Below are 236,115 nucleotides of genomic sequence, written 5' to 3'. Positions count from 1 at the left end.
CCTAAATCCTGCGCACAAGACATGAACAATAAATAAATAAATAAAGCAAAACACATACACCGTGATCACTGTGGTGTTTTCCAGTGATGTATTTACTTTTGCTTTTTTATACTTGGTATCGTGAAATTTATTCTGAATAATAATAATAATAATAATAATAATAATAATAATAATAATAATAATGTCTCTCTTGTTATTCTTAGTTTAATTTGTGTTGGGGGGGGGGGGACTCCCCGATGCGTCTCGTTTCCATGGTAATAAACGGAAAGGCTGCTCGACCTTTCTCTTTAAGGTTTTTCTTCCGGTAGTCAGCCGCTTCCTGTAGGATCACATGTTGTGAAAGCGTGGCGAGACCGTGGAGACGGGAAACACAGTCGTTTATAACTGAAAATAAACACGATTTTAAAGGTAATAGTCATTTAAGATACTTAAATAAAAAATAAAAAAGTATGAGCATGTCTCGGTGAACCATGAAGAAGTTATCTGTTAAAAAAACAATTTTGAAAAATGGGCAGCCCTGTATATGAGGGTTTTTTTTTTTTTTTTTTTTTTCTGGCGTGTCTCTGCTTGGTGTAGATTTGACACAGCAGAACCCGTGTGTGTGTGTGTGTGTGTGTGTGTGTGTGTGTGTGTGTGTGTGTGTGTGTGTGTGTGTGTGTGTGTGTGTGTGTGTGTGTGTGTGTGTGTGTGTGTGTGTGTGTGTGTGTGTGTGTGTGTGTGGTGTGTGTGTGTGTGTGTGTGTGTGTGTGTGTGTGTGTGTGTGTGTGTGTGTGTGTGTGTGTGTGTGTGGGTGTGGGGTGGGAGACACGTATTTGAAAATGAACAGTGCCTCTATGAATAATTTTTAAAATAGTACTACCACGAAACCCCGCTAGTTCACGTGAAAAACAAAGCATTCTAATTCCGTTGCCATGGGGAAATGGCACCATTATTACCTGTGTGACTTGTTGACATGCTGTGGGCTGAGGCTACCAGAAATAACTGAGTATAAACCTCTAACAGCTTATAAATGAAAACAGCCTTGGTGAAAGGCATCCTATCACAAACAGCACACGCATTATAATAGAAGTCCATTAGTTGCTGACAGATATAACCAGGACCGTGTAGGGTCCAATTCAGCATTACTTCTGAGATTAACTACAAGAGCAAGCTCCAGAATGGCCTGGTCTATCATCTAAGGTTTCCTAAGTGATTTCACTGCACGTTTATCTTGTGTACCGTCCATTGTGTTACAAAAAAAGGTTGCTTTAGCTCACAAGGTGGCACATACTCAATTCTAATTATTTCTGTCAGGTGTTCTTGAAAATGATGGGGGACATTAGCGATGCCCAGATTGCAGAGACTGTTTTGAATAGTAGAAGGCAACTTCTTTACAGTATCGTGTTAAATATAATTATAGCCGTATTAAAAGGCCCTTAGAAATCTAAGATGACAAGTAAATTGTTGTTTTTCTTCTTTTTTTCTCTCTTGTGTGCCTGTTAAGACAGGAAGAGGCTGCAGGCATGACCAGAGGTTCAGAAGGAGATGCAACTCCACGCAAGGAGAAGAAGCGTAAGCAGAGTGTCCTGGCACGGTCTTTATCGCCTCTGCTTTTTGAAGACGGTACTGGGGAGGACACGGAGTCCTCTGCAGCAGTACAGAAGAAAAAGAAAAAGAAGAAAGTGAAGGAAAAGCAAGCGGAGGATGAACAGATGAAAGAAGCGGGAGAGGGAGACGGTAGGAGCAAGAAAAAGAAAGTCAAAACCTCAGATGGAGATGAAAATCTGGAAGCAGAAACGAGTGAAGAGGTGGAAATACCCATGAAGAAGAAGAAGAAGAAGAAGAAGAAGAAGAAGAAGAAGCACAAGAGAGATGAAGTGGAGCAGGAAAGTGAGAGCAACGGGGACGTCAACCCTTCTGATCAACCGAAGGACAAAGAAAGCTGTTTGGAAGCCGTTGGGTCTAAAAGCAAGAAGGTTGAGGTAGAGGGCAGCTGCCCCATTATGCCTTTGACTGCAGAGAAAAAGAAGAGGAAGCAGAGGGAAGCAGGGCTGGAAGAGACATCTGATCAGAGCAGAGGAGATTTACCAGCGAAAAAGCAGAAAGCAACAAACAGCATCCAGGTGCCGCCGTCTGATGCAGACGAACCAGTCGAGGTGAGTTCCTCTGAAGACCCTGGATGCAAAGTGGACTCGACACGGAGCAGCACCAAAAAGAAAAAGAGGAGGTCGGACGTTGACGAGCCAGCAGAGTGGAGCGGAGTCGACCCCGGCCAGTCTCCAGGGGGCTCCTCAAAGAAAAGGAAGAGGAAGACGGTGAACGAGAGCCAGCTGCTTGAAACTAGCGTCGACGAATCAGAGGAGCCTGTCATAGTGTCTCAGGCTGATCTTATCCAGACCCCAAGCAGCTCTAGAAAGAAAACGAAGCAGGTCGTGAACCAGAGCCAGGAGCCGCGGCTGGACGTCAGAAACCCAGAAGCACCTTCGAGGTTAAGTTTCACCGAGATGCTTTGCGGATTCCAAGAGAAGAAGAAGAAGAAAAAAAAGAAGAGAGAAATAAAGAAGAAAGGCATTGCGGTCAGGACTGCCGATGACACAAATGGGTGGCAGACTGGGTAAGACGGGGTTCTGGTAAAAATAAAACTGCAGGCAGCCCACTCGTCATTGATTAAGCAGTGGAACTCTGAATAGAGGGAGTTACTGTCAGGTAGTTGCCAGTGTCGGGAAGACAATGCCAGCTACCCAGATATTGCCTGATAATCAGGGTTTAGTGTTATTAGAATCTGGTGCATACAGTGCCCTTAATGGTTACCTTGTTTTGCATTAAGTTTTGCTTTCCTTCTGTTGAATTCTTTAGATGCAAGTTCTGCGGTCATTTACAAAGTGGTAATGCCCAGCAACAGAACTTCCTGATTGGTGGGAAACCAGTTCTGAAGTTTCTAGTGCCATTTTCTAATGCCACATGATTCAGAGAAGCCCAGCAAGAAAACTGTTGCATCTTGACCAGTTCATGTTATGATACCTGTCGCCTCCTGATTTCTAGTGAGGCTAAATCGCCCCGATTAAGTGAAGAAGAGCTAGGAAGCATGATGGAGCAGCTGAAAGAGTTTGTTCCGAATGTGGAGAAGCTGTCACCAAGTGTCGTTGTCGGAATGGCTAAATCCGACCTGAAAAGGTTCTTGGAGTTTAAAAAACAAGGTAAGGGAATTGACAGCAATTCTCCGTTTCTGCCCTAGAAGAGATTGCTAATGAAGGATGCCTTTCACACATTATGAATGTGGTTATTGGGTACAGTAGGTGTTTTGGGGGAATTTCTACACCCAGCATGCACCCAGAACCCATGTTAATTTATACAAATAACTGGTACAGTCTTTAAAAACCGCAGCATTAATTGCAGAGTTTTGCAGGGGACAGGTTTCTGTTTAAAAGGTACATTTTCTTTTTTATAAACATCATTTTAACTTTTGGAAATTGTTTTAAAAAAGAAACAAAAAATTTAAAATGCTTTACAACATTGAACTAAAAATAAATAAATGAATCTTACAAAAGTAATCCAACACAAATGATACAATCAAGGAAACAAAAAAATGTGCCTTTGTTGTTTATTACTAGTGATAGTAATGGATACAAAAACGAAGGCCGTTATTGGCACAATATTGTCCGTCCCCTCAGCATATCTCTGCTTCTAAGTTCGTGTTAATTTTTCCATTCCTTAGGCATAGCTATAAGGTCCGGGAGGTTTAATGCAGAAGAAAACGAGAGGTTGCAGAAAAATGTGGAGGACTTCCTTTCGCTGACCGGAATCGACTGCCCCCAAAAGCTTTTTTACACCTCACGCTACCCTGAAGAAATGAGCACGATCAGGCAGCTCAAATTGCAACATAGATTCCTGACAAAAATCTGTAAGTTCTATAACCCATCGAAACTAAAATGATGGATTGCAAAAACCAGAAAGCCCCAAAGGAAAAAAAACAAATTAAATCAAGGCTACTTTTTGCAAGGTGTAGACAGAGTTTGATCTCATCTGCAGGACGGAATCTTCCTGCAGCACGATGACCCCCTATCATACTGGAACTTGCGTTAAGCTCTGGCTTAGAGGGAGAGTGCCCTGTATTGCAGCGCTTCCCAGCCCTGGTCCTGGGGACGCCCTGCGTCTGCTGGTTTTCATTCCAACTCAGCTCTCAATTATGTAACTAGACCCTTAATTGAATTGATCATTTTCTTAATTAGACCTCTTTGCTTGTTTTCAGCTCTTAGGCAGTTAGTTATAACATTTGATAAGTAACTTGAAATCCGCAACTGTTTAAGAGCTGGAAACAATTGAAAAGGTCTAATTAAGCAAATTATTAGTTAATTTAAGGGTCTAGTTAAGTAATTGAGAGCTCAGTTGGAATTAAAACCAGCAGACACAGGGGGTCCCCAGGACCAGGTTTGGGTGGACTGCTCTATTGGATGGACCACCAACACTTGCTGCTGGTTCCCTTGTCCAGCTACTGACCAGGTGTAACCTTGCTTGGCTTGTAGAGAGAGCTCCCTTTTAACACGTGTTTGTGTTTTCATTCTGTTCCCAGGTGAAGGAATCCCAAGGGCTACGAATCTTATTTACAAGCGAGGAAGAAAGATGTTTGACGAATTGAATTATAAAGGCAGGTTTGTACGCCAAGAGACTCCTGCAGTAGGTTTTGTTTCTGTTTTGATATTTTAGTATTTGTGTCTTACCAAATTAACTTGAAGTTGTCCTTGCAAGAAATTGTGTGTGTGTGTAACAAATGTATTAGTGCAGAAATCGTCTGCTCTGTGTGGCAGCAGACGGTCATCATTTCATTTAATTCAATTAAATTGAGTTGAGTATGGTGCAAGCTAACAGACAGCACTGTGTTGTAGTTACTGAATCCAGCGACAAGCGAGCAGGAAGCAGGCTTAAGACTCTCTTAGCCTGGCAGTCTCAATATGAAGAGCAGTTACGACAATTAAAGACTAAAGATTAATGATTTTGAGAGCAAGATCGTTGACTGGCAAGAGCTGATTATGTATAGTCTATATTTTGACCGTTGTTGGGACATTATATTTTATAAAACTGAATTTCTAATCTGTGTTTTTCACTAATTTAGGCTCAAATCGGTCCTAATGTGCACAGATTAAGCGAGGTCTACTGTGTGTGTTTATATGAATAATTCCACAGTAAATACTCACTTCTGCCTGATGCAGGGCTCTGCAGCGTTTTCTAACCCTTCTCTCGAACCCGTGCTCTGCCTTTGCCTTGCCAGTTACACAGAGGAAGAGGAGGAAGCCTTGAAGAGATTCCACACTCTGCATGGGAACAACTGGATCAAGATTGCAGGTTTGGTGGGCCGGAGCGAGCAATCTGTAGCTCTGAAGTTCTCGACGTTTGACCGTAAGTAAACAAAATAAAACTGGATCGTAACTTCAAAAATATTTAAGCCTAGATTTTAAAACATTGACAGAATCTGCATCCTGATTAATCTGAGGAATGCTGTTCCCAATGCGAGGAGCATTACAGCTAAAAGCTCAGACTACAGCTGTTGCAGGGATGGAAATAAGACTCCTATTGCATAGCAGTTTGACCCATTCCTGATTTTACTGGTATTGTGTTAGCACACACCTGAGCTTGTTACCCACAGACTGTGGATAAGTTTATCATAAAACCAGGAATGGGCAAAACTGGAGTCTTGTTTTGCATCCCTGTCTAGGGACTAGAAGAAGACCAACATCCTGAGATGACACAGGACAAGCTGGGGCACAGGGAGTGAGAAGTGATTTATGGGTACAAATGTTGTGCAGCAGGTCTTTGTTTATTTTGTAAGCTTTCCATGCTTGCTTTTTGCAGGCAAGAATAAAGGACCCTGGAACTACAATGAGAGAAGGATCCTGTTGAAGGTGATGGAAGACGAGCTGCGCAAGACTCTGGACCCGGTCGAGAGTAACAACCTGGAGCAGGGAGGGACCCCTGAGCAGAATGCCAGGTTGCTGACCATCGTCAGGGAGAAGCTCTATCAGAACATCCACTGGGTGGATGTTGCGGCCAAAGTGAAAACCCGCAACTGGGTGCAGTGCAGACAAAAGTGGTGGGTCTGGTGTTGCGTGATCGATCATGTTTCAGAGACAAGTCATTCTCTGCCCACAGGGGAAGCGAAAGTTGGGTGAATTGTCTGTTCAAAGTAGCACACGACCACGACATGTTTCTCAGTAAATCACAACAACCAAACTTGGGAATAAAATCCACCATGAACAGTCGGAACAGGCAAACTCTGCGCTCGCTTTGAAGTTGTGATTGCGGTCCCCTGATCAGGAGCCCATCTGTGTGTAGTGCTGCGTATGGTGGTGACACTTGGTGAGGATGTTCTTTTTATTAATGGCAGTAAGAGCACCTCAGTGGTTGCAGTTTGAGAGTGTCACACTCTGAATTGTCTCTCTGTCAGTGTTGCAATGAACATCTGTGATTTGGTTTTTTGTTGGTGAATTGTGTTCATTCCTTGACTGAAGAGTGTTTGCTCCCCACTCCAGTAAGAACCTCTTTTTTTTTTCTTGTCCTTACTGATTTTCGCAGGATGCATATACTAACACAAAGGATGAACCAAGGGGTGTTCATGTTTAAGGGTCGCAAATGTCTCCAGGCAAAAATCAACTTGATAAATAAGTAAGTTTTCTTCTGCCCGTTGTCCTTCCTTGCGTGAATTATTTATTAATTTATGTATTTATTTATTTTTTTAAATCTTCTTCCCTCATTAGCATTACCATTGCTTGCTGTTCTTGCTAGATATATTTTTAATTAATTTACTCATTTTGGAGAGAGAGACAGACACATAGAGTCTTAACTAATGGATAAACGGACTTCAGCTTATGCTTTATAAATTTCTACACTTTTTTTTTTTTTTTTGTAGGTTGTATTCAATGAATGTGGAGGACCAGAATGACATAGACTGGGAGGACCTCGGAGATATATTTGGGTAATGTACTATTCATTCATTTGCTAGGCAGCGGGTGTCTCTGTTTTTTCCCCCCCAACCCTGTTTGTGTCACATGTTTTAATACAGAACTCACTTCATCCTCATTCTAGGAATGTGCCCCCGTATTGCATTCAGCACATCTTCACCAGGATGAAGATTAGCTACGTCCCCATGTGGAAGACCAAGCCCTTCGGAGGTCAGTATCGGGCAGCGCGGGCGGGGCAGGGGGGGGTGGGGTGGTGCTAGTCGCTCCATACGGGCAGGGTTCTTTGCTTTCCAGAATTACAGTTTTTCCAAAAAGGAATTACAGCACACAATCGCTGTAACGCCCTGAAGTCAACTCTTTTGTCTTAATAAAAAGCGCGCGCTGTGTAAGCTGATGTCGACCACACCACCGCAGTTCCTCTGCAGCTTCTGTGCAACAACTGCACACTGTTCACGTGGTGCTGGAAAGTGCTTTGAATAGTTGCGCTGATACCAGAGCCTGTTCGTACCACTTCTTAATCACCTTGTACAGCTCCTGTGATTTCGCTTTCAATTTCCAGCTAATATTTACACTCTAACAGAGGTGGACTCTTTACCAGCACTGTAGTTTACACTGGAGAGGTGCCTGCTTTTAAATGAACCCTATTTGTTGTTTTTGTTTTTTTGTCTGAGTGATTTTACAGTAACTTTAGTGGTCTTGGAGTTTTTTTTGTTAGTTTTTTTTTCCCATACTGTGAGATGCTTGACCACTTCCGAGCATTCTCAAAGATGTGCGAGCTGAGCGGAAAATGAAGCCTGTGACCTACTTCTGCCAAGACACCCACACAAACCACTCTTTTATATTGGTACTTGTTGGTGAATCAAACCTATTGTGAAATGCAATGGGGAGAGCACTAGAGGTGCGCTGCAGCTCGTTCCTCGCACTCAGAATTGTCTTTAAGAAACAGGTGTTAAATAAATCAATTCATTGCCTATTTCAAAAACAAGAAGAGCTGTCCTCCCTCACCTTTACAATGAAGTGTAAGTCAAGGGCTGTATTCTTCCGCATGGAAAGACCTGGCTGTATTTTGGAAAAGTGACAGCTGTTATAACTGTGTGCAGTTATTGGATGTTGACAGTGCGTACAATGCCACCAAAAAAAAATCCTCCTTCATCTCATCTCTACTTTTGTTACTTGGTGCTTTTTAAAAGCCGCTGCAAGGCTAATGACGCCACAGATAAATACACAGCGAAAACTTGTGTAAATCGTTCTTTTTCTTTCCTTTAGATATCATTGACTACCTGCATGAAGTAACTGTGCCGGCTTTAAAAGAAAAGATCAAGAAATCAAAAACATACGACGAGGAAGGTGTCGGAGACTCGTACGAGCCCCACAAAACCTTCAATTTCTGCGACATATTTTACGAGAGCGACTTTGAGATTGACGTGGAGATTGAAGAAAAGGACCAGGAAACGTAAAGAAAAGGACGAAAAGAAACAAAAAAAGCTTTGGGGAAAGTTTTTCCAAGTCTGGAGTCCTGTTTCAGGGACTTGGTTTGCAAGCAAAAAGAGTGCAGCAGCTAAATGGGGCTGAACTCCAGAGCATACCGTATAGCAGTACCGTGAAGGACTGGGACAGCTGTACATAACTGTACATTTAAATCTGGTTTGGGAGGTGGTAGTATAAGAAAGCACACCCCCTTCAGTGATTATACTTCTGTTTTATAATTCTTTTTTTAAATATTTATATATAAAAATGAATGTAGGGCAACTTCTCAAACTCCCAAATGCCCTGTTAAAAAATAAAATGTGTGCCTTTTGTTTTCTGTCTTCATTGGAAGTGAGGGGCGTGGTAGATCTGCGACTGCATTTTAAAATGTTCATCTATCGTGATATTCCCCCCAGTTGCAGGATGTGTAAGAGGAGCTGGGTACATGTTTATCACAGCTCCCCAGTGGCAGGATGTGTAAGCGGAGTGACCCCCCCCGTCCCCCGTCCCCCAGTGGCAGGATGTGTAAGAGGAGCCAGGTACACGTTGGAGCTGGGTGCATGTTTATCACAGCTCCCCAGTGGCAGGATGTGTAAGAGGAGCCAGGTACACGTTGGAGCTGGGTGCATGTTTATCACAGCTCCCCAGTGGCAGGATGTGTAAGAGGAGCCAGGTACACGTTGGAGCTGGGTGCATGTTTATCACAGCTCCCCAGTGGCAGGATGTGTAAGAGGAGCCAGGTACACGTTGGAGCTGGGTGCATGTTTATCACAGCTCCCCAGTGGCAGGATGTGTAAGAGGAGCCAGGTACACGTTGGAGCTGGGTGCATGTTTATCACAGCTCCCCAGTGGCAGGATGTGTAAGAGGAGCGACCCCCCGTCCCCCACTGGCAGGATGTGTAAGCGGAGCCAGGTACGCGTTGGAGCTGGGTGCATGCCCTGTTGGAAGCTAGTGAATTATTTGTAAGAAACTTCCAAGTATTGGTTTTTTTGTGTGTGTTGCCCTTTTCTTCAAGTCTGGGTGGGGGCTGGGACAAAATTTTAATTAAGGAGATCGTACCACTTCTTAATCACCTTGTACAGCTCCTGTGATTTCGCTTTCAATTTCCAGCTAATATTTACACTCTAACAGAGGTAGACTCTTTACCAGCACTGTAGTTTACACTGGAGAGGTGCCTGCTTTTAAATGAACCCTATTTGTTGTTTTTGTTTTTTTGTCTGAGTGATTTTACAGTAACTTTAGTGGTCTTGGAGTTTTTTTTGTTAGTTTTTTTTTCCCATACTGTGAGATGCTTGACCACTTCAGAGCATTCTCAAAGATGTGCGAGCTGAGCGGAAAATGAAGCCTGTGACCTACTTCTGCCAAGACACCCACACAAACCACTCTTTTATATTGGTACTTGTTGGTGAATCAAACCTATTGTGAAATGCAATGGGGAGAGCACTAGAGGTGCGCTGCAGCTCGTTCCTCGCACTCAGAATTGTCTTTAAGAAACAGGTGTTAAATAAATCAATTCATTGCCTATTTCAAAAACAAGAAGAGCTGTCCTCCCTCACCTTTACAATGAAGTGTCAGTCAAGGGCTGTATTCTTCCGCATGGAAAGACCTGGCTGTATTTTGGAAAAATGACAGCTGTTATAACTGTGTGCAGTTATTGGATGTTGACAGTGCGTACAATGCCACCAAAAAAAAAGTCCTCCTTCATCTCATCTCTACTTTTGTTACTTGGTGCTTTTTAAAAGCCGCTGCAAGGCTAGTGACGCCACAGATAAATACACAGCGAAAACTTGTGTAAATCGTTCTTTTTCTTTCCTTTAGATATCATTGACTACCTGCATGAAGTAACTGTGCCGGCTTTAAAAGAAAAGATCAAGAAATCAAAAACATACGACGAGGAAGGTGTCGGAGACTCGTACGAGCCCCACAAAACCTTCAATTTCTGCGACATATTTTACGAGAGCGACTTTGAGATTGACGTGGAGATTGAAGAAAAGGACCAGGAAACGTAAAGAAAAGGACGAAAAGAAACAAAAAAAGCTTTGGGGAAAGTTTTTCCAAGTCTGGAGTCCTGTTTCAGGGACTTGGTTTGCAAGCAAAAGGAGTGCAGCAGCTAAATGGGGCTGAACTCCAGAGCATACCGTATAGCAGTACCGTGAAGGACTGGGACAGCTGTACATAACTGTACATTTAAATCTGGTTTGGGAGGTGGTAGTATAAGAAAGCACACCCCCTTCAGTGATTATACTTCTGTTTTATAATTCTTTTTTTAAATATTTATATATAAAAATGAATGTAGGGCAACTTCTCAAACTCCCAAATGCCCTGTTAAAAAATAAAATGTGTGCCTTTTGTTTTCTGTCTTCATTGGACGTGAGGGGCGTGGTAGATCTGCGACTGCATTTTAAAATGTTCATCTATCGTGATATTCCCCCCAGTTGCAGGATGTGTAAGAGGAGCTGGGTACATGTTTATCACAGCTCCCCAGTGGCAGGATGTGTAAGCGGAGTGACCAGGTACCCCCCGTCCCCCGTCCCCCAGTGGCAGGATGTGTAAGAGGAGCCAGGTACACGTTGGAGCTGGGTGCATGTTTATCACAGCTCCCCAGTGGCAGGATGTGTAAGAGGAGCGACCCCCCGTCCCCCAGTGGCAGGATGTGTAAGCGGAGCCAGGTACGCGTTGGAGCTGGGTGCATGCCCTGTTGGAAGCTAGTGAATTATTTGTAAGAAACTTCCAAGTATTGTTTTTTTTGTGTGTGTTGCCCTTTTCTTCAAGTCTGGGTGGGGGCTGGGACAAAATTTTAATTAAGGAGATGCTATCTGTAAAGTGTGTAAAATGGGTATATGAACGTGTCTTATATTGTTTTAATATGCTACATTAATAAATAAAACTCTCTGAAGTTCTTATGACAGAAATATCAATTCAAAACTGTTAGCTTATAACCCTACCCAAACCTTGATCCGCGCTGTGTGGCAAAACCACCAGAACAGTATGGCAAGCGGTTTTAACATGTAATCCTCATTTTGATATCAACAATTCACATTTTATATCAAGTAATATTTAAAATTGTTGAACTCGAAAATGATCATTTTGATATCAATAAAACACGAGTGATGTCACTAATAGAATGTGGCTGATATCACGAGTGGAGGTTGAAATGTTAAATGCGCTTGCCATTGACAACACACACACAGTAGTGCCGTTAGTTGCAGACTGTCCCGCTGCTGAAGTGGGGGATGTGATAAGGGGCGTGGTGCGCCCATGCCGTTCACATGTAACCCAGGCAGGACGAGGAGAGGCGAGGAGAGGGCTGTTCACTTCCACACTCACCAGACCAGACCAGACCAGACAGTAGCTTTTTTGCACCATGGACGGGCGACAGCTACAAAAGCGGGAACATCAGACAGGTGTGTGTAGTTTTATTTTTTATATATATATATATATATATATATATATATATATATATATATATATAATTTTTATAAAATATATAATTTATTTGGTGATTCTGAAAAGTGGTACGTGTTTGTGGACTATGTCGTGTACCGTATCAACGGTTATTTATTTATGTGCTGTTGTCTATGTATGCGTACACAGTGTGCAACAAAACCACGACTCGCAGAACTGAAATCCCTTCAAGCTGCGCACCTGGTCGCTTTCTCGTGTGGTATCGCGTACTTGTGCCAGGACTGTAATACACGTTTTCAACAGCTACTCAAACACTACCATGTTTTACCAGCGCGTCGTAGTGTTTGAGTAATTGTTGAATTATTTTAATATGCAGTCGTGTTTATGAACACACGTTCATTACTCTGGACTGTCGCAAATATAATGGATTTTGTCAGAGAAAATAAGGCCTAACCCAGATGCTAAAATACCACGCATTATATATTAATTTATGAATTACACAGCTACAGTCCCGAATAAAAAAATAGCAACAGCATCCTTAAAATACATTACTGGAAACAAAAATAAAACAGAACAATTACTGTGAACATCTTAAGTCATAAAACGGTGTTCGTAGCAGTCGGTCTAATTATGATAAATGTTTCGTTAAACTCTATAGCCTCGGGATATTTACCAGTCTTTTGTATTTCTAATAAATTCAGAGCTGGTTTAAGGTCGTGACCTGGTCACTCAAAATGTAACGTTTTAGCGAAAAATGATATTGTCGATATCCACAATATTCCCTATCCGAAACATTATTGTTTACATAATACCGTCGTTCCTCCTTCCTGTAAATAATAATAATAATAATAATAATAATAATAATAATAATAATAATAATATTTTTTCTACACGTTAATCCTGGATTCTGCATTAAAACATTTAGCTGTACAGTAATTCTCTTGAAGTTTTCTTTTTTTTTTTGAAAAACTGCTGTAAACGCTCCCGAACACTCTCTCTCTCTTTTTTTTTTTTTTTTTTTTTTTTTTTTTTTTTTTGTCGTAAGGCATGTTGTAGTGACTGTAAATACGCCGCAGCTGTTGCAAGGGCTTCCCAGATAGAGTGGATTGTATGTGGGTAAACATCTCGAGCATAACCTAAGCACTCACACTAACGACACACAGCCACACAACAAATAAGTACAACAGAAACGTTATGCCAGTGAGTAACTTCTTAAGCCATGATAAAATAAAGTTTTGCAGTTGATACGCGTCATTTTTATACTCGATACAGAGTTACGCGTTGTGCAGTAATCCTGTAACAGCACACCAACAGATTTATGAAGGCTGGCCTTGCTTGTGATCTGTCGGGACAGCTTCATGCTGAAAAGCACCCGCCGTGCTCCTGGCGTTTTGGGCATGTTGTTGGTGAAGCTGGGTATAGCCACTGTCCCGCCGCGTTCAGCAGATGAAGCATATTGTCAGTGTGCACCCTGCAATGCGGGCCAGTGTAGCAGTTAGTCGTGCAGTTACCAGTGCATTGAAAGATGGCTATAAACAACTTTTAACCAACTTTTAACCATAGAATAAACAACTTTTAACCAAGCTGGATGTCAGTAGCACCAGACTGCATTGCAAACAGCTATGGAATCCTGGCCTTTGTTTGGTGTAATATATAATTGCTAGCATGATCTTTTAGATAGATTCTTGTAAAAGGATCTAGGCCGAGGATATACATACAGCTCTGGTCAAAGGTTTTGCAACATCCAATATATATATATATATAATGAACTCATTTTGCTTCATGAAGTCGAATGAAACCTGTTGAATAATGTTAACATTTTGAATTGCACAGCGCTTTGTAGCTTTCCATATACTGTACTTAACGAAAAACTGACAACAATTGAAAAATGTGACATTTTGAAATCTAACGTCACTGTAGTCCTGTTACAGCTTTCGGCAGACTTTTGCAAGATCGTTTTGTAGTTTCTTTGAGCACACGATGTCATAAATAAAATATCTAAAATTATTTATATATATATATATATATATATATATATATATATATATATATATATATATATATATATATATATATATATAAAATGATGTCTTGATCCTAAAATTCTAGGTGATGCAAAACTTAGAGCTGCAGTCCATGCTTGGGTTTTACTATTGAAGAAGCATTAACTGTATTTCTTTCTAAACCTGCACATTTTGTCTGTAGGTATCCTGATGGTGAATGGTGATGAGTTTGAAACAGGTACAACAGAGTATGTAGCACAGAGGCTATGGGCAGTTGCCCTGAAAGGGATGGAGTTTTTCGATGTGGGCTTCCCCTGTTGAAGAGGGTGAAGGTGACGAAGAAGAAGAAACTAAGTCAAACAAGAAAGCTAAATAATAAACCATTGGCATGTGTTTTGTAACTAACAGTGTTTAAAGTGTAAACTCATTTTAATATACTTAGGCAAACAGGCTGCTTGTTTTTACCACTCATTTGAGATCGGAGGTTACAGGGCAGTGAAATATTTTCCACGCTCTTCTCCCTGGCTTTGACTGGCTTCATTACTGTTTAAACAAGATAAACACCTTTTTTACAAGTCTAGAAGAACCAAAGCGACCAAGTAATACAATCCATATAAACCTCAGGCTGTTCTGATTTCCATGGAGATATCTTCTTTTGATTTTTTGTGATGACGTTATTTTGAAAGTACGCTTCACTTCCCATTACAGGGATAGAAATGAGACTCCTCTTGCAGAGCAGTTTCACCCATTCCAGGTTTTACTGCAAGCTTGGTTAGCCACAGTGTATAGGTGACAAGCTCAGGTGCGTCTTATTAAACTCCTAGCGAAACCAGGAATGGATTAAACTGCTATGCAGTGGGAGTCTCTGCCATCTCTGCATTATTGTCTTCTGTTTGCGAATTCATGGAGATTTCACACTTGACAAACATGATGACGTGAGCTGTAAAGTTGGTCTCCCATGTAAACGTTTAGAGATGCATGTCATTCTCAGAAGGATATGATGCTTGAAGAACATTAACAGCTGTAGTGAAACAACTTGAGCCCTCCAAAGTCGATTTGTCTCTTATCTTATAACATTAACACGGGACTTTCCACAATCAGAAAAAAAAAAAAAAACAGATCATCAAAGCCTGGATGAAGCGCTTTGAAAGTACGCCCGCGTGTTGTTTTTTTAATGCCACGGTAACGCCCACGTGTTTTATTAAAGCCACAGTAACATTGTGCTGTAATTGGTTTCCAGCCTCGGACAATGGTATTGGTTTCTGTGGATGGATCCTGGTGTTGTTCTCCTTGCTCTTGAGCCTGCTTACCTTCCCTCTCTCCATCTGGATGTGTATCAAGGTAAATCACCTCGACCAGGCTTGGAAAGTCCCTTACAGTTTTTAAAAAGTACATGTTTAATGGTGTCCCTGATGATCTCATCTGGTGAAAGCACGGGTGAGTCATACAGTGGAGGGAGCGCAGGGGAGTGCCCTGGCTGTACAAAGGAGGCACGTGCTGGGGGTTTCACTAGGAGCTCTGGCTCTAGCGCTGCCACGGGTTAGCGAGGTGAAATCGCCAGGGACGGTTTCTCCCAGCTCAAACAGGAACCCTGCAGGGGCCGTAGCTCTCCGACCGTCTGCTGTCGTGCTCCGGGGTGCACAGAGGCAGTTGTCTTGGTCGTGGGATCGGAGGACTCCCGCTGGAGCTGTTGTGGGGCGAGGGAGCATGATTGGACATTCGAAGCTGGGGAGATAAAACAGGGTTCAAGTGAAGGGAATGTGACCCGCTCCTTTGTAATACAGCACAGTGCATTCTCAGCTGCTGCACTGACTCTCTTTCCTTCCCTGTTGCACAGATCGTGAAGGAGTACGAACGGGCAATTATTTTCAGACTTGGGCGTATCTTGCCAGGCGGTGCCAAGGGACCAGGTAGGTCAGTTAACTCTCCTGCTTTTGTGCCACGTGCGGTTTTGTTCTAAAATGCTTGGAAAGGAATAAAAATCTAAACCACGTTATGAATAACTGCTGCCACTGGGCTTAGCAAAGCAGGGGCTGCGTCAACCCTCCGTGCTTTTCAATGGCTTGATAGGAAAGCCGTTATCATTTGAAAAGAGCCCTAAATCACGTACTGTGCTTGCTTGTGCTTCTCGTTGTTTAACATGGCCTGGCTGTCGGCTCACGGATGCACTTTATTCCAATAATCTAACACTTGTGAAGCTGGGGGTGCGTGGGAATCCTCCCAATCAAGGAATGACGTGAGATAATAACAGAAAATAATACAAGATGTTGCCCAGGGGGCAGGGCACGGTATTGGGGCTCTGCTTTTGGTTATGGGACAGTGCACTTGTCCATTTCCTGGCTAGCACTGCTAGCAGATTGTTAGTGGGGATGTTTACCCACAGAGGTCCTCTGTTCTGTCTTCACGCTCATGAGGATGCAGTGATGCTGGCTGGGGTTAGAAAGTCAGCTGGAAACTCTGCAGAGCATTCGCCCCAGAGCAGTGAAACCTGGGCAACAAGTTTACAAAACGAATATAATTACAATAATATACATTCCAGTGTGTATAAACCACCTGTGTGTGTATTATAGAGGGATGCAACAATGAATTGATTGATCGCCGTGGCGTTTATTGATTGATTTGATTGGTGCCTTGTTTGGGTCCTCACTCCTCACATATATATTTCTAGCATGTTCCACTGTACAGAAAAGTATTTGAATTCCTTTCTTTTAATGGACAGTTTGATGGGGTAATAGGGAGTGAATTCTACTTGTGAAAATCCCACGCTGTGTTGAATTTCTGTCTCTGGCAGGTCTGTTCTTAATCCTGCCCTGCACTGACAGTTTCATCAAAGTGGACATGCGTACCATCACCTTCGACATCCCCCCTCAGGAGGTAGGGAGAGCCGGCAGTGTGAGGATCGGTTACTAGCAGACTTGCTTGTGTTATCCGAATAATCGTGCTGGAATATTTTTTTTTACATTGGAGGTGGAACAAACTGTGTTTGCATGAAGAAAAAAAAACAGAGCTATTTAAACTTTGTGTGAAATCAAATGTTGAGTGTGTAATTGTATAAATATTGGCGAATGGTAATGCTGATAATATATTGTCCTGGTCCTTGCTGGTTAAACTACACTGCCTCTTGTTGGCCGTGGCTCCCCCTGCAGGTTCTGACCAAGGATTCGGTGACTGTGTGCGTGGACGGCGTGGTTTACTACCGCGTGCAGAATGCCACCCTGGCCGTGGCCAACATCACCAACGCAGACGCTGCCACGCGCCTGCTGGCACAGACCACGCTGCGCAATGTCCTGGGCACCAAGAACCTGTCCGAGATCCTGTCTGACCGCGAGGAGATCGCTCACAACATGCAGGTACTGCAGGGCTGGATACGCGCCTCCACTGGGGACAACAAACACTGCAAAACCTACCCGTGTGTGACCCTGGAATCACATTCTTTAGACGTAAAAGTCAAAGGTAACTTTTTTGCTTGCATGCACGTGGAAGAGTATATCCCCGTGCTGGTAAGTGCTCTCTCCTCACTGACTCTTCCTGCTGGAAGGTGCTCTCTCCTGCACTCTCCTCACCAACTCCCCCTGCTGGTAGAGGCTCTCTCCTGCACTGTGTCTCACTGACTCCCCCTGCTGGTAGAGGCTGTCTACTGCACTCTCCGCACTGATTCGCTGCTTGTTGTTTCTGTCCCTCCTGCAGTCCACGCTTGACAGTGCCGCAGATGACTGGGGTATCAAGGTGGAGCGAGTGGAGATCAAGGACGTCAAGCTGCCCCTGCAGCTCCAGAGAGCCATGGCAGCTGAGGCAGAGGCGTCCCGAGAGGCCAGGGCGAAGGTAAAGAGTGCCAGCCCCTCGCACACGAGAATGAGCTGAGATGAAAACACAAGCAGAACTGCATTGCTGAAAGTATTGCCATTACAGCGCTTGAAACCCATGCGAGCCGGGCACCCAGTCCTGGGTTTCAGCGCCCCTCCCTTATACCTAGAAGCATGAACAACTCCTGCTGCCTGCAGAACAGTGTGATCCGTTCAGAGCAGATTTACCAGATCCTTCAGTCTCCTGGCATCTGGTCGTTTCAATAATATACCTGAAACCCAGGACTGGGTGCTGCAGCACAAGGCTCTCTGTGAAAACAGCCCCACTATTCACAGTGTCAGTACTTTGGCATGTCATGAGCTGATTTGTAAATGCACTGGGGTGTACAGGCACACTGTTCCATCATAGCTCCATATTAACAGTCCCGCATGTTTTTCAAACACACCCTACGCACACGCTGTTGACAGTGATAAGTATAGTAAAACTAGAGGCTGCCCGGATTCTGAAGTGACGTCTGGTTCTGGTAAAGTCTTGTCTATGTAGGCTCACTTTTCCAGACGTGAAGCCAAGGACAGGATCTCTGCAGGGAGCGCCACATCTCTAATTCCTCCATGCTGACTGTGTGCGTTCCGCTTGGAATGCTTTTAACGTCTGTTTTTACTTTTCTGCAGCTGGGAATCGCTTGAGGCGCTGCGTGGAGAGGATTATTCAATTTTTCAACTTGCAGCTTGTAAACAAAATAGCACCATTTAAAAAACCAAAATATATATATATATATATATATAATCTTTCACATATTACGAAAACTGGTTTACCCTATTTAAATAAATAAAACTTCGAGGGTAGAAATGAAGATAATTGGATGAAGCCCTTCGATCTTTAATGTTTGTGTTTGGCAGGCTGTGTGGCGCTTTGCAGGGCGTTCCAGAGCACTCCTCTCTCTCGGTAATGTTGCTGCAGAACAGAAATAGCCTGGGTGAAGGTCAGCACTGCATCAGCCTAGAACCAACCCCTTCTCATACTCTTCCTATACTAGAAATAAACTGAGTTACCAGCCCACACACACACCCTCCTCCACTGGCTGCTTTTTATAAGCCAGCCTGTCCCTTTGAGAGAGAGAGAGAACAAAAACAACTGTTCAGTGTTGCATGGCAACAAGGAGTGTAGATTTCAAAATCTGCATCCCCATCCTGATGCATAGATCTGTGTCTTTTCTTGAAGGCATCAATCTCTGTGCCTGTTCTGATGAGCACATCTACTCTGTGTGTGTGTGTGTGTGTGTGTGCGCATGTGCGCATGCCATGGCCTGTCTGTCCTGACCCGCTGCCCCTCTCCAGGTGATTGCAGCGGAAGGGGAGATGAACGCATCGCGGGCCCTGAAGGAGGCATCCATGGTGATCTCAGAGTCCCCCTGCGCCCTGCAGCTGCGCTACCTGCAGACCCTCAACACCATCGCTGCAGAGAAAAACTCCACCATCATCTTCCCCCTGCCCATTGACATGCTGCAGAGCTTCATGCGCCAGTGAGCGAGTGGGAGGAGGGCCAGCTAAACAGAGCACGCTTCTCACGGGTTAATCTGCAAGCTGCTTTTCCAGGGATCCTCCCTCTCGCTCTCTGGGCAGAATCAACCCACAGGTCATTCATTATAAGCGCTGTAAGATTATAATGACGTGGATTCATTCTATTAAGCCGAGTGAGTGAGTGAGACCTGCCTTATTTTCCTATCTTGTATAAATCGCATCTTCATGCAGCCGTGTGCCTTCTTTCTAACTTGATTATTTTTGTATGTTAGTTTCTCAGATTTATAATGCAATACTAAATATATAGCTTCATATCAAGTGCAAATACGATGAATCCAGGGAAACATTAAGGAGTGTTGTTACACAGGTTGAATGCTGGTGCAGTGAATGTTTAAATTGCCATGGAGAACAGGCAGCCAAGTCCTTCTCTCTCAAATCCAGATTGTATCCCAGAGATTTGAACCATGTCCCTAGAGTGTCTGCACAGAATGCCAAGTATTTGGAATGTGAGAACTAGTTCTTTTGAACTGGAGTTCCAAATGTATTTATAAATATCCTGAAGGTCATTCTTTGAATAAATGTTTTTAGCTACATTAATATGCAATTGCCTTCCCATGATTTTTTTTCCTTGCTGTTTTAATAGTGTTCACTTGAACAGGACGGCCCTGTATAGGGTTCACAGCCCTGCCCAGGATGTAGGGTCCTTCTGTTATACAGGCAGTCTGTTGGCGTGTGGCCTGATCTGTATTTAGACTCAAGGACACGGATCGTGGACAGGTGGAAGTTCATCACTGTGCCAGTGTTCCCCTCACTCTGGGGGGAAGGAATGCCTGTTCTTCTAGGTACAGCATTATAAACTAGGGATCACAGACCAGAATTAGCATGGTAGCAGTCTAAGACTAGCGCTAACCTGCTGTTGATAGAACACCTTACTACTGTGCCTTTTGAAAAATTGGTTTATCAGCAAAATGTTTGGTTTCTTTGTCGTTACTGTTATAAGGGTAGTTCATGAAGGTAGTGGACAAAACGTTTGTCCCGATTTCTTTTTTCCTCTGTTGTATAAATAAAAACACACACAAGATGTCTCAGTTTTACAAAGTTTATTTATTATTGGTTTATAAAGCTCATTGGAGTGCCCATGCAAAAGGTTGCTTATAAACAAACAAACAAACAAAATATATTGCACGACTGCATGGGTATTTGTATTAGAAAAAACAGCTACTGTGACCGGTTAGACACTGAAGGAAAAAGGGGAGGGGCAACATCCAGCTGTTTTCTCAGTCCCTCCCAAGAACTAGTTTTCCCCAACTAGTGTTCCAGAACTATATGGACTGCCATCTAGTGGCCTAGGGAAAGTACTGCAGTCTACATTCTTATTTGAAAGGATCTGGAACATACACCCACCCTATGAGGGCTGTGACTCTAGCAATGTTTCTCAAAAGAGCAGACCGTTCAAGGCCAGGATTTGGGATCACACTGAAATGTGCACAGGATACCACTGTGCAGGCAGGCACAGTGTCGAGTGAATGCACCCGATTCAATCCTCTAAACTGAATCCACCTCTTCAGTGCAGTTTTAAATAGAAAAAAGGAAAACTAACTAATGGTACAAAGCGTGCAACAGCACTGGTAAGCTCGCTACAACTGTGCTTAACTGTTCAGTAACAAACAACAAATGGAGAAACCTTGAACTACAGTCAGAGAACCGGAGCTGGGTGGGACGGCAGTGCGTGTGTCTTGACAGGTCCGGCACTCCCTGGCAAGGGACTGCAGACAGAAGCTCGTTGGGGAGGCGGTAGGGGGGCGGCAGGTCCTAGCGTGTCCCGTCTCAGACGTCCATGCTCGCCATGGCCCTCTCCAGAGGGTCGACAGTCCAGTAGTCGTGGTCCCAGCCCAGGAACCAGCCGGTGAAGGTAGGCGGCTCGAAACCCTGCTTGATCAGGACGATGGGAGTGCGCTGGTCACGGCTGGCAGGGTCGCTCTTGATGTATTGGGCAGCTAGCAGGAGGGAAGAAATGAAACAAGCAAAAAGGGTTAGAATGATAATAATGGCAGTTACATAAAATTGAAAAAAAATAAATTCTGTTCAAAATGCATTGTGGCTACAGGCCTTCATCAGAAGATCATATGATTGCGATTGAAGGATGAACCAGCCATAACGTTGCATTGTGAATTCAAATCAGAAATGGTGTGTTAGTTCATCCGTAAACGCGAGGATGGAGCAGAAATAACAAGAAATATTTAAAATTCCCAAATTAAGCAATCTACATATATACGTATTAATCATTAGGTCAACTCGAGAGCAGCGAGCTCTCCCCCCGATCTCGTGAACAGCGAGCAGCAAGCCCTCCCCCCACACCCATTATCCAGGGTTACCTGAAGCCATGGCCTCTGTCTTCTCTTCCTCCTGGGCTTCGTTTCCAATCCAAACAAACACCTGAAAAAAAAGGTTAATAAAAGCCTTTTAAAAGCACTGATAAACCAGACTAAAATCACAGGGCTCTCAGTCCGTATAGATTTTTTTTTTTTTTCTGGCGGGGGTACAGAATCTTGGAGGTAACGAAAATGTAATCAAAAGAGGAGCCACTTTACAAACTTTCTAACAATCCAGTAATATTACCTCCATGCATGGCTGTGGAAGGACCAAAACTACAGCGATAAAGAGTGTGTGAACACTGAATATTTTATGCTGAATCTCCTTCAGATATTTTTAAATTGAAAAACAGTGATGTGAACCACAGATTGAATGGAAAAGAGGCAGGTCTCAGACTCTCAGCATTTTATCGCTACTAGAATGCCTACTGTATGGATTAACCAATGTTTTACCCCCCCCCCCCCCCCACACACACACACACAGGTGCGAAGGATTTTTTAGTTGGCATCTCTGCTTTACCTGCTCCCAGGTGTCGAGAATCATGACATCATCCTGTGCAAGGTCCTCCTGGATCATCTCCCCAGGCACCTCCTCAATCTGGAGCAGACACAAACAGTTACAACACAGACTGATCATTTGATTATATTACAGGATGCACAGCGAGATCCACACATGCACCGACTTCAATGCACACGGTGCACCCTCGTGAAATCAACCACTGAAGTAATTCGAGTCAGGACATCACTCACAATGAAGCGGCCGGTCTTGTTGGAGCAGGCGAACAGTCTGGGTGGGTGAGAGTCCATCTTGTCCTTCAGCCTAGTGGAGGTGCGGTACTGTTGCTTCCCTCCCAGAGCGGACCAGAAATCATCTGGACAAGACAGGGAACACGTGTCACATCACGCTGTAGCATTCTGTAACAGGGCGCCGGCTGGGCACGCACGTTGCCGACCTCCTGCACCACAAGTGAGAGTCTTAACCGCAATGCAAGAGAGCTGGGCTCGTCTGCATTAGAGCTTTAAACATAATCTTGCCCACAGGGAACAGAATCCACAACGGCAGCGTATCACACAACACTGCTGAGGAGACAGCAAACCCACGCACACACACACACCTCTAATACGAGGAATCCTCTAAACACCAGGGCTGCAGCTGCGACATCCCGCACGGCTAGTTAACTGGACTATTCCAGTTTGTCATGTCAAATCCACAGCTGCCAATAAGCCCTTATCAGAAAATAATCATTTGATGATTAGCTACAGTTCTGTTTGGAAAAGTGAAGATGTCCTCAATGAAGAACACAGAACAGGACAAACAAATAATCTTCCACAAGATAAATACCCAACTGCACAAGTGACAGGTCACCACTAAATCCAGACTTGTGTCTGAATGATTTGCTTCCCCAACGCCTCCCCTACCTGTCTCTCCCCCCTCCTGCAGCTCCGAGGCAGACACCCCCAGGATCTGCAGCAGCTTCTCGGCCCCGTCCTTCTCCGTGTCGCAGGCGCCCTGTCCCATCCAGACGAAGGAGGCGCTGGGGGTGACCAGCACAAAGGCATCATTGGAGTTCAGGTTGGAGGCGCAGACATCAACCTAAACGAGACAAAAAGAACCACGAAGTGAGAAAACGTTTCAACACGAGAAAGACTTCCAGCAAGCGTTTTCATGGACGTCGCTACGTTGCTTTTAGTATTTGTAAATGTAGGTATTACAGATGCGACAAACCATCAAAAAAAGAGCACCTGCACTCACCTCCACGGCGCGGGTGAACCCTGCAGAGTTGGCCCGAACCTGGAAGAGGCGGGTCTCTGCGGGGGCGGACTGCCCCCCGTCGCGGGAGGTACCCCCCTTGTACACCACCATGGGCTGCCCGCCGAAGATGCTCATCAGGTGGGCTGGCTCCTTGCCCTGGATTACCCGCACCTGGGACCAAGGAGAGCAGGGTTAGCAAGGACACTGCAGTCTCTTAATCTGATAAGCGTGTGCTTAATTCCAACATGCCTGTGAGACACACACACAGAACATCGGACAATATAATAAACCAGAAATTAGTCATCACTACTGGTGGCAGTCCAATAATCAGCTTGCACAGACTTTCAAACAGCCCTCTGGTGCCCAACAATCAATACTTGTCTGAATAGGTGCCACTGTTTGCTGAAGCAAAAAAGTTAGAAAAGGGAGTCTTAAAATCGGGCAGGTTAGTTTAGGATCCATCCATACAGCCACACAACTTCTACTGCTGTTTCTTTGCCGACACTAGGTGGCAGCAGAGGTTCCGGCCGAGAGAAAGCGTGTGGGCTTGAACTGCACAGGAAGTCAGCGCTCTTATAGTTGCAATGAAACTCCTCTGTTGGAATCATGCAGGACATTCAATTCATTACATTTACAAATCAAAGAGATTAGTGAGTGCAGGTAACGTGTAAAACAAAAAATGAGAAAGGGCTAGTGCATGACAAATCAAATAATAAAGCTGACAGAATTTTATTTTGGATATCAAGAATTCTGTCACATTGATATAATTTTTTTTTTAAATTTATAGCAAAAATCGGATTAAACTGTAACCCTGTGTTTGTTTTGCCCCCGCTGGAGTGTGGAGTGGAATACCTGAGTGGTAATACGAGACCCCCGGATCTGAAAGGATAGAAAAAGCATGGAGTGAACAGGGCGAGGAAAGAAAAGCCTGGGGAAACAAGATCGCAAGGAGCAGACGGCAGTGCTCTTGGAGAGCAGAGGAGGTCAGCATTCTGGTTTACCACTGTCTGGCACACCTGCTGGGTGAAGACTGGAACCAGTTCATTACCGAACCAGTACACCCACTCAGAGACATACTCTGCAGAGTCTAAACAGGGTAAGTCATGCAAAGACCTGTAAAGTGACCATTTCTGATTGTCTAATTCCCCCTTGATGGTATAATTGAGTTAGATTTTTAAATTCACTAAATGAAAGAGATCTGTTCATTTCACATGAAGGGTTAGATCCTTTCTTGACTAAGAGGATCATTTAGAATAATAATGCATTCAATATTTCAGAAGATTTTGAATGGACGAAGACCCAAGTCACTGCAATAGAAAACTAGAAAGTTTCAGAGTTGAGATGCTGCGTTTTAAATGGCACACACACACGTGGTTTGCAGCCAGCACTGTAAAGTGTGTGTCAAAGCCTGGCTTGCTGTAGGATTACCTGCACTGGTCCCCCTCCCAGCTCCTCGTCCAGCTGGGCGCTGAGGATGGCTGAAGCCCCAATCTCATCCTGGGAGGAGTCGGATCCTTGCCTGCAGAAGGGTTAAAAACCTATAGATCACATTTATCTTTTAAGAGCATACCCCCCCCCCCCTAATCACAGACACAATTATCTGAATCTCTCTCTCCTCCAGGACCTGTACACAGAAGACCAGGAATGTCTGAGTTTGAACCCCAGGGATTTAGTTTGTCTAGCATAGATTCACAAAGCTATTCCTCACATGATATACAAATGTCAATGTTTAATAAAGGATAAACTATAAATAAATAAGGGAATGACTAATGCACCGCGTAATGGATTTATCTTATCTGTTTCTTGTGGTCGTTTCTTGCAGTGCCCTGTGGTGTTTTTCTAGTTGGTTTCTGAAAGTCTCTCTGCTGCTCCACTCACCACGTGTAGATGAGGTGCCCCTGTCTGCCCCCGTGACTGTAGCTGTACTGGATGATGTAGCTGTCGCCCCCATAGAACTGCCCATATGTGGAGGGGTCCACAGGCACCTTATCAGAGTTCTCAATCCTCCAGATCTGTCCACAGAGGCACAGAGTTACCAATCGCTTCACCCCACACCACTCACCCCAGGGAATAAAGCATGCATTCGCACACATCTCTTCGCATGGACACTGGTTTGGAAACGCATGCTGTTCCCAGCGTGTGCCAAGGAAGCATGTTAACATGCAACAATGAAGGCTGCCCATGAAAAGACTTTTCTAATGCTGAATGATTCAAGGTCGTTTGAAAGGAATAGTAGATTGTTACATCATTATCTATGTGGTAAATGTACTATTTTAAATATATAAAAATGTGTTTGTGATGTAGTTACCATGGCATCAAAAGCCCTCAAGTACCTCTACTGTTTGTTTTCAAAACACACTTTCCCTTCATAAAGGTGTGTTAAACATACCGAAATGTTAACAATTTGGCTCAGAGACACTTCATCATTCAGATACTACACTGCAAAACTTAAAGGGGTTGATTTGATCAGCCTACACACTGCTGGGGTAAATCCCTATAGTTTGTATTTGGATAATTCTGCTAAAAGGATCCAGGAGAGACGACCCACCTTTTTCTCCCCCTGCCCTCCGTCCACCATCCCGTGCTGCGCGGCCATGGCGGGAGAGTCGTGCAGCGAGGACGCGTCGAAGGGCACCTTCTCGATCTTGGCGATGTGGTTGGACACGTAGGCCACGCCCATGCCCTCCGTCTGGTCCCGATCACGCCAGTTCTTGAAAAACTGCTTGAACAGAGGAGTCTCTCCCATCTCCGGCAGGATCTGGATCTGGAATACAGTCAGGAGCACACAAATCCAACGAGTCACGTCACTTAGAAAGTGCCTTGACTGACCGCTGGCTTGGATTGGTCAATAAAGAGGTCCACAGTGGATATCAAACACTGTGGTGCACCAACGAACGACGACAGCTATCTTAAACTACGCTACTTCTAGTTTAGAAAGCTTCAAAACTCCTTTCATAGACTCAAAACAGCTCAAACATGGCTTCTCTCCAAGCTCAGTTGGTACACCAGAGTGTAACCATTAACCTGTCCCCCGTGCAACACTAGAGAAAAGTCTTAAAAAAATGGTTCCCAGAACATGGTGGCCAAGACTGTAGACTACATACAAAATCGAATGAAGAACACATTAAGAGAAGTGATATTCCATACCCATTCTTTAAACTCTTTTCTGAAGTTCTGTACTGCGACTCGGCTTTGACTGCGGACCCAACGTCCGAGCCCAAGCATTCCAATGACACCGCCTGCTGGCTAGCTCAGCTCTCATGAGGACCGACGTCAGCTCAGATATCTATACAGGCAGCCTGGACTGGGCTAGCTCACACATGCAAATCTGAGCTTTTCAATTCCCCACCACTTCCAACCCTCGCAGAGCGCAGTCCTCGATTTTCATTACTTCTCTACATTCTGAGCCAGCGTGTTCCTCTCGAAGAACCACAATTAAAATCATAGCTTGCGACTCTCCCAGTCCCCCATCTCCCTCTCTCCAGCTGTACTGGCCTCTGCTTGTAACTCACTGCGATGCCACCAATGCCTTGCAGACTAACCTGGGTGTGTTTGGGGTATCCCATTTTCTTAATAAACTCCTCTGCTGCTTTCATGGCTGCCTTTCTCTCCTCGGTGTTGGCGTCCTTCCCTTTGAGAAACGCAGAGAGCCCAGTCAGCTACAGAGCAGAGCGCACACGCCCAAGAGCAAACGACACGACAGATCGGAATGGCAGGCGAATTCCGAGGCACGAGACCCCCCGGCTCACCTTTCCAGACGAAGATCTTCTGGTCAGAGCCGTGGTCCAGGATGAAGCAGTCTCCCGACTCCAGGGAGCTCTGCGAGAAGGGGTTCTCTGCAGCCACCAGAGCGATGGCCATGTCCCCACTCGCGTCTGACACCTGCAGGGAGCAAGGGGACAGCTCAGGACCTGGGTGAACCACCACAAAGGACTGACACAGTATATACACAGCAGGGGAGACATCAGCAGATCCCGATTTCCTTAAAACCTGCTGTGATGTTCCATCAGGTCTCACCTTGTACAGTTTGGCCAGTTTCCGGTTGGATGCATCAGCCTTGGTATCATCAGAGCTCCCTTCAGGCAGATCAGGCTTTCCTCCCAGAACCTGAATTTAACAAACCAAAAAACACACACGTTATTACACTGTTTAACAGAGATTAAAAAAAAAACAGCTTTAGCTTACGGGAAAGGAAGGATCATCAAAACCAGCTGTGCCAGACGAAAGCTTCAGCAGAAGCCCCTTCCCATGGGAGCAGTTACCTCCAGCATCTTCTCCCGCTCCCTGCCCTCGTCGCACACGTAGACCTTGGCCCGCCCGCTGCGCTCGTTGTCGCGGATGTCCTTGGCCACCTGGGTGGCCTTCATCTTCTCGAAGCGGTTGGCCTGGGAGCCACACCACTGGAAGATCTCCTGCGAGGGAGAGAGGGGGCGCACCCAGACACAATTCGTTAGCAAACGCCTTCGTCAGCAAACCAGACCCTGCTTGCAGCAGTCAGATAACGAGAGAGTACGGAGCGCTTCCTCACATTTCCCAGGTCCAGAATGAAGCAGTCTCCTTGGTTGAAGCTATCCCAGCTGACCGGAACCTCCGTTGCCCTGACAACACGCCGGCCCTTGACCTGGAGCACACGCTGAACAGTGACCTCGTTGGTTACCACGTGCCTGAACCCGGAAGCCACGCCCCCTTCCTGCAAAGACAATGGAGAGACACGCCCCTTTTACTCAACAAAACCCGACAGCGCTGGAAACAAATCTGGGATTATTTCAAAAGCTACAATGATAGATAGCAGTGTCATAATTAAAAGGGCAGAAGGTTATAAAACCATGCATGTAACCTCACATGGTAACGGATACAAAAAATATTCATCTTTATATGGGGACACATGGAATGACCTCATGGTAATGAAAAATATTAGAAATTGTCCATTTAATACTTCCTTCATGAAAGCTCTGAATCAAGTAGGAGTGAAAGCCTATTTTTTTCCTTGCAGAATAAAGCATGCTCTCTCACCTTGTACTTGAGGCCCGATTTGAAGTACCCGAGGAAGGTGTGGGACTCGTGCCCTTGCACCTCCCTGTACTGGATGGGTTTGCCCTGGAGGTAATCATCCAGCTGGACCGTGAAGATGGCAGCCGCCCCGCTCTCATCCTGGGAGCAGAAATCACCTGGGGAGAGGACAGGGGGGCAGCATCACTGAAACAGCCTTTACCTGTCTGCATCAGAACAGACATGCTCATCCCCGTCGCTCAGGACTCAGTCCATTGTTATCTGTACAGTTACACATGCAGAGAAAGAGGAGGATATTCTCTGTCGAGTTCCTGCTCTTTTTGTAACAATTTTAGCTTAAATCAACAATTAAAATTCCAGGTCAGCAAAAGAAAGCAAGATATTGGAGGATTGTAATATATGCTATATAACAGAACAGTTGTATGCTTCTAGAAATATGACCAAATGTATTCGCTGAACTGCAGATTGCTTAAATTTGGTGTTAAAAGTTCCAGTCAATGAGATTCAGTTTGACATGTTCCAATAGTGAAACAAGACTATAAACAGCAATGGCACTGGTTTGTGGTAAAGTCCAGCACTGTTAACACCCCTATTAAAGATTCTACCAGCTCACGCTGAACATACTGTAAATGTTTCATCCAGAACTAGAACACAACTCTGAGCTAAATTTTGAAATACTGGATGAAACAAATGGCACATGTTTTATGATGCAGTAAACGAATCGTTGAATTCACTGCTTTTGTTGTAAAACGTGGAGAGACAGAGATATCGCGGTCTCGTCCTACCGAGCCAGAAGTGCAGGTCGTACTGCAGTTGTCCGGATCTCTGCTTGACGGTGTTCAGGAGCACATAGGCGTCTCCAGTGAAGAAATCCCCGTAGAGTTTCTGTGGCACCGGGACCAGGTCCATCTTCTCGATCCTCCACACCTGGAGCCCCGCTTGCTGCCCCGCCTTCTCGAACTCGGGGTGGTACACCATCCTGCCTGTGGGAGAGACGGCTGGGGTCAGAACGAGAAGGAAGGATCGGGACAGACCGGGAGTGCAGTACAGAGCGGCGGTCAAGAAAACACTCAGAGAAGGACGACAAGCCAAAGAGAAACAGGGGATATAGGAATCTGGGGGTGCACCACCTTCGATGGTCCTGTACTATTAACAAGGGCACTGGATAGGAATAATTATCACAGTAAGCTGTAGAAACCAAATTCAATTCTCAATGCCTTTACTGCAAAATTGTCATTTGCATGATTTTTTTTTTTAAAAGTGACCCACACCCCTCAAGTCTTGTTAATTGTCCTAATCTTATGTCTTACTGGTTTTAGAATTCATTCTGGTTTTTCCTTCGACAAATATGTCAAAACCCGAATTTGGGGCAGTATAAAAGCTTTGCGAATACAGCATGTGATCTGCTGTCTCGACTAAAGCTTCTTTAGATATGTTCATTATTGCCAGATTTCATTACCACAGCCTGTACTCTGTGTGCGCGAGCGGTTTCAATTCCACAGGGCCGGCCCCCTGATTGGACGAGGAGCAGCTGTGTGATTCACAAGGCTGTCTTGGAAGGAGGCGAGGCTGAAAGCAGAGACTAACCAGGGTGGGGCTGACTCAGCAGCACAGCGCACTAACGGAGCGACCCAGCCCCCAGCCTGGGACTTGTCACTGCAAGCCAGGCCTGCTGATCTCAGTAATGAGCCTTCGTTCCTATCTGATGACGCAAAGCTTGAAAACAGGGCTGTGACTTATTTTCCTGCAAAACAGACTAGAGGCCTACCAAAGAGGTAGTTTGCCCAGAGCTACTGCAGAGAGCTTTGTTTAAAATCACTGGCTGCAAGCAACAGAGTGTGAGTCAGCATAGCAGCAATACCTTTGAATGTAATGTAAATAAACTGCAACATGACTGCCTGCCTAGACACACACAAACCAGGCTGCAGGCACCCACTTGGATTTAGAAAGACACATATATATCTATATATTTATATATATATATATATATATATATATATATATATATATATATATATATAGTTTTCCCATGTTCCCTGGAAACTTCCTTTCTTTCCCATTTATCTGTTAGAAGGCCAAGTTCACCACTTCAATTCTTCACAATTTGCTTACACTACCACCATGGTACACAAGGGGCGCTATAGTCAACACCTATAAAAGGTGTTCCTGAATTACCTGCACATTCAGAGAAGACTCCATTTGATGTTCAAACCTGTAAGGAATGGTCTTTCCACCTTGTAGATCCATCCATGTAGATCCACGCATTGCCCAGCTTAAGGCAGGGGGCACTGATCTCTTTACTACATTGTCATGCACCTCCCCACCCCCACCCTCACCCTCAGAGTAGGGGAGATGGGCGTTGTCATTTGAAACAATACCAGCCTGCGGCAGAGAATAAGAATGGGTGTGCATTACTAAACCAACACCCCCACGGAATCCGAGCCTCTGTGAAACGCGAGATTTCCTGGGGGGGGGGTGACGAAGCCTGTCCACATCTGTATTCTTCAGTCTCTGCTTTCTGTTGCGTTGGTGACATCACATAGACGCCCAGTGGGGACCTCCAATGAAAACAACCCCAGCCGCCCTCCAGCTGAATCAAACCTTTGCTGGAGAGCTAGCCCGAATTTTCAAGGTGTTTATTCCGTGTTTAATTAACCCCCAAGTTATAGATTTCAAGTTCCCCCAAGCACTCTCAAAGCGTTTTGCAACACTGACGCGATTTGTTTTTCAACCTTTCAATAACAGGAGTTAAAGGGTGGAGGGAACGTTTTAAAAACAGGCTCCAAGGTTTCTAAACAGCGCTGCCGTTTCATGCTCTTATAGACAATGATCAGTAGCAGCGCGCTACAGGGATCACTTTTAATGATTTGTGACTCTGCTACAGACTGTTCCTCCACATGCTAAAATCTCTTCACTGAAGTGTTACCAGTTTCAGGTTCGTTTAATAAGATTAAAGCCTATTCAATTGCATTTATTGAATTGCTACATCACGTGTACTAAAGTTATTTACTAGTTTTGTAACATTTTATATTGAAAGAAAGAAGTTGAAACTTTGTAAATCTGTCCCAATCGCCTGCCATGTTTTCTTCAAAACCCAACCTGGCTTCCTCATCTCAAATCACAACAGCGTCTGGTACAGGATGTCCAGTCTTGTTCTAATCTGTGTGTCCACAGCAAGGCAGGTGGCACGGCACAGGCACGCACTGTGCCAGCAAGACTGCAGTGCCATTCCAGGACTGCACTGCCTTCCTCTCCTCACCACAGTCCTGCTCCGAATCCCACTCAGTGTTAGCCAAAACGTTTGCCAGCTAGCCCACTTATCCTGCCACTGCACCCCAAGTTCACTCCCAGCGTTAAAGGTAAAAGAACCCCGCCTGAGCCCTGCGTTCAGTACAGAAGGAATGTTGGACGGAGCTCGGATGCAGATTGCGAGACTAAACATCAGGCAACATTCATTACATACCGACTGGAATTAACGATCAAACACATTGCAGTAATAAAATTGGAAATATAAACACACACCCTGGGACTGTCGCAGCCTTCTCACTATAGAACTGACTGTTACAAAGTGGCGATTATATATATATATATATATATATATATATGCATGCATGATTTTCTAATTCAGTCATCACATCCCAATGTCTCCGAGCTCCACTGTGGCCTCAATAAAGCTCTCAAACATGTCTCTTCTCAAAGTACAGCTGTTACATCAGAGTGTAACAATTAACCAGTTACCCCAGCAACACTATGGACGTGGTTGATGCAAGAAACAAGTCTAAGAAAATACAGCAGGAACAGCGGTACTTATCACATCCGCTGGAGTCAGTGTTGCAGTGGGGGGCAGGATAATGGTTACACTCTGGTGTACCAGCTGTGCTTTGAGAGAGGACCTTAGGGGTGCCCTAAACATCTGAGTTTACCAGGATGCGACAACACACAAGCAGGAAAGATAAATCTACACAACAACAAGAATGGCAGAGTTAAGATAACTGTGGAAGTTCAAACCCAACACTTTATGAAAAGTTTGGAGGGACTGTCCCTCTCTGACACCTAACCACATTGCTGGGGGCGGTCACAATAAAAACACTCCCGGGCTGTAGAGAAAGGCTGTATTGTAAAAGCAGCTTGAGGCAGCTGACTGCGTTTCAGCTGACGAGCGGCGACTGGCTCAGCTAACATGGGACTGCAAAATCTTTCAAAACAATGAATCACTCGCTCCAGCATCCAAGACACAACCAGGCTTCCCTTTCTGATTTATAGAACATGTGAAGGTTCAGTTCAGTACTTCTCCATTTCAATCTTCAGTGGCAAACATAAAAAAAAGGAAGTTAGCGGATTATATAAAATCGCATGCCGTTTCTTGGTAACCACAGATGCATGTTGCCATGCTGCTTGCCTCAGTGCAAGCTCTGTTGGTGCCACGTTTCCTAGCAGTGCCAGCCCTAGATTATACACCAGGCACCCCGTCTCTGCTGGGATGGCATCTGGTACAGACAACTCCTAGTGCTACCTTGAAGGACATTTTCTAAAAAAAAAAAAAAAAAAAAAAAAAAAAAAAAGTAAAATAACTGGATTCTCCAAAGACAATGTATACCCCGACAGTTTTGGTGCATTACGAATGCTTACATTATTTACCAGATTTTATTAATGTCATTGATAAAATGGCATTTATTAAAAGGTATCTAAAACCAAGGTACAGATAAGCAAGCTCTCATATTGTGCTAGATAGAGAGAGTGCAGATATAGAGAGCGATCAATGGATACACGCAGGTTCCTCGCGGTGCCACACAGCAGATAAAATGACATGTGGGGCGGTTCTCTGTGGATTACAGCAATGGCTTACTATACAGTATATCATTTTATATCATTGGATCTTTACACAAAGAGGCATCTAGACAGCCTCAAAAACATTGCAGGTTAATGAACCATTAGAAGAAAAAGAAAGAAAAAACCTATTACAAAAAGTTAACCTGTCCTTCTGACAAACAATTCCAAGTTATTTTCCCCACCTAGTAATATAACACTCTTCTTAATGTCCCGCATTAACATGCATAGCACAGCCTGGCCTCTACACTGGCCTGGGCTTGGTAATGCCACATGCATGCGAGTGTGTGTGGAGAACAGCAGAAGGAACTCAACGGTTCGGTCTCTCCGCAGTGAGATTGAAATCTGAGCAGGCACAGCTGCCCTGGGGTCCAGCCTCAAACCCAACCTGCAGAGACTTTCAGCTGCAGCGTCCCCATTTCAGGGAGAAGCTTTTTAATGAGAGTCCCGCCGCCCTGCTGTCCACTCCTGCCCCCTAATGCACTGCTCCACTCAGGAGAAGCTACGGAAATGCACTTTGGTCCAACACCGTGACTCAAGGTTAGTGTTATAAAGCTGCTCACTGACTAGCCATTAATATGTCATTGTTCTGTACCAAGGTTTAAAGTCTCCCAGACGACGCCTATATCCTGTTCACACTAACCCTTTCATTCGTGAAAGCAAGGACTTGGACACGCTTTTTATTGACATTTTATTCATTGCTCACATGAGGCGATCTTGCATTTGCATCAAAGTCAAAGTGTTATTTACACAAAGCACCAAAGAACCACACCCGTTCCAGTCAGTGTCGTACCCAGAGCCGACTCTACCAGGTCGGACTGAGGTTTCAAGCTATAGCTGGCAGTACTTCTAAGACTGCTTAGTAGTGACTATCTAACTTCCAAATCTGGGTTACACAGCAAATCAACACACAACGAAGGAGTCAGAATTTTTACATGAGCAGCAGCATGGACGATGCAAAACAACAACTCTTAGCTAGTTACGTTCATGGTTTCAGTGCAATAAATATTTACATGGGAGGAGGAACTTGGCACGCCCGCCTGACCCAGCAGCACGGGACACACAATCAGGGGCTGGCACAGGCTGGCAGGAAATGAAATGCAAACCTCTCAATGGACTACATATGTATATACTACCTGCTTGGGTTTTGAGGTGGATCTGGTTACTGTACTGTTTGTATTTCAGTGTCCTTTAAAAGAGCAGGAGCAATGCATCAGCAGTGTTGCTGCTACACTAACAAGATTGCAACAGGTATCCAGGTATTTGCAAGAAACATATATTCTAGTGTGAACCAGCAGAGAGAAGCAGCCCTCCTACACATTATCGCAGGCTGACAATCAAAGCGAAAGAGATTCAGCGAAGGCATTCCAGCGCGACATCAGCTGTTGTCTGCAACAGCTGCCCCTGAAGCAAGGCTAGAGAATCGGTTTGTTTTTGAAAGCCAGGCTCCAGGATTGATCCAAACCACAAACTGCTAGTCAGCCTTGCAGCAATCGCTGTAACCCACCCCAGCAATAAAGAACAGCCATCCATGCAAGACAGTGACCAACACACGTCCTGGTGCTGGACTTGAGTTATAGTTTGTCCTGAGATTTCTCACTGAGTGTGGTGCATGATTATTATTTTTTTCTCAGGTTTAGATACAAGAGGACATTTGTCACTCCTCCCTTTTTTTGTCAGTCAATATACAGCTGTACTGCAGGCTCAATGGCACCTGGCTGTTTTAGTGCAATGTAGTATTTTACTGCACAAGTAGATACTGATGAGTGGCTGCATTGGGAGTCATTGTTCACCCTTTAAAATGAGCAGTTCATAAAAGTGGGTTAATATCCTGTTTTCAGTTTGCTTTTTTATGCAAAGTTATTTTGTGCTGCTAGACCCTTTCAAATATTCATATATTGCCACTAATTGAAAGCTGATCTGTTTGAATGCACTATCCCTGAAAGAAGCGAATCAGAGAATCACTCTGCTGTACTCAGAGAGATCTGTTTACTGGGTCTATGTTAGTTTCCAAGGCAACTCTGTGATAGATTGCAGGAAACGGTTCCCATGATGATTCAGAATTGTTCCGTGGTTATTCATTTTTGAATGGCACCCCTTGTATTTTGGGATGTTTTGAATCAAACGCTACCATAGTTACCAGTTCAGCACATTGTCCTGCTCTTGTCTGTCCCGTGTGGCGATGGCTAGTTCCAGAACAGGATAGCACCTAGACTTGCCACGGCTGCAAAACAATTGTCTTTTTTTTTTTTTACCGATCTGCCCCATTGCGCAGATGTGCTCGACTCAGAGTTGAGTTCCCTAAAGCAGAGCGGTCAGGTTTACCTTAAACAAACAATCACATGACAAACAGCTCCTTTCTTCTGAAGGGGAACGAGACAAAACCCACCCAGGCCCCAATAAATCACACAACATGCGTATACACAAAGGAAGGATCTGAATTTGGTTCTGTAGTTCCTTGTGAAAGACTCCCATACAATGAGATGCACAAACAATACATCTGCATACAGTATAGAAACACAAACAGCTGCCTTTGCAGAGAGGCCTGGGAGACCTGAAACACTGGAGTGACACACCTTTTACAAAAACAGCTCCCCCACACTGCACTGTGCAATTACCACCGTCTAAAAAACACTGTGCCGGGCACTTTATCATCACGGATTACATATCCGTACAGTGGCAGGGCTGCAATATGAATTAAGCACGCACAGAGTCGCAGGAACGTGTGTACTGAAATCATTACACGACCTTGCCTATAGTCACGTTTTCTTATGGTTTAGGACGATTAACACCTGTTAATTTTACAAAACTAAAAGTTCTCTATTTAAAGTTCTGTTCAGCGCTCTCAGTGTGAATTGCATCTCGTTTTGTAACTTTTTTTTTTAAAGGAGAACAAAAATTAAAAAAAAAGTTAAACAAAGATGTCAATGCTTTTAAAATATGTTAACGTTAAGGTTTAATTTTTTTTTTTTTTTTTTTTTTTTTAACAAGATGGCAACCCACGTCAAAGGGCCATCTATAAATATATAATGCGTGTACCTCGCTATATAGACAGAATATCATATTGTTCTTCAGTTAATAGTCAATTGTAAAGCCTTTCCCCCGAAGCACAAACGGGAAAGCGCCTTATATGGAGCTACCATTACTTTCCTGGCTTCACCGCTGTGCAAGTGCCCATCTTTCTTTATCGGGCGCTTAAAAGCTTTCGGATGGCGAGCTTGGTACTCGGTCTACAAGACACTGTATAGAAGTTAAGCATTTAAAAAAGACGCAGTCAAAGCTACACAACACAATATAGGTGCCAGTACAGCCTTACACAATATACAAACTGCGTGTTAAACTGCTTACGCGTCGCAGAACACGAAGCAGCAGCTAATTGCTTCAATTGCTCGATGCAAATGTACCTACACATCGAATAATGTTTAGAAACGATACATAGTTCATTAATAACAATAATAATAATAACAGTGTAGTTGAACTTGAACTTCATTGCAAAGCGTGTGTGTTGGTTTTAATTGCGATAAAAGTAACTCTGTTCAATTCGTACAATGACCCTGGAAATAATAACTATAGTTTTAATATCAAATTAATGTCAACACTCGAACCCAACATCAATAAATTGTTGCTTTAAGTGTTAAAACAGAAAAAAAAACGTGTTACCTTTAAAACAAAGTGCAAGTCTTTCAACAAAGCAAACTTTAAGAGAAGCAGCTCCAGTGTAATGAACACACCCAGTCCCCGCACCTAGCAAACTGCGACTACAAACGAGAGGCACGGCACTGCTGATACTAGAGAGCAGAGAAAGACATCTTACCAGAAACACAGAGCGTTATTACCTGCAGCTGTGTCGATGCGATGTATGTATGAGTGTATGACCTCCTTTGTGCAAGCGATTTATACTTTGCAGGGTTTTTTTTTTTTTTTTTTTTTTCAAAGTGTGATTGATGGGTTACTCCCTTTTTTGCGTCAGCAGCGCAGGCCAGTCAACCAGTCAGGCTTCCCGAGAGCGCACAGAGAAACATACAGGCTGTGCGCCTCGACCCCTCCCGCGGCCACGACGACAGGGGGGTTAAAATAGATTACGAATCAGAGGGTGTAACTGGAACAGAGTGCCGATCCGATCATCTGTTTGCTAGTGCTGAACACTGGAAGTGCTGGACCCCTGTAATGGGATGCTAAAGATACATCCAGAGAAGTACACCAAAATAAATACATACATAAATAAATCACTGAGTCACCCAAGGGTAAATACGATAAGTAATATTTATCAGCGTTGTAAAGCTTGGCAGAGCGCTAAACCAGCCTGGTACTCAGGCCGTTATACCACTGCGGCGTGTAAATAGCGAGTAATGGAGATGTGTTGCCTGCAGCGCTGCCGTGTAAATAGCAACACAACGGTCCCTATTCACACCCTAATGTTACTTCATTGTATCATTGAATGTATCACTCCGGGGAGATGTGGAAGAAGGGCGTTTCCGCTTCATGCAGTCGCAGTAAGCACAGCCCCCTCTGCCAACAGACAGTGCCAGTTCAAAGCAATATTGAGCATGGTCCTCTGGAGCCCAGCGCTGTTCCTTTAGCATCTACCGCGGTGTACAGTACAGGAAACAATGTACCGCACCGAACTGCTGCATTGCTTTGTCACTCTACTGCCCCGAGGAAACAGACTTCTGCTGGGGGTGTTTCTGAATTTCAGACACCCCCCACCGCAAACAGTTATCACCATGATAACAATTTACAGGGAGGACAAATTACCGGGAGCTCCCAACACCTGGAGCTGTGCAATCCCCAATACACTTCAATGAAATATCAACCGCGGCAGAGAATGCGCATGCCCAAGGCAGAATAGGGATGCTAAGAGACAGAACTGTAATACGACTACGACTACTACTACTACTACTACTAATAATAATAATAATAATAATAATAATAATAATAACGTAATTAAGCTTAACATTGATAACAGATACATCAGGTGATGGTCACGAAAAGCCTAATTAATAAGTCAATAAAAACTTGCTAGTGTTGTAAGCTGTTCAATAAAAAAAAAGGAAGAACAGCTCAGAAGTAATAGCTCAGGTCCATCGAGTGTATCTTTACTCGTGCCCACAGCTTAAGAAAGATGAAGGAGCACGCGTGTGCGTGTGCGTGTGCGTGTGCGTGTACAGTATGCGTGTGCGTGTGCGTGTACAGTATGCGTGTACAGTATGCTGCATCACAGCTGAGAGGAATTCCAGATGCCTTTCCTAGTTTATAGCGTGTGTTAGGGCGTCCTCTAGCGGATATTTTCTGAATAAATCATACCAGGCATCTCTTTCCATTCTCTACTGATTTCCACTGCTGTGATTGCTGTACACGCAGCGGGCCTTACAGTACCACACCAGTAGAGCAAATGCATCCCCACTATGAAAGCCTGTTGCTGATATTTCTTGGCTCCTGTAAGTTTTCACGTACTCCCAAATTTATTCTCCAAAATTCATATGCCTGTGAGGCTTACTGTACTAAAAACATATCTAATTCTGCACATGCATCCAGCACGTAACGCATCAGACATTTTTTTTTTTAAACCATTCCCCAAAATAATTCAGGGAACGTTTGCAAACTCGAACCGAGCCTGTGAATTCAGTTATTTAGTGCTGGAAAAAGCGACACCCCGGCGTGTTCGTGACTTGGCCTAAAAAAGGGATTGTATTGGCGTGTTTTTTTTTTTTTTTTTTTTTATATTTCTATTTCGCGTATGTCTCATAAATAACGGATTGGAGTTTGATAACAGTCGTTGCTGTCCTGGGTGAGTATTTGGGGGTGAATGAGCGGCCCCTCCGAGCGGGTCGCCCCTTTGTATGTGACGGAGGAAACCCTGTGCAGCGCAGTCCGCCATCTTGGAGAGGCAGACACTTCCAGTACCAGGATAGCCCGCAGATCCCCTGAAAGAGCCGAAATAAAGCTGAAATACCCGCACAATAACGGTAAGAAAACCCCCAACAACCGCCTATAACGACGTCTTACACCTCCGACTGCGGCACCGGCCCGGTGCAAAGGCTCACGGACCCGGAGAAAATGTAAATATTAAGCTAAACGTGGGAGAAAATTGTCCATTGTCGAGGGGAGAGGAAAGCTGGAAGGAGGAGGGCTGACAACACCCATGTATGCAAACAGAGCCGAGGCCGAAATAATCATATTGCTGACAGGTATTAGTGGCATTGCTGTGGTGCCCGGTGCATTGCAAAGGCGATTTATTAAATCGTGTGTGTTTTTTTTTTCGGAGCTGTAATTGCTCGGCGCTTTGCTCGGATCCTTGTTATCCGGAAGAGGTTTTGTTTTGTCGTGTAAATTTAAAACCCGGTCGGGATGCCTTTGGTATTTAACAAGGAAATCGGGGTTCAGTTCAAACAGCGTAACCTTATGTTTGGGGGACGAGTTACATTGAAACGATATGCAGAGTCTGGTTTTATTTACAATGTTTTGTCCGTTGGTATTAACGACTGGGATACCGTGTAGCAAGGGACTAGGCCTTGCCCTACCAGACAACAGCAAAAACCACTGCTAGCGCGTTTTAAACCGCAGTCTTATTGCTGTATCGTTTCAGCAGTGTAAACAGGGCAGTATATTGCATTCAGATTCGTACTGCTAAGTGTTGCTTTTGCTAACGGAAGAATGTAATCGCTCGGTTTTGTTTTTGACCTCTCATTCGTGCACGGTGGATCCTTTTTTTGTACTCGTATATACTCTATACTAGGTGGTAATAAATCAAATAAAAATCTATGTGTTTTTTAGGGTTGTATTTGAAGATCACTGCCCTTATTTCTAGCCTTCGTACCAGTAACACACAGTGAAGCTTTAGATTATCCGTGCCTGGCTATTTGGGATGCATACCGGTTATTTGACAAAGGGGTTTAGAAAAAGTGCGACCAATTAAGAATAAAATATACACATCAAAGTTTAAAAAGGCTGACCAAAGTCATACCCGGGGTGTGGGTCAGTTTTTAACGTGTCAGCAAGGTTCGTGTCACGATGACATGCCTGGTATTGTTGCTCCGGTACTAGGCCTGGCTGTGTGTCATTCTCTGCTGAATGGTGTCAGCACGACAAAAAGACAACAGCGTCCTTTGAAACGTGACTTGTAATATACTGGTTATATTATCTGTTAGTTCAAACGTTTTAAAATGTTTTCAGATGGATTGTACAGTACATATTTTTCACATTTAATGTAGGGGATTTTTCAAGTTGTCCGTGTAGGGCAAAGTGCATCTGACGTTTCAGCTGTGCAGCCCTCTAAAATATCTGTAAATTAAATAGCTTGGTAATTTTTTATATTTTTTGTGTCTTGTGTCAGTTTTTTAGTTTGCTTTTGTGTCTGTCAGTTTGCACACACACGATGTCTTTTGCAAAGGCAGTGTGAAATACCACTTGTGAAATGTGACAATAATTTAGGTCGAGATTTTCAGCAAGTATTGCAATGATACAGTAGTACAGAATATTAAGACAAATGGTCACAGCATAATTAAGGTAAATCCAGTGTGAAGTGTTTTAGATAACTAAGAAGGGCTGGTATTGATTCATTTTTATCAGCGACTTTTTTTCTGGGTAATTGAGATAGTGTAGGAGGATGAACTGTAATTAATCAAATTAAGGTTCCCCCTTTCCACTGTGTGGCTTCCTGTCCGTACAGGCTGTGTGTCTGTCAAAGTGACCTATTTACATTTATCTGATGGGTATACTCACTGGAACCAAGGCAGCCTTTGATGGATCAGCTGTCTTGTCATGAATGGTGTTATGCATGCCAATATTTGTCTTGCTAATCAAAAATGCCTTTCGTATTGGTATTGCAGCTGCTGATACTCACTGCATCTGTGTCAGTCACTTTTTGGTCGTTTCTTGCTTAACAATGGCTGTGGTGGACGAGAAGTTGATCTAGAATTAGAGAGAGTTTCTTTTGATAGTCTTGCAAGTGTTAGACAAAGACTGAGGGAACAAGCCCATAGTTACAAGCCAAGAAATGCAATTAAACATCCAGTAAACGCTGGAAGCATCAAAGTGTATTACAGTTGCACTGCAAAACACGATGAATTAATATTTCTTGCACGTTCAGTTTTAAAAAAAAAATCTTATGTGCGTATGTGTATCAATCCTATGATGCTTGATTTCTGACTCGCCCAGTAAACTGTTAGTTGATTGAAATTAAAACGACGGTGTACTGTGCATCTTTGAGGTGAAGAGGTACAACACAGAAACAGAATCATGAACTAATCCCTTAACTTAGAGGAAACACGCCTGCATCTGGGAAGTTACATATCACATGACTCGTGTGCAGCCAGGATATGAGATCATCTGTACACATGAAAAAGGATAATAGGATCTTTCACTCGCTCATAGATCACCATAAAGGGATACTGAAAGCAATTCGACCGTAGATTGACTGCAGTTAATGTACTTATTGGGGTAAGGCAATATAATCAACTTGGAACTGGGAATGTATCAATTTCACAACTTGTGTTGGATTGTCCTTGTTTGAGTTGGTATTTTGTAAAGTAAATGCCTCTGATGTCTTAAGAAAGATGAGATTACAGGTAAGAAAGCGATCTCTTGGTTTTCTCTAATTCTATTTCCTAGTGTAACGCTTAGTGGCAATCGCGTGCCGGCTGTATCACACTTGACTGTGGGCCATAGCCATAACCTTAAAAACCTCAAGTTCTTAGTCTTGAATTTTAATTGTGTATAAATGTCTTTGTTTAATTTTGTTGTTTGCCGCTTTACTTAGCATTTACCATTTCTGCCTCAACAGACAGCTTCTTTTTTCCTGCTGCTGACCTTCAGCTTCTATTCTGCATGCCAGATTAGAATCTGTAGCTGCTGTTTAAGATGCTGACCTATTGGCTTTATGGAAAATGCAAGTTATTGAAAGTGGACTGTAGGTTTCTTTGTATGTGAGATTAGAGAGGTTTAGCCCCTCTACTGGTTTTGCTCATGAGTAATCCAAGAGTAAAAACCAATGTGCTTGCTTGTCAATCTCTGAAGGGTAATTCCTGTCTATGTGGTGATACTTCAGTTGAAGTTGTTTATTTATTTATTGTTTATTTGCAACAGACACAATTGTCTAATTGTAAAACAAGTATTGCACTACAGAATGTGCTAGCCCCTCTCAGGAACTTGGCACTGTGAAAAGTGCCCTCAGTTTTTGGCTAAGAGATCCTTTTGATATCTAGACAGATCCCTATAAAACACTTTAATTCTCACTGCCAGGATAGAATTTTATACATTCTGCAAACATACTGACAAGTTCCATTTGAAATCCTTGCCTACAGCCATTATTTGTTTAGCCTCCACCTGCCAAATTAAACATGCGCATCTTAGCTCTTGCTGTTCTTGGAGAGTGTGTGCTTTGCGTTTCTAGCCTTCAGGCTGTGCTCAAAGACCAATAAACAGTAAAGTCTGTACGCCGCATTTAGCATTACTGTTGCATGAAAGGTAAAGTAATGTACCTGTCTGGTACATATTAACAATCGTGTGTACAGCAACATCTAAAGTATTATCACTTGATGGGTTAATTTCAATGCTGGCTCCTTACCCCTTTCTAAATAATCTTTCATTTTTCTCCACGGTTTCTTAAAGATCCTCGTTTGAAGCTTTACACGCTTATCAGTTTTCCATCTTGTATTTCTTGTGTGTGTGTGCTCGCAAACACACACACACACACACACACACACACACACACAAACGCTTGCCCCATAAACTAAAGCATGCTCTTTTTAAGCACTTGGGGCTGGAACAGAGGCAATGTGGCTGATTTCCTTTGCATTGGTTTCTGACAGTAAAACTCTGATCCAAATTACAGATAACAATACTGCTAAACAGTTTCTTTTTTTTATTCTCTCTCTTCATGCTTTGCCCTGAATCCATGTCTTCCTCCCCCGGCTGGATGAATTCCGACAGCTGTAAGGATTGAAATCAGGGTGCTTTCACTTGACAATATGGTGATTCATACGTTGTTGGCAGGGAGAGAATGGGAGTCGGTGAACAGTGAACATGTAAGCCTGAACTGAACGCCCGCACCAAACCATCTAGCTGAAACTGGTTTGATTATCTGCAGGCGTGCATTGTCGTATCAGTGGACCTTCCAATATCCTGTTAAAAGAGCAGTTCTCATAGAATATATATATATATATATATATATATATAATATATATATATATATATATATATATATACACATACACACACACTAGATCAGCAATGCCTGCCTCCACTGCTGGCCAAGTGTAGAAGTTCAGACATTCAGGGGTGTTCTGTTAAAAACATTTAATATTCCGACCGCCTGGCAAATTGTAATATATTCACTGTCGTAGCATTCCATGTTCTCAGGGATGTTAGACGTGTTCTGTATTTAGGGTTTAGGCTAAAGGGTCAATGACAAAGAGCCTTCAACAAGACTCTGTTTCTTTAGTGCTTCTGTCCTTCACTGCAAGAAGTCAGTCACTGGGTAATTTCACTGAATGCTTTGTCTGCAGCTTTATGTAACGCGGTAACATTAATAAAGAAAGGGTTCCTTAAGATCGATACACATATGCACGGCAGACGCTGCAGTACCTGTTCTATACGCATGACCACAGTCTCTCAGATACAGCTGTAAAGGTAGATCAGTTCAGAATACTTTGTGATAAGAGGTATTGTGTTCTGGGTGGAGTGTGTTTTTCCTCCTGGTGTTTCCCGTTTGGGCACTTATTGTTTGTGAACAGTGCAGATTGTTGACTCCTTTATGAGCCAGTTGCAGACAGGTATTTTGAATAGTGTGTCCCAGCTTTTGGCTTGCATTCAGGGAGTTGTGGAGTCAGGGTTTGCATTCAGGGGGTCGTAGAGTCAGTCAGGTTTGCATTCGCTCAGCTGTCGTGTTTGTTTTGTGTTTTTTTTCAAATTATAAACCCAGGGCTGGCTTTTCTGTCCAGTGCTTTGCAATCAAAACGAAGACATAGAAACACGATCGCATTGAAACGTTTTCACCGTATGGATCGTCCATCCATCAGTAACGAATGCTTTTCTCAAAATCTGAACCAAATGGCAACTTGGCATGCTGTTGAAACGTTTGGTCTCCTTTTATTCGGGTTTATTCAAGTTGAAGTGCTCCGTTTTTGTTCTGCTATTTTAACAGTAATGATTTAACAAAAGCTTTTGTATTGTAATAGAATATGAAAGTAAGCTGTGACGAGCTCTCACATCTCTTCTTTTGATGTCTGTTGTTCACCCCCAAGGTGTAATACTCGGCATGGAAGTTTTTTTCAGTGCCTGGTTCCTCAAAGCGAGCCTTTCTTGAGCATAATTCGCACGGGACTAAAACTCAGCTGTCCTCAGAGTTCGTCAAGGAAGACGTCTAGTTCAGCTCCCAGACGTGGGTTCATTTTTCTTTAAGAAAAGGTGCTTTTGTGCATGGTTTGTAAACGGTGAACCAGGTGTAAATAACTAATTTCGTTGTACTGTCTTTTCCTCAGGCTGGAATAACCATTTCATACTCTTGAGTTATGTGTATTTCCACACATGCCTTCAAATGCATGTTCAAAGCATCCAACTCGCCAATTACAGTTTGTGTTTTCCCCCCATCCCCAGTTTGGTTTTTCCGAATCGTTGCGTTTTACTGAACTGTAGAATCTCGGGACAGATCGTACCAGTTTTAAGATTAATGTTGTGATGTGTTGTAAAGCGTGGTGTTGCTTTGAGGCGAATACCCCGGAAATGCTGCCTCAGTTGTGACAGTCCTGCAAGCACCTGTTTGTGCGGATTTTCAGTCCTGTGTGAATCGGGCTTCGGTCTGCTTTCCTTTGTGAAACACACTTGTATAGTATTCTGTGCTTGGTTTCTTTCAGCGCCAGAATGGCCACCGCCCCTTACAACTACTCCTATATCTTCAAATACATCATTATTGGTAAGTGTGGGACGTGGCTCCTCGCCAGTTACATTTCTCTCTCTTTATTTCTTTTAAAAGCTACTGTATTGGGATTATGTTAATATACATTTGCAAAGCGTTTGACATTTTAAAATCTGTGTAAAAAACAGGTCTCTGTAGATATATAGTATCTTTTTTAAACATAATACTTTTAGGAACAGCTGTAGACCAAAATTTGGAAAACCGATACAAAAATGAGTACAAGGTCTTTCTTTTTCGTATATACATTTGCTCCTAAAACCACTTCTGTAATTTATTTTTTGCAGGGGACATGGGAGTAGGGAAATCATGTTTGCTTCATCAGTTCACAGAAAAGAAATGTAAGTATGTGGACCCTACACCTATCGGTATGGTTTTTCAAGTGTGTAAAGACATCCACACGAGTCAGAAGAATGCCTCCCTGTTTTAGTTATCGCGACCGGAATTCAACAGAAAATATGTGCAGCCCTCATTTCAGTGTTAGGAGAAGGGATATGAATGAAGGGAACATTTAGTGCACCTCCGGCTGAAATGAAACGCCCACAAAGCCGTTCCCGATTTAAAAGTGGGACTCTGGAGTTGAATTTTATGCGGCAATGTGGAGCCCAGTACTACCTCGTGTTTTTCATGTGGTGTCGCAGTTATGGCTGACTGCCCTCACACAATCGGTGTGGAGTTCGGGACGAGGATAATCGAAGTCAGTGGTCAGAAGATCAAGCTGCAGATCTGGGACACGGCAGGACAGGAGCGATTCAGAGCCGTCACACGGAGCTACTACAGGGGAGCTGCCGGCGCGCTAATGGTTTACGACATCACCAGGTGAGACGCGGGCCACCTCTGGAAAACGTGAAACCTTTTAAACCTGCGTTTTAAAACCATGCTACCTTTTAGATCCTGTTCAGAGAGGCGAAGTTGACATGTTAATACAGAACAGCTGGACGATCACGAGTTCAATTAGAAATTATTTAGATTGATTTTGTATGTTTTTTAAATGCTTCCAGTGACAGTGCAGTGACACCCTTATAGCTGTATATGACTGTTTGCTCCTGTCTAGAGGACCGTGTTGTCTGCACCAGTGACTGCTACCTCTTTACAGAGCTTTAAACCCTGAGTACAGCATGTGGTAGGAGGCTGTGTTTACACACTGTCAGAAATGCAAAGCATCTTCATGAGCGGAAACCTGTCACACCAGTCTCTGTTATAACTGGAGCAGAGTGATCTTGGTACTGGGGTGTGATGGTGGCAGGTATTTGTATTCAACAATGCTTTTAACTTTTTAAAAATTTTATTTTAGGAGAAGCACGTACAACCATCTCAGTAGCTGGCTGACAGACGCAAGAAACCTCACCAACCCCAATACTGTAAGTGAACAGACTGGTTGGATAGTGTGTGTCTAACGCCTTTGTCGTTGTGCTCAATCCCTATCAGATGATGCACTGCAGTCTTTTGTATCCTCCACCTGTAATTGCCATTGCTACCACCTAGGGTCTGAGTGTTACACCACTGGGATGCTTCTAGTTTCATAGCTAGGTGTTGCTGGCAGTGTCTGTTTTAACTTCTTGCAGTGACTGCCTGTTGCAATGTTCTAACCACTGCGATCTTTTCCTCAGTCCTGAGCTGCAACCTCGATGCTGCTCCAGCCACAAAGCTGCTTTACCTAACAGACTCCCTATTCTTGGGAGTAACCAGTCGCTGGGCTGCACTGCCTCCTGAGTGGCTTTTCTGCTTCTTAAGTACTGGTTTACCTCCCATTTTTTTTAATTCGACCTTTTGGCAACACTATCTTCAAGTCCTCAGCTCTGTGACAGATCCTCTGATCTTCTGTAAAGAGGAAATATCAGTGAACTCTGTGCCTACTTTTTCTAGGGAGCATTCCAGGGACCAGTGTTGGAAAGGTAACAGACGTGCATAATTTCCCCCCATAGAAACACAACTTTAAACACACACATCCCTGTTTGCTGCTATCCACTGCTGGTCTCTTGACCGATAAAAAAGTCTTAGCGGTTGCTTCGGAGCAACCCTTTCTGTTAACTGTGATGCCAATACAGCAGAGCTGCACCTTTCTGTGATGCTGTAGTCCCACTACTAAAGCACAACCAGGTGCTGTGTGCAAGAGTGTGAGCACTGCTAAATATTAGCCTGCGTTTTTCCTTTTCAGCTCTTCAGGGACCACAAAACTCAGCATAACTCGATATCCCATTGAAATGAATTGTGCAGTGTATTGGTGTGTTAGGAAACCACAGACTGGCTGAGTGGGAAGTGAAACACACTGCAGTTGATTTTTTCTTTTATAAAGAGGGGGGTTATTCAGACAGTTTGGCATGGAGGTTATTGTGCAAGGGTGCTTGCGCTGTACATCACAATCCATTAATGTGGCCGAAGTCTTAACTCGGGTCTTTATTTCGACAGGTGATAATTCTTATAGGAAATAAGGCAGATCTGGAGGCTCAGAGAGACGTCACGTACGAGGAAGCCAAGCAGTTTGCAGAAGAGAATGGTGGGACTAGGGTTTCATCATTTTTAGATTAATGGTTTTGTAACCAAATTTGTTTTGACCTAATTTACTCATTTGTACCCCATGTCCATGTTGGTATTTGTTTTTAACCCGTCCTGTTAGAATAGTTTGTATTGTACCCCCAGAGATACTTTGTTTTTGTTCACATAAACACAAGTCTAGTCTCTCCTATTTTAATATTTCATAGGCTGCAAGCATGGCTAATGTGACATTAACACATGCGTCTTACTTCACAGGTCTGTTATTCCTCGAAGCAAGTGCGAAAACGTGAGTAATGCTTTACCTGCTTGTTTAAATAAACTGCAGAGGAAAGTTATTTTATTTAAATATCAAACACCAAATGTTTTTTGGTGACTACCATTGAATTACACACAGAGGTGGTAAGGTGAGATTCATTCACACGCTCCGATCGTTTTTTTTTTTTTTCCAAGGAAACGTCAAGATAGCATTTAACCGTTGCTTAGCCGTGTCTTTGCTCTCTGTCTCTAGAGGCGAGAACGTTGAAGATGCATTCCTGGAGGCAGCGAAGAAGATCTTCCAAAACATTCAGGACGGCAGCCTGGACCTAAACGCAGCCGAGTCTGGGGTACAGCACAAGCCCTCTGCTCCCCAGGGAGGCCGGCTAACAAGCGAACCACAGCCCCAAAGGGAAGGGTGTGGCTGCTAGTGACATCCGCAGTGGGGAAGACCCAGCCACGTTCACCTCACTTCTCCACAAGTGTGTGTGTGTGTGTGTGTGTGGGAGGATGGAGGGGGGAGGCTGTTAACTCCTCCTACTTGCCTCCCTCTTTCGCTCTCCCTCTCCTACCTTACCTTGTCGTCGTCGTCGTCGTCCCCCCCCTCGCCACCATACCAACCCCATTTGATAGTCTGTTATGTCTGGGATTTAAAATTTAAATAAAAAAATGATGTATGGAAAAAAAATATTCAAGGTTAAAACTCACCACCGAGACGCCGGTACCATGAAACCAAAAGAATTAAGCATCTCTTTCCATGTATTTATTTTTTAAGTCATTGGGTTACTCCATAAAGTATAAATGACATCAAACAGCAATGTAGGTCCAGTGCAGCAGCAGCAGCCTCTCCTGCATGGTATTTACTTTTGTGTAGTAGTCCGAAATGTCCTGATCAAATGGGTTTTTTTTTTATGAATGATTCACGTTATTGTGCACCTCCGTGACCTTTTTCTTTTTGATTTTGCACCTTAATGTCCTCGTGGTGGTTCCAGTTCAGTGATTAATGCAGTGGTTTGCCTAAACAATGGTGGATCCCTTCACCTCTTCTCTTGCCTAAGAGGTGGGGGCCAGGTTTTGTACCAAGTTTACTGTGTTACTGTACACAGTCTAACCAAGAGTACAAAGCAGGGAATTGGCTCCAGCCTTTAGCCAGCTGCCCTGCTTATTGTTTTGTTTTATTCGTGTGTGTGACACGCGGCACACACGCAGGAGGAGTCCCGGGGGTATTTAATTCAGGGAAAGGAAGGGGACCCCAATATCGGGATTCCAGGCAGACCCTACATATACAGAGTTACGTTCTGTAATGCATTATTTATCAGACAAAACAAAAAAATCCAAAACTATAGAGGGAGTAAAAATAATTAAATAGGACAGTCAGAGCGGTTCTTGAAAGGGGAAGTGGAGAGTAGCCCGGGGTCTGCAGCGACCTGTCCAGACACGCACACAATTTCAAGTTTGCATCTTCATTTAAAGCCCAGTGATATATCTGATTTTCTGTTTTTGTTGCTTTTATTATATTTTTTTCCTCCCCTGCTAATCCATGCATGTCCTTTGTTTAAAAAAATAAATATATATATATATATATATATATATATATATATATATATATATATATATATATATATATATATATATATATTACCCTGCATCTTAGTCCTAGAAATAGCCCTGCAGGATGCCAGATTGAAAAGCTGGAATATGTGGTGTTGTGTTTGCTGTGGGGTTTAGAGGCAACGGGTTGATGCAAACCAAGGGTTAGGGTTCAAACCACAATCCCCCCCAGTCAGATGAACAACCCCATAGACAGACAACACCTTGGACAGGTTCGAGTGCACATGCTGGAAGCACTTTCGATTCACACGTGGAGTTGTTTTTGATGCCTGTGTTTATGCAGCACTGTTTGGGCTAGCCACCAAGATGGATCGCTGCTTGTCCTGTATTTCCAGCTTGTATTGCACTTATTAGCGACCTCTGGTGGCTAGATTTAGAAATTACAGTTCAGTGATGATAAAGTCAAGAAAATGAGGACAAGTAGTATTCATGTGCTCTCCATTCCTGTATACAGATACAGCTATTGGTTATCTGTATTCTGTTACCGATCAGCTGTAACTAAAATCACAGTTGTGTTGATACTTTAGAAAATACCCGTTAAATTAATGATTTTTTTTTTTGTCCCAGTCTTAACCTGAAAAAGCAAAAAGGAAAAAAAACCAAACTTGTGTTTTTGTGTTTTTTTTCTTCTGCACTTTTCTTTCAACTGCAGCCCCATTCCTGGCCTGTTTTATGTATTTCCACATGTTTAGAAAATGTGTATACATTATGAAGGAGCTGTGCTGTAACATATAAATGCATAATGTGTGTGTATGATTTTAACGAAGACAAATTGATTTTAAAAGAAAAACACATGATGCCACTTTCTTTGTACAGTATGACCTCTCTTTAAAACTGTCATGTTACCCCTTGTAGCACAGAAATAGATGTGATCACAAATAATAAAAAGAAACGACAAACGAAACCCAACTTTTTACAACTGAATTGAGATTTACTTTGAACACTAGTTGCATTTTCCTGTATAATGTGGCTGTTTCTGCTGTGTTCTATCATTGCACTGTGGTCTGAGCAGCTCTGCTGTGTGTATTAATCCCTGCTCTCGTGCAGTCGCTCGTGAGAACTTTGTTTTGGGTTTTGTGGCGGGCTGTATTTTCTCACTTCACTGTTGTATAAACGCCAAAGAGGCTTGACTAAAATACTGGCCTGGAATACCTTTGCACAGAAAACCTGCTTTTACTATACGCTAGAAATATGTTAGGGTGAATTAGATTATTTTAAAACTGATTTAGTGAATGAATAAATTAACACATGTATTCTAGTGGGTTGGGAGAGGAAGATGGTGGTGGTGGTGGGAGACTGTACTATGTTAACTGTGTAGAATATAACACTGCAATGGTTTATTAAGATTTTTAAAGCGAGAGTGATCATGCTCAACATGGGGCTTCTGAAGTTTTCAGGAGTTATGAACCCTGCCTGGTCTTTTGGAGAAGGGGGTTGTGTTGTATATATGGTACATTCATCCAGAGGCTGAGATGGAACCAATACTGAAAGGTTTAAGAAAGGAAGGTGGCTACATTTCACCGCTGCTTTAAACTATTGCAAGGTGCAACGTCAGGCTTTTTATTAAACATGCAGTTTAACCTACAAGGACTGGCATTTTCAGAAAGCGTGTGCTGCAAAGATTGAACCCGAAGGCTTGTTTGCTTTGAGGCAGCTTTGTTTGGTAGCAGCAGCATTTCAAAGATGTCGATGGTTAGCAAATTACAGATTTTAAAAGGATGTCGTGAATTTCAAGATGGTCTCAAAGGATCGTAGGCTCATGTGTTTAGTTGTTTGGTTACATGCTTTGCACTCCTTGCTTTTAAGCCAGGGCACTTTTGGGCCTGCATTTAGTGCACAAGTACAATCTGCAAAGTGACCTCTCCAAATGACATAATTAACTGTATTCCTACCCAAGCGACCATAACTAACTGTATGTGCTTAGTGCTGCTGGAGGTTGGTTTCTGAGTCGCTTGGAGACAATTACTGGGCGGGTCTGTTTTGGATAATTTTTATTTTCTTGATGGGTGCCCTTTTGTTCGTGGTAGCTGCTTTCTGTGCTGCCAGTCACAGACTGTGCTCTGCAAATGGTTCTATTTTTTTATTTTATTTGGGGTGGGCAGTTTGTGCTGTCCTTGACAGGCTGAATGGAGATAGTCACTCTCTCAAGCGCTGTGTTAAATCTGTGCCATTTCTCATGATGCACCAGCTTTTAATGTGCAGCCTGCTCTGTACGTGTATAGATTAACTTCCCAGCTACTGAATCTGACGAGACCGCCATAATACCAAACAGGGAGGATGCTGGGTTGTGCTTCGAAGAAAATAATATGACAGCGTTTTAAATTTAAAAAAAGAAGTCCCCCCCCCACTGGAGCTAGACAGATTAAATAAAAATAGTATGTATGTATGCTTGAATGGCTGTTTAATTAATTCATTAATCAGTCATTCATTTTTTTGTGTGCCCTCTCCTCCCCTCCTCTATGTAGTTAGTTAAGAAATTTGGTGTCTGCGTTGAGGGTGGAAAGATCACATCACAACATGCGAGGAGGAGTAAGAGGTTAATGTGACATAGCAGAGGTCTTGGAGGGTGCTGTCCTTTTTTTCAGATTTATTTTTTAATGAGTGCAATTATTAATAAGCATTAAGTCTTGGTACTAATTTTTTCTCAGCTGTGTAGAATGTGTATTTGCTTCTCTGAATTGGAATCCGTTTTCACATACTGTGTTTTCAAATGAAGTGTCACCTTTTTCTTTATCATGGCTTTAGTAAACGCAGTGCTTGGTTTAAAAGGGGAGCCTTGCTTTTGCTCTTAAATCTGGGCACACTGCTGCTTGGCCCTGTAGAAATTAGTAAAAGCATGGGAGCTTGCGCTTAAAATAACAAAAGGCCTAAAAAGAACCACACAGATCATTTTGACACTAAGCTAAGCGAAAGCATTTTTGTTTAGTGTGGTACCAGGACACAGCATGTTATGTAAAGGCCAGAACTGGACTCTGTAGTTCATTAGGAACTTTCCCTCCCCTCTGTTTTGTTCTTAGTATTGTCTAGTCAAAGAATGTGCCCTTTTATTTAAGTAGATCTAAGTACGGTTAAACCAAACTTAATTACAGCTCTTGTATTGGGAGCATATATAAAATATATATTAAAGTATCACTTTTTAGTGATTTATTAAACAACCCCAACTTAGGGACCACAGCCTGCTAACACAAATATATAATATTTATATGAAATAGTCAGTTATAAGGCCAACTCAGAAGATGTTTGAAATTGGCTGAAGTCATTCAATGTTTGCTTGGTTTTCTGTTTATATCTTTTTTTCTATTTCTCATGTTTTTTTTTTTTTTTAAACTCTTAAACCGCTTACAATAGGTCTTGTTATTTATATCGGTGACAAACCATCTTTCTTCGGACTGCTGTACTTTTCATTTGGTGGAACAAAAATGCTATTAATCTGAATATTTGTAAATAAAGTACCTGTATCTAGATATATCTGTTGGTCTTTCATTTTCCAAGACCTGTTTTATACAGGGCTGTTCAAAAGCAGCTGCAGCCAGTGTCCTTATTGGGTATATCGGCCAGGTAATAAAATCAGCAACCGATGCATTCAGAAGAAAGTGTAGACTCCTGAAGGACTAGGCATGCGCATGTTACTGCACATGGTAACATATGCATTTAGAAAACTTCATAAAATATAAGGTGCAATGTAGTGGGACCTACCCTATGCAAAAAAGAAAGAAAAGGTAAGGTTTAATGTAATCCGTATTCAGCTTCAAAATGACCATTAACATTCAACTTAGCTCTGCCTCACTGCATCAGTACCTGGTGTGCCTCCTTGTTTATATGTCACTCACCCCACTTACCAAGAAGTTTACAGCTTTTCAGCGTGGTTGTTTTGTTTTCAACTTTTTGATATGATTTTTAACTCTTAATGGATGGGTCCATTAACCATTGGGTTCAGTAAAGATTAACTTGCAGAAATGGATGTTAAGCCTGAGTTGATGGTGATGTAGATCTATCATTTGTGACTTCTTTGTTACAAACTGCCCTTCAGAGTACCACATACTAACGTCAAGTATTACAATCAAAAAGCAACCTCTGCCAAAGTTAAAATGTTTTATTTAAGAGATGGCTGGCACATACATATATAAAAATAAAGATATCTTTGTACTGCAATAAAGTGCACCAGCAGTACAAACAGTTCAAATCATTTAAAAATATTTATTAATATATAAACCTGCATTAAAAACAATTTACAAATATAATTTGTACAACAACTACTTGAAGAAAAACCGCAGTGGTTGGTTGCATAGTGCAGCCTTTATGTAGCCCAATGACTGCAGAGAAATCATGCTTTGAATTCCAATACTTATTTTCTGAGCAGAGTCAGATGGCATAACAACAATGGGCCACTGACTAACTTCTCAGTGTGCAACATAAACTTGGAATCAACAGCATTTTTCTTTCTGCGTTTTCAAATTCAGGTCTTTGAATGTTTCTTTAATAAATGATCTGTATAGTTCGCAAGAGGCAACCCTCACAGGTAACCCCTGCACCACTGTGTGAGACGTTGGTGCGTCTGTTCAGCTATCCCTGGCACATCGAAGAACCTCAGGCCAGCTGCAGGTAAGGCTGCTGTGTTTGTAAGGAAGACGTGAAAGATTGAGGTAGCAGGGGGGTCTCTTCAGTTCACAGCTGGTCTGCCATGTAGGGAATTGTGTTTGGCAACACCAAAGGCTTTACTGGTTTTGAGTGACTATCACACCAGCTGTCTCCTAATTAAAAATGAGAAATTTGCATGTCAAGATACAACCAACATAAACAGTACACTTGTGTTGAATTTGAATTTAAATCTGAACCATATTTAATTTTAAATCGACGGCTCCCAAACCGCTCCGAAAAACCTTGAGCCAACAGATACAAAAACAATGGCCGTGTTTTACAGATAGGGATTTTTGGTTTGTGACACACACTCCCTTGAGAAAAGCAATCGGAGCTGATTTGACCAGTGCATTAAAAGGGGTTAGGGAATCCATGTCATTCTCGGGTATATTACCTGCATCCCTCTCTGGGATCACTGTTGTGGACTAGAGACCCAGTATGCTGTGTGATCGGGGGTAGTACCTGGCGCTCTCCTGCTGGGGGAGCCAAGACTCCCACGCTGGGGCGACTGACAAAACAACAGTACATTTCAGTTCCAGGACAGCAGAAAGAACCTCTTAATTCCTGCAGTCTTGCCATTCATGTAATGGCAGCCCTGACTCTTACCGCACAATGCAAAACATCACTGTGTTGGTTAGAACTAATGATTGTATTATTTATAGGAACACTTTGCCAGCTCTCAGCCAGCCCAGAGCCTCCTGAAAAAAGCTTGCTAAGTGAGGGACCTTGGTTATAAAACGAATGGGAAAGGCTGCTTGGTTACCCGGCTGCTTCTGAGCTGGTGGTCTCCAGGGCGGGGCTCGACGGCAGTGTTGCTGACCAGCTCGTCCAGAGCGTCCACTCGTCTCTTGAGGCTGTGCAGGCTGCCCTCAGTCTGCTTCCTGCGCCGGCTCAGAGCCTCCGCCTGCGACCACATGCGCTTGCGCAGTTGAGCCTGGGAGCAGAAAAGCACAGCCTTCAGTGAAACCGTGCAGCAAAAACACTGCAAAAAAATAGCTGCTTGCACAGAAATGTATAAATGTTTTTAATTAAGACATAAAAGCACAACCATCCATCCAAGCTTATCAGTAAATGCAAAAAATGTTTTCTTTTCCCTCCTCCCAAACACTGACTCGCTCAGTACAAACTAGAAGCTGTTCGGAAGCACACCCAAAACACACCTTCAGATGGTCCTCGTGCTGCCGCAGTTTTTCTCTCTGTGCTTCTGCACGCCACTGTTCATCCTGCAGAGAGCGAAAGGACGGCAGAGAATTAGTCCAGGACAAGCTGCTGAATAGAAAGAATGTTTTTCGAACAATACTGCACAGAGAGAAATGCGCCACCTTGAGGTTGAAGCGGGGCTGGCCTCTGCTGTCCTCGTGCAGCAGCTGGCTCCCCCTATTGGCAGAGTTTGGGTAATTCTCCTTGAGGCTGTCTGTCTGAGCGCAGCCCGGCTCCAGCTCTCTGATCTCTGCCTTGATCTCACAGCGCAGAGACCGCATGGCCTCCCTGATCTCCCGCTGCCGCTCCTCCACCTCCTCCTGGCTCCGCAGCTGAACACAGAACAGGTTACACCTCCCAAAGCTGTTTCACATGCGACACAGCCTTCAATTCCCCTCTACAGGTCTGAAGATGCATTGACTTGTGCTATCTAAAATCACACACGTGTATATATACACAGGTATAAACAAAAGGCACACAAAAACGTGCATGTATTGTCAATTCAATTCCTGTTTTGTACTTTAAACGCTTATTACACTGTGTAACAAAATTTTTTTTTTTTTTTTTTTGTTCCTGGGTAGTAAGTGTTATTTCCTAATTGCTTATGCCTCAATAGTATAGAAAATGGCTATTATTCCCCACAAACTTTGCTCTTGGGACCGGGACAGTGATATTTCAAAATATCACTATTTCCAATGGGCAAATGGGCAAATGTGTGTCTTTTCGTTCACATAAAGTCAGAAAAAAACAACATATGAATCCAAATTAACATATATTTATACTAAAGTAATACAAAGATGACTACAAAAGATTTAGAAGTGAGTAGTTTTTTGAGATTTACAATTATACTGTATTTATTTTATTTTAAATATCACTGTCCTGGTCACAAAAGCAAAGTTTGTGGGGAATAGCCATTTTCTATACTTTTGAGGCATAAGCAATTAGGAAATAACACTTACTACCCAGGAACAAAAATTGTGTTACATAGTGTTATCATCACATAAGTGCAGTTTCTGTTAGCTGCCATGCTCTTGCTCTTAGCCAGCAGTGTGTACTTGACACAATCTCAGATGAGGCTGCCTGGTACCTTCTCCTTGAGCTGCAGCAGCTCCTGCCTGGAGGCGCTGAGCTCTTTCTGCAGGCTCCGTACTCTCTCGTGGTTATCGTGGGCTGCCTGCTCCACCGCAGCCAGCTCTCGCTGCAGACGCCCCGTCTCCTGCTGCTGCTCCTGCCCGGGGGGAGAAACAGCGCAAATCAGCACCAGCAGCCTCTGTGCATCAAGGACATTTGTTTTCAGTGCAGTTGAACACACTCACTTGCAGCGCCTTCTCAGCCTGGCCTTTCTCAGAGTCGCTCTCCGCTCGCAGGGCTGCCCCCTTCTCTGCCCTCCTCCTCTCCGAGCCCAGCTGCTCCTGCAGCCGCCCCACCTCCTCGCGCAGCAGCAGGGTCTCCTGAGCGCTCCGCTGGGCCTCGGCTTCTCTTTCACACAGCTGCTGTCCTAACAAAATGAACGAATCACTTCCTTAGAAACGGAAAGATTGGCAAGATCGCAGACTGACGGCTGGCATGGTTTACACTGCCACCCATTTTAAACTGTTGCCAAGCAGAAGGTTCTATGGATAGATCAGCCTGTATATAAACCTCCTATATGGTAATTCTACTACCAGTGATCCCGAATTCTACAACCCAGGAGCGAGAGAAAAAAAAAGCAGTAGCCTGTTTCTTAAAAATCTAGATCTGCAATGATACGATTTATAAAACCCTGCACAGACAATTCAGGTTAAAATAACACAAGTTAAGAGTCAGCTGCTTACTCATATCTGCCATCCTGTCTTGGAGGAGTGCACTCTGCTCCTGGTCTCTCTGCAGTGCCCTGCCTTGCTCCTCCAGCTCAGACACCCTGGCAGTGACCTGCTCCAGCTGGCTGCTCCTCTCAGTCAGAGCGCCATCTACAGCTCCCAGCTGGCTGCGCAGGGACTCAATTCTCCGCTGCAGGGATGCTTCCTCTTCCGCCATCTCCTTACGCAGAGCCTGCAAACACTGAGCAGGATCTTGAGTCAATGACAGTTCAGATCCATCAGTACAGAGCAGTGCAAGCCCCAACCCCAACCCTCTCTCACTCATTCCAGCTGTTACTACAAGCTTGATCAGACTGGAACACAACAGACTGGCTGGCAATCATTAGCTCAATAGCCCTGCATTTCCATAAAAGACCTACCTTTTGTTGCTGGGACACCCTGGCACTCCGGTCGTCGATCTCCCTGTGGAGGTGCTGCAGTTCCTGGCTCAGCTTCTCCTCCCTCCGCTGACTCTCCTGGCATTTCTGAGCACTGCGGCTCAGGGACTCCTTCAGCGCTGCCTGCTCGGACAGCAGCTCGTCACGCCTCCTAGTGGCAGCTCTTAGATCCTGCACACAAACCACATCGTGTGCAAGCTTCATTTTTTCTGATTGATAAGATTGATAGGATGTCTCTTATTATAACAGAAAGCATTTCACATATGATCAGCCAGAGCCCATACTGCACAAAGTGGCATCTCTTATAACAGTATGAGACACCCAGCACACGACATATAAAGATACAGAGCACACTACTACTGCCCCCTCTCCCATGTATTACCTCCTCCACCCCTCTCCCCTGTGTTACCTCCTCCACCAAATTGAGCTGTTCTCTTGTGTCATGAAGGTCATCTTTCAACAAGGTCAGCTCTTCAGTTTTCTCTGAAAGAAAATAAAAAAGGTTGCATCCTCCTTCAGCTTCAATCCTTTATTCTGGGACGACGAAGTTTGTCTGGTGAACGTCAGGAATATTTTGAGACAGCGCTCTCTTTCCCTGAAAGTCATGCTGTACCTTGCAGCTGTTGTTGGATGGCTGTGGTTTCCCGACACAGCTCCTGTCTCAGACTCGTCCCCTGGCTCAAATCCTGTCTCACCTGGGACACCTCAGACTCCAGACCCTCCAGTGTAGACAGAGCTGCCCTGCAGCTTTCCTCAGTGTCCGTCAGAGCCCTGAAAACAGCGAAAAAACGACCGCTGTGTAAAATGAGTCTCCATGTGGTACGAGCACAGTGAGGAGGAGGCTTCTTACAAGCTTCCCGTTGAGTCAGACAGGCGCATGTCAGGCTTAAACAACAGAGAGTGTTGAGGGTCACTGGTGTTTAGCAGAACTAATGAAAAACTGAACACAGCTTTGCAATTTTACTAGGAAACTTCCAATAGGCAGAGCGGGCTGTTGTAGATTTAAATCCACACATTTCGGTTGAATCACAGAATTTCCAGTACTCTTATCCCTGCTCATAACCCACCCAAACAGGGTACGAGAAAGCTATCCAGTACCATGAGAGGCAGGGTGGGCTGTACCACTCAGCTTCAAGTTACCCCCCGACTGTCTCACCTCTTGGACTGGGCGAGCTTGCCCGCCGTGCTGTGGCACTTCTCCTCCAGCTGGCTCTTGTCTTTTCTCAGCGAGTCGATGCTGTCCTGCAGGCTGTGAGCTTCCTGCCTCAGCCCCTCCAGCTCCTGCCTCTCCTTCTCCAGCCTCTGCGCATGCCTCTCCCCCTCGGCCCTCTGCCGCTGGGCTGCCTGCTCCAGGGCTTGCAGCTCCACCTTCCCCTGCAGAGCACACAACACAACGAGCTCCACGTTACTGATCTCAACAGTGGTGGATCTGAACACTGTCGCTCTTTACATTAGCTCTACATTAATCCAGCTGCGGATTTCCAGTAGCAGACCCACCTCTTAACAGCATTATTACATACACTAATAAAAAGATCTACACCTATAAAACACCCATTAGTGCTCAATTTGGAAATACTAAAAGAAACTCAAGACACTGAAGAGAACTAATCAAAACATTTGTCACCGAGTGTACTCGGCTTATTTTAGTATTTCAACACCCAATAAAAATACAGTAAAATGAGGGCCAGGTTAATACGTCTTGGGGTGGCGCTACTAAGGTGCGCTATCGTTTAGCTCGTTAAAACAGACCCCTGTGTGTACGGTTTCAAATGCAGTTAGTGATATGCAATCCCAGTTTCCCTGAATCCTTTGACCCAGGCTGTGGGTATACCAAGGGAGAGCCTCACTTGCAGCAGTGCCACTTGTGTTTTCTCCAGCTCGTTCATCTTCTGGTCATGCTGGATTCTGACACCCTGCAGCTCATTGTCCTCCAGCTGTAGCATCTCCAACACGTGCTTTAGCTCTGTGAGCGTGGAAACGAGGAAGAGATGTAGTTACAACAGCAACAGGAACTGCACTCACTCCCGCAACACTGAGAGGACCAGCATGGAAAAACAGCTGCGTTTAACGGAGGACTAAAAACGTACTGGACCCCCAGCTTTCACCTTGTATTCAAAAGGCAGTGTATTTCTAAAGGCACTAACGCCACCTCTACAAGAACAGCGTGTCCACAAGTTATTATTGTACTTAGCTGGTTACGAGATGGCAGCAATGCCACTAGCTTGATGAAGCGCTTGTTCCCAGTGCAGTGCATTCAGGTGTTTTGGATGGGAGACCCCCCCCCTCACTCACCCGCTTTGTGTTTGTTGATCTGAGAAAGAGCGCTCTGCAGGCTCTCCTCCTCTCTCAGCACCTCCTGCTTGAGCAGGCAGAGCTGAGACCTTTTCTCACTCAGTTGAGCGCTCAGCTCTCCTTTCTGTGCGCTCAGGTCTTCCAGGTCCACGGTCAGCTCCTTGAACAGAAACACAAGACGCTTCTGTGACTTCCAAACGACTGCAGTTTTAATCTAAAAGAGCTGACATTCGTTGCCCCTGTTCTAACACCATCAAAAGGACCGCAAAAACAAAAAGGTCCTAACACAGGTGGGTGCAGCTAGTCCGATTTTTGCTTTCGGTTCACATGCAGTGTATCAGGATGGGACTACAACTACTGTACTATGGCTCCAACAACAGTGTTATGCGCTAAATCTTTGGTTTACCCCTTAGAAATGTTCCCCATAGTAAAAGCACAACAAACTGTAATAAAGCATAGTGAAATCATGGTAAAGCATAGGTAAGCGTTGTCAGGACCAGCAAGATATGGTAAAGCACATTAATAAAACATAGCAAACTGTATTAAGTACAAAGTATAACCAAGGGAAAAGCTTGGAAAAAACTAACATACAGGGACAGCACCTTGTTAACAATTGTGGTCCAAGACTTTGTTCCAACCAGGCCCTTCATTATTATAAGGACTTAGTTGGAGCAAGGTTCTGGACTGGAACAGCCACAGTCCAGTAAACTCTCCCCCCACCCAAGCCTTGACTCAGCATACAGAAACATCCAGCTTCTCCTCCGAAGGTCTGGTCCCTTGCTAGAACGCAGAGTCAGCGTGCGTGTCGCAGTGTTCTGTGGCAGCTGAGCTGTGAAGTCGGCCTTCCCTGCTTCTCCCCTCACCTTTATCTGCCGCTGCTTCTCCAGCACCTCCCCCTCCCCCTCTCGCAGCACCCCTGCCAGACTGGCTCTCCTGTGCTCCACACTCTCCTGCAGGAGGCGCTCTTCCTCCTTCTTCTTGCCCAGCCTCCGGTCCAGCAGCATCACCTCCTCCTGCTGCAAGTGCACCTGCAATGGTGGGAAACACAGGTAGGCGGTCCATGACTTTAAAAGCAATCCCAGGTACAGCCATAGGACACCAAGTCAATTGGACAAGTGCCTTTATGAGTGAACGAATTAGCACACTGCAGAAGGCACTAGCTGAAAGTTTTGTCTAATTTCTTATATAGTTTTATCTTGGAAACAAATGGGGCAGAGGGGAGTAAAGAATCCAGAATGATAAAACCCAAACACAGACTTAACCGTTTTTGAAGTGGGGAAGTGTTAGGAGACGCAGCAATGGGAATTCGAGTTCCCCTGCAGAAGCTCGCCTGGTTTACCTCGTTGTTGAGCTTTTCCAGCTCACTCCTTCTGCTGGAGAGAAGTCTCTCTGCCTCCCTCAGCGCCTCCACATGTTTCTCCTCCTTGCTCTCAGCCAGCTGTAGTTCTGCATGCAGTTTCTCCAGGCTAGACAGAGAAACACAACAGCTTTCATTACCTCTTGCACCTCAATCTGGCACTGATTCTCTGCCTTCGTTTTCGATCTTCATTCAAAACCCCTGTAAGACCAGCGGTGCACTGATGCAGAAACTAGAAACTGGAGAGGACATTGCTTTATTTATACTCTGAGAATGTCATTTGTTTCACATGTCAAGATCTTCGGGTTATTAAGTCAAATGCGCGGTTTCTATATTTTTTTTTTCTTCTTTCGTTTATTTTGCATGTAAAGATCACAGCCTGCAAACAGGTGCCCACATCTCAGTGGTGTTGTGTAACGAACAGAGCCTGCAAACAGGTGCCCACCTCTCAGTGATGTTGTGTATTTTGTGATTGAGAGCCTGGAAGTCAGAGTCTCTGGATGACACCACTGCATTGATCTCCTGAAGAATGCCCTGCTGCTCAATCTTGTGCTGCTCCAGCTCCTGAAGATCAGCCTGTACAATCCTACAGGAAACACAAAGCTGGTTATGTATGTATATACACACACACACACACAGAAAACCTCTATAAATTATATTTATGCATATTGGAACATATTCAACACTGTTGCTTCCTATCAAACTTATGTAACATGACCTGTTTGCAAAACAAGCGGGCGTGTTCCTAGGAGATCTCCGTAGAAATGTCTTCTACGGATGCTCAGAGGCCTACCCTCAAGTGATGTCACCACAGCATGCTTTCCAGGACTGCCCCAATACCTCAGCTGCTGGTTGGCCTTCACCAGCTCAGTGGCGGTCTCCTGGGCACGGTTCTCCAGTTCCTCTGCGTCCTTCTCTGTATTTGCCAGGTGCCGCTTCGCATCGCTGTACTGCTGGATAGTGTCCTCAGTCTGAAACACGGAAGGAGCCCAGTTTACGAAAAGTCGGACAGGAGTAGTATAGAAAACCCTACTGCTCCAAACCACAAAGACTACAAAAGATCATGACTTTGAAGGACACAAATATAACACAGAGAAAGATTTCACTCAAGTGTGCCGGCATCATTGTGCATTCCCTTGCTTTACTGGTGTATTTTATTTGACTTTTGCAACAATAGCATTTTGATAAACAGAGGCTCGGTGTGTGTCATGCAAAGTCGTGCTGGTTGCTGGGCTGGCACAGTCCTTGCTTACCCTTACTTGGGTGCTCTTCAGTTCGCTCTCGGCCTCCATGAGGAGCCGGTCTGCCTCTCGGAGCTCCGCCCTCCGTTTCAGCAGAGTCTTCTCAACACACTCGATTTCATCCACAATATCACCATGCTGCCTCAGAGACGTCTCCATCTCCAGCTCGGTGACCAGAGAGCCGAGGGTGCCGTCCAGGAGGTCCCTGAGGAATACAGATACACATATCAACACACACACAAATAAACATACACTGCTGTAGAGGTTTTATGAGTGATGCTCATTTTAGAAATTAAGTATTACAGTTGGAAATAATAGGTCTAGTTTATCATCAATTATCATTTGTTGAACCAGAAACGATTAATTAAATCAAAACTTTCTGTTAGGGGTAACAAGCTGTTATGAAGGTAGGCTTGGTTTTCACATTACTGACCTGCTTGAAATCAACCAGCTCAGTACATTTTCCTCAGGTCTGTCTCTTACTTGTGCTTGTGGTGCCTGGGGCCGGCCCTGCGCAGCACCTCTGCCTCGTGCTCCAGCATGTCTCGCTCTCGCTGCAGGGTCTGGATCTCGCAGTGCAGCCGCTCCACCTCCAGCAGCTGCTGGCGCTGAGCCGAGCCCCCCTGCCTCTCCTCCTCCCTCCGTTGCCTCCGCAGCTCAGCCACCAGGCTCTCCAGCCTCGAGACCTCATTCTCCTGCAGCAGCAAGTTCAAGCGAGGTGCGAAAGCGCACTTAATTATTGAATTCCATTTTATGAAAAGCTTTCAAAACTGTACAAATCAAAATGTTTACCAGCTCGTGGTGATCAGGCACGTTGCAGTGCAGGACTCCAGCTGGGATGAGGGGGACTGAGAAGTTGGTAGGAGGGGGTCCGTACACCAGCTGGGCCCCCATTGGAGGTGGCCCATAGATCACAGCCCCAGGACTCACTGCAGTGCCACTGCCTTGGGGAGGAGGAGGCCCGTAGATCACAGTGCCTTGAGGCAGGGGTGCCCCGTCCGGGAGCACAGTGTATATCACAGAGCCAGGAGGGGGGATGAAAGGACGCGCAGATACACTACTGACACTACAGTCACTCTCGCCTCCACTGTCAACATCTCCGCCTGCTGGAACATCACATACACGATGCTCACTTTAAACAGGGCTTCAGCACGTTCCAGACAGTTTTACTGGCGTTCTCATTTAAAAGGTAAAGCCACGGTGAGATGCAGCCTATGTGATGTGCTTCTATAATTTCAGCCTGACTAGGTACCTGTAAATTCAGCTTGAAAAGGGTTTGACACCTTGACTATTAGACTGACTACCAAAGTAACCTGAGTGGACATGCCCTTCCACTAATGGCTTTTTAGAAGAGTTCTGACAAATTTCAAGACATAATGATAGGGACTGAAATCAAGCAAGCAATCTATAGTAGATTGTACAATCATAGTTACCTCTGCGACTATGTGTTCTCCAAGGCCCGTTCCTGACTGGGGAGTAAATCCAATAGCCTCCAGTAGGAGGTGCTGCAGGCTCCTCTCTTTCTCTCTTTCTTTCACGCCTGGATTGGCTCTGCCCCCTGCTGGGAGAGGCTGGGTACTGCGAGCCAAGCCCAGAGTCTCTGGTTCCCTGTGATCCAGTACTCGGGGCCTATGCAAGCAAGAACAAAAATAAGAGAATGAATTTGTCTATTCATGTTAATAATGTTTAGAAAGAGACACTTGGAATTGAAGCCCTATTGTACACAGCTTTGTTTTTGCATTGGATGCATAATAAGTGTAATAGTTGTAAATATCACCCAAAAGACCATTTCAAAGTGGCACTTCTATATAGCTAGTCATGAACATAGTTTTGACTGCACTTTTTTTTTTACGACGACTGCAAGTAAAAAAAAAGAAGATCTCCCTGTTCAAACCCAACGTCCCTAAAAGAGTCCAAGGGTTTAAAACAAACAAAATAAACCTGGACTTTCAGGCACAGCTCTTGTTTGTTTTTTTTAATTGATGCATATCAATATGCAGCAATGCACAGGGTACATGAGCAACTAGAAGAAGAAAAATGATACTATACTGTTTCTTACATTTGGTGGCGATGACACATAGTACCAGTGTCCTCTCCTCCTGACGGAGTCAGTGAGGCTGGAGACGTATGCGTTCTGCTGGGCCAGGGAGTCCCTCAGTGCCCTGATCTCGTCCATCAGACTCTCCATCTCACCAGCGTTATCTAGAACAACAACAGGGCAAACGCATCGGTCAGACTCTCTCACTCTGGAGACTTTGCGTGAAAGCAATTCCAACCAGTGCAAAGATAAACAGGTTATCATCAAGTACTGCATTTCTATTTCTTTTGCAATAGAGCCTCCCTCACCCTCCTTGGCTTGACTGAGCAGCCCTCGAAGGCGCTTGGTCTCTGCCCGCTGTCTGCCCAGTGTCCGACTCTGCCTGTCCAGCTCCTGCTGCTGCGTGTTGTGTGCCCCTGCCTCTGTGCGATCCACCTCCTCCAGCATCTGCAGAGAAAAACAGACTGTGCTTTAGGAAAAAGCAGAGCCAGGCCATGCAAATAAGGGGATACTATAAAAATGGGACAAATTACAACAAAAACCAAACAAACAAACAAAAAAGCACTGCAACCAACACACTAACAAGACTGCTTTTGCAAGAATCCCCCCCCCCCCCCCCCCCCAAAAAAAAAAGAGGGTGTGTTAAGCAACTGAGCAGTTCAGAGCGAGAATTTTTCCACTCAGATCATCGACAAAATACGCTCTGCAGCGCTCCAACCTGCTCAGGGGGAATGGAACTGAGCATTAAGTGGGCTCTTTCACTGAGCTTCTCTGAGAGGCTCTCTTACTTAACCCACCCTATGGGTGTGAATGGAACAAAGTATTCATCCTTTTTCTTTTTTTTTTTTTTTTTTTTTTTTTACCTGCTTCTCTTTGTCTTTAAGCAGCTTCTGGAGCAGATCGATCTCAGCTTCTGCCCTGTTGAGGTCCTGGGCTGCCCGGGCTGCCCGGGCTGCCTGTGCGCGGAACCCCTCCAGCTCATTCAGCTCCTGAGGCAGGAGAACAGAGTCACACATTCAAAGAGTCTCACAGCACCTACAGGCTGTAAGTTATAGAGATTATACACATACAAAAAAAAGTACTACTACAGCCTGCGCGAAACTGTTTGAATACACTCCAACTGTTTCTCACATTCGGTGGAGATGGCACACTGTACCAGTATCCTCTCCTCCTTAAACATGAATTATTATGAGACATGTTTATTTTAGTTAGCTGGGTCTCATATTGGAGTGTTACTTGCTAAATAATGGAAAAAGAATCAGAGAAAATGAAAGGAAGAAGGATTTAAGGTAATAAAAAAAAAAGAACCCAGTCCACCTCTGCCCTCTCTTGGTTGAGTTTGCAGACGGTCCCATGAAGAGATCTGAGCTGGTCCTTGGCCTCACAGAGCTGCCTGGCTGCCATCTTGTCAGCAGCAGCCATGGCTCCCTTCAGATCACGAAGTTCCTTGTCGAGCCCCTGCAGCTGCATCTGGGTCCTCGAGTCCTCCAGATTTATCTACATAGAGAGAATTATTTTTTATTCTTTTATAAAGCAGTAACATTCATATCTCTCCCGCTGTCACTATAACCACAGTGTACTTTACTACACTTTAATTTGCTTTTTACCTTGCTGTTTTAAACAAATACTCCCCAGCTGTTACCTTGCTGTCCCGCTCCTCCAGCTCAGCCAGGAGTTTGTGCCTCTCGTCCTTGGCCTCCTGCAGCTGCTGCTCAGCCAGTGCCTGCACGTCCTCCATGCTCTGCAGCTTCCCCTGCACACGCCGCAGCTCCTTCTCCACCTGCCGCACCCGAGCCGCACACTCGCGCTTCTCCGAGTCAATCTGCAAATGAAAAGAAAGATCAGGGACACATTTATTTTTTTTAGCAGGGATCTCATTCTTTTTAGTGTCTTCATTTCAAATGTTCTGTCCGTCCGACTCCACATACAGCTTTTGGATTAAATTTGGTTATAACCTGAGACATTTTATAGGAAGAAACAGGACCAAGAGGAGACCATGTAGCTTGTTGCTCTTGTGATATAGGAAGATCCCAGCCTGACAGCCTCAGATAGCGAGAAATCTGAAAACCACTGGCTCATTTCACCTGTGACCCAAGCAAAGTTTGAATCCTACAGGAATCAAAGACAAACAGACTTGGACGGAGATAAGACTGTTACTCAAGGCAACTGTTCTTACCCTGGCCTCGGCTGCTTCATCGCAGGCTGCCTTGTAATCATCCTGGGCCTTCCGCAGCTTCTCTCTGAGCGCAGCCATCTCGTGAGTCAGCTTGTCCTGCCGCTGCACAGCCTCCTCCTTTTCCCTCTCCGTGCGGGACAGGATCTGCCTGATCTCCTGCTGCAGCTCCGCCAGGCTCCGTCCCACACTGTCCTCTGCATTATAGGGCCTGCAGGAACAGAGGGGCTGGCTGTTACAAGGGCTGTATCACTATTCAGTCTCGCGTAAGCGCTAGCAGTGGGAAACATGCAAGCAAGCCAAGCAGGCCATCACTGTTGATTCACCAGAACTGCTGTGTAATAACCTGTAACTGACTTTTCTGATCTCGTTGACATGGCAGCAGGACCGTGCCAGGCTAACCTGTGCGTCTGGAAGCTATTTTTGGGAAAGTCGGAATACTAGTACGAGATGTTTATTTGAGTGTTTTTACAGTGCTTCCTTTCCAATTCATCCTGGCAAACTTACAGTTTATAGCAGCAGTATTTCGAGCCATCAACTACAGCCACATTTTCCATGGGTAAAACCTCAGCATTTAAACTGCCATCCATCAGCATCTGCCTCTACTGAGCTCTGGGTCTTGCCTGATTTCACCGACCCCTGACTTCAGTTTTCTCTGGAGCTCCCCGATGCGGGAGGTCACCTCTTTGGGCCGGAGCATCGTCTCCCTTTCCTGGTCCAGCTGGTTCTGAAGGTTCTGGAGCTTCTCCTTCAATGAGTGATTGTCCCCCTGAGTGCGAGACGGGAATGCAAAACCTTTCAGAATGTGTAAAACAGCAAAACGTCAGAACCAGTGCACAAGCAAAGTTGTACAGAGAACTTATTCCCCCAGTTTCACATTAACAAACACCATGTTCTACATTACTAATAACCTGCTCACACTTGACATTTTTAATTCCCCAAACCGGTGTGTAGATCCCCCTGGTTTAGGATACAGTATAGATCACACCTGCTCAGTCTTTCTCTTCGTTAAAACTGCATGCCTGCACTGATCAGTTCCCCCTTCACCGCCTCATACTTTCATTAGCACTTAACACCATCTTCAACCAAAGCCTACAGCGCATTACCCTCTCTGACTGTGTGAGCGCCCAGCTCCTAACACCCTCTCCCATGTCCCTCTAACCCTCGCCCATCACCTGCAGCCTCTCGAGCTGTGACAGCATCTCCTTGTTCTCCTGCTCCCTCTCCGATGCCAGCTGTGCCTGAGCCATCGCGTTCTCCAGAGCTTGTCTCTCCTTCTCCAGCTCCGACTTCAGGGCAGATTGCTCCATCTGAAACATTGACGGATTTCATTTTGCATTTGGCTTTCCGACTAAAAACACCACAGATCCTAAATGATTTCAGCCTGCCGCTGATCAATGGTTGTTAGAGAAGGAGCCGAAGGAAATTCTGATAACCTACGATGGTTACTGGACCATAGAGAATATCAAAATCCTTGCCATCTTTCTGAAATTCTCTTCCCACAGTACACTTCAAGACAGAGGTAGCTTTATTTTCTATTACAATAGCCATCTCATAACTGCAATCCCGTTTTGATTATTTCATTTTGCTGGTGTCCTCTGTGTGCTGGGAAAAAAATCACTGAGCATTTTATCCAGTGCAAAGTTCATTAGTTTTATATGTCATTTGACTGTATGTAAAGTTGAAAGTTCCTGTTACATTACATGCGTTTATAACAAATTTAGCCGGACCAAATGCACAAAAAACTGTAATTTGACTCTATCCTGGCAAACAGAGAGCTCTTTGTAAGGCATTCTGCTAAGCTGCTGTCTTTCAATGCCCCATTTCAGAGTTTGAATTAAATAGTACCAACTAGGCAACTGTAACAGTTGTACGATACATTTTTTATAACACAGAAATGAGAGATGGAGAGAGGAGAGGGTTCAAATTAAACCAAAACTAAAAAAACAGTTGCTATAGTTGTTTCTAAACCATATCAAAATGTTTTCTAGCTGGTCCTGTATAAATCAATGATAACATGGAATATTGGCTGATCTATACCAATTTTCAATGCAAAGCATGGTGTAAATGTTACAAAACTAATGTACAAAAATGTTCTTTTAAAATTAAGCATTGCTACAAATATATTTCCTTATAGATGTGCATTACAGGGATTGAAATAAAACTCTTGCAAGGTTTATTTATTCTCAGAGGCAAACCAGAGGAATCTCCGGCTCGCAGCCAACCTGGAATGCCTCAAAAACAATCATGCAACAGGAGTCCCGTTTCCCTCCCTGTGGTGCAAACCTGAGTAAAAGACCCTCAGGCCTCTAGTCCTCACGCCTCACCTGGCTGAGGCGCCGCAGCCTGCCCAGCTCTTCTTTGAGCTGGTTAGCCTCTGTGTCCCTGTCCTGCAGCTGAGCCTCCAGCTCTGCCTCATAGGCACTCAGATCCCCCTGGGCCTGCCTCAGCGTCTCATTCTCCCTCTGCAGCTCCTGCATGGAGCACTGCAGCTCAGACAGCTCCTGTGGCACAGAAACAACACGCTCAGCCCGCAACATACATATAGGTCTCAGAATACACTTCTACATACAAACCACACCACACTCTATGCATAAGGACTATATATTTTTTTCTCTTTGCCTTGTTTGTTTGTTTGTTTAGTTTAAAATGATATAAAAAAAAGAAAAGTAAATGGCAAAGTGTTTTAAAATGGTGCTGTTGAATTTATTCGAAGTGCATTGGGATTGCTTTGCCGATTTTCCTTCCATCCATTTCCATCTACAAAATGTACTGTAGCTCAGGGCCTCGTGCACAATACGGAAAAACAACTTTACAGCAAATCCCGAGGGTCTCTCTTCCCCTCACCTGTGTCACATTCTCTGCGTCCATGGCAACAATCTCCAGCTGGTTCCTCTCTTCCTCCAGCTCAGCCAGCCTGTGGTGCAGCGCCTCCCGCTCCCTCTGCAGCTCCATGCACTTCTCCTGCGCGTGCCGGGCCTGGCCCTTCACACTGTTCAGGTACTCCTGCAGCCCGGAGATAATGCCTTCCAGGTCCCGCTTCAGAGCCTCGTTCGCTGCGATCTGACCTGGGCACAAACACAACCTCACGTACCGAGTGCCCTGGACCACTGGCCTTCATCACTGAATGCAACACGGAGCTACTGGAAGCTGTGCAGTACCTACTCTCTACGCAACCACAAACACTACAGAAGTTCACAAGGAGGGGAACTCTGCTCTCATGAGACAAAAAAAGAACTTTACATTACTGTTAAAATTACTTTTTTTCATTCGTCTTACGTATGCCAAACTGAGAAGACAAAAAAACCAACAGAAGAGCTGTTACTGTGTTCTGTCCCCTCCCATCTGCAGCTCTTGCTGGCTGCACCACAGCCTGGCACCATAAGGGATTTAGAGATGTAAAAAACAGAGGTGTTTTTTTATTTTATTTATCGCTACCAGTCGTCACTGATTTATCAGGCAGCCTGTACATGCAGGGAGGGCTGGGGCTGCCTTACCCTCAGTGAGCTGCTGTTCCAGGTCCTTGATCTCCTCGGTTTCCTTGGCGATTCTGGACAGCATCTCATCCAGCCGGTTCTCCAGGTCCCTGTACTGGTTACTCATCATGTCCAGTTGCTGGCTTTTACTAGCCACCTGAGCCTTCACGTGAGCCTGGGAGACAAGGGGTTCATTCTCAGGGTTACCCACAGGAGCACACACACACACACACACACACACACACACGCTCACAGCTTAGAAGCACATTATTAGGCCATCATTAAAAAAAGTGGGGTTTGCAGTGACTCAAGGGGCTTGTTTCACAAAGCAGTTGTAGGTAGCAGCCTGCCAAATCCAATTCACTTCCATTTAAAAAAAAAACAACACATTTATCCTTTAATCATATAGATGATTTCCGCCAAACTTTCTTGCTCTGCCTTAACATATTGTTTTTTTGAAACAGGTGAAAATAATACAGCTTGCTAGCCACCGCTAAGTGCTGGCAGTGCTTTGTGAAACTGGCCCCCAGGTTTCTATTCTGAACTAGTGAAAGTGTCAGTGTAAAACTGCAAGCACCCCTCTACACGACACAGCAGTAGATCTTGTAACTGGCATTAATTAACACATCAAAATAACTCCTTGGTCTGGCAAGCCTGTACATGCCAAACTCCCCAAGCAGAACCTGGCTCGGCATGATCAAGGAAGAAACTGCTGTCGTATAACCTTAGCAACACGCCCAGGCTGCACAGTACAGGTGACAATGAACCCACAGAACACCTACCATTTACACACAATGCATGCGTACACACATGAACACATGCAGTATTCACTTATCAGCTAGTTCATCTGCTCTAGCTCCAAAGAGAGCCCAGCCAGCACGAATGCTTATCTGATGCAACAGTATAGCGACTGAAACGAGACAGTGAAGGCAGAATCTAGCATTATCACGGAGTCCAGCTCGCTGGGACGCTAGCTCTTAATAATATGGCAAGAGTCCAGCTCCCGATCATGAGTGTAGGGATAGGATGGGGCGTTGTTCTGGGCTTGCATAGCTTCTTTATCACCCTCCACTCAGCTGACTGCTGATCTAGAGCAGACACAGTCTGAAACTCTTAAACACGATAGCACAGTGTAGCGATATTAAAATACACTAACACTACAAACACTGTCATTAAAATACACTGAACATTGCAAAACACTGGCAAACAAACTCGTCTCCTTGAGTTACCTTGGGATATAAAATAAAGAATAAGAAGTGAAACTGATCATTGAATCTTGTTCCTAAAGAAACAAATGCACCATCACACTGTTAAAGAACTGTAATGTATCGTTTGCACATACTAAATAAAATTGATTACTGAACCTTTTGTTGTTGCATTAAAAGAGAAACTGAGTATCACCAGCTCTCGCTCTTTGAACTACACCAGTATTACTGAAGACAGCACCTACTTGCACACTTGCAGATTTGGTCCCACAAGACAGGGCTGCATAGTTTCCTTTCTGCCTTCCAGCTTCCTCTTTCAAAGCACTTTGCCGTTTCTCAGCAGCTCTGTAAAGTTCTCCTAACTCAAGCCCACATGCTTCTCTGTCTGCCGATTTCAGCACAGCCTCTGCTCAGCGTTTCTTCTGCTTTAAATCACAACACAGGAAGTGCTCCCCCAGCCAATCAGAGGCAGAGCTCTTAACTGAAACAATAACCTCTGCAAAGGCTGGGCCTCTTGAGGAAACCCTGGCTTCTCTGAGTCATGCTGTCAGATTCCTGGGGGGGGGGGGGCAAGCCTAAGTTCTTAAAGGAGCCACGCCCTATTTTTTAATGGCTTATGAGTTTTTTTTTCAAACCATATCTCCAAATCCAAAAAGTGCTGCTGATGCATGCTGGTTAGATAACAGGGTAATGCAAAAGCTGCAAATACAAAATGTAATGTACATTCATCATACCTGTCAGCTTCTGGGAAGTGGGGGGGGGGGGGGCTTGTGCAGGTGCGTGGCTAAGTATGTGACCTTGCCTCGCGCATGCATGCCTGCCTCGGGACTCCCCTGGGACCTAAACCCTGCTATTTACAGACTGGGATTGCAATAATCACACATCAGCCATGAATTCTGTAGACATTAAAGGTTTGCTGACATAAGGGGGTTTAACAGTAGAATAGGGGAGAAAATCTGTCCGGGGAGATGTCCAGGAGAAGGGTCCAAAATACAGGAGATTCCCGGTGAATACGGGGGAGCTGACAGGTCTGCAGTCATTCTGGCAAATTGTTATTTATAAAGCCACTGCTTTAGTGGGTTGGTATTATTATTCTTCTACCAGCAACAATAAATCGTGGAATACATAAAATCTCGATACCTATTTCCTTCCCTTTTGCAAACTCCACTTGTCTTATAACTTGGATATTACTATGCAAACACTGACAGTGGATTTTACCAGTCCTCTAACACACTTTCTGTATTTTAACCCAGGAAAGAACATGATGGAAAGAGTTTAAAAAAGCAGACCAAGGTACTGTTCTCTGCAAAACCATCTTATCAAAGCATTCACTGATTGGGCTATTATAAGTAGGTTATCTGCAGAGGGCAAGTCATTCTGAAAAGAAACAGTCTGCATTCTTACTGTGTGATATCAGCCCCCTCCCCCCTCCCCTCCCCTCCCCAAAGCAGTTCAGGGACTGGGAAGGTCTGCAGTCCAGTCTGATTTCATTTTTCTTTTAACGCTGCATATTCCCTGATTCTGTGCTGTGATATCCACTGCTTAAGAAAAGTCTAGATAGTTTGACAACAATACAATTAGGGACACTGCCATCAACACCCCTGTATTCTACTTGTTAAACATGACAAATGCAACACCCCTGCTGGCAGGACTGTTAAGGTAGCTATGCAGTACAATGCACTGTCAGCATGGCTCAACTGTTTGCAAATGAATCAAACCAGGAAACAAAACCACCTGTTAAACTGTTTTATCATTCCAATGGCTGGATACTTATGAACGGGTATCGTACATTATAGATACACTCTGCTTTGCTAAACCAGCCCATCTCCACAGGTTCCTGGAACCCTACACCTTGATCTTGGCCACCCCTGCTCCAGCTCAATGCTCCCATGCAAGAGCACTCACATGTTTGGGGTTGTTAGGGTCCATGGAGTCCAGCGCCCTCTGCAACTCATCCAGTTCCCCCTGCTTCCTGCTCATCTCTGCCCTCTGCCGCTCCATCTGGCGCTCCAGCTCCTGGGCCTCCTGCTTCAGCTGGTTCAGCAGCTGGATCTTCCTGTGCAGCTGCTGTCGGAGCTGCTCCTTCTCCGCCTCCGAGATCTAGGCGCAAGGAAAAACGAAGCAAAACAGGGTTTCGAGGCAGGCTTTAATAAAACCGCTCTGTGTAGACGAAATGCAATAGCACTGGGCCCCGTCTTACCCGTTTTTGGGACACCGCCTCTTCCAGCTGCTTCAGCTCGGACGTTGCTCTGAGGATCTGCTGCTCTGCGCTGCCGATCTCTTTCTGGAGCTGCTTCAACCGCTCTTCAGCTGTCGAAACGCGAGTTATTACTTCCAACAAAAACATACAGATAAACAAATAATCTCTTATGGATGGATGCTATACTAAAATCCAGCACTGAAAGGACCACAAGTGCACTGTTATTGCACTGACCATGAACAAAAAGTTGATAAGTTAACTAGTCAATATGCTACACAGGAAGATTTTTTTTCTTTTTCCTTTACGTATTCAAGACACCTGCTAACTGAGCTACTACAATAATATTTTCCATCCAAGCTGAGCTTCTGAGTTTCCAATACCGGATTCAAGCAGGGTTTCCTGAAGCCGGGACTGGGCTTCCCCTGCCAGGTCCATCTCCATGCGGCCGCCTCTCGCCTGCTGCCTGCCCTCGGGAAGGAAGCTCTCCGCAGCGTACGCGTTCCTCTTGTACTTTGCCTTCCCAATGTAGGGGCTCTCACCTGGGGAGTTCTCCAACTCCAAGTCCTGCAACAAGGCAAGGTGTAAAACAGCTTAATTAAAAAAAACATGTGGCAATACACACTGTACCTCAATATACTGTAAAGCATACTGGGGTAGGATCTATTCCGATCTAAATACTGCCACTGTTCAAATAATGAGGCCATGGTTATTAAAATAGTCATTAGTACATGTTAGTCTCTTTAGTTTATGTGTAAATATATGAATGAATCATAACGTAATGAATGAATGACAGCAGTTTTTAGATCGACTGCTGTTTTGATCACTTGAACAGACCTTGTTATGTTATAACATTTGAATAAGCCATGGCTTCAGGCCTGTGTAAGTATTCATACTGCACACCTCTGCTGTTAGTCATGCAAACGCAAAGAGAGTCCTTATTAATAACGGACTACTGCAGAGAGTACGATGCTTGCACGTTACCTCATCTGGGTAAAAAGCCAGCGGCTCGAACTTAGCATCAATTTTATAAAAAGCCAGCTCTTGCTCCAGTTCGTACTGCTTTTGGCAGGCTCGGGTCAGCTCAGCGGTCTTCTGTTTCAGCTGTCGGTAAAGACAACAATGCAATAAAATCAGACAATTCAGCATGCTTACAGAACTGAAAACAAAACACAACAATTTCAAGAATGATCTGAACTCCTCGGCACACTGATAACAGAACACAATGCAAACCTTTACACCACAAGGATTTAGCGTTTTTAGTAAATGTAGTTTTTAGCATACATTGCAAAAAAATAATAATCACTAACAATATTTGAACACTAGGTGGTGTTATGCATGTCATAAACCAAGCCAAAACATCTTCAAAAGGAAAATAATTAACGAAAAACGTAAATTGAGAAGTCCTGCAGACAACTGTTGTGGCAGGAAACTACTTAAATATCCATCCCTGTTGTAACCCCCATCTACCCCCATCCCATCCCCTCATCATCACTGCAACCAAAATTAAGAAACTCTCAGCCCATCTGAGTTTGCATCCAAACTCATTTACTGCACTGGAATATTCAAACACACAGGCACAGCAACATGCTTCCACACTGAAAGACCTTCCACACTACACATAGTGATCCTACCCTGAAACAAACCTCTCTTTAACAGTTCCATCCTAAAAAGGCATCAAATCATTAAACACAAAATTACAAACCCGGCTAAAATCAGACAACAGAGGACACAAGTTCAGCGAGTTGGGACTAGATGGAAATCAAAGTACCTGACAGAGAGCATGCAGCACGCTTCCTGACAATGAACACAAAAACTGGAGACGAGAGGCAAGAGAAAAAGGGATAAAGAAAAGATGAAGAAGGAAAATTAAATATAGCAAAAATCCCAAACCAAGCCATGCAGGGGCTACTTACCAAAGTAAAGCCAATGACAGAAATAAAGAGCATTTGAATAACAGAAACACATACTGTCTATATAAAAAAAGGGATTTCAAATTGTAAGAAAAGGAGAAGTTGCAAATGTGGTGTATTAACATGCGATCTCAAAGTTTAAGGTATCAAAACGAGGAGGTTGAAGACTATAAAACAAGCACACAATACAGCGTCATGTGCTATAAATCAGCCTTACCAAATAAAGAGAGAGAAGATCCTTTACAGGTAACTGACATTTTATCAGCTGCGAAATGACATACATTACAAACCCTTTCTTTTAGATTTTACAGTAAAATACTGCACATGGCTCTTTCAAACACAAACCCTGTATTCACATTACTGTATTCACATTATTGTCATGCGGGTTGGGATTGCAGCCTGTCACAGAAACTAACAAATAAAGCTGAAAATGCACTGCAATCAAAAACATATAGGCTACTACCTGCATTGAGAAACAAAGGGTTTGGCAGGTAGGGAGCAACACATAACCAAGATAGCAGCTAAAAGGAGGGAGAGATAGGGAGAGACAGGGGAGAGATCGGGGTGGGAGAGGAGAGGGAGGCAGGGGGAGAGAAAAGCAAATACAGGTTGTCAGCACAACAGAAATTAGAAGCACTGTGTCAGCATGTGTAGGTTAAACAAGACGATACAAAACCGCAAAAAAAAAAAAAAAAAAACCAACACAACTTAAATGCAAAACTTCTCTTTGATTAACTTCTCATATCCACAGTATGCAAAATAATGGTTAATACCAGGACAATTTTCCAGAACATTTCAAATCAAAAGCCCAAGACATTCCTGCGGTGTAGGTCAAACTGAATCTCAAAAACTGAGAATAATCTGGTTACAACAACTTGACATTTCATTTAATTTTGTATGAAAAAAATAAAAATATAAAAACAGGTAGAGTGGTTGATTCCCCACTTAGTCACAAATACGTGTTTACAGCAGGCGCCTGCATGCCAGATGAACTTTGCGCAGTATTAGAAGTGCAGCCTAGCAGTCACAAGTTACTTTACAAGCCAGGGTTTCTGTAAGAATGAAGTGCAGTGTAATAAGAAGTGACGCCCCCACCAGCTGGTTCTTGGTGTCCAGCTCTCTCCCCAGCTCCTGGTGGCTGTGTTTCCGCTCCTGAGTCTCCTGCTGCAGGGACTTGTTGAGTTCCTCTTGCTGGCCTAGCTCCTCTAGGGCCATGGCCTGCTCTTCCTTCAGGTCCTCAATCTCCCGGAGCCTCTTCTCCAGCTCCTGCTCCAACCGCTCCACCTCCTCTGCAAGCAGAAATAACCACATCCGTCCATTAACCACAGCGCTCTCCCTCCAGGACTGCATGCACAGCAAGGGGAGATCTCTGCCTGCTTTTTAGTAACCAGATCATAACTACAGTTAATGCGCCACCAGCTTAAGAACATAGCAAGTGGAGTCCTGTTTGGGAGATTCAGGTTCAGGTTTGATATACTGTTCAATCACCTAAATGGAAGCGCTCGTGAGCCTGCTGCCTCTCCTGGTCTGTAATCGGCTGCCCGTCCAGGCGCTCCACCGAACGGAGGTGGAAGACGATGAAGGGTCTGTAATGAGGCAGGCTGGCGATCGGGTTCTCAGCCAGAGCCAGCGTGGTGAGATCCTTCAGCGGTTTCAGCCTGGCGATATCCTGGAGCTGGGGCAACACATAATATCGTTTGCACTGTATTTAAATGGAATTAACTAGGATAGGACATCTCAAGTTAGAGTTACCAAGATGGTTTGACTCTGTGTTCAGTTTGCCCCCCCCCCCCCCCCCTTTTAAAAAAAATAAAATAAAAAACATCATTTAACATTGAAAACTGGAAATAAACAACTAGTAATGTATCTAACAAAAGACATAGTCTTAGACCAAAAGCTTAGTAAATCTAGTCCGGTATTTCAAAAAGAATCAACACCCAAGGATGAATATTTTATACACACATACACACACGCACACACGTCTCTATTAAGCCTAGCATGCAGTTTTACTGCACACACACGTCTCTATTAAGCCTAGCATGCAGTTTTACTGCACACACACGTCTCTATTAAGCCTAGCATGCAGTTTTACTGCACACACACGTCTCTATTAAGCCTAGCATGCAGTTTTACTGCACACACACGTTGACTCGTAGGGCTCCTTACTTACTGAAGATATTCTGTTCTGTTTGAGGTTTAAGTTGCGTATTGCCTGCAGCTTCTTCCCAACCCATGCTGGCACATGTTCAATGTCGTTTCCTGCTAGATTCAGGTAGGTAAGGCTTGCCATGTGCTCCAGGTTTTCAATTTTACTGAAACGCAGGGAAACCGGTCACTGCATGTACTGCAGCGCAGCAGTTGCTTTGAATTATTACTAGTATTTATTTTTATTGACTCCAGTTCGGTACCTGATTTTGTTGTGGGCCAGGTGCAGCTCCTGCAGCCTGTGCTGTTTATCCAGCTTCTCAATCTTCTCAATCAGGTTGTTACTCAGGTGCAGGACCTGCAGCCTCTCGCACTTTTCAAAGTTTTCAATATACTAAAAAAGTTTTTGCTTTTTTAATTAGATAAGGAAAATCTAAAGAACAGGAACAAACTACGTATGTAAAAAAAAATGAAAATCTCTCCCGGCAGTACAGCAGCTTACCTTGAATTTCTTGCCTCCACCTTTGGCTAGAGAAAGATTTACGGACTGCACCAAAGCTAAGTTGTCCTGCTTGGTTAATTTCTTAATCAGGTCCTCCGTGATGTATCGGACACCAGGACCTGCTCCTGTAACAAAACAAAACAAAAAAACCCTCAGTCATGCTATTAATATATCTGATATTTAAAGGCTTGCATGAAGTCTACATCTTTCTTTTTATAAACGTTTTCTCAATGCATATATTGTAATAATATATAAGCATACATATAAGCGTACATATTTTTTGCATTTTAATAACAAGTGTTTTCAATGCATTCATTCTTGTCTGATGTTCCATAATATAAATGGTTACAGCTTTAGAAATGACTGAGACTCAAACATGTGAGCATCCAAGTCACCATCACCATGCACAAGCAAAAAAAAATAAAAAATCCATTGCTTTCTGATGACCAGAAAAAGCAGACAGTTAGCTCAGCTGCAGAGGGTCTTATCTATCTTAATGACATTACCTTTGCTCCTCTGCTGCTCGGTGACTGCTCCATGCTCACTGTCCTCTGTCACGTCCAGCTGCTGGCTGCTGCTCTGCCCCAGGACCCTGGGAAAGGTGCCTGGGGTTTGGGGGCGGCTGGAAGGGGAGGGGGACCTGCTCCTCGGGTCAGACAGAGGGGACCCCGGGCTCAGATTGCGAGGCGGGGTGAACAGCCCCCTGCCCGGTGTGGTTTTCGGCTGTACTCCCTTTTTCATATTGCCTGCAGCAACTTCTTCAGTGAAGCATTTGGTAAAATGAATGCTGCATGACAAAACCAGCAACACGGTTAAAACGACTTCGCATCAAGGTTCCTGTTTTATTCTCTAGCTGTGCCATCGATATGGAGCAAACTGAACTGTTATCGGTAACTAGCTAACACAACAAACCTCAGACAAAATGTAAACAACGCTACCTAACGAGTGAAAGAAACGGACAGCCGTTGTAACGTTGCCTTCGATGATATACTCAGGGATCCCAGAAGCTCGACGGAGCGCCTTATTTACAATATCTCCATCACATCAACACTGATCTGTTTTTATCAGTTTACAACACAGCACTGTTCTCACTGTAAATGCAATCTGGACTGTGGCGATTCGTTACCCTTTTCCTAGTGTTTGTCAATAGAGCACAGAAACATACTAATATACTGAATATCGCTCAAACCAAAAACATCATTCAAGTTCAACTTTCAACTTAACTCGTGTATACTTACCCCTGAGAATTAACAGAACTTAATTAAACTTGAAACCGATAGCTACCGTATAAACCCACAAGTAATTAAACATGCTTTTAAATCTTAGTTAACTCGTTTAATTAGCACGGCTTTGCAAAACCAGTGGTTACCGTAACACTTTCAAATCAGAGAGTGAAACAGGAATTAATTAATTCCATTAAAATCATGCTATGCAGTAAAATAAATTGCACGATAACTAACGATCAACACTGTACACTTACAGAAGATTTGATAATAACTAAAAACCCCAGACGCGTCCACCTGCAAAGGAATTTGGGTATGTTAGTTACCATAGCAACCCAAGACCGCCAACCAGTCAATATTAACTAACTGAAGGCAATTAAGACTAAACCGTAACACACAGACTTTTGAGCTGTTCGTTGCAGGGGTTTCTAAATTCTCTACAAACTGATTTTGTTCGTAATAATTTTGAATCGCCGCTACAAAAAAAAAAAAAAAATAAAGGAAGTTCACAGAACTGCAACAGCGAGCGCAGCCATCTTCACTTCAAAGCGCGTCCCCGCCACTTACCCCCCCCCCCCGACGTGCGCGCGTCTGAAACGGAACCTCCCGCCGTCAGAGGGCAGGTTTGGCGCTCGAAGCCTGAGTTAAGTTTTATAAAAGTTTGTTTAGTAAAAGTATGTTAAAGCAAGCTTATTAAAATAAATAAATAAATAGCCAACCAAGTTAAAAGTATGGTAATCGCATTGTACTTACAGTGCAAATGACAGGCAAACTTGAATTACTTTATAATTATAACCCTAATGCAAGATGTATTCTGATATTTTGGCCCTATTTTAAAGCAACTGGTTGCTTGCTCTGATTCGCTTTTAAACCCTGATAGTTTACTGAGGTCAAAGCATAGTAAAGCAAACCAAAATAATGTAAATAAAAACCTTGGTAAAGCATAACTAAGCAATTTGAGACCCGCCTAACAGCGCTACACGGTACTATATATCTTGAGTCCCATTACTGTGCCTTTGTCAACTTTTATTTAAAAAATAAGAAAACGCTCTTTTAAAAGAAAACAAAAGGTAGTAACTCAAGAGGTTCATTACAGGCCTCTGTGTGTGTGTGTGTGCGCACCTCTGTTTATTCTTGCCAGTTCTGTAACAGTTTTGTTTCATTTAACAAATGAATGCTGGGGAACGCTTTATAAAGCCAGCCCATTTCTTTAAACGTTTTGCCATGTAACTCTTTCACCCAGCCCCTCTAAGCTAGCCAGTTTTTGTCGACCTTGTCCCTGTTGACTGACCCAATCGAAGAAGCCTTCCCGCAAATCCACTGTGTACTCGATTGACCTCGTCTTTTATTTCCTTACGCCACAGGACTCTGACTGGAAGGCATTAACGTCAGGTAGTTGAACGCGCTGCAGAGGCAAGGCCATATTACCCAATTCCATCTACGGTGCCTTTATTGCAACTTTAATAGTGTTTAAAAATCAGCTTAATTTACTGTTCCTTTAAAGCTGCTTCTGAAAAGACTCCTTCTAGGTGGCCTGTTGGGAAGTGAGGTGGGGAGGAGTGGGCACTGGAGCCCATGCAACGCTGACGAGGAGTCTTACCAGTAGTTTTCATTCGTACAGTTATCAAGGACGGTAGATAATGATTTTGACAAGGTGTTCACCTGAAGCTGAGCACATAATTAAATAGTGTTTTTTGTTTGTTTGTTTTTAAATCCAGAGTTGCCTGTATTTATGTGCATTTGAAGGTTGTGTGGGGGTCAGTGGTGATAATAATTAACTGGAAGTACACAATGAAAGCCATGTCAACAAACACGCCAGGTTTCAAACTCTAGATTCTGGAGAGCCTGTGCAGTTCAGATAAATGTTTCTGCCCCATACAGCCTGCGTCTGCCCGGCAATGAAGCTTTTGGGGATTCTTAGTCTTATACTGTACTGGAGGGGGACCGATGCCCAAGAAAAATCGTAAGTATGCCTATTGGCTAATGTATTAGTATTAGTGCCAGCTGCCCTCGGAATAGGGCTCTTGGCGCTCCGATAGAATGGGTGCTGCAACTGAAGCGAATGGAAACCGCACTGATATAGCTAGCACGTGGACTGAAACCCACAATGGGCCACAGTCTACTAATCAAACTTCAGTTCCCTCTCCGTGATTTACACCTTGTATGCTCTCGTAGTAAAAGCACAGCAAAGTATAATGAAGCACAGTGGAATCATGGTAAAGCCCAGAGAGGTATGGTAAAGCATATTAAAAAACATATGATCAATCCATATAGCATAAGTCCATGGGAAGAGTGTGGGAAAACTGCTAAATTACTATGCAAAAATAGCATGGCAAACTTTTTTGTAAGGGTATAAATACCAATACATTTTGACATGAATTTAAGAGAAGTTATTGAATGCGTAAAATAAACCCCAAACCTTTGTACATAGTTTATTTTGTGTTGGTGCACTGTTACCTCCGTGCACGGAACCCTGTCATTTAATGAACGTTTGTAAATGGAATATTCACCCACCCACGTGGCAGGTACCTCATCACGGCCCCCAGAATCCTGCGCGTGGATGCCTCGGAGCGGGTGGTGGTCCAGCTGTTCGGGTACGAGAGCGAGTCCAAGTTAACACTGTCTATCAAGAGCTACCCGGACAAGAAGAAGACTTTTGCCACCGACACGGTGACGCTTAACGAAGCCAACCGCTACCAGGACTCCGCCACACTCAAGGTACCTGTGCAGGGTCACCTGGCGCTCTGTGCGGGCAGCAGGAACCCAGATTGTATATTTTAATTACAGAGAAACACCTCCATTACAAATATATGGCTCATATATATTTGTAAGTCATTTAAAATGGTCTGTGTGTATGATTTTAATGTATGATAATTATAGATCACATATGGTAAAACATTTATAGCTATCTATCTGTTAGATAGCTACTGTATATATTTTATAGGTCTGGGTTTGCTGTTAATTTGCATTGTGCAATTAATGCTTTTAGCAGTGGCTTTTGGGGCTGTGCCATGGGACAAGTCTGCCAGCACCATGGCGTCTGTCCAACTGAATTAAAGACCCCTGCTCTTTCCTGCTCTTCCAGGCTAAAAGCCTGCATTGGAGTGACAAAGCAGACTCTACCACACCCCCAGGAGAGGCTTATATATATATATATATATATATATATTATATATATATATATATATATATATATAGATATAGATATATAGATATATATATATATATATATGCATTACGCTTGTAGACATGTATGGAAGGGACACTCTCATACGAGTTAAACGAAGCTGAATGTATGGTATACGATGTGCAATGTGTATGCATGCCACTGCATGTTTTTTTTTCAGCAGTGTTGTGGCTGGCAGCCTCACTGTACTCTCTGTCTGTTTGTGTCATTGCTTCTCAATAGCTGCTGCCCCAAGACTTTCCCAAAGACAACACCCTGAGCTCCTTCGTGTACCTGGAGGCACTTTCAAGTGACCTCAACAAGCTGGAGATGCTGACTGTGTCCCACCAGAATGGATTCCTCTTCATTCAGACAGACAAGCCCTTTTACACCCCTGAGCAGTCTGGTATTCACATACACGTCATCAATCAATCAATCTATATAGCTATCTGTCTATCTATCAGTCAAACTGTCTATGTACTTATCAATCTACCCATCTATCAATCTACCCAATACCCATCTATCAATCTACCCATCCATCAATCTACCAATCTATCCATCTATCAATCTATCTACTTATCAATCTACCCATCTATCAATCTACCCATCCATCAATCTACCAATCTATCCATCTATCAATCTATCTACTTATCAATCTACTCATCAATCAATCTACCCATCTATCAATCTCCATCTGTCTATCAATCTATCTACTTATCAATCTACCCATCTGTCAGTCTACCTATCTATCTATCTGTCTGTCTGTCTATATCTATCTGTGTATCTAGCTATATATATCCTTCTAGCTATCTACCTGTCTGTCTGTATGTATAATATATATCAAAATGTATTGCTATGGCCAGAAGTTTTACATCACCCTATAGGATTAACTCATTTTACTTCATAAAGCCAAATTAAACCTGCTGAATAATGTTTCTTTAAAATATTGAATTACATACCGCTTTGTAGTTTTCCATAATACTCAACGAAAAACTGACAAAAATGGGAAAATGTGGCATTTTGAAATACTGTACTACTGTTATGGCTTCCAGCAGACGTTTGCAACATCATTTAGAAGTTTCTTTGATTGCATGATGTTAAATAAATAAAAAAATAAATAAAAATTATAAGTCTCAATCCTAAAATTCTAGGTGATGCTAAACTTTTGTCGTTCGCTGTACAATGGCCGTGTCCTGTATTGATTTATTTAGTTGTATTTGCTTGCCTTCTGTTTCCAGTGAAGGTTCGAATCTTCTCTCTGAATGAAGAACTGAGGCCGGCACACAGACCTGTTACTGTCACGTTCACGGTGGGTGTGCACGAGCGGCGCCTTTTATCTGTTGGTACTGTGAGCTCAAATGAGGAAGAGAGGGCTGGCTGTGTTCTTTAAGCTGACCTGGGTTCTGTAGCCCAGCTCAGGCAGGGTTTCAGGAGAGCTGGGGGAGATTAGATTTATTATTTTTGGTCTGTTCATTATCAGTTTTATATTTATGATTTAACAGTAGCACTACTTAGGGCTTTACAATTAAATAAATCCCAACGTTTTTTTTTTTTTTTTGTCCAGGATCCAGATGCAGTGAAAGTGGACATAGTGGAAGAAAAAGATGTTACTGGGATCATATCCCTGCCAGATTTTAAGATCCCTCTCAAGCCTAGGTAAGGTGGAAAAAAAAAATCTCCAAATAAGATCCATTTCCCAAGCTGTTTGTCAGCACCTTTCCCAGCAGCTCTGCCTAACATTGTTATGCTGATATGTGAAATTATTCAAGTGCTGTGCCACTCAGCTTTACTGATGCAAAGAGTGCTGGGGGAATCTTAATATCTGCGCGCCAACACGGAGGAGAAGGGCCGCTTTATAGCGTTGCACTATCAGAGACCTGGAAGCGGAATTAATATTTTTTGACGCAGCTTTTCGTCGGATGAGAATCTCACCTCTCCTGTTTTCTCTTCTAGGTATGGGGTCTGGAAAATAGATGCCACCTATACCAGTGACTTCACCACCTCTGCCACTGCGGAATTCGAAGTGAAAGAATATGGTACCTTTACAATAAGAACTGTAACACTAACCACGAAAAACAGAATTGTTTGTATTTATTTGTTTTAACTGGATCCCCAATTAACCCTTTCATGCATGGCGACTTCATATAGGGACAGATAAGCAATTGTGTATATTTCGTGTATGAAATAGTTCCATACTTTTCCCAATACCTAATAAAGTGTTTACGGTACATAACCTTTCAATATCTAAGGTTGACTGTGGCAAATGTGGGTTTATCATACTGTTCCCATGCTTTACAGTACTCCTTTGTAAACCTTATCAAGAAGTATGAAATGTAAGGGCAGTGTACCATAGTGTCTGGTTTTGAATCAAGTGCGAAGGCACATCTTCGCTCTATAAAACGACTGCAGTTAGAAAGTTCAGAACAGCATCCTCTATCAGCAGCTGTAAGCGTCGCCCCGCTCTCAGCCCTAACCAGCGTGTCTCCATTCTCTGCAGTTCTGCCCAGCTTCTCTGTCACAATCCAGCCGCAGACCAGCTTTATCTGCTATGAGCAGTTTGAAAACTTCAAATTCATAGTCCAGTCCAGGTGAGTGGGCACACAGGCACGCCAACAAAACAGACAGACAGACAGGTGGTGATTCTATGGGATAAAGCTGAGCTGTCCAGTTTGTGGGATTGGAGGACGGCCACTGACTCTCAACGTATTTATAATATAAATCCCGGCATCGATGAAGACTCACCCTTGTGTACCGTTGTCACTCTGGCAGCTACTTCCATGGAGAGCCGGTGTCCAGTGCAGACGTGTTTATCCGGTTTGGGATTATTGAAGGGAAAACTACCACCATGATACCACAGGCAGTGCAGCATGTACTGGTAAGAAGACACTCGTGCAGCATGCATCCCTTAGGTCTGATGCATTGCCGCGTAGCAGGGATGGAAATAAGACTCCTTTTGCATAACTGAGTTTGGCATGAAAAAATATTTTAAAATCGAACACAAAGGTAGTAAGTGTATCTCTTCCCGTGCTTCTCTAGATGCAGCAGGGGAAGGTGGAGGTGGTCTTCAACACAAAGACAGCCCTGGGTACTCTGCCCGCTCTGGGGATCAGCAGTCTGGAGCAGCTGGATGGGAGGTTCCTTTACATAGCAGTCGCTGTGCTCGAATCTACCGGTAAAAACACACCGTCCCGAATCCATGCAGAGATTAGGCAAACTGAAAACAGCAAATATATTCAATTAGGAGATTGAAACAGACATCGACTTTAGCAAGTTGACTTTGGAACTTTTTAGTAAAGGGGTTTTTAATGGATCTCTTTTCCCATGGGTCAGTTTTGTCAGCAGTTCTTCAACGAGCACAGTTTCCTGAACCAGCAGGGGTTATCATGGACCAGAACCTGGCAGAGGGCTTGGTTCCAATTAGGAACAGTGGCTTTGCACATGGCTGTGTTGTGACAATTCTAGCACTGCGCCGCACTCCCTGCGTGCAGTATATTGAAGAGCAAGCCCATAGCTCCCCTTGCTGTGTGTTCCTAGGTGGGATCTCCGAGGAGAGCGAGCTGGACAGCGTGAAGTTCGTCATCTCTCCGTACTCGTTCAACCTGGTGGCCACCCCCTTGTTTGTGAAGCCCGGGCTGCCCTACTATGTGAGGGTAAGTGAGCTGTCTGCCTTCTGAAACACTGGTACAGCAGGCTGAAATATCCAGCGGGTAATTAATTATTAGACAAATGTTTGGACAATCAGTGTTTGTCAGTGAAACTCCAAGCCAAGCACTCTGAACATAGTACAAAGCACTTGTACACTGTATGTGGATTCCGGGTTTGTTTGCATGCTCTGTGGCTGTAAGAGTTGGAAGACCCCTTCTTTTATGTTTTGCACGGCTGTGTATTTTCATGACCTCACCCACCCACCTGATCGTTCCCGTTGACGGCACCCCTTGTCACATGTGTCCCCGGCAGGCTCAGGTGAAGGATCCTCAGGGTAACTATATGGGGAAGGTCCCGGTCAGATTGCGGGTGTCTGCATTCAGCGACGGGCACGAGGAAACGCAGCTCATCTCGGCCGGCTCCATGGAGGGATTCCGCTTCACCAGCGAGCAGGACGGCACCGCGCTCTTCGTTATCAACATCCCCTTCACCACCAGCAAGATCCAGTTCACGGTCAGGACCGCCGCCACTGCCAGGGAACACGAAGCTCGGTCTGCGTGCATAGTGGCTTGAAACTTGGTTCCAGGAGACCGGGAGATCGGGTTTGAGGCAGCTTTGCTGTATCCCCTGGTGTGCTGTGCAGGGACCTGAAACCTAGTGTCCTGAAGCCAAGTTCCACTCCACAAAGTGCCCTTGTCGAAGTTTCCTCACAACTGGTTACAAGGTTCATTAGATGCATGTCAAGGGAGTGACATACTCCTCTATAGTATATCCTACATTTCCAAGGATATGCTTCTAGGGATATCCCCATTAAAACTTTCTAACTGACAGGGTCAGAAAAATAGAGTCCTTTCTTTACATACGGGCAAATCTGACCGGCTGCTGTTTTAAGATCTGCCGGATTATTAAAAAAAGAGAGAGCCCCTTTAAAAAAAAGTCACGATTTAATTCAGGTGTATGTAACATTCATTTGTCTCATTTATACAGTAGATGTTTAAGAAACGTTGACAATTGGGGTGTGGATTTCGGGGTGTGATGGGGCCCAGTAAGAGGGTTCTAACAGGGGCGCTCATGATTTCTAACTCAGCTGGAGACCGAAGACAGCAGCCTCCCTGAAGAGAACCAGGCTTTGCGTACGTACGAGGCCGTGGCTTACAAATCACCCAGCAGCAGCTACCTCTACCTCGACTGGGCCTCCAAGCACAAGCAGCTGCACGTCGGGGAGTACGTCAGCATCAACATCTACTTCCCCAGCCCCTACAAAAACAAGGTCCATTTCTACAGCTACCAGGTAGGAGTACACATTGCATTGTCACCCGCTGGCGTTTTAGAAATGCTAACCTCAATTAATGCAGTGACATGTGCAGTCGCTTGCAGTCTTTCTGACTGAGCGTTTTTTACGAGGTTTTATACAGTAGTTATGAAGCCGAAAACCTCTGCAGAACAGTTAGCAGCAATTTCAAGCCTACGGCTGGCTTTGTAACCGCTATTGCACTGCGGTCCTGATGCGTCACTGCCATGTGGCATTGCCGTGACATTGCAGCTGCTCTTGTGCCACGGTAACGGGGCAGAGGCTGGGTGCGGACCGGCGACCCAGCACGCCACGAGCGAGCATCTCAACCCCCATGCAAAAGAACCGGGGCTCCTCTGCCTCCATGCTTTTAGAGCTTTTAATGCTCTTTTCCAATGTATATATTTTGGTACCTGTTTATTGTAGCAATGCTCGTCATTCATTGCTATTTCTGCACTCGGTTTAACAAAGGCACCAGCCTGGGGAAGGGACTCAGGGGTGTGCAGGGGAAGTCACACAAGCAGAGGAGTGTGGGTTTCAGTTTCAATGTATTTTATATATGTAGCACCTTTCATCTCCAAGCGCTTTACATATCGGTCAAAACAGCAAGAAGTCTGCATTTCTTTTAAATTACAAAGTAACAGATAAGTAATGACAATAATAAACTGGATTCCGTTTACTATGTAATACTTTGTAATACTAACCCCTCAATTAGGGGAGTCCAGCAATCTAAACCTGGGGATGGGTAGGGGCTCTCCCAGGTGTGGAGCAGCATGGCGGGGCCTCTGGCAGTCCGGTATTCCTGATGGGACCCATTTCTTTGTTTCCAGGTGATCTCCAAGGGCAAGATAGTGAAATTTGACACTATACGTCGCATCAGAGATTCAGATGTTCAGAACCTGAACTTCAGGGTGACCGGTGACATGGTGCCCTCGGCCCGCCTCCTCGTGTATTACATCATCACTGTGGAGGGCAGGGCGGACCTGGTCGCTGACTCCATCTGGCTGGACGTCGTGGAGAAGTGTGTCAACAGCCAGCAGGTGTGCGGTTTTCAGTTCTACTTCTACAACTACAATGTGTTTTGCCAACTTTATAGAAGACACGTATAAATGTCAGATTAACAGTGTACAGCTCCAATAGCCTTGGTCGTGGGATCACAGGACGCCCGCTGAGTCTTCTGTTCTCCTGAGCTGTGTGGGGAATTGCTGCAGTGAAGGGGGAAAAGAAAAAAAAACATTGTAAATTGGGGGGGACAAAAAAAATCAGGGGTAAAATAATTCGGCACTGTAAAATAAGTCTCAGCATTGCTAAACTTTTAATATCTACTAAAAGGTAGTTTTTAAAGTTAGGAATGCACTGTACATCTTGTTCCAAGGGGAACTGGCACAGCAGGCAAAAAGCATGAAAACAAAAAAAAAACCTCTTGCCCATATTGTCTTTGCAGCCGCTGTCTGAAATGCGATCGTCGATTTGTTTTCCCAGGTGAAACTGTCAAGTGCAGAATCACAGTACCAGCCAGGGAGTCGGATGAGGCTGAAGGTCCAGGCAGAGCAGAACTCCTACGTGGCTCTGTCCGCCGCTGACACTGCCCTCCACGGGATCCGCACCAAGAGCAAAGATTCCATGGCCAAGGCGAGTCCCATCCGGCAGGGGGTGCTTCCAGGGCTGTGCATGACTTTCTGCAGCAGCGCAGCAACTAGATGATAGCCTGCCGACACAAGTCATTTCAAACGATTACACAGCAGCTGTCCCTCACTGTAATACAGTGGTTTACTGCGCAGACTAGAGGATATATAAAGGAGAGCTGTATTGTACTTGTAGACAGTTTGTGATAAAATAGGGGTGTAGGCGAATAGTGCAGAGATTTTTATGCTGATCTTGTCTGGAAGCTAATGTATCTGGACCAGAACTAGGCTTGTGTTCAGCTCACATTGTATCCTATAGTACAGGGGGCCCAAACCTGGTCCTGGAGAACCACAATCCTGCAGGTTTTTCTGGGTAAGTAATTATGAAGTCAGGTGGAACGAAGACCAGAAGACCCATCAAGGCTCTTCAGGACCAGGGCTCGCCACCCCTGGTATGGTAGCTGGTGCTCCAGCCCCAGGTGTTCCAGTTCTGTCCTGTTGATCGGTGTCTGTGTGTGTGTTGATCTCAGGTGATGAGTATTCTGGAGCAAAGTGACCAGGGCTGTGGTGGAGGCGGGGGGGTTGACAACGAGGACGTGTTCCGCCTCGCCGGCCTCACCTTCATAACGAACGCCAACGCCAAGGCCCGGGACCCCAAAGGTACTCAACCAAGCCGATCACAAGTGAAAGGGTGCCACCCTCTCCCTTATACCATCGTAAAGTGTATTTAAACAGAATTCAAGCGTGGTGAAGCATGAAAAAAATTACTGCAAACTTTGATACAGGCTCTCTTTTATAAAAGCAGCAGTATTCGTTCAAGTGAACCTGTGAGAACAGAAATGAACATGTACGTATGTAAGGCAACACTGTTTTGATTGCAGGGGAATTCTGCACGGACATCAACAGACCGAAGCGATCAGTGAATCTCAACAAAGCAACCAAGACAGGCAAGTGAGGAGAAATCAGCCCCTGGAGTTTAGTGAAATCGGAGAGTTAGTGAATGCATGCCATTTAAAAACAGCAAATATATTGAAGGAAAGAACCAACTCCACAACTGTGTTGTGGGAGAGATAGAGGTTCAGAAATGCACTGGGAATGCTAGTTTCGGGGGCTCTGACAAATAAAATAACAGCAGATTTTCCCTACAGGTGACACGAGCGCAAACAGCACCAGGACAGCACGATCCGTGGATCTGCAAACAGAAATCCGGAAGAAAGGCAAGAGAATAGAAACCACAAACCCTAAGTAGTGTAACACTATTGAAGACAAGCTGTTAATAAAGAATACTCCATAGCCTGCTGGGGAGAAAGAGAGAAACTCTTACAAGTTGTACTAAGAATAGCTACAGTAAAGTTTAACAAAGCATGCTGAAAGCATGGTAAGGCATACTGTACGCAAGCACTGTAAAGCCCAGAGAGGTATGACAAGCTATGCATTTACCAACCATTGGGAAAGCATGGGAAAACGACAACGTTTGCCTTCTTATGTTGTTTTTTAATTTTTAAATCCATTGCATTGCATGTGCAATCTGACAGAGGTGTGGGAACAAGACTCCCATTGCATAGCTGTTTGATCCATTCCTGGTTTTACGATGGGTTTAATTAGACACGCCCGAGCCTGTTTTACCTATGCACTGTGGCTAATCAAGCTCGCAGTAAAACCTGGAATGGGCAGAACCGCTGTGAAATAGGAGTCCCATCCCTGTGAGCCCTCTTTTTCTGCCCAGTCTCCTCCTACAGGGACCCCCGAGTGCAGCGCTGTTGCATGGACGGAGCCCGCAGTTATCCCATCGGGGAGTCCTGCAACAGCCGGGCTATGAGAATCAAGACAGTGATGCAGTGCAAGAACGCCTTTAAAGAGTGCTGCGAGTTGGCCAACAAGCTGCGGGAAGAGTCCCACAGAGTGTACGTCCTGGCGCGAATGGGTAAGCCCTCCCCTCTATCTTATTGACGGGAAAAAGTACCCAGAACCTAAAGAAGATCTTACGTGTTCTGGTAGCACTAACGAAGCAGAAAGAAGGAACTCTTAATGCCTAATTTGTTAAGTTTGTGTTCTGAATCATCTATAACGCTTGAATCAATCAACGGTTCTAAATTTATCAACACTAAAATAAAATGAACCAATTCAGTTGATTGTTTTTTTTTTCGACTAGAAGAGATGATTCTGGGTATATATAAAAATAAATTCTTAAAAGAGCCTGTTCTGTATGCTAAAAAGCTGAAAGCCTTGGAGCTGGCACTGATAAACTGTACAAGACAGTACTGGGGGTAGCAAGGAGCGACTGTCACCAGCATCCCTACTGGGTTGTGTTTCTGAATTCAGAGCTGGTCGCTGTGTTTGGGCTGGACAACGTGCAGGTCCGAAGTTACTTTCCTGAAACCTGGCTCTGGGAGGTGCATCAAATCAGGTCATAATCACATTATTATTATTATTATTATTATTATTATTATTATTATTATTATTATTATTATTAATAGCAGTAGCAGTACAGCTGTGGCCGAAAGTTTTGCATTGTCCTATAGAATTCACTAATGTTGCTTCATAAAGTCTATAGAAGCCTGCCGAATAATGTTAACATATTGAATTAAAAACATTTTTAAATTGTCTCAATCCTAAAATTCTTTGGCTATAGCTGCAGTAGTAGTAGTTGTAGTGGTGGTGGTGGTTCTAAGCATTTACAGCTGTACAAACCGAGTCTACAGCCTTGTATCTGCCTCCTCACACCTCTTCTCTAACCCCCTAACAGTTCAAGCTCAGGAACGAAGACGCTCCTGATGGTCTTGCCAGACTCTTTGACAACCTGGGAAATGAAGGCTGTTGCAGTTTCAAACAACGGTAAAAACTCATTTGTGGCGTAATTTAAACTGTAAAAACCAGTGTACAAGTTGCACCGGTGTATAAGTCACCCCCCTTTTTTGAGACAACAATTTCAGGAAAAATCCTATAGGTCACACCTGTGTACAAGTGGACTTCTCTGCCATCTCTAGCACTCAGGCAGAGGCTCTCTGATGCAAAACGGCACACCTCACCTGCCCTGTATTCTGGAAAATGTAAAAGCGGCACGCCTGCAGCCCTTGTTGCAAGCCAGTTTCTGTTATGATGGGCCAGGAAGCGTTTGATAGGCTTTGATAGAGGGCTGATCTGGGATAGTGTCTACAACACATATTCCACCCCGAGCCACTCTGTTCTCTCTCTCTCTCCCTTGCCCAGGTATCTGCCAAGCTGACCCTCTGAAGGTGCGAGTCTTCAAGCAGACCAGCATCAATGTGCCCGTGCCATACTCTGTGGTGCGTGGCGAGCAGCTAGTGCTGCGAGGCTCTGTCTACAACTACAGGGATGAGAGCGCCAAGGTGAGCCAGGGATCTAGGATGCTGGGCTGGGCTGGGCAGGAGGGCAGAAGGTGTGCTATTTCTTTACCCTGTTCAAACTCTTTTACCTGCTTTCATGCAACACTTATCAAACAATCTCACTAGCGCTAGTTCCAGAGTGACCTTTAGGATTGCTACAGTAGAACTGGATATGATTCTGTATACATCTCACCTGCAATGCAGAACAGTTTGCTGTGTGGGTCTCATTTGTGCATTGGAATTGTGTGCTTTGAGTGCGTGTTGAATTGATATGTAAAGGAAGCTTGCAAACATGTTTCCCTGCTTGTGATTCCTGGGGTTAACTCTCTCCAGTGTGGCTCGGGTTCGGACTATGGGTACAGGAAGTGGTCCTAGCGGCTGGCTTCTAACCCTGCCAGTCACAAGGAGAAGCAGCTGGCTGAGAGTCAGCCCGAGTGTATCTTGAACTGGTGTTCCCCCGGCAGTACTGCGTGACTCTGACGGTCGAGGAGGGCGTCTGCCTCTTCCAAGGCTCAAAGACGGAGGCCGGGACCACCCAGATCACCCCCTGTGAGCTCAGTGTCATCGAGGGCTCGTCAGTGAACTCCTTCACCCACACCATCCTGCCCCTGGAGACGGGGCTGCACCGTCTGAGATTCACACTGCGCTCCCAGCTGGGCTCCGAGATCCTTGTGAAGACGCTCAACGTTGTGGTAAGACAAGCCGACACACAGAGGTGTACAGGCAGGGATAGTCAGTGTATACAGACTTAACCAGCTTCCCATTAAGACAGTCTTTCATTGTTTAATGTGGATGCAAGATCTTCCTGTGTTAGGATCAGGCTGTGATTTTGCGTCATACAATTGAAGGCAGTTTTTAACTTTTCACTTGCAGCCCGAAGGCATCAAAACTGAAATCTCTGACGCCGGGACCTTGGACCCCCAGGGTATCTACGGTGAGGCGATGAGTAATTATGGGTGATCCTTATCAGAGAGGAGAAATCAGAGCCTGGTAGTAAATAACTGTTTCTAGAAGTATTTTCTTTCTTTTCATTGTGAAATATTTCTATCGTGATACTGTTTCTGATGCCCATGGTTTCAACACTATAAAAAAATATTTTCTATTTGAATAAACAAACGTTTATTTTATGTATTTTTGTTTCATCACGATTTGCCCCAGCTACAGAAACTGCCCCCCCACCCCACCCCACCCCACCCCACCCCACCCCATGGTTTTGAAGACCAAAAGTTTACCTCATTGATATCAGCTCCCCATTAACACTCTGTGTCAGTCCCATGCACTGTGGATATAAATCAGGGAGGCACAGCATGTGACAGCATGGCCACTCTGTGCTCTCTCTGCGTCCAACCCCCTCGCTTTGTGTTTCAGGTCCCCTGAAGAGGAGGGTGGAGTTCAGGAACCGGAGCCCCAAGGGCCAGGTGCCCAGGTCCAAGGTGGAGCGCACACTCAGTGTGAACGGTAAGGTCTCTATTCACTGTTTACGGTACATAAAGACAGTGGCTTTAAAGGAGCCGTATTTGAAACACTTTATTCCTGGAGGAACGGGGCACACTAGAGCAGGATCTGTCCTGCTCCCATGTTTAAGCGGTTTGTTAGGTTCGATAGAGTCGTGTAGGCATGGTGAAGGTGGAGTGACCTTCACAATCACCCTGCTGATGCACTGGTTTATGAAATCCCTGTGTCCTCCCCTCTCCAGGGGAGCTGCTGGGAGAGGTGATCGCCACCGTGTTGAAACCCAGCGGCCTGCAGCAGCTCACCACCCTGCCGCGCGGCTCCGGGGAGGCGGAGCTCATGGGCATCGCCCCCATCTACTACGTCTTCCACTTCCTGGAGAAGAGCGAGAAATGGGACATGCTGGGCCCGGACTCCTTCACCAACCGACTGGAGCTCCGCAGGAAGCTGAAGCAAGGTGGGCCAGCCTGACTCCCTCGTCTGTCTCTGTGTCAGGGTGTGGGCGCCGCTCGCGCAGCCAGAGAGCCTCCCAGCCGCCACGCAATAGAGCCGGGCTCGCCATCTGCATTACAGAGCATCTAACCTCTCCTCACAGGCAGAAACTACAGTGCGTCACGCAACGCTGCCGGACACATCTCCTGTCTCGTAGATGAGAAGTTTAGCTTTGATTGTAACCGCTTAACTTCCTTACAACGACAAACCCGATCAGGTTTTTTTTCTGTGCATGTGTACAGGAGTACATCTCTATGTGTGCAGCAGCTTGTTAATTGACTGAATCTAGTGTGTGAAAGCCTGCTAGACTCCTGCTAGGCAGGATCACTGAAATCCTCCCTTGTTTCTTGCAGCCATTACCAGCATTCTGTCGTTCCAGAATAAGGGGGACTTTTCTTACAGCATGTGGCAAGACGGGGAGCCCAGCACATGGTGAGCTGTTTAATAAAGGAATACATACAATTAGGGGCATTCAGTGTGGGCCACATTTGTGCAGATGTACAAGGTGCTTTCATTTTGTGCCCTAGAGTTTGCATGAGATTTATGATCAGCTAGTGGAGGGTTTGTATTAAAACTTGCCAAAATGTAAACCTCAGCGAGGCATTGTATTAAGAAGTGGGGACTAAGCAAAGCCTGCAGGTGGATACATGTGGATTTTAACACACCCACAGCACCATCCCATGAGACAGATCTTAAAGGGGAAGTCTTCCCTTCTGTTCCAGGTTGACTGCGTTCGTTGTGAAGATTCTGGGGCAAGTGAGTCAGTACCTGCAGGTGGATCACATGACGGTGTGCAACACCATCTTCTGGCTCACAGACAAATGTCAGAACCAAGACGGGTCCTTCAGGGAGCTGTCCACATACAAGCCTGTCAAAATAAAGGTAACCAAGGCAACAAAGAAATGTGTTCTCATTTAATGCTGCATTCCCATAGAATTTAAAATGTACCTTTTTGAAAATCATCGAATGCTGTTAATAATTCAAATGTACCTAACTGAAGTGCTTTAGCTATTTTGTCTCTAAAGAATTCCCTACCACAGATATTTACCTGGAAATTATTATTATTTTTTTTAAACTTCATGGCAGGGCGCTGGACCAAACTCAGATGAACAAACCATATACCTGACTGCCTTCACTGCTATTGGAATTGAACGGGCTAGGAAAGCATGCCCCCTGCAGGTAAGGGAGGGAACTGCTAGAGTGCTGGTGTTCCAGAAAGACAACAGTGTTGATTTGGGCAGGGTTTGTAGAAAAGGATTTGTTAGATTATCACTGAGGGGGTGAGGTGGGGTGTTTCCTTCAAGTCATTATATAGCAATGACATTTGACAGTCGCCACTTGATGTGCGTCGCAATGTTACAATTCACCACCAGGGGGTGCCACGGTGCATCCCTGATGCACATCAGTTTGCAATAACTAGCATCAGCGCTGTGTAAAAGTCAGCTCTTTAATTCACTAATAGTTTAGGAGTGAGCTCACAATGAAGAAAGATGTTAAACCGGGGTCCCTTAGCATTACACTAAAAGCTGTGTAAGCGCAGCACAGTTGTTATTGTAACGTGCTCTTGGCTGATCTTTACTGTGAACCGCGGAGGGCCTGCTTCACTGCACTGCGTGGGTGGGTTGGTGGCTTGACCGGCTTGTCTCACTCGTTGTCAGGAGTTTCGAGATGCCGTCTACAAGGCTACAGACTATCTGTCCAAGAACGTGAAGAAGGTGAAGAGTGTTTACACGCGGGCCATCACTGCGTACGCACTGGTCCTGCGGGATAAAGGGGACCGGACTGCCCACTCCGTCTTCGAAGAGCTGAAGAGAGACGCCCAAGTCAAAGGTAAGGAGGGAGTGAGGCTCCCAGTGCCGAGTGATGAGCCAACACTGCTGCCACGCCCACTGGCACATTGAATATACTAAACTAAAACCATGGTATAGAAAAGGGTTTGCTTGGGTGCACTTTTCTTTTACATCCTCGTCACTGCTGAAACACAAAGGCAGTTATACCATCAGGCTTTTGCAAGGGTGGGGCGTCAATGCATTTCACCGTTAGCAGGGAACGACGCAAGGGCTAAGCTGAGGAGTAGGTATGGTCCAAGGGGTTTGACTGGGTTTGCCTGAATCAGACCAGCCTGTGCTGTGTTGCCCAGGCAACCCCCCGGTGCTCCGGATGTGGAAGGAGAAGGATGACCCGCTGGACTCCTTCCTGCCCAACCAGGCCACGGCTCGCATGGTGGAGACCACCGCCTACGCCCTGCTGATCAGCCTGCAGTACGGGAGTGTGTCCTACTGCAGCCCCATTGTGTCCTGGCTGTCCGATGAGCAGCGATACGGGGGCGGCTTCTACTCCACGCAGGTATGCCTGGGCCCTGGCGCCGTTTCACTGCACTTCTCTGCACGCTTTGACTTATTTGATTGTGCAGCGCTTGGAGATGGCTCTTTGTGAAAGGTGCTATATAAACATGATTTTTAAATGATTGCCCAGCAAGCTGCCCTCCACTGAACCCGTGCGATTGTAACCCCCGAGCTACTCAAACCCAACAGCCTTCCACACTGGAGGCTAGTAGTCTTCAAGCTAACTGACAGCACCCCAATCTCTGTACTCGCTGCTCTTCTCCCTTCTGGGTCTCCCCAGGACACAGTCATCAGTCTGGAGGCTCTGACAGAGTACACCTTGCTGGCTAAGCGCTCCAGTCTGGACATGGTTGTCAACGCTGCCTACAGGAGACAGGGGGACCTGCAACGATTCGAGCTCACCCAAGCCAAGCCACTGGCGAAACCGGTTGAGGTGTGTAAATGGAGTGTATACTGCATTAGCCCACAAGTGCTTCCTGTAGCAAGTTATCACCCGAGATCTGGCTTCTTGTCTTTCCAGGTCACTGAGGCAGACGACGTCATGGTGAGCACAGGCAGCAGCAAAGGGGTGTCTATAGTCAATGTAAGTGCAGTCAGCTCCTCTCTCTCTCTCTTGCACAAAATGACAGTCCACTTTGGGGTTCCTACATGCATTAACTGTCTGTGATGTAAAGCTGAACATTATGATCTGTACTTCAAATGGGATTTGGCATAGCAGACAGCACCACCTGGTGGCCAGATACTGTACCTTGCTGTCGAAATTATTATTTTATTTGACTTATTATTTTTGAGCTCAATTTCAATTTTGTTACATGTTGCATATATCATTTCTCAAAAAAAAAAAAATTTGATCACAAAAAAAATAATATTCTGTTTCAAAACAGCGTTGGCAACACTGCAACTGGTCCCCTTAGCGATGGATCTTTTTGCTTGCTGTCACGACGCTACAGGTCAAGCAGACCCTTCAAAGCAACCGAGATCCTTCTTGCTTCTCATGCCAACCTTTCCCTCCTGTAGCTCAGGACGGTCTATTACAAAACCAGTGACCCCGACGGCTCCTGTGTCTTCGATCTCAAGATTCAGGTTTTACAGGATGACCGTGCCCGGAGAATGGGGCCCACACGTCGAATCGAAGCATGTGCAAAGTGAGTTCTCTGTCTGTCACAAAGCAGTGCGTTCACACGTCTCTGCATGCATTCATCTGCAGTACATGCATGGTCGTTCTAGAAGACGGGAGCATAGCGTTAAATGCAAGTAGTTTCCTTTTCTAAACTTGGTCATACAGTACAGTGGATTGCTGCCATTCTGAGTCCCCCTGCTGGAAAAGGGAGACCACTGCAAGAAATACATGTAATGCAGTTACACATATTGATGGAGCACACTGTACAGCACATGCTACTATAATATAATTAAATATAGTGATCCACGCACAAACACACACAATGCGTTTGTAACGTACAGTCCAAGAACACTTCTAGACAGTTGCATTAGGAGGTTTCTTGTGCAACATAGAGGATCCAGCCGTGCCGGGGTCACTATCTTTAAAGCATTGTGTCTGTCCCAGGTACCTGCCTGGCGAGAATGATGCCCTCTCTGAATCCGACCTCAGCGTCATGGAAATCTACCTCCTGACTGGTCTGGAGCCAGTGCAAGAAGACCTAGCCACAGTAAGGAAAAAATATCACAATTAAGACATTGGATTCGTGCATGCAGGCCGTTCTTTGAAAGCCTGCTTTAGACAAACCGACGCGGGACGAGACCCGCTTTCAGAGCTGCCTGCTGCAGCGGCTCCTTTGACACAGAGTGTAATACGTGTCAAATAATATGAGTGGGGATCTCAGGGGGTTCTTTGTTTTGCAGCTGGCGAGCGGCGTGGATCGACTGATTGCTGACTACACTATTGAAGACGGGCGCGTTGTCATTCAGTTGGAATACGTGAGTATGTTTTCTGCTGGTCTGATTTAGAGAGACTGGCAGGCATGGCAAGCTGGTTGAAGAAGGCACTGTGTCTGATTGCTGCAGTGTCACTCAGCAAGAATTCCTGGGTGAGGGTTTGCTATATTCTTCCATTCCTTCTGCTCGCTTCGCTTCATCAGCGGCCAGAACTAAACAGCCACCCTCCAGCTACCACCTGCAGTACAAGCAACCTTCTTAGCCCTACTGAGAATTAGATAAGGGTCAATGGCTCAGCTCAGCTGCATCGGCAAGCAACGGTTTCCTGCAGATACGTGTTGGAAAAACAACGAAACTGAAAATCACACGCTTTTGAGGATAATGAATTGCATGGACAGTATGGACAGGATTTTATACACTTTTTACAGGGTCGTGAATAATAATTAAAGCATTTGAGTCATTCATGTAAAAAAAAAAAAAAAAAAAAAACATATTTAAGCTGGGATCTTTTAACACGAATCCTTTTTTCGCTTTACTAAAGAGCTCTTCCAGCCTCCGCCACTAGGTGTCACTGTTTCCCCGTTTCCTCCAGATCCCAGCCAATCAATACCTGTGCGTGGGGTTCCGGGTTCAGGAACTCTTCAAGACTGGCATGGCAAGCCCCGCCCTTTTCAAGGTCTATGAGTACCATGCGCCGGGTGAGTTTCACTCCCTCCCTAATCAGCGTGTAGCTGAAGCTGCTTATGAACCCTTTAAGGCAGAGCCCCTCCGCTGGTTTTGGGATCTTCAGGTATCACAGATTAAGTCATTTTGAGGGCGTGCACATTCAAACACCTACAGTACCACGTTTTATTGTCCAACCTCTTTTTATAATGGAAAAGAACCAGAATAGAGAGCGCTTTGCTTCCGACAGCGACATTAGTTCCGTTCTGCGCACAGTTACACAGTATCTGTGCAATTCAATAATACTGAGCTCAGCATGCCTTCATTGTGCAGTAAACCCTGCTGTGTCTGTTCTCTTGGGCTGCCAGATCGCCAGTGCTCCAAGCTGTACAAGGTAGAAGAGGAGAAGCTGGTGAAGCTGTGCCAGGGGAAGGAGTGCCAGTGCATGGAGGGTGAGTGAGGGAGCAAGCGTTGCTTCTGCTGCAGCGGGGGTCAGCGCGCTCAGTAAACACAGTTTCACTCACACTGCATTAGTTTAAGCTGTACTCTTCATTGTCGATGTATTCATTTACATGGCAGCTGGCATGACAATGCCACATGTCTTAGTTGCTTGGAAAGTATCAGAAGCTTCCATTGCAAGTCGAAGTTTGAAGGGACGCCACCAGTGCATCTTCGTTACATGGGGCCGTTCGTGGGCTGCCCTGGTGTTCCCACACGCGGCAGACCTCCCCGTGCTGCTGCGAGTACTCCTGATATCACGCCTTGCTGCCCTCAGTGTGGAGGCCTGTCTGGTTGACCCCCCTCTCCCCCCCTGTCCCCCCCCCAGTGCAATGCGGTCACATGCAGCCTCACCTGAGCCTGACCTCCACAGCGAGCGACAGACGAGACGTGGCCTGCAAAGCCTCCATTGAGTACGGTACGGTCAGCCCTCTACCGGAGCTGTGAAATCACACTCTTTCATTGCCTTTCAATGATTGTTATCAAGAGAACTAACCCTGGATAATTTGTCTACAAGGGATGATAGAAATCCAAAGACATTAGCTGTGTGTTTTTGGCGTTTAACATCCAATCAGTATTATTCCTGATGGCGTATGACGTTGTCTACCTTGGTCTGCTGTTACTGTCTTGTCTGTCACCAGGGCTGTTGTTTCCTATGCTTTAATTAATATTCAGTATTTAACATTCCTAGAACAGGTTGTTTTTTTTTTAAACAGTTAATATTTCAGTGAAAGGAGCCTGCCATGACGTTTAATTGTGTTTTTGTTCTTGTCTTTTGTTTCAGCGTACAAAGTGAAGATTCTGTCCTACAGTGAAGAAGGACATTTTATTAGTTACAAAGCCGAAATGGAAGACATATTTAAAAAGGGTACGAGAGATTGGAAGGCCGTTGAAAAAGGTTAAAAACGATTCCGAGAACCGAGAATTGACAATCCTTCTCCTTTTCCAACAGGCTTGGACATCGTACGAAAGGGAACGGTCGTGACATTCATCAAAAAGGCAACGTGCAGCGACATGAACTTACAAGCGGGCAAGCACTACTTGATCATGGGAAAGGAAGGCATGCTCTCTGTGGAAAATATGCAATTCAAGTAAGCGTCACTTCAGAGATCCTGCTGGATCTGTTTGCGTTACATACCATGGAGAGCTATAAACCACTAGTCCACCACATTAAGATTGAATGCCCACAGCCTTTAAATCGACATTGAAAGTGCATGGCTGTAGCTCCTATTTAGAGTTCACAGAGTCCTGATCAGCACTAATCTTGGTGCCACAGGGAACCTTTGTGATAATAATATACAATAGTGTTATTCAATAGGGCTAGTCGAACCGAATTAAAATAAAGGAAGGGGCATGTAGCTGCATACACATCTGATCTCATTCCAATCCAGAGAGGTTGCAAAAAAAGTGCTGCAGTGTAGACAAGACAGCGGAAGAGGAGCCGAGACAGTGCGAGTGTGACGGGCGTTCCTCTGTCCTCTCACAGGTACACCTACCCCTTGGACCCCCTGTCCTGGGTCGAGTTTTGGCCATCCGAGGAAGACTGCGGCAGCCAAGCCTGCAGCAACTTCCTGAAGATTATGAAGACGTTCTCGGAAGACTACCTGATCTTCGGCTGCACGGACGTCTAGCTGCGCAATTGGGAGTGTGTTTACTGCTACACAGAGCTGGGGGGGCACGCGAGACTGTGTGAAAACCTTGTGCAAATGCTACCGTGTCTATTACTGGAGGAATCGGATATTTAAAACATGAACAGTCTGCTCGCAATACAGAATGTAACGTGTATTAAAGATAAGAGAATGTTTGCATGGCTGGAGTTCAGCGCATACTCATTTGAAAGGATGCCCAATTGCAATAGGGCAGCCTGCTTGTGGGAGCTTGAAAGTTCAATACTCAGCGGGTCAACCCCCTGCTCAGAACGCACAGGAATTGCAGTACAGTCTAATGTAACAGTTCATTTAGCCCCCCCCAAAATCATCTCTTAAATAAGTTGATTATCAGCTTCAGAAAGATAATGACTATATTGTTGTATTATGCTTCACACTGATTGGCTGTTATTTATTTTTTTAGTTTTTAAACCGCAGGTTAGCTCAGATTTCCTTTTTTTCTCCTCTGCTTGTGAAATGAGTGCTGCCGATTGGAATTGAGAGAGAGGCAGCACTGCCTAACGCAGGCAGGCGCCACGATGGCTTCCCCGGACATCCTGCAAACGAGCGCGCCTCAGTGCCCCACGGCTGCCTCTCTCAAGCAGACGCTGCCTGTTGAATTGGGGGTTGATGTGGAGAGCTCCAACACCATCGCACTTGTGACCCAGTAAGCCTTACTCAGCACACCCAGGCCTCCAGACATGAAACACATTCACCACTGGTGTCTGCTGGTCAGAGCTGCTAGTTTTCAACTGGTCGTGATGATTCAGGAGACTCTGCGCTGGTTAAACTGGTCCAGTAAAATCCCTTTGTAAAGTCCTAAAGTCAACTGTAGTCTTCACTTATAAACTGCTCCTTTTGCTGTAAACCCCATCTGGGATTGGGTATACTGTGCCTGCTGGGTGCCCAATAAAAGGCCAGTAAATATTTGTACCAATTCCCAATACTAAACTGGTCAAACCGCTCACTGCCATCACATCCCATTTTCTGCAAGGTAGTGATGGGAACTCATCACAGGCTTATTCAGTAAACAACGCAGCACATGCAGTAACATTCAAAAGCAATTGTTTCCGCCTAGAGCTAGAGACAGACTGGTAATGAATTAGAAACCTGTGCCCAGAACAATCAAATGCAAGGTGATGCAAGTCGCCCTTCGACCCAGCAGCCAGAACGGACCGATCCCCGTTCCCTGCTGGGCTCACTCTCCCCTCGTCCTCCTCCAAGCAGACGCTCCGGCATGCCATCCTTTGAAATAAAAGTAATCCAATCCCAGTCGACATTCAATGACAGTACCTAGAGCATGGGTCCAAGCCTGGTCCTGCTGAGCTGCTGGTTTTCATTTCAACCAATCTCTGTTACTTCATTGAACCAGTTACTGGCTCAATCAGTCAAGATTAACAGGAGTTCCACATGCTGGATAGCGGCCCCGAGGACCAGGGCTGGAGACCCCTGACCTAGAGTATACCTTTACAGGGGGTGGGATAATCAGGGTTATCTTTCTGCTAGAGAACATACAGTGAATTATGTTGAAACGACATTAAGAGATGGGTGATATTTGCTGGAGCAGTTGCACAACAGACAACTAACCAATCATGTCTTCTGTAGGAATACATCATTTTTAAAGTTCTGTAAATCTGCACATGTCACAAACATCTCTCCTTATAAACAATACGTAATAAAAAAAGAATCCAAGGTAACCAGTCGCAGACAACAGGCTTCCCAGGTCATCCACGGGGTGCACTGGCAATGCAGACTAATTTACCTGAGCTGGGATGAAAAGAACCGGCTTCATTGGCACAGGATCGCTCCATTCACTCTTCCAGGCACCCGGGATACCGACACACGGGTCTGCATTGTAATGGCACAGTAATTGCTACAGGCTGATCGCTTCTGGTATTTAAGTGCTTTGTTATCTATTCTCTTCATTCGTTACTCTGGTCGTCCGTTTAAAAGGGATCACAGGCACTGGAATGCCCATTATATCCAAACAATCCGTCTGACACACGGAAAGCCCTCCACCATCACAGGCGTTTGGTCACCGCTTTGATTAACATCGGGTTATATAAACTTCGCGCTGCAGGGACCCTGCACCATGAAACAAACTGTACGGAGAAGCAACTGAGAAAAAGCTGCCAAGCCGATTACTTGACGATCTTTCTCCAACACTCAAGAACTTGCGCAGGGTAAGTATCAATTACACCGACCACTGGAACATTTGTATTAGCGCCTTTTTAATTTTAAATACTGCAGGCGTGTATGAGTTTAATCGATTTTGGGTTTTTTTGAACGAGTTGGGTGGTATTTGAGTGTACTGATTTTTATTAAAAGAAAAAAAGTTTAAATAGCTGCATTGACAAAGAGAAATATAATACATAGACTAAATTTAAGCATTTAAAAAAAAAAAAAAAAACTTTTACAATATTTAACACGCGGTGTTGTAAATATGTTAGAGTAACACAGTGTTGTGTTTTAAATGAGGTTAGGTTTCCTGTAGCATTGGCTTTTCCGTCCTTTATTTCTGTTACGATTTGGTTGGAAGCAGCAGTTCCAGCGGTATGCAGTCCTAAATAAGTCTCTACAAAAGAAACAGCAAAGCGGTTCAAAATGACGCCATTCGAACTCAAACATGCAAAACTGATTTGCACTCAATTCTATTTGCTAAATTGAATCGCTGAAGAAAAGGCGTGGAACGGCTACCAACACCAAGTTAGTGCGCGTTAAATATACCGTCGTGGTTCGTGCGTGACATTTGAGTCGCCCCCGTCGCTTTATATATACGGGGTGTACATTGTATCCTCATATGAGGCTAGCATGCATTTGCCTCTTCCATAGGGTTAGGGTTAGCGTGCATAAAAGGGTTACATTACCGCATTAAAAAAATAGTTTAAACAAACCCGTTTTGACCACATAATCTTTTGTCAAATTGCTGTAAACGAGATGTGATCCTTGCATGGAGGTGTCTGGAAATGTACAATTTTACTTTTGCCCACTGGGTGGCACAATATACCATGCAACCCTATTTACATTTTTCTTATATCTCAAGGTTGGCTTATTTTTTCTTTATACAAATCTATATTTAAAATGGCTAAAACAAATGTAGTTGTATCCATTATTGGCTCATCTGATTTGTTCTAAACACGCGCGTTCTCTGTGCAGATGAAGGGTGCTTGCCCCCTGTCTATCCTGCTGCTCCTGGAGCTGGGCAGCTGTTTGCTTGACCGTACAAGTCTCAAGGATGGAGTGGTTTTGGAAGACCTGCAGCGCCTGAACGCACAGCCCAAGGGCGCCCCCTTCTGGCTGAAAGCAGAAGTGGTCCGGGAGAAGAAATCGGATGATCTGAATTCGCTGGTGAGCGTCGCGAAGGAGCTCCAGGGCTACGGCAAGGAGCGGGCCGGATTCCACTTTCGGTTCGGGAGGGGAGACGACGAGGAGGAGGAGGAGGAGGATATGCAGTGGAGGGAAGAAGATGAGCTACCGGGAAGTGTCAGGAAGCGGGAAGCACCCGAGCTACTCCGGTTGATTCTGAACCCTGTCCAAAGACGAGCTGGCGAGCTGGAGTCTCTATCCGACGAACTGAGCGGGTATCGCTTTCGATTCTGGAGGAAATGACCCAGACTGCGTCTCCTATCGCAGCAGAAAATAACATTAGCAGCTAAAAATTAGAATACAAATGTTTTATTTAAAATTGCACTTTTTGTTTTGTTTAAATGTGTTTTGTTTGAAACTCGTATTGATCAAAGTTTTGTCAAAAAGCTTGCAGCATTGCATATTTTTTTTTACACAATGCGAGTTAAATTGTACCATAAACATTGCAGGTCATTTGACTAGTTGATGGATCTACCAGCCTGGGAAGAGTATGTGGGCTGTTGATAAATTAAAGTTGGCAGGTAGCCGCTGTACACCCCGGGCTGTAGTTGCTCATTAAAGTTTTTTGGCCATGTTCTGCAAAAGCTACGCTAACAGATTAAACATTTCACTCGCTTTGAGAAGCTGCCCTGTTACTTTCTGGCTTGCATTGTACTGTTGCAACATCAACTAGCAACGAATGGCACACTGAACAGCAGTGATTTGTTTTGCTCGATTCTGCAGGCAGTTATGTTTCGTCATTTTCAAATGTGACTTCATTGACCAATACACAGAACTCGAGTTCCCCATTCCCCACCAGGTTTCTGGCAGTGTGGTATCCACAGCGGTAAACGCGCTACCAAATAATTCCATAAATCTCACGGAACCCCGTCCCTCTGATCCTGTAGGTAATCAGATGTGCAGTTTTGAAAGAAACACACGCTTTTTTATTGTAAAACATTGCTGTTACTAGAGGAGATAAAAGAAGCGTCTGTTTGCAAGCGGTGCTTTTACACACTGCTGCTCGATTCAGAAGGCAGCCCAAGGATCGTCCAGCAACCACGGTGCAGTTTTGCAGGTTAGTGCGTTACACCGCCAGGGAGTTTCAGGGTGTTAGTAAATGTCCTTCTATTTAGAGGCGCTGCTGTTTTCTGCCGCTCAGCTGTTTCGCAACACCTATTAGCAAATGTGTAGCTTTTGGACTGCAACATTCACATCGCTATGCAAAGAGGAACTGTTTCCAGCGCGTTATACAGCAACTCGTGTTTCATCACTTTAATAAAACAGCACGAAGCTCGGTTTCCCTTCTCTCTTTCTAACACTAGTATGGCAAATTAGTACGTGTGTGTGTGTGTGTAACTAATTTGTAATTGAGAAAACACACACTCACAAACTACAAATTCAAATACAGTGTACAAACCTCTGGAGGTATAGGAAATACAGAATTCCAGAGCAAAAAAAAAACTAAAACAGTCAGGGTTGCACAACCAACAACCAAACAAAGCAACAAACTTCAATTCATTTCAAGTAACATAAACACTTTGTATTTTATCAAACAAAAAAAAGAAATAATGCACCAATAAGTATTACAGAAACAAGAGAGACAGCACAGATATTTACAAAGGAAAAAAAAAAAAAGACTAGTGTAACGGGGTGATACAAACGAAACAGGTAGTGGCACGTAATGTTTCATTGATAAAAAATAAAACAAAAACCAAAATACTAAAAACAAAAACCCAAAACACAGTACCATGATTTAAACATAAAGGCAGCTTGCGGTATTTTGTGTTCCAAGTTACGGCCGTCAGCGAGGGCAGAGGTGACGCAAAGAGTATTAACTAATACTGAAAACGAACGACACAATTACAAAGTTTAAAAAAAAAAAAAAAAAAAAAAAAAAAGGGATAGTCCTGGGAAGAGAACCTCTGAATGCAAAAGTAACTTCTGACATTGTTTTAGAAAATATACAGTTCCTCTCAACAGTCGCCCCCCCAGTGCACAGCGACTCTAGCACTGATCTCACAGACCAGGCCAGTGCAGTGTTCACAAAAATACAACAGTCCTCAGTTCTTCTCCAATGTGCAGGGGACAGTAGTGTGTTCTTATTATGGTAGATGTCAGCTTTAGGGTCACTCAGTATAGTGGATGGCTAGATATGTCATTTGTGGTTCAGTTGGAGGTGTTGTAAGGCACTGGGGAGGAGCGTGCACAGAAATTAAAGACCATCTTCTGGTTACTTTTTCCCCACCTACCTACCCAGAAGCAGCACTGTTCCACCTCCCTTTCTTCAATCACTGCCCAAGCAAACAGGTATTATTTCCACCCCACACTGCAGAAGGAAAGCTACTAGAGAGAGACATGAGGCAGGAGAAAGGCAACAATAACAAATCGCACAGAAACTGATTCTTGCAAGACTTCTGTCTTGCTGGTTTGAAGGCACACCGCTTGCAAACCAGCAGCAAATCTTGCATTCTGCAACTCTCCTTGCAAATGGAATACATTTTTTTTTTTTAAAAAGACACACACAACAGACCTGTGGCGCAGTTCTCAGGACATTTCAAGTGATGCTCAGCCGGGCCCAAGCCAGTCTTTGAAATGGCTGAGCAAGAAATATTAAACCTTCTGTAATAAAATTAACAACAAAGTGAAACAAATGAAGCAGCAGGCGCCTGTTTCTGTGCACAGACCCTCCCCTTGTTTTCCCTCTGCAGAGCTCAGCCGGTCCAATCGCGAATCTCATTCCTGCACCAGAGACCGCATTCCCATGCTTTCTTTTTGTTGTTATTACTACTGCTACTGCTATTATTATTAAAACATTTTTATTTTTAAAGATTTTTTACAATTTTTAAACTAAATCGTTCCTTTGCTACCTCTGGACGATATCGCCGATTTCCTTGACGGATGAGAGCAGTTTGGAGAAGTCTTGTGCCGAGGAAGGGCCCCCTGAGCTGGCAGGGCAGATCTGCAGCTCCCTCAGGCTGACCTCCAGCTTGTTGATGGCCTCCCGGAAGGAAAACTTGTTCCTCATCTGCTGGATGGAGTCCACGTAGCCGACGCAGTAGCCAAGCAGGTTCTTGCCGGCCTCCAGCACCGCCCCGTGGCTGCCCGTCTGCTCCGAGTTGCGTCCGATGGCGGCCCGCAGCTGCTCCGTCCCCTCCAGGACTGTCTCCCGGGTGATGGCCGAGCTGGAGAGCTTCTCGGGGGGCTGCCGGGTTTTCCGCAGGGAGACGCGGGTGCAGATGAGTGGGGTGAAGGCTGTAGGGGATGGCTGTTCACTGCCGGAGCCCGGCGATGGCTGCTGCTGCTGCTGCTGCTGCTGCTGGTTGGAAACGGACCCCCCTGCGGTCGAAGACTTGCCTTGCTTGGGAGCGATGGGGAGCATCAGCTTCTTGGTGCTCTCGGGGGGCTGCAGTGCTTTCCCAGATTCTGGGTAGGAATCCGTGGCCTGAGACTGAGCTTTGCCTTTGGCCTCTGCTGGAGGAAGAAGGGGTGTGTCCTGGGGTGGGCTCCGGGACAGCTTTCCTGACTTGGAGGAGGAAGGTGGAGGGGGAGGGGGTCCCGGTTTCGGTTTCTGCAGCTTCCCCTTGTCCTTTGGGGCCGGGTAATCAGGGGGCTGTTTGACCCTCCTCATCCTGGAGTCCTCGGACAAGCCGAGACCCGAAAAGGCGTTGGGTTTGAGCATCAGTTCCGCCTGCAAGGCGCTGGTTTTGGTTCCCTCTGCGTGCCTGCGGATGAGTTTGGGCGTCAGGTTAGGAGGGCTGGAGCCGGGACTGGATTCTGTGTCCTTTAAAACCTCGTCCCCCGGCTCCTCTGTCTTTTTGGGCAGCCGCGGGGGCGGGGTGAGGGTCCCCCCACAGGGGGCAGGCTCCGCTTTATACTCGGTGGCTCTTTTGCGGGGCAGAGCGGGCTTGCTATTCCTGCCTCCGAGCGTGCCAGAGTCGAAGTGCCGAGCCGAGGACTGCAGGTCACGGGGGAGGGTGACAGACCGCCACTCGCTTTTGTCGGAGCTGGGAGGCATGGCGGAGGCGGAGCAGGAACGCAGAAATCGCTTGGAGTTTGAAACAGGGTCCTCCTCGCTTGGGGTGGGAGCGGCTCTGCCCCCCATGTTGGACACCAAGGTGCTGGATTTCTTCCGAGTGCGTGGCGTAAAGAAGAGCCCCGCGGGTCCCGGCACGGCCGCCACGCCGTTCGGGATGCTCGCCCCATTGTTGTTGAACTTGCCGGGGTCGACGCCTGCCGGGGTGTCGTTGAAGGTGGTCCCGTTGTTGAATTCGTCGCCAGTCTCCAGCCCCCCTCGCCGCTCATCCATCTCACGGAAGGAGCTGCTGCGCTTGGGGGGTGCCGGGGCCGTCTTCTTTTTCTTCTTGATCAGGGTGCTGAACAGGCTGGTCTTCTTGTCCTTGGGCAGCAGCCGGTCATCCTCGTTCAGATTGCTGTCCAGGAAAGGCCTCTCCTTCCTGGGCAGCATTGGAGACACGGCCACCTCGGGCTCTGCGGCATCTGAAACGGAACAGACGCTTCCTTTAATCAGCGTAAACAGTTCCACTGTCCTTGTAACCAATCTAATCCTGCCGCCAGTCTAGCTGTCTGCTTCTGACAATCAGGGTTGGGCTCAACTCCCTTTTTTCAATTCCCACTTTCAAAGAAGGAAATGGACTTGGGTACTGATTTTAATGACGGAATTAGAGTTGAAAAGGGAATTGACCCATTGCAACTGGGTTGAACGCATAAATTTCTTTCGTGAAGGAAACTACAAATCCTTTCTGTATTTGAAAGACCTTTTTTTGAAACACATATTAGGGTTTGCAATGCTGCATGCACTGAAGCTGTAAAAATGAGGCCCTGTAAGCTCTTGGAGGTATGAGAGGAGCAGTAAGCGTTAGAGTTATATATTCGTATATTGTGCATACCTGGGCTGTCGCCATCCTTGTCCATGTTCCTGCGCATCGTTCTGGTTTTGGTGGGTAGGACCGGGGCTTGAAGCACAGAACCGACATGCCCTTTCTTACCCTTCTTTCCCAGCTCCTTCTCCACCTCTGCATGGCAGAAACCAGAACTTGTTACACATTCAGTACATCAATCTCTCAGCACCCACCAGCAGCCCTCATCCTTTATTAGTGACTGTCTAGGGGGAAAGTGTTTACAGCGATTTATGGTCCACACCATCAAAGCCGGCCGGTAAATCTGTTTCAGAGGATTTAAAACCTTCTGTGTAAAATCACTCCCTCGAGTGAAGGCAGGTTTACAAAGCCTATTTTCCTCCCAGTACAGAATAATAAAAAAAGACCCGCTCACCGTCGGAAATGCTGGATTCCTGAAACATCGTTTCAAAATCCTGGTGGATTTCGGCGAAAGACGGACGCTCTGCAGGGTTCCACCGCCAACCTTAAAAAGGATGCAAAATGTTTCCCCGCGTCAAATTACAATCGTGCACAAAACTGAGAAAAGTAGAGAAGATACCCAGTCGCTCCAGTAAGTGAACACTCACATCCCCGCATGAGTTCATAGACCTTCTCTGGGCAGCCCTCGGGCCGATCCATGCGGTAATCCTTCTCCAGGAGCTCGTACACCTGAGACAGGTCGATGCCTGGATAGGGGGACATGCCGTAGGTGGCGATCTCCCAAAGCAGGACCCCGAAAGCTGCATAAAAAAGGTAGGTTATAATAAATAATAATAATAATTTTTCTATATCGCCTTTCATAGTGGACCACCATCACAAAGCGCTTTACACGATACGAGACTAGGGTGTGCATCAGCTGCAGAGTCACTTACAACAACGTCTCACCCGAAAGATGGAGCACAAGGAGGTTCAGTGACTTGCTCAGGGTCACACAGTCAGTGTCTGAGCTGGGATTTGAACCAGAGACTATGCATCACAACTGCTGCTGCAGAGTCACTTGCAATAGGACCTTGGTTTCTCTCGCTATAAAATGCGATTGCTCACCCCATACGTCTGATTTAATAGAGAACTTGTTGTAGGCCAGGCTCTCTGGAGCAGTCCACTTGATGGGGAACTTGGCTCCTGCGTGCGCTGTGTAGGTGTCCCCCGTCATAAGCCGGCTCAGCCCGAAGTCTGCCACCTTCACCAAGTGGTTTTCCCCTACGAGGCAGTTCCTGGCAGCAAGGTCCCTGCAGACCAGAAAGAATAGAGTTCAGTTTGCAAGCCGCTGCCAACAACAATACCTGGGGGTGGTGCAGCCAGAGAAGGGCTTGGATTTGTATTTATATAACCTTTACCTAACCAGGAGATCAAAAACCCTTTACAGGGGTGAACTGGCCAATGCAGGAAACGTTATGCATAAAAACAATAATACGATGCAGCTGTTACAACACACCAGTCAGTCAGCTATTACGTTCGTTTATTATTTAAAAAACAGGCATTAAAAATGAAACGGTTTGAGAAAATAAAAAGCAACAATATTGGTATGTTTCTCATAATAGATATATATATATATTAGACTATAATTCGCCTTTGCACTATCTTCTCATGCTTTGTTGGAGATCATAACACGTCATAATATTGTTTTTCATTTAGCTGAAAAGATTACAGATTCAGATTCATCGCCCCTTCCCCATTGGTGAGATCAAGTTAAAGCTCCTAGGAATATAACCACGAATCCAGACGAGCCTGGCTCTTCTGCACAGTGATTAAGACGCCCACTTGCTCACCATCAAGTCCTGGGAGCAGACAGTTTATTTCCCTTTAGCATTAAATCACCCAACACGCTGGAATCGGACAGGACCAGCTGTCCACTGTGAGGTGCAGCCCGGCCGGCCGGTCTCTCGGAGCGCACCTGTGAATGAAGTTCTTCTTCTCCAGGTCCTCCATGGCAGAGGAGATCTGTGTGGCCATGTGGAGCAGCACCACCGCGTTGACCTCCTCGCGGTTACACTCCCGCAGGTAATCCAGCAGGTTCCCGTGGGTCATGAACTCTGTGATGATGTAGAAGGGAGGCTCCCGTGTACAAACGCCTGCGGAGCGAGACAGCAACAACTTGAAAGAACTTCAAAAACCTCTGCAAGAAACTAACTGTGCATGGAAGCGGACGCTTGGAGTATAAAAGAGAAAATGCCTGGCCATGCACAGCATGTCCTATTCAATACAGTTCTTAACTGCTGCTGAAATAAAATGGTGCCTAGAAGGTTACAGACAGCAGGGTCTACTGAATTGATCTAAAGGGTAGCAGATCTTAAATACAGACTTTGTGAAAAACAACATTTACGAGAGAGAGAGAGAAATCTGCAAGCACGTATAGCCTTGAACACTCAAAACACACTAATCTGGGATTGGTTTCCTCCCTTACAATGTCCTAGACCCACGTTATGGTTTCAGATTCCACTGCTATCACTCACCCAGCAGCTGCACCAGATTGGGGTGCTTGATCTCCTTCATGACGGCGGCTTCTTTCAAGAACTCCTCCACTTCCATTGTGTCCTCCTGCAGAGAGACACAAACAACTCATTCTGCTTCACCCAGGAAATCCTGCACCGCCTGCAGATTGCAGATGTCTAACCAGAGCCCACGTGACATGAACAGACAGGGCTCCTTCTCCCCAACATGCCCCATCTCTAAGTGAGCAGGGCCAATGCATGACACTAGGAGGCAATCCTACACTTCAACTGTTTATTAAAAAAAAAAAAAAAAAAGGTATATAATATAATAAAAACAAAAGGTTGAGGGGTAGATATAATAAAAGCCCCCATAAGCAATGCTCCCAGTCTACGCTGGGGCTCTGCCGCTTGAAGGGAGAGTACCTTGAGAGTCTTGACGGCCACAGTGAGGTTGTACTTCTTCCAGACGCCCTCGTACACCTCCCCATACTGCCCGCCTCCCAGCTTGTGCTTCATGGTGATGTCCGTGCGCTCCATCTCCCACTTGTCATAGTTGGGGGAGACCCCGTAGACGGTGGGCTTGTTGCGCTTGGGCGCCGGGTAGTGCAGGGTGGTGATCAGCCCGTCGGCCACTGTGGAGTGGTGGTGCACCAGCTCTGCCAGCGCGTTGAAGCGGCTCTCTGAAGACACGTACAGCTGCAGGGGAGAGGAGGGGCCGTTACTCGCAGTCTGTGCGCATGGCACTGCAGTCCAGCCTCCTTAATTAACTGAGCACTTATGCTCAATTAAACCTGGTAGCAACAAGGCTCTGGACGGCTCGATTCAAGAATTAAGAACATGGTGGGAAAAAGACCATGGACTGGAATGGACTGAAAGAGCCACACTTGAGGAATGCTGCTCTAGTGCAAGATCCACCAGTAGGGGACGGAAAGCTGCATGGGACAGCGGGGATCACTGGCACGGCTAGCATACAACGAAGGCAGTCCTAGAACAGGTTGACGTTTCTGGAATTCACTGACGTTGTTTAAGACGCAACCTGTTATTTTAAAGGTATGCAGCCCATGCTAAGCATGAAGCTGTGTAACCGCTGGTAGAACGACGATAACCCCCTGCTGCTCACTACACTTCATCAACCCAACATAATCTGGGGAGGAATTTCATTACGGTCCCACGGGAGAAGGATAATAAAATAAATTGCTCTCAGCGCTTCTGGACAACTACAGGGGGTGAATCTGGAGTCTCTGTGGGTAGAGCTAAAGATCTAATTCCGCCCCCTGAAAGTTAAGAGTGTTAACAGAACCCAGATCAGGGCAATCTTAGCCAGAAAATGATGAAAAACCAAATCACTCTGAAAACTACTTTACAGGGCAATGCTAGAATATAATCTAACAGGGCACACTGCGCCTCCTACTCCCTGTGCTACATCTAAACCACACATCCTACACTTTTTAAGACTGGGCCACTGTGGTGCCTAGTCTTTGCATTAGCTGCTATCCTTAAATCCCTATCCCTCCGTCTTCTATTGCTCACCCCTCTAACCACCTGGTTGTGCGTCAGCTTCCAGACATTCCTTAGAAAACAAATCAACTATTTACAGTCATTTAAAAAAATAACACAGCACTTCAGGACAACAGCAGTTTAATAACAAAAGAATGTGGACCGTTTTGAATAGAAAAAAAAAAACCCAAAACAACCCTAATAAAATTCTTCCTTCAGCGATGACTCCTCTGCGGCTATAACAGCAGCAACAGACATTAAACCTGAAGGGGGGTAGGCATGCTATGAGAGGAATGCCTTTCCCCGCAGCCTCCCCCCCTCCCCCCCAAATGGCAGATGATAAATTGCAGGGATGAGTAATGGCTGAGTGGCTAGCCAATGCAGTGGGGTCCAGGAGACCAGCCGTCTGCAATGTGGTGTTGCCCTACTACCACGCTCCGCTCCCAGCTTGTTGCTTGTTCATTTTCACCTGACGAGGGGGGACATGCACCCAGTCCTGGATTTCAGAACCACCCTGTTTTAGGAATATAATGAAAACGACCAGGTTCCAACAAATCAGCCACCTGCGAAATCTACTAAGTCAGCCGGAGAATGAGCAAGTCAGTTCGGTTACCACTGGGAGTGACTCGTGCAGGTCATCAGGAACTGATTTAACAGACACCTGATTGCACAAACTCCTGCCATCCCACTCTCACCTTGCTGTCGGAGGCGGTGTTGATGCGGTAGTGGTAAACCCGGCCCTCGTAGCGCAGCGAGATGGACCTCTGCCCTGGGCTGCTCTCGCTCTCCCGCACCAGGAAGCTGCCGTTGATGCCACTGCTGAGCAGGTACTCGGCCGCGTTGCGGGAGACGGGCCCGTGGTACCAGGAGTGCTTCTCCAGGCTGTTGACGGGAGTGATGTAGTTGCTGGGAACCCAGCCCTGCCCGTTCTTCGTCTGTGCCTCGCACCACTCCCCATTGTGGTTATAACCCAGAACACGGAGCTTTTCACCTGCACAAAACCAGAAGGGTGGTTACGTCCCTGAGACAAGCCAATCCAGCCAGTGGGGAGTACAGTACAGTACATTTGAATAGATCTGCTGGATAGATCCACTGAGATTTCATTTACAGAGATGTACTTGAGGATAAAAAAGCACCCTTATTCTTCTAAAGTGTACCACGATGTTTAACAAGAGAGCTAGACAAGTAGAGATAAGGAAATACAGCTTCAGGCCAGTTCTTTGGAGGGGTCTCATCTCATTACGTGTTCTTACCTTTGGTTATGCTGAGAGTGTTATCCCCGCTAGCTACAAAGTCATACAGTGCAACAAAGAGGTTGGGGTCATTTTCACTGGGACCCGCTAGCAGATTCTCTTTGGAGTTCCACCGAGCAGCTTCGGTCAAACCCTGGGGCTCGAAATCTGGTCGCTGGAGAGCTTCTGAGAAAGAAGAAGAATATAGCTTTTAATAAAAACATTTTTATTCCAGGTCATCAAGTTCTTATGCCCAATCATCACAGAGCCCTGAGTTAGAAGTACAGGGTATGTAAAAGCAGTTATACAGCTCAGGTCGCTGAAATTGATGACTTCAGTTTTGTGGGAGTTTCATGCCGTCGCAGAAGGTCAAACTATTAAAATTAGCCTCTGCCCAGCACCTGTGAGACCATTTTCATGCATGCTTCTCGAATGCCCAGTGACTAACTATGCCTCAGCGTTGACTGAGATGCCAGAGCCTTTACAAGGCTTGCGATGCCCAGGTTGGAGTAGGAGAAATCAATGCCTCAACTCAGTTAAATTAATTCTGCGGCTCCTATCTGCTTAGTTGTGTTTGTTGATAAGGCAACACAGAATGTAATTGCATTACAGTAAACATGCCAAGATTTAACACAGAACAAATGTGTCTAAATCCCAGATGTGGTTCAGTTTACTCTCCTGTAACAGCACTGTAACTTTTTAATTTCAGCACCAGTGGGACACGTCTGACACATCAAACCCATTCCTTACACCACAGACTCAGTGGAGCGTATTTGCCAAGCTTTTGCTTGGACCATGTAATGTGTTGAATTAGGCGATTCAACACATGCCCAAGTGGTTTCTTACTAGTTTTGTGCCAGACACATCCTGTTATTGGAAAGGTAAAGCAAAAAGGAATGATTACTTTACAGAACAGTGGAATGTACATCTCAAAAGCACAGCACGTGAAGACTGCGATCAGGAGTCAGCCACAGTAATGTGCCCCATGCTGTTTTCACAAATGTGTCAGTGTGGATTTAGTTCTGAGTGACTTATTTTTCTCTTTTGAGCTGGGGCTGAGATAACCAGATCTCAAATTCTTCTAGAAGCGCAAATGCCTGGATGTGAACCTGGTCTAAGAGAACGTGTGTGACTGCAGAGTAGTCTCTGCGATGTGCTGTTCACACCCAGCACTCAGCACAATGTAACGAGGCTCATGGCAGACTGGAAGATTATAACCCTAACAACCAGATCCCTAGTTCCTGTTACTCCCGCTCAGTTCTGTTATTGGACAGCATGTATTAGCACATGTCTGTCATCTTGAAAGCTTGGTTTGTGCCATCAGGGACTTGCAACCACAAGCGGAGACCATCAGCCAGAGGAGTTGTATCGTGCGGCGCCGTGTCTGTGAAGAGAAGAGTCCCTGCTCCTCTATTCCATTTCTGGATTTGTGATCTGAATTACTCGATTCAGGGGCTGGTGAAGGTAAAGGAGAAACAGACCAACACAGGACTAAACCAGAGCTGTTCGGATGTTTTGTTAAAAGGCCAGGTACACACAAAACCGCAATTTCGTTTCTGCTGTGCTCCCCCGCAGCAACGTACGGCGTGCACAAATGTTTACATTAGCAGAGCAGGGGGTGGAAAGCTGCACAGGGGTAACAGCTTAATAATTGACAGACTGTAAACAGGGAATTCCAAGTTCCTTATTACCGTTCAGATCCCTTTCTTGCAAAGATAAATGGTTAATCTAATCACATACCCCCTGGATAAATATTCAACGAAAGTGAACTGCTACCTTCCTCTCTTTAAATGGTTCGCAGAAGACAAAATATTTTTTTGCCAAAAACACGGTTGGTACCATATTACTGTCGTACTGCAGTACGCTAAGCGTTACAGTTGAGCGTTTACATTTCCTAGGGCTCCACCACCGTGCTGGAAATACTGCAGAGTACAGTAAATGTGTCAACTCTGTATTTGGATTGCTAATCAGTTAAGTCTTACAAAAAGAAAAAACGATATGTTAATCTTCCGGTTTGCTTTCGATTATTTATTTCCCTCCCCCCATAAAAGGAAGTCCGCTGCTTCAGTAATGAAAACGAGAATTTCCACACTCCGGCTGCAAAGCTGAAGCTGATAACGTTCATCTTCTCCCCCATTCAGCAGAGAGAAGCACAACACAATCACAGATAAGAGGAGACAGGAGCCTTCCCCGGGACTGGCAGACTAACAGGATTCGAGAGAGAAGGACACAGGCTGGAGCCGACTCTCTGGAAGCAAACTGATACTCAAAACACACCCCGTTCAAACAGTCACTGCAGATTACTCCAGTCTTATTAAAACCAGTGCTGGGCATCTTTTAAAATAATACAATAGTAAATTGTTAGTGATTCTCCATGCAAGTCTGGCTCTGATCTACACAGCTGACTTTGTAAAGAAACAAACAGATGAGGGGCACAATTCTTTTTTTTTTTTTTTTAATGACTGTGAACAGTCAGGAAAACCTATAAGCAGTAACTGTTTAAAATCCCCAGTACTAACAACACGTTGTGTGATATTAATTACTGCTATAAAAGGGCCACCTGTCTGTATTGACCAGACCACCTTTTTCCAGTCTCTGGCAGTAGAGGCCACCTGTCTGGGTGCGTGTGTGTTTAACCCCAGTTGTCCCTAGATGGTATGAACAGGGATCCTTAAACTGTGTTTCCTGCCACAGGCACCCTACCAGCCCCTGTAAGTGAAACTGTTCAAGCAGAACTGGCTCATTCCAGGAACACCATGCATTAAAAAACACAGAACACCCTTCCTCACTTGACACAAGCATCAGTCACTGCTAAAAGATAAAACACGAAAAACTAGGGCAAACCCCCTTAATGATGAGATTTCAAAGGAACGTCCGTAATTAAAAAAAAAAAGGCTCCTTCCTTTTGTTCAATGCCGACGTCTGCGAATACCTCAGACATTAGCAACCCCTTACGCTAGCTTGAGCCAGCGGTGATCACAAGGGCGCAAAACCAAGGGCTGACCACGATGAGTGAGGAATGAGCACATATCCTGCACTGCTGCTGCTGCTGCTGCAAGAGGGAAGGTTTTAGGAATGTCGTAATGGTATAACAGGCTGAGAAAGGAATGTCCTGCACTTTGCACATTTTTTTTCCCCCCATATGAAAAACAGGAAGAGGTATACAAATGGAAAAATAACAAAACAAGAGGAATAAAAGGGACTCAGGATTCACTCCCAGTCTGTAGCTCTAACTGCTAAGCCACACTATCTCCCAGTCCTGTAAAGACAAATCCATACTTAGATCTGCTCAACTTTAACCAGGAGGAGGGTGGCGGGGGGGTGTGTGTGCAAAAACAGCAGTGCGGTGTGTGTGTGTGTGTGTTGAAACACACATTATAGCCCAGATGGGCTACCTTGTGAAACATCAGATGCTTCTGCAATGGAAATAAGATTCCTGGTTTTACTGAGTTTATTAAGACACACCTGAGCTTGTTACCATTATATTCTGTGGCTAATCAAGCTCATAGTAAAACCTGGAATGGGTGAAACTGCTATGCAATAGGAGTCTCTGACAAGAGAGCCACACTGCTTCCCAGCTCTACTAACTACGCCATATTGCCGAGCAGTCTTTGGTAGTAGTTTCAGCAAGCCGCTCTGTTACCCAGTCCTCACGTTTCACCACCAGATCACACCTCCTTATCTGTAACCACAGGACCACCTCAAACATAAACTAGAGAAGATAACAGGTGAAGCATCTCCAAACAGAGATAACAAGAGAGTCAGCAAACACCCAACTGCTGTGTATGGTAGCTCTAGATTTACACAAAAACACAGACATCTCATTTTCTTTTGTTTTAAATTTACAGATCTCTTTGTTACTGAACGCTGTTGCAAGCACAGTAATCTACTGTCTTTGAAAAACTACAGGGATCTAAGAAATAAATTAATTAATTTATAATTAAGCAGAGACTGTGCTGTTCTACTTGAACAAATCCAGTAAGTGCTTGCGTTAAGAAAAGTGTGCGTGTAGCTCACTGCTGTTCTGAGACCCCCCACCCAGAGGGCCTGTGCGTCTGGCTCCTCTCCCCCTTTCTTTCTTTCTTTCTTTCTCTCTCTCTCTCTCTCTCTCTCAACCATGTGTGATCCAGCTGAGGTCTCGGCAGAGGGATTAGTAAGAAGTAAAAACTTGAGGAATTTTCCTGCCCAGGCCTCCAAGCAGCAGGCCCAGCGTCTTTCTGCCTGCCTGCCCTCGTCCCCTCCCCCTCTCTTACCTTCAAAATAACAGCTGGACGACGACGAGAGGCCCTTTTTAGATTTACACCCCACCAGTTTCAGGCAAATCTCCAACATTTTCATTTGTTTTTTTCACTTCCACTTTTAAAAACTATTTTTGATTTACTTGTTCGGTATATAATTTATATATAAATATATATAAAAAAAAAAAAAAAATCAGATATTAAAATCTTGAGCCCAGGTTGCGTTCAGCCCTAGCCTGGCACAGCCCCAGTGTCTCGGGGAAAATCAGACTGCTGCTGCCGCAAAGTCTACAGCTCTAGTCGAAGCGCGTCCATCGTTTCTGCTGTTCATCAGATACTTTCTTTCTTTCGTACCCTCACGAACTCTCTTCCTCTCCCCAACCCACACCCCGGTTCTTCTCCGATCGATCGGTTGGTTTGTTTAGCCGCACGCCGCAGGAGATCCTGCCATTCCTCTCTCCCGCTCTGTCCGTTTGCTGGAGAATGCACAGGGACTTGCTTGCACTCCACTCTGCCAACAAAGGGCCCCTTTCAAGCTCTGGCTGCCTTGCTGAATGACATCAGCTGGCTGGATCCACCCACACAAGGCAAGTTAACCCTGGACTTCCAACAGATGCACTGCACCGCCTCCTCTCTCTCTCTGCCCCCATCTCAACACATCGAAACAAGGCAGGGTTTTCACACTGCCTTGGTTGGTCTGCACGACAACAAAGCTGGTGTAACACTGTGACAGCATGTGGGGGGGGGAGTGTACACTTAACAGTGTATGGTAAAGGAGGAATGTGGGGGGGGGGGGGGTGAGCATAAAACTACAAGCACAACGTCTTGTGTTTATACTGCTGCACCAGCCACTTTTACAGCTCAGGCACAGACGCATTTAAAAACAATGCTTCTAGATAAGGAGCATGTTTGCCAAAAACCAGCATGTTGACCGGTACAGTATATTTTATACCAGCTTCAAATTTGACACAGTGTACAATAAACTACTTTAAGAAATGAACAGCCTTAACCAAACTGAAAGATGAATTTTAGTTTAAGGCGACTGGTGAATGACTAACTTCCACTAACATCGAGTACAGCGGAAAGGCAAAATGCCTTCCCACTACTAAGGTCAGACCAGTAACTCGCAGCGAAACACAATTCTACTTACTTTACAGCAGCTGTTCTGGAGCCAAAATGAATCAGCGTAACCACACAAATACACCACAACATTTCTTTCTTCCGTTTTACATCCCAGACTTCATGACGCAGCCTAAATTGTGCATTTCATAACCTGCTGAGGAGGTGAACAGAGAGCAGCAGCTTTCACCAGACTGACTCACTCTGGACCCGGTACATCACAACTCCATATACCTGCTGTACATGCAGCTGGGGTTAGAGAGTAGCATACGACACGAGCAAAACCAACAGACCAAAAACACACAAAAAAAAAACATTTCAACTGCATCCAGAAGCAAATGGCTTGAATCGTGGCATGAAAAAAACGTGCCTGGAATTCACTGCTATTCTATTTTCACACAGTAGTGCCACGGGACCCTGGCTTGCACACGAACACCACGCTATGCATTAAGCTGAAGTATCGCTGCATTACTTCACAGCAAACGCTGTACCGCACAGCCTAGTGCTACCACAGCAAAACTACTACCCGGAGCTGATAAATCTGCTGTACAGATGTGGACAAAGGGTTAGCATCACCTACCATTTTAGGATTGAGAATCTTAATACAAAATAAAAAAAAAACTACCTGAACACACCGATAATTTAGATCTTTTATTCAACACCATGCAATCAAACAAACTAGAAGATAGCATCGCAAGTCTAGCGGAAGCCACAGCAGCAGTACAGTAATATTTCATGTCAGATTTTCGAGAAGTCACATTTCTCTGTTAAGTATATGGGGAAAACTACAAAGCGGTGTGTAATTCAATATGCTGAGATAACATTATTTCAGCCGGTTTCATTCGACTTTATGAAGCAAAATGAGCTAATTCTACAGGGGGAGGCAAAATGTTTAGCTGTAGCTTTAGATAAAAAAAAAAAAAAAAGGCTGCAGATGGAGAAACATGAAGCGCATTATTCTGAGGAGAGCTCAGAGTATCACTCCATTGCGACTAAATAATCCCAGTGCTGTTTAGTTTAGTGCATGCCTTCTAGCAAGGGCAGGCAACCCTGGTCCATCCAGTCCAGTTTTTTGTTCCAGCACGGTCCTTAGTTCTTAAATTGAACCAATGAAACCGCTGGCCAGGTCCTAAACCACTTTATAATTTAATTATACCTATTAAACCTGGAAAGGAATGGCCCTCCAGGACCGGAGCTGAAAAAGTCTGGATTAATTACAGCCAGAAAGCAGAAGCTGTTTCAAGTTTATTCAATTCGGTGTTTCAACAGGAAATGATTTACGCAAAAAAAAGGTTTAAGACATTAATAAAATGCTATTTAAATATATATTTTTACTTAAATTTTTACTTTTATTGTATTTTTGAATTTCAGTCATGCCTTTTCACAGTGGCCCACAGTATCAAATCACAGTGGTGTAGATTGTCTGAAGAAATTATAAATGATGAAAAAAAACTAGTAACAAAGGAAGATTCTCTTAAAAACAACATATTTTTGGATAGACATTCAATAAAATATATTACACTGTTTAGATTTTTTTTTTTTTTTTTTCTGTTTACTATATAAACATTTTACAGCCTTAAGAATAACCAACACAGCTTGCACTTACAAAACCTTACTGAGGAAAAAACAGGACCCAAAGAGTTAATTTAAGTCTGAGACCCCTGGGGATGGTGAAACACACTTGTGAGATCATATTACAGGGTGAACAAAACAAGGCTTTCTTGATGCGAACACAGCAGGGAAACGCTCCTTTAGAGCAGAGGGGGGTGCCCAGCCCTTCTCCACTGTAGACTGTATATGTTATCAAACCATTAAAAAGGGATTAGGACCAGGAAACTGGTCAAGCAAACATCTGGACTGCTGCAGAATGGGCCTCACCAATCAACCCTGCTTGACACAACACAGACTAGTACTAGCTGCTCAACTGTGCTTCAGCTGAAAAGCAAAAATCGAGAACACTAGCAAAGGTTGCCATTCAAGAACCCTAAATCATGCAAATGAGGAAACAAGCTACTGCACTGTGCTATACAGTTACCTCACTGAAAATACAGGCATCAAATCAACAACTCACTTCAGGGCTTGTTACCCCATTACCACCTTGCACGCTGTTTCAACCTAACTTTCACTACCCCAGACTTGCCGAACTCTACCCCTGAACGTACCCCTGCTGTTCTTTTCCTGGGGATCGGGGCTCTGGAGGCTGGTACGGGATCACATGGCACCCTTCCCCGTCACACAGCTGCTAATCCCCTCCCGTTCCCTCCTGAGACGAAACCCAGCACTGTCTAACAATGTCAGAAATGTCAGCCAGCTGAGCGCTGGCACTCTGCCTGCTCATTTTACTTTGGGAATGAGAAAGGATTGGAGAATTTCCACCGAAACATTCGAACAGGGTTGAAGGAGACGGAATCCGCAGCTGGACTTAATATCAAGTCTCGGAAGGCAGCTGGGCGGAGGACAAAGGGACCTGAAGAGGTTTCAACGGCGGGACAGTGCCAATCATTTCAGCTATGTGACAATATTTATACAGGAACCCTTTCAGAGTGCACACAGGACATGTCTGTCTGCAGGCAAGGAATTCAGGCACCATTTGGACACATCCTAGCCAAGGCAACATGGCCAGTCTGTACACATGCTCCAGCAGCAGCACAGCCTGTAGCAATACATTCCCAGCCCAGCATGGAGACATACTGTTATGTAGAGCAAGCATGGTTTAAAGAGCTACAGAACCATACGATCTTCTCTTTTCCATAGATTACAGACCCTGTACTGCTTTAGAAAACAAGCATGGGATACTTATCCAAGGCAAGCACATCTCCAACAGCATTTCTGATTTTTTCACTACTCGCTGTGCTTGGGAATGTACAAAATACAAAAGCTTGATCATTTTACTCTTATGAGGCACTGTAACAACAAAAACAATACATTGCGAAAACCGGGCTGTTTACCACGGAATCTGGCTCGCTCCACTGGTACGAGAACCACATTTAAAATTCCCTGTTTTTATATGATTTTGACTCAGTGGAGAACCATTGCTCTGGAAACTCCCCCAGCAACTAATCGTTTGAAATCTGTAGCTTTTTATAAACTCTTTCAAGTAATCACACCCGCTCAAAGCGCACGGGCATATTGGTTTGAGTGACACCTCCAGCATTTCATTACTTTTCCAGAAAAGTTGGAACAAAACAAAGCAACACTTCTGTAAACTGTTAAACAACCTGCTCTGTGGTGTTTAAGACCATGTATTTGTGTCCGTTGTCTGTTCCATGTCCACCTTGCTTCTAAAGAACTAGTGGATTTTTAACTACTCAAAAACAAGGGAACGTCACGGGCCAACCCACTATTAAACTAAATGTGCCACTAGGGAAAAGGGTCCCTTTGCAAGCGATTAAAAGGACGAAAATGGACACAGTGGCGATTATTACCCCAGCTAAAGGAAATCTAAGAGGAATGTACAGTGGTGCTGAACGCTCATTTAGCCTGTTATTTCTCTGTGTTTAAGTGAAAGCAGATGCGGTACTGCCCAGTTATATCACAGCGTCCTGGGGATAGGAGTTCCTTCATCATCTGACTGCAAAACTCTTCTTCAAGCAAGGCCTGGAAAACATCTCGCTCAGCTGCAGTGCACAGCTGCTTTTCAGATGTGATTAGATATTGCCCTGGGACAAGCTGGCGTCCCCGATGTAGCAACGGTGAAGCCTTGATGCGCCAAAGTCTTGTCGTCTCCTAACATCTCCTTGTGCTTCATGCCTTGATGATTTCCGTTTGCACCCCCCTGTACCCCTTGTTAAGACGTTAGCTACGCTGGTAGAGTTTAGATTGCTGGTTTTAACCATAGTTATTTTATGTCCCTGCATGTTTATGCTGCAGATAACTCACTTTTTGAACGCTATAAGGAGTCACAGGCATCATTAGTACAATACTTCCTTGTTATTGCATTACTACTTAAATGACAAGATGAATTATCAAGTCAAGAAATATCGTGACAGCACTGTTTGCACACAGCTTGCACCTGGAGCGTCACTTCCAAAAACACAGCTTTCACTACCTGACTGGAGGTATTGCTGAAGTGAGGGGGCGTATAAGCAGAAAACAAGACCATTAGAAACAGATCAGGCTTACAGGGCTTAAAACTCACACTATAGCTCACGGCTATTGATCAATTAAAAAATATATAGAATCTTGCATCGAAGGTAGTTCTGAAACCCCGGACTGGCGGGCAGCACTAATATGAGTTTCAAGCCCTGGTACTGTGCTTACCAATTGCTACACCTCTCTCAAAAACATCAGAGACTTTGCAACAAGTGGAAACGCTCCTCAGGTATCTCCAGCCCTCCCTCTCCTAGCAGAGTTCAGTGTGGAAGGGACAATAAAAGCCTGTTGCTCCACAGGAGTAAAGCGCTGGTCTCAGGATAACGGAAAAGGGATCTTGCAGCTTTAACCCCACCCCCCCTCCCCTCCTGACGTTCGCTACATTTTTTTGTTTTTCCAACTCTCCAGAGTGAAGACCGACTCGCTCCATTTTCACGATGATGTAAGCATGCTGTACTGCACAGGCTTAAAACAAACCCAGAGCCAAGAAGGAACAAAGCAGTAATGGCACCACAGAGATGCCGTCTCCCCTCTCTGCCGTCCCATCGACGACTTTTCAAAAGCGCTACGTGGGGTTTTGGAAGTTTTTAGAAAAGCAAGCCCAAATCCCTAATAACGCACGTTTCTTTTGCCAGTTGCAACATTATACATTTGTAAACGAGCGTGGTACCTTTGAGCCATTCCAGGTTTCACTGGAAGCGCAGCTAGCCACACTTCATAGACACCCAACTATAAACCTATTACTTTAGAACACAAAAACAAATTTCAAAATCAGCACACTTATGCCAGGCAAGCCATATTTCTCTCCCCGAAAAATAATCGGCACCAGATGAAATAGTTTGTTTTGTTTGTTGAAAACTTGTGTTTCATCATAGCCTTCCAGATTCTGGAAAAAAAAAATAAAACAAACAATCTAGTCATTGCTTGAAGTTAGTCAGAATAAGCCTTTTGGAGGAGAGAGCATGCACAACGCTGCCTAATAGGGAAAGAATGATCAGGTTCTGTAGTTAAGAGCCCTTCCGTTCAGGAATCACAGACAAAGTGATTAAAATTAAGCAGCTTGAAGAGAAGCCAGACTTTCCCATTACTTGTATATCGCAGTCACCATGGCTACATCTAAATCATTCAAATAAATTACACACACATGTTACTTGCAAAAAAAAAAAAAAAAAAAATTATATATATTATATCCATTCTGAGACCCTGGATTGATTTTCATTCACCTGGCACAGGTTTGTGCCAAAAGACGTCATAGTAATCTTAACAAAGACAAACAAATCAGAGCAGAAGAACCTTGTTGAGAGATAACAGGATCCACATGCAGGACCAGACGGGGCTCCTGTTTTCTCACTGCACATTTCCAGGCACAATCCCATTGCCTTTACCAAACTGCATCACTGTTACTACTTTCACACCCTCAGTACTTTTAACCACTTGCACAACACAAACTAGGTTTAAAAACCAATGTTCGTAAGCTGCTACAGCAGACCACAAGTTCAAGGTGCACATGTATTTACCTGGATTAGCACAACTTTGAGAGAAGAGAAACCATTCGGATTAAAATTACCATCAAATCATCAACAGACACACAAACACACATAAAACTTTGAGACAAACTTAATTAAGTTTTATTCCAGACTGCCTAGGACTCTGGACTTTAGACAGCCAACGATAAGACATTTTAAAAAGTTCTGACTGCATTAAAACCATTTAAAAAACAAAAGAAAGTCTGTTAGCCTTTTGCTGATTATGCAACAGCTGTGATCTCAAAAGGCTTTTGTTTGGTTTCAGAAGGTCCCAGGTTTAAAGGGATAAGGTGGCCACGTTTTGACCCCCACGGTGAATCATCCCGTCAGTCCGACAATGCCACTCCTACCCAAGGCCTCGCTGTGCTCCGGTCTGGTTTCCTAGACAACAAAGCTCTGCAAAACACATGCTAGGGAGATATGGGAGCTATTCCAGAGTGCGGAATGCACAAGAGGTCACATTCCTGACTCAGCGCTGCGGCGTAGCTCGCGTTCCAGTTTTGCTGCTTCAACATAAAATAAATAACATGAATACAAACAGGAATGTCGCACCAAACGGGCGGGAGTAAGAAAGAGAGAGAGAGGCTGGCGTTGACATTGAGAAAAAAAAAAAAGTGCCTGGGAAACACAGAAGAGGTGACACAGAGATCCCACTTCAACTCTTTTGACCCTTTTTCTTCAAAAGCGGCTTGCTGTATGGAGTCTGTTGATTTGGAAACACTGCCGAGCTGTTGGTTAGTCGCGTGCAGGAATGCCGTGCCCCAGATCAATCATTTCTCTTGTCTTGTGGTTACTTGCGCTGCAAGGTCAGTGTTCTTGTAGCAAAAGCAGGTGTCACCAAAAAACAAAACAAAACAAAAAAAAAAAAAACGCATTTACTTTTACCAAATGCGACAGATTGACCTTTCCTACATATTTCACTGAAAACTGACCCAACCGGGAAACAGAACAGAAGAGAAGATTCTAACAAACTGACAAAACACACCTTGACAAACCCTATCATGAGACAGGCTTTCAAATCAAATTATCTGATCAAATCTCCTCTCTATATACTTTCTGCTTTTGGCATGGCTGCTAAGACAAACAGCTGCCACTCCCACTTAGTTCAGAAAGTAAATCACTTGGAGACAAAAGAAATATAGGCGCGGGTCCAAAAAAGCCATCAACAAGAAACCACACTGATGAAACTACCCCCCCCCCCCCCCCCCCCCCAATGCATTATTAAAATATTTATAAAATATTCAGAATACTGGGAATCCAGAGGAAATCTTCCACTGTGACCAAACTGAGTAAGACGAGCGATGCAGGCACAGTTTTCCACAGCATTACTACAAACTTCAATGTCCCTTGAACTGCATTTCAAGCAGCCCTAACTGTGCCAGTAGGTGTTGCTATTGAACAGAGGACTTCCAGAAAGGTAGAGTGATGTGTTAGAACTAAACACTTAAATCAGATTCACAATGCCGGCCTTTTGTCCTAAAGAACAGCGTGCCATACTTCTGTAACAAGATTCCATATTGAAACCGACTGCTGGCTGACACCAGGGAGTGCGAGAGCAAACGATGAAAGCCATCTGAAATCCATTAGCAAGCTGCCCCTGCTCCCTCTGTGGCAGGCAGAGGTCAAGATACGATGCCGTCAATTCATTCAGTGTTCGCCCGCCGCCTGACAGCTGAAGGCATGAAACCATCGGATTGCAGCAGGGTCCCCGTTCTCAGCAACAGTGAAATGACCCGAGGGAGCTGGAGCAACACTGGGGAAACCCACGAGCAAGACTAGCAGCAGACCGGAGGGGGGGGTTCAGAAAGACAACTGGAGAACTGGAAAAGGGGAGGGTTATACAGCAGGTTTAAAACCTCAAACAGGTCCTCCACTGGAAGTGAGAGCTCAGATATCAGCATTCATTTATTTATTGATTTGTAATTTCTCCAACTCTTCTTTGTGCCAAGAAAACCAACGCAGGGGATCTGGGGAACTTTAACATGGGGGAGGGGAAGGCGGAGTAAATAAAGATAATGGAGTGCTGCCCCTTACCGTACAAACTGTGTGCCCGTGGAAAGGGTGGATCCTTTCTAGAGCCAGCTCACAAGAGATAGCGGCAAGTAAGAAAGTAAATAAAAGGGACTTCCACTTGCGTGAGGAATATCTGATGGGAACATCATCAAATCAACAGACTTCAAAAACAGCAGGAAAAATCTAAAACCGGCACAGGCGATGCTGATCATAGTGGGCATCCTGTGAAGTCTTTATCTTTTAGGCATGAAGCTGCATTCTTGTAACTTTGGGGAACTTGCCACTAAAAATGTAGTCATGCAACTATTTCTTTCTATGCTTTTTTGGTTTGTAATCTCCTGTGACAGAAGGGGCTCTTTTAGCAAGAGAAAACTCCCAGGGAAGCCAGTAACAAGCCATGACAGTCACTGGACATTCACATTGCAACCTTTGGGGTCACCTTTACCCGAGCAGCCCTGCTTTCCCTTGGTTTGTGCTCTAAAGGGAAAATCCAATACTACCCAGTGGTATGAGGGTAGGGTTACTCTGAATACAACCAGTCAGGAAAAGCTACTTAAAAAAAACCCTTCTCCACTGTGAGTCATGCAAAAACACCATCTGAATAAAATAAGGAAGCATAAATGTACCTGAACTGGGATTCAAAACAAGGCCAGCCTTTCTGAGTAGTTTCCCACATACCCTAGAAATAAAAATGTAGCCTGGACCTACCACTTACAAAAAAAAAGTTTTGACATTTTATTATAAAAAGCGGTCGTGTTGTTTCCCCAGCTGGCTGGCTGGCGACAAACTTTCCACATTAGTCTTGAAGATAAGCTATAAAGAGTGGGACACAGTCCAGGAAAAGAGTGTGGAGGAAGCGTCATTGTTGTTCTGGAGAGTGGGAGTACTTGGAGGGCAGTGGTTTGGAGTGAAAGGGTCGTAGTGCATGTCTGTCACTATCCTTCAAAACAGAGGTAATCAAAACAACAAGGAGCTACATCCTCTGGACACATCCCCTCTCCTGCTGTGCTGAAGAGAAGGCAACAGCATTGCATCACCTGCTTCAGCTCCAGAAAGCAGAGAACAGCTTCCATTGCAGGAGACCACACAGACACAGAGAGAGAGAGAGAGAGAGAGAGAGAGAGAGAGAGAGAGAGCGACACAGAGAGAGAGCAGGGCTGATGGATCTTCTCTAAAAGAATAACAGCAGCAGCAGCATACAGAAAATATTCTACGTCAAAAACAGATCGAGTTGACCAGGGTTGAGGTCAGTTCCCGGTTTCCAATTCCACTTCCATTTTGAAATCAATTCCTGTGATGGAACTGGAATTGGTATTTCAGGAGACATCATAATCGCTGCGAGTGTTCAACTGCTTTCATTTGAAGCCGATTTAACTGACTAACAAAACAGGGGCTTTAATTGAAGTCATTTGTTGCCACTGTGAGAAGCCTGTTGCCAATACTGTGGATTGCAGTTTTGTTCAGTGGTGTGCTGGAAGTAATGAAGAGCGAAACGCTTTGTGAATTTTTGGTCCCGAAACGTTTTAAAGCACACACAACACTGTACACACATGGTATACAGAAACACATATTCATATACAAGTCTTTGCACGCCCTGCAATTCAGTGCGCCAAATCCTGTCCCTTCTGGGACTCGTAAACCTGTTTGGCGAGGATAGTGTTTTCCATTAGCGAGCTGTTAGCTTGTAGCCTCTTTGCAGATGAATCAGAGAGAGCTCACCAGTGATATATCACTCCTCGCTGGGTGATTCACATCCCCTTACAGCTCATTACAGAAAACCAGCCCCCCCGTCAGCCTCGCTTCGTCTTTACTCATTACCAGCACTGCTTTGAGTTCTCAGATCAGTAAGTCACCCCCCCACTCAGGTTGTGATTAGAAGGTGCTGCGTGCCCCCAGGGAGATCAGGCTTTGCTTGGGTCTTTCTGCTCAGAAAAGTCCTGTGACATCACAAAGAGCTGCAGGTATCTGTGTGAGGTGTGTGTGATTTCATCAATACACATCAATGGATTGAAATAAGGCTACCGCAACTAATTAGCTTTGTGCATGCCAACTTCATACTGGTCTAGAATTGCTTACTGAGTAAAATCCATAAAGGTCAGAAAACAAGTTGCTTTGACTACCTAATGTCAAACTTTATATGGGATTTTAACTTGATACAGAGTGCCCCTGCAATTGCAGTTTCTTGGCAAGTCTGCATAGCACGCAGTGCCTCCCTCTGGAAGAGTTGTGTAACTGCAGTGATGATCTCAAAAAGCAAAAAGCTAAATGTGAATGCTCGGTGGCACGCCTTGCTATTTACCTCACTGAGGTGGAATGAACATTGCAAGATTACAAAACACTCACAGCAAACTCACAACGAGAAACTCTGGCAGTTCCACAAAGCAGCTCAGAAAGAACCCTTCTGTTGGCTGACTGACACGCGCGGGAAACGACCACTGGAATAAACGTGCCCGGGCTGGCTGGTTTCAGCGTGCGTTGCTCAAGTGAGGAGGGCTGGCGTTTTCCCGTTGTGCTTCAAAATCAAATATATTAATTTCTCACGATCCTGCCGCTGAGCCTAAATGCTCCCAGCACTCCTACTTACTGCAGCATACAGCATTGCAGAGGTGTCTTTTTGGGATCGGACTGCTCCCCTGTCCTTGTGTTCTTACTCCCTCTTTAGGAGAACACAATGAAATTATATTACACACACAGAAAGGCTCCATCTCTAAAAGGTAGGCTGATCTATTAATAAGTAAGCTGCCACCAACCAAATGAAAAGCAACAACAACGCTGCACAGCACAGTCCTCTTCTCCAGAGGAATGCAGCATGGTCTTCAGGGCTTGTTAGGAGGCAGGGCAAGGCAGCTAGGTTTCTGCATTCTGCTGGGCATGCTGAGACACACTGTTAAACCGTAGTGTGGAGACAGGCTATGGGACATACCGCAGCTTTGGCTCGCATTTCCAGCAAGCTACACTAGCTGCCCATCTCTGCACAGTGTAACAATTATACAGCAATACCTCAAAAGAGGGATTTTCTTAGAAGCCCTTATTGAGGGCTAATCTTATAAATTAGTCGTATGGGGAGGGGTGAACTTTTTTTTGCGGTTAACAAAATTAGAGCAAGCCATCATAACAATATAAGCTAGTCAAAAAGAAAAAAATGAAAACACAGGTAGATGTGCCAGCTAACGAAAAATTACAAAAGTCCTCAAATGAGGGCAATAGCATGTAATGGGTTAACAAGTGGGTCTTTCCATGCGTGTAAATGAAGACTGATGCTTGAAGCATATGTTCTGGCTTCCACACAGTACAGTGCACTACATCAGGGGAGACAGATTAAGCCACATTATTTGCACAGCACAGAAAGCAGGCTTACCGTGCTCCACAAAGACGTTGCAGTGCTGGGCTCCATGCCGGGACGGCTCCCTCTTCACCCCCTTGATAAAGGGCAGAGCCGGCAGGCTTGGTCTCCTCTGGTCCCCGAGTACTTTCCCTGGCTGCTGACCCATAAAGGAAAGATGCCAAGCCAACGCTAAGAGCCACAATCACCTCTAGCAATCCAAGGCCTGCCAGGGAAAGAAGGCAGCGAGCGAGTCTGGGAAGAAAGCTTCAAAAGTACACCTCCAGGGAGCAACAAGATACCTGGCTTCTGATTTCCATGTGTAGTAGTCCATAAAAAAAAAAAAATTATAGAAAATCTTTAATGAGAGGCTGAAACTTCCAAGACCACAGACAAGAACTGCAATACCTGGTCTTATTTTTCAGTTCTCTCCTTATTAAACGTTTACTGGTGACGCTACAGAATTTGCACGTCTATTTAACTGTCTACAGTGTTAGGCCTCTTTGCAGTGTGCTAAAGGGGGAGCGGACACTAGACTGCCATGAAACATCCAGTTTTACAGGTTTATCCAAAAAAAATAAAAATGAATGAAGCTTTAAGGCACACAATGAAGATAAATGAATTGCATCATCTTGTTTATTGTGCGAGCTTGTCTTGATATTAAACAGTGCAGTGTGTTAGATTCCTTAATGCTGATGGGCTGCTGTGTTCCAAAAGGCTGATTTGCTGAAGGTAATGTGGCTATATGTGTCTCTCATCAGCTGGCAGCTTATGCTGTAGAAAGCTGGCAAAATCCAGTTTCATTTTATTTCAAATTGAATAGACAGGGTATTAAAAATCAAACCAGCAAGCAGAAAAATAAACATGACCTGCACTCAGATGCGGCTGAGCTGTGCGGACAGATAAACCTCCACCCTCTGATCTGATCTGACATTAAATACAATTCTGTTTTGATGACATCATCAAACACTGACAAACTTCCTCCTGCACTGCCTCCCGAACTGAGCTTAACAATTTTATTCGGACTAAAATGAAAGCATGACTTTTAAACTTACTACTGTACCTGTACCACAGATTCACTAAAACATTCCCAGTGCCCTAAAAATGAAACAACTCGTTTAGGTTTAAACATTTGCAATATAAACACAGAAGAGCGCCACACATTCGCCTTTACCAGTGCACGGTGTTAAGCTTTTTCAAACAGCTTTGCTTATTAATTCTCGATTGCTACCTTAACCCCTGGTCCTAGCCTGGCAATAGCGTCTTGTTATTGTCATATCCCCAGCCAGCTACAGCTACATTTTAAAAAGCCTGCCAGCCTTTCACATTATAAGGGTCTGAGGTCAGAATCCACTCTCGAGAATCTCTTAAAAGGTGACTGACTGTGCCTCAGCCAAGACTACAATCTACAGTGGTCTTATAATTCCCAGTGTCCAGTGATGGTTTCACACTCCCAACGACAACAAAGTGCTCAAACTGCAAAGACATGTGTGTTATGTAGGATGTATGTACACACACACACACACATATAAGTGTTATGGTGCTGCTTTAGTTTCAGGACGGAGTTGTTTTTATAAAATTCCCTGATTAAACGCACGTTCACATCTGTGCTGTTCGCTATGCTACACCAGCGATCCCAGTTGCATGCACAGTCAAGGCCCCCGCTATGGCTTGTCTTGTAATGCAATACCCTGGCTGTGTTTTAACATGTAGATATATAACACAGAGTGATAGGGGGTCTCTGTGATAGCAGCAGCGATCTGCACAGTCAGAGGGCGGATCTGCGCAGGGACGCGGGTGCAATACTCCTGGTCCCCGGAGTAAGTCTGTTCACGTCCCGCGTTCTTACTGCACGGTGTCACGCTTAAAGATGTTTTTGCGGTGTTTTTTCTCTTGCCTTCCTTCGGGCTTTGGCACGTAGTTGATCCTCAATGCATGACTAAAAACACGCTTTCCCTGGCCTCCCTTGTGCAGTTAGAGTTCCCGCGGGCACAAACACAACCACCCAGCCGACAGGTCCAGGATAACAGTCCAGGGGCTCGGTCTCCCACCCCCGACTCCCCAGCCCTGTCTCTCCCGGCCTCAAAGCCACTCTCCCGGCCTCTGCTTGCTCCCTGACCCGGGGAACCCTCTCCAAAGTCTCTCTGCCGTGTTAGCGACGGCTCCAGCAGCCCGGGAATTGCTGGGGAGTCTGAAGGCACCAGCTCGGGCGAACAAGACTCGGTTTCCGTGTTTATTTTTCGTCAGTTTATTATATATATTCCAGTCCTTCTTCATAGGAAAAAAAAAATACTGTTTAAATCTCAAATCCGCGCAGCCGCCATCATTCAACACGCAATGTAGAGGGGGGGAGGGGGGGGGGGTTCACGGTGTGCGTCGAGGGGACGCACGCAACGCGAGGGCGAGCGCGCAAAAAAAAAAGTAGTCAGGCAAGTACGCGCGTTTGGCAAATGCCGGCTGCGCGAGCACGTAGAGTATCGAGAGCGCGCCCAGCACAGAGATGCCAGAAGAGGCTCGCATGAGTTGATTGGAAAAAGTGAGCCGGGTGCAGTTCCTGCTCGTGTTTATTGTTTTAAACACGGAAGAGTGCGATGATGCACTTTCCAATGCACATAACAGCCCACACAGCAACAGCACGACACTGTGACGCCAAAGACTCCTTATTGGACATGTCAGCATAAGAAACAAAACACAACTAATTACGTTTATGTCAGTACGTTGAAATGCAAGGTGCTGTTCATTGCCTCCCAGTCCCTCGACTCTAACCACTAGGCCACACTGCACCCCAGTCCCCACTTCCTCCTCTCTTTGCTCTAACCACTAGGCTCCTCTGTCTCTCGATGTCACCAGCATTCCTTGCCTTGTTTAAATCCACACACTGTCTCTTTACTCTCTCATATGTTCTGATCAGCCGACAGGAGACACAGCCTGAGATTGTGTGCTTGTTCTGTAGAGCGGGGCTCTTGTGGGGAGCTGTGCACATGACAAGATAAAGGAGCATTCAACAGCACAGCACAGCACAGCACCACTCCACCAATCATTCTCCACTGGTAGAAAACAAACATTTTGGGAAGCGCTGTAAGAGTGACAATTATCTATCCAGGGATACCCAGATCTTTTAATAAACAAGGGGTCTGAGAAGCATGGCTAATGGGGCAATAAATATCCCACCCCAGGCACTCCAAACCCAAGGGGGGAGTCCAACACTTTATCCAGGACTCTGGTGCAACTGCTCTAGTGTTTGCTTTTAAATTCGCAGATTCTCCACTTTGTTTAATATATTGCCTCGTGTAACCTTATCAAAGTTGTACAACATACATTACACCGTGTAACAATTTTTTTTTTCTTTTGGTCCTGCGTAGTGTTATTTCCTAATTGCTTATGCCTCAAAAGTATTATATATTATAAGTATTATATACATATTATACTGTAAATACAGTATAATTGTAAATCTCGAAAAACTACTCACTTCTAAATCTTTTGTAGTCATTTTTGTATTACTTTAGTATAAATGCATGTTAATTTGGATTCATATGTTGTTTTTTTCTGACTATGTGAACGAAAAGACACACATTTGCCCATTTTCCCATTGGAAATAGTGATATTTTGAAATATCACTGTCCTGGTCACAAAAGCAAAGTTTGTGGGGAATAATAGCCATTTTCTATACTTTTGAGGCATAAGCAATTAGGAAATAACACTTACTACCCAGGAACAAAAATTGTGTTACATAGTGATTTATACACACACACACACACACATATATATATATATATATATATATATATATATATATATATATATATATATATATATATATATATATATATATATATATATATATATATATATATATATATATTAAAACAGAATGCTTTATTTATGCAAGAAAAACTAAATAAATCACAAAACACTTTAATAAGAAATACAGGAACATAAAAAAAACAGTTCTTACAAAACATGTATTGCTAAATACAAATCAGCTGGGTCACGAGTAGAACGGCTGGGGGCTGGGGGGGCGGGCTATTGTACTTTTAAAATCACATTAACACGACTGGTCTCAACCCTCTAGCATCAGCAGAACTGTGTTTTACACACTATTGAACACAGACCAACTAAACTTCTGCAACAGCAGGAAGTCTCCAACCTCCAGGCCAATGCAGAAGTTCCGCCTGTGCCTGAACAGAAACGTGCAGTATACCGTACAAGACCTTGTTCCACTCATTATAAAATGCATGCTCTGGTCAGTTCTACAGCACTGGTGCCATGCTGAAGGCAGTGTACCAGCACAGTGCACTGGGGCTCTTGTGTACATGAGACGGTGCTTGATGGCTCCCCCACTCCCTATGCTCATCACTTCAGTTTGCTAAAGTCTACTAAAGTCTGAATGATATTTTAAGGGTCCTAACAGCAGTGGTGTTAAGATCCGCCAGCGCCTGACCCTCATCCTTCTTGTTCGACAAGTCTCTGCCGGGTCTCCATGATGATCTCCTCCATGACCTCAGGCTTCAGGATGTCCTTTATCTGAAAATCAGAGAGACCCGTGTGCTAGTCTCAAGCCATCAGAGATACCGGTGTCACAGAATACATGTCCTCCCCCAATTATCCGGTCCCCCTAGGAACCAATACTCTGGAATATTTGTACCCCTTATTATTTTGTTACAAAGTCATCTTTCTTTGCATACAAGTCTATATCCACGCAACTCAAACCTTAGCTTGAAGACCTCTTTCCCTTAAACCTAACCCACCCAGTCCAGTCTCACCCGCAACATAACATAATGCCCAACATGAGAGAAGCGCCTGCAAACACGGCACTCATCTGCTAGCGTTACACCGGCAACACTCACACAGAAACAGGATCAATAACAAACATGCACGCTCGCTGGTGGGAAACAACATTCAGGGGGAACCAATAAGGAGCTGCCGTTACCTGGTGAGCGAGCGAGGACTCGTAGCAGTACAGCACACTGGTGTCGTAGAGCAGCATCTTGTGAGCGGACAGGGCTAGGATGCAGTTCCGGAGTCGCGAGATAACCTCCCTGTCCGAGAGGGGCACCGGCTGCAGGGGGCGGGAGAGAGCACTTTACTGGGGAGGATTTGGAGGAAGTTTTCTGACACGATTGTTCATATATTTTATTTCAGATTGGACTGCAGTATATTTGATGGTGTACACCTTCCCACTGCATAGCCGTTTAAATCTTTCCATTTTGTACAAGCTACACCTGCACATTATGTCTAACTGAGGTCAGGTAGGACTAACTCAGCTCATAGCAAAGCCTGGAATGGCTTGGACTGCTATGTGACAGGAGTTTAATCTGTGTATCCAAAGGGGAAAAGGACACATCCAAATAGAATTAACTGAGTGTGCTCAAAAGCAGAACCCTAAGCAAATCTGCACTAGTGTCTGACAAACAAGCACAAGTTTGGAACTCGGACAGCGTTTTCTAGGGCAGTCTTCCCAGGGATATCACAGTTTTGTTGCAGGCAACTGCAACTCAGCCTCTCACTAGCCCTGCACCCAGTCCTGGCTTTGCCAACTTCTCTTGCTTAGCTGTATCACTGACATGACCAGGTGCCAGTCAGGCCAGTGATTAAGCTGCTCTGAACTGATGGCAGCTCATCCCAGCATGAAGAAGTCTGGTAGGTTTACTAACAGGAGCGCTGCTGTAAGGGAGGGTCGATGTATTTAACAGCAAGCTCCCGATCACGTGTAAAGCACACTTGACTGTGGGCGGCTGTGAAAGCCGGTACCTCCGTGCTGGTGAAGAAGCCCCCGGCCTCCTCGTCCTGCTGGGAGGGGGTGGGGTAGATCCACACGTAGCCGTTGTTTCCCAGGATGACGGAGGCGCCGCACAGCAGGTTGTGGAAGTGAGTCTTGCGACGCTTCACCAGGGAGGGGGAGACCTGCACCAGCACGCCCTGCCCCAGCTGCAGGGGGTGCCGAAGAGACGAGGGAGCAGAGAGAGAAAGAGAGAAGCAAGGTTTAGCAGAATAGGAGCACAATTTATTAAATCTGATGTTTCAGTGGATTTCAATGCACTGCTCACCTTGCCATACTTCAGACTGCGTGTGTGGAGAGAGAGAGCCCCGTCTGCAAACACAGACTGCACCTCCGCCTGGTACAGGGGGTTAAGGAATATCCACACAGAGCAGCCCCCCCCCCCCCCCCCCACAATGCAATCCTGCCCCCAGACCTGCTGGAACCAGTGTGCACGGGGAGGTCAGCCTGTGGAACAGCATGCTGTCCTGAACTCTGTTTAGTTACACATCTGGTGACAGGAAGGCTCTCCCGGACGCTTTAGCAGCGGATGGCACTTTCAAATCACCAGCCCAAAGCAGATGAAAGGATACACTGATGAGATCCCCCTCCTGCAGGTAATCTCTCATGGCCAGCTCGTCTTCGGCCGATCTCCTCCTCTGCAAAACAAACACACTGCAGCCTTGACTGTCGGCCCGTGTCTCTGACCCCCTCCAGCTCACTGCATGTACAGAAGTGGCAGAGAGAATGGAGCTACCATGGTTTGCACACACAACTGGTGCATTGGTGCAATTAAATTTATTAGCAATTTTTTACATGAAAAAAGTTTTAAAATGTGAGATTGTGTTATAAGCTTGCGAGATGTTTTAAGTGGGTGGGTAAATGTGATCTATATTGCCAAAATTACTAAATTGCAGGGATGTAAATAAGTATTGCACAGCAGTTTCCCCCACTCCAACTTTTAATACCAGCTTGATTAGCCGCAGTGTACAGGTAACAAGCTTAAACCAGGAATGGATCAAACAGCTCTGTAATGGGAATCTTATTGCCATTCCTGAAATGATAAAAATCCACAGCCAAGGTTTTGAAAGCAGACCAGTCTGTGTCGTTCTGCTACAGCCTGGGCAAGTGGCCTGACCAGTTGCATAACGCTGGACAGACTTTCATGCAGATCGCTTGCAGTGACCGGCTTCGCAGTGGCCCAGGGTACTGCTCCCCCCAGGCCGTGTGCTCGGGCCACACTCACCAGCTCCCCTCCTGGCAGGTTGACTGACGAAAGCAGGAGGACTGAGTCCAGACGGGACTTAGTCTCCACCTTCCATCGCTTCTGTTGAACCTGGAGGAGAGGAAACAGCAACTCATAAGAAAGCCCCTCGACGGCTGTGTTCAATTAAAACAACGTATGACTACATGAGGCTGTAGATCCACCCTTTATCGAACGGGTCGTTCCAGCACGAGTGGAGCAAATCCTGGGAAAGTGCTGTTACCTTCGCATGTGGTTCAGAATACATCGCATGACATGACATTGCACTACATCACAAAGCATTACATGACATCGCATTCCCTTTCAATCAATTCCAACACTGATCAGAATTGCAATTCGCAGTGTTCTGTTAAAATAGAGCTGCACACAGTGTGGCTACAAAGGACTTCAATTGAAGTCCCTGTTGGCCAATTAAACTGGTTTCAAATGAAAGCAGCTGAACACAATCGCAACAGTTATTATGGCTCTAAATTATAAACTCCAATTCCCAAGAAGGAAGAAATTTGAACTGGGAATTGATTTTAAAAAGTGATTAGAATTGATCCCGACCGGGTTAGTGCCTAGCCAGGCTTGAATCAATCCAGAGTCATGACTAACACAGCTCCCCAGCCCGCCTGCGCAGCGATCAAAGAGGTTACAGTTTAACACATACCTCAGTGATCCTTCCAACCACCACGTCACCGACTTCTCCATTGAACCTGCTCCCAAAAACATTGAAACCATTGGAAATGAGCGGTGCTGTGCCAGTGTGATTGCGTGCAGATACAGATCGAAGAGCTTTCAATCATCTACCACACGTGTTAGCAGTCACAGTGCTTAGAGATGTTAACAATAAGAATGACGCTAATTGCAGAGTGAGGCTGATGCACTTGTATGTGTAGAGAAGTCTGTCTATATGGGAGAAGGGGGTTGATATGCTACTGTACTGTATGTTGCATGCTATTCTATATAGTAAGGTATACATTTAAATTACTCCCCCCCCCTACACCTCTGAACTCCATTACAATAAGGTGCGGATTGTAAGTCTGCTTTGTTCAGTATTCGATCCCTGTTTAGCACCTGGTCTTCAGCGGTCTGACACAAATCAGCTTGTTCACTCGTTCCACTTCACCAGCGACGGACGCCATGAGCTTCTCATCCTCCGTGTAGGTGCCATGGCCCCTGCATTTAAAAACAACACACCTGTCAGAGAGCGAGTTCTTCTTACACACCTCCAGCTAACACAAACCCACTGGCGGCACCTGCTGGATGCGGCCGGGACAACATGCCATTTCCACAAGGACTGCAGTTCAGCGGAGTAAAAAAGCGCTAGCAGAAATCTTCCTTATTTACAAAAAACGGATCTTACTACAGTATAAAATGTGCACGGCTAAATTAAGTGCATTTCGTTTACAAAGCTAACAGTATGTATTAGCGCACCACAAAATAAAGAGGTTTAGAGACGCAAGAATCGTATTTAAAATGCAGCGACATTAATACAAGTTTAACTGTGCAGCGTGAAACAGATTGCTTCATTGCCTTGCGATTGAAACTCAAAAGAAATTATATTCAGGTGTAAACAGAACGAGAAGTAGTTAGTGGAGTACCCGGGTATACCTCGACGAACGCAGAGAAGCACAGCAATGCCAGGCTGCGGACAGCAGTCACAGCTATGAGATACGAGAGCCCGTCTATGTGCATGCGAACTGGGGCAAACACGAGTATTTTACAAGCAAGTGGTTAACCTCTGAACACAGCATTTGATTAGAAACAAGCATTATCATTGCAGCTTTACAAATACTGCTAGGTCCGTGCCCGCGTGTAAATCGCAAAGCCACATGCGACGTGCAGCGGTTTACTCATTTCTCTTCGCTCTTCTTGCCCGGTTACCTCATGAAGCCGGTGTCGGTTGTAATCACATCGCCCGGTGCCACCAGGTGTTTGCTTTCGTCCGGTGATACCGGGGAATCGGGGGCGCGTTTCCGAGCAGCCGCTAGCCGCATGTCCGCCGCCATCTTAGCTTTGGGCACGATGACGCAATACGCCGTGACCGAAGGGTAAGCACCACCCTGTTTCTTTTGGGCAAATTTTACTGACAGCGCAAGCGCCGTGCTATTGCAAACCTAGAAAGACACAAATCTGATTTAAAACCATCTCTTTTCAGCAGGTTCGGGCACATTCAGAACTGAAACGTGAAGCAAGGAATCTGGGGGTCATTTTTAATCCTGTTCTATCATTTGAGTCCCATATTAGGACAATTACTAAAACACCTTGTTTTATCATTTGAGAAGTATAGCTGCACTTCGATCTATTATTTCGGTATCTGATGCTGGGAGGCGAATGCGTGCCCTTGTTTCAGCGAGAATCGACTATTGTAATTAACTTTTCTGGGATTCCAAAGTAGTTGGTAACTCGCTTACAGCTTATTCGGAATGCCAAATAAATAAATAAATAAATTCATAGCTCGCTCGTCTTCAATCAGGTTATCTTTCACTTAAAAAGGGGGTTTACATGTAGCCTAGACAGGTGTCACTGGAATATCGTGATGGGCACAGTGACTTGTTAACGCGAGGGAGCGTACCTGTGGACGTGGAAGGAAATTGTATCAGATTCCAAAATCCAGATTGATTATATTGACAGTTAGTCAATCATTTAATTTGAGTCGATCCAGATTTCATTATGGTATCACTGAATACCTAATTGCCTAATTAAAAATATGCGAAATATTTGAATGAGCGAGACATCTCACGAGTAGAACGGCACCCCAAAATATTCTCCTTATTCTGGAAAGCAGGAGAGCTGGGATGGGGAGTTTGTTGCCGGATAACTTCACTCAGAATACTTATAGTATCCCTGAATAGAAAATCGTCTCCTCTTTAAAAAAAAAAAAGAAATCTACAAACGATTTCAGTGAAGTTTCTCCGACAAGTGCCGTGTCGTACCCCAAATATGATCTGGTCTAAATTCTATCAGACAAAGGGACGTTTTTCTCGTCTGGTCTGTTTAAGAACCACACGCTGCTGTTTGTTAATGCTCTCATTATGCTCAGTGTCAGGCATATCAGCGAACAAATAACGAAATCTTGTAAAATTATTCATAAAGTGACACAATGGGGTCCCTTTGTCTTACGGGAACGATTCAAAACTAGTGACATTCTTCATAAGGGATATCGTATCTACGGCTAAGTCAGTATTGTGCTGTATTTAACTGAAAGGCCTCAAACTAGGTCATTGCTTCTCGTTTTAAAACCTCGAAAAACATTTCAGCTGCCGAAATTCAATTCTCAGATTTGAAAAAAGCAGAGTCTAAGTTCAGTTAAAACAATGGCTTAAACACAACATGTAAAGAATCAAAACATGATTTATTTTATATATATATACGTAACAGTTTATTTGGAATACAAGATGATGATCAGGACAAAGTTATTTACATATGCATACAAATACTATTCATAATATATTTTACCCAAGTCTTGTCAATAATATTTTACATAAATATGTACAAAGATAAAGTGACAGTTCAGTATTTGTGGAAGTAGAGCACAGTTTTAAAATTACATTTTGTATATATATATTTATATACATTTTTTTTCATACAAATATTGTCTTCCTCCATACACGAAGGATTGTAACGCACGTTTAAGAACACTAGGGGCGCACTAATCCATAAAATAAGCAGCGGGACATACTTCCCAACAGCCTCCAGAGGTCGCTGTGTACAACATACTCGATTTCTATAAACTGCAGATTTTTTTTTCTTCACAAATTTAACCATTATGGCCTGTAAACAAAACAAAAAAATATGCGCAGTCTCAAAACAGAAAAACGATGCACTAGAATTTCTGAATACAGTAAAGGAACAGTACATTGCTTGCTGAATAATGCACAAGGGGCGTTACTTCAGTACTTCAGCATTCTGTAACTAACTTCGAATTTCTACATTTTCCTGAGGAATCGAGTGACCAGTTATACTAAGGGAATACTGTTGAAGGGACAGAATTCCTGATCTACTTTTAAAGAGTGTGGCTGCAGCATACCCATACCCTAAAGAACAATCAGTTTTCTAGTCCAACTCTTATTTTTTTTTTGTTGCTGCCTCCTTGTTTCCAGTGAGCCCATGTCAAGGGAACCCATTCTCCAAAGTCTATTAGAAATGACAGCCTCAGAGCTGCCATCTGCAGTGCCTGTAATTGAGCTTGGTAGCACGCCTGACAGATCTGTGGAAAGTTCTGCTGTTTCGGAATATGGAGGTGTTCCTTTTTGGAATACTGCCCACTGCTGTTTCTCCTGCTAAAGCCATAACGCATACCAGTGCTGTGCATTGACGCTTTACTGCTATCCGATCCCTTAGCAAAACAGCACCTTCAATAAGGGAGGCGGGCGGGCAGGTGGGCGAGCAATGGCACACACAGAGACCTGGCAGGAGTGCTACGTGTTTGTGTTTTGCCTCGGGTCCTCACAGCACCATGGTGGGTATGTGGTGCGCCAGGGCGACCGGGTGCGGGACTGGCATCTGCGAGGGGGGGGAGAGGCCCTGCAGGGAGCCGACGGCCCCGGAGCCGGAGGGCCGGTGCCGGGCGCTCTTCTGGTGAGCCCGCAGCCCGGCCAGCTGGGAGTAGGCGCTCTGGCACACCAGGCACTTGTAGGGGCGCTCGCCCGTGTGCAGGCGCACGTGGTTGCGCAGCGTGGAGGACTGGCTGAAGCGACGGTTGCAGAAGCGGCACACGAAGGGCTTGTCCAGCGTGTGGATGCGCATGTGGGAGCGCAGGTTACTGCGGGAGTTGAAGCCGCGGTGGCAGATGACGCATCGCATGCGGCAGCCCGAGGAAGTGGAGGAGGAAGAGGAGGAGGAGGAGGAGGAGGAAGAAGGGGGGGTGGAGCCGTCGCACATGTGGAAGTCGTCTAGAGGGAGAGAAGGGGGGGAGAAACTCTGTTAGTGTACTGTGCACAATGCTGTCTAATGCCGAGTTGCTTCTTCCCAAACTATTAGACCTGCTGCACACAGGGCTGCTTCATAAGCTGCACTCCCTGTCGACCACTGTATTGATCTGTACGAGGGAGGAGGTCTTTCTTGTTATCATGACTAACGCTGAACGCTCCTTTTCCAAGAGCAGCTTCTCCAGGCGTTCTTAACTCTCTTAGCGTGCTCCTGCATTACACTGAGGGAGTCCGATCGCAGCGCGCAGGAGCTGTCGGTGAGATCATTTCAACAGGAGCGTGGGACAAAGTCACTGAAAACCAGCGAGGCTTCCACAAGGAGTTTCAGGTGAAATGGTTTCCAGTGCTAATGAACCCTCTACCTCTTGGCTCACTCCCTGGCAGTGCTCAGTGTTCCCTGTCCTCGCCTCACCTCCCTGCACACAGGACAGTACCTACCACTCTTCTGTTTGATTTTTTGATGATCTTCCTCCATTCCCGGAACGCCAGGGATTCCCAGGAAAGTGTTGTGGGAGTTTCCGTACCAAACCAAGAGCTCCTGATCGGGCGGGATGACCTACGAAAAACAGAGAGGCGTCGATTATACACATAGTACACATTGAACACGGGGTCAAATCCCAAACTATCCCAAACTATTGCGCTGCCATAGACACAGCCGTGTGATTGCATAGGGCTTTCTACATAAGCTGTCGCTGTAGTTGTGGCACTCAAGTCAGGTAGCAGGCGACACTACGCGGACTGTCCTCTAGGCGGCGCTATCCCCCTTTGAGCCCCGGCAGGGGAAAGCCGCTCACCTCGCAGGTTTTGTAGAAGATGCTGTTGCCAATCTGCACCACCTCCAGGTTCTGCTCCTGCTCGTTCCGCGCACACTTGATGTACGTCATCCAGCTGCGGTGGTCCTCCTGGCTGGCATCGATAAAGTAGCGCACGGTGCCGTCTTCATTAAACACCTGCGAGCGGGGATGAAACGCGAAACCGTGACTATCAAACACGGCGTGCAGCGTGACTCTGCGTAATGATAAACACCTGCGAGCGGGGATGAAACGCGAAACCGTGACTATCAAACACGGCGTGCAGCGTGACTCTGCGTAATGTCAATCTGCAGTCGCACCTGCCATCAGCAATTATCAAAACTGAATAATAATAATAATAATAATAGTTTTTATTCGTAACGGGTTTTGGGGTCGCACCTGTGTGGTCATTATAACAAAGGGAACTATGGTCAGTTTATTTTGCATAGACCTGTGATTACTAAATATTCACTGAATTATTGTGACCATTTCGACGGGGGATTCGTTTGAGAGGCACCGCTGCTGTTGTGGTTGATGCGATGCAGGTAAACAAGCTGAATGAATAGCACCCTAGCGCTACACCGTGCGCTATACCGACGCAGCGACGGCGTTTCATTTGGACCTCTTACCTCCCACATCAGATTGTTGTTTTTGAAGAGATCCACGTGTTCGGGGGACATGACCCTCCCGGTAAAGGGACCCATCTCGGTCCCGGCTTTGATCCAGGTTTTGGAGAAGATACCGAGTCCCTCTCCCGGGATGGAGCTCTGGGCGATGATGACTTCACTGGGTAACACCAAACTCGACAGCTTTTGGACTTCTGTAAATAAATAGAGAGAGCAGGGAAACAAAAAAAAAGCGAGTTAATGAATTAATTACTAATCGCTGCACGCGCGTTGGCACCGTTTCCCGTGTACCCTTCCCGTGTGGATGAATGGCTAGTGGAAAGGGTTTGCGCATAGACTACTACTAAAAAAAACCAAAGCGTGTTTGTGAATCATACTGCTTAAATTCAAGAGAAGCGCATGCTGGCACGTTGTATGTGATCTTTGCTGCATTTGTGTTTCAAAATACCGTAGAGCACAGAACAAATACAGTGATATAGGGTTATATATATATATATATATATATATATATATATATATATATATATATATATATATATATATATATATATATATATATATATATATATATATATATATTAAAAATTGTTTGTTTTTTGTCAAATAACATAGCAACGACCTTTTTTCCGCAATAATTGCATTATTACATTTAATAATGTAAAATCCTTATGACATCTACTAGATAATAATATACTGCAATATATATATATATATATATATATATATATATATATATATATATATATATATATATATATATATATATTAAAAGCGATTATGTTTGTTAGAATGCTTTAGAAGTCGTGTAACAATTTTATAGGGTTTATTAAAATTAGCAGTAGATTTAGCAGGATTAGAGCTGCGGAAATCGGGATATCCACGTTTTGAAACGGATTTCTTTCATACAGCCTTTTTTGAAACTTAATTTTTTTTTTTTAATTATTTGATATAGATGTGTAAAACGGATACGTAAAGATCGATCTTAAGATAAATTATTATAATTAATGTATTTATTTAGACTATCCGATTAAGGATAGCACGCAATATCCATAACGACCGGTAACATTTATTTTCGTTCTAAATAAGAATAAAAAAAATGTAAACAAATAAATAAATTAAAATGAAGTGTCTTTAATGTTTAAAAATCAAAGGAATTTTGTCTGATAAAAAAAGACGAAGAAGAAGCGAGGGCTGCCCACATAGGGTTAAACTTGCAGCAATTCGTCAAGCTAACCTGATATACATTCATTAAACTCAACTAGAAAGAAATGGCTAATTCCAAATTCATTATCCATTTAAGAACTTTGTAGCAATAAATTTGGGTTGAATGAAACGAGAACTTTAAGAGGGCCAGGAATTTCTGTGACAAAAAAAAAAGGAAAGGAGATTAGCTGGGTGACATAGTGTGAGAGGCAAGAGAATTAGACTTCATGGCGAATTAACGGAGGAACACAGATCTATAGACTGGGAAGAGAGGACAGTAAGTCTCCTTACAAGCCAAGACGGAGACTGTCGAGAGATTGATGAATGAAGGATAAAAAAAGGGATTTCTTAAAGAAGAGTCTTTTTTCCCCTCCCCTCTCTCTTTCTATAGCCCTTGGTTTAAGTGGAAATTTTTTCTCAGGTCAAGGACAAAGTTAACCAAATGAATTTAATACCATTCTTGTTAAAGTCGACACCAGTTACACGCCTAATAACTTTCTAAATGCGGGGGTCTCGGCGCGCTGAATGGGTTAAACGCATTAACCACGCTGAAGGGGAGAGAATAAAAGAAGGAAAGTGGGAAAATAGGGGAAGACAGGAATGGGAAAGACAAGGAGACCTTGGGAAGAAAACTCGAACACAGAGTGTGGGTTTTCTTTTTTCCTATCACTTTTTTTTTTAGTTCCCTCCGCGCCTGACAGCGAGCGCTGACGGTCAGACCACACGGAAGTACACAAGAAACGAAGAGAGTGCGGTTTATCCTACCCAGACGAACGAATATTAACGCGAAACACTTGAATATAAATTGCCAATTGCTGACCACTTTTCGTTCGTTTTTTAAAGCGTGGGAAGGTTTGTCGTTTTAGATATATGGGTATGACACTATACAGAAAAAAATACTGCATCTAAAAACAAACAGAAAAAACAAACAAACAATTGGCTCAACATTTTTGAGGCCTGTTTCTTCTAAAAGTGCGCATTATTTATAACGGGCAGTTATTTATTTTTCACACGCAGGTATTGTTTTCAATCACATAAGCTCGCGCGCGCCCAGGTGAGTGTTGGTTACCTGTTTGCCCGTTTTTGTTTGTGTATTCGGATCTATGTATAAACTCTGTATGACAAAGCGAAACAGGTATAGCCTACACATCCCAGCAGCGCCACCCATCCACTTACCTCCGGAGAAGGACTGTGCCAGGACCTCGGCGGTGAACGCGGTTTTGGGGTTGGCGTTGGTGTTCTTTTCCTCAAAGAGGTGCTCCCCTAGCACGTTTCTCCACCTGCCGTAGAGAAAACTGTGCAGTATATCTGAGGTAATAATATCAGACAGGGACAAGCCCTGCTGTTTGAGTCCAGATTTGAGTACCATTGCTTCGGCGGGCAGCACGGAACCCATCACGCCGGTAATCTTATAATCAAATGATATCTAGAGATATAGATAGCTAGATATATTGCACCTTTATTTTAGTTTTTTTTAGAAAGTTATATCTTATAAAAAAATAATAATAATCTGCGAGGTTCCAGTGAGGTTAAAAAAACAAATAAACGAAGCGGATCTCTTGCCAAAAACCGTGTTCCTCCTTGAGAGACAGTGGGATAGAAAATGTTCCTTCTTGTCAAAGTCTCGGCTGCCTTTATACGTGACTGGCCTGACCCCCTTTCTAATTAGTTATTAATGACCCTCCCCTTATGTTCTATAGACTTGTTCTACCAGAAAAAAATAGCCAACCCTTTAGTGAGTGCCCCCCCCCCCAATCCGTCCGTCCCCCCGAGGATAGAGGAGAGGGGGAGAAACAGAGAGAGCGAGAGCGAGATAGACACAACAAGCACCTCAGCACAACATGAAAGACGACGCATCCGTCATTAGAGCCCACCAATAGAGAACGTGCACCTGCTGCTTCTTGGGCTAAGGACCATGCACGACATATCTTTAGAAATATAATGCTACCAATGCTGCTACTACTACTACTACTAATAATAATAATAATAATAATAATGATAAATCAAATCCCTCACTCAAACACAACACGAAACAACTGAATACAGACCAGGTACTGAAACCCTTTATAAAAAAATATTGCATGCACAATATATCCAAACTACTGTACCGGTTAGAGAACAGTGTTATAGTCATGCAAATACGATGCACTTTTTGCATTTTAAAAGGCTTCACGGTGATCTGTAATGCGTGCACTGTATATGTTATGACTGTCACAAAACAGGTCAAGGGTCCTATTTGGTCATTCTAAAACTCTCGCTTAAAAAAATAATGATCTGAGAAAATGACGCGTGGGTTGTATGCATTTCTTGTTATATACAGCAATTTCGTTCTGCAGCTGTCTTGCAAAGGAATATAATGTCTGAGGTTAAACATCATGAAGCAGGTCTGCGATTGTCTAGCTTTTATATATTCAGAAAGCAATACACCAGTTATGCAAGCATTGAATACAATGGAAAGCGCAATCATTTATTTCCGTGTAGTCAAAATTACAGCTCGCAGGTGGCAATCGAACAGCCTAGTATTCTCTCTCTCATATATATATATATATATATATATATATATATATATATATATATATATATATATATATATATATATATATATACACGCACATTTTTTTTAATAATACCAATTATATAGGCTACACACGTATACCTTTTGAAATTAAATGCTGAAGTCACATTGTAAAGTGTAATTTGCTCGCATCGAAAAAAAATTACCAGGGTAAGAGAACAAACGAAATCGATTAACAGACACCAACCATGAACCACCCGCCTCAACATCTAAGAATACTTTACATTTCAACTCTGCTCAACTCTGCTCAATGCTCTTCGAATACAGAACGGTTTCGATAACGCAATAAATACACAGCAGAATAAAGCCGCGAAACATCCAGTTTTATACAGAACCTGATTTTACAAGAAGCCAAAATAGTTTGGTGCAGTCAAGGTTTGATCAAATTAAGGAACGGCAGCCTCTATTGATCGTGTGTTTAATTCCTGTGAATCCCACTGTTTTGGTTGCGACTAAATCTTTGCAAGAGTTTTCTTTCAGGATGATAGGAGATGGTAAAAGAAAACACAGAGATTATTTTACGCGTTTTAAAGATTTCTGCGAGGGAGTTACCCAAAAACGCACTGACAGGAAATTGTGTATCTCTACAGATCTTAACGCTTTTGCTTTTTTTCTGACCGACACGAACTATTTCTTGTAACACATTTTTGTCCAACTATGTTTTAAAATCCATGCCTTTTTTTATATCCTGTAACATTTAACAGCATTTGCATTAAAAGCCATGCGTTCTATAGCCGGTATGCAAAACCCAACGTGTGTTAAGATCTGTGACCGACAAATTAAAACAAATTGCAGCTTTGGGTATATTCACATACAGAGAGAATTCGCTATATACTGACTAAAAAAAGTTGCGCCCTTCTTCAAATAGTACAGCGTGATTATAAAGCGAGTCGCTTGTGTGTTTCTTTTTTTTATAATATGTTTTATTGATTGGTAAAGCTACGCAGGCTGAATACAATGACATGGTTACGATTTTAACGTGTTTTTAATGTATTTTAATGTATTTTCCAAGAAAAAAAAAACCCATAAGACCCCAGACAATGGCTATCTGTTTGTATTCATTTTCTTTCCCCGTGTTCTGTTAGAAACCAGTTTAATATTCATGGCTGTTAATAAAAAGCTCTCAGTATATAGAGCTATTGTTAGGAGATGTATATATAAGCTTCGTCTTTCAATAGCTACAGCTCTTGCTATTTCTTCATCTGCATTTTTCTAACTTGATGGACTGGGAATAAATGGATCTCTCTCTCTTTTCTCTCTCTCTCTCGCTATTCCAGCCGAGAGAACATCTTTATTCCAAACCCAGACTTTCTGGTTTCCCATTCAAGGGACACAGAAATAATGTCAACCGAGAGAAAAGTGCTGCAAATCAATCTTTCACGGTGTTTTTGAGGACAATTTGACACCCGTGCACTCCTTCTTTCTTTGAGCGGGCTACAAGGGGATGGCCAGGGAATCTGAACAGGGTTGCGGTGTGACGAGTGGAGACAAGAAATCAAATGGAAGCTGAAGAAAGACGAGCGGAGTGGAATAGGGTTGCCTGGAATGGGGTGACGGAGAGAAAATGAAGGTGAATGGCAGGGCAAGAAAGGAGATTAGTGCTCAACAGCTGCTTTCGGGGTCTCTTTGTAACCCCCCCCCTCCTTCACTTCTTTTTTATTCAGGGTTTTTTTTTTTCTCTGCCCACCATGAATAGGATTTGCACACATTGAGATTGATTTATATTTATTGTAGTAAAACATTTATTGCTCTCAAAGACGTTTCAACTTTGGGGAAAAAAAAAAAAAAAACCCGAGTGAGAGGCTAGAAAGGGGAAAGAATGGATTCTTTCTTTATTAAAGAGGAATTAAATGAAGCCCACGGAGATAATATTCAGTGACCAAGCTGAATTTGATTTGCTTTTCCCCCCAATTAACCTCTTGTGAAACCGCGGTTCTTTAGAATAAAAAATACACTTTTCTTTTCTCGACGTGAACAAAGTGACTGCTTGTGATATAGCTGTCCTACTAGATTTAGGGTCCATGATTGAAATTAACATGGATTTTCTTTCTTTCTTTCTTTCTTGTCCCGATATACAGTAGTTACTTAAATAATTGGATCTCTATCTATCTATCTATCTATCTATCTATCTATCTATCTATCTATCTATCTATCTATCTATCTATATCTATCTATATGTATATATATGTGTGTGTGTGGAACTGAAAGCACAAAGTCTAATCTATTCTGAAACACACACGAAGAACCATAAAAAGTAGACCACCACCCTTCTAATCTGACAATCAATATTTATAGTTTAATCTTTTCCCTTCTGGAAAGAATGGGAGCTATTGTTTAACGGGGGAGACCGGGAGATACATATTTATGGGAGTTTTTAAAAACCTTCTGCTTCTTTTGAAGTTAGAAGAAGAAAGTGCGCTTCACCCACTCCATGGAAGCTAAGATTTCCCCCCTTTAAAACATCTGCTGGGGTAAAATCGCTGGGCTCCAGGGCAGATAGGAGAGTCTTTAAACTCTCAGCTCATTAAAATGATATTAGCTGAAACACGGGAGTCTGTCTCGCTCAGGTAAGGATTTCAAACCCGTGATAGGAGAGATTAGCCAGTTGAAAAGTGTGCAGTGATTACATTTATAAGAGAGAAAAATAGTAACAAGAAAAAGAACACACGTGAAAGCGTAAGTGATGGGGACAAAAAAAAAAACACAACGTTTTATCAGAAAATGCCACGTTTTTCATCATTTAAGCATAAAGAAGGTGTTTATATATAATAACTAATGTCCAGTTTTGAAAAAAAAAAAATCTATATTTTTTTATTTTGTTTGATTTTTTTTTAGGGGGGGGGGGGGGGCATTTTAAGTACAAGCTATAAAACTGCATATTTGTACATAATTTGTTCATCTGGGTAAAACGGTGATAAAAAAAAAAATCAATTAAAAAGCCGTATGTCTTTGTGCCCCTATGTATGGTTCTCTACATTGCATTTGAGAGACAAACTCTAGCTGCGTGAATCCTAAAAAAAGAAATAACAGCTTTGCGCCTTATGTAAGTATCCATTTCAATTAGCGACAGAGGACTGGACAAAACTGAAACTGAAGTGGAACTTGTAAAATGTAAAGAAAAGAAAGAAAAAGTTAGCCTGCAACGCGCTATTTATTAAACATTGATAGCTCCTTTCTTTGCAATTTGGTTCAGTTGCACAATAAGCCAAGCTGCCGTTTCGGGGGCTTTTCTAACGGGAGAAAGGAGACTACAAGACCCCTCGAACAATAGAGATCTGCTAATGTTTTTCAATAGATTTAACTCAATGAACAGTAGATTTTTCAGGGCAAGAAAACAGAAGTGTTTGCCTGCAAAGCTGCGGCTGAATTTAATGGCTGGAAAGAGATAGGCTTTTTAAGAAAAAAATGATTTGGTGTGGGATAAATTTTAATTAGCTTAGTACAGCCCTTGAGAGACAAAAGACACTCAATATGTATCCCATCTGAGGCTCATTTGGGGAAACAGACCACTGAAAGTCAAAAGAAACAGAGAGAAAGGCAAGCTTTTTAAAATAAAGAGCGAGCGAATGAATGAATGCGGGGGAGGCGACAGGTGACTGGCACGCGTAAAAACAAGGGGGACACTTTTGGCACAACGCTGTTTATTTCAAAAAGGAGAAAAAGAGACAAAACAGAGATTTCTCCAGGTTTTACCCACTTAGACCAGCTGAAGAAGACTGCGTGAAAGGGTTGAAAGGACCAGAAGAGTGTTCTAAAGCAAACAGAGGCTATTAAAAAGCGCTTTGGGAAGGAAGCAGGACCGAGAGGAATTGGTTATGGGAATCTACCCAAATGTTGTGCTAGCAAGAGAGGAAGAATAGCCTCCGCTCCTTTCTTTCGTGTATGCATGCATGTATAGGCCTATAGAATATAACCCGGATTTACAGGGCTAATGAAATTGCATATATCGTTGGACGGAAAAGTAACGCACGGCATGCAAAATTTAACACAAATAATGCTAATTGGCAAACATTGTAATATGTTCGTCAGTCTTTGTTAATCTTGTAGATCTCGCAACCCCTGCCCTCTGTGTTATTTTTTTTTTTTGTGTCCAAAATACATTTGAACAAAATGTACATCTGCTGTCTAATACAAATAAACAACCTTCATATGGTCTTTCTGTTGTGAGATTGTTTGTTTGAAACGCATACGCAGTGACGTGTATTGTATGGGTTCAAGACAGTGCAACTGAAACTTTAGGAAAACTCTACCCTGCCACGTAAGCAGACATTCGGCTTTGGGATAATTTAACACCGCCACTGTTTTAACCAGCTGTAGCTTCAAATTGAACGATGGACTGCGACAGGCTCACTGCTTGGTTCCGAGGTAGACAGATAAACTGATCGAATGCTGTTAGAAACCACATCTCATTCGTTCTGCAACTCAACAAGAGAAACTGTTTTTTTTTCTTCTTCTCCATACTGCTGTAAATTGTTGCAGAAAGAAATGCGTTAAATGACTTAAACGTTCGAGCACACATTTAGCCCCGACTGGGTTAAGCTGTAAGTGGGTTCACGTCTCACCCTAAGGGCTACGGCTAAAAATGAAGTTCACCTGCGATCTATTTAATGCGCTACTCCTCCTGTAGTCAACCTGTGATGCAGAGACTCAATCGACATTACGACATTCAAACTCATAGGTAGCCGGAGACAGATTTGGACTCAATAGTCAAATGCAATAAATGAAATTTAATGAAATCAGTTGTAGTGATCTATCCACTCAAGGTATTCACATGCACACGGGGTTTCAGAGCACTGCAGAGCAGGCTGTTCTGCAATGGCATCGTGTTGACAGGTTGGTCACTTGAAAGAACCTGTTAGTGAGTGAACCTTGCAGAAGAAAAATAAGGCGTAGTTCTTCTCCTGGCCGATAGATGGCAGGGTAAGGCGGGACAGAGAATTTCTCAAACATACACAATCACACCTGGTTTTCAATCAGCTGTTTCAGCTGGAAGGACATGTTGGGGGGTTGCAATGATGTAAATGGAGCCATGCATGAATTCTCTTCAGAAACACATTGCATGTGCAGATTCGAGCAGGGCTGTCCAATCACGGTGGCGGAGGACCATTTCACTCCAGGTTTATCAGGTTAAGCGGGATCATTTACTACTTCAGGAACAGGCTGGAGGTTTCATTGGTTCAGTTAAGGTTTGGAACGAAGACCAGAAGGGCCAGCTTGGGACACCCTGCTTTAAACAGATCCATCTTTCATCTTTATTCCAGTCTTGGTAGTGATGTGGTGTCCTTCCTGTGTTGTGGACTGACCTCGACTAATTGAACCCCTTCCACAGGGCTCTGATCAGTGCTCGACCCGGTCCAGTGGGGTAGGGTAACATCACTTGGGGTGCTTGGTAATCGACAGTTACTTTTTAGACAATAGCATTAGGACAGTCTGGATTGGGGCACTGCTGCCCTGCATTTTGAGGCTGGCACAGACAGGTCGAAAGGGATTGCATTATTTTTCACCTCCTGGAAGGATTGACGGCAAGTCTTTGAAGTGAAGGCTAGTTAATTTGTGGTATGGTAGGTCTCACAACATCACTGCACAGTGAAGGCTTTTTATCTTTCAGCGTACAAATCAAACTGCAATTAGCACATCAGACGGCTGCACAATGCAGCCCGCAGATGGGTTTTCTGCAGAGGTTTGCTTCAGTGCAGGAGTGCAGATCATTGAAAGCCTATTCACACAACAGCAGAGAGCAGCACAGTGATCCACATGTTGTATAAAACAGGCTTACACAAGCGGCTACTGGGAGAAGCTTTTTTCAAATTCAAATGAATAATCATTGACAAAAATTATCAACGATCATTGATTTAGGCTTCCCATAACTTTGGATTTTGGAGAAGGAGCAGTGTAACAAAAATGATTATTATTATTATTTTAGGATTATATTATTATACATAATTAATAATAATTTTTATTAAAAAAATTTTTTTTTTGTTAAGATCACCACCAAAGTGTGTGTATGTGTGTGTGTGTGTGTAATATATATTATATATATATATATATATATATATATATATATATATATATATATATATATAAGTGTCACTAACACTTCCTAAGAAGGATTCTGTGTCCATGTCACAATATATACTAGTGTGTGTTTTTGTTAAAGGCATTAGAAGTGCTACACTTTAAATATTCACAATAAGAGATGGAATCATCTGTACCAGCACAGTACCAGCAATATCAGTTACATGTACAAGAACACTTTTAAAGCCCCGTTATTACACTAAACACAGTATTTATGAATGACCACAGGAGGTATTAAGGAATTACGCCGAGGGGGGGGGGGGGGGGGGGGGGGGGGGGCTCAGGTCTTTCATTGGGGAGTCTCAGTTCATTAAGCCAGAAGGAGCCATCTGGTAGCGAGTTTCCAAAAGGAAAAGCCACAAAAAAACCCCACACTTCATTTTCCTGCCAACCTTAAATAAACCCTCACCCCACGAACACAGTCTTACCTGCTGGATAAAGTCAAAAAGAGGCGGCGCTCAGCGCGCGGGACTAAGCCAGGAGATCCCAGGTCCAATCTACAGAAGCACACCGGTGCTGTTTGATCCTGACCTTTGGGGGTGACCCTCTGAAGTGCGCTGTGAGTTATTAAAAAGAGATTACTGTGCAGCTAATTTACCAGGACTCAACAGGGCTCCCCCTCCCAGAGGTGACTCTGGGGAGCCAAGGCAATCTGCTGGCTTCATATCTTTGTATAATCTACAGGGATGCCCAATCGCAATGACAGGCCAGCAGACTGGTAAGAGACCAGGAAAGGAGGGGGGTTCAAGGGATACTTCAGGTCCTCCGGATTTCTCTCCGATTTAATGGCTCACCTGTTTAATATCTTGTTCTGTGGGATTCTCTATTGCTGCCAGGCTGCTTACTAGCTATCTCTCCAACCAATGGTTTCTGGGATGTGGATTTTGATTTACACACATACATAGTAACAGACACACATACAGGTTATACAACTATATATATATATATATATATATATATATATATATATATATATATATATATATATATATATATAGAGAGAGAGAGAGAGAGAGAGAGAGAGAGAGAGAGAGAGAGAGAGAGAGAGAGAGAGAGAGAGAGAGAGAGAGAGAGAGAGAGAGAATCCGCAGCTCTGTTTCAAAACCATTTAGAAGATATTGGATCAGAATGCAGAACCTTCAGAACTTGATAACGAGCTGAAAGCTATCAGCTCTCTGATGGAAGGTGCTTCTCTGCCCCAGTAATTCTGACTTTGCTGCAGATTTGCAACATCAGGTTGAAACAATCGGAGGCGTTAATCACCTAGGCAGAGCCATGCAACCCCTTTTTAGACTTGCCGTGCTGAATCAGTGCTGTCCTGGCTGTCCGCCCTTATTGACAGAGCTGTGTCAGGTGTTTCAGTGTCTTTTAGTTTAATCCAATCCCCTGGCCTGCACAGGTAGAGCTTCTGTACCGCGTGGATAGGAAAAGATCCCGGAGCCCAATTATGCCTTTAAACGGTAGGTGTCAGAGCTAATAACACGCAGTGAGCACTCACTCAACACGCGAGCCTAATTAAAACCCCATTTACTAACCGTATCAATTAGTGAAACCTCATTAAACCCTCGTGATGCGTTTTAATTATGCTGAGTAGTAACTGGAGGGATGAGTTGATAAAGACGGTGGCAAAAACTGAACTGTCAAGGGCCAGGAATTTTCCAAGCTTTAAAAAAAAAAAAAAGGGGACACGAGTTTGAGACACTAAACTGAAAAAAACAAACAAACAAACAAAACAATTAATGAATGATTCCTTGGTTTAGTGAACATACTTTTTTTTTTTTGTAAAAAAAATACACAGGATAAACCTTAGACCTTAAAAGACTTCAAAGAATAATAATCTCTTCTGTATAGGTAAACAGCAAGGAAAGAGGAGGCTTCATTGAGGGCTATACAATCAGAAATGGAGGAACTACACAGTTAATAGAACAAGCGCATACATGGAAGCATCTTCTTACACAGTTAGAAATGCATTGACTAGCAAGTCGGGCGACGTGGTGGAATCTAAAACACCTGGAACATTAAAAAAAACGACTAGAGTCTGCGCTTTTAAATGCGATCTCTCCAGCAGGGGAGAATGGTGTGCGAACAAGGGGCTAGTCGCGATGGGTTAAAAGCCTTTTCTCGTTCCCAAATGTTTAAAAATAAAGACATAAATACATACATAAATAAAAGATACTGGGGGGGGGGGGGGAGAAACACAGAGGATGGCTTTTTCTTGAGTCGAAACATGTCTGTTATTTTTGTTCTAACTAATAAATCAGAATTAAACTAGAACAACGTATAACGTATTGTTTTGTGTGCGGATCTGTACTTTTGCAACACTGGGAATAAACTTTGGAAAATATAAATGCAATTTGTTACAGAAGTACTGGAAAAAAAAAAAAAAACTTCGGAGAAATAAATCTAGCAGACAATCTCAATTGAATACGCGTCTCGTCTAAATTATATTTCTTATTTCGTTGTCAGTAGTCCCGATTACTCGCTCCGTCGCAATACACTGTGCGTGCGTTTATTACATTAGTCTAAATGCGTGCCAGTATATCTCTCACACATTTTTTCCCCTGCTAGGCATAATCACAAAAAGAGAGAAAAAAAAATGCGTAACAAATGTGGAAGCAGCTGCCTCAGTTGTCAGTGGGAAGCAAAGCTACTTCCTTGGAGACTAAAACAATTGAGTGTTTGCCACCTCGCAGTCGAGGTTTAGACTGTGTAAATATTTTTAAATGACAAAGCTCACCATAGCCCGCAGTCTCCCGGGAGAAAGCGACACTAGAGAAACGAACGTGAGGTTATTGAAATCGAACTAACGCGTTTGTAAATCTAGTGACCCGCTCAAGTGTTTTGTGAAGCAAGTGCAAATGGTCAGAGAGCAATGAAATAATGCCGCCGGTACAGCACAAGTGTGATTTCTTAAACTCCTTAGCGTTCACATAAAGTGTTTTAAAATTTCTAAACACTAAATAAAATTTTTTAAAAAAAGTGTGTGATCAGAGGGCAGTGAAAAAGTCGAATAAAGACAGCTATTACTAATAGCACACTGAAATGTCCACGATTCTATAACCTGTCAGCGGAGACGCGTTCCGGATAATAGCACTTTGGCGATTACGCACTTCGGTTAATATCCGCCAGTTGTAAGTCATACCACAGACTTCCACCCCACTTAATATCAGTTTAGGGAAAAAACGAAAACACGAGAGAGTGTAGGGTTTGTGTACAGTGTTACTGTAGCGCGAATGGAATTGGAATTTGAGTACATGGCTTTCTTGTGTTATTAAAACGTTCTCTGCATGTAAAGTACGCAAATAAAACTGAAATAAATTCGTATATTTTACTGAACACGGCTGCCTTTTATTGAACGGTTTATATCTCCATAACTTTATGATAAAAAGCCAAACTTTTAACAACCCCAGCCCCAGCTTCGGTCGGGCAAATGATGCGCAAGAGCCGAGCAGGCGGAGGTTGTGAAGACCCCCGCAGAGAGGTACTTTAATTTATTTCCCTCGGTGAATAGAAGAGACAAGGCTCCCTGCGGTCACAGCCGATTCAGAGGGGGGCAGCTCTGACAAGCGACTGACGGCCAAGATAATAGGATGGGTCTTGATAATCTCTCCAGGACTTGTGGCACCTGCACCTTCCACTGCGCGGACAGGATTATACAGAGACTGGGAGCAAGACACAATCAAAACCAGATCAGACCCTCTCTCTGTCGCTTCTAAATGGGTTTAAGAAACACGTTGCATTGCCTCCATGACAGGAGGGGGCAAAGTGATAATCTTGCTGTCCACCACCCTCCACGGGATCACAGCTACTGACATGAAAACTGCCGCCCGGGTCAGTCAGTCGCCAATACACGCACACACACACACACTGGAACAGGTATTCCTAAAACATTAGAGTACTGGTAGGTGAAATCCAATGCAGTTACTTACCAGCGTGCTGTTTCATGCATGCAGAGTTCGCGTAATACAATAACAGAATAGCCCCTGCCATGCTGGTGTCAATAGGGTGTGAGGTGCTGAAGATGTTCCAGAGGGATGAGCTAAATCCTGGAGCAACTACCATCAGCCCTCTATCAAAGTCATTCAGAGCTGCTGTCTTATTAATCTATTGCATCTGCTTCATATCAGAGGTGGTATTTGCACAAACAGCTACATAGTGGGTTATGGCACAGATTGAACAGACAGAGAGGGGCATAGGGGCAAGCTGAAATTACAGATGTCCTCATTAGATGAGGATGTTGAGTTTATTCTGTTTACATCAGAAGAGTCTTCTATGCAAAACATTAAATATCAGCTCAAAGAAAGCTGCCACTCAGGATGCGAGACACAGAGCCCTTCATTATTATTTCAAAAAGACAAACCAAAAAGAGTGTATCCAACACTCAAATACATTTGTACTCGTTTTACAGAGCAAAGCCAGTTTACAATTGACAGTTTAAAATCACACACACACTGCAGTACAATTGAATTGGAAAAAGGGCAGGATTACTTCCAATTCATTAACATTGCTCTCAGGCGCCCAACATCAGACCTCCCTCTATGTATTTATTACATTATTTTCAGCAGGATTCAAAATTTGGTTGAAGAACGAATTGCAACACAGAGCAGAACATCAGATAAAAAAACAAGGTTCAGTTCTACCAACTATAATATGTAATCCTATTTCCACAAACTAATTCCATACTGGGAAAAGAACACAGACCATTGTGGGTCAGTTGTAAAATCTAGAACCTTTGCTGTACTGGAATCTGATAAAGTGCCCAGAATAACCACCTGAAAGGTAGACTCACTTAGAAAAGTTGAAAGTGATGGTTTATTAATTCAGTAATAGAAGAATAAAAGACAGTTTTACTGGCAGCTTCTGGAACTTTACAGTTAAAGAAGCAGAAGCAACATCAATAGAAGGAAACATGTTCAATGAAACATTGATACATCCCACGCACAGAGATAGAGATATAAAGAACAGCTTCTGGCTCCAGGATATATTTGCAACACAAAGGGAACTAAAGCTGGGATGCAGAGAACATTTCGTTCTCTCTCTCTATAGATATAGAAACACACACACGATGTACATACTATATATTTATATAATAAAAACAAATATAAAAATAATTTGGTTTCAGTGTTTTTAGACGAGGAAAGATCTTGAATTAGTGGAACAGAAATAAAATATAAAAACAATTAAAAGAAAGCCCTAGTCCTTCAATCCCTTTAAATCATTTATTTGCGGTTAAGCGCTTCAAGGCCAAAACAAAATAAAAGCTGCCTCATCTGTGTTTACAATTCCACTTAAGAGGATGCTTCCTCTGCTAATATTGTGGCTTTTATGACTTTTGGCACAGTTTGCCTACACTCAGTATTCAATTAAGGGACACCTTTGAGTTCATTATGCAATAATTACCCTGAGCTATTGATGCCAAATGTTGTTTTGGCACGGGTCTCTGCAGATGTATTAGAAGCGCTCTTCCCGTCCTCTCACTCGCTAACTTTTTAAAGCGGCCATTTAGGACTCCCATTTTTCAACATTAATTTTCCACAAACGTCAACTGAACTTTAATTGCCGGAACCTTTTTAAAAGCTTTTTCTTTTCCTCCTCCCAGCTCTCCGAGGAATAACCCATACGATCCTCTGCGATTTCCCCTCCACAGTTCAAGGGGTAAACGCGTCCAACACAAACCACACATTTAAAAGCAAGGCGGCCTTCGCGTCAGCATTAGCGAATAGAACCATGCTAATATTTCACTGCAGTTTCTCTACACAAGGGCCGCTCAAGGAGCATCCTTTTAGGCCTCTTTCCAGCATTGTGAATCTTTTAAGTGCAGACCTGCTGGGAAAGCAAGATACCTTTCGTTACTATCGCCAAAAAAAAAAAAAAAAAGTTCCTATGGCAACCTTTTCCTCTTTGGTCCCTGCTTTTCATTCAGAAGTCATTCAAGGCAGGCCTTTCATGCTGGGTACGCTGAAACATTCTGTAGGATTCATACATTCTCATTTTGTTTTCGGTTTTACCAGCTGCCTGCCTGTGATGAGGGTCAATCCCTAACTCAAGGGGGCAAACATTTTGGCTACTGCTCCTAGATTAGGGCATGAATGCAAGGTGCTTCCTTAACACACCTACAAGTACTCTATTCAGCAGCTTGCATTTCTATGGGTCAGGGGGTGTTTTAGTGGTGCACTGTGTCTATCCGTGCCTGTGTGGGCACTATCCCACCCCTCCCCTATCAAATAAACAAAACAAAAAAAAAAAACTGTACAGGATTAGAAAGACGACATCTTACCAAATCACAACAGCACAAATTGATTCTCAATTAAAAAAAAAAGATAGAAATTGACTATGGACTGTCGCCATAACCTAACACGTGTGAGCAAGTTTTTCTAAAACGCGTTTATCCGAGCGTCACCGCGTCGTGTCGTGGAAGGGTAATACAACGTGAAACCCCAGTAAAAGTGAACACATTTTGGATTCCAAAAAGAAAACCCCCACTAGACATACTGAAACTAGACAGAACACACGTGACAGAGTGATCAGTTAAATATTTGCATGGACTGTCAACATATCCTAGTTCTGAAGTACAGTAAACACAACTAGTGCTGTAGACATATGGCTATATTTAAACCATTCATTTTTTAAAGCGCAGAGATGAAACGTAAATGCTCTCTCATCTTTAGATGAACTGTACAAAGCTTTCAACTCCTACATGGGCAGAATCCCTTAAAGCAGAAGATAAAACCCCATGACCTGAAATCTGGATAATCACCCGACACCCAGGGACAGGAGCAGGTGGGAATATTAAATCTTGGATTGAGGAAGTGGGAGAAATATGTATCAGAAAAAACTTAATCTCTTAACTTAAAAAAATAAATCATAAAGACCGCTATACTTTCACCGCAAGAAAACCTTGCAGTTATTTTATTACATAGTGTAAAATGGCAACAAAAAGTGAGTAAAAAGTTGTTTTTTTTGAAGTATGCTGCCATGTTATTCCAAATCACAGGGTCCTGAAGTTAGGCATATCAAGCATAATTAGAAAAAAAGATTTCAGTACATTTCAAACAGGAATGTGCTTAAAAAAAAACCACACAAATAAATCAGGTGAAGAAACGCAAAAAAAAAAAAGTTCACTTTTGGGTTTTTAATACATGGTTAACTGTACACACGAGAAAAAATAACCCACTAAAAACAAAACATTCTGAAATTATAATATCCCTTTTCATTAAGCAACTTAAATCTTACCACAATGCAGTTAATACCTAAACTCACTTCAAACTAATTCAAAATCAGACATATTAGAATCACACACAGCTGTAAGAAAAACAGTAATAACAATGAATTAAAAAGTTATTAGCATTAGGACTGTCCACAGTGTGTACTGAAGGAGGAGGGGAGGGGATAGGATAAACCAACAACAGTCTCTTAATACTTAATATAAAAACTGTTAATTATTATTACACAGGTAGGATCCAAACGAGGCTTCGCAGTCTTGAGTATTAAATGTACAGAACAAACAAATTGACAACCTGATTTGTTTTTGTCCCTTCAAAAAGGATGCAACATCAAATTTCAAAGCTGAACTCTCTCTCTCTCTCTCTCTCTCTCTCCCCCCCTCTCCCTCTCTACCCCACAGAGAACTGAAAAGAAACAGGCGAGGAGGCTGGGCGGGCAGGTGCAAGAGGGTAAACCAATCGAGAAAAGCATCCTCTGCATTTTAAAAATAACAATGTATTTCAAGCACTTGTATACACACACATAGGTTTAAGATATCAAAAGCCAGCACTTAATACAAGACATTAATTGTTTTGTTGTTTTTGTTAAACTTCACTTGATCAATATAATAAAAATCCATAAATCTTGCTTATTTATCACCAAAAAAAAAAATCACCTCATAAATGTAGAACTACCAGTTTGTCCAAATAAAAAAAAAGGGAGAATCCTTCCTTCCGTTTCAAACTGAAATTAGATATTGCACCTTTTCTTCTTAACCAGGAATACAAACATCACAATGAAAAATATATAGCACGACAGGAATTAAATTTCAGAAATCGCTGGGCGATCACCAATCATGGCTTCCCATAACTAATCAACAACTCTTCATGAACAAAACATCACAGCTTCATCTCAAAAAAAAAAAAAACATTAAAATGTTAAGTAAAAAAAAACAACCTACACAAATGTACACATTTTTAAAACATTTGTCAAAAAAAAATATTCAGCAAATTTTACTCAAGACTGCCAAGCCTAAATAACGTTTCTTTATTGCAACAGAACTAGAAAAAATAGATTATATTGCGTTTTGCTGAAATGTTACAACTCCCGGGCGTATATTTTGGAGTTTCTCTTAAAAAAAAAAAAAAAAAAAAAAAAAAAAAAGAACACAAAACAAGTTTTCTAAGCCCAAAAGAGATCCCGGAATTTGTCCATTCAAATATAACTGTGTCCACAACTTTTAGTAACAATTAAATGTTCCTGATTTAGAAATTCTGCAATTTTTTTTTTTTTTTTTTTTTAATCATATAAGTCATTCTACAGCTAGTGTTTCTCACTAAGGAAAAAAAAAAGTCTTCAAATCAAGGCGTTGCAAATCTAGAAACCTCTGTTAGAAAAGGTTTTTTTTTTTCTTCCTCTCTGCAATGATTCCAAAATCTTCAATAAAAGGGACTTGTGCCTAATGTTCCTGCAAGAAAAAATAAAGCAAATGAGAGACAGTCCATGAAAACCCCCCGACACACACACTACAGGAGTGCACTACCACAGAAGGAGTCTCTGATCTACACTTCACTGCAGCGAAACAGAGAGGGGCCGTTACTACAGTGCGGAATCAGCTACAAACATGACGGTAGAGGAGTCCGCAACAGACAGCGGGAAGAACTAAACTGACCTTACGAAAAGGATATTCATGTTATCAGTTACAGAAAACCAAAATCTGAAAAGCTTAAATCTCCAACAGAAAGGCACCTGCTTAGTTACACCCCTTCCAACTAGCTTACTAGCATTAGTTGTTTTTATAAAAATACTACACAGATACGTTACTAATACGACCAGGAGCAAAGCCAGCATGACCTGGCCAGAACTGAATTTAACAGAATTACAGCAGCTATCCGATCAGCAAGGATCAGCAAGTATCTGATAAACTGTTGACTATGAAGAGGGGATGGGGGCACCTTCACTAGTTCAGATTCAGCACCTGATCATTTTAGTAAGGCATTTAAAACAAGGTGGTGCTACAAGGACTGGTGACAGATCACTGCTTAAGGGTTTCACAGAAAGGAAGAACGAAGCTGAATTGACTGTCCTACCTGGAGGCCGGGGGCCTGTGTCGGCTGATTGCCTTGCCCATAGTAGGTCCCTTGCTGTCTATAATACTCTGCCCAGGCTGCACTATAATCAGGTGGAGAACTCTGCTGGGAGGCAGGACCCACAGCCTGACCTAAAAACATGAAATAAAAAGAAACTTTAGTAAAGCTACCGGAGGAGGAACGTTAGGCAAGCCTTGATACTTGTTTAAAAAAAAAAAAACAAACAAATGCAATTTCTGCAGAAGCTGAAAAACTGGCAGTTAACTTGACCGGGTGGGTGAGGATGAGAGAGTTTTCTCAACACTGCGTACAAGGTTGAGTGCAGTTCAACAAGGAGGAATCTGCCCTTAAATCTACGCCTTTTTTTTTTTGCATGACCAATTATTTACAATTAAAATAGAGAGTACCGACTGACTTAACCTAGTTTCAAATGACAAGCTTCGTGCATGTTAGTTTGTCAGTAAGTGCACGGTTTCGCTCTGTGCCCGCGCTCACAGAGCTGTAACAGAGGACTGCCCTATGAATCCCGCCCAAGCCCCTGAACCTACTCTGCTTCTTGTAGTAATCTTCCCATGCCTTGCTGTAGTCTGGGCCTGTGCTTTGAGCCTGGCTTTGCTGACCTGCACAAAAACACAGGGAGAGAGAAATTAAACGGGATCCTCTTTCAGCACAGGCCTATATAAAAAATAAAAAAGACTGATCTACCACGTGTTCAAATCCTTGCTCTATCGGAGCGGTTCTCAAACGGGGGTATATGTACCCCTCGGGGACGCGAGAAGTGTCACGGGGGTACACAGGACAAATTGTGGAATACCGAATAACACTTTCATAAGACCTTCCATACTCAGACAAAAGCTTTAAAAACGCATTGGGATTTAATTTCTGGCGTGAAATGACACTTGATATTGGTTGGTTTTCAAAAACAAATGAGGCTGTGCGGTGCAAGACAATCACGCAGCTGCGGGACACTTGAGTTCAGTGCCCTGGCGCGCACCTTTAAGGCAAACCAAATACCAGAGAGAACAAGAGAGAGAGACAAGGACATATAGAGCCCTCGCCAGCAATCACTGCACAGCGCAAATTACACGCACTGTATTTACGACTTCAGTTTTTTGTTTTTCATTGCAGTGCTTTTTTTTTTTTTAATAGCTATTTGAGTTATTTAAAATAGTTTTTTTCCCCCCGCCCAGGGACTTTCGCTTTTTATATGCTGTATGAAATTATTGTTTTCGGTTACTTTCCAAAACGCTTGGGTGTTTGTCAGTAGTAACTCGACAATACTTGCACATTGAAGTTGCACCTTCTTTCCTTTCCTGTCTTCCACAACCGAATCCTTATGGTCACGGGACATTCTTCCAGGGCTTGTGTGTATTACGCTTGGGACCCGCTGCTCTATTGCTTTAAATAATTGGAGAGCTGTATGTACAAAAACTGTTTTCATCCACCCTTCCTCATGTGTGCCTGAGCCACGCAGGCACCTCAGCTATGAACCTGCAGTTTAGCGGAATTACTTGGAACAGAAGCCCACAGCAGGGAAGAGACTCTGGATTAATCCACTCCTCCTGCGTGAAGCCTGCCCTTCTCTTCTATGCCGTGGCTTTTGTCCAGCTCTGCACAGCAACAATGACCTTTGGGCTGGAGGTAGACTGACTGGGCAGTGACAGTGAAGACACACAGAAGAGCAGCCTGTTGGAAGTTCAGGGGGTGTGTGCGTGTGTGGGGGGGCAGATGCATGATTTCAGAGTTGAAGAGTGCCAAACGGACTTACAAGTCAAGACCTCTGTGAAGGGGGGGGGGGGTCACTACTGGGGGCAGCTGGCACACCCCACCTGCCAAAGCAGAGAGCGCTTTCGCGCTAACCAAGACAACACAGACGTGTGCACCTGCTGCGCTGGCTTTTTAAAAGCTCTTTTTAAAAGTGCTTTCCTCCACCCTTAAGATGGGTTGGACTGACCCAGAACCCTGCTGTCCCAGGGCACACTTGCCTAGCTTTTTGTAATACTCCTCCCAGGCGTTGGAATAGTCCACCTGGCCAGTCTGGGGTCCATTGTGACCTGTAACCAAATACAGATAACACCGCTTGAAAACGGGGAGTCTGCATGAGGGACTGTTTTCACGTGCGTGTGTGTGTGTGTGGGGGGAGGGGGGGGTAATTGCTATAAAAGCATTTTCTTCTTCATGTACCATCAAGAATTTATTTAATACAAAAGCAAACTTTCCTAGTTGAAACAAAAACACCAAAAAAAATAAATCACTATAATTGTGATCCTTTGTCAGACAGGAATGCCCTACCCAAAGGGAAATACAAAGGCACTCACTAGGATCCTGCTGACTCTGTTGCTGCCACGTTGGATATGTGGTCCCCCATCCTCCTGCCATGAATGTCTGCGGTCCACTAGAAGAGAAGGTCATGAAATAAAGCCAATTTAACTTGCAAGGAACACAGCAGCACGTTTCACCAGCTCTTGTTCTCAGTAATAGTGAATACATGTGAGCCCTCAATAACATCCTGCTTTCTAGAGACAGTAGATGTGGACTTACTTTTGGTGGGTAGCAGCAGGTCCTTGGGTGAAAGGGTTTAAACCAAAGCTGCTGCCTCCGAGACCCGAACCCTAGGGGAGGGAATGCAGAAAGGGTTAATCACAAAGCTGGGGCACAGGTCACAGCGAGAGACCCGAACCCTAGGGGAGGGAATGCAGAAAGGGTTAAATCACGAAGCCGGTGCACAGGTCACAGCGAGGGCCGAGGGCTGACAGGGGTCTGATGGAGAGCTGCTGGAAGCTTAGAGTCTCGCTCCGGACGTTCAAAGAGCTCAGCACCAGCTTGCCAATTCAAGACCCCGAAGGACAGATCATTCTATCTGGCTAATCAACCCCCCCCCCCCATTGAGGATGTTAAACTACACTATACCAAACACCCCCCACCCCACTGAGGCTGCTAAACTACACACCCCCCCCCCCCCACCCCCTGAGGCTGCTAAACTACACTAAACACCAAACACCAACCCCCCCCCCCCCCCCCCCCAATTGAGGATGTTAAACTACACTATACCAAACACCCCCCACCCCACTGAGGCTGCTAAACTACACTGTACAGCCAGTCACCTCTGGTTGTGGCCAGCCAAAGGGAAATTATCACCATTTTCACATGATTTGCTCATTCATCTGCAGCTGGGAGCACATTTCAGCAGATTGTTTCTAAAATCGTGGTTTATTAATGAACTACAAACTGAACAATTTACCCCCCCTGCGAGGTTCATCTATCCAGAAAACCCTGTCATGTTATTTTTTTTTTTTTTTTTTTTTTTTTTTTTTTTTTTTTTTTTTTTTTTTTTTTTTTAAATGGCTAAACACACTGTTAGGCACTATGATTAATGGCAGGTATATTTATTTTGTGTCTACATGGCAAGAATTATCACATGCAAATGCTTGCAAGCTTCCCCCTGCTGCCCGTGTGAGGGAGGGAGGCAGAGTGGCAACAGCCCGATAACTGTAGGTGTGTTTCTATAGAGCGGGTTGGGAAATTTTGTTTTTTAGTTTTTGGAAAACACTTCAAAAACCGCAAGCTGAATGACTTGCTTCCCCGACTAACAGACCAACCACTATTGTAAAAAGAAAGGTCACCCATCAAAGGAAAATAAAATGATAGGGGTAATATATCAAAGATATTATATAAATATCTATATATAATATATATCATAGGGCTACAAAGACAGATCTAATGATGAAAACCAATAGGATGCTAAATAGCTAGCTGTTTCTATAAGTGAGACAGAGACTGATCAATGTATTAAAACCAATAGGAATGACTGCTGTACCCCGATTTTCTCGTCGATCAGCTGCCGGGCGAGGTCGATCTGTTGCGGGGTGCCCCTGATGGAGAAGATCCGGACATTGGGGTCTGTGTTGGGAGGCGGGTTTCTCTGGAGCTCAACGTGGGCACCTGCCTGCTGGTTAATGTTCTTGATCGTCTCCCCACCTGAGGGTCACCGCAAACAGAGAGAAGGGTTAAAGAAAGCCTATGAGAACATGGTGCCGAACCCGCTGCAGATGGAAATAAGACCAGGTTTTACTACAAGCTTGATTAGCTACCGTGTACAGGTAACAAGCTCAGGAATAGATCACACTGCTGCTAAGCAATCAGTCTTATTTCCATCCATGCACACACAGTTGTGATGTACATCACTGCAGAGCACACCAAGAAAAAGGTTGGGAAAAAAAACAGCATTCCTTTAAAAACAGGTAAATCTATAATGATACCAAAATGATACTTTATTAATGCCTACAATACACATGGATGGGAGACGTGCTGCAATCAAAATTCAATATTCAGATACTCAAGGATGCTCTAGAGACACTTTGCAGACTGCACAGCCCACAGCTTTAATTACAGCTCTACTGAATCCATTACCTCACCGTCCATAAAAGTGGAGTCTGGCATCTTCAGGAGACACTACATTTCAATACAGCAAACTAGCAATTCAGCATGAAGCACCACGTTTCTCAAACCCACAGCACTCGAACCACAATGCCAATTCCACCCTTTAAAATGTCCTAGATCTTCTCAATTATATCTGTGCAAATTTCACCATTTGTCCTGGGAGCACAGACAGCCCAACACAACGTGGTGATAAACGTCAATTCAAAAACGACTCCCTTTAAAAAAAACACAAAAACACACGCTTTTAAAAGTCCGTGAAATTGAGGACAAAAAAAACCTCCACACTTCCCAGATCCATTTGAAAAAAAGACAGGGGGAAGCATACTGGTGGTACAAACACCAGTCTGTTACAAACATCTGCAACAAGGATGCAATTAAACATTCAGTGGGGAAAAAAATAAAAGCAAAACAAGAATGGATTAAAAGCGTAACCCTCCGGACATGTAGAGCCCTTCTCTTCGGTTCCTAATTCAACCCCTCCACCCCCCCGTACCCCCACCCCAGTTCAAAAAGCACAGCAGAGATTTGAAAGCCCTGTGGATGTCCGAACATCAATTACATGTTTGTTCACTTCTGGGTGACACTTTCACGACCTCCTCTGACCTGCCCCTGAAAAAGCTCCTTAGAGTGCCCCCCCCTCTCCCCTCCGCCTCCTGTTCTCCCTTCACTGGATCCAATAGACTGCCCATGGGCCATTAACCCATTGTAAACCAAATTAACTTTCGCATTAATGATGCCATTATGAGGTCTGCCGGTGAAAAGAAGCTCCACTATTCAGGTGGCTAGAGTGGGTTAAAGTTAACAGTGAAAAATAAAAATGACGCTGGCAAGTTTTCTGGCCTCACTCTTTAGCCCTGCGTACCCCACTGCAATAGTTAACCCTCTGACGTTCTGAAGCCCACCAGGTCACACTGAGCGGATGCTCATATTGAAACAAAAAACATCTCGACCATGGAGTATTACCGCTGTGTTAGCCAGCGTTTGATTACAAGGACAGTACTGAAAATAAAATTTAAAAAAGCATTGTTACTGATTAGCACCCCATTTAAAAAAAAAATTAAAAGTGTAGATCATACTTCCACTATAGGATCTCCATCAGCTCTTTCTTCATAAACCCAATTAATCCAGCCACCTGGACATAAGACACTTTAAAACACCAACTGGTGTAACAACTACTAGACCACCTTTAGCTACAGCGCTGCACCCTTTCACAGCACACAATGCTGGGACCCTTAAGCTTTGAAAATTGGTAAAAAACACACAATGGCTCCAAAGAGCACATTCCAATGCCAGATTCCCACACTACCGGACAGGGGAAAGGGGTAGCTGCCATGAAATCGGCTTCCGACAGCCTGGCTCTATAGCCTCGGGCACGGACAGAAAGACACAGGGGCACGTGTGTTTACTGCAAAACAAAACCAGCAACGCCTGCACATGGAGGCTGTGAAAACAGTAAACACATTTCTTCAGGATTACAGTATAATAAGGATCATGTATTTGTACCAATTCTACAAAAACGATCAATGAAATGATCAAGGGGCTTGCTTAACTCCAAAGAAGGCTTGGAACATTCACTTTGGGTGCTTTGGTTCAAGAGAAATATTACAGGATACAAGACCAGCACGCACATCACATCTTTTAAAAAGAAACAGCTATGACAAACTGACTATACATTTCTTACTACAAAATCTGCCATGCGAGTGTTTCAGTTAGATGAAATACTCGCAGGCATCTAATATTGTACACCACTGCAACAGACATGTATCTGTATTGATTTTTTAATTTACAGATATGAGTTTTGTTCGAGATTTGCAAGCACATATACAAAGCAAACAGCAGACACGCTTCGTGTTGCAAGGGCAACCACCCCAGCAGGGAAGGGGTTAATTGTGAATGAAGCAACACACCCAATATACAAAATGTAACACAAAATACATGCCAGACGGTGAACCATGCCTGTTGCAAGGAAACAGACGGACGAGCCTGGAAGAAATACCCCGAAGAAACCTCCGCCAGGAGGAAGCAAGCCCAGTGACAGCAGGGTTAACAGTGGCACCGACCGCACCCAGCATCGTAAAGCAATTCATCAAACCAGCCAAAAGACAGCGCTGACAGGCCTCAGACCCAATGCCTTCTCCATCAACATTGTTTCTTATGCTAATTCAAGGAAGGGGCCTAGAGCAGCAAGGTTTTTGTTACCCACAATCTGCACAGAAGGTACTTGACATGTCTATTGCTCTGTTTTTATTTTACTATAGGTAGAACACCCACCCGCCCCCTTTTAGACGGTCAATGACTTTTAAATAGCTGGCAATAGAGTGAACATGAATAGCCAATAACCTAATTCAACTGCTGTCATCCCTGAACTCTACTCCATTGCCTTCAATGCCAGCCTCATTAGAAGCAAGGGGGTGCAGTCTTTCTACATGATTGAGGGCTGCTGTTATAACGCTGGAACAATTAATGTCACATTACTTTCCACATATTATCCCCCTCATTAAGTGCTTCTGGAAAGAGAAAAGGCACTTTTAGTATTCATAAGAGGGAGATAAAAAAGGGGGGTTACTGGCTGACCACCCGTGTGCTGGTGGCCCCCCCATTATAAACTTAAAATGAACTTTTTTTTTTCTCTTAGATGGCAGCAGGGATTAACTTCCACAGTCGTTCCATTCTTCTGGGTTTAATCTGCCTGGGATTGAGTCTCAGGATGGACACTGGGAGTCCGATCTCACTCCCGATATTGAATGCGTTTCACTTTAAATTTATTGCCTTCCCAGCACATTCTGATTTGATCACTCATATCACCGAATACTACAGCTCTGTTCTTTAACTGGGGAAAGAATTCATGTCTCCTTTTCGATTACAGAACGCAATACATTAGGACTTTATTACAAAAACAAACTAATATTGCATGCTGGATAAACTGCTAAATGCTAAACCCTACCTTTCCCAATGACCAGGCCACACTTATCAGCAGGTATCGTGTATGTTACTTCCTGTAGCCCGCCTGGCGACGCCAGATTCCACTCGCCACGGCCCCTGCCCCTGCCCCTGGGGCCAGCAGGGCCTCCAAATCCATCCCGCTCCTGTGGAGGGAAACAGGAATGCAAAATGAGGATCTCTGGGAGACGTCCCGGATTCTTCAAGAGCCCGCTGCTGATCAGCAGCGACTCCTACTGGATGGCAGGGCAGCAGAATTTAAAACAATGAAAAGGTTCTAAAAAAAATGTTGACTATTTCTTTATATAACCACAGATACACACACACACACTCCAAGCACTATTAAAACTGACTAACACTCAACTCGTAGCAAATATATTGCAGTACTAAACTTAGTAGTGCCATGTTTATTTTTTAAACCACTAGGTTTAGTGCTACTAAAATATCTAAAAAAAAAAAAAAAAAAAAAACACACACATTTGCTTTTTTTAAATTTTACTTTCGAAGCAGTGTTCCAGACTTTGACTGCATCAAGAAACCCAAACACTGAAACAATTCAGAGACGCACAAAAGGAAGGCGCCACTAGTCATAGTGGGTGAAAAATCTTCTCATCCCCCAAAACGTTGTGCTTTATCCCAATTCCGACAGTCACCAACTTGAGCCAGGACTTCCACCCCCTCGTGAAGTCACCGGTTAGCGGCGCTATAGAATAAAGGTACCTGATCTGGGTAGGAAGAAGACGGCTGCAGAGGCAGGGCTGATTTAATGAACATTGACTGTGTGGTAGATGGTGGCTGCTTTACCTGTCTGTACACCTGTCTGATGACGTTGTCGCCTCTGAGCCAGACGGTCACAGGTTCCAGCCCCGCCTGCGGATAACCTAGATTTAATCCATCTACCAACACCCCCCAGCGAGGTACGTGGGGGTGTCGCGTGCCATGTGTGTGGCCGCTCAATGTGGAAACTGGGAGAGGGAGATGTCTGCTAGGCAGATGATCAAAGCCACAATGGACTAACTCGAGTACAGGTTCCAAGTACAGCTTGGTAGGTTTTAATTTAGGGGTGGTGGGGGTAAATCCAACTTATAAGCTTATTGAAAACCCTATCTTTTTTGGAGGAGTGCGATGCACGGAACTTGGACTCAATCAATTGGCCAATAAGGTTTTAATTTCCCCAACCTCCAAATGTCCCTCAGCACTCGGTAGACAAGCATGCACGCAAGTACAAAAACAGCCATCGCAACACATTGACAAGAGCAACAGTAATGCGTACCTGCGCAGTGTGGACAAGCTCATTGATGAGATGCACAGCATGCTGACACCTATCGGGCTGACCCATCACCTGAGCAATTCTCTCTGGACTAATCCCGTCATCTGAGCACAACGGGAAGGATTTAAAAAAAAAAAAAAGTTAGCTCGCTCTCAATAACCACATGACAAGGATTAATTGATTAATCAATGAACTATTTAAATGACAATTTGGCTATTGCAACTTGAACTGGAGGAAAACAGTGCTCTTAAAAAGGCATTGAACTCTGCATACAAAAAAAAACAATTCCTACCTGGTTTGAACTGGATCCTCACTCCGGCATCATTCTGGATCTTTTTAATCATTTCTCCGTTTCTGCCGATAACGATTCCCACAGCGAACCTCGGGACTGCCACCTGTGTAGCGCCAAGGAAGAGAAACACATTTAGAAAAACAATAAAAAAAAAGGGTAGGAGAAACAGGAGGGCATTTTAATAACAAAATAATTCAGCTGGGGGTTCAACTTACATCCAAGCTACTTCCACCCAGCCTTGATCCGAAGTCACTTCTGCCGCCACGGAAGTCTCCCTGGTCCTTTTCCCGGATCATTTCCATCACCAGCTCTCGGGCTTGCTGCAGGGGAAGAAAAACACAAAGAGAAGTCATTGGCAAAAGAAACCCAGCACAGCACACCTGGCACGAATTGGACTGGGGAAAACACATTGTTACACCTTACAATTTGACTCGAGTTATGGATGGGGACCCCCCCCCCCCTTAATGTTAATAGTTCAAGTCCTTGTAGGAGGCAACAGCAAAACATATAATGCTTTTAACATCTGCGCAGGTGCAAGGATGGAAATAAAACTCAGGTGTATCTTATTAAACTCATAGTAAAACCAGACATGGATCAAACTTCTGCAAGGGGAGTTTTATTTCAATCCCCGAGGTGTATTGATTCTTGTTCCTGCTCGTCCTTTAATTTGCCATGTGCTGGATATATACCTGCACTTTGTAGGGGTCTCCGGTGATTCGAAGAGGCTTATCAGCACCTGTTGGCATGGGCCCATCCTGGATCATGATCATTTTCACACCTGTTCTCTCCTGCAACAAAAAAGGAGCCAGGGAGTCAGACATGCAGAGAGTATGAATGAGCGGCAAGCGTTTACAGACTTGTGAGCCTGGTGACGGCCACAAGCAAGTTTGTACAAGACTGGTGCTCAGGTCTGTACGTGCATGTGGATGGAGGAGAGTGGGACCCACCTGCAGCTGTTTTATGGTCTCCCCTCCCTTGCCGATGACCAGCCCCACCTTGCTGGCAGGGATCAGGATCTCCTGAATGGCACTATTACCATCCATCTCGCTGTGGAACCCGGGTCCATTCCGACACCGGTCCACGATCTGGCCCAGCAGCCTCTTCGCCTGCCTGTTAATGGCATTAAAAAAATGTTTGTGTTGATGCAAAAATAAATCTAATTTGTATTCACTGATCAATAACCACACCCACCCCCCCTTGGGGTAAGCCAACAGATACTTACTCAATGCTTTCTGGAGTACCAGTCAACGTACATGGCCTCTCCATCATGCCACAGCTATCTGCACAGAGCAGGGGAAAAATCAAAGTTTAACACTAGTTTTAAACAAAGGGCTACCCACTTGCACAGCATTGGATATTATGCAATACAAGAATGGTAGCATTTGTACTTCAAGGATACAACATGTGCCAAATTGAGGTTAGCACTCTCCTGCAGAAAGATGCACAATACAACTGCTTGGGTATAAATATAACGCAACAAAGATCTACTGGGTTCACAGCATCCATAGAAAGGAGGCAGTGGATTCCAAGCTCAGTGCCTTTTGAATAGACACACATCACACCCCAGATACAAAGCATGTGTGGGAGTGATTGGGAGGATTGCATAAAAATTGTGTGTTACACCCTCCTAGATACACTAACCCCGCCCTTCACCTGCAGATCTACCTACCTGACGAAATCTGAATCTTGCAGCCGGATTCAAGCTGAATTCTTGTGATCTGCTCGCCTCCTCTGCCGATAACTGCAAATAAACAGGACCAAAAAAAACCACACACACGTCAATATAGCCCAGGAAGTCATTTCCAAATATTTTCTCAATTGCATATTAACTTTTTTTGCTTAATTTTTCCAGGAAATCTTAGTCAATCGCAGGTGCAAATAATGCAAAAACAGACAATCCGTGAATTTAAATGGGACAAACCTGGATGTAAATCCAGCATTTAAAACCAATGTGGAAGAACAGTAGGGAACAGCTCATTGCCAGTGAGAGACAGCCTTAATAGATGAATACTGATAATTGCAGTCAGATCGTCAATGGCTTTTGCACAACAGGTGGCAAGTACTAAACAAGCAAGGTAACTAAAAGCCTTTTCATATTTCCAGAGCTGTAATAGCAGAAGGCTAATGGGCTGACCCTTCTGCTCTCCAGTGCAACAGGCTCAAGTCTCGCCAGGAGAGCCAACACATGCGAGGAGAGCCACGGCACCCCAGGTCACAAAGGCTCTGGCCTCTGAGGCAGACATCCTTACTAATGGCTTGGGAAAAGCTGAACCAGAAAAATCCAACCAGGGTTTAATTTAAACATGAACTGCATTTGCTTCCTATTGACCCTCTTTAGTCATTAAACTGGTCTGACCAGTACAAAAAAAAAAAATGACCATTTATAAAGGTTGAAATGGAGTGGGAAACAGTATTTTAATATACAGGGCAAGCTTGTGCTCTGGTTTAAATACACATTTCAGGCATGTCGAATCAAACCCTTCAAAGTATACTTACTAAATCCAACCATTTTATCAGGCACTTTGTAGTCTTCTGTCATAATAGCCCTTAAAAAGGAAAGAAAAAAACCAAAGTTTAATGGTACATGTACTTAAATGTGAAATTTGAATACAAATCTTATTTTACAATGACTTCTGACCCCGGATCTCTGCAACAGTACTTGGCCCTCGTATACTAGAAAAACTTTTTTTCCTGGTAGGCTGAAAGTTCCAGGTCTTTGACTGCATGAGATTTAATATTTCAGAATAAATAAAAGCAATTGATCTGAACGAGAAGCATTTTCCTAAAACACGTCTTTGGCAAACATATTGTTCAGCATCAGCCCAGCTGGGGTAAATGGGACGGACTAAGCTGTTGATCAAGACTGCTGAATCAATAGCTACTTACAAGTTATCAATACAGAGGCTAAATTGAAAAGGCTTACCTTTGATGTACCATTGCTCCGAGCTGGTTACCCACTGAGAGAAAGGAGGGAGAGAGAGAAAAATTAACACGGATAATCTAACTTTTCATCTCTTAAAACTTAATCTTAACACAAAACAAATTCAGGCACCCGAGGCAATTTAAATGTGTAATGACCCAACACAGATACAAAGAAAATGAAAGGAGATGGTTCTGTCGATATTCTCTATAACCGTCGCACAGCTGGAACTCGCAGGAGGCCCAGAGCTGCCATAAAAATAAATGAATAACCCTACCAAAAACAGACAACCGGGTGTCCAGAACTGGTCCCATATTGCATGGGGGACTTCCACAAGATAGAACATGCACTGAAGTCCCACTGCAAGACTCGACACAACGCACAGGTCATAAGATCTGCAAGAAGGTGCATTTAAAAAGGACCTTCTGTTTAGCCAACGCTTTACTGAAAATATAAGTTCCATTAAATCACTCACAAGTTCTTAGTGTGTGTTTAGTAAACGTGCAGGAGCAAATTTCAATGGGTGTATCACAATCCAGCAATCGATTGTGTAACCGCCCTGATCAAGCGCTCCAGCAACATCACCCACGTGTACAGCGCTCATGCAGAATGGTACAGGAAAGAGAATTGCACTTAATTGTGTGTTTTTCCTATAACCCAATGCATCATTTTGCTGCGGTTTAAATGACCCGACACTAATGTAAGTGTGTAAGGCACCGTGGCAGGGCAGGAGCCCTGCGCGTGAAGAGGGCTTTTTGTGTAAATGCATACTGTAAAACAGAGTGTAATTAATTAATATAGTACCTGACGCTCCTGGGAGAGCCTGTCTGTTGTGTGCGATTGCCAGGTGTGCAATCTAAATCAGCAGGTAGGTGTGTTCCAGCAGGGCGTCAGGTATAAAAAGGTTCAATTTATTTCAGCTCAGGGCTGCTGCAAAACCAAAGCCAACTGGGCTAAAGCAGCTGAAATTCACAGGCGTGTGTGTGTGTGTGTGAGAGAACCAGAACCAGGGCTCGATACTGGACAGTAAGCAATTCAACACCGGCGACAGCCGGGAGAGCAGCCAGAGTTAGTTTATTATTGAACAGAGAAGATAGGTTCACAGATTGTGGATCTCAAAGTTTTCGTACACTGTGTTGTATGCACAACCTGCAGGGAGTATCAGCTTCGACCTCCGTCTCGATCTCCTGCCTGTCACTCTGCAGCGAATGCACGCACCCACACGGCTACCCTCTCACAAGCATTAATACCCTGGATCAGTCTAAACATCGGATTTAGGGGAGCTCCCTAATAAAAGCTGAATCTCATAATAATTGTGTTTAATATAGCAATTGTTCCAGGTGTGTATAATGGCACTTAAAACATTTATCTGACTTTTTAAATCTCCGCCCTTACTCTGGTCCTACCGCAGTCGGATACTACTGTGCATTGCATTTCACATCACGACTGGAAAATACAACACTTAGCGTTTTACCTCTTATTTTTCAAACCAGCTGCTGTTTAATCTTGTGTTAAAGTCAGACATGTTAAATGCAATCCTCTGTGAAAATGAAACACTCCACTGAGCCACTGATTGTATGCAGCCGGACATCCCTTTAACATGCAAATCGACAAATCTCTTCTCTCACTAGTGGATAGCTAGAAACCATCGTTCTTGCTACTTATTTTGGTTTCAGCCAGCAACACATGTATAGTGCCTGCAAGAGAGAGAGAGAAAGAAAAGCCTTGCTGAAAATTAGTCCGTATAAAAAGGGAGACAAAAAAGTCTTTACAGAGAGTTAATGGGAACACTGGTCTGAAACCATTAACGCAAATTAAACTGGGACTTCATTTTGCATGACTGGAGATTCAACCCCCGACAAGACACAGCGCGTGCCCCTTCAGTCCTACCGGTGGGCACAAACAGCCAAGGCAGTTATGTGACACTGCTGGACTGCTGGACTGGAGATCTTGGCTAGTTGAAGCCGCTCAGCAGTTCTAAAGCTCTGACCCGCTGTGGGGGAAGTGATAGTTCAATAGCTCTGCAGTCAGGAGCTTGTTTTTGTATTTTGTTATAAAATTAGGGACTTGCTGCTGGATGACTGACACATGCAATTGCGTTGCTAGAGACTGTGGTTCAGGGTTCTCTCTGGCTGAGCACTGCAGTATTCTGTGTGTGTGTGTGTGTGTGTGTGTGTGTGTGTGTGTGTGTGTGTGTGCGCGCGTCCACTTGGCCAGGTCTCGCTTGTGAAACAGCTTGTTTTACAAACTGCTTCACCTGGTTCAATAAAGGATTGGATTGAGATCGTTCAAGCTGCTCGCTGGTAAAAGCTTCTGGCATGAAGATGAGAAAACAGGCTTTGAGCACAAACAAGCCTTCGTGGTTACCCTGTAAGCCTATTGGTTTTGGCTATTTCATTCAGGCCAGAGCTGACATGCCAGCACAAAGAGACAGAACAATCAAACGGACCTCTCCAATCACCTGTGCCGGGGGCGCATCATCAAAACAATACCTGTCATCAAACCGAAGTGGCGTTTTAGTTCTTAGATTTTGAAATTGTATCAAACAAACAAAAAGAGAGATTTAACTTTCCTAACTTAAATGCAAGGCCACAATCGTTTGTGCTATGTTGCTTCCCTCATCTATTTAAATGCACCCCACCTCTCATTTTAATAAAGACCGTGGCAAATGTCTTCGATTCCACAATTCAATTAAGAAAACCAGCTGCATCCCACATGTTATTTCGGTAGTCTCATTCTATTTTTTTTTTTTTTTAATTCTGGTGGTTCTGATTGGTACAAGTGAAGCTCCTGGTAAAACCTGTAAGCGATCAACCTGATCCAGAACGCAAGTCTTGAAGGGTTGAAATGAGCAATTGATTACTGCCACTCAATATAATCAATGTTAAAACTGACAGCCAGATACTGCTAGACAAGCATGTGGAGTCCATGACAACATCTGGTCATTTCTTTCTTTCCATCTACAGACCAGCTGATGGGCAACATGCAGAACAATTATATTAAAAAAAAAATCTTAAATGAACTCCAGAAGAGGGTGAGGTGAAAGAGGGGGTGGGGGTGGATGGGAATGGATCGGCGCTACTTACGATCACTTGGAGGTGCTAATTTTTTACAATCCGGCTGGTCTGTCAGGTGGAAAAGAAGAAAGGAGAAAGTAAGAAAGAAGAAAGAGAAAACTCGTGCTTATGAACCGATCACGCTGTTTTGTGTTTAAGCAATGCATGCACTTCTAAAAGATGCAGAAGCTCATTCCATTTGACAGCCCTAATCTCTTTTAACCTTGAAAATATTGAAGTAGGAAAACATGGAGATGTAAGAGAGAAGGAGAGAGAGAGAGAGAGTCCTAGTGAGAGAAAGGGGCTATGTGCAACTTTCTTAATTCTGTTACACTGCTGTGTGTTTCAATGCAGGGCACGACTCAGTTCTGCGTTTCCAGCCTGTCAAAGACAGCAAATTGAAACAGAAAATATTTCAATTTCAAAAAAGCGAGGATGAAGGCAAAACAATTAAAAGGACTGGAGAAAAAATAAGAGAAACCTTCAGGGCTGAACGGAGTCCAACACGCCAGCAGATGAGTGAATGAAACTGTAGCTGCCTCTCAATGACACTGACCGCTAGTTACACTAGAGCTGCAATGCGTGTTTCCATGGCCAATGACATGGTACACCCACAAGAAGAGTACGGGCTGAAAATGGTAAAGACACTTGTGATCGGACCTCAGGTCAAAAAAAAAAAAACTGAGCAATGATGCAGCCAGCATCGTGACCGAGGGACCATAGTTTAGTGGAAACTTAGCAAACATTTACTCTGCTGTTTGGCTCGATTTTTTTTGTTGTTTGTTGTTGCTAGGAAACAAACTTAGATTAAGAAAAAAACTAAAATTCACTGTGCAAGCAAAGCATGACGGTATGTCAACTGTGAACACACTGAACACTTGCCAATTGAACTCCGGTCCTGACTTGGTTCTGATAAAGAACCAAAGCACCAGTAATTTGACACCCCACGCCAGCTACAAAACAGTGCATCTAACTCGATATCAAAGAGCTGCAGCTCATCACTATCTCTGTATCTAGTTTAACAAAACCAAAACAAGTTTTACGGTGATATTTATAATTGACGGTTGAATGTTGTTTTGCTAATTAGTGCTACTTCCTTATTTAGGAAGTAGCGCTAATTAGATTGAAAAAGCTACGAAACATTCAACAGGGATGGAAATAAAAACTCCTCCTGCAAAGCAGAGTCACTACGAGCGTGATCAGCCACAGTGCACAGGTAACAAACTCAGGTGTGCCTTGTTAAAGCTAAAGCAGGAATGGAGCAAACTGCTATGCAGTGGGAGTCTTACAGCCATCCCTGTTCATAGTCGGAATAAAGCAGCAATCGCTCAGTGAACGAATCACAAACTAGCTAAGTCCCCTCTGTGTTCTGTTGCGACTGCAGTCAGAATGTTGTAAATGTACTGACCACACCCACACCTTCGAGGACCCGCCCCCTGCTCTTAACATTCCGTAGAGTTCAACTTAGACGCATGCCGCCCAAGATCAATAAAAACCCGTCTGGGTTCCTGGAGTGCTTATTTATACCAAATATTCACGTACGTGGTAACCGGACAACAATTCAAATCGGAACCTACCTCCAGCCCCATATCGATCCAAAAATTGTATCACGCGTGCGCCCATACCATGGTGGGAACACCTAAAATGCCATTTAAACATCACTTTGTTTGCTTTAAAACTACTACTTGTTTTTCTCTCTCAGTTTAACAAAGAAGCAATCCACACCCATGCCTTCAGGGTTGGTGACAAGGCCTGCTTTACAATTCCAATTCCTTTTTAAAAATCAAATCCCAAGTCCTTTGAAGGAATTGGAATCTATCTTCAGAGCCACAAGAACACTCAAGTGTTCCACTGTTTTCATTTGCAGCCCATCAATTAAGTAATTTGTTGCCACAGCGAGATACTCATTTTAACTGAATACTTCCAATTGCAAATTTTGATCAACAACGTTTTGGAATTAAAAGGGAATGGGAATTTGATTTTAAAAGAGGAATTAGAAATGGAATTGAAAAAAGAGGAACTGCACCCAACCCTGCCTACCCCCTCCCTCTTTACACCAAGGAAGACAGTGAAAGCCCCTAGTGGGGCATACTGCACCTTCATCTGGGAACGACAAGAAAAACCTCCCCATCTCCGGAGAACATCCGAGGGGAGACACACAGGGCTGGATAAGCGCAGAAGCCAGCTTACCTCCTTCCTCCAGGGACCGCTTCTGCCCCCCGTAGCCGTAGATAGAAGGGTCTACAACCAGCGAGGAGTTATTCATGTGGGGCATAGGGTCTCCGCCCATCTTAGCAGCAATCTGAAGACAACAAAGACACAAGCTGTGATTTGCATTTAATTTCTTTGAACAGACAGGGAATGCAATATATTCCTAGGATAAGGCTGAACAGCTTGACAATTCCAGCGGCTCAAACATGGCACTCTGGGTTAATTAGGAACACACGTACATGGGAATTTATGTAGTTGACCAAATCTATTTAGTTTTTTTCTACACACACACACACACACACACAAACGTTAAGCGCAAACGCTTTGGAAATGAAACAAGAACCCAACACTGCCAGTGTTTAATATCAGCACCAACCCTGGAACAGTCAATATCCGAGTCCCGGCTAAGAGATAACTCAGAACGGCACCATGTTCCCGAGAACATCACAACTGTTTACTGCTTGAAGTCACTTTTGTGCAAGGTCATCATCCTAATAACAAGTTCTCCTGGTCAAACTCCCAGAGTGTGCATGGATAAACAAGGGCTGAAAACTGTGGCTAAAATCGAAAAGCGCTTCACAGGATTAAAAACAACAAAATGTATATACAAAACAATTTCAATAAACAGTGAAAGACACAACAACACCCCTCGAAATTACACACATCCAAATAAAAATGTCCTTTTTAATCTAACTTTAAAAAGCCGCGACAAAACGAAGGTACAGCATATAAAAAAAAAAAAAAGAAATGATATAACACAGGATGATAATTTCCCTTTAAAAAGTACATCTGCCCCCACCAGATGAAGTTTCTCTTCGAGTTAAAGTTTCAGCATTTGACCGGCCTGCTTTGCCGTTCCCCTTTCCCACTGTAAACCGCGGCTCTGTTCTGAGAACCTGGCTATTCACAGATCAGTTTTACTGCAGAAACTGCAAAAGACACACAAGCAAACGAATCGTTATGGGATGGACAGACTGCATCACTGCAGAAACATGCAGTATGCTTTGTAAGTGATCCAAATAGTCACCTATTCTCATATCTATCTCTTCGCCACATGCCATTCCACAGTTGCTAAAGACAATCCCAACATGTGCTTTAAAAAATTTGTCCCATGCACCACTGCGGCACTACAGCATCTTATCTTGCTGCTAACCTGTCTGGGGCCCCACGCTGGAAATTGTTTCCCTGAATCACTGTACTGAGGTAGGGACGTTGCACAAGGACTTGCAAGCTTGCAGTGACACGAGCAAACGTCTTGGAGGTATTTGGCATGTTGTGTTATTTCTGTAGGATGCCTACTGCCTGCCATGCTGGTATGTGCGGCTAAACTTTTTCATATACCCAGTCTGGAGCGACTACCACATTTGTAAATAAGCTTGTTTGGTGGGCTGGTTGTTGGGGGGTTAAGTAAGTCCCCACCCCAGCCCCTTATTAAAACCATGTGCCACCATTAACTTAGAATAAAACAGAACAAACTAAGGCAGCAAAATCTCAATAATAAATACAAATAAAGGTTTTTGGTATACAGAACTAAATGTGGTGTGTGTGTGTGTGTGTGTGTATGTATATATATATATATATATATATATATATATATATATAGTTAGTTAGTTAGTTAGTGCAGTCTAACAAACATGCCAGATTTAGCAAAGTATTCACTGCATGTTTTACAGTCCAGGGATGGAAATAAGACTGGAATAAGTTAATGCACCCATTCCAGGTTTTAATATGTGCTTGATTAGCCACAGTGAATAGCTAACAAGGTTTGGTGCGTCACATTAAAATGCTTAGTAAAACCAGGAATGAGCCAAACTCCTGTGCAACGGGGGTCTTATTTCAATTTTTGGTATCAAAGCTAACAGCCATACATGTTTCATCCTTATTCATATCGTACATCTAAACCAAGACGCTACGATGTTGGGCACTGGTGCAAACCACACAGAGCTAATCTTTGATCCAAGCAGGGTAGGTCAACAGTGGAAACTACCAGCCATAACAACCTTGGAACCTGCACAAGATAGAGCAAATGCGGGGGCCAACTAAAGACTGTGGAAGAAAAAAAAAAATGGGGTAACAAAATAATTATGTACAGGATTCGGGTCAGTTCCTGTTTTCACTTCCTTTAAGCACATCACTGATCAAAATTGCAGGCAGTAGTCTGTTAAAATGCGATTCTCGCCAATTAATTCAGTCACTTAAATCGGCTTCAGAATTAATGCAGTTTAACAACCACAACAGTTGTGTGTTAAATATGTGTTTCCAATTCCCTCGAAAAAAAAACAGGGGATTTAAAAAAAAAGTTAGAATTTAACAGACCCCAACTCTGGGAATATACACAGGCATAAACTTTTGGGCCTTGAAGCCTGGGGGTCGTGTTCGGCGTTTGGCCGAAGATTACACTGCCACTGGTGAACTCAAAAGCACTCCACGAACAGAAAATGTGCGTTTTATTACACTAGTTAGCCACACGCTTAAGCGCAGCGACGTTAAAAGCTTACACATTTGTAAAATGAAGTTAAACGGGAGCTGCTGAACCCGAAGTACCACGACTAGTGAAAAATACAAAACGAGACGGCCTACAAACTTTTACACGTAAAATAAAATTACGCGTTAAAACCACCGTAAACACTCGGTTTTAAAACTGAATTAAAAAAAAAAAAGTTAACTGTAGGCCATTTCTGTAGTGGAGATGAAACACAAGATGAATCTCGAATTAACTTATGCCTTATTTAAACCCGGCAAGCACGTTTTTAAAAATTACATTAAGAATAATCATCCGTGGACAAAACGCAGGGAAACGTGTTATTTTAACAAACACAATCCTCTTGCTGCAGTCTGACCGTGCCTGGTAGCATTTAGGATATTTTGGGGGAAGCGACCAAGGCCGAAGCCAGTCGCACACACACCCCACCACTTTGTGGGGCTCCGACAGGTTGCGCGTCGTTAGCCTGGTAAAAGTTGACTCAATTGTCCGCCCTGGAAGTTATTTCGGTCGCTAATCCGCTCCCTGGTTAACATTTACACGCACTCGCAGCCAGGCCGGGCCGCATGGCTCCCAGCCTGTGCGGGAAGGCTGCTCGGCGGAGGCTGTGAACGGCGTGTGAGGCAGTGGATGTGTGCCCTGGCAGGGAGGAGGGGAGGGGGGGGCTGTGAATATAAACCACCCCGGATCCCGATCCGCGGGCCCCCACTGAACGCCTGCCCTGCTAATTCCTCCCCCCTCTCTCTGTGCATTACCTGCCGGGCCCGGTGCAACGCGTCGGCAAAGCCATCGCCTTTCATTCCAGGCTGAGCCACCGCGGCCTGTCCCTGCACCAGCTCCGCCATCATCATCATCCCTGCAACAGCGCTCGGCAACAACAACAACAAAAAAAAAAAAAAAAAAAAAAAAAAAAAAAAAAAAAAAAAAAAAAAAAAAAATACCACCAGACCAGCCAGCAGATCAAGGAACAGCACGCCTCGACCTCGGGGAAACGGAAACCTGGCTCAAACTCTCACACGACCCCAATTACCGAAACACTGCGAGACTTGGGCGCGGCGGGAGATAGAGGGCTTGCACCGACACGTCAGGGCAGCCGGCTTCCGGTTAGAGTGAAGGGGGGGGGGTTTGAAAAAAAAAGTTTAAGCGCAAAAGAAAGGGACTGGCTGTTTAACTCGAGAGCATTTCGGGCGATGACGTTGATTGATACAATTAGAAGATAAAAAGAAAGCAACAGCATTGGTTCATTTAAAAATATATAATTTGCAGCCTGAATGAAGAACCCAGCAGTGAATACAATCATACGCTGGTGTAATGATGGACAGCTTACGATCTTACACACGCGTTTTATTTTGCGTGTTTTACAATGTAAGACAGCGCCAGTATAAACAAGATGCAATGCTGCGTACAAGCACACCTACATACATTGCAAATATCAGCAGAGTGAACACGAACTTCATGGCTTGAGAATAAAATTAAGTGAATATATAGACCAGAAAAAAAAAAAAAAAATTCTGAGAAGTCCATGCCTGTGAAGATATCTGCAAGAAACGTTTAACTACCCCCCACCCCACCCCATAATTATTTACAATACATACAACTGCGATATTTCAGTATTGCAATATTTGTATTGATAATGTTTTTTAATGCGGTGACCAGTCTGTTATTACCATAACGACCCGACTAGCAAAGTGTAACAAAGCGTGGTTAAAATACAGGCAAGCATGGTGAAGAATAGCAAGGTACGGTCAAGAATATCAATAAGAATGGGAAACCAGGGAGATGCAGAGTATAATCACGGGAAAGCCATGGGAAAACTTAAGGGAGCAAGACTAAGAATCTATGAACTACACAAGACCACCGCGTTCGTTGGAAAGTCATAACGAGCTGCTTTGTATTCCCGCAACAGTTCAAACTGAAGAAATACAACGCTGCTTTTGGAAGGGAAAGTGATGCACGCCGAGTCGTCATTTCTGCAGTATTGAACATGTGGAAGCATCTAACGCTACACATCTGGCACATGTCAGGAGAACAGCAAGTTAAAAACTCTGGAATTGCTGACAATTTGGGACCTCTTTATTCACGCAAAGCTGTTCCTGATTGTCCCAAAACTTAATATCTTGACCTTTACCTTGGCACCAAAAAAGAAAAAAAAAACAAAAACGATTTAGTAAGGGGATGAGAAATATGAACTAATTGTACAGCTATTGAATGATGTAAAGAAAATACAATATACAGGTATGTCTATTCGTTTGTCTTTGACAGAAGGTTGACTCTATCTATCTATCTATCTATCTATATATGTGTGTGTGTGTGTGTGCTGCTGACATCTTCAATACCAATATTAAAAGAAAGCAAATGTAAGCTTAGGACCACTCTGCAAGTAATTCTTAGTGAAGGAAAGTGCACTTGACAAAAGCACAGCAAAACATCAGTTGCTCAGACAGACACTGAGACACATTCATTTCAGAATAACACGCTCATTCCTTACTGGTAGATTATGATATTTTTCTCCAAGCAGATGGTTATTTTGCATTGAAAAGCCAAACCAGGGCTGCGTTGAAAGGTAAAGGCCCCTTTAACATCCTGTGATTTAGCAGTGCTTTCAAACTGTTGCCTTTTTTGTTCTGGGTAAGTGCAAGGTAACAGAAATTAAATATGGAAATTGGCTTCGTTTTAAGTGTGTTGAGTTCCTGGGCCGCCAAAGCACTTATCACTAACAGCTGTCTGGAAATATGTTTCTGTGTTTAATGAAAGAGAGGTCATATCCTGCATCAAAGACCAGAACGAGTGCTAGAAGAAATTCCAACCTGGACTTCTAAAATCCCCCCCCCCCCAAAAAAAAGTATATAAAGCAGGTGTGAGTTTCTGGAGGCTGGCCATTGCTTCTCAGGAGAGATTCCTGAACACACACACACACACACACACAGGCACACACACATTCACACGTACACGCACACACTGACACTCACAGACACACACACACACACACACACACTGACACACTGACACACACACACACACACACACATTCACACGCACGCACACACACACATATTTTTGCATTCCGATATTCCAACAAATTGTTTTATTGTTTAGTTTAGCCCTGTTTAGCCCCTAGCATTTGATAGTAATGCACGATCGGAGCAAATTCTTCTCGTGCGGCAAAGCAAATAAACATGCAGAAACAAGAACAGAGACCTCTACTTTAAAGCTTGGTTTTAAAACTACACCAACGTTCCCATGAACACTGCCATCCCAGATGTGTTGCCTGGTTAATATTGTGTTACAGGGAGGGAAATAAGACTTCCGTTGACTAGCAGCGGGATCCATTCCTAGTTTCACTACGAGTTTAACACACTGGAGACTGTTCGCTACACACTGTGCTAATCAAGCTGGTAGTAAAACCAGGAATGGGTGAAGCTGCTGTGCAATAGGAGTCTTCTTTCCATCCCTGGTGTTCTGTGATCTCTGTCGAATGTTACACCTTTACTCTGTATTCTAGGTGTGGCTTTACAATGGATACGAAAATATGAGTCTGAATTTCCCTTTGTGAAGTACAAGTTGTCAGTTCTAGAGAGTGCTACTTATCTGTGGTTTTTAATGGGGTGTTTCATTGCTGTGCAAGAAGGTGTAGCAGGGAGGACCCTTCTTTTAAATCTTACCAGCTCTGAAAACCAAGTTGATCGCCTCTTTTCACCATCTGAGCCGAACCGATTAATTTATCCAAGAATCAAGAGCCAGCCTGGCCGGGCAGCTGAGCTGTAAGGGTCGTAATGACTATCCCACTGCGGCACTCCTGTGATGCCCACAGCTCGGCGCTCCCAGGATTCGAACCGCGTTGACTTGACTCCCCAGCTCTGCACATGGTAGTGCTTTTACTAAGGCAGCCACTGGGGACTTGTAACGGTAACCACAATCTCCTGCTGCTGTTTTTTCACATGTCAATCTCAGTCTTCGTCAGCGCTGGAGTCAGAGGCAAAAACTAAAAGGACAAAGCCCTTTCTTTTTATCCTTATCACTTTCTTTTTGTTGCGAATCTTGAATAACGAAATCTCAGATCGTTAGGTTGTCCCCTATATAAACCAGGTCGTGCCCTTATGTCAGAGTCCAGGATACTTACACCCCTCAATCCCATATCCCTATCCCACACCTCCAATCAAATATCCCAAACCTTACTGAGGCCATCTAACTCTCCCTCCTCCCCAAACCCATTCCTTTCTCTGGTGGCTCTCAATTGATTGTTTTAAAAAAAAATCTAATCCAGCAGTTTAAAATGGTAATTGACGAGAAATTGCTCTGTAATTGGACTGTACTTAACAGCATTCACGATGGCGCTGGGGTCTAAGAACAGGAAGAAAGAATTACATTTCAACTGCTTTCCTCCTCTTTCTCGTCCTGAAACCTTATACCAGCAAAGATCAGGGGATCCCTGCATTGTGCCTCTCCACCCCCACACCTTTCCTGGTTCACTGGCTCCCTCCACCCTCTTTATTCCCATGTGGGGGGGCCTGTAACCCAATGCTTCTGCCCGCTTTGTTACGAGTCGACCAGGGGCACGTTCCGCTTCACCCACCTGCGCTGCCCTCTACCCTGCAGGCAACCACCTGCGCTGCCCTCTGCCCCAGACGGCAAACAAATAGCGCTCTTAACATCAAGAGTGTCGTCGCTCCTGTTCGGCAGAAGAGGGAATTCGAATTCGGAAATCTTTCGATTGCAGGAGGCAGACGGAACCAGCTGTAGGTCTCTCGGCATTGCCCAGTTTGATATTGGAACGAGATGAGATGCTGTTTTTAAAGAGCGGAACGAAAGCTCTTATGCATGAATCAAAAGCTCACTTGCATTTCACACGACGATGCTAACAGTCACACCACAAGCTGGAGAGCTAGTCCGATTACCCCCGTAGAGGTCTTGGGTAGAGACTGTGCGTGAGATGGAGGGGGGTATCTGAAAACAGAGAAGCACCACTGCCTTCTAAACCTCCTTAAAAAAGATAACCTATTTGACAAAATAGCCTGATCAGTTTCATTTGCATAGGTTAGCATATCTAGCCCTGTGCTACCATTGCCACGTCTTTTATTTCTCAGATATAATAGGGTTTGCATTTTGATGACCAACCACTTGTCCGCACGGCATCCCAGGCCCCCAGCACTAACCTCAAGGTCACACTGACCCTCCCAGTCCCTCAGCTTTAACCACTAGGCCACACTGCCTCCCAGTCCCTCCGCTCTAACCAGTAGACCACACTGCCTCCCAGTCCCTCCGATCTAACCAGTAGACCACTCTGGCTCCCAGTCCCTCCGATCTAACCAGTAGACCACTCTGGCTCCCAGTCCCTGAAATGTTAGAAGAAGAAAAAGAAAAAAAAGAAGAGAGAGAGAGAGAGAGAGAGAGAGAGAGAGAGAGAGAGAGAGAGAGAGAGAGAGAGAAAATACGATGAAACGGACTTTTTTTGGTAAAGGTCTCCAAGTCAAAAAGGACTACATTTCGCCCCCCCCCCCTCTCTCTCTCTCTCTCTCTCTCTCTCTCTCTCTCTCTCTCTCTCTCTTTCCTTTTCTCTCTTTTGCTCTTTTTTAAAAAAAAAAAGAAAAATTGGTAGAGAGAAAGACAAGAAAAGAAAATAAACGAGTTGTGACAGGTCACATCCTGAATAGATGTGACAAGGCACTTAAGGATGAAAAGGAAAAAAGGGTTTGCTTTCCCCTGCTGAGGGGAGCTGTTTACAGTGACAGTAGATGCACAATCGGGCCCCCTTCGCTTGTGTCTCTCTGCACTCGCTCTTCGCTCTCCTTTCGTTTCATACACGTATCTCTCTATCTGGATTTTAAGTGACTCAATTACTCTGGATCCTGTGGAGAAAATTACGGATGTTTTCCACTATTTCTCTTTCTTTCCACAGACAACAGGAGGCCCCCCCATCACCGCCCCCCCCCGCCCCCCGCTCCCCTCCTCTCAGTCTTATTATTCACCCCGCATGTTTTTCTCCTTTGAAATTGGTGCAGATTACGGTGTATCTGACTGAGCCTGGGAAGTAATAGATAAATTGGTTTGTTTGCAAGATCTCTTCTCTATCGTCTGACACCGTCTTCTCTCTCTTCACTCTGCTTAAAATCAGTCAGTAATGACAGGGCCTTGTTATCTTGTCTGCATCAAGCCTGTCGTTTTTTTATTTCGTTTTTTTGGAGACGGAAGCAGCAGGCATAGAGGAACTAGCTGCCACCATTCCAGTCTGGGTTTTACCTCGAGCTTGATTAGCCACAGTGTCTAGGTAACAAGCTCAGGTGTGTCTTATTAAACTCCTAGCGAAACCAGGAATGGATCAAACCGCTATGCAACAGAAGTCTTATTTCCATCCCTCTAATGATAACCAGAATTATTACTGCAGGGAGGGAATTAAGACTCCTGTTGCATAGGAGTTTCACCCATTCCAGGTTTTACTACAAGCTTGATCAGCCTCAGTGTGCAGGTAACCAGGTCAGGTGTGTCTTATTAAGCGCCCAGTAAAACTAGGAATGGATCAAAGTGATGTGCAACCGGAGTCTAATTTGCAGCCCTGCTTTGGTGTGATTTTACTAAACTGATCTATAGATCACTGCGAGGTTCAGCACGGTGTTTTATCATTTCTCGCCTGCTCCTCACAATACTTTATTCACACTCTGCCAAGCTTTTGTCAGTCTTAATGAGGTGCTAATTGAATGCGGATGAATTGCTTGTTATTTGCATCATGGCATATGCAATTATCACCTCTAAAAATGTTATTTAAATTGGGTATTTTGTGGTTAGAGATGCGAGGGCTTGGGAAGACAAAAAAAGAAACTCTATTCTAGTCTTTCTAGGGGGACGCGTGGAAGATGCAAATGCATGATGACCTCACATGAGGATGCCATTTTTTCCCTCTATAAAGTGATGGAAAAATGTCAATGAGGAATATATTTATTACGGCTCCCCTTTTTTCAGCTATTTTCCATTCATGCATGAGAAGGTTAAAATTGAGGGACTGGGAAGCAGTGTGGCCTAGTGGTTAGAGCACACTGAGGCCTCTTTTACACTTTTTTTTTTCTGACTGTCTGATTCCGACCCCCTGTTCAGCCTCCTTTCAGAGCGTGTGTGCAGGGTGCCTGTGCTGAGGACAGGTTGCTGTATAAACTCGCTCTGTGTAAGTGGCTGTTTTCCCTGCTTTGACAGGAGCACTTGTTCCACAGTCATTTCTCCTAATGGAGTGCAGAGAGAGGGAGTGAGCGAGAGCAGGGGCAGCATCTCCTCTCACAACCCTGGATATTGGGCTGACAGATGGTCCGGTTCAGTGGAAACCCTGTAATCCCTTTAGATCTCCAGGCGCTGATGCACTCAGAGCTGTCATAACACCTCTCTGGACAAACTGACTGACAGGCTGCCATCGACTTTATTGTATAGACCCCACAGGCAAAAATCAATCAATCCATCCATCTATCTATCTATCTATCTATCTATCTATCTATCTATCTATCTATCTATCTATCTATCTATCTATCTATCTCTCTCTCTCTCTCTCTCTCTCTCTCTCTCTCTCTCTCTCTCTCTCTACTGTATAGCAGGGTCCACTCTTTCTCTCAGGGGATGAGGGAGGGAGCAGTTCAGTCTCTATGCCTCAGACATGCCCTGCACTGGAGGGAACACCTAGGGGGTGAGGGAGCAGTTCAGTTTCACAAAACAAGAACTGAAGCGCCAGTCTCAAATAGTTTGCGTCTCATTTTGTAGCATTAAAGTGTTGTTAATTCAGCCTGGCGTTAACCCTGGAAATATTCCCTCTAAGCCAGGCAGACCGAGTTTTAGCGATCAGCAATCAGTGTACTGCAGCACCGGGCCTCGCAGATTGCAGGGAGACAGACAATTAAAGGATCCGCGTCTTCTGCCCTCTAGTGGCTGAATGAGGAATCCCGCACTGATGCACTGCGTTGCTTTCCTGACACAGAGAGATCAGCTGGGACAGTGTCAGGGTTACGAAGCGTGGGCTTTAGTGGAGACTGCAGCTATTCAGCTGAAGCCACTCGCATCTCCCTCTGCTTTAACTAGCTGAGTAGCACGCACGCTTCTTTCTGTCTGTGTGCCTTTAGATCCATAACTCTATTTAATGTTGATCGGTTTTACAACCATTACCCCATAACTATTAGGTTTTTTTTTTTTAATAGAAAGAAAAAAATCCAGTTATTTTTTGGCCTTGAATCCAGACGGTTTCCTTTTAAAGCAAAGTCACTTTAGCGAGAAATGGCCTTTTAATGGATCCATTGTTCCCTTTCAATAACATCTATTTATTTTTCCAGCTCACTGTAGCTGTGTAGCTCACTTCCACACACACACACACACACACACACACACACACACACACACACACACACAGAGTCTGTATGTGTATTAAAACTAGCCGTATTTACCAATTGTCTCTAAAGACTCCATCTGCTTATCAGGCAGCACCTGAATGCTGCTATTATTATAAAATATTATTAAAATCTTCCTTCCTAATGCACTCTCCAGCGCTTGTTACTCTGCATTTGCGTAGAGGGCTTTTCAAAACCCTACATTTTCACTGGACCAGCCACTTAAAACACATCGACACTAAGCAGCTCCGCACTGGTGGGCTCACCGTGCTAGCGTGCTGTCTGCCTGCCAGGGCTGGGCTGCGCACAGAGACAGAAATCCCATGTAGTCATCCAATAATATACCCAATTGATATACCGCGCGTCTATTACAGCAACAGAATCTTGATTCATTAACGTGTGCTCAATGTACAGCACTGGCATCTATGTGGATGTGGAAACATAAGATTAAAACGGGATTAGTTTCAAAACCAGGATCTTTTAATGTCCCGGTATGCGGCATATTGAAATCCCGGGACACCGTCCTCAAAACGGGGCAGGGGGCAGCCCTGTGCACCCGCACACTGTGGCTCACGGCAGCCTCAAAAGGCTTTCCAATTGCAATACCTGTCTGTGATCTACACTTCTTGGTCTGTGTGTGATCATGCTGTCACTATGCGTTTACTGTGCTGTACTGTTCTGTGAGCATGCGCACTCTTGAGCACGCACGCATATATGGAATTGCATGGGGTGTATTCACTTTTTAAAGATACAAAATAGACATGCTGTCACCACACTGAAGGGAGTTCTATCATTTGAATGCATGCGTGCTGTACAGTATGCTAGTCAATGGGCGCTCAAACTTGCTTGATCAATTTCTTGAATGCAAAGCCTGTGCAATGTCATGAACCAAACTCATGCCTCAGTCTGCCGTTCAGCGTCGTGTTAAATGGCGGAGTCATCCTGCTGCGTGGCTGTTAAGCATTTATTTCTGACTCTTGAAGTTACTGTTTCAAAGTTGTAGCAGGTACAGCATCCCCGAGGGGAAGCACGGCGCTTAGGGTCTATAGATCGCTTCCAGCTGTAATCGGTAACAACCCGCAACGCAGAGCAAGATCAAATCGTCGAATATTGAAAACCCCTGTTCCCTTAATTACAAGGCGTCAGCCCTGCATTGAACGGCGTGTTCATCTCTGTGATATACATTGGCTTGTGCAGGAGGTAGAAGACTCGTTTTCGGTGAATAAATGTGTATTTGAACTACACTGGTGTCATCTATTAAAAATAAATAAATGTAACCCATCATATTATATACTCTGTGTGTGTGTGTGTTTACCTCCTTCACAGCAGGGCAAGAACACATTGCAGGAGACACCCAGCTCAACACGCAAGACCACCAGTTCTCATCCCTCTAATGAACCGTGCTAATGGGGATTAGCGCCCATCAAAGACACAGGGTCTTGCATTGCCAGGGGCTAAGCAATGAGTCGGTTGTGTGCAGTGCAAACAGCAGAGTGGCCCATTCGCCTTGAAGCGGCTATCTAACTGAGAGCTCGTCAAATCACAAGAGAGATAGTCAAGTCACAAGAGAGATCCTCAAATCACAAGACAGATCCTCAAATCACAAGAGAGATCCTCAAATCACAAGAGAGATCCTCAAATCACAAGAGAGATCCTCAAATCACAAGACAGATCCTCAAATCACAAGAGAGATCCTCAAATCACAAGGGAACTTTGGAAGAGCTGTGAAGTGCAAGGCTGAAAATCTATTAGACGTGTCAGGGAATATCTGTTCCCCCTAGGAACCTTTATATTCGGGAATATTTGTATCCCCTTATTTATTTATTTTTGTAACAAAGTCATCTTTCTTTGCATATTCATGCATTTTTTAACTAAAACCTTACATTTAAGATCACTTTCCCTAACCCTAACCCTAACCTTAAACTTGTCCCATCCCCTGACAGGTCCAGTCTCACCTACAATAAATACAGGATAACAGGCTGCAAACACTGGTCTCATTCACTAGCATTATACATGTGTACTTTACATAAAGATAACAACAATGCAAAAAATGCATGTCGCTGTTCGCTGGTGGAAACAAATATCGGGGAGAGGCAATGTTGGTTTAGATCGGCTTAATAGGACTGTGTTGATACAGAACAGTGACATTCCTGGCTTTGCCCTTTTTAATGCTGAAATGGTAGATGTGTTTAGATCAATCGAATAGACCGCAGTGTTAAATCCAATCTATCATTTACAAGCGTCTCTTTTCTACGGGAACACTCAGTAAGTAAGTCAGCATTTGTTCAATGTTGGTTAGCAGCTATTCTCCTGTGGGACAGAGGAAGGATGGAGGGGGGGGGGTAGGGGTCTGTCAGGCAGTGACCCCCAAATGAGGCCCAGCCATTTAGAATCTATTAGAGAAACAAATCGAAGCCCTTATGAGCAATGCTTGCAAACAAACTCCCCCCCCCCCAGCCCCGGGGACGAGAGTCGTTTGGGAAAAATAATAATAAAACATATTGATTGAGATTAACCGGGGCTGCATTACTGCTACCCAGGGGGGTTGGCAAGATCAGAGGAACAGCTGGTTAGAGCCCTCCGGGTGCGCCTTCAAAAACTTTGTGGACAGTTTTTATTCCTGCGTAAAACAAGGGTATGTGGCCTGAGGGGCTGGAGTCTAAGTGCTGAGTGGAAGAAAGATTTTTTTGAATATATATTTTTTTTCTTTCTGCTGGGGCTGACACCTTGACCCCAGAGATGTTCCGAGACCTTCCGAATACACCACACTGAAGCTGTTTGTTGTGATTGTCTGGAGAGCTGGAGGGGAGGGGGAGGAGAGGAGAGGGGCATGTGACTCTACCCTGTGAGGAGCGCCAGCTTAGAGCGGCTGACTGTGTCTTTCCTAAAGCAGTGGTGACATGCCTGGACCAATTCACTTGCCTTCCTGCATCCAGTCTGCTTTTGGGGTTTCGTACACCCCAGTCAATTCCCTACTTGACTTCTAGGGCCATATTTTGAAAGCGTTTACTCCAGTCGTTAATCAACTCCTGTATTTTCTTTTTAAAGCCTAATTTGACTGAACTAGACCCAAACAACCAAGTTCTATTTTGTATATTGTAGCAATCCCGGTTCCCGCAGGCAGGCGCATCACACAGGGCAAGGCAATCCACACACAGGCGGAGGGCGGGAGCGAACCCGGGACCCCTCGCGCTGAAGCATAGCACCGATACCGCTGTACAAAAGAGCCGGCCCCGGGTTCGCACCCTCCCTCCGCCTGTGTGTGGATAGCCTCGCCCTGTGTGATGCACCTGCCTGCGGGAAAAGAAATCGCTACATTGGTGTTAGCAGTGGGATGCAGGTACCCTGGCACGCACTCGTCGGACGGTAGCCTGGTTAGAAGTTTCTGATTCTTTTCATATAGTTCTACCTGTTGAGGGTTTTGGTGGTTTAGATGAGCTTGTTTTTTAATATACAGAGGGATTCATAAAAAAAAACAAAAAACATTTTGGAAAGAAGCATTGTATCCTTTTTTACACACACAAACCCTGAAGTGCCCTCCGCCTGAACACTCTGCCGCTGCCACGGGCAGACGGAGCGGTTTGGAATCACAATTGCTGATGTAATGATAGTCAATGCTCCTGGAACGACCGCAGTGCAAACCCGGTGTTTTTGTGCAGGCAAACGCAAGATTGGCGGCCTTGAGTGGCATTAGCAGAGCGTGCACAAAAAAGGTCCTTGACAGCTAATGGAGGAGAGAAGAGGCGCCACCCACTCACTCTGCAGTCACACTGGGAAGCCTGCTGGCAGTGATGAAGTAATGTAGATGAAGGGTTTAAACTGAATAGCTGTCTTCAATAGAACGATCAGGGGAATTCATTAGGAAACACGCGTGCCAGGCAGTTCACAGATTATAATAATTGAGTTAGTGAGGCTGGCTATCACCAGTGTTTTTTTTTCCCCATGAAGTTTTTTGAAGTCATTTTTGCGTATGTTTGTATGCAAGCTAGAATAGCATAAAGGTGTGCAAAGAAATAAGAAATATCAGACAGCTAATAAAGAACTATAATAGGTGGCTCCATATATTCATATATTCTGTTATTACTCTGTGTGTGTGTGTGTGTGTGTGTGTGTGTGTGTGTGTGTGTGTGCGTGTGTGTGTGTGTGTGTGTGTGTGTGTGTGTGTGTGTGTGTGTGTGTGTGTGTGTGTGTGTGTGTGTGTGTGTGTGTGTGTGTGTGTGTGTGTGTGTGTGTGTGTGTGTGTGTGTGTGTGTGTGTGTGTGTGTGTGTGTGTGTGTGTGTGTGTGTGTGTGTGTGTGTGTGTGTGTGTGTGTGTGTGTGTGTGTGTGTGTGTGTGTGTGTGTGTGTGTGCGTGTGTGTGTGTGTGTGTGAGGGGACAAATATCAAACCGTGAATCAGACTTCAGATGTTTGTCACTTTTTGGAATTTCGTACAGGAGCTGCGGTTTGCCAGCCTGTGAAATGCAGACCAAAAAATAACAAAGCCAATCTCTCAGTGTTGTAAATACAGCAGTATTTAATGTATTAGAGCGCCCCCTTGTTTCGGTAGGTTTGAATTGCTCTGTATTTGAAATCAAAGCACTGGAACTGAAAGTTTTGGAAAAAAGGAACACATGGCGACAAATGATGAAATGCAGGAGACTTTTTAGAAGTTGTTTAAGATGCCTAACTAAAGCACAAAGTGGTGTAATATTTTCACACGAGTGCCTATTGTTTCTATATAACTGATTATAGAAAGATTCTCACACCCTGAGGTGTTTAAAGGCATATAAAGGATATAAATGACACATCTTGAGGTGTTCCTATACATTTGCACATGACTGTAGTTTGAATCGAGTCCCCTGAGACAGCCCCTCAACACATATCCTCCTACATGCATGCCGTTAATAATCAAGCAGACGCGTGAAACAGGAGAAGAAGGAAACATGAAAATAAGTCATTAAACTTGTAACCTGCTAGGATGCGCACCATTAAGCAGAAGGCAAAATATTTCTATTTTTGCATCAATATTTTATCGCTGGCCCCTGAACCCCGCCATCTGTGTGCAAGAAACAAGAAACGAGATCCTTGCAAGACAGCCACTGCCATCAAGTCACAGCAACCAAGGGATTCAACGCTCACACACGCAGTGTCTGCCATGTGCTTGTCTTGCTTTAATTAAACAGACTATACTGTTTTTACCCTCCTAAAATGCCAGAGCCAGGACTGGTCTGATATTGTCCTGCTGCATCTAGCACTGGGCCAATTGCATTTTTAGGTTTTCTTTTTCTTTTTTTTTTTTTTAAAGAATTATGCGGTGCCATAATTCAGATTGAATCTCGGTCTAGATTTTAAAAACTGAAGTGCATTCCAAGAAGTTTTTTTTTTTTATTTTTTAAATTGCAGGCTCTAATTGTTTTTTTCTCCCTATAGACATGTTTTTAATGTAAAGCAAGCAGCTGATCAGTAATCAGCACCCCTGCTGTTTGCTCTAGCCTGCAGCCTGGCAGTAAGAGTCAGGGCTGTTTGTTGTGTGCGTTTTCTCTTTTTTTTTTTTTATTTTTTACTGTTATTCCCCGCAGTCTTGCTTTACACCCAAGCAGATGAATCATTTAGGGCAGATTTGACAGCGTCAGATCTCCTCAGTCTTTTAAGATACTAAACCAATCTGCTGCACGATGGGGGGGGGGGCAATAATGCTCCCCCAGGCCTCGCTGTCACCCCCCCATTGCATCATCTTCCTTTTTATAAACCATTAACATCCTTTACTGCCCGGACTTAACCCTTTCCTCTCCAGCCTGCCATCAGACTTTGTATTTGTCTCAGCTAATTATACACCTACCCAAACGTACTGTAACTCTTCATGTAGCTGAACACATAATCACCTTGACGAACCTTGTGAGTTCAAATACCTTTTAAAGATGACTAGCTCCCAGGTCAGTTACACAGCACACAGCTAGGCGTTGGGAAAGCCGTTGTTCGATACGAATCTTAAAACGTTTGTTTTGCTGGCAGCCTCCTCCCAGACCCTTTAACCCTCAAGCTCCTTATCTTAGCGTTGGTAATGCTGGAACCTCACTAGGTCCCAGTCTGGGGGAGTGTGTTAACAAACTGGAAAGCCAGCAAGGGGGTGGTTTCCAGTGAAGTGTAAAAAGGTAATTGATGGGAAAAGGAAGTCCGATCATGCTGTGCCACAGAAATGAGCCAGATTGAAGAGACAGGGTTGAGGAGAAGTAGCTCTGCCATCCAGCCTCTCTTTTAGTGCAGCTTTTTGATGCAGCTGGTTGAGTGCCTTCATAACTAGGGAACAGCACCGGCACAGAGGTCTTTAAGCTCTGAATGTTAAAAGCCAAGGCTGTGTATCCTGTGCCGGGCCCCCCTCTAACCCATGGAACCAGCGTGGTCCTAAATCACCTGTTTGACCTGCAGCCCCCCAGAGCCCCCCTGCTAAGAGCTGGCTAATGGAGGAGAGAAAGGGGGGAGAGGGAGAGCCCTGAGCCCTGCACAGCCTGACGTGATCTCCCCTGGGCTGAGTGAGCCCGACCAGCTCTTACTCCTCAAGGTTTTATTGAAGGAGGTGTTTTAGGATTTAATTTACAGAAGAGGCAAAGTAAAAAACAAACTATTTTACATGGCCCGGGTCATTACCGCGTGCATCTTCTGTTTAAGCTACTGAACCACAACAGAGGAGGCAGAGGCTGGGAGAGAGGCAGAGGATGGGAGGCAGACTCGCATTTACTGAAAATACATCCTGTAATACCCGTGCTTATAACCACAGCTTAACAAGTGAGCCATCAGTTTATCAATGACTTATTTTGTTCATGAAGTATTTCTAGTGATTGACAAGCCTCTTATTTTGTAATGCATTGTTGCCCAGAGAGGATCTGTCTTATGATACAGGAAACGGGGGCAACGGTACAATGGCTTTCAAACAGTGATGGGAGATGAAAGGCTTGAACTGCGACCAAGTGGCCAGGTGAAAGAGGAGCGCGAGAGGAGAGCGATAAGCATCTCATCAGAGCAGTCAGAGTGAGCGAGCAAGGGAACGTCAGGGGGTCCCGGGGGGAGGGGGGGCGATCGCCCGGCCTGATAATGCTCGGCCCCAACACAGCCTCTTTCAGAGGGGGGTCGGCAGGTCAAGGCCAGGCTGTTATTCCCCCCTGACAAAGACAGCCTCAACCTGCACTTATTGGTTTTTTTTTTTTACCTCTATGAGGTAAGGTATCTACAGCCACTTGTTCATCCTTTTATTGCTGAGCTGCACACCCTGTGCCTAGCGTGAAGGGTGAGGAAGATAAGAGAACTACTAGGCTGTGGGGGAAGCTGTGAGCACAGGCTTACCTGGCAAATGGAGACCTGCGAAACTGTTATTGTATTGGGGTATCAATAATTGAAGTAGAATGGGAAAGAAGCTACTGAGAGCCCTTGCTGTAACTTCTGCTTCTACTGTGTTCCCGCTACCCAAATAACTCATGATCCACGCAGGTGAAAGAATTCCGCATTATTTAGGCCGCGTGAACAGGGCAAGAGTGGCTTCTTGTCGTTGTGCTACACTAGTTTTATTCGACTTGCAAAGCTTGCCATCTGCCCACAGTACAAAAGTCCACGAGAATGAAAAGGAGGAATTCAGCGACTCTCTGATTCAAAATGTGGACCCTCATGCTGTGATCATGAACACCCTCATGCTGTGATCACGAACACCCTCCTGCTGTGATCACGAACACCCTCATGTTGTGGTCATGAACAAGCCACCGTTCCCCGCTTGTAAAGCAATGAAAAAAAAACTGAAACAGATTTTCAATGAAAGAATATTTATTGTGTCCAAAAACTGCTGTTTTCCATATTTCATGCATGAAAGGGTTAATAATCCGATCAATTCCTAACAAACCATGTATAATCTCCGTGCCCTGCTGTGCACCTACAATGCAGAGATTACGAGAACCCTTTGTGTGTGTGCGTGTGTGCGTGCAAGCGCTCTGGATCTAACTATCTGATAACGGTTTGCACGCAGGCAGGTATTTCATTATCTTCCAATCTCTACCCGAATCTCTCCAGCGGTGATATAATACACCCTGGCCTGACAACCTGGGCTGGGAAGCTCGCTAATGATGTAAACCCTTGACCTGTGCAAGTGAATCACTTTTCAGCTTGACCCCCCCCCCTAGAGAAAGGACACAAAGCGTCAGTCTCTCTGAAGCAGCTCCTTTTGTTGGGCTTCCCCTCCACAGCTGGACCAGGTAAACAGGGGCTGCAGTTTGACTCCTGGCTAAACTCAAGCTTTAGGAACAGCTCTGAAGGGTCTTGGGTTACAGACGTCCAACAATGAGGGTCCCTGTCCCAGTTCCTTTAACATCTCCAATTGCTAATTGCCCTTCTCCTCCCCATTGTCTTTGGGTCATTGTTCTTTTCAAATGTTTTCTTTCTAAAAAGGACCATGGTTATGGGGGTGGGGGGGCAGGGGGGCATTGACCATCGGTATTGAGTAGCCAGATGGGTGCTTGTCCTCAAGTTAAAACTAAAAGAACACTCTGTGCTTTTAAATGTTATCTCTTTACCTCCAGGCAAAATTACATCTCCTTTCTCGGTGTGACATTGTAATTAACCTAATATGTTTTCCACTGCCTTCCCTTTACAATTGAATGGTGTTTCATTTTGCCTTTTGTGTATGATTAAGGTTCGGGGTGGGGGGTGGGGGTTTAGAAAGATCTGCCTTAACAGTGTCGATAAGGTGTAACCAGGGCTGTCGGGATGACGCACATTGAGATGTTTAGATTGATCTAGAGTTCTGCGTGATCATGCCTCATTGATCACTGCTCCTGATTCATTCAGGGAAGCTGTCTCTGTAATCTTTGATCAGGGCGATGCAGCTGGTCTATGTTACACAGTACAGTTTGAATTCAATGTGAACGAGGCTCGTATGGGACAGCCTGTTTAAACAAAGCCTCTCGATACTTATAGAGACATTTTTGTTTCATCCAACCTCTGTGGCTCAAATTACCTTTCGGACAACAGTGGAGCAATAACTGTGATACCCTCTCTCCTTATAATAGATGTGAGGTTTAGGGGGAGATAAGAAAGGGGGCAATTAGGAAGTGTCTCTGGCTCTAACTTTGGCTTTTTCTTTTTGTCCAATCCCCCAGAGAGAGCCTTTGGAACTTCATAAAGGCTGGATAATTGATACGGGTCAAGGAGCTTTAATTCTTTCGTTTTATTCAGTCAATTTAAAAGAAATATTGATCCAGAGTCAGCAGCTCTGTTTTTCTTGTGCTCTTGTTTTGTGTCTCCTTTGAAAGGGATCCATTTGCTCCTCAAAGGTCTTGCTCTTTCAAAGATTCGGGGTCCGATTGACTAAGCTTTGCTGCTCCAGTTCACAGTTTTAAAACTCACAATGAACTAAGAACATATTTCCATATAAAGCCCTCTTCCCCACAAATATTATTGTTGTTTACCCATTAAATGACCCTTTCAGTGGCAATGCTAATTTTGTTTTGTCATTTGTCTGCGTTTTACAGAAATACAATATATAAAATATAAATAACACACACACACACATGTTATATAGATTTATATATATAGATACATGATGTTATTTACATTTTAAATAGTGAACAGTGTCATATTAAATAACAAGTAAAGTGTTATTTTCATATTTTGATATAGCTTAAAGCACGTGTAACTGGCTAAGCAAGACATATGCAGTCTCTTGTATCTTGGCATCTGGGCAGAGAGCCAAAGTTAGCAGGTCTCTAATCAAGTTGTGTGGACACAGTGTGAAAACAAAACACCACAAACAAAGAACAGATTAGGTGAACAGAGTCTGTAAAATGTTTAAAAGTGATGCTCTACAGAATGTATAGATCTGGGTGAGTTTCACCCCTTTAACAGATGTGTTGAAGGTGCGTGATAGCAGGGTGGATTCATACCGATTGGAAGAAATGGGGGTAGAAATGCTAATATTCATAGTATTTAATGTAATGTTTTTGTTTGAATCGTCAGTCACGTCTTTGAATTGACTCCACATGACGTCTGTGATGCAAGCGTATAAGTTGGTTCATGCTGTGACCTGCGTGGCTTTGCTTGCTTCTGAACAATGTGTACACGATTGCACTAACAGGATTTCTTGTATGCATATAAAGTATTTTTGATCAAAAATCATTTGTTGAATTATTTTCCCTACATTGATTGTTGTGTTTCTTTTGTGCATCAGTATATATATTTTTAAACTAACTTGCTATACAGTAAATAACACAGTTATTTTGCATGCTTATTTTAATAGTTTTTAAAGTCTGTTTAAAAAATAAAATACAATTCTCTTACTGCCGAGCTATTCCGATTATAGGAAGACCTCTTCATTATATATTGGTCCGGGGAGATTGCGGTGTAATTGAATATCACGGGATGAATCACAGGAGTGGATTAGTGTCAGCAGGGTGCTTCTGGGCTCTGTTTTAATTCCAAGCAGGACAGGTGTGTGCCTCTTAGATCCTGCGGATGTCTTCCCCCGTGACACAACACAACACGTGTCTCGAGTTTCAAACAGGAGCAGGGTCGGAGATACCCGACTTCTCTTTGCTATGCATTGTTCTTGTTGTCGATTCAAATCAATTTGCGTATAATTTTTTAGATTCTCACATCCAGATTACTTTTTAAAATGCAGAAGCTTTAAAATAACTTGAATTGGCCCCTAATATATTACCTCTCAGACAGGTACAGCATAACCATTAACCTGTCCCCCTGCAGCACTCTGCCCCCTAGTGGATGTCAGAAATACAGCAGAGTTCAGTGGTGCTCAACTCCTGCTCTCGAGATTTAGTCCAGTCCAGGTTTTTACTCCAAGCAGGTTCTAATGAAGTTAATAGCTGCTAAGAGGCAATTAACTAATTTAGGACAGGGTTGGAATGAAGACCAGGACTGGAATTGATCCCGAGGGCAAGTCGAGACCACTGCGCTAGATACTTCTACAGCCAGCCTGAGACTGACAGTTCAGAGGGTAAAACGTTTTCGTCCAAAAAAAAAAATCAAAATCTGAAAACTTACACCCCTTAAGCCTAACTGGTGGTCTCTTTCTAGAACCAAGACAGCCACCCACCCCCACTGCCCTCCTCTTCTCTCTCTCTCCCTCTCTCTCTCTCTGCCTGCGGGGGTCATGTGATCAGGCAAGACACATCTGCACCAGATTAGCCTTTCCTTCCACAAGACAGGAGCCATTCCTACTCTCAAATAGAGCCATCACTTCCACTAGGGCTTGGAGGAAATTGCATATTGACCCACCGTGACACCCACCCCCCCTCCCCCCATGGAACCGATCAGCACACGTAGGGTTAAGAACAAGGAGCAGCAGCCCTCTCAGACGCACCAGGGAGTAGAGACCCCCCCCCTGCGGCAGACACTGAGGGGCCTCTGAAATGAGCAGCCCATTTACACTTCATTATTTTACATGCATACCCGTGCTTGAATCTTCCTGTGATAGTGCCGTACAAATCATTTGCGGACTTGACATCCAGGGTGACAGCTTCAGCTGCACCTCAAAACTGGTTTTTGGTAACTTTTTAGACTTGTTTCCACCCTGATGCTGTGCATTTGCTGCTGCATAGCTGACAGTGCAGTGATGGGCGACAAGTCTAATGACAAAACAATTCTAGAACACCAGAGAACATTCCAAAACATTACTTTTGAACACGATTGCTGTTTCCAGGGATTTCAATACGCCAGTAGGGATAAACATTGGGAAAAAAATACAGGAGCACCATCTGATGTAAAATGCACGCTTTTACTATTATCACTCTGTTGCGATTACAATGGGCTGGTCCTTGACTATTGACTGAATGACCAGGTATAGTATTTAAAACCTTAGTTTAGTCTCGCTGTTAAGTGTAGCGAATGAACCAGTTTCACCTTTTTCTCCAGTACTGTGAACTGTGAGCTCCCAGTTCAGATTTCTTCATCCTCCACTGGCGAATCACAAGCATTGCCGAGCAAGGCTGCAGTTCTGGACTCCGGGCAACGGCGCTGCCTTTACACAGTCATCCCCGGGCAGGACATCATTCCCGGCTGGCCAATCAGGATGCTTTGTTCGTGTGGTCGGAATTCAAGAGAGCAGTGGATATGTGACCTAATTTTAATGTCTTTTATTTAAGTGATATTCATTTTGTTTTGTAAAAGTTTATTGAATAATGGCTCAAAAATAAGAATAAGCGAGAGATGTTGGGCGTTATTTTGAGAGATTTTTTCTTTTACAACACTGACTGAGAAAGGACAGCAGGTAAATGGAAGAGAGAGAGAGAGAGAAATATATAAGCCTTTTGAATTCGCTTAAACTTTGATTTTTGTCCTTCGAATTCACTCAAACTTCTCTTGAACACAATAAATTGATAAAAAACATTGCGTGTTACTTATATTTATTATTTTTTTTTACAAAGACATCAATTGACTTCCCACTTTGCTCAGCACAATTCTGTTGCCCAGGCCGGTCACAGCCCCGGCGTTGTTTTCACTGCTGCTTCCCAGCTTTGCTCTGCAGACGGTGGTATTCTTTTAGTCTGCAAAGAAACAGAAAAAATACCAAAGAATTATTCTGCGTTCAAGCACTTCAGGAGGAAGGAAGCTGTGTTTGCAGCTCTACTGGACTGATGCGATTAAAACAGCCGCCAGGGGGACAATACTCATATCGAAGGTGACTGGTGCTTTACCCTTGTAGGCTTTCTGGGGCTGTTGTCACCATTACTGTGCACCCTCTGTAGGCTCTCAGAAGAGTTAGTATGACGAGGCAGGCCTCGCTCATAACCTCCAAATAGGGAAGTTGCACAGTGCAGGGGCTGGCTGCATAAGGTGCTGCTTTAAGGATGCATTTCCCTGAGCTAGGGGATTGACTCTTAGATGTGTTAAGCAGCTTTCTGCAATGCCGCGAAGCTCAAGGAACACGCGAGGGGAAGCAGCGTTTGAGCTTCCCCTCAGAGCCGCGGAGCTAATTAAATTACTAACCTGAGAGAGTTGATTTTGATGAATCCTGATGCATCACACGGGTCATAATCTCCTTGCACATTCATGCTAGAAGAAGAAGAAAAAAAACAGATATAAATACACCAGTATGTGCTGTGTAGTCAATGACATCGCAAGCACATTAATAGATTTAAATAGAAATACAGTGTAGTTACCATGGGTCCAAACCCTAAAGTGCTTTCCCTTGACAAAGGTATGTTACACACACACAGGATACTTACTGTATTACGCATACATTTTATAAATCCAGGTTTAATTGGACTGACTCATTATGTGATCTGCCTTGTGGGACAATGCAGTGTTGCAGAGTTTCAATCTAAAGCCTTAAAGTGTTTACTTCCCCTGGCTATGAAACTACACAAAGGACGTGCTTGATGAGGTCATCACTGGTCAGTATATGTATTGCAAGAGAAGCACCGCAGCACAGACCTGTGCTAATCGCACGGAATTGAAGAACACAAGCAATTTCAATGAGTTTACAATAATCTCCTCCTGATCACCCCCCCTCTTTCTTCTATAAAGCCTGTGCTTTTATTTTTGTGCATCCACAATGCTTTTCTCTTCTTTCTTTCTCTCCTCCAGCGTGCCTCCTCTTCTCTATAATTAGGGTACTTTCTACCTACTGCGCCAAAGCTCTCACACCGTCCGCTACCTCGCGCAGGCATCTCAGCTGCTAATGTGACGCCGTCACTCAAACCCTTTAGAAAGCAACGGTGTAGAAATCAAAAGAAAGAAAGAAAAAACAGAGGGGGAGAGGAGCAGAGGAAACTCAGCAAGACAACGCTCTCCAGCCCGTATCTCCCCTTCTCTTCTCTCCATCCCGACTCATTGTTTGCCTCCCTCTGCGTGCAACACCAGCCTTAAGAAGAGCACAGGGCCTGTGATCAACGGTCGATTCAGCAGGAAAATATCTTTTTTAAATTGACATGCAGACTTACTGACTGAGGGAAAGTACAGATATTGGGTCATTTACCCCTCAAGAAGCGAATCAGTGCTGCCCATTCATTGCACAAGCAAAACAGTTTGTAGAATATAGACATTTTTTTATTTGAGGCCTCGTTTACAAGGGGGTCCTGGAAAACAGTCAAAAAGATGTAATTGCAATGTACAATAATACAGTTGCAATGTAGAAACCCCACAATAAAAACACATGCGGATCAAACTCGATCAGCAGCACAGGAGATCTCAGACCTGAATCCATCTGTGAACGTGGACTGTGGGAGAAGCATTGACAGGAGGTTCGAATTCCCCAATGCGATCTTTAAAAAGATGATCTTCACGCTCGGATGGAAACAGTCGCACATCTTTCGGAGTTGATCTGCAAATGATAATTCTCCCGTACAGGTTCGAACCCTGGGCACAGCCAAACGAACAGCATCCTGAGAGCGCCAACTAGCCAATACTAGCCCTTTCTACCGCAGCACTCAAATAAGGAGACAACAAACCTTTAAAATCCTTAACTTCCAGCTGGCCCCCGCTCTCAAAATCCATTCCTTTTCAGAAAATCCGATCGAGGATATTGAATATTATTAGACTAGATAGGCTTTTCCAACTCGCAAATGTTTTTTTTTTTGTAAGTTATTTTGCTTGGATAGCACAAGTAAAAATCCCTTCCCCTCTATGCAACCATCATTATATACCGTGGCGTGTAATGGGATTTGTGCAGTGCGTTTCGTAACGGTGCAGCGATCTTAAAAGCAGCGACTTCTCACTCTCGCCTCTGGGACTTCAAGCAAACAGGATGCAATGGGATATGCAGAACGCAGAACGGTGCGTTAAACTGCGTGTTGAAAAGGTGAGAGGTCTCACTTTCATCTCTCTTAAGCAGCATGGAGACAAGGCCTCCCCTGAAACGCTCCTCTTGGGTTGAATTACAAGCTGCTTTAGTGAGAACACAAGAAGATTTTTTTAAAAACACGTCGATTTCTAGGAGCATATTTAGGAAACTTCACATGGAGCAACTGTACATGCAATGACAGAAGAGGATATGAACAAATCATTCATGCACGTAAATATATTCATAATAGAATACACTGGTTTAAAAAACTCTTTAAAAAGGGACAGCAGACTCCAGACAACGAGTGCAGCCCTGGTCGACAGTGTGCTTCTTACTTTGCTTTTGGAAATAGTATCTTAAGGCATGCAACGCACCCCAGATGGTTAAGACCTCATGTTAGTGGGACCGCCTGTGCCAGTGAGCGCTGTGATGAATCCATTCCATTATACATGGGGCGCTTTGCTGCCTGAGCCTGCTGTTCATGTAACTGTCGTGTGAAGCACTGCCGCTGTGCCTTCCGACCCCTGACATCAAGGTTAAAAGCTCTAGAAGCACACACGGCGAGGCTGGCTGTTTTGCACAGAGGTTAAGGTGCTTGCTTGCCGGTTCCTCGCCCAGCTCCACTCCCAATCCCAGTCTCACCTGACCAGCTCCTCGTTGTACAGAGATTTGGGGGACTCTCTGCCCAGGATGTACACCTGCCCCTTGAACACAGAGAGCTGAACCTTCCCTTCCACGCTCTCCTGGGACCTTGCGATACAGTGGCGGATGAACTCGCACTCCGGGCTGTACCAGAAACCTGAACACCGCAGAGACAACAAGGAAGGAAAAGGAGCTTTAAAACCAGGGTCAGGTTAGAAAGCTTTTAAATTTATAGAACTATAAAAACACTGCAATAAATACATTAGACTACCTGCTTTCAGACAGAATTCATCAGTAAAGCAGCCAATACCCAATTATGAATGGAGGTGTTGAAATAATTTTCCTATTGATTTCCAACTCATTCCCGGTAAACTCCACAATATCACCCCCTCTCCCCCCAGTATGAAGACACAGATTTGAACCTTTTCTATTTATATATTTCATAAGCAGACTTATCTGCCATACGGTACAACCAGTTTCAGTGCAAACACGTCAATACAATTGAAGTTTAAGATTTAAAAAAAAAAAATATGAGGCAATCTGATACTTTCTCACATATCCATTGCGCTGGCCCACGAGGGAGCCTCGCCTCCTCTCTCCCATCGCCGCCTCCTCCTCCTCTTATCAGCTTAGTGAATCACGTCCATATGCTCCAAGGCAAGCCTGTGCGTGCCTGCCTGTTACAGGTAGTGCTTACCCAGCCCTGTCTGCCAGTAACCCTACAGTCCAGACTGCAGGGCCAGTGGGATCTCGTTTCTCAGCACATCTGTCCACTAGGACAACTGTTATTCACCTCGCAAGCTGTCAGCTTAAAAAAGAACCGCCCAAGGGGGTCGCAAGTGCCCCCCCCCTCCATATTAATATTTTGTAAAAGCGCTTTACCTCCATCAAGATACAGCAGTGTTTTCTTTATTGCACCATGTATATTTGGTGTAGGCGCGGTTGCAATGTTATTTCAAGCCAATGCAAACTGCACAGGATATTGGTGCACAGTGAGTGTTCACAGTGCATTACATGCATTCAACATGATGCTAAAAAGCACAGGTCAGAACACCTGCAACACCCAGCTGCTTTGTAGTTTCAACAGTGATCACACTTTAATGATGCAAATCCTGTTAAGGGGGAGCGAGGAAAGAGCGCGGGACAATGGGATTAGAATGAGTCAGGCTGGACCTGCACTGTTACTCCAGTTAAGAGTCCCACGCGATGGCAGTGATATAGTCATTCTATTAGCCTTGGGCCTCTAACCTTTCACCTCCTCTCTGAGAACGTCCTATCGAGTATCACTGATAATACTCCACAGAGCTAGTTCAGTTTTTACAGGTAAGTACTTTCCTGTAGATATTCGTTTAGTTGCGGAAGCCACTTGAGGGTTCACAGGCACTCGGAATCGCATTCCCGTTTTGGACAATCTTTGACGTCGTTCGCGGGGTGCGAAGAACATGCGTCAGCAAGTTTTTTTTCTTTCTCGGACAGAGCAATTATTTCAGCCTTTGTGGCTCTGTTGAAATCTTTTTCGTTGAAGTGAATCCAGCCTGCACACACACTTCCGCTCTCCACGAGTCAAGCTGGGTGATCATGCGACCGCAAGGCAGTCGAGTACAGTAAGCGAACAACTGTCAGAAAAAGAAACGACGACTGAAGCCGACAGATGCAGGGCAGCTCCTCTCTCAGCCTGTCAGGGGGGGAGCTGCTGCTTTACATTGTCAGGAGAGCAGAGAATCTGCTTTGGACAGCTGGAGAGGGCCGGCCCACCTGTCAGCTTACCTGTGCAGGTGACCCTGCGGCCGGGCCAGGCTCTGGGGGGTCCCCTGGGTCTGGGCAGAGCCCTGGCAAGGCTAATGAGCCCAGACAGGTGGAGCAGTGCCTTTGTGCTCTGTGACCACAGTCAGCCCTAATTACCAGGGGGCTCGCTGAAGGTGGTAATAGCCCTGCTAATGGATGCCTGTGGTCGCCCCTCTTCCACAGTTTAGGGAATTTCTGTCTTGGTGGAGAACTGTTTTAAAAATGAAATTAACAGCCCACCCCCCTCAGGACTAATCCCACGCTGTACAGAACAAAAAAAAAACCAAACCTAGGAGCAGGACTCCGCCCTCAACCCCCTACCTGTTATCAACACAAGACTGGCACTACAGTCTCGGTTCCAGTGTTTGGTTTTCAGTAACAGATCAGTGTTGTGTGGTGGACTGTGGCTACAGATTCGATCTCCCGTCAAATGCATGTATTTAACCAGGACGGAACCCTTGAGATACGCATCTCATTCCCAAGGTGGTCCTGTGGGCGGGACGAGGCTAAAAGCTTGAAATCCACGAATGCACACGAGCCTGTCTCTTTTGCACAGTGGTTAAGCCGCTCTCTTGTCGCCCCCCAGCCTCCCACCCCCCCGTTACGCCAGCCCCCTCTTTACTCAGACTGTATAATTCCCTCATCAGTGCTGGTGTGTTTCAATGCCAGCGTTTGGGTCTGGGTGTTGAGAACTGTTCCACAACTCAAATATATTTTAACTGGTAAGAAACACTTTCCATGCAACGAACTGATGGGTGAATGTCTTTCAGTTTAACTCATAACATGACTGCCCTTCACTGTGAAACTCCGGACTGTTTTTAGACTTGGTAAAACAACTGAACCCACCGCTTTTACCCAGGGCCACACGGGCTGGACACATACCGTTGTAAAGCTGCTCAGAAAACTGAACAGACAGCCCTTGTTTAATCTTCCTCACTTCTCTGTCCATGGTAAAGGTCTCGATATCCATGTGAGCGTGGTAGAGGATTGTCCCGCCCGGGGTCTCGTAGATACCTAACCATTTCACAAAGAAAGAGAGAAAATATATGAATATACAAAACGCTGAAAGCTGTCAGCTCTGCACCAGCCCCCATGCGTTCCCAGCTTGTGTTTAAAAGGCAGCTGTCATTATTTTCCCTGCTGAGGCTCAGACAAGTCCACTCTGGAGCCTGCGGAGAACATTTCCAGATTCCCTGTCGCTGAGAGGCACTCGGAGGGGCTAAATAACAGGGTTGAGCCGCTAACACACCCACTGCTGCAGGCCGGCAGGGCTAGACCCTGAAAACACTGCAATTAGACAACCGCTGTGGGGAGGCAAAATCCACTGTGAAAATGAAGCTGCCATTTAACTGTCTGCTTATCAAAAGATGTGTGTGCAGCAACCATTGATTTCACAGGTTCAAGAATTAGTTCGTTTTTTTTTTCTTTTAAATAAATGCTAACCCTTTGCTTAATGTTACTGGTTCTCGTTCCTGGTTCGGTCTGCTGCATCCCCTGAAATGCTTGCAGCTTGAAGCAGTTTTCATCCCATTGCTTGCTGTTGCAGCCGTTCCAACTTCACTTGGTAAACCGTTCAGATCTTTAATCAAACTCGTGCCTTTCCGTCTGTTCTGAACTTAGCTAGAAAAATAGTTCATTTGATTTAATGTCTCCCATTTGCTTTAGGACTTTTGCATGTCGAATGATAGTTCTGCTGCTTTTACACAGCAATGCACTGTATGATATGAGTCTATCACAGGGACGGAAATACGGTTCCCACTGCACAGCGATTTGATCCACTCCTGGTTTTACTAGGAGTTTAAAATCAGGCACACCTGAGCTTGTTACCTACACACTGTGTCTAATCTAGCTCATAGTAAAACCTGGAATGGGGGAAACTGCTATGCAATAGGAGTCTTATCTCCATCCCTGCTGTGACAGATCCTGGTCTCAGCCCAGAGTATTCAGGTACAAGAGCCAGAAATCAGCATGCTTGTGTGGGGTGAATCCCAGAGCAGGCAGGGTCTCCAGTGAAGCTGCTGGAGCCACACTGGTGTGGATGCATTGCCTGCACTTGCATGCCAGCTGGAATGCAAGCCAGGTTAATGCATTGTACCTGCGCCTATTCACATGTACCAGAGTGAAGATCCATGCTTTCCACTGTGTTATAACCCCCGACCACAATCTCAGCAAGCCTAACCTTGCAGCCTGCATGATGACACCCCTAATCTACATTACACTGTGGTCAGAACTTTCCTTCTGCGCCAACCTCTGCTGTACTGGGTGTTTTTGATGTGTATATACAGATGGCTCACTTTTAAAAGCAACTTCGTCCTAGAGGAGAGGGCAGGGTACTGTATCGCAAATTTCACAGACAGGGCAATGGGACAGCTTGTCAACTGTTTTGTTGAAGCTCAATTAAAAGCAAGCTGGTATTCGAACACTACTGCATCAGAACACCACTTCACCACGCATGCCTGTGTTTAGAGGCAACTAAAACAAACAAACAAACAGGAATGTGCAAAACTGGAGAATCAGTTTTCTAATGAGGTTTCGAGGGCTTGTTTAATTAAAGGGTGGCTTCCAGATTAGGCAGATTAACCCCCCTTCTTTGCAGTAATCTTTTAAACAGTTTAGCCCTCGCTACACTGGGTTCTCTCAATGGCTCTTCAGTAATGGGGTGAATTAACCTGATCAGATTCACCCCTGGCTCACAGGGACACAGGTGTCGCCCCTTCTCCAGCTAAGACGGATTTAAAACCTATATTCGCACCCCCACCCCTCTTAAAAACTCTCCAGGAATTCTGCAATCTGCCATCAATCGTACAGGTTTGGTTATTGTTTAAAATCCTGTTTACACACAACACACTGTGCAGCATCAGGCGAGAGATCTCAACGGAGGGTCGTTAGGGCGAGAGGAGATTCTCAGTTAATAAACTGCACCCCCCCCAAGTTAGTGGTCTGAGTGAACGATGCGCCAGACCCAGAACCAGAGAAAGATTTGCATTTAAAGAGTGTTCACATTTATTTTAGATCTAGAATAACCTAATAAAAGGAATGAAGGAAACCTCAGCGGCTGTTCATTTCACTGACAATATAAAGCATTGAAAATGGGCACTTAGTTCTCAAAAGTTTAACATGCACAAAAAAACCCTGACTAAAAATGAGAGTGGATGAAGTGTATATTTTTCTTTAATTGCTCCCCTCAGTCACTCTGACTTCTCAGAACTACTTGCATTATCCCCTCACCCACCCCCGCAGTGCATCATGCACGCAGCAACAAAAAGAAAGCAGGTAGGAATCACATCTATTAAATGCGCCTCTATTAAAACGCAAATGTTAATGCACTCTCTCATAGCTGGCCTTCACACCCTACAGAGTGGCAGTCTGTCTATAGCCTGAGCTCAGAGGAGCCACTGCAGTGTAGCTAGACTACAGCTTACAGCAGCTGGGCGTCTGCCCTGCAAACTGAAACCCTTTAACGTGGCTTAACTACAGCCCACACACACCAATTCAATGCAAGCTTGTTTCACATTGGCGGGATGACTCTGCATCCAGTAACTCCTACCTTGCAAGAACTATAGGGCTAGATGGCCAATATAATAGACCAAGGGTGGATTCTTATATTTATATTATTTGGTACTGTTAAAATGGCACTTCCCTCAAAAGTTTACCATAGTGAAAGCATAATAAAGCATGGTAAAGTATAGAGAAGCATTGCAAAGAATAGCGGGGTGCAGTAAAGCATATTAATAAGCATGGCAAACCAAGGTAAACTATGATAAGTGCATAGTATAACTATGGGGAAAGCATAGTAAAACTGTGTAAGAATACAGCAGAAAGATGTTTATTAAAGGGCTGGGTCAGCTGTCATCAGGACCTTACTTAAAAGCAGACAAATAGAATTGACTGATGTTATCCAACAGGGAGATAATGCAGGCGTTACATTTCATGTTGTCCCCTCCTTAGCTGAGAGAAGTTTCTGCCTTGCTTACATGTCTAAATGCAGGGAGCTGCTATTAAACCCCCCCCCCTCCTCCTCCCAGTGCCCCCCTCTTTTTATACAGCAGCTCTTTGCAAGACAACTGTTGACAGGAGTTTTTGACAGTGTTGTCAGGTAGCTGTCTCTCTCTGTTTATCTGAAAAAGTTCCTTTTCATTCCTGTTGAAAAGGCTGCCTGTCAGTTTGTTTCAATTGCTTTTCTTGTGCTGTATGTTTATTTTGAGCCACTATGTCGATTCACACAGAGCTCCAGCACTATAGTCTGGAAGACAATGATTATGCCGGCTCGTCAATTTGCCAGTCCGAGTCAAGTATGTGTTTGAAGGAGACTGCACTCGGCAAAAACAGCAGTGTGTTTCACACGCAAACGCAGTGTCATAGGACACTGTGGGCTAGATAGCAGTCTTGTCAACCTCTAAAGGAATGTTTCCACATCATTCAAACCACAGTCCATTACAGATCAATGGCACTCCTGCACACAGCATCAGTCCGTATTAACTGCATTTGCCAGATAGCACTGCAAGTGGATTTGGGACTAATAGAAAATAAATGCAATCTTTACACGATTTACGATTGGCTACAAGTAGTTAGTCAAAACCAAACTCGTGCAATTTTTTTTCTTCCCCGAAGAGTTTGAAAACCAGGCATTGGTTATCAAACTAGCGAAAGGAGTTGGATATTGAAAGCTTTCATAAAAACAGGTTATTGTGTTAACCGTTTATTAATAACTAGCTGCAAGACTCATTTTTTGGCATTGCAAAATAAACAACCCGGAACATAACTGGGTTACCAGCTAAAGAAAATGCACTGAAAACTGGAAGCATGACTAAAAGCATAAAAAAGAAATAATTGTGGCTCAGCGGTGATTCACTAAAAGGAAAGAACAAAAAAAACACAAAACAAAGCCCACAAAAGAACCTGCGTGTGTTCCGCCACCTCAATTTTCTGCACTTAATTGTCCCTCCTCCTGGGTAAGAAGGGATAATTTGATAACGAGGGGGCGTGCCGAGCTGACAGACAGGAACCCCACTCGTTCCGAGCTACGATTTCACACTCCGCGCCGCTCCAATTCACGTCTCAATTGTCTTCGATAATAACGCCTCCGCTGAGCCGCAGACCTTACTGCACACCTGATATTAAAAACCTGAACAGGATACCACCCCAACGCCATGGCTTCAACAGAGGGAGCGGTGCCCTCCTGCTCTGGCGTCTACAAAGAATCTAGCCATCTGGGAATTCGATTTTTTTTAAAACCGCTGTCAACGTTAAGATTCAATAACCAATTATCTATCCATTTGCCTTGCAAACATTTTTTAATAGCCCCAAATGGCAAAGATATCACAGGGATAGCAATAAGACTCCCACTGCACAGCAGTTTGATCCACTCGTGGTTTTACGATGAGTTTAATAAAGACATATTTGAGCTTGTTCTCTATACGACAGGCGCCTTTTTTCCCCCCATCCCTCGATTTTATTGGATGCCTTTAACTTGCTGTTCCCAGTTAACATCCACTGCCTCAACATCCTATGGGATTTTACGTGTCATCTACCTTGCACTTCAGAGCACAACTGCGTAAAGAGGCAAGTACAGAACTCTGATTGAGGGAGCAGCTGTAAGTGGCCTGAGAAAGGGGCAATAAAACGAGCAGAACTGACCTCGTCTGACCTGGTACAGTGATCTGGTCAAGACGTTGCTGACGAACACAGAAAAGCCAGCAACTAAACGTTGCACACAAGGGTGTAAACTATATAACTCTGGAGCATTCGAGACGCATCAAGATCCTCCATGAACACACACCAGAGCCGTGTCCCATGTGTCTTCCACAAACTGGGAACTGATATCACTCCTTATTGTGTCTAATGATAAGATTTAAGCTGTAGCAAAAGTGTGATTTGTGATTACTGGAATCAAATGAAGGAAACTTGTTAAATTCTGTTTAAATCCTTGTTGCTCCTTCACACAGAGAAACACCTACATGATTTAGTTTGCATGCATTCACTAATTTCTTAATTTGCTTTATTAAATGTATTTATTTGCATATCATAGGATATAAAAACCATCCAATTTGTTGACATTTTGCGCATCCAAAATGTAATCATCATTAGCCAAGGCTGAATCTGTAGTGTTGCTACCGTATACATGCAACGCTAAGCCAATCAGAGTTGAAGGACAGATTGCATAAGATAAAAACAAAAAAAAAAACTTCACCATCCATCAAATTCGTTGACGGTACAGACAGAACAAAAGAGGATTGAAAATGCTGAGGAAATGGACCGCTGTACCCAACTTTCTTATAATCATTGAAAACTACGTGGAGTCTCAACATTGGAAACAGTGAGAATATCGCGAGTCTGAGGTCGTGGTTTTTGTTCGCGGGAATGTCTTGCCCCCACACCTTCGTAAACCAGCTCTTAGTTGGTTCGTGGAGGTTCTTCCCCCTGTTACCATGCTTACTCTTGTACTCTGATGTCCTTGCAGGACATTGTGCAAAGCCAATATAACCCAGTGGAGAACGGGCATTGTCACCTGTCAAACAATGCTTTAAAAAAAAAAAAAAAAAGCAAGAATATATCTGTTTAAAAATTAATTGGATTCATAATTCAGTAAATTCAAAAAAATAATTAAAAAAAGAAGGGCTTTTCATTTGCGTATGCAGGCGATATTCCCTGAAAAGAAAAGCATTCTCTAAAGGCAATTCATGGAAGGCAGGACAAAACCACTACACTGTAGGACACATTTTATTAAGGGGCTTTTGTTCGTGTGGAGAACCATTGCGTTTGCAGTAACCTTGACGCGTTAATGCCTTCTTATTCATTTAATAAATCAGTCAGCGTTTAATGCAGAGTGCTTTGATTATGGATTCTGACAAAGCACAAATAAATGCATTTCATTTGAGGTGGCTTTGTCTAAACAGCGGAGCTGATTAATCAGATGTTAATGAAGCCGAGATGAAAAGGCCGCAGCTCGTTAACGCTATTGTCATGCAGCTCTGAACAGGAAACCAATCCGGCGAGAAGATTTTTCATTGGCTTGTTTATATCAAAACATTGTGATCAAGGCTAGAACAAAAACGAAGCCCAACAATTGCTTCACCTGGGCCTCCAAACAGCTTGATGTGTGCATCTTAATGTGGAATGAAGGACAGTTGTCATTTAGCAGACAAAAGCTGGGCTGAGCCCCTGCTAGCAGCAATCAAGGCTCCATTCTAAAAATCTGGATCCTCGTCCAACACAACCTTAACCCATCGAGTGTCAAGGCTACTTTCTCATTTTCTGGAGCATTTTTAACTGGCCTGTCATTTAAATGTAACTTTAGTTTGATCGATATGGTAACTTACTCGAATTTTGTTTACCGCAAAAGTTCAACCTAAACAAAACAATTCTGCAAATACAGCCCTTCAGATGCTTTTAAATGACACCTCAATCTAAATTAAAGAGACTGAAGCCTTAAATTAACCCATTTCTTGGTGTACCCAGAGTGATGACGAGTGTTGAGCGTCACAGCTGGCGTGAAATTTCCCTGCTCTGATTACGGGCACGTCTAACTGGACTGGAGTATAAATATGTCATTTTACACTTCTAGAAGATTGAAATCTTTCAGCATGGTATCATATTGAGTTAGAAGGTACAGATACAGCTTCCGACTTTTTTCAAAATAAAAAAATATTAGGCATTTGAAAGGGTTAAATCACTCTAAATTTAAGGGCGATACAGTTGACAGGTAGCGGGCGTGCGCCAGGGAGGGTAAACCCTGAACACGCAGAGTCACCCAAAACGTTTTATTCAAGAATGCGCGGTGAGTTTAATGAGCAAGCAGCACAAGAAAAGGTTTACCCCAAAAGACCATAACAAAAGGACCTCCCCCCCATCAATTGTGACAGACTGGTTTAAAAGCTGAAAACATTCATGGGAACATCTGGGTCAGGGTGTGAATGGGTCCAATGCCCACCTCCCCAGGCCATGAAGCGAGTAAGAGAGCGTGGTTAACAGGACCTGACCTGCTCCCTGCCTGAAGGCCTGAGAAGACCAACATACCTCTACGATTCAGGCCCCACTGTCCCATCTCTGCAGCAGAACAGAAGACAGAGATTTATTCCAGAGAGACGTCCCAACGAAGGAAGGAGCACTAAAGGCTGAAACAGCCCCATTGTTTTGTTATTTTGAAAAGGGGTGGGGGTGAGGGTGCAGGTGTGTGCGGTCGAAGACGTTTTATCTCTGCTGATAATCTTGAGCCACATATCCACTTAATAGCAGCTCATCCATCACAGGGTGTCTCACACCGATCCCATCTTTATCAGCCAGATCACACCGACACTAATGGATACTTAAACTGGTAATTACCTGCTCTGCACTGTGCTGGGAACAAGGGGCTGCCTGTAACTTGTTAACTCCGGCCTCATCTACATAAACAGTTTAACCTTCTTGGTAGGATTTTAACATGGGATGCTAGTGTTATGAGAGACTACCCAGGTCCTCACGAAAGGTTTCAGCCACGTGATTAAACACCGTTTCAAAAGTTTTCTACAGCATAAAGGTTTTTATAACTAAATCCAGCTACAGTTTCGTTTATTCCACAGACCTAACGCCGTATGTGAGGCAGTCTGCACAAACGAGAACGTACTGGAGCGGTGGAATATTCCCCAAGCTTGTTAGCAAAATGACAAGCCCGTTTCATTTGAGCTTTTTAAGATATTAATTGGAATTACAATGCATTCATTAGTGGCTGATCCTGTGGTGTTGAATTCATTCTGAAATCTTCAGGATAAAACAACAACAAAGCATCTGTTATTAAATCCGAAGTTACTCTTATGAAACATATTTTTAACCAATCGAACGCAGCGGGAGATTATTCTGTATTTCAAGCCCCCCACCACTAAGCTTAAACATCCTGAAAAGGTAAAAACAGGATGCACCCATTGACTGAATGCTAAATATTTGCAGCGACGTGGTGCATTCACAATCGCTCTGTTTGTATTTAAATACAATCTGGCACTTTCAGCCCATTGTTCCATTAAAAAGGCCATTTAATCGAAGCTAGAAAAAAAACTAAACAAAAACAAAAGCACACGCAAAGCATCCAGCAAGGGAGTGCCGGCTTCAGTTCCTGCTCGACACTAAATGTGGCATTTATCTGCTTTATCCTCCTCCTAATGATCACATCAAAGAGATGTGAAAGGGATAATGCAATTGGGATTAATCGCCATTAGCAGGACGGGACTTAATTAGCAGTTAAATATAAGCCCTAATTACGAAGAGACAGCCTCGCATCCACGCACACACACTGCGCACAATGAGATGAAAGGAGTCTGTTCAGCAGCCATGAAAAGGGGAATGTGTTTAATTCTGCACAGTCAATCCAGACAGTGATTATACAGCTTGGCTGGCCCTGTGCCTGTTAACTGGAGCTTCCTCTTACAGGACTACACACACGCACAGCAGTACCTGCAGGTTTACACCAAAAAGCCCCTTGACCAACACAATTTTTTTACATTTGCTAAATGTTTTTGGCTGGAGCTCCTCCTGACTGGAGGTTTACCCGTTTTATTTTTAACCTGCAAAATGTTCTACTGTGCAGTCCACTAAAACTGCATTAAAAGAGGGAGCGATTCCTCACAGTTGCACAGATGCAACTTGACACACGACACTCTCCAAATAAGCTGTCCAACTATACACAAATTCTGGATGGAAAAACCAACACAGCTTAAGTTACCCGATTGGCTGATCAAATTGTTTCAACCCAGGAATTTGTATACAAGCGGCCATATTTTCATAGAGTTCACTGCAGTCTGTAATTAACACCTGTTAGGAGGTAAATGAACGTCCGGTCAATTTTACAAAACTAGAACCAAACAGCTAAGTTCTACATTTCAAATTCTCCTAAACACTCTGCAGTTGTTTTGTTTTTCTATTTGTAGCATTAATTTGATCTCACGGGTCTGAATGTCAATTGGCAGGTTCCTTGGGGAGGTCTGGGGATTCTTTGTACACTGTGTCAACTGTCAGTATTGATGTGTGGTTTTGAGATCTCTCTCGCTCTCTCTCTCTTATTGCTTCGAGCTTGCAGATGGGTGCAGTGCCCCTCCCAGTCTGCACAGACTCAGTTATCAGAGGGCAGTGCAGACTGAGCTGCCCGGGCCAGTCCTTACCTCGCGACTTCATGCCAATGAACCGATTCTCCACAATGTCGATCCTGCCCACTCCGTGCGACCCCCTGCCGAGGAACAAGACAGGAAGGGGTTAAACTGGGCCCCCTCTCGCTTCTGCTCAGCACCCAGCTGCAGGAGGCCTGGCAAGAAGACTCCCACACGTCCAGTCTTGCTAAGTGCACAACACAGCCCTGGCTAATCGCGTTGAGCGATTACGACATTAATAGGGGCTCCTGCTGAAAGCGCCCATTCAGCCAGGAGAGATGACGATAAACTGGGACAAAGAGCATTCTGCCTCATTAAAAAAGGGGGACAAAACTTCTCTATACACCCCCCAAAAGTGTAGGGCTCCAGCCCTGCTGGCAGAAAATCAGGGGAGCGTCCAAGCAGACAGACAGGAGGGATAAGGAGTGAAGCCACACACTGTGATGCAGAGCAGGCCAGTGAAAAAAAAAAAGACTTGCCGACTGCTAGCGAATTACCAATACACTGCAGCTGATATCGCTCATAAACTTACTTTGAATATTTCAGTCCAAGGCTGGCAATCTACGGGGGAAACGGTTTTCCCAGCTCTCTGTTTAATTCAGAGATCTATACCAGTTCAAAAGCTGGAAATGACCTGAGACCAGCACTGGTAAAACGCTAGCCAATGCAGACAGTTCAAGCACCAAGGAGACAGGCACTTAAGACTATTAATATAAAATTTACAAGTGTTGGAAAAGCACCACATGCTATGAAATAATGGGTGCTGGGGACAGCTCTCCTGGTTTAATAAACACATCCATTCCCCTGTAGATACAAAGTCATTGCCATGCAAATCCAGCTTTCATCTCCTCTGGCCCCAAACTTGCACACAAGCATCAGTAAAGAAGGAAAGTCTGCCATCAAATGGCTCCCAGAGATATTTAGGCAGCAGCTGTATTCACGGCAGTGCAGCAGAGTTAGGGCTGATGGAAGGGATCCGAGCCTGCCTGGTGAAGTGTATTCTGGGAGGGCGAGCGAGTTTGTTCAGGTTCTAGGGAAGCCTGTTTTTATGTGTCTATTACACCTACTAGTTTTGTTGTTATAATAGTGAACCTTTTACTAAACACTTAGTTAACTCTTCAGAAATAATGAATAGGCACTGTCATGAGTACAAGGGGGAATGGAGGGGTGGGGGGGGTGAGCATGCATTGTCCTGAAGAACAAAACGTTTGCAGGGACGGAGTAAAAGTGCAAGAATAAATACATGCATAACAATTCAAAAGCTCTTACCCAACAGTGTTGAGGTACTGGAACATCCCCAGTGGAGAGTCGACAGACTTCCCATCTTTAACATTGATCACTTTCACTGGGACTCCTATAGGGCAAGGAGGGGACAGAATACACTGAATAATAATAATAATAATAATAATAATAATAATAATAATAATAATAATAATAGCAAGCTATCAGATCTCACTGCACCGTTTCACCACTGCACAACACTCCGCTCAGGTATCAGCGGTCTCAAAGGCATAGACACAGGGACAAAGAGACCAGTCAGGTGAAGCTCAAGGCGGGGGGGGGGGGGGGGGGGGGCGGACCCAGCTAATGGAGGGCTAGTTGAGGGTCTGTGCTGGCCCCCCCCCCTCCCTCAATAAATTAAAAGCCCTTCTTTCCTTTTTGAAGGCTGTGAAATCGCAACCAGGCCCTTTGCTAATTGAATTTCACGCTTCGGCTTTGTCTTGTGCCACCATGCCTTCTGTCCCAGCGGCCCAGCCAGGAATGAGGATGGGGAGGGGGGGGGTTTGGCTTTCAAACAAGGTCCTTTCTCCTGCGTGGAGACGGAATCGACGGTACAGCACACACACGCACTGTACTGGAGCTGGCAGACACAAACACACATGCTTCGATTAGCCGCTGTCACTGCCACCACCCTCTCCTGACCAACAGCCATCAGGGATCAGATCAAGGGGGGAGAAGCAGCCCTATGAATTAATCATTGTCCCCTTTCACAAACAAAAGGGAGATGTCATTAGCTTGCTCATTAATAGTGTGAAACGAGCAATAAAAAAGGGTTGGTGTGAGTGAGGGGAGGGGGAAACATTGCAGCGCTAATCTCATATCCATCTGTATCTCATTAGCATGTTGCACGCCTGCAGTTGCCAGTCAGGCGTAAATAGTCCCTTTCTAGTCCCCTTTCACTGCTAAAATGTAAGCAGTGTTATAATGACGGGTAAAGACCTGACAAATATTTTCGGACGAGGGTATTGTCCCGTCCGGACCCCCCTCTCCCTTCTTGATTCCAAGCCCATGGAGCACACAGATATCGGGGCTATGGAACTGGGCAAAGCCTCTTACCTTCCAAATAGTTCATAATTAGATTAAAACTTCAAATAGATGAACTGGCAGACTGAAAAGAGGCTGTGGGGGTTGGTTCTCTTTTTTTGTAAGGAGACCAGGGCCTATTAATATGGATCACAGTGTTTTGTTTTTTTTTTACCCTGCAGCAGGCTGGTTTAGCAGACAAAGGGAAGTAGACACAGTTGTAGGAAAAATTACAGCTTTGCTTTTTCAGGGATGTAGGCCTGAGGAGAAAAGGCCCCACAGTTAAGGGAGTTTAATACTTCTTAAAATTCTTTTTAATTGCTAAATCCGTTCTCTAAACAAGCCTGTATTAAGAATAGGACTCCGCGGCTAGAATCCCAATGCGTTCTCGTCTCCGATCGGTACCCCGAGTTCTGTGATACATTAAGGATTCACTGTAAGAGTCCAGGCAGGGTTAAAAGACGAGGGCTGCAGCAGTTACTATTCCTCTAGGAGGGAAGATTCTTGCTTGTTGTTTTTGAGGTTTACAGGTTCCTGGGTTTGATCCCTGGTGCTTGTGGTAAACACCCCCAATGGTTGACTCAATGCTCCATCCTGTGGGTGAATGTTCCATTGCTAGCCATTGCTGGAGGAATGGCTTGTTGAAAGGCTGCAGCTCGATTTGTCATTTTGGTGCTATATATGACGACCGTGAACGTACCAAGTCAACCCTTCATTGCAATTGAATGGTAGTTCCCATTGCAATTTTGATTGCATGCAACCAATGCGGCCGTTGACGACGTGCTGCGATGCATTTGCTCAGTCTAGAATCTTAAGAGGCGGCCCAGTTGCTCCCGGTCAGTTGCAGGGTTTGCAGCACCCCCTGGAGGAGAGCGACGGTAACATGGCGCCGCTCCACATACCTTTGCTGAACTCAATCTCCAGGACGTCGGGCGTGTTGGGAGACACTTCGGGATCCTTTGACATCTGGAAGATGCCGGGTGGGGCGTGAGTCTGGAAATGCAAAAAGGGAGGAAACAAAGTTTTACGCCTGTATTTGTCATTCGATCGTTATCTTTGTATTTAACTGCTCAGGGTGACCCCATATGTTAAAAAAATAATAGAAAATCTCTCTTCTGGTTCTGTATTTGTACCTGCCATTATTACTGGGTTATTCATGACTTTTAGTGCAATTGTAATTAGAATGATTGCAGCATCATTGTAACCAACTGGAATGGAACACAACAGCACTGGAACTGGAACTCGGCTGCAATTGGAATTACAACTGACCCCAGGGCTGGTGTCCAGGTTCAGAAGCCATGTATAGTTGCGGATCCCTCTTGTTAGGCAATTACACAAGGGCAGTGGAAAGGTACATTTTCAGTTTAAAAATCGGTCATTTCAAATGGCTTAAAACTACATCTATATCACAAATGTGCAGATGAGGATTGGAATAAAAAAAAAAAAAAAAAAAAACACAGAAGTCTTTAAAAAAAAAAAAGAGGAGAGAAAAAGGGGATGCTGCTATTTCTGAAGAGGGAGGATTGGAGAAAAAAAAAAGCGAAAGTTAAAAATAAATAGGACTTGAAAAAAGCCATCAAAAGAATGAAAGAAAAAGCAATGTGCCATTTTTCTCCTCTAGTTGGTTTCATTTCCCCCTTTGACCAGCTCTCAGCTGGGGGTGGAATTGTCACTCTCTGGATCAAGTCAGGCAGCAAAACGAGCTCTCCATCAGTCCCAGAGCCCAGCCTAGCAGGGGCCACGCACTCCGCAGGGCTCCAGACAATACCTGCATGCAGATCTCTTCCTACTCACATTCATGCTGCCCGACTCGGAAGCGCTTTAGCTGGCATGTGCAATTACTTGTTAATAACTGGAAACAACTCCAATTTACAAGTCTTGAGACTCCACTGAATTGCAGTGCAGCGTTCACAAAGCGCCATCATGCTAAAGCTGCTGAAGAATGCTTAAAAGAAGGCTCTCGCATTAAAACACTGATCCTGCAAAGTTGGAAAAACGACCTTAAAAATTAGCCAAATTGCAGGAGCTGGCCTACATAGGGTCTGATACGCTGGGGGGGAAAGAACGTGGGAATGAAAATCTGCCCTATGGGAGGTTCCATTAAAAGGTAAAAACTTCCAAAGCAGATATTTCATTTGTGTAGTTCACTGGTTCCTGTCTTACAGCATTTGCGTTGCCCAGTGTAATCAATGTATTAGCAGACTTCAAGCAGCGTGGCAGCACCGTTGTGTCCAGGCAAGCCCTGGCGATCCTTACTGGAGGGAACTCTGCACAGGCTCTGGAGTTGAAACACACTGCAGACTGCACCTACAGTACACCAGTCTCGGGTTCAAATCCCGAATCTGCCAGTGGCTTTACTCTTCCGATCCATTTCCAACCGCCGCGTTCCTTTAACGAAGTGTGAAGCTCGTGCAACTTGGTGTCAGTATAATAAATACCCTTGGGTTGTCATACCCACTCTCCTTGTAACAAACGGCACATTTCCATTCAGGGCTAGGCTTAAGAAGCCCTATTCCAATTTCGAGTGGGAGTCTCGAAAGGCGCCCTGCTCCAGTTAACAGCAGCCCGCCAATTACGACGGCATTAAGAGCAAATCGCCGCCGATGTTTCCTGAGCTGAGCCAAATTGCAGAGGAGCTATGCAAAATAACCACGCGTGCATTTAAATGGAAGTCTTTACCAGACAAATCATGATACAATAACTAATCTCCGCTTGCACACGTGCCCGAGAGCCATCGCTTCCGTCCTTTTAACTAAACGCTCAAACTGACTTGTTTCCGCCCGAGCGCCGCCTTCATGCAAATGAACTGGCAGGGCTGCGGATCGGGGCTCGTTGATTACAGCGATAAGAGTCTGCTTGACCAACGTGCATCGTGCTGTACTTTCAGGGAGAGCGCTGGAAGATTTTAGAAATAAGCTCAGACAAGTTGGAGAATTTCACTGAGGGTCTTGGAGAGATACGAAGCTAAGGTGGAAAATGCTGTGGCTGCCTCCCCCTTTTCTCCCAGTCCCTCAACTCTAACCACTAGGCCACGTTGCTTACCGCCCAGTCCTCAGCTCATACCACTAGACCACAATGCTTTTATCCCAGCTCCACAGGGCTACTTCCAGTCCCTCACTAATACACCTGCATAGCCAATTACCAATTGTGCATTTTTCTTCCAATGGTTAAAACCACAATAGCTAAACCATTTAAAAAAAAAAATCATACTGTAGACCTCAGTCTTGCTTATCCAAAGTCTTTAAATGCACTGTATTAAATACCGAAATTGACTCTTCAATTTCCACATGAGCGCATCCTGGAAAAAAAAAAAAAAACAACCCAAAAACCAATCTCAGAGGTCGGTCAGTATTCCTTGATTACACTGCGGTGCGCTTGTAGTTTTTTTTTCACTCTCTCCTCCCTCTCCTTCTCTCTTTTTAAATACAAGAAACAGTTCAAGAGACAAATTGGTTCTTGCTCAGTATCAATGCATTTCATTTAGGCCTCCCCGCGGGAGGGCCTGGCCCCGAGATGTCATCCTGAAAGAGCCAAAAAGAGGCAAATATGCCGGGGAGAAAGAGGAGAGCATTGGAGGCAAATGGGCCGTGAACTGAACCGTCGTGTCGAAGCAAGGAGCCGGCTCGCAGGCTTTATCCAATCGCCCCACATTGTTGTGCTCTGGGCGGCTGAATGCACTCTTTGAGAAAAGGCTGCCGCATGAACTTAAAGCAAGTAAATTTCGATCTTTCTACGCATTAACTGCCTCACTGCCCTTCAATTGGGTCTTGGAGAGCCAAAGATAAGGGGGGGGGGAGAGAGAGAGAGAGAGAGAGAGAGAGAGAGAGAGAGAGAGAGAGAGAGAGAGAGAGAGAGAAGGTAGAAAGAGCAAAGTATTTCAGCCATCTGCTTGGAAATGAAAGTTAGAAAAAATATATTTTTTTGCATTTCAGAGACGGCCGCAATCGTCCCACACGTTCCATCGCAGAATCGCGATTCTGAAGTTTGCTTTCCACATCTCTCATCTCTACAGAACCCAAAACACTTCACAGCTGTTGACTGCAGTAATCTCCACTTATCCACCTGTACTGTTGCTTGCTGTAAAGCGGTGACAACGTGTTCCCAACCTCTTGAAAATTGGGACCCTAGTAGCTGATCTCTTATTGTCAAATCTCATTACGCTCCCTAGAGACTGGCTAACAAAGGCAAAAGTGTCCACAGGGCTTCACTGCCTCTTCGAGAGCCCCCCCCCCTCCAAACTCAACAGTGTGTACAGTGGCTGATCAAAGACCGGCCCGTGTTTATCAAACACTGCAATGGAATTGTTGCTTTTCATTTTTGTCGACCGATTCTATAATTGGCGGTGATGGACGGCTTAAATAGTTTTTGCAAGTGTCACAAGGGCACTGGAGCGTGAACAGGAAAGAGGGGATGGAGGGAAGGAGGGAGGGAGGACAGGGCTCTGCTAGAGACACTAGAACAGGAGCAGGCAATCAAAATCCCAGGGCAATGGCATTCTACAGGCGATGCTTTGCACTGCTGTGATGGCACACTGAAATACCAAAGCAATAGAAAATGCGGATTTGACTTTTCTGGTTTAGGAGATGCATCAAAGCTTTAAACTAGAACAGCGATCTTATGCAGCCAGCCTCGATGGCTAACAATAAATTAACTTAAATAAATGATATAAAATAATGTCAAAACAGGAGCCTTAGCCAAAGCGTACAGTTACGAAGCTATTGAGAGTTTTGAGTTGATTAGCAGCTAGAACTTGGGTGAGATCTCGGTGCCTTCAAAATTTCATCCTTTATCTGCTTGACTAAGTGTAGTTAAACCACAGCAATGCAGGACATGGGAGCAGGGAGGTCAGGATAGACAGAGCATTGGGAAAAAGTCTGGCAGTAGGTTTCTGAAGCCCTAACATCTCGTCGTGTTTCATCTGTCTAATCGACCCTTTGTAGTTTGCTGGTGACATTTTTTACTGCGCGGCGTCACGCTGAAATCCGTCCCTCCCGCGTCGATCCCGGCAGCAGCGTTTAAACAAAAGCCCTTCAGAGAGAGACACACACACACTGTACCAGCTGAGGCTGGCTCAGCCTTTCTCATGGAGCTCCCGTGAAATTGGAAATGATCTGTGTTGTACACGTCAGACAAGCCTGCGTTTGTGTGAGCGTGGTTCTTCCCAGGCCTGTGCCATGGAGCACTGCCTGGCTGCACACTCTCACCGTGGGGGGGGGGGGGGGGGGTAGTTTCACAAGGGGCAAGCCGGCCTGAGCCTCAACCCCTGACCCCCTTCGGATGGTCTCGTATTTCACGCTGGTATAGAAATAACAAGGCAGACACTCTACAGTATGTGAAGCTCTCTGGAGCAGTTTTGCGGGCAGCGAGGGAGAGGATGTCAAAGAGAAACCCTACCTTAGGATTCTCCAGTATACCAGATTCATAGCTGCAAGGAAAAAAGAAAAAAAAAAAAGTTAGTCTCTACAAATCTTTATTAGTTCAGGTTTCCCAAATCCAGAGCAGCCCCAATCTAAAAAGTTACCTTAGAGTTCTGTTCAGGGCTGTGAAAGCACTTAATTTCTTACCCAAGCCAACATGGGACTGTAGGACTTCAGTACGCTGTGCGCAGCTCTCCTCAAATGCCACCAGCCTGTGAAATGTACCGGCACGCTATGGCTTGCCAACGCAAGATCACAAAATCCTGTCTTTACAGCGAGCGGCATTCCTCTTGGATTTACAGAACAGTATAAAACCACCGAGCCCCAAATTATCAGTCACTTCACTTACTGTACTGTATTATACCACAGCTACAATCACAACAATGCTGGCAGACTGGCTTTGAATCACGGCTGCACGAATCAATTCTCTCTTTGTTGAGCGCGGAAGAAAGGCTGCAGTGTGAGTATGTCTGCCGGCGTGACACTGGCTGCCCTCCCTGCTCAGCAGAAAGAGGCTGTGAAAAGCACAGCTATTCAGCCCATCACTTGCTTATTAAAAAGACCATCCGCCCTGGGACTTGGGTGGAGGTGCCGGACCAGCCCTGGGATACAGAGACTCCTACTTGCTCCTCGCCGGTTCAGCTCCATTCAGGTGCTTTATTATATCTGCTGGAAGTTTGAATGGAACTGAATGCAGGTTAACTCCGCTTACTCAGAGCAACCAAATCCAGCATCACATTATAATGCGAGGTGGTTAAAGTCAATGCTGCGGCGCAATGCAGGACTCACCACCAGGGGTCACCGACAAGAACTCAAGTGGTTATTGCACTGCTTCATCAATATGGGCAGAGCTTCTGATATTGAGACAGCTCAAGAATGGGCACACGCCATCCGCTCAGGGGGGCATGCAGAGACAAGGGTGCTCTTACCTGATGTGCATCAAGTTGGCATCCATACTCCAGGGAGATTTGGGGGTGACTGGCACAGGTATGCCATGTTTCTGTGATAGGGGAAGAGGAAGAATTAAGGTTAGATCCTGTAAGGTTTAGAAATCCTCCAAGCTGCCAGTGTTGGGGTGTGTTTTTCTACAGCCGAGACAGAACCACCCGCTTTTCAGGAGCGCTAAATTTTGCCCTCCCCCCTAACCCTTGATCTCACACCATCTCTGACAAATAACCTTGCTTGGAACTGGAGGGGCACGGGGGGTAATGGCACCCACAGGGCAGCGAGCCGCATCCCCCTGAGGGGTCCTGCCGGGAGAATACGGAAACGCTGCGTGTGAAAAACACGGGCCCGCTGATCAACGCTCCCCCACCCTGCTCCGCTTTCACAGTGCCCATTGTCTCCTGGAGTGGGACGCTCTCTAAACTGTTTGTTTACAGGCTAATCTGTTTCCTTTGGAGAGCGGCTCTCTCTCCTGCGCCCCCCCCAGGGCTCAAACTCAAGAGGGAGCAGCCTGCCGCTAAGACCCTGGCTGAAGGGAGATGAAAGAGGGAGATGGATGGGGCTGGTAGGTGTGGGAGAAAGGTACTTGTATCAATCTCATTGGGACGACCCTTCAATGTTTTTTCAACTGCACTTAAAACACCCATGCACTGATAAAGCACCCTGTGAGTGCGTCTCAGCATGCCTAGTTCAAGTTCTGATGCCATACCGATTTGTAACAGGTCAGGGGAATGAAGCACAGAACTCAAATACATGGTTTAATAAATGGAAAAAAGGATGATCAAACTTTAGCTACTCTGAATCGAAACGTTTTTCGATCTGCAGAGGCAAGAGCCATGGAAAGCAACAGCCTGTTAAACGCACTGCCTGCGACTCAGGGGTGCGGCACTCGAAGAAGTGAGAGCAGCAGACAGACAGGAGTATCCCGTTTACATTCCAGTGATTCATTTTCCAGTGCGTGAATGCTTCCATTGCTTTCAGCGTCTCCCGTTATAAATTCCCGCTACAGTACTCAAACTGTGGGACAATACCAGTTTAACAGGACAGCCTTTACAGCAAACAGCAAGTAATTACACAGCAATGGCACCCTGATCCGCACACAGCACAGCCTGGGATAGGCCAGTCAGGAGCTACAGAGAGCCAGGCCAGACACAAACCCTGATAATGACCCCGTCTCCCTGAACAGTACTGGGCCAGCAAGTGTGTTGATCTTGAACTGTAATGAGATCAAGCTGGGGTTTATCTGAATGAAACGACGCTCTCTCAAGCTGACGCAAACTCACACTCCATCTCGTACAGAATACTCAAGGAGACCCGTTATTTTGAGTTTACCAAAAACATCTGCTTTTTTAAAATTATTATTTATTTTATTAACTACAGCTTCAGGACGTTAGTTCTGTTTTTTTTACACGGTTTTAAAACCTCAGATATTAATCTGTAAAACTAGGGAATTCTTTTATTAGAAGGGCGTTGGGTAAACTGTATCAGTGGGCTCCACATTTCAGGAGTTTAATCCTTTCTATATTAAAGGTTCACTCATTTTCTTAGGAGTACGCCCAAGTGGAGACTTTCAGTTTGTAATTCTCTGAAGCAAAAGACTTATTTATTTGAATATTTACAGCTTGGAAACAGTTCTCTATCAGTGTCTTCAAGCTCTGTGGCAAAGCATTTTAAATGGTTTACAGTTTTGCACGTTACAGCAGGGTTACTAAACACCATGAGTGCCCCCTAATGGATATAGAACAGAACTTCAGCCACTAGGTTACAACGCCATCAGAGCAGCCTTGAACAGATTTAATAGAAGGAAAGCAACTATTACTAAAGCCGGGGCAGGTCTTGGACAGCTTTCAAATCATCACAGATTTTAAATATAGCTCCTTCGTTTTATTAGCATTCAATACAAAATACAATATGAAATGAAAAAGGTGTTTCATCCTTTCGTGCATGGTGACCCCATAAGGGGAAGATTCAAATGAAAGTCATAGGAAAATGGATGTGTTTGATCTAGAGCGACGCAGTGCTTTCGGGAACGTACCTGTGCGTATTCCATCAAGTCGTTTCTGCCCTGGAACCGCATGTAGAACTCGGGCATCCTCCACGGAGCGATGATCTACAATTAAGAGGAGAAGCATTTTCTATTTAAATCAGCCACACCCATCGACTTCTTCATGAAGGTCATGCCATGATCAACAGAGAGGTGTCTTTCTCCTCAAGACAGGGAACCGAGCGGGCGTGAGAACTTGACTGGCTCTGGCAGGAACGCTGAAGCTCGCAAAACACGGTTTAGCTTCACACACACGTTTAGGTAAGATATACAAGACTTGAGAGTGCATTCAAGAAGCATTCACAATCCTCCATGAAGATACACCAGCGCTGTGTTCGATTCCCTCCCGGAGATAATTCTATAAGTAATTCACTACTGCTAAGATAATAAGTAATTCACTACTGCTAAGAACTAGTGGCCTCATTACTGTGGCTAACGATCATGGGAACACTGCCAAACTGTGGCTTTGAGGACCAATAAAGCAAACGTGTTCAATTCTGCTCAAATCCTTGTTGTGCCTCTTCACACACAGATTCATTAAGACTCCCGCACTTCCTGCAGAGCAACGAGTGCCAGCCAGAGGTCCTGCAGTTCTAGAGCACTCATTTCATGCAATAACACTGCCGTTTAACTTTCCCAATCTTTGGAACTGCGGACCTACCTCACGGGGAGAGGCACATGTAGCCCTTAGTCTTGACATATTAAAAACGTACAGTATAATGCGTGCAAAAAATACAATACAAAATGCTACTTAACAGATGCTGTTAAAGTTTCCCATGTTAACAGGAGTAGGTATTGTCCAGGGGTAGGTGAGCCCCCTTTAATCATCCTCTTAGTTATTTAGAGAATAAAAGAGATCAGGAGGGTGATTAGCAGCCCTGATTCAGACTAATCCCCCCCCCCCCCCCCCCCAAAAAAAAAAAAAAGAGGACCAAATGACCTGCTGGGTAACCCGAGATCCTGCAAGCTGCTGCTGAAACGCAGAAGCAGCCCACACACTGCTGTCCCAAACTAGACTGTATTTATTACTGAAGAATCATTGATCAACGAGGGAGGGCATTAGGGGTCAGGATGCTGAAACGCAGAAGCAGCCCACACACTGCTGTCCCAAACTAGACTGTATTTATTACTGAAGAATCATTGATCAACGAGGGAGGGCATTAGGGGTCAGGATGCTGAAACACAGGATTTGACGTACTGGAAATATTGGGTCTCAGGATCCATAACCAATCTGCAGTCTAATTGCAAGAATTTATATGATGATTCAGTGTGTGCATTGGAGAAATACTAAACCTGCAAAAAAAAATATATATATTCTTAATGACAATCTACAAACAGCTTGGCCTCCACTCATGAGCACCCTGTTTAGTGGAAACCAGGCAGCGTGAACTGAACTGCTCTGTTCATTTGCAGGCTCTTTGTCTACGAATACTTGCAGTGCTGCTACAGCTCGGCTGCTCCTGCACGGTATGAAGGCTGGCAATGCTGAAAGCAAATGCAAGGCTTCACACACCTTGGCGTGTTCCAGTCTCTTACCTTCACTTCTGGGTACAGCGCATAGCAGGTCAGCTCAAAACGGATCTGATCGTTACCCTGCAAAGAAACATCGAGGGAGCGGTTAGCAAGTCCACTCGGAAACGTGCAAGAGCGTGTCCGTGCTTCACGACAGCAGCAGGCCTGTATCCCCTCTCAGACAGGATGCTCACACGCAAGATCTTTCCAGACTTCAGATCAGGCACTCGATTTTGCAAAACGCAACAGTGGTTTAGGATTACTCAAAACTTTTTTGCAGACCTTTTATGTATCAGAAATCTGCATGTAAAATGTACAAGCTGACCTTAGCGTTTATACTCTAGTAACTATACATCTACAGTACGGATAGTCTAGTCCGTATGCGCAGTTGCTTTACAATTAACATTGTAGTCATTTATTCAGAATGCTTCTTGAACAGTATCAAACATCCTTACATGTGACACACAAGCACTTGCTGGGTCAATACTGTGTGCTGTGCCTCCACCTAGTGGAGAAACCGCACATTTCAATAAATATTTCAGGAAAAGCAATGAATGGAAAGGTGCAGTGGATTGCAAACGGTATACAGATACACACAGAGTGGAAATAATCTTGCGCAGTAACAGTGTGGTTGTTCGGAGCTAGGAGGGTGGAGCTGGGGTAGGAGAAGGGATGTAAATGACTATACAGCTCCAGAACGGGATGCCGCAAGGTGCTCTTACCTTCCCGGTGGCTCCGTGGGAGACGTACTGCGCCCCCTCCCTCTTGGCGATCTCCACCTGCCTGCGGGCGATGCAGGGCCGGGCGATGGAGGTGCCCAGCAGGTAGCGGTTCTCGTATATCGCGTTGGCCTGGACCGAAGGCCAGATGAACTCCTCCACAAACTCCTTGCACAGGTCCTCAATGAAGACCTGGGGAGATCGTCATCATCATCATCATCACCGTCACTTCATTCAATTAACCCTTACTGCAACGCAACTGTCAAACAGGCTTTGAAACACGTTGCCCTTAGAAAAAGTTGCCCATGGCATTTTGGCAGTTTTCCCACGGTTCCAGCACGGTTCCAAAATGCATTTACCAGAGCTTACCCTGGTTTGCCATGTGAACATGCTTTAGCTTTGCCATACCCTGTTATTTACGAAGCGTACCCATGCTTCACCAGGCTTTTGCTGTGCTTTATTACACTTTACTATGTTTTTATTTGAGAAACTCTTAGAAGGGTACGTCTGTACTCCAGACACAAGATAAATCTGGAACAGTGAGCAAGATTTTTATTGTAAGTATTTTTTAAACCGTGGATCAAATAGACTGCAATTAAACCCTGAACCATGAAAACATATTTTTATGGCTGCCTAACACACCACAAAAAAAAAAAAAAAGTCACCTCTGATCAGAAAACAGAGCAGAATTCTAAACTGGCTCACAGACTTTAAGAACGCTCTATACTAAGATCGAAGCGCTTTAAGTAAAACTGCACTGGAGGCAGCTGTGCCCCACGGGCATGTTCAAAGGGTGAAGCCCTCTGTTTGCTGGTTTGCTCTCTGCATTCCCTGAAGAGAGCTGCAGCCGTTATTGAACACATCCACAACACGACAGCACAGGGGTACGCTCTGTACCTTTTTAGCCCCGAGGAACTCCGCCTTCTTGCGAGCCGCTTCGAAATCCTCATCCTGTCCGATGTTTGCCTGTCGGATTGATAAAAAAGTACTACATTAATACTATTGGTCAGAGGGGTCAAACACAGGGGCTGAGGCCAAGCCAGAACTGAATGCACAATTCCCATCTAGCAAGCCTTCCATGCTATAGGTGGTAGAGAGCCAGCTAGCATTCAGACAGTTTGGTAGCTCCCCAGGGGGCAGCGTGGGTGCTTTAGTGAGTCTATTGCATTGGCTACACAATGCCAGAAGGCTGTGTTAACAGGGATGTGCTGACAGCTGCAATTGCAATGCATGAACACAGGGTGGCAGTGTGCAATGCTAAAATCCCTATTAAAAGAAAGATCAGTTGCTACAACTGGCCACAGTTGGAGACTTTGCCAAGGAGATTCTAATGCAATAACAAAATCAAGCCGAGGAGGGGCTCGGCCAGTAAATGAAACAATTCACATAAACTGGCAATGCTAAGCCATTGCACAACTTCCTCCACAGTGCTAGTAATGCTTCTCAAAACAGACTACAGAATAAGTGTGTGGTTTACTGTGTCCGGTCTGAAGAGATGCCGGTTACAAACCTGGCTAATGATTGCGACAGACAGAGAGGAGAGAGAGAGAGAGATTTTTGAAATAGTTCACATAATCAAGTCCTAGGCTCCATCTAATCAAATCTACGGTCCTTCACATGCCCGCTACTCAAAGCCGGGAAAGGCACGCCACATTAATGCGATCAGGGAATTTCAGAGAGTTTTTTTTTTTCTCAACCAGCTTTTCAGTCAGCGCCCAAGGACCGGCGCCCCCCAGACGCTAATGAGGTTCTGTGACTGCGCATCGGAAGACTTCATTAGCTGGTCTCCACTGACAGGACTGCTTAACTCTGCACTAAATCAAAGATGGTTATGCAGGGAGGCAACTCTGAAGACCCAGGGAATGGCTTTCAAAGGAGTACAGGCATTGGCTCTGTAACAAGGCTTTAATTCCATCACTTAGCAGGGCCGAGTCTGAACCACTGGGGCAGGTTGATATGTGTTGAACTCACAAGTCATTAAAAAGAATGAGTCACAAGCCAGCGGTCTGAAACAGCTTTTGAATATAGAGCAGCATTTTGCTCTATAGTATAGCATCAGAATAAAATTTAAAAAGGCATTCTTTAATCATATGAAATGAAGCTTACAGGCTAGCTTTAAACAGATTTCACCAAATCAAAGTTTCCCCATTGTGAAGAGCCGTTGTTTCATCCATTCCTGGTTTTCTGTTACCTAGACACACTGGCGCTAATCAAGCTGGCAGTAAAACCTGGAATGGACGAATCTGCTATGCAACCAGATTTTTTTGTTTTTTATTTTTTTTAAATCAATCCTGATTTGTCAAGCACTAGAACAATAGTCACTCTAAGGCTGGCATTTTATCTTCACAAATCTGGAGGGAGGGAGGGGGATGTAGAATGAGGAAGGAATCCTGCCGCTGAACAATGAACTAACAGTACTGGTTTAACCGCAGAGACTTCCTTCGCAGAACTGGATATTGCAGTTGCATCCTCCCATACAAAGCAGCCGCCACTGCACCCATCCCAATGCGTTTCATTGACAGCACCAACAAAACCGTGCTGCAAAACAGAAGGGGCTCCTGAAGCTAATCCAGCCCTCACACACTGTTGCTTTAAGCCTTTGTGGTCCGCTGTTTTATAAGCAGTGCAAGCTCACTGGCTGATTGGATAGGACAGGTCCCAGGCAGGAATGTGAAGGGCTGATTCAATTACATGGGACTGGGCTTTTATAAAATCACAGATGATGCATGAGAAATGAACCAGCAGACAAAGGGCAGAGAATAAAGTTATCGCAGCCGTCATCCCCGGAGACAAGGGCGGTACCGCTGTATTAAAAAGGAAGACTACAAAAAAAAAGAAAGAAAGTTATCTACTTCTATCCATGTTGAAACTGCCTTGCTTACCAGGTAGGTGATGACATCATAGCCTTGTTCCTTCAGCCACACCAGGATGCAGGAGGTGTCCAGCCCACCACTGTAAGCCAAGACCACTGTACCTTTAGACTGGGACATGGTGCCTGCAAGAGAAACCACGGTGGAGTTACAGGGAAGCACGAAGGGCACAGGAGGGCAGCACGTCTCTCCTCGAAGCTTGCAGCACGCCAACCCTTCAGAAAGTTCAATCCAGGGGACGGGTTATTAGTTAACTCTCCAGGAACAGATTTTTTCCAACCGAAGCGTCCATGCTTCTAGTTTTAACAGCAGGGCTGCATGCCTGTGCCTCTCTAGAGTACACTGCAAGGGGCTGTGAAGCTTCAGAATGCACGAGCAAGCCAGTGGTATTGCCTGGGGAGATTCTACCATTGATGAGATGCCTTAGGAAGGCAGGTGCCAATTATATGGCCAAAAATAAATAAATAAACTCATCCTGTTGGTTTCAAACATGTGACCCAGGAAAGCCTATTTTTGTAATATAAAAGAAACCCATACTTAACTATCAATCTCACTGTTCATCATAGGGTCATGTTTCAAAGTTTGCATATTTAATAAGTTTAATGCAAAATGTATATGTAACCACGTTTATTTTATTGATATTACAAAAATAACTCTATTTGAGGAGAATTAGACTAATATCAGGGCTGAAGAAAGAAACATTCATATTTTATTGGCCCTAGAGTTTAAAGAAGGGGAATTGATTTCAAGAATCAGCAGCCTTAGTCGGTGCCGGTAAAAACCCAAGGCAAGGTAACATTTCGAAGTCTTTTTTTTTGTTTTTGGCTTGCTATGTACAGGCAGAGTCACGCTGTGTGTACCAATTTTTAGTCTTCAAATAACGTGCTGCGTGAACGTGCGCCCTCAATCATAACGTGAACATGACTTACAACCACTGCTCGCAATGAACAACCGCGGTTGCATCAGCAGCCATTTGAATTCGGTTACATCGCCACAGATTATGTAGACGGAGTTGCACAAGTGCTTGGCTAGTTAATGCGTTTCGTGCTTGCAAAATGAGTACAGCAATACAAGAACAGTTATTTCACTGCTTACCTTCTTAGAATGCAAGACCTGGTGCACTTTCAATCAGCCGAACCGAGCCCGACGTGACGACAGCCTCCTTAACGATCCGGTTTGAGTTGCAGTGTGTCTGCCTATATATTACCTTCGCGACGGCGTGGGCGGGGCTACCGTGGAATATGTGAGAAGGGGGCGTGAACCTCATTCCGGGCTTGTTCCCGTTCTATTTTCCATGGATCGGCCACGCCCATCGCAACTCCAAGCCGCAGGTATTGAGACCGGGCGGGTTAGGCATGGAGCTGCATTCCCTAGGACCGATAGCAGCGCAGATCAGAGGACAGGTGTTAACACATTCAAATCACACATATTGCGTGAAAATAGTGATTTACAACATCAGAGCTAAGGTCAGAGCTAATGAACCGCTTAGGAGACGGGCTTGTTTTATTTATTTATTGTCCACGCAGACTTTTTGATATTGCCATACGAATAAATAAAATAAATAC

The 236,115-nt window shown here is 44.4% G+C and overlaps 12 protein-coding genes across 32 annotated transcripts; 5 read left to right on the top strand and 7 right to left on the bottom strand.

The window, feature by feature from the left end:
* Window positions 1-317: 317 nt before the first annotated feature.
* Window positions 318-8,729, top strand: LOC121309670 (transcription termination factor 1-like). 2 transcript variants are annotated; one of them, XM_041242736.1, is made up of 11 exons: window positions 318-408; window positions 1,488-2,593; window positions 3,022-3,176; window positions 3,695-3,880; window positions 4,550-4,628; window positions 5,246-5,373; window positions 5,827-6,064; window positions 6,547-6,636; window positions 6,881-6,946; window positions 7,057-7,142; window positions 8,199-8,729. In XM_041242736.1, the coding sequence occupies exons 2-11, from the start codon at window positions 1,503-1,505 to the stop codon at window positions 8,387-8,389; spliced, it is 2,310 nt and encodes a 769-aa protein (XP_041098670.1). In that variant the 5' UTR covers window positions 318-408; window positions 1,488-1,502; the 3' UTR covers window positions 8,390-8,729. The 2 variants fall into 2 exon arrangements, with proteins under 2 accessions (XP_041098670.1, XP_041098669.1); XM_041242735.1 differs by having other exon boundaries at window positions 1,484-2,593.
* A 2,868-nt stretch (window positions 8,730-11,597) lies between these two features.
* On the top strand, window positions 11,598-20,215 carry stom (stomatin). 2 transcript variants are annotated; one of them, XM_041242742.1, is made up of 8 exons: window positions 11,598-11,804; window positions 14,011-14,046; window positions 15,049-15,149; window positions 15,646-15,718; window positions 16,600-16,682; window positions 16,955-17,158; window positions 17,496-17,630; window positions 18,950-20,215. In XM_041242742.1, the coding sequence occupies exons 1-8, from the start codon at window positions 11,765-11,767 to the stop codon at window positions 19,136-19,138; spliced, it is 861 nt and encodes a 286-aa protein (XP_041098676.1). In that variant the 5' UTR covers window positions 11,598-11,764; the 3' UTR covers window positions 19,139-20,215. The 2 variants fall into 2 exon arrangements, with proteins under 2 accessions (XP_041098676.1, XP_041098677.1); XM_041242743.1 differs by lacking the exon at window positions 14,011-14,046 and having other exon boundaries at window positions 11,601-11,804.
* A 2-nt stretch (window positions 20,216-20,217) lies between these two features.
* Window positions 20,218-37,035, bottom strand: LOC121309671 (gelsolin-like). Of its 4 annotated transcripts, none has more exons than XM_041242737.1 (18): window positions 36,931-37,035; window positions 29,053-29,250; window positions 28,271-28,425; window positions 27,786-27,947; window positions 27,520-27,669; window positions 27,275-27,364; window positions 27,007-27,139; window positions 26,800-26,888; window positions 25,806-26,021; window positions 25,136-25,269; window positions 24,686-24,776; window positions 24,110-24,136; window positions 23,258-23,428; window positions 22,924-23,098; window positions 22,255-22,376; window positions 22,025-22,102; window positions 21,508-21,568; window positions 20,218-21,129 (listed from the first exon to the last, which is right to left on the bottom strand). In XM_041242737.1, the coding sequence occupies exons 2-18, from the start codon at window positions 29,243-29,245 to the stop codon at window positions 20,960-20,962; spliced, it is 2,217 nt and encodes a 738-aa protein (XP_041098671.1). In that variant the 5' UTR covers window positions 29,246-29,250; window positions 36,931-37,035; the 3' UTR covers window positions 20,218-20,959. The 4 variants fall into 4 exon arrangements, with proteins under 4 accessions (XP_041098671.1, XP_041098672.1, XP_041098674.1 ...); XM_041242738.1 differs by having other exon boundaries at window positions 36,909-37,001; XM_041242740.1 differs by lacking the exon at window positions 36,931-37,035 and adding an exon at window positions 36,755-36,859.
* Window positions 37,036-38,952: 1,917 nt separating this feature from the next.
* LOC121309713 (ras-related protein Rab-14) lies at window positions 38,953-52,501 on the top strand. 2 transcript variants are annotated; one of them, XM_041242829.1, is made up of 8 exons: window positions 38,953-39,060; window positions 44,947-45,005; window positions 45,293-45,346; window positions 45,647-45,824; window positions 46,300-46,366; window positions 47,415-47,502; window positions 47,757-47,787; window positions 48,010-52,501. In XM_041242829.1, exons 2-8 carry the CDS (start codon window positions 44,954-44,956, stop codon window positions 48,185-48,187), a joined length of 648 nt encoding a protein of 215 aa, XP_041098763.1. In that variant the 5' UTR covers window positions 38,953-39,060; window positions 44,947-44,953; the 3' UTR covers window positions 48,188-52,501. The 2 variants fall into 2 exon arrangements, with proteins under 2 accessions (XP_041098763.1, XP_041098764.1); XM_041242830.1 differs by lacking the exon at window positions 38,953-39,060 and adding an exon at window positions 39,085-39,153.
* Window positions 49,852-79,970, bottom strand: cntrl (centriolin). Of its 6 annotated transcripts, XM_041242820.1 has the most exons (44): window positions 79,461-79,970; window positions 78,487-78,767; window positions 77,981-78,105; window positions 77,742-77,872; window positions 77,504-77,645; window positions 76,822-77,008; window positions 76,429-76,622; window positions 74,405-74,524; window positions 73,804-73,987; window positions 73,424-73,533; window positions 73,129-73,323; window positions 70,040-70,193; window positions 69,390-69,610; window positions 68,870-69,046; window positions 67,718-67,852; window positions 67,166-67,311; window positions 66,546-66,753; window positions 66,012-66,191; window positions 65,687-65,866; window positions 65,233-65,358; window positions 64,678-64,816; window positions 64,391-64,533; window positions 63,765-63,960; window positions 63,124-63,437; window positions 62,815-63,026; window positions 62,344-62,536; window positions 61,931-62,061; window positions 61,536-61,676; window positions 61,073-61,199; window positions 60,597-60,761; window positions 59,734-59,893; window positions 59,289-59,404; window positions 58,598-58,815; window positions 58,055-58,212; window positions 57,851-57,924; window positions 57,424-57,612; window positions 57,020-57,245; window positions 56,522-56,703; window positions 56,293-56,433; window positions 55,328-55,537; window positions 55,166-55,228; window positions 54,769-54,939; window positions 54,400-54,513; window positions 49,852-54,118 (listed from the first exon to the last, which is right to left on the bottom strand). In XM_041242820.1, the coding sequence occupies exons 2-43, from the start codon at window positions 78,719-78,721 to the stop codon at window positions 54,418-54,420; spliced, it is 6,915 nt and encodes a 2,304-aa protein (XP_041098754.1). In that variant the 5' UTR covers window positions 78,722-78,767; window positions 79,461-79,970; the 3' UTR covers window positions 49,852-54,118; window positions 54,400-54,417. The 6 variants fall into 6 exon arrangements, with proteins under 6 accessions (XP_041098754.1, XP_041098753.1, XP_041098755.1 ...); XM_041242819.1 differs by lacking the exon at window positions 79,461-79,970 and having other exon boundaries at window positions 78,487-79,450; XM_041242821.1 differs by lacking the exon at window positions 79,461-79,970 and having other exon boundaries at window positions 62,350-62,536; window positions 78,487-79,450.
* Window positions 79,971-80,855: 885 nt separating this feature from the next.
* On the top strand, window positions 80,856-101,428 carry c5 (complement component 5). Its single transcript, XM_041242825.1, has 41 exons — window positions 80,856-81,166; window positions 81,729-81,921; window positions 82,613-82,775; window positions 83,608-83,678; window positions 83,934-84,025; window positions 84,323-84,405; window positions 84,867-84,957; window positions 85,139-85,244; window positions 85,406-85,541; window positions 85,904-86,019; window positions 86,327-86,527; window positions 87,102-87,305; window positions 88,136-88,345; window positions 88,788-88,937; window positions 89,461-89,590; window positions 89,812-89,877; window positions 90,079-90,147; window positions 90,657-90,854; window positions 91,253-91,337; window positions 91,677-91,765; window positions 92,141-92,280; window positions 92,742-92,969; window positions 93,151-93,211; window positions 93,646-93,735; window positions 93,974-94,186; window positions 94,575-94,653; window positions 94,944-95,103; window positions 95,308-95,400; window positions 95,880-96,051; window positions 96,362-96,567; window positions 96,847-96,999; window positions 97,087-97,149; window positions 97,584-97,711; window positions 98,131-98,233; window positions 98,427-98,501; window positions 99,052-99,157; window positions 99,491-99,574; window positions 99,949-100,038; window positions 100,405-100,488; window positions 100,573-100,711; window positions 101,107-101,428. Exons 1-41 carry the CDS (start codon window positions 81,066-81,068, stop codon window positions 101,249-101,251), a joined length of 5,166 nt encoding a protein of 1,721 aa, XP_041098759.1. The 5' UTR covers window positions 80,856-81,065; the 3' UTR covers window positions 101,252-101,428.
* A 101-nt stretch (window positions 101,429-101,529) lies between these two features.
* Window positions 101,530-106,092, top strand: LOC121309714 (orexigenic neuropeptide QRFP-like). Of its 2 annotated transcripts, none has more exons than XM_041242832.1 (2): window positions 101,530-101,933; window positions 104,423-106,092. In XM_041242832.1, exon 2 carries the CDS (start codon window positions 104,423-104,425, stop codon window positions 104,873-104,875), a length of 453 nt encoding a protein of 150 aa, XP_041098766.1. In that variant the 5' UTR covers window positions 101,530-101,933; the 3' UTR covers window positions 104,876-106,092. The 2 variants fall into 2 exon arrangements, with proteins under 2 accessions (XP_041098766.1, XP_041098765.1); XM_041242831.1 differs by having other exon boundaries at window positions 101,530-103,449.
* Window positions 106,093-106,312: 220 nt separating this feature from the next.
* Window positions 106,313-133,320, bottom strand: abl1 (c-abl oncogene 1, non-receptor tyrosine kinase). Of its 2 annotated transcripts, none has more exons than XM_041242827.1 (11): window positions 131,020-133,320; window positions 114,695-114,859; window positions 114,137-114,432; window positions 112,368-112,640; window positions 111,966-112,050; window positions 111,407-111,584; window positions 110,557-110,741; window positions 110,100-110,252; window positions 109,907-109,996; window positions 109,522-109,647; window positions 106,313-109,111 (listed from the first exon to the last, which is right to left on the bottom strand). In XM_041242827.1, the coding sequence occupies exons 1-11, from the start codon at window positions 131,150-131,152 to the stop codon at window positions 107,478-107,480; spliced, it is 3,318 nt and encodes a 1,105-aa protein (XP_041098761.1). In that variant the 5' UTR covers window positions 131,153-133,320; the 3' UTR covers window positions 106,313-107,477. The 2 variants fall into 2 exon arrangements, with proteins under 2 accessions (XP_041098761.1, XP_041098762.1); XM_041242828.1 differs by lacking the exon at window positions 131,020-133,320 and adding an exon at window positions 118,927-119,455.
* A 1,562-nt stretch (window positions 133,321-134,882) lies between these two features.
* exosc2 (exosome component 2) lies at window positions 134,883-140,015 on the bottom strand. The gene is made up of 9 exons (XM_041242685.1): window positions 139,875-140,015; window positions 139,065-139,166; window positions 138,658-138,703; window positions 137,988-138,077; window positions 137,335-137,400; window positions 137,031-137,099; window positions 136,735-136,911; window positions 135,914-136,042; window positions 134,883-135,507 (listed from the first exon to the last, which is right to left on the bottom strand). The coding sequence occupies exons 1-9, from the start codon at window positions 139,997-139,999 to the stop codon at window positions 135,427-135,429; spliced, it is 885 nt and encodes a 294-aa protein (XP_041098619.1). The 5' UTR covers window positions 140,000-140,015; the 3' UTR covers window positions 134,883-135,426.
* Window positions 140,016-141,507: 1,492 nt separating this feature from the next.
* On the bottom strand, window positions 141,508-147,225 carry prdm12b (PR domain containing 12b). Its single transcript, XM_041242813.1, has 5 exons — window positions 146,718-147,225; window positions 144,342-144,532; window positions 143,716-143,871; window positions 143,360-143,477; window positions 141,508-142,885 (listed from the first exon to the last, which is right to left on the bottom strand). The coding sequence occupies exons 1-5, from the start codon at window positions 146,935-146,937 to the stop codon at window positions 142,440-142,442; spliced, it is 1,131 nt and encodes a 376-aa protein (XP_041098747.1). The 5' UTR covers window positions 146,938-147,225; the 3' UTR covers window positions 141,508-142,439.
* A 14,083-nt stretch (window positions 147,226-161,308) lies between these two features.
* fubp3 (far upstream element (FUSE) binding protein 3) lies at window positions 161,309-184,005 on the bottom strand. Of its 8 annotated transcripts, XM_041242690.1 has the most exons (20): window positions 183,851-184,005; window positions 180,593-180,704; window positions 175,350-175,383; window positions 174,923-174,972; window positions 174,096-174,167; window positions 173,649-173,706; window positions 173,374-173,536; window positions 173,116-173,214; window positions 172,642-172,746; window positions 172,427-172,529; window positions 172,138-172,238; window positions 171,669-171,734; window positions 170,869-171,010; window positions 167,302-167,462; window positions 166,026-166,096; window positions 165,803-165,879; window positions 165,470-165,538; window positions 164,033-164,104; window positions 163,485-163,615; window positions 161,309-162,862 (listed from the first exon to the last, which is right to left on the bottom strand). In XM_041242690.1, exons 1-20 carry the CDS (start codon window positions 183,947-183,949, stop codon window positions 162,854-162,856), a joined length of 1,794 nt encoding a protein of 597 aa, XP_041098624.1. In that variant the 5' UTR covers window positions 183,950-184,005; the 3' UTR covers window positions 161,309-162,853. The 8 variants fall into 8 exon arrangements, with proteins under 8 accessions (XP_041098624.1, XP_041098627.1, XP_041098626.1 ...); XM_041242693.1 differs by lacking the exon at window positions 164,033-164,104; XM_041242692.1 differs by lacking the exon at window positions 165,470-165,538 and having other exon boundaries at window positions 183,851-184,004.
* A 19,800-nt stretch (window positions 184,006-203,805) lies between these two features.
* Window positions 203,806-235,752, bottom strand: ass1 (argininosuccinate synthase 1). The gene is made up of 15 exons (XM_041242782.1): window positions 235,646-235,752; window positions 234,563-234,675; window positions 232,578-232,646; window positions 231,684-231,872; window positions 230,986-231,042; window positions 229,441-229,515; window positions 227,390-227,460; window positions 226,438-226,468; window positions 221,946-222,036; window positions 220,009-220,093; window positions 218,755-218,819; window positions 209,510-209,641; window positions 206,843-206,999; window positions 204,406-204,471; window positions 203,806-203,963 (listed from the first exon to the last, which is right to left on the bottom strand). Exons 2-15 carry the CDS (start codon window positions 234,668-234,670, stop codon window positions 203,915-203,917), a joined length of 1,245 nt encoding a protein of 414 aa, XP_041098716.1. The 5' UTR covers window positions 234,671-234,675; window positions 235,646-235,752; the 3' UTR covers window positions 203,806-203,914.
* Window positions 235,753-236,115: the final 363 nt, after the last annotated feature.

Source organism: Polyodon spathula, unplaced genomic scaffold (genome assembly GCF_017654505.1).
Source record: "Polyodon spathula isolate WHYD16114869_AA unplaced genomic scaffold, ASM1765450v1 scaffolds_1422, whole genome shotgun sequence".
Lineage (NCBI taxonomy): Eukaryota > Metazoa > Chordata > Actinopteri > Acipenseriformes > Polyodontidae > Polyodon > Polyodon spathula.
This window is presented reverse-complemented; position numbering and strand designations above follow the sequence as displayed.

Coding starts and splice junctions, on each gene's coding strand:
- LOC121309670 (XM_041242736.1), top strand. CDS start 1,503: ATGACCAGAGGTTCAGAAGGAGATGCAACTCCACGCAAGGAGAAGAAG. Junction 6,065..6,546: donor GTGCAGTGCAGACAAAAGTG/GTGGGTCTGGTG, acceptor TGATTTTCGCAG/GATGCATATACTAACACAAA. Junction 7,143..8,198: donor GAAGACCAAGCCCTTCGGAG/GTCAGTATCGGG, acceptor TCTTTCCTTTAG/ATATCATTGACTACCTGCAT.
- stom (XM_041242742.1), top strand. CDS start 11,765: ATGGACGGGCGACAGCTACAAAAGCGGGAACATCAGACAG. Junction 15,150..15,645: donor CCATCTGGATGTGTATCAAG/GTAAATCACCTC, acceptor CCTGTTGCACAG/ATCGTGAAGGAGTACGAACG. Junction 16,683..16,954: donor TCGACATCCCCCCTCAGGAG/GTAGGGAGAGCC, acceptor CTCCCCCTGCAG/GTTCTGACCAAGGATTCGGT.
- LOC121309671 (XM_041242737.1), bottom strand. CDS start 29,245: ATGGTGTACCACCCCGAGTTCGAGAAGGCGGGGCAGCAAGCGGGGCTC. Junction 27,670..27,785: donor TCATTCTGGACCTGGGAAAT/GTGAGGAAGCGC, acceptor TCTCCCTCGCAG/GAGATCTTCCAGTGGTGTGG. Junction 21,130..21,507: donor GACAGAGGCCATGGCTTCAG/GTAACCCTGGAT, acceptor CCCTCCTGCTAG/CTGCCCAATACATCAAGAGC.
- LOC121309713 (XM_041242829.1), top strand. CDS start 44,954: ATGGCCACCGCCCCTTACAACTACTCCTATATCTTCAAATACATCATT. Junction 45,006..45,292: donor CTTCAAATACATCATTATTG/GTAAGTGTGGGA, acceptor TATTTTTTGCAG/GGGACATGGGAGTAGGGAAA. Junction 47,788..48,009: donor CTCGAAGCAAGTGCGAAAAC/GTGAGTAATGCT, acceptor CTCTGTCTCTAG/AGGCGAGAACGTTGAAGATG.
- cntrl (XM_041242820.1), bottom strand. CDS start 78,721: ATGAAAAAGGGAGTACAGCCGAAAACCACACCGGGCAGGGGGCTGTTC. Junction 77,873..77,980: donor GTGGAGGCAAGAAATTCAAG/GTAAGCTGCTGT, acceptor AAACTTTTTTAG/TATATTGAAAACTTTGAAAA. Junction 55,538..56,292: donor TGCTGCAGCTCAAGGAGAAG/GTACCAGGCAGC, acceptor TTCTGTGTTCAG/CTGCGGAGCCAGGAGGAGGT.
- c5 (XM_041242825.1), top strand. CDS start 81,066: ATGTTTCTGCCCCATACAGCCTGCGTCTGCCCGGCAATGAAGCTTTTG. Junction 82,776..83,607: donor TTACACCCCTGAGCAGTCTG/GTATTCACATAC, acceptor TTCTGTTTCCAG/TGAAGGTTCGAATCTTCTCT. Junction 86,528..87,101: donor CCAGCAAGATCCAGTTCACG/GTCAGGACCGCC, acceptor TTTCTAACTCAG/CTGGAGACCGAAGACAGCAG.
- LOC121309714 (XM_041242832.1), top strand. CDS start 104,423: ATGAAGGGTGCTTGCCCCCTGTCTATCCTGCTGCTCCTGGAGCTGGGC.
- abl1 (XM_041242827.1), bottom strand. CDS start 131,152: ATGGGTCAGCAGCCAGGGAAAGTACTCGGGGACCAGAGGAGACCAAGC. Junction 110,253..110,556: donor TATTAAATCAGACGTATGGG/GTGAGCAATCGC, acceptor TTTTTTATGCAG/CTTTCGGGGTCCTGCTTTGG. Junction 109,648..109,906: donor GGAATCCAGCATTTCCGACG/GTGAGCGGGTCT, acceptor TCTGCCATGCAG/AGGTGGAGAAGGAGCTGGGA.
- exosc2 (XM_041242685.1), bottom strand. CDS start 139,999: ATGGCGGCGGACATGCGGCTAGCGGCTGCTCGGAAACGCGCCCCCGAT. Junction 139,167..139,874: donor ACCGACACCGGCTTCATGAG/GTAACCGGGCAA, acceptor TTTTAAATGCAG/GGGCCATGGCACCTACACGG. Junction 136,912..137,030: donor GCAGTCTGAAGTATGGCAAG/GTGAGCAGTGCA, acceptor CACCCCCTGCAG/CTGGGGCAGGGCGTGCTGGT.
- prdm12b (XM_041242813.1), bottom strand. CDS start 146,937: ATGGGTTCCGTGCTGCCCGCCGAAGCAATGGTACTCAAATCTGGACTC. Junction 143,872..144,341: donor ACAACAATCTGATGTGGGAG/GTAAGAGGTCCA, acceptor CCCCGCTCGCAG/GTGTTTAATGAAGACGGCAC. Junction 143,478..143,715: donor TCTTCTACAAAACCTGCGAG/GTGAGCGGCTTT, acceptor TGTTTTTCGTAG/GTCATCCCGCCCGATCAGGA.
- fubp3 (XM_041242690.1), bottom strand. CDS start 183,949: ATGATGATGATGGCGGAGCTGGTGCAGGGACAGGCCGCGGTGGCTCAG. Junction 180,705..183,850: donor CGTTGCACCGGGCCCGGCAG/GTAATGCACAGA, acceptor TGTTGTCTTCAG/ATTGCTGCTAAGATGGGCGG. Junction 172,747..173,115: donor GAGACCCCTACAAAGTGCAG/GTATATATCCAG, acceptor CTTCCCCTGCAG/CAAGCCCGAGAGCTGGTGAT.
- ass1 (XM_041242782.1), bottom strand. CDS start 234,670: ATGTCCCAGTCTAAAGGTACAGTGGTCTTGGCTTACAGTGGTGGGCTG. Junction 231,873..232,577: donor AGTTCCTCGGGGCTAAAAAG/GTACAGAGCGTA, acceptor CGATCTCCCCAG/GTCTTCATTGAGGACCTGTG. Junction 222,037..226,437: donor GTATACTGGAGAATCCTAAG/GTAGGGTTTCTC, acceptor TTGCATTTCCAG/ACTCACGCCCCACCCGGCAT.